Here is a 288,358-nt window from a genome sequence, read left to right on the forward strand (position 1 = left end):
CAATCCTATAGACAATTTGTGGGCAGAACTGAAAAAGTGTTTCTGAGCAAGGAGGTCTATAAACCTGACTCAGTTACACCAGCTCTGTCAGGAGGAATGGGCCAAAATCCACCAACTTATTGTGGGAAGGTTGTGGAAGGCTACCCGAAAGGTTTGACCCAAGTTAAGCAATTTAAAGGCAATGCTACCAAGTACTAATTGAGTGTATGTAAACTTCTGACCCACTGGGAATGTGATAAAAGAAATAAAAGCTGAAATAAATCATTCTCTCTACTATTATTCTGACATTTCACATTCTTAAAATAAAGTGGTGATCCTAACTGACCTAAGACAGGGAATTTTCCCCAGGATTAAATGTCAAGAATTGTGAAAAAATTAGTTTAAATGTATTTGGCTAAGCTGTATGTAAACTTCCGACTTCAACTGTATATCATAACGTGGTTTTAAGTGGCCAGTGAAAGGGCATGCTTTGCTGATGCCACTGAGATGATGCTCATGAATAACATGAGACTCATTATGACAACAAACATTACTGACGCCATTGTGCTTCAAGTCACCAAGGGGACAAGGTCTTATGACACCAGGAACATCTCTCACTCATCCACAGCTCCTGTGCTCTGATAATAGTAATTTACGTTGAGATTCAAACATTCACATGTGGATAACTCTACACATTTATATTCAAATATTCACACAGAGCCCCACATTTTGCTTATGTTGGTATTCAAACATTCACACAGTGATTTAATCCAGTTCTACAAGAGGCCCATGCCCCCATCATGCCGGCCCCACATAAATAAGGGTTGGTGGGCTTTCAAAGTGAGCACACCAACCCACAAAACACGAAATGTGAATCTCTTTTCCTCTCCACTAATTAGGCACTGAAACCAATAGTTTTACTGCAATGTGCTATAAGAAGTGGGTAAAGGCCCTTTGTAGAACAGAATGGAAAAGGAATAAAAACAAGCCAAATGTATTTAAGTGAACTATATTTCATAAATATGAGAAAATAGGCCTAGTTTCTTATTGAAACTCAATAAAGCAAACTTTGAGAAACAGACTGTGCTTTTTTTCAAAACCTTTTTCTTATCCACTAAAGATTGATTACGCAATAAGGAGACCAGATATTGGAAATTATCATTATTGAAACATCAGCCTCAATTTAACTTCTGAGTTGCTTTTGTCTTTCTGAGGGCTAATCAGGGACCTTTCCAGGGACAGCTCTAGCCGGGGACAGGCCACCAAAATCAGGGTCCCCTTATTGTACAACCAAGTTACAATCTGGACCAAAAAAAGAAAAAGAAATAACATATATCCCTGTTTCACTCTATTTGGGGCAATTGAATCCTGTTGAGCTGCATGTCTAGGGGTCACGACTGACTACAGCCACTCCATCTGCTTGGCAGGATAACGAAGTCCAAAGTGGGACAAGGGCTGGTCTTGAGTTTGGAAACAATGTTGTTGTTCTGTGGTCCATGTGTGTGTGTGGGGGGGGGGGGGACACACGTTGAGGGGCATTGGGAGTGCTTCCCCTCCCGAATGCCTGGCCAGTAGACACTCGAAGCCTCAACACAGGACGCCTCTCCAGGGCTCACTTCACGAGGGAGAAAAAAACAGACATTTCTCTGTCTAATGCGGACCGCAGTGCCAGTGCGTCCCGAACGTATTAAACATCAATAAAAAGAGCTGACAAGGGCCAAGCTGTAAAAGTACTCTTGTCCTCAACAACAACCTCTTGCATGGAGAATGCAGCCGCTTAGATTAATATAAACTTGTTTCCCTTTTACAAAACAGGAATCCTTGACAAAGCTGTGGATATTCACACTGGTGAGCTCCAAAAGTATTGGGACAGTGACACGTTTTGTTATTTTTTGGCTCTGTACTCCAGCACTGATACAATAACACTGACTATGAGGTTAAAGTGCAGACTGTCAGCTTTAATTCGAGGGTATTTTCTTCCATATCGGGTGAACCGTTTATAAATTATAGCACTTTTTGTACATAGTCCCCCCATTTTAGGGGACCAAAAGCATTGGGGGGAATTAACTTATATGTGTATTAAAGTAGTCAAAAGTTAAGTATTTGGTCCCATATTCCTAGCACACAATGATAACATCCAGCTTGTGACTTCAAATTTGTTGGATGCATTTGCTGTTTGTTTTGGTTGTGTTTCAGATTATTTTGTGCCCAATAGAATGGTAAATAATGGTAAATTAATGGTAAATAATGTATTGTTTCATTTTGGAGTCACTTTTATTGTAAATAAGAATAGAATATGTTTCTAAACACTTCTACATTAATGCGGATGCTAACATGATTATAGAAAATCCTGAATGAATCATGAATAATGATGAGTGAGAAAGTTAGAGACATAAATATCACAAGCTTGATGTATTTATTGCGTGCAAGGAATATGGCACCAAATACTCAACTTTTGACTACTTTAATACACATAAGTGAATTTGTCCCAATACTTTTGGGGGGACTATGTATAAAAAGGGCTGCAATTTCTAAGCGGTTCAGCCGATATGGATGAAAATACCCTGAAATTAAAGCTGACAGTCTGCACTTTAACCTCATTGTCATTGTATCATTTCAAATCCAAAGTACTGGAGTACAGATCCAAAACAACAACACAATAATTATTCAATGTCCCAATACTTTTGGAGCTCATTGTAGCTGGAGGCTGAAGAAAAGTACTGTTTGAACTTTTCCTAACTCCTGGTTTGAATAGATATGGAGATCAACATAGGTCATTGGTAATATAAAGTATAAATAACATTTGTATAATCCACCCTCTGGACCACCCACTCTAAATTCTTCACCAATCAGAAAAAAGGTAGCTCTAAAGTTCTAGGCCAATGAGGTGTCTGAATGAACAACAAGACAATGATCAGCTTCTCTGAAAGTTGGCTCTGAAAAAGGCAGTTATTTTGGAGTAGTCACAGTGGAAAATCAGGGAGAGTGAATAGTAACAACACAAAGTAGAGAAAACAACACTTCATACATACAGTCAATTCCCCAGTCCCAATAAACCACTACACTGTTAAACTGAAAGCCCTCCTGAGATGAGGGTTTTCCATTAATTACTCACTATTGAAAGGAAATCCTGTACTGATACACTGTTCAGATAGTTTTCAAAACATTGGCTGAGGATAGCCAAAACATGAGATTTGTCAGGTGTGAACTTTGAACTCTCCCGTCAGACAACACGGGAGGTGAGAAGAGACAGGTGCATGGGGCCAGCCAGATCCTCCCTGAATGTGCTCTGTTCACACATACATGTGGACTCACCCCAGACCCAAACACTTCACCCACACACAACCCATACAGGAAACCCCAGCCCGACCTGTGACCCGCAACACATGGTATATGTAGTGGACAGAGTGAGCTAGCGTGTTTAACCAGAAATATGAGCCATTTCCCTGGGCCGGGCTCTCTAATAATTAAACATGGCCACGGCCGTTAAACTCTGAGCAGCCACGTCTGCATTGGACCGCACCTTCTACAGGTCCTTTTATGTGAAAAATGTATTTTAGCTCTGCGTCCTGCTACCAACGTTGAGTTGACCAGAAGATCCCACTAGACTGTGCTTTAACTGCAGCCAGTAGGACATGTTTGTACAATAATACCACTAAATGGTGCATGCAGCGGGAGAGGTCCGATCTGTGCGTCAGTGACACTCCAAAAGACAATATCCTGGTCGAACGCACCGAAGGCCAGTGGCAGAGCTGTTATCGTTTGTTGCTGGTGTCTGCCTCAGTGGTGAGGTTATGGTGTTAAAGCAAACCATTTTCGTATCCCGTTGCCAGAGGGAACCAGCAGGGCTGATTACAGCTGCCAATCAGAATCAAGCCAAAACCGGTTGAGACCCCCACTGTTTATTTGTTTAAAGTTGGGTGTGTGCTGGAGTAGACCCTTGCTCCCTTCGGTCTCAACATAGACTTTGATCTGAAGCCATTCTTGTGATAATTGTGATTTTGCCATTGTAATTGTTTGTTAGATACATTTTAGACTACAAATGCTATGATCGTATGCTATCCATTTGTTTGTCTTTTTGTATGTTCTTTGTATGCCATTTTTTAAAATATTTGAGTTAACCAATGATATTAGGCCATACTTGGCCATGATTACAAACACCTGTGTGTCTCTTGACACTATATAAATGACTCATCTCGCAGTGTTTGATGATACCCTGATGAAGACAGCTTCGCTGTCGAAACGTTGGTTATTACATTTTTGCATCTGAGCTCTTAGAGTGTGCGGCTTTCCTTTATTTTCTTGTGTGCTGGAGTAGAACATCAGAGTGGGGAGGAGAGCACTGGAGGTCCACTGAGGGATAGATGTCTTACAGGATGAAAGTATATCACAGGAACCCAGAAGCAGTGGCATGAGGGTCATATGATCTGAGGTCAAAGGTCAACAGGAAAATCCAACGTCAGTCCCTTGGCATTACATTTTTGTCAATTAGCAGACACTCTTATTGAGAGGGACTTACAGGAGCAATTATGGTTAAGTGCCTTGCTCAAGGGCACAGACACATTTTTCACCTATTTGGCCCAGGGATTTGAACCAGCGACCTTTTGGTTACTGGCCCAACCCTCTTAACTGCTAGGCTACCTGCCGCCCACAGGAGCAATAGCTCCCTGGATCCAGAGGCTTACCACAACCACCACTCCAATGAATGAGCTAAATTGCACTCACCGCAGATGGTAACACCCCTTGCCTTCCCCCCTCACCCTTCCTCCCCTCTCTTAAATCAGATTCACCTGCTGTAAGGTGCTGTAACCCATTTTAGTGCGGCTAGTGTCTCTGTTCAGTGGGAGGGCAGGTTCCTCTCTTAAACCCAAATATTTTTTGTGTGACTGTTCCTGTCCATTAGTGTTTTGTTACTTGTCGTGTTTTATGTTTTTGTGTGGACCCCAGGAAGAATAGCTGCTGCTTTGGCAAGAGCTAATGAGGATCCAAATAAACCAATAATGAACCAATAAACTCTTAATCTCCCTTGAGCCCGCCAGGAAAGTTTTGCTTTAGCTAGACAGGAAGTGAAAGGATAGAACCACACTGCCTGTGTGACGTTCGATCAAAGAGCTGCACCACATTAACCCACTGAACACTGATACAACTCATGGTTAGGGGAGAGAGGGGAGACAGGAGAGTGGGCTGAATAGACACAAAATAATTCAAAGTGCCACACTAACCAGAAAAAGACTGGAGATTGTTGGTGATACATACAGTATAAGGAGATGCCTTTGTGCCTTTGTAAATATATTGAATGACTCGAGCAATGACGCAAAACAGATAAGAGATTGTCAGACTGGCCTTGGGAGTCCATAGAAATGAAAAACTTCTTGCGTGGAGCGCTAGCGTGTGCATGTACACAAAAACAAAGGCACACACACACACACACACACACACACACACACACACACACACACACACACACACACACACACTGTTAAGTCAATATTACTTTGACCTTTGATTGACACTCACAGAGACAATAATAAATATTCCACATGAGTTTGTGTCAATAAACCGTACAGACAAAACACTCCCAAGGCTTATTCAAACACATTTACATTACATTTACATTTAAGTCATTTAGCAGATGCTCTTATCCAGAGCGACTTACAAATTGGTGCATTCACCTTATGATATCCAGTGGAACAACCACTTTACAATAGTGCATCTAAATCTTTTAAGGGGGGGGCTTAGAAGGATTACTTTATCCTATCCTAGGTATTCCTTAAAGAGGTGGGGTTTCAGGTGTCTCCGGAAGGTGGTGATTGACTCCGCTGTCCTGGCGTCGTGAGGGAGCTTGTTCCACCATTGGGGTGCCAGAGCAGCGAACAGTTTTGACTGGGCTGAGCGGGAACTGTGCTTCCTCAGAGGTAGGGAGGCGAGCAGGCCAGAGGTGGATGAACGCAGTGCCCTTGTTTGGGTGTAGGGCCTGATCAGAGCCTGAAGGTACGGAGGTGCCGTTCCCCTCACAGCTCCGTAGGCAAGCACCATGGTCTTGTAGCGGATGCGAGCTTCAACTGGAAGCCAGTGGAGAGAGCGGAGGAGCGGGGTGACGTGAGAGAACTTGGGAAGGTTGAACACCAGACGGGCTGCGGCGTTCTGGATGAGTTGTAGGGGTTTAATGGCACAGGCAGGGAGCCCAGCCAACAGCGAGTTGCAGTAATCCAGACGGGAGATGACAAGTGCCTGGATTAGGACCTGCGCCGCTTCCTGTGTGAGGCAGGGTCGTACTCTGCGAATGTTGTAGAGCATGAACCTACAGGATCGGGTCACCGCCTTGATGTTAGTGGAGAACGACAGGGTGTTGTCCAGGGTCACGCCAAGGTTCTTAGCACTCTGGGAGGAGGACACAAGGGAGTTGTCAACCGTGATGGCGAGATCATGGAACGGGCAGTCCTTCCCCGGGAGGAAGAGCAGCTCCGTCGTACCGAGGTTCAGCTTGAGGTGGTGATCCGTCATCCACACTGATATGTCTGCCAGACATGCAGAGATGCGATTCGCTACCTGGTTATCAGAAGGGGGAAAGGAGAAGATTAATTGTGTGTCGTCTGCATAGCAATGATAGGAGAGACCATGTGAGGATATGACAGAGCCAATTGACTTGATGTATAGCGAGAATAGGAGAGGGCCTAGAACAGAGCCCTGGGAGACAGATTCTCGCCATGCCACCTGGTAGGAGCGACCTGTCAGGTAGGACGCAATCCAAGCGTGGGCCGCGCCGGAGATGCCCAACTCGGAGAGGGTGGAGAGGAGGATCTGATGGTTCACAGTATCAAAGGCAGCAGATAGGTCTAGAAGGATGAGAGCAGAGGAGAGAGAGTTAGCTTTAGCAGTGCGGAGAGCCTCCGTGACACAGAGAAGAGCAGTCTCAGTTGAATGACCAGTCTTGAAACCTGACTGATTTGGATCAAGAAGGTCATTCTGAGAGAGATAGCAGGAGAGCTGGCCAAGGACGGCACGTTCAAGAGCTTTGGAGAGAAAAGAAAGAAGGGATACTGGTCTGTAGTTGTTGACATCGGAGGGATCGAGTGTAGGTTTTTTCAGAAGGGGTGCAACTCTCGCTCTCTTGAAGACAGAAGGAACGTAGCCAGCGGTCAAGGATGAGTTGATGAGCGAGGTGAGGTAAGGGAGAAGGTCTCCGGAAATGGTCTGGAGAAGAGAGGAGGGGATCGGGTCAAACGGGCAGGTTGTTGGGCGGCCGGCCGTCACAAGACGCGAGATTTCATCTGGAGAGAGAGGGGAGAAAGAGGTCAAAGCACAGGGTAGGGCAGTGTGAAAAGGACCAGCGGTGTCGTTTGACTTAGCAAACGAGGATCGGATGTCGTCGACCTTCTTTTCAAAATGGTTGACGAAGTCATCCGCAGAGACGGAGGAGGGGGGAGGGGGAGGAGGATTCAGGAGGGAGGAGAAGGTGTCAAAGAGCTTCCTAGGGTTAGAGGCAGATGCTTGGAATTTAGAGTGGTAGAAAGTGGCTTTAGCAGCAGAGACAGAAGAGGAAAATGTAGAGAGGAGGGAGTGAAAGGATGCCAGGTCCGCAGGGAGGCGAGTTTTCCTCCATTTCCGCTCGGCTGCCCGGAGCCCTGTTCTGTGAGCTCGCAATGAGTCGTCGAGCCACGGAGCAGGAGGGGAGGACCGAGCCGGCCTGGAGGATAGGGGACATAGAGAATCAAAGGATGCAGAAAGGGAGGAGAGGAGGGTTGAGGAGGCAGAATCAGGGGATAGGTTGGAGAAGGTTTGAGTAGAGGGAAGAGATGATAGGATGGAAGAGGAGAGAGTAGCGGGAGAGAGAGAGCGAAGGTTGGGACGGCGCAATACCATCCGAGTAGGGGCAGAGTGAGAAGTGTTGGATGAGAGCGAGAGGGAAAAGGATACAAGGTAGTGGTCGGAGACTTGGAGGGGAGTTGCAATGAGATTAGTGGAAGAACAGCATCTAGTAAAGATGAGGTCAAGCGTATTGCCTGCCTTGTGAGTAGGGGGGGAAGGTGAGAGGGTGAGGTCAAAAGAGGAGAGGAGTGGAAAGAAGGAGGCAGAGAGGAATGAGTCAAAGGTAGACGTGGGGAGGTTAAAGTCACCCAGAACTGTGAGAGGTGAGCCATCCTCAGGAAAGGAACTTATCAAGACATCAAGCTCATTGATGGACTCTCCAAGGGAACCTGGAGGGCGATAAATGATAAGGATGTTAAGCTTGAAAGGGCTGGTAACTGTGACAGCATGGAATTCAAATGAGGAGATAGACAGATGGGTAAGGGGAGAAAGAGAGAATGTCCACTTGGGAGAGATGAGGATTCCAGTGCCACCACCCCGCTGGCCAGATGCTCTCGGGGTATGCGAGAACACGTGGGCAGACGAGGACAGAGCAGTAGGAGTAGCAGTGTTATCTGTGGTAATCCATGTTTCCGTCAGCGCCAAGAAGTCGAGGGACTGGAGGGCAGCATAGGCTGAGATGAACTCTGCCTTGTTGGCCGCAGACCGGCAGTTCCAGAGGCTGCCGGAGACCTGGAACTCCACGTGGGTTGTGCGCTGGGACCACCAGGTTAGAGTGGCAGCGGCCATGCGGTGTGAAGCGTTTGTGTGGCCTGTGCAGAGGGGAGAGAACAGGGATAGACAGACACATAGTTGACAGGCTACAGAAGAGGCTACGCTAATGCAAAGGAGGTTGGAATGACAAGTGGACTACACGTCTCGAATGTTCAGAAAGTTAAGCTTACGTTGCAAAAATCTTATTGACTAAAATGACAAATGATACAGTACTGCTGGCTGGTGAAGTAGGCTAGCTAGCAGTGGCTGCGTTGTTGACTTTGTTTGAACGTGTAGCTGGCTAGGTAACCTCGATAGTTTCAGTACTACACCTTATCATGATACAAAAGCAACTATGTAGCTAGCTAACATAGCACTAATCAAGACGTTCCTTTGTAATGTATTTAGTTTCTACAATGCTGCTCGTCGGTAATAGTTGGCTAGGTTTGGAAAAATGGCGTCGCGGGGGACGAAAATAGCTGGCTAGCTAACCTCGATAATTACTCTTAACTACACAATTATCAAACTATGACAAAGACAACTATGTAGCTAGCTAACTATGACCAAGACAACTATGTAGCTAGCTAACACTGCACTAGTCAAATCGTTCCGTTGTAATGTATTAGTTTGTACAGTGCTGCTAGTCAGTAAAGGTCGGCTAGCTAGCAGTGGGTTTGACGATGACTAGGTGTGTTGACTAAGTCTGGAGTCTGGACAACGGCGTCGCGTCGCGGCTGGCTAGCTAACCTCGATAATTACTCTAAACTACACAATTATCAAACTATGACAAAGACAACTATGTAGCTAGCTAACACTACACTAGTCAAGTCGTTCCGTTGTAATGTAATAGTTTCTACAGTGCTGCTAGTCGGTAAAGGTCGGCTAGCTGACAGTGGTTGACTAATGTCGACTAGAGTCTGAACAACGGCGTCGCGTCGCCGCGGCTGGCTAGCTAACCTCGATAATTACTCTAAACTACACAATTATCTTAGATACAAAGACAGCAAAGACAACTATGTAGCTAGCTAACACTACACTAATCAAGTCGTTCCGTTGTAATGTAATAGTTTCTACAGTGCTGCTAGTCGGTAGAAGTTGGCTAGTTGGCTAGCTAGCAGTGTTGACTAAGTTAGGAGGACGAAAACAGCTGGCTAGCTATCCTCGATAATAGCTAACCTCGATAATTACTCTAAACTACACAATTATCTTTGATACAAAGACGGCTATGTAGCTAGCTAAGAAAAATTGCTCAGATCAAACAAATCAAACCGTTGTAATGTAATGAAATGTAATATTACCTGCGGAGCGAAGCGAAGTGCGACTACTCGCACCAAACCCGGAAGCATCTCAGTCCAGACATTACGCCCACCATGCCAACAAACTTAGCTTCATTCATTACTGCTCTTTTCTAATAAAACAGGGGCTGGCTGCATTTTGACACAGCTACTCAGGGCCATTGTCTGGATGAGCGGGCCTTTTTGAAGGGCTTGAACCACAGAGAACGGAAAGGGTTGTGTTTTGGGCGGACAAAGGCTGTTCTGCACTGCTCCTTTGGGGGAGAAGAATCCATGGAATGGTGATTCTGTCTTTGCATGTGAACAGTCCAAAGTTGGAGCAGACAGCTGCAAATGCGAGGCGTGTGGGATATGAGCCCCTCCGCTGCCAGGCAAACCCCCACGGTGCCCCGCTCTCTCCCTCTCTCTTACAGCTCGGCCAGCATTCCAGCACTTGCTTTTCAACAACGAGGGAGCGAGAGAGAAGAGCACAAACAAATTCAGTACCAAAACAAAAGGGAAACAAAAGCAGCTATGTCCAGCTGAGACCTTGGGGGAATTTTCTCTCTCCAACAAACAGTCCAGCGCTCCAAATGGCTCACAATGGCCAATTAGGCTGAGAGGATTACTCTCTCTGACCACTCTCTCTCTCTCTGCCGTATGGACATCGCTGTCCTCAAGGAACACACTCATGATGTCTGAGAAGAACAACAGAAATTAAGAACACAGAAACAGAATGAGAGAGAGACTATATGCGTTCATAATGAGGACAATGTGTAATATACTGTAGTATCTAACTGTGTGTGACAGCCATGGTTATTTTGTCTTCATTCTTATTCCTATTCATTTTTTCAATTTTTACTTGAAATTCAGTTTAGTTTCAGTTAGTTTTCCGACTTTATTTACTGTTTTTATTCAGTTTTAGTTTGTTAACTACATTTCAGTTTCATTTTTATATTATTTACTTTTAGTGTTAAGGACAGAAAGTAGCATGGGAGGATAGGAGCCATTTATGTGATGTAAGTATACTGAACAAAAATAAAACGCAACATGCAACAATTTCAAAGATTTTACTGAGTTACAGTTCATAGAAGTTTATAGAGTGGCCTTTTATTGTCCCCAGCACAAGATGCACCTGTGTAATGATCATGCTGTTTAATCAGCTTCTTGGTTTGCCACACCTGTCAGGTGGATGGATTATCTTGGGTTTGGCAGATGGAAAGAGAATGCTACCTGCCGAATGCATCATACCAACTGTAAAGTTTGGTAGAGGAGGAATAATGGTGTGGGGCTGTTTTTCATGGATCGAGCTAGGCCCCTTAGTTCCAGTGCAGGAAAATCTTAATGCTACAGCATACAATGACAATCTAGACCATTGTGTGCTTCTAACTTTGTGGCAACAGTTTGGGGAAGGCCCTTTCCTGTTTCAGCATGACAATGCCCCCGTGCGCAAAGCGAGTCCATGCAGAAATGGGCTGTCGAGATTGGTGTGGAAGAACTTGACTGGCCTGCACAGAACCCTGACCTCAACTCCATCGAACACCTTTGGGATGAATTGGAACGCCTCTGCCGAGCCCTAATCGCCCAACATCAATCGCCCAACAGCAAGTCCCCGCAGCTATGTTCCAACATCTAGTGGAAAGCCTTCCCAGAAGAGTGGAGGCTGTTATAGCAGCAAAGAGGGGACCAACTTCATATTAATGCCCATGATTTTGGAATGAGATGTTCAACAAGCAGGTGTCCACATACTTTTGGTCATGTAGTATACTACTTTGTTTCTGGCAGGGATGTTTACCTGTGTCCTAACTGACGCAGGTCCTTGTCCAGACATGTATACTGGAACATTGTGAAAACGCAACACGTCTCTCTAGAGCAGTGAGGGGGGTGGGGGCCACCAAAAGAAATCTGAAATCATCATGAGGGGCCGCAGTGGCTCGCGGGTCTGAGTACCCACATCCATACCTACACTTGCAGTCGGGGGGCCTTTTGTAAAACGTTTTTTTTTTTTGATTTAGAGTTAATTTCCTGCAATTCCTAATTTTTTGCAATGGGTTGGAGAAAAGATTTTGCAGTTGTATCACTAATTTCATGCAATTACTGGACTGGTGCACTTCACAAAGTAGATGGCATCATGAGTCAGGAAAATTATGTGGATATATTGAAGCAACATCTCAAGACATCAGTCAGGAAGTTAAAGCTTGGTCGCAAATGGGTCTTCCAAATGAACAATGACCCCAAGCATACTTCCAAAGTTGTGGCAAAATGGCTTAAGGACAACAAAGTCAAGGTACTGGAGTGGCCATCACAAAGCTTTGACCTCAATCCTATAGAAAATTTGTGGGCAGAACTGAAAAGCGCGTGCGAGCAAGGTGGCCTACAAACCTGACTCAGTTACACCAGCTCTGTCAGGAGGAATGGGCCAAAATTCACCCAAATTATTGTGGGAAGCATGTGGAAGGCTACCTGAAACGTTTGACCCAAGTAAAACAATTAAAAGGCAATGCTACCAAATACTAATTGAGTGTATGTAAACTTCTGACCCACTGGGAATGTGATGAAAGAAATAAAAGTTGAAATAATTAATTCTGACATTTCACATTCTTAAAATAAAGTGGTGATCCTAACTGACCTAAAACAGGGAATTTTTACTAGGATTAAATGTCAGGAATTGTGAAAAACTGAGATTAAATGTATTTGGCAAAGGTGTATGTAAACTTCCGACTTCAACTGTAGTGTCCTGGTAGTATTACATAGTATTTTACATTAAATAGCATTACACAGATGTCTTAAAGAGAGCGAGAGAACAAGATAAGTGAGAGGGATGGAGCCAGATTGAGGTGCCTTCAGAAAGTATTCATACCCTCGACTTATTCCACATTGTGTTAGAGCCTGAATTCAAACTACTTTTTCTCACCCTGCTACACACAATACCCCATAATGACAAAGTGAAAACATGTCTTTAGACATATTTGCAAATTTATTGAAAATGAAATAGACATATTCACACCCGAGTCAATACTTTGTAGAAAAATGTTGGTGGCGAATACAGCGGTGAGTCTTTTTGGGTAAGTATCAGAGCTTTGCACACCTGGATTGTACAATATTTGCCCATTATTATTTGAATATTCTTCAAGCTCTGTCAAGTTGATTCTTGATCATCGCTTGACAGCCATTTTCAAGTCTTGCCATAGATTTTCAAGCCGATTTAAGTAAAAATTGTAACTAGGCCACTCAGGAACATTCAATGTCATCTTGGTAAGCAACTACGGTGTAGATTTGTCCCTGTGTTTGAGGTTATTGTCCTGCTAAAAGGTGAATTTGTCTCCCAGTGTCTGTTGGAAAGCAGACTGAACCAGGTTTTCCTCTAGGTTTTTGCCTGTGCTTATACTGCAGCTGTATTGGGTTTATTTTTATCTGGAAAAACTCCCTCCTCCTTGCCAATGACGAGCATACCCATAACTTGATGCAGCCACCACCATGCTTGAAATATGAAGAGTGGTACTCGGTGATGTGTTGGATTTGCCCCAAACATAACGCTTTTTATTCAGGACAAAAAGTACATCTCTTTGCAATTTTTTGGTAGTATTACTTAAGTGCTTTGTTGCAAACAGGATGCATGTTTTGTAATCTTTGTATTCTATACAGGTTTCCTTCTTTTCACTGTTATTTAGGTTAGTATTGTGGAGTAACTACAATGTTGTTGATCCACCCTCAGTTCTCACATCAGAACCATTCAACTCTTTAACTGTTTTAAAATCACAATTGGCCTCATGGTGAAATCCCTGAGCGGTTTCCTTTCTCTCCGGCAACTGAGTTAGGAAGGACGCTTGTACCTTTGAAGTGAATGGGTGTATTGATACACCACCATCCAAAGCTAAATTAATAACTTCACCATGCTCAAAGGGATGTCTGTTTTTTTTTTTACACATCTACCAATCAGTGCCCTCTTTTGAGAGGCATTGAAAAATCTCCCTGGTCTTTGTGGTCTTTGTGGTTGAATCTGTGCTTGAAATTCACTAGTCGATTGAGGGACCTTACAGATAATTGTATGTGTGGTGTACAGAGATGTTATTCAAAAATCAGGTTAAGCACTATTATTGAACATGTGTCCATGCAAGTTGTGAAGCATATTTTTACTCCCCAACTTATTTAGGCTTGCCATAACAAAGGGGTTGAATACTTATTGACTCAAGACATCATCTTTATTAATTTAAAACAATGTCTACAAGCAAAATTCCACTTTGACATTACGGGGTATTGTGTGTAGATCAGTGACACAAAATATTAATTCAACACATTTTAAATTCAGGCTATAACCGAACAAAATGTGGAAATAGTAAAGGGGTGTAAATACTTTCTGAAGGCACTGTAACTGGATTATATACTGCTCCAAAAAATAAAGGGAACACTTAAACAACACAATGTAACTCCAAGTCAATCACACTTCTGTGAAATCAAACTGTCCACTTAGGAAGCAACACTGATTGACAATACATTTCACATGCTGTTGTGCAAATGGAATAGACAACAGGTGGAAATTATAGGCAATTAGCAAGACACCCCCAATAAAGGAGTGGTTCTGCAGGTGGTAACCACAGACCACTTCTCAGTTCCTATGCTTCCTGGCTGATGTTTTGGTCACTTTTGAATGCTGGCGGTGCTTTCACTCTAGTGGTAGCATGAGACGGAGTCTACAACCCACACAAGTGGCTCAGGTAGTGCAGCTCATCCAGGATGGCACATCAATGGGAGCTGTGGCAAGAAGGTTTGCTGTGTCTGTCAGCATAGTGTCCAGAGCATGGAGGCGCTACCAGGAGACAGGCCAGTACATCAGGAGATGTGGAGGAGGCCGTAGGAGGGCAACAACCCAGCAGCAGGACCACTACCTCCGCCTTTGTGCAAGGAGGAGCAGGAGGAGCACTGCCAGAGCCCTGCAAAATGACCTCCAGCAGGCCACAAATGTGCATGTGTCTGCTCAAACGGTCAGAAACAGACTCCCTAAGGGTGGTATGAGGGCCCAACGTCCACAGGTGGGGGTTGTGCTTACAGCCCAACACCGTGCAGGACGTTTGGCATTTGCCAGAGAACACCAAGATTGGCAAATTCGCCACTGGCGCCCTGTGCTCTTCACAGATGAAAGCAGGTTCACACTGAGCACATGTGACAGACGTGACAGTCTGGAGACGCCGTGGAGAACGTTCTGCTGCCTGTAACATCCTCCAGCATGACCGGTTTGGTGGTGGGTCAGTCATGGTGAGGGGTGTCATTTCTTTGGGGGGCCGCACAGCCCTCAATGTGCTCGCCAGAGGTAGCCTGACTGCCATTAGGTACCGATGTAACCGATGTGAAATGGCTAGCTAGTTAGCGGTGGTGCGCGCTAATAGCGTTTCTATCGGTGACGTCACTCGCTCTGAGACCTGAAGTAGTAGTTCCCCTTGTGCAACAAGGGCCGCGGCTTTTGTGGCGCGATGGGTAACGATGCTTCGTGGGGTGTCAGTTGTTGATGTGTGCAAGGGTCCCTGGTTCGAGCCCGGGTTGGGGCGAAGAGAGGGACGGAACCTACACTGTTACACCGAGATGAGATCGTCAGACCCCTTGTGAGACCATATGCTGGTGCGGTTGGCCCTGGGTTCCTCCTAATGCAAGACAATGCTTGACCTCATGTGGCTGGAGTGTGTCAGCAGTTCCTGCAAGAGGAAGGCATTGATGCTATGGACTGGGCCAACCGTTCCCCAGACCTGAATCCAATTGAGCACATCTGGGACATCATGTCTCGCTCCGTCCACCAATGACACGTTGCACCACAGACTGTCCAGGAGTTGGCGGATGCTTTAGTCCAGGTCTGGGAGGAGATCCCTCAGGAGACCATCCGCCACCTCATCAGGAGCATGCCCAGGCATTGTAGGGAAATCATACAGGCACGTGGAGGCCACACACACTACTGAGCCTCATTTTGACTTGTTTTAAGGACATTACATCAAAGTTGGATCAGCCTGCAGTGTGGTTTTCCACTTTAATTTTGAGTGTGACTCCAAATCCAGACCTCCATGGGTTGATAAATTGGATTTCCATTGATTATTTTGTGTGATTTTGTTGTCAGCACATTCAACTATGTAAAGAAAAAAGTATTTAATAAGATTATTTCATTCATTCAGATCTAGAATGTGTTATTTTAGTGTTCCCTTTATTTTTTTGAGCAGTGTACAATCATTCACACTTCTCTCCTTCCAATTACCATATCCCCTGCTGAAGCCTACAAAAACTCCACCTCTTCACCTACAGAGATGCCCTCAGACCTGCCAGGTCCGCCTACTTCTCCAACATCATCAACAGCTCCAAAAAGAACTAGGACTCTGTTCTCCACTGTTAGCAAACTACTTCCGCTCCCCAACGACACCTTCGCTACTCCCTCCACTGAACTCTGCAACTCATTTCTTCAGTTTTTCCAAGGACAAGATCACCAAAATAAACTCATCACTGACTGATCAATCTTCCTCAGCTGCCCCTCCCCGTCAACCTCCCAACCGTCACCCATGAAAACACAGCTTTCCACATCGATGGGGATGCAGCTTTCCGAATTCACCCCCATTGACTCTCCCTCTATCTCAAAACTACAACCGGTTACCTGGATCCCCCTCCACACGGTTCTCATCAAAGCCTGCCTGCCTGCCTGCTCTCTGTCCATATACAGTGGGGAGAACAAGTATTTGATACACTGCCGATTTTGCAGTTTTTCCTACTTACAATGTGATCATACAATGTGATTTTCTGGATTTTTGTTTTAGATTCCGTCTCTCACAGTTGAAGTGTACCTATGATAAAACGTACATACCTCTACATGCTTTGTAAGTAGGAAAACCTGCAAATTCAGCAGTGTATCAAATACATGTTCTCCCCACTGTATATCACACAGAACATCAACCTCTCCCATGGACCTGTCCCCTCTAACTACAAAACAGCTGCAGTCACCCCTATCTTAAAAATGTGGGGACTGGACACCACCATCCTCAATAACTTTTGCCCCATTTCCAACCTTCCTTGCCAAAAGTCGAACAGTTGCCTCCCAATTACAAACCCACCTGATATGCAACAACCTATTCAAGCCCCTCTAGTCTGGTTTCCACCCCCTCCACAGTACTGAAACTGCACTCCTCAAAGTTGTCGATGACCTCCTTACCTCTGCTGATGCTGGTGCCCTCAGCACCCTGATTCTCCTTGACCGGAGTGCCGCATTTCACACACTGAGCCATCAGATCCTCCTCACCAGGCTTGAAGGTCTGGGTGTTGAGGGCACTGTATTCTCCTGGCCTCAATCGTACCTCATAAACCGGACCCACTACATCTCCCTCAATGGCCACACCTCAGACTCAGCTACAGTTAGACAGGGTGTCCCCCAGGGCTCTTACTATTAATCTACATCGCCACCCTTGGTCAGATCCTCTGTCAGGTAAACCTTTGACTTCCCCTGCTATACCGATGGCACCCAGATCTACTTCAGCACCAAATCACTCCTCAACCCACATTGAATCATGTCTCTCTGCAATAAAAACATGGATGCAACAAAACTTCCTCAAGCAATACGGAATTCCTCATACTGCAGGTACCAAATCCACCCTCACCACTGTCTCTCTGCACGTAACCTTTGCATCATCCTGGACTCCACCTTCTCCTTTGAACTCCACATCATTCTTACACCTTGGGAACATGGCCAACGTCAGGTCTTCCATCTCCTGTCCTGCCACTTAAACCCTCATACATGCATTCATCTCCTCCAGTCTACTGCAACTCACTACTCCCTCCAGTCATCCATGACTTAGTCCATCACCATCTTTCAGTCCCTCTTAAAGCCCCACTTCTTTGACATGGCCGACCCTTCAGCGGCCCCCCCTCCAGAGACACACACTCTCTTCCACACCACACACTCTCACACTACATACACTGATCCATCACGCGCTTTCCCTTCCTTGAGTCCACTCTTCGCTTTGTTTCATGTTTTTGTTTGGTCTGGCGTTTTGTTTTGACTACTGTTTCTTGTTTCAGTTCTACAATTGTAACACGACTTTCAGTCCTGGAAAAGCGCTATACAAGTCCCATGACCTATTATTACTGTGAGCATGGGCAGGAATATGCTGATTCATTAGGCTCCAAACATCACAGTTCTCTCTCAGACATAAAAGCAGACAGACAGGCTTCCAGGGGAGCTTATCAGACAAGAGAGAAAGAAAGCGTTGAACTGATGGAGTGCCTGTCTGTCTTTCGCTCTCTCTCTCCTTCTTGCTGTCTCTCAGAGAAAAGAGAAAGTGTGTACCACAGGAGAAACACAATGGCAGGTAAACTAGGCCCACTCTGCATGGCAATCAGACCGCAATCAACGCAGTCTGAAATTGCACCTGAGATTGGTGTGAAGACCAAGCCTGATAGCTTACTATGCGGCTCGGTTTCTCTGTTCACCAAGCAGGGTCTCTGCTGGTGGCGTTGATGTGGCGGGCCAGTTCATGTCCCCCAATGAAGCCGAGAGCTTTTGACATATCATACAACGATTTGAAGAGAAAAGTGTTTGGAGACGAGAGGCAGATCTGTGAGGCCCTGGCTGTGTGGAGGCATGTGTCTATTCAGTCTGTCTGGCTTGACATCATCAGTCAGGGACCAGCTTATGGGGAAACAAGAGACAGAGCCCAATTGTCTGTAACCCCTCTCCCCTCCTCTCATATATCCTAATCAGCAACACACAGGTGAACCCATGAAAAATGAGTTGCATTTCTCTCATGCCTATATTTCCCTGGAAATATACTGAAATACATAAGTCAGCGTCCTGGAAAAACCTTCCTTGCCGTCAGTTTTTTTGGGAGAACATGACTTTAAATGTATCACGCCTTTCCATGTTCTGTAGATGTTCCATGACTCTGGAACCTATCAAGGTAATGTATTGATAATTTCTAGTCCAAGAAAACCATGAATCCTCCTTTTTTCAGCAACAACCCTCTATGGTAAAGTAGAAAACGAGGGGAAACCCACAGAACTATTTCTATGGGGAAACCCTCTCCATTCTCATCTCTTCTCCCTCACCTTTTAGCTGGTGTCCCTAAATCCCCCCTACCAAGGACCCCAGGCAAACCCACTAATAGGGAAGGCTGTCCCGGCCACGGTGACTGTCCATTCCACTGAACCCTTTGAGTCACATATCCCCAAGTGCTAGTGTGTCATCGTCCATCAGAGAAGAGATGCCACAAAGACACAGTGATACATGTAACATCACCCATTACAATATGGACACTCACAAATAAGCCGATTGTGAATCATCGACAAAGAAATGACGCTTTGAAGTACACAATACTATGCCATAATGACGCACAATATCAACCACATACGCACATCCAGGACATTAGTCCTCTTCACCCTAACTCAAAGTTACTGCAGGAAGTAAAAAGAAAAAAAACATGTTCTGTATCACAATTTCTCCATAGAAAAAAAACTCCCCTAGGCAACAGAAATGTTTGGTCATTTACATAAACATGAATACATATGCATCATTGCAAGTTTGAGCAAACAGAGTCCACCCTGATACAGGGAATAGGGAAAGGGTAAAGTGGAGAGTAGACACGTTTAGGAGGGGGTTGAAAGGGTTCCTACACAGGTGCTTAACTCCCCAATCTCTCCTTTGAGTTATGCTCCCTCAAGGTTGGAACAGGAGAAGCTATTAAGCCTTAATGCTCAAATCCGTTTTGGACTACTGACTGTCCAAAAAGGAAGTTACAAGTGTCCAAATCAGATGTGTGTGTTCAGACAGCAGTCATTTGCTGACATGGCTATGTTAGTTGTCATAGTAATGATGGGTGTGTGCGCAGTGGTGTAGGCTTATTGCTGGTGATCGTGCTTCCTATCACTCAGAAGTTATGTAGCAAGCTAACGTGACAACAATTCCTGCCATGGACGTTTCCCAGTTGCTTTGAATGTTCAAAATCATAGTGTAAGAAGACCTTTAAAGTCTCAAAGGAAAAGATGATACAACTTTCAAAACGAGTCCTTTTTGCCCTCAGCAGTCAACTAGCTAGCTAGGTAGCTGTTTAGCTTTCTAGCACGTTCACTAATGTGTTTGTAAACAATTAACAAGCTAGTTAGCCACGTTCTTGTCAGACCTGTCAACAGAGTAGCTAGCAAGCAACAAGATATGCCGAATAACAGTCTAAAAACCACTTGAAGGCAAATAAATCATATTTAGACAAGTCACATGGCCAGAAATCAGACGTTTGGTGAAGTTTTGTCGCCCGCAAGCAGTCAACCTCTGTGTCTGAGGACCCAATAAAAAAAGCGATGACGGACCCCCCCCCGTCTGACGGACCCGGTGCAGTGCACAAAGTATGTGAGGGCACAAAGTATGTGAGGATGGCTGGGGGGATAGGCCCCCCATCCATAAATTGGATTTCTCATTTTTCAAACACCTGAAAGATTTTTTCTGCATCTAGAGACCTAATCATTATGCTTAATTATATTTTTCGGCATATCTAAGCATAACTATTGAGTTGTCTGTATCCTCCTGACTAGTGGTATGAAATATGCTTCTCTGCTAAAATCTGGGTAAAAGATATTCGGTACAAGCTACTCTAAACTGATTGATAGCCTGAAATGGCTTCTGGGTAGCTAGTTATGAGGTTGGGAGATTGGGAACCTATCTATCTATGTAGGCTAGCTAAAGCCAACTTCATAAAATTGCTGAGTGGCTAGTAGTATTACAGAGAAAAAAACAAATACAAAAAACAGGACAAATCTGAGGGGGCACGTTCCCCTGTGCGCCCTAATGGCATGACACCTCTCTCTTTACACTTACAAATGATCACTGAAAAATTCATCTTCGGCGGCTTTGATAAAATATTATTGATAATTTCACCCTCCCTTGAACCACAGCTGTACTCATATGAGCTAACGAGTCAGTCAGAGCAGAGCAGGGGCCTTGTCACAAAGGTTTAGCAAAAGAAAATACAACTTTTGACGAACATTAAGAGACAACACAATTCAATGCAACCTTGAGGAAATGCCAAATGAAAGCAAGGAACATCAGAGCTGCTTTAAAAAATGTCAAACTTGTTTATTTTGATCTTTGGAGAAAAAAAGGTTAAGTTCTGGAAAGTAAGTTATTGCATTCAAGTGAAAATCAAAACACCCAGTAATCCCTAGCTGTTTGTTGCTACAATGTCTCCATGAAACAAACACACACACACACACACACACACACACACACACACACACACACACACAAATTAGATTAAGTTGACCTAGCATTGAAGGATATCACAGGCATCTCTAACACCCCTGAGGTATCAATCAACAACCCGATCAGTCGAATAATCACATCAAGCTTCGGTTTCCTGCTGGAGTCCACATTCTCTAGGCAGCGTAGGAGGGCTTTGAACCGAATTGAGGGACGTGTCCTGGTCACTAACAAGGCTAGATGCATGATCTCCAAACTCAGGGAACCTTGAGCATGGACACTAACAAAGTGAGCTAATTAAGACCAGAGCAGGGAGTTAGTGAGGAGTTCTGCTCCTTGCCACCTGAGAGGCATAAAGGACAGATACTGTGTCCTGGTGGTCATCGATCTGACTCAGTTACCCTACTACATGGAACAGGTCAATAATACTCTGTCTCTTAGAAACAAACATGCACTTGCACAAGCTTGCATATACACAAGTTCACGCACCCACCCACACACTTGCAAACGCACCTGCCATAGATTACACAGGTAGGATGGGAGTTGATTCATGAATGCATACAGTGCATTCGGAAGGTTTTCAGAACCCTTGACTTTTTCAACATTTTGTTACGTTACAGCCTTATTCTAAAATGAAATAAATAAAAAAAATGTTTTTGGGGGAATTTTTGCAAATGTATAAAAAATAAAAAACGGAAATAACTTATTTAAATAAGCATTCAGACCCTTTGCCATGAGACTCGAAATTCAGCTCAGGTGCATACTGTTTCCATTGACCATCCTTGAAATGTTTCTACAACTTGATAGGAGTCCACCTGTGGTACATTCAATTGATTGGAGATCATTTGGAAGGGCACACCCCTGTCTATATAAAGGTCCCACAGTTGACAGTGCATGTCAGATCAAAAACCAAGCCACGAGGTTGAAGGAATTGTCCGTAGAGCTCAGAGAGAGGATTGTGTTGTGGCACGATCTGGGGAAGGGTACCAAAACATTTCTGTAGCATTGAAGGTCCCCAAGAACACAGTGGCCTCCATCATTCTTAAAGGGAAGAAGTTTGGAAGACTCTTCCTAGAGCTGGCTGCCCGGCCAAACTGAGCAATTTGGGGAGAAGGGCCTTGGTCAGGGAGGTCACTCTTACAGAGCTCCATAGATCCTCTGTGGAGATGGGAGAACCTTTCAGAAGGACAACCACCTCTACAGCACTTTATGGTAGAGTGGACAGACGGAAGCCAATCCTCAGTAAAAAGGCACATGACAGCCCTCTTGGAGTTTGCCAAAAGGCACCTAAAGGACTGAGCATGAGAAACCAGATTCTCTGGTCTGATGAAATGTAACTCTTTGGCCTGAATGCATTTCTATAAAAAACAAATGGAATATTTTACTTACCGTTGCAATAAGAAATATATTTCACACAAAGCTATAGAAAAGAGGTATTAACAGTTGTGATACCACATCTGAGAGAGCATGGTTCGTTACAGCACCGAGGACATTACCACGGGCACATTGACCACAATCATGAGGCTTGGTGTGATGATGAAGACCCTTATGATCCCCACCACATTCTGGTGAACACCACTGACACCCATCTCCAAAAAGACATGGTTGATGAATCTTACAATATCCCCTATCATGTAGCTGTTGGATTTTAGCAGACAAACATTGGGCAATAGCACACTTGATAACCTGGATGAGGATGAGAAAAATAACCACAACTCCCACTATTGGAAGTATCATGCTCACCAAAAAACTTCCCAATGTACCACATGTGGAAGACAACCACATGACTAATATTCCTGATATTTAGCGCCCTCAGTCCTGATCTTTTGGATTAGGTTAGTTATTTCCTCAGAATGATCAGGGACGTAAGTACAGCATTCAGCACCAATAACAGCACTGTTTCCCCTTGTGCGGACAGAAGATAATCAAGTGGCAAACGATTTTGCATCGCCACAGTCCGAACGGCAACCATCTCAGCAGTAATTAACGCAAGACTCTCAACTGTACTATTAGCTAGGATTTCCAAAGAGTTAGCCATATTAATAACTTCCCGTGCTATTTCAGAAATACCATAAGATGGAAAAGCAAACACAAAGAATCTCTCAGTTTCTGTAATCACACGTTTATGACGCTGTGAAAAAGGAGAATTCACAGAATGTCTTACTACATATCCCAAATAACATGACACACAACATTTCACTGGTTAAAAGGAATAGCCCTTCATGGAATACCTGCCCTTGATGTGAATGGTGCATACTTACAAACTCAACAACTACTTTGATCGACTACTGTGGCATAGTGTAGAGAGAGGGCTAGAAACGCATTGATGCCCGAGTGTCCCTCATCCTGCTAATGCATCTCTGTGTTAGAAATGGAAACACTACCCACATCCTATATTAGGAGGAAACTCACAAGGAAAATCATTTCAAACATCTTTCACTTGTCTGCAAGACAATAATATTCAATCATCCTATTATCAAGGTAGTCATTCACCAAGTCCTTTAAAAGTAACCAGCTCTTCCATACTGGTATCAGTCCCACTTAGATAACTATTAGAAGTTACGCTCTGACAGTCTGCCGGTAATGAGGAATTCTTCTTCCGTCCCACTGGTTGCACTTCACAAGTGATCTTGTATCATTTTAGGTACAGTCAAGGATTTTGCTGCAGCCTCAGACGATAGATTCTCATAACCTGTAACGAAGGAAACTAAAAAGCGAAAGTAACATGTCCTGGGTTCAAGAGAAATTGATATTTCACATAGATTTCCCTAAGTAAGCACGTCCTGATTTTCAGGAAACCGTTGGACATTTCCCCTAGATATCCCTAATATGATGACTGCGGTGTACAACAAAGAAGCTTATCAGGTTCTGATCATCGTACTATGCTTCTTCACCCGAGATTGGCCCCCGATTGCTAATCAATCAGTTCTTTATTCTCCAGGCTACGCTTTGTCATCAACATTGACAACCTTGCATTTTCTTTTACTGCTTACCTCGTTATGAGCAAAACTTGGTAAGGACCTTCCCATTTTGGCCCTAATGTGTCTGTCACATATTTTTTCACCATCACCCACTGTCCTGGTACTATGTCATGTCCCCCCTCGGGAGTTATTCCCCATTAGAGAGTTGTATGCAATAGTTAAGTATTGTGTCACTCAAAGTGAACGTCTGCTTTTCTCAAATCTAACGTGCCTGTATTATCACATTATCCATTGTAGTAACTGTAGTAACTGCTCAGTCTACATCACACACACCCTCCACAATGCTTGAACCGTCTGTGTATAAGATAAACTCAGGGTTTTCCAACAAATGACTCTATAAACCCATCAGAGAGCTGATCCAAAACAACTCACAACAGTCGTGTTCAAGTAATGTGGTATCTGTAGGATACATCAGAGTAGCTGGATTCCATGGTGTCTTTTCAACTATACCCATGTCCCATAGGTCTTTACTCACTACTTTAGCAGCATCAATAGCTTCCTTGCTAATGGGATATTGTTTAGTGCAAGTCGGAAGTTTACATACGCTTAGATTGGAGTCATTAAAACTCGTTTTTCAACCACTCCACAAATTTCTTGTTAACAAACTATAGTTTTGGCAAGTTGGTTAGGACACCTACTTTGTGCATAACACAAGTAATTTTTCCAACAATTGGGGTGGCCATCACAAAGCCCTAACCTCAACCTACAGAAAATTTGTGGGCAGAACTGAAAAAGCGTGTGCGAGCAAGGTGGCCCACAAACCTGACTCAGTTACACCAGCTCTGTCAGGGGGAATGGGCCAAAATTCACCCAACTTATTGTGGGAAGCTTGTGGAAGGCTGGCTACCTGAAATGTTTGACCCAAGTTAAACAATTTAAAGGCAATGCTATCAAATACTAATTGAGTGTATGTACACTTCTGACCCACTGGGAATGTGATGAAAGAAATAAAATCTGAAATAAATCATTCTCTCTACTGTTATTCTGACATTTCACATTCTGAAAATAAAGTGGTGATCCGAACTGACCTAAGACGGGGAATTTTTACTAGGATTAAATGTCAGGAATAGTGAAAAACTGAGTTTATGTATTTGGCTAAGATGCATGCGTGCATATATATATATATATATATATATATATATAGGCATCAAGTCGGCCCCTTTTGAGGACTCAAACCTCTTCTAGAGCACATTATCTGTGTATGGCCTGGCTACCCATAAAAACTTATGTTCACCTCAAAAAGCTTGTTGAAGGCTTACATTAACCACATGTGTAAAAATTGCTACTCAACTAGCAACTCACCCCTATGCAACAAGAAGGTTTTCACAAAAACAGAGGCCTCAAACCTTTTAATAGAGTAACAAAGGACTAAACTCTGTAATAAAACAAAGGACTTGAACACTTATACATCACAGATACATATCACTCATTGCATGCACTATTTTAACCTGATTTGGTTCTTTTAAAATGATATTGGTCTAGACTCACCCAGCAATTCTGCCATCAATCAGGGGATTAAGAGTTGACTCCCCAAAGTGGGTTGCGCACAGCCTTCTCTCTTTCCTCTGCATCAACACACAGTTGATATGTTTTTTGTTGTTGTTCAGACCAATTCATCCAGGACACGGCACCAAGTGTTAGCGGTTGATGTTATTTTTCAATAACACAAACTCCAAAGCAAATCAGGGGGAGAAAAATAGGTTTATTTGAGAAGGACAAATCATAGATATTATGCTGGGAGGTAGATGTTCAATCTCCCCTGTCCTCAGCTTTTCTCCACAGAACAAAGTAACAGGATGCCATTTATAACCCCCCACCCTAGCCTGGGGTTGACCAATCATAAGTCAGTGCGGTACAACTGGGCCAATGGCCAAATAACAAGTATCCTGCCCCAGACTCAATGTAGCACACGGAGCTCTGAGTTCAGGACTGACATTCCACAGATTCTAAACAGCTGTTGAACTGAAACCCAACTCCTATTTACATTGACAATTCCCTATTGACCATCAGTACTATATTTAGTTTTGTACTCTCGTCCTCTGCATTGTGTATTTATCTTCAAAATATTCTTGTAACTGTGACAAGTTCTTGAGGCCCATTGTCGTGCCATTCATCCGCCACCATCACCTCATGTTTCAGCCTGGTAATGCACGGCCCCATGTTGCAAGGATCTGTACACAATTCCTGGAAGCTGAAAATGTCCCAGTTCTTCCATGGCCTGCATACTCAGATATGTCACCCATTGAACATGTTTGGGATGCTCTGGATTGTTGTGTACCACAGCATGTTCCAGTTCCCGCCAACTTCGCACAGCCATTGACGAGTGGGACAACATTCCACAGGCCACAATCAACAGCCGCATGAGCTGCATGAGACAAATGGTGGTCGCACCAGATACTGACTGGTTTTCTGATGTACTCCCCTACCTTTTTTTTAAGGTATCTGTGACCAACAGATGCATATCTGTATTCCCAGTCAAGTGAAATCCATAGATTACGGCATCATTTATTTATTTCAATTGACTGATTCCCTTATATGAACTCATATGTAACTCTGTATAATCTTAGAGAAATTGTTGCATGTTGCGTTTATATTTTTGTTTGGTATAGGTGTATGTAATATCCTGCATCACCATACCTACCAGGTGCGCTGAAGCAGTCCCAGCCCCCATTGCAGCAGTTGTACTTTAATGCAGTCAGGTTTTCGCTGCAACCTTCCCCTTTAGTTAATTCCTGCTGGCATCTCCAAAAGCGAGGAGGTGAGGAGCTTTCAGACTCTATAAAATAAACAAATCACCCCCATGTTCCCCCTGCTCCTGACTTATTACTTTTCTGAGCCCTACACACACCCTCCACCACGCCTTTACACACACATGCGCACACACACACAGACAAACACACACACAATGAGGAAATACAATTTAGTGTGCCGGGCACCCATTTGGACCAGAATCGGTGCAGATGTTATGAGGGCTCGTTTGTCTAGATATAAAGGCCTGATTTAATGCATCGCTGGGGCGTCATGGATATTGCAGGGGCCATTGGTGGAGTTCTGAGCAGGAAAGAAGTAATGGTTTATTCTAAAGAGACGTTTACTCCCAACATACGGGATCATCATCACCCAGAGTGCACCTAGTTGCAGGGGCGCCAGTGGTCCCCAGAGGGGGGGCCTCCTGAGACCCATTCACCAGACAGTCACCACCCCATCCCATCCTCACCTGAGCCAAGGGGGCTAATGACAAAATCGCAGTCTCCTAAGACCTTGTTGGCATTTCCATTAATTCCTCCAAAAATCATACAGGCTTGTTTGACGCCATTAGTCCATTACATCTATATGGATTTAGCCTTATGAATTTTCCTCAGGCACACTTCTAGCGAGCCATTATTTCTCAAGAGCTGGGCATAAGTACAAATTCCTACAATATGCAATCAGTCACCGACACAAATAATGTTTAACCTGTCAGACGAGGAAAGGATTGGGGTAATGAAGACAGTAATGGAGGAAGCTAGAAGAGCAAACACTGTGCTTTACTGGCCTGACTCGGCTGCTCCCTGACATCGGGGATTGGCCAGAGTGGGGTCTTAGACAAACTTTAGACGTGGTTGGAGTGCACAAAATAATCACAGCATTGGGAATGAAGCTAGTGGACTCATCGTTCAGAAAAGCATTCTAGAAAAACATCCATTCTATTAGCGCAAAGCATACTTATCTATTTCTCAGAGGTCGGTCCCGGACAATTATCCAGTGAAAGATGTCTAGAGTGCCGCTCCTCTGTATTGCCAAAGCCAGTGCAGCTGTCCATATGGACAGAAAGGAATAATAATCAAATAAAGTCTATTTTCAACACACAGACTTGGCAATGCAAGCTACAGTATTCCCAAGCTCCTGTGTCACGCAGTAAGAGCAAACTACAAGCAGATGCATATAATCAGCACCCAAAATCCTGTTTAGTCAGCTCATACATTCTGTTATAGAGTAATACACCTTTATTTCAGTGATTGATGCAATCATAGGCAGACAACCTGCTATTTTATAACGGCCTTCGATTTCCACTATGAAAAACGTTTGGCGGAGACGTCTAAACTGTTGTAATTAGACCATTGTGCATTAGTCGGTAAGAGTACAGAAAATAGAGTGAAATTAATAATTAGCTGTGCTGAAAAGGCAAATGATCGATAAAAACCTCTCAGTATGTGCCATACGCCACAAAGCACCATTGTACTGGGAATAAAGCAGACCGGCTGCAAAACATTGTTTGCTTCCAGCAGTATTAAACTGCTAAAGCTTTTTGCTAAAGGTCAGCAATATTTCCTCCTCAATTCCAATAATGACGCCGAGGAAAACCAAGGGGACATGCAATTTCAAGGAGTGAGTGAACAAAAGACAGAGTGGATGAATACAGTGTGATTAGTTAGAATGACAGTGGATGAATACAGTGTGATTAGTTAGAATGAAAAGTGTGTATAGTTAGAATGACAGTGGATGAATACAGTGTGATTAGTTAGAATGACAGTGGATGAATACAGTGTGATTAGTTAATGACAGTGGATGAATACAGTGTGTATAGTTAGAATGACAGTGGATGAATACAGTGTGATTAGTTAGAATGACAGTGGATGAATACAGTGTGATTAGTTAGAATGACAGTGGATGAATACAGTGTGTATAGTCAGAATGACAGTGGATGAATACAGTGTGAATAGTTAGAATGAAAAGTGTGTATAGTTAGAATGACAGTGGATGAATACAGTGTGTATAGTCAGAATGACAGTGGGTGAATACAGTGTGATTAGTTAGAATGGCAGTGGATGAATACAGTGTGATTAGTTAGAATGACAGTGGGTGAATACAGTGTGATTAGTTAGAATGACAGTGGATGAATACAGTGTGATTAGTTAGAATGACAGTGGATGAATACAGTGTGATTAGTTAGAATGACAGTGGGTCAATACAGTGTGTATAGTTAGAATGACAGTGGGTGAATACAGTGTGATTAGTTAGAATGAAAAGTGTGTATAGTTAGAATGACAGTGGATGAATACAGTGTGATTAGTTAGAATGACAGTGGGTGAATACAGTGTGTATAGTTAGAATGACAGTGGATGAATACAGTGTGATTAGTTAGAATGAAAAGTGTGTATAGTTAGAATGACAGTGGGTGAATACAGTGTGATTAGTTAGAATGGCAGTGGATGAATACAGTGTGATTAGTTAGAATGACAGTGGATGAATACAGTGTGATTAGTTAGAATGACAGTGGATGAATACAGTGTGTATAGTTAGAATGACAGTGGATGAATACAGTGTGATTAGTTAGAATGACAGTGGGTGAATACAGTGTGTATAGTTAGAATGACAGTGGATGAATACAGTGTGATTAGTTAGAATGACAGTGGGTGAATACAGTGTGTATAGTTAGAATGACAGTGGATGAATACAGTGTGATTAGTTAGAATGACAGTGGGTGAATACAGTGTGTATAGTTAGAATGACAGTGGGTGAATACAGTGTGTATAGTTAGAATGACAGTGGGTGAATACAGTGTGATTAGTTAGAATGAAAAGTGTGTATAGTTAGAATGACAGTGGGTGAATACAGTGTGATTAGTTAGAATGGCAGTGGATGAATACAGTGTGATTAGTTAGAATGACAGTGGATGAATACAGTGTGATTAGTTAGAATGACAGTGGGTGAATACAGTGTGTATAGTTAGAATGACAGTGGATGAATACAGTGTGATTAGTTAGAATGACAGTGGGTGAATACAGTGTGTATAGTTAGAATGACAGTGGATGAATACAGTGTGATTAGTTAGAATGACAGTGGGTGAATACAGTGTGTATAGTTAGAATGACAGTGGATGAATACAGTGTGTATAGTTAGAATGACAGTGGATGAATACAGTGTGATTAGTTAGAATGACAGTGGGTCAATACAGTGTGTATAGTTAGAATGACAGTGGGTGAATACAGTGTGATTAGTTAGAATGACAGTGGGTGAATACAGTGTATATAGTTAGAATGACAGTGGATGAATACAGTGTGATTAGTTAGAATGAAAAGTGTGTATAGTTAGAATGACAGTGGATAAATAGTGTACGTATAGACTGTTGCTGCTGTGTGTGTGTGAGGCTGGGCCAGGGCCTCAGCGGGATGATGACACAGTAGAGCGTGACAGACACGGCTCCCAGCTCTGTCCCCTGCTGGGACACACAGATCTGCTCTGTCATCCCAGGGCTGGCACTATAAACCTGCTCAGTAGCCTGTGTGTGAGAGAGAGAGACGACAGAAAGGAGTGTCCCTGTGCTCTGAACATGAGACTGCTCCCTCATTATTTATGCCCTGGTAACCACTGTGTTCCCGAATAACTGAACAGTACTTCAGCCACCGTCAATCTAACCCGTTCTTCAGCCACCGACAGTCTAACCCGTTCTTCAGCCACCGACAGTCTAACCCGTTCTTCAGCCACCGACAGTCTAACCCGTTCTTCAGCCACCGACAGTCTAACCCGTTCTTCAGCCACCGACAGTCTAACCCGTTCTTCAGCCACCGACAGTCTAACCCGTTCTTCAGCCACCGTCAATCTAACCCGTTCTTCAGTCACCGACAGTCTAACCCGTTCTTCAGCCACCGACAGTCTAACCCGTTCTTCAGCCACCGACAGTCTAACCCGTTCTTCAGCCACCGACAGTCTAACCCGTTCTTCAGCCACCGACAGTCTAACCCGTTCTTCAGCCACCGACAGTCTAACCCGTTCTTCAGCCACCGACAGTCTAACCCGTTCTTCAGCCACCGACAGTCTAACCCGTTCTTCAGCCACCGACAGTCTAACCCGTTCTTCAGCCACCGACAGCCTAACCCGTTCTTCAGCCACCGACAGCCTAACCCGTTCTTCAGCCACCGACAGCCTAACCCGTTCTTCAGCCACCGACAGTCTAACCCGTTCTTCAGCCACCGACAGTCTAACCCGTTCTTCAGCCACCGACAGTCTAACCCGTTCTTCAGCCACCGACAGTCTAACCCGTTCTTCAGCCACCGACAGTCTAACCCGTTCTTCAGCCACCGACAGTCTAACCCGTTCTTCAGCCACCGATAGTCTAACCCGTTCTTCAGCCACCGACAGTCTAACCTGTGGGCTTTAGCTTAAAAAGGTACTAAAGGAAAAGACACACCATACCGAACATCGGCCACGTGCAGTAGTTCACATGCTGGGTGGCGACGAATGTGGCAATTCAACATGTAATCGTCGGGAAATAAAAAGAAAATAACGGCCAATGTTCTGTGGTCAGAGGCGATAAGACGGCTCCCCGCTGGCTCCACTGTTAACCGTTCATCTGCATGGTCTGCTTTGTCCTTAAAGAGGGAGCATATGAGTGTATATTTATTTAATCTATTTATGTTATGGCAGTATATGCTCATTCATGTCTGACCAATAATTCATTATCGAGATGAATTGATTTAAAATGAGTGGGAAGCTGACCCCTGGCCTTTCTGTACCAGCCAACCATGAAGAACACAACACCGTGCTAAATCATCATTCAAACTTTATTGATAGTTTGTGTTAGAAAGCAGACTCACAATCAGCCTTAGAAACACAAATTGAAGACCACACACTGGAACTGAGTGACAACAGAGACTGACAACCAAAGACCCCAGCCTTAAAACTGACCTGGCAAAGTGAGAGAGAAAGAGCGATGAAGAGAAAGAGGAAAACAGAAAGAGATGAAGAGAGAGAAAGTGTGAGAAAGAAAGAAACGTAACAATCCTTCACAGAAGGATATGCTTTAGGCCCTCTGGCAGCTGGGCAATTATGTCGCAAAGATCTCCATCATCACTTTCCAGAAAATTATATATTTTTTTTGAAAGATGCAAGGTACTTCATGAATTATTTCCGCGCTTTGATGCTCTGTTGTCTTTATTCGTGCGAAAAACAGATGTCGGGAACAGAGGTGTCCAAACTTTCTCAGGCTACGTGACCATTGCTGTGATGCTCTCTCTCGACAGGTAGAACAGTCCCATTTAGTTGCTTTAGGAGCTAATCTACATTGCTCTCAGTTGCAGAAAATCCTTTACATCTACTGCCGTTCAAGATACACTGTAGATAAGCTCAACCAATTAAGTATCAAAGTAAAATAAAAAAAAATGAGAGGAAGATAAAAGCTGAAGAGGCAAAAGGCGGTTCTGCGCAAAGACGCTGCCTGCTGATTGGCCGAGGGCCTTTAGCTGGAGGCTGTCGTCATGGAGAGGCAGACGTGGTAAAGCTCCACCCCTTTTCCAACCAGCTGCTAGAAAGCCACGCCTCTTCAGGGAGTGTTGGGCTGGGAGGTCTTCGAGGCAGCCAGCATGGCACGTACTTTGGCCATCAGATCCTGAAAAGAAGGGGGGAGAGGGGGATGAGAGGAGAGATAGAAACAGACACACAAGGAGAGGGAGAGGGAGGGGAAACAGTGAGTGAGAGTGTGCCATATAAAAGACCAATAATGAGGACCAGAGGAAACATCTTGATTAAGAAGCCTACAATACTGATGCACGCAAAATTGTCTACTTTTTCAGAGAGCCTTCCCCCCACCATCACAAAAAACAAATCTTCCTCCCTGCCTCTCCCTGGGGTTATCTTTCAACTGGGACAGCTTAATGTATTCCTGACTATTTATGACAGTGGGCTGTGGGACAGCTTCTCTCCTCCCTGCAACAGAAGCCTTCAGATCCACTCCTTATTAGGTAAGCAGTCCCAATCTGAACACAATCCAACCCGGAGAATACACATCAAATCTTTCAGCGCGAGCCGCTGAACAGGCCACTTGTCATAGAGGCTTCTCCTTGCTCAGGGGTGACGTGGGGCGTGTATTGCCTATCGCAATGTCTCCTCTTCTCCGGCTGTTCTCTCCCTCCTCCCTCTCCTGTGGCTGACTGAGATATTGAGCCACAAAGTCAAATAAAGCCCTGCTCCATATCAGTCGTAAAAAACATGCACACACAGACCCACACACACGGAGGGACACATCAGAGTGAAAGCAGTGGTGGTGGTGGTGGTCTGGGTCATTGAGGGGACTACAACCTGGCCAGCTACTGTTAAAACAGTGGGAAGGAGGTGCAGGACGACCTCAGCAGTTTGAGACAGAGGGACAAACAAAAAGGCGTTATGAATAATGGAGTTAATGTCGGGGGTAAATGATGTGAGAGTGGAGCTTTAGACAGGGCTGGTCCTGAAGCCTCGGGGCTGGTCCTGAAGCCCCGGGGCTGGTCCTGAAGCCCCGGGGCTGGTCCTGAAGCCCCGGGGCTGGTCCTGAAGCCTCGGGGCTGGTCCTGAAGCCTCTACGTGTCTCTCTCTCAGGGACGTCTAGCGCCTGACTCTGCGTACTGATGAGAGAGCTGTGTTTTAGGTATGTGTGAGTGTAAGAGAATGCGGGAAAGTGTCAAAGACATAGACGTACGAGTCAGAGAGAGTCGGAGAGAACGTTTAAAGTGTGTGTAAAAGACAGCAGGAAAGAGGGAGCCTGGCAATGTGGTTGGAAGGGGTACATAGAGTCATCCAGGGTCATGTTTCTGACTCTGAGCACCTTGATCTTTGGCATCAGGAGAAAGAGGAGGGCTAAGCCTGGATCAAGTCTTGCTAAGCCTGGATAATGTCCTACTCTGCCCTATACTACCCTACCCTGGTCCTGGCTAGCCATCAGCTCTTCTGTCAGCGTACTGTAATTAACAGCCCTAACCACACCGCTGACAAGCTGCTGTCACACATGTCACGCGCACGATCACATCAGAATTAACATATGTGTTTTGGGGATGGAGTGATTCGTGAACGCCGACTCACACATGCAAAGTAAACACACAAAGACAAAATACACGCAGGAAAACAGAAGCAGACACACGGTCACCCATGCACACTCCCAGCTGAGCCTGGCACTGAGACAGCCCTTTCAGATGCAGACACGGTCTAAAAGGAGCACAGAGAGACCCTCCTCTGTAGAGGACCATCTCACCAACTGGCACAGTACCCAGAAGGAGAGCTCAGCCTCACACCAACCACCTCTCACCTCCAGCAGCACTGGGAGAATGAATGGGCTCCATGAGCAGAGAGAGAGGATAGAAAGGTTCATCACGAGCCTGGGGATGAGTGAGTGAGAGAGGGCTGGGTGAGAGGAGGCAGAGAGAGGAGGATCCCTCAGGAGTGGCAGTGAAAGCAGACAGAGCTTGCGGGGCAGGCAAGCCCTCGAAGGAGAATGAAAAGAAGAGAAGGAGATGAGGAGAGGCAGAGCACAAGAGCTCATATTACAGTATCAAGGACGAGAGGGGGAAGGACGAGAGGGGGATGAGCGGACAGGCTCCCAGAGCCTTGTGAACGAAAGAGAGAGGAAGGGACGCTGACACTTTAATCAGTGTGAAGTGTAAGGGGAGTGAGTATGGGAGCGGTGAGGGATATTGTATGTGATAGAGGGATCACAGATTGTGTGCCAGGGGTAAAAAGTGTGTGTGTGCGGCAGCGAGAGGTCCATCTGGTCAGTTTGTAATGAGGAACAGCTCCTCTTACATACATCGTGGCCCATGGCCAGACAGCAGAGTGGCTCCGCTCCAAATGCCAGCTCACTCACTGGCAAATGTAGGCTGTTCACAGAGATGGGCTATAGCTGCAGGCAGGACTCCTCTGCCTCCGCTGCAGCCAAAACCCACTCACTCCATTTACACCATCAGAATCCCTCATTCACTACCGTCGGTCCATTTGGAGACGCTCCTACACTGCCACGTGCACCGACAGAATTCTACACATTGACTCCATTCCTGGCTCTAATCTGGTCCTCACTCCATCCAGTTGATCTGATCAAGGTCCACTCTGGAGGTTCCTGATTCAGTGTCCATTCTTCTATGAGTTACTGTGGTGTTTTCTACAGCTGCAGTGGTCTCTATTCTTTGCCAAGGTCACAGTATTGATTTTTACATGTCAAGAGTTGTTATCTATCCTCGGTCCCATGTCCCATTCTCTCTACCGTTCCATTATTTCAATCTCTACAAGTCTGTATGTTAGTCTCTTCTAACTTTGACTGTCTGTCCATCTCTGTCAATACGTTTCTCGACCTCAACCACTGGCTGCCTCCACCAGTCAGTCAGGCCGCCTCCACCAGTCAGTCCGGCCGCCTCCACCAGTCAGTCAGGCCGCCTCCACCAGTCAGTCAGGCCGCCTCCACCAGTCAGTCAGGTCGCCTCCACCAGAGGCCGCCTCCACCAGTCAAGTCAGGCCGCCTCCACCAGTCAGTCAGGCCGCCTCCACCAGAGGCCGCCTCCACCAGTCAGTCAGGCCGCCTCCACCAGTCAGTCAGGCCGCCTCCACCAGTCAGTCAGGCCGCCTCCACCAGTCAGTCAGGCCGCCTCCACCAGAGGCCGCCTCCACCAGTCAGTCAGGCCGCCTCCACCAGTCAGTCAGGCCGCCTCCACCAGTCAGTCAGGCCGCCTCCACCAGTCAAGTCAGGCCGCCTCCACCAGTCAAGTCAGGCCGCCTCCACCAGTCAAGTCAGGCCGCCTCCACCAGTCAAGTCAGGCCGCCTCCACCAGTCAAGTCCGGCCGCCTCCACCAGTCAAGTCCGGCCGCCTCCACCAGTCAAGTCAGGCCGCCTCCACCAGTCAAGTCAGGCCGCCTCCACCAGTCAAGTCAGGCCGCCTCCACCAGTCAAGTCAGGCCGCCTCCACCAGTCAAGTCAGGCCGCCTCCACCAGTCAAGTCAGGCCGCCTCCACCAGTCAAGTCAGGCCGCCTCCACCAGTCAAGTCAGGCCGCCTCCAGCCACCCGTCACACAGCGCATTCAGCCAGCTTCCGTAATGAAGGAAAAACAGAGTTCAGAATTCACCCCAAAATGTTAATTCCAATGAACAAAAGTACATGACATTTGTTGAGTGCATCATCATGAACCAAAGTCATCACGCCGATGGGGCTGGCAGTTCATTAAGTGGCCAGGGACGATGTACGTATGTACAGTATGTCTGAGCACAAAACAGATGTGGGCATTCCAAACAGCAGTGCTGCTACTCTGGTATTTTCATTCAGAGATGGCTGGGTGATGTCAGCTTTACTTTCACTGCATGCCTCAGATCCTCCTCCAGAAAACTTCCTCATACAGAGCAGGCCCAGGGAGAGGTTTCAACCACTCTCTCCCATGCCCTCTTTTTCCTCCATCCTTCCCTAACCCACTCATATCACCTACGCGTCTCTCTCGCTCTCTCTCTCCCCCCCTCCTGGGTGTCCACAATACACAGGCCACTCTGACTCTACGAGGGCTGCGCTCCAGGTAAGGCTCATCTCTCTCTGACTCCCTACGGAGGTGCTCCTCCTGGGCCAACTGGCTGGCTTTATGAGGTGTTGGTGACAGCCTAGAGTCGACCTAGAGGCGTGCTCCGGCATCAGTAGAGAGAGAAGGGCTCCATCTCGATAACTTCCTACTCTGCCCTATACTACCCTACTCTGTCCTGGTCCTGGCTAGCCATCAGCTCTCCTGTCAGCGTACTGTAATGAAGAGCACAAACCCCCCCTGTAAATCACACCGCTGACAAGCTGACATGTCGCTCAGCTCACACATCACCTCAAACACACACACACCACATCACTCTTCTCACACATCACCTCAAACACACACACACACCACTCTTCTCACACACACAACACATCACTCTTCTCACACATCACCTCAAACACACACACACACACACATCACTCTTCTCACACATCACCTCAAACACACCACATCACTCTTCTCACACATCACCTCAAACACACACACACACACACACACCACATCACTCTTCTCATACATCACCTCAAACACACACACACACACACACACACACACACACACACACACACACACACACACACACACACACACACACACACACACACACACACACACACACACACACACACACACACACACACACACACACACACACACACACACACACACACACACCAGAATTAACAGGGGTGTTTTGGGGATGGAGTGATTAGTGACCGCCGACTCACACATGCCAAGGAAAACACACGCAAGCACACACACGGTCCCCAATGCACACTCCTAGCTGAGTAGGCACCGAGTAGAGGCTGAAATTCTTATGACCACTCATGAGTGCTGATTCACACAGGGCATGAACGCAGCATTCCCCTTGGCAGACAGGGCTGGTTCTAATCAGAAGGCTGTGAGATGGTCTCTCTATCTATCAGACCCAGCAGGGCCCTCATGAGTCAGGACTGATGCAGAACAATCAGATGGAGAGAGGACAGGGGCTCGAACCTCTAAAGGGGGTTCTGCTAAGGCATGGCTTTGTGATATGCGCCAAGACAGACATTCGTGCAATTGGAGAACGAATGCTCTCACAGCCTGAAAGTAAGACACCGAATAAACCATAGAGCAAATGTGAGGATTCCATATGGATTGATCTGCGTATTTATTAAGTGTTACAACAGGTGTGAGTTAGTTAAAAGATCCCACCCGAGGAATCAGCGTTTCATCATTAAGTTGAAAGACATGGGCCTGCACACCCCCTGCTGTTATTTAAGCTTTTAAGTGATTTCAAACCTACGCTGATAAAACGCCAATAGATCTCTCTAATGGTCTCCTTTACAGTATGGTTTCCCCCATAGACTACCAATATTAGAGGTCGACCGATTAATCGGAATGGCCGATTTCAAGTTTTCATAACAATCGGTAATCAGTATTTTTGGCCACCGATTTGCACCTTTATTTAACTAGGCAAGTCAGATTAAGAACACATTCTTATTTTCAATGACGGCCTAGGAACGGGGGTTAACTGCCTTGTTCAGGAGGGATTAGGGGGTTCGTTTTTGCAACCTTCTGGTTACTAGTCCAACACTCTAACCACCTGCCTTACATTGCACTCCACGAGGAGCCTGCGTGGCAGGCTGACTACCTGTTACGCGAGGGCAGCAAGAAGCCAAGGTAAGTTGCTAGCTAGCATTAAACTTATCTTATAAAAAAACTATCAATCTTAACATAATCACTAGTTAACTACACATGGTTGATGATATTACTAGTTTATCTAACATGTCCTGCATTGCATATAATCGATGCGGTGCCTGTTAATTTCTCACCTACTTTGACAAACGGGTGATTTAACAAGCGCATTTGCGAAAAAAGCGCTGTCGTTGCACCAATGTACCTAACCATAAACATCAATGCCTTTCTTTAAAATCAATACACAAGTATATATTTTTAAACCTGCATATTTAGTTACTATTGCCTGCTAACATGAAATTGTGTCACTGCTCTTGTGTTCATTGCTTGGCTCGTTGCGAACTAATTTGCCAGAATTTTATGTAATTATGACATACCATTGAAGGTTGTGCAATGTAACAGGAATATTTAGACTTAGGGATGCCACCCGTTAGATAAAATACGTATTTCACTGACAGGAAAAACGTTTTGTTTTCGAGATGATAGTTTCCGGATTCGACCATATTAATGACCTAAGGCTCATATTTCTGTGTGTTTATGATATTATAATTACGTCTATGATTTGATAGAGCAGTCTGACTGAGCGGTGGTAGGCACCAGCAGTCTCGTAAGCATTCATTCAAACAGCCCTTTACTGCGTTTTGCCAGCAGCTTTCGCAATGCATTGCGCTGTTTATGACTTCAAGCCTGTCAACTCCCAAGATTAGGCTGGTGTAACCGATGTGAAATGGCTTGCTAGTTAGCGGGTGCGCGCTAATAGTGTTTCAAACGTCACTCGCTCTGAGACTTGGGAGTGGTTGTTCCCCTTGCTCTGCATGGGTAACGCTGCTTCGAGGGTGGCTGTTGTCGATGTGTTCCTGGTTCGAGCCCAAGTAGGAGTGAGGAGAGGGACGGAAGCTATACTGTTACACTGGCAATACTAAAGTGCCTACATCCAATAGTCAAAGGTATATGAAATACAAATCGTATACAGAGAAATAGTCCTATAATTCCTATTATAACTACAACCTAAAACTTCTTACCTGGGAATATTGAAGACTCATGTTAAAAGGAACCACCAGCTTTCATATGTTCCCATGTTCTGAGCAAGGGACTTAAACGTTAGCTTTCTTACATGGCACATATTGCACTTTTACTTTCTTCTACAACACTTTGTTTTTGCATTATTTAAACCAAATTGAACATGTTTCATTATTTATTTGAGGCTAAATTGATTTTATTAAGTTAAAATAAGTGTTCATTCAGTATTGTTGTAATTGTCATTATTACAAATAAATAAAATCGGCCGATTAATCGGTATCGACCTTTTTGGCCCTCCAATAATCGGTATTGAAAAATCATAATCGGTAAACCTCGAACCAATATAACAAACTCCCTGTTCCTGACTCATCGCCCAGTGGCTGAACAGGAAGTGTGATCCTACCCAGAGACAGAGAGAGGACCCCTCTCTCTCTCCCCAACTCAACAGCCTGCCAGAGGATTGACTAGTGGAAGGGGGGGGATTGCGCAATACGAGCATATGTCAAACTCAGGACTTTTGGGGAAGAGTTGATCCTCTTTTTCGCTCTCGTGGAGTTTAACGCCTCCGTAATGTAAACTAGCTCGCCTTAGCTGTCAGCTGCTGCTGCGGCACAAAGACAGGAGAAAAGTGAGAGCGAGAGAGCCAGAAACACCAGGAAAGGGAGCCAAACACAACAAATAAAAAACGCCCACGTGCACTTCAATGACCACTGAGGAGGGATGCCAAATGTGACCCGAGGGCAGAGATCAGCTGCTCTGAGCCCACAGAGCTGGAGGATGGAAACATGTAATCGCTGCTGGGATCAGCGTATTGAAATCTCTGAGCAGTGCGTTCTGTATAATGCGGCTGCCATGAGGGCTGGGCTGTCCTTGGAAGCACAGCCCCTATACGTGTGTCTCAGTGAACAATGAGCGGATTCTGAACCGCTTGTGCATTGTGGTTTTCCCTTCATGGTCATAATGAATGAGATTATATGGACAGATGGGTCCTCATCCTCGATCAGAGCTCATAGTCTGAAAAACCTAGTGAATATGGGCTCATGTTAACGTACATACAGTGAGAGTGAAGAAGAGGTAGGTATGGGCCCATGTACATACATACAGTGAGAGTGAAGAGGTAGGTATGGGCCCATGTTAACGTACATACAGTGAGAGTGAAGAGGTAGGTATGGGCCCATGTTAACGTACATACAGTGAGAGTGAAGAAGAGGTAGGTATGGGCCCATGTTAACATACATACATACAGTGAGAGTGAAGAGGTAGGTATGGGCCCATGTTAACATACATACATACAGTGAGAGTGAAGAGGTAGGTATGGGCCCATGTTAACGTACATACAGTGAGAGTGAAGAGGTAGGTATGGGCCCATGTTAACGTACATACAGTGAGAGTGAAGAGGTAGGTATGGGCCCATGTTAACGGACATACAGTGAGAGAGTGAGAAGAAGCGGTAGGTACCTGAGTGATTTTGGACTGCATGGAGGAGACGATGGCTGTGGACACTTGTTTCTCTTTCTCCTGCGAGCCGTCCCTGAAAAGAGAGAGAGAAAGATTGGGGCAAAGAGAGGGAGAGAGAGGGGCAAAGAGAGAGGGAGAGAGGGGAAAGGAGAGAAGGAGAGAGAGGGGCAAAGAGAGAGGGAGAGAGAGAAGGTGGGGGAGAGAGAAAGAGAGATGGAGCGAGAAAGAGAAGGTGGGGGAGAGAGAGAGATGGAGAGATGGAGCGAGAAAGAGAAGGTGGGGGAGAGAGAGGGAGCGATGGAGAGAGAAAGAGAAGGTGGGGGAGAGAGAGAGAGACGTAGAGAGAAAGAGAAGGTGGGGGGGAGAGAGATAGGGAGAGATGGAGAGAGAAAGAGAAGGTGGGGGAGAGAGATATGGAGATGGAGAGAGAAAGAGAAGGCGGGGGAGAGAGATATGGAGATGGAGAGAGAAAGAGAAGGCGGGGGAGAGAGCGAGATAGGGAGAGATGGAGAGAGAAAGGGAAGGTGGGGGAGAGAGAGAGGGAGAGATGGAGTGAGAAAGAGAAGGTGGGAGAGAGAGAGAGAGATAGGGAGAGATGGAGAGAGAAAGAGAAGGCGGGGGAGAGAGAGGGGGAGAGAGATGAGAGAGAAAGAAGGTGGGGAGAGACAGAGATAGGGAGAGATGAAGAGAGAAAGAAGGTGGGGAGAGAGAGAGAGGGAGAGAAAGAAAAGGTGGGAGAGAGATAGGGACAGAGGGAGAGAGAAAGAGAAGGTGGGAGGGAGAGAGGGAGAGAGAAAGAGAAGGTGGGGGATAGAGAAAGAGAAGGTGGGGAGAGAGAAAGAGAAGGTGGGGAGAGAGAAAGAGAAGGTGGGGGAGAGAGAGAGGGAGAGATGGAGAGAAGGTGGGGGAGAGATGGATGAAAGAGAGAGGATGTCAATAGGATGTGTATATGAAAGGTCTTTATACAATATTCATGGGGACTGCCTGCTGAGTGCTGTAAAACTGGACACAGTGAGAGAGAGAGAGAGAGAGAGAGACAGAGAGAGAGACAGAGAGACAGAGACAGAGAGAGCGAGAGACCCTTTCAAAGAAACAGAAGTTGCTCATCAAAGTTCCACTCGTCAGAACACACATGACACGAACAGCAGAAAAACGAATAAATAAATCACAAAAGCAGCGGGAGCTCCATGCAACTTCCAATAGAATGACCGTGCAAAAAAATGTGTTTTCCAATATCCTCTCAGAGAACTTTTATTCATAATCATATGAAAATAATTTAGGATACAAAAGATATCTCCCCCCCAATCTGAGCAGACGTGATTCTGTGCTTCCACACATGTCATGTTCCATTCAACAGGTCAGTCATGTTGGCCAAACCAGTCCATCCTTCAGCTTCAGAGGTCAGCTTCAGAACGCTCTGGGTATGTCCCAAATGGCCCCCATTCCCTACATAGTGCACTACTTTACCCTAACATACATCCCAAATGGCCCCCTATTCCCTACTTAGTGCACTACTTTAGACCAGAGCTTTACGGGCCCTGGTCAAAAGAAGTGCAATAAACAGGGAATAGGGTGCCATTTGCGACGCAGTTTATGCAAAGAACACGACTGCAAAACACTTGTGAAAACGAGAGTTTTTTCTTATAGAAATCTGGTTAATCAGCTTTGATAAATCCTATTATTTCTTATTGGACAGTTTGACAGCCTTGTTTGTCTGTAGAAAGTATAATATTTCACAGATTAATTCTCATTCTGGGGTACAGGTGAGTGTGTATGCCATCTGGCAAACTCAAGAGCGCCATTGATTCACAGCATTATATGTTCGGTCAGGTGTTTCATTTGATTCGCCAAAGGAGACAGCTAGTCTTACTGGGTTCCGACATTACAGACAAAAGACTTGACAATGTACATACATTTATAGGTAGCCTACATTAGCATGGTGTGCACTGAATGATATGAATGATCCCTGGTCAGGTGCTACTGTCAAGTAACACATGTTCAACCAAAGCACTTCAGTGTAGCACGCCGTGTCCTTCCTTCCTTCCTTCCTTCCTTCCTTCCTTCCTTCCTTCCTTCCTTCCTTCCTTCCTTCCTTCCTTCCTTCCTTCCTTCCTTCCTTCCTTCCTTCCTTCCTTCCTTCCTTCCTTCCTTCCTTCCTTCCTTCCTTCCTTCCTTCCTAGATGTAATGTATAAACAGCCTGGTGAGGTGGGGTGCTTTACCTGGAGAGGCTGGAAGTGGGGCTGGTGGGAGGGGAGGCGCTGGGGGACTTCTTGGCTCCTCTGGGGTACGAGGATGGGGAACAGGAAGAGCCCTTGGTTGGGAGCTTGCCCTTAGAACTCTTCCTCTTCCTCTTCTCATGAGGGGACCTGGGAGACAGGGAGGGAGGGATGGATAGGGAGATAAAGTGAGTATTGGGACAGTGACAAATGTTTTGGATCTGTAGTTCAGCACTTTGGATTTGTAATGATACAATGACCATGAGGTTAAAGTGCAGACTGTCAGCTTTAATTTGAGGGGATTTTCATCCATATCGGCTGAACCGTTTAGAAATTACAGCACTTCTTGTATAACGACGCGTGAGAAAGTTAGACGCACAAATATCATTACATTACGCACAAATATCAGTATCACTGTCACAATACTTTTGGAGCTCACGGTACATGGTGAAATTGCCCGAACCCTTTCAGGAAGTAATGGATTGAGTGATACAGATAGACAGTGAGTGAGGAGGCCTATAATGCACTCACAGGGCTGCTGTGGCTCAAACTGCTACAGTGAATACAGAAATGCCATTTCCTCACAGCATTGACCCACTGTTTCCATGGTTTCACCGTTACAAGATTTTCCACGGATCCCAGCAGCCCTACCTGGATCTGGAGTGCCTCCTGGGCAGAGCGGGGCTGATGCCAACGCGATAGGCGGCAGTGCCGTAGCGCTCCCTCTCCTCACGTCTCCTCTCGGACGAGTGAGCCCTTCTGTCCCTCCTCCCAGGGGACTTGGAGCGAGACCTGCAGACAGACACAGGGCGTGAGAGATGGATATGAACACAGAGATGGGAGAGAGAGTAAGAGAGAGAAAGAGAGAGTGGTGAGAAGAGGGGACACAGGGAGAAGGAAGGAGAGGGGTGGGAAGAGAGGACACACAGAGAGAGGAAGGACAGAGAGGAAAACTCTAAACAACACAAGGAAATTAAATATGCAGTATATTCCGCAGTGCCTGGGGCAAAACTCTGTCTTTTCTCTAGTGGTGAGCACTGAGGAGAAACTAATAACCAGTGAGGGTGTGAAATACTCAAGCAGAGGGGAAATTGCCAACTTTTTACACTCCTTTAAACCGGCAGCTGGTCTCTGGGGCTGACCTGTCCTCCCACGTCCCATGCTCCCTGGCCACCTCTGTTCACCTCAGCCCTCTGACCACTACTGCTCTGTAGCCACCTCTCAGTTTCATTACCAATCCGAGTACTGTTCACGGGGCTGCTCTTAGCTAACGTAGTGAGATAGAGGACAAAGAGGAAAGAGATGCGAAATAGAGTTATCCACTTATAAAGTAGACTTGAGCACTTTTCACTTCAAAAGTGGTTTAATGTTACCCTCCGTCGCGCCAGCTAAGCTGACTCCTTTTCTTTTTATCCTACAAGTAAGGAGGGGTAGAGCCAGGGTCATTATCTGTGTAGTAAAGGCCACTATGTAAATGTCAGTGACTGCAGAGTGGGTTAACTCACCGGGGTGGCAGTCATTGCCCCAGTCTGGTCAATACTCGCCACATTAGCCCTGATAGATGAACGAGATGTAACCGTGCACAGGCTGTGCCCATCCCTCACACTCCCTCGCTCGCTCTTCACCCCTCTGTCTGTCTGTCCTCCCCGGGCCATAGCTCTATATAATATAGGACAGCCATTACCATGGTGATTCAGCCGTTTCACATCCCACTGCCAAGGGCAATAACGACACCAAATGACTCTCGCAATAATAAGTGACAAAAACTCAATTGAATTTCTCCTGATTTAAAATGTCACCCCCCCCCACCAGCTACAAATGAGTGTTTATTTGAGAACACTAGCGTACGTGCATGTCTGGATACACTCTCACACAGATACACACATTTAATGTACACGCACATTCAATGCACACGCACAAACTGGCCACACGCACACCGATGAAAATTCTAATGGAGCCGTTTAAAAAGTACTTTACCGCTGGGGACACAGTGGACCGTTGGACAAAAGCCAAATTTGCCCAAGGATAAACACAAACAGACAGGTCATATCCTTGGCTATCGGGGGCTGAAGAAGTGACAAAGTGAGCAAAAGGGAAGTTGTCAGAGGAAGGGCGCAATCTGAGGGCAACTGTACATTCCCTGCATCCCCCCCTCATTATCTGTCCTGTATGGACGTTGTTGACCCTTCATGGGTCCACGGGGGGCCTTTAAACTCTGCTGGTAATGATCCCACACTGGCCCCTGGGGCCAAGGGCCCCAATTAAACACCCAGGAGTGGAGCAGGGGTGCAGGGGCTAAGGATGGGGGCATGACAGGCCTGTCAATGACTACAGACAACGTCAGAGGGCTGACCCTGATACTGTGAGACAGGATGCAAATGATGGACAGAGGGAAGGGGATGAGAGACAGAAAAAGACAGAGACGGTGGGAAAGTAGTAACTCTTGAGTTAATGGAGAGCAGCAGTCCTGCTGATGTGTTAACAAGGGGGACCCTCCCCTGACACACACACACACAGAGACAGAGAGACAGAGAGAGAGAGAGCCCATTGGGCTGCTAGAGAATGGTGAGGAGGAGCCGGGACATGAGCAGAGTGAGCTGCCAGTTTAATTCCGTCGTCAGACCCAGACAGATTGAGGCTGCGTCTCAAATGGCACCCTATTCTCTATATAGTGCACTACTTTTGTCCAGCGGCCATAGGGAATAGGGAGCGATTTGGGATGCACTAATACAGACAAGCAGCCAGTCAGCCAGCCACCTGCAGGAAGGCTCCATTACCTCTTTCTCAAGGTTAGTAAGGGAGACCTTTAAAACGCTGGGGATTGAAATGGGGAGTGATTGGCAGGGCTGATGTCTGCACAACCCTCCGAGGTTCCCCTCTGTAGAACCAGATTAGACCTTTCAGATGCTCCTCGTTCTAAAAAATGGCAGTTGTGTCCCAAACGTCACCCTATTCCCTATGTAATGTACCCATAGGGCTCTGGTCAAAAGTAGTGCACTGTGTAGAGAATATGATCGATTTGGGATGCAGTCTGCATCTTCATCAACGCTGTAAAAACAAAGAGTAGGAGCTCAGTGCCTCTTCCAGCCTCCCAACACTAAAACGCTGACTGATTCTGTGACTGCTCATTATCAGGGATCCATTTCACTCTTCCATTCAAATTTCGCCGCAGCCCGGAATTCTTTTTTTTCATTTGACTTGCTCTGCAAAAAAATACAAAAGAAAATGGAGGAAATTTGGCGTGCTTGCCCATTAGAGGATTGCAATCTCTGACACGAGGCTCAGCGGATGCCCCCTTCTCAGTATAAGCCCTTTAATTCACATACTGTAAGTGATTTAAAACCTCAGGCAGAAACGATTAAATCTTAGTGAAATTACATTAATGCTCGTCAGGATGACACCATGAGGCCGGCGTAATTACAGCAACTCCAGCCGCTGATAATGCCAATTGGCCGTGATTTCCAAAAAGAGAGTGAGAGATGAAAAAAATTAAAGATGAAAAACTTGGAGAGCATGTGGAGGCGTCGGGAAACTACAGAGAGATGAAGCCGACAGGTTGCAGTGAAGACGGATGAAACTCTCAGTTTCACAACAAAGTCATCTAGTTGATACTGCCAGCCAGCCAGAAAGCTACTTGCTTCATTAGGCAGTAGGCACCAGCTACTGTAGGATCATAAATAGAGCAGCTTTATCTTTGATGAATTATGTTCAAAAATCTGAGCTTTACGCCATCTTCTATTGCCCAATGTGTAAAGACAACACCTATTCAACCGTAAAGGCCATGGTTGTGATGAGAGAGCCATAGGACCAGGTTGTTGTGTGGAATACGGGTTGGACCACTCACCTAGACCTGCGGACCATTCTGTACGCGCTTGGCAGGGCGTGCTTGGTTTTAGGCCGGGAGCGAGAGCGCGACCTCGACCGTGACCTCTTCTTGCGTTTCTTCTTCTTCTTTTCTCTGTCGCCCTTCTCTCTGTCCCGGTTCTTCTCCGGTCGTCTGGAGGTGGAGGAGGATGAGGAGGAGGGTAGCAGGAGGGTGGAAGAGGAGGAGGGGGGCTCTTTGCTTTTGAAGGCGCTGACATCAGGTGGTCTTTGATCAGCTGGGTACACATGTGCTCTAGAAGCCAGAGGAGGGGGGGCTGAGACAACGGGGACCACTGGGACCTCTGGCAGCTGTGGCTAGGGTAGAGAGAAGGAGAGAGAAAGAGGGATTAGCAAAAGAAAGAAAGGGGCACGTCAATGACAAACATACATCTGCACCTTGGGGCATTTTCTAGTTTAACAGTCCAAGAAAAACCAAACGTATTGATTGATGCAAACCAATCAGAACTCTTCCCTCTGACAGAGGGGGCTGAGGAGAGAGAGAGAGAGAGAGGAGGGAAGGAGAGAGAGAGAGAGAGAGAGAGTGGAAGGTGAGACAGAGAGACAGAGAGAGAGGAGGATTCTCAATTGCCGCCTCCTGTATTTGCGCATCTGCCGATGGATCAATAGGAGCAGCCACAGGCTTAAGGTGATCTGGGAGACATTATCTAAATTCAGCCTGCGTCTCCAATCAATGTTGAGTGTGTATGTGTGTGCGTGTCTGTATGATTTTGTGTTTGCGTGTGAGCGTGTGCACTCGACCGACCCAGGTAAAAGGTTAAGTCATAGTTCTGGGGCCGTGCACTCCTAGCTCTGTCCTTGGGTCACGATAACTGCTCCCCGTGAGCTGGTTCTGGTTCTGGTTCTTCCCTCAGACTTACTCTGTTGTTAATTAAAAGATGCTGGTTACACAACACAATGCAGCCTGATAGCTAGCACCCTGCCCTGCCTGCCTGGCTTACAAAACATAATTGGCCCTTCTCCACTGTCAGCACCAAAGTGCCTCTAATTACTTCAGTATGTGTCTGTCTGGTTAAATTAGGTCTTCTGCCCGCCGCTGGATTCAACATCACAACTGGGCCTCAATCAATCAATGTAGCGTCACACGCCATCAAACCTCCACTTTGCCATCGTGAGGAGAGAGACACTGGGATGGTGTGTGCAATAATGGTGACTTTGGGTATGGAAGTGTTCATATGTGGAACAAGAAAGTGTGTGAGTGTGTGTGTGTTAGAGAGCGAGAGGAAGAAAAAGTGTGTGTGTGTCAGAGTTTGCCGCAGTATCTGCAGAGACTCAGCTCCGGCGACAGTGGGTCAAATGAGCTCTCAGGAGCCTCGACTTAACCAGGCCACAATGTCTTCTCTTAACAGCATATTTATAACCTACCCTGTCCCAATTAACAGTGAAACAGGACTACTTATTTTCCTCTCCTTCCTTCTTCCTTGCTTCCCTCACGTGGAGCGAGCGAGAGAGCCACGTTCCCCCCCCACCTGATCTAGACAGCTCAAGCACACGGCAGGGGTGGAGAGGAGAGAGGCAGAGGAGGAGAAGAGGAGAGAGGCAGAGAAGAGGAGAAGAGGAGAGAGATCTGCGTTATTGGCTTTGATAAAGTTTTCGGGTATCAGTATTTTGCGGTGTGATGAGGTAAGCTGCGGTGGCTCGAGGCAGATAATGAGGAGGATGGCTGGGGGAATATTTCAAGGAGGTTTTGGGTTAAAAATAAAATGTCATTTAGGCAGGCTTATACCCCAGGGCCATGGGGAGAGGAGAGTGTGTAGGCTGACCTCTGTGAAGCACACCTCCACACTGGAGAGACATGTAGTGTATGGGAGAAGGGGACACGGAAAGAGGAGGAAGATGGATAGAATGTGTTTGAGAGTGGGATAGTAGAAGAGAGAGATGGATGGAGAGGAAGAGGAACGCAGTCAATCATGAGCGAGAGGGGGTGTCAGAGGGACAGATATTGAGCAAAACATTTGAACGAGGGCGGACAAGAGAGAGCGAAATGGACAGAGGGCGAATGAGAAGGTCGATGAAAGAGAGAGGATGATGAGAGAGAGAGGAGAGATAGAGAGTGTAGCCAGAATCCACAACTCTCGGTGTGCAAACAAACTGCTCCAGGTCACCTTGCCTGTTGTCATACTGTAATTTGGGCCATGCCAATAACTCTGAAGCACCAAAAACGTTGCCTGCACTTTGCAACACATCCCACCCAGTGACGGCTCAAGCTTTGCCATCCACTCTTAACAGGCTTTAATTAGCTGGCTTTGACAGACTCAATATTTTTACAAGGAAACGGAACTACATCTGAAGATTGTGCTCTGGTCCTATAATCAATCAATCAATAATTCACACTTGTGGCCAACTCTGGGACGGCTTCCGTTACAACAGCAAGAAATCGGCTGAAGCAATAATTAGCTAGACGCTGTGTCTCTCCTGGTGTTTCAGAGTTGTGTGTTTGGAAGCGTCCCTGTGGAATGTGAGAGGAGGATAGTATGGATACACAACTCTATAGACACAAACTGTGACAGCCAGGGAAAACAAGGCAATCAAACCGCCGTCCACACACACACACACACACACACACACAGCGCTGTATCCGATGCTGTAGTAGACAGAGTGAGTTTACAAAGGATGGCCAAAAGAATCAAGGTGACTACAAAACTACAAATAAAGGTATGTTTATAACAGAATGAAAGCATACCCTAACACGCTTCAGCCCAGACTGAACACATAAGAAATGCTCGTTGAAAGTTTCAAAAAATGATAGTTTTGACTTTATTCCAGGTCCTGAGAGAGAGAGAGAGAGAGAGAGAGAGAGAGAGAGAGAGAGAGAGAGAGAGAGAGAGAGAGAGACAGAAAGAGAGACAGAAAGAGAGACAGAAAGAGAGACAGAAAGAGAGACAGAAAGAGAGACAGAAAGAGAGACAGAAAGAGAGAGAGACAGAAAGGGAGAGACACAGGCGTTGTGGGAGCATTTTAAGCCTGAATGGTAGGGGTGTAATGGTACATGTATTCATACCGAACAGTTCGGTAAGGGCACCTCGGTTTGGTCCTCACTGTGAACCCGAATGAATACATAAAAAAAAGATATGTACAAAATGAAAACAGAAGGTCTATAGGCTATGCATACGCTGTGTTGTAGGTCTGTGCCTCTTGACTAAATCTGAGCTGAAAAAACACTTCAGGCTATCCTGTTAAAACTAGAGCCTATGCACACGTTAATAAAAATTCTAATCTTAATTGGCACATTTCAAACTGTCCTTTTGTGAGGCGCAGCCAGGAACTTAGTCCTGTACGATGGCGAGTGGTGGAGTCGATAAACCCGGAGGATTCTCCATCATAGTATACATTTCCAGTTTGGGAACATTTTGGCTTCCCATTAGATTACGATGGAGATGGACAAAGACTTGTGGATAATAGACTATGCAGCTGCCAACACCTCAAATACGTTGGCACATTTACGCTGTCATCACCTCAGTATAACGGAGCAAGACGGAAACGCAAAGAAACAGGTAGGTAGGCTGTTTCTTTTATAGCCACGGATATGCGTCCATTTTCTGTGGTTGAGAATAGGGGTTTTCAGGCAGCACCTTGTGAAAGTGCTCAAGCCATGTAACAAACTTTCCTCTTGCGCCTATTTCAGCAAACAGGTAGTACCTGCACTAAATAAGCAAGCAAAAGCCAAAGTTTTCAATGAATTGGCAAATGCACCCTGTGTTGCGCTTACTTAACAGTGACACCTCAACACATTACCCCGGAGTGGGAGGTGAACGGTGCTAGAAACACGCCCTTTTCATGAGAATCACAAATGCGTATTTGGCACTGAAGGAGGCAGTATATTGGTGCGTTCGTAACCAAGACGGAAGTGGGAATTTACCACATCCGACTGGGAAAAATCAATTTCAACACCTCTCCAAGTGGTAATTATACTGAACAAAAATATAAACGCAAAATGTAAAGTGTTTGTCCCATGGTTCAAGAGCTGAAATAAAAGATCCCAGAAATGTTCCATACGCACAAAAAGCATATTGCGCACAAATTTGTTTACGTCCCTGTTAGTTAACATTTCTCCTTTGCCAAGATAATCCATACAGTTGACAGGTGTGGCATATCAAGAAGTTGATTAAACAGAACAATCATTACATACCTTGTGCTGGGGACAATAAAAGGCCACTCTTAAATGTGCAATTTTACACACAATGCCACTGAAGTCAAAGTTTTGAAGGAGCATGCAATTGGCATGCTGACTGCAGGAATGTCCACCAGAGCTGTTGCCAGATAATTTAATGTTCATTTCTCTACCATACCCCGCTTCCAACGTCGTTTTAGAGAATTTGGCAGTATGTCCAACCAGCCTCACAACCGCAGACCACGTGTAACCACGCCAGCCCAAGACCTCCACATCTGGCTTCGTTACCTGCGGGATCATCTGAGACCAGCCACCCGGACACCTGATGAAACTGTGGGTTTGCACAAATGAAGGATTCATTCAGAAACTGTCAGAAACCATCTCAGGGTAGGTCATATGCATGCTCTCGTCCTCACCAGGGTCTTGACCTGACTGCTGTTTGGCATCGTAACGGACTTCAGTGGGCAAACGCTCACATTTAATGACCAGTGGCATGCTGGAGAAGTGAAGCACGGGGGTGGCAGCATCATGTTGTGGGGGTGCTTTGCTGCAGGAGGGACTGGTGCACTTCACAAAATAGATGGCATCATGAGGCAGGAAAATTATGTGGATATATTGAAGCAAGATCTATAGACATCAGTCAGGGAGTTAAAGCTTGGTCGCAAATGGGTCTTCCAAATGGACAATGACCCCAAGCATACTTCCAAAGTTGTGGCAAAATGGCTTAAGGACAACAAAGTCAAGGTATTGGAGTGGCCATCAGAAAGCTCTGACCTCAATCCCATAGAAAATTTGTGGGCAGAACTGAAAAAGTGTGTGTGAGCAAGGAGGCCTAAAAACCTGACTCAGTTACACCAGCTCTGTCAGGAGGAATGGGCAAAATTCACCCAATTTATTGTGGGAAGCTTGTGGAAGGCTACCTGAAACGTTTGACCCAAGTTCAACAATTTAAAGGCAATGCTACCAAATACTAATAGAACATATGTAAACTTCTGACCCACTGGGAATCTGATGAAAGAAATAAAAGCTGAAATAAATCATTCTGTTTACTATTATTATGACATTTCACATTCTTAAAATAAAGTGGTGATCCTAACTGACCTAAAACAGGGAATTTTTACTAGGATTCAATGTCAGGAATTGTGAAAAACTGAGTTTAAAAGTATTTGGCTAAGATGTACGTAAACGTCCGACTTCAACTGTAGCATGATCCATGACTAGAATACAGTATATACATATTAAGTGAGTGAAACAGTATGTAAACATTAAAGTGACCAATGTGTTCTGAGTGTTCAGGATTTAGGTTAGCTTGTAATGCCTCAGAAAACAAAAACCCTGCTGTTGACCATAGTTTATGGGAATTGGGCACGAGACATCACCCCTGTCTAAGTGAATGTAGCTGAGACAGAGGGCTTGAATCAAGAGAAGAGGCCTGTGATTGTGCAGTGTTTGAGTCTGGTCTGGGGCTGCCAGAGCTGTAATCTGACTAGGAGACGTTAGATCAATTCCTCTCTCTTCTCTCTCAGCACCCCTTCACCACATGGCAAATTGATTGGGGTCTCCAGATGATGAGGGGATTTGCCAGCTCCTTAAAACCTGGCTGCGTTTTTAAACTCGCCCGGTCCATGCATATGGTCAGGTAATAGCCAGCTCTAGCTATCAGAGAGAGAGAGAGAGAGAGAGACCATATGAGAGAGAAAGGGAATGAGTGGATGGACAGAGAGAGAGAGAGACCATATGAGAGAGAAAGGGAATGAGTGGATGGACAGAGAGAGAGAGAGAGAGAGAGAGAGAGAGAGAGAGAGAGAGAGAGAGAGAGACCATATGAGAGAGAAAGGGAATGAGTGGATGGACAGAGAGAGAGAGAGAGAGAGAGAGAGAGAGAGAGAGAGAGAGAGAGAGACCATATGAGAGAGAAAGGGAATGAGTGGATGGACAGAGAGAGAGAGACAGAGAGAGACCACTCCCAACTGGCAGTAGAAAAAAACACACATCTGTAATGTAATCCATGAACTGTAATCTGAGTCAGTCAGTCATGCTACTCCATATGAACAGCAGTGTGATGACTATAGGACTTTATAGTATCTACTGTATGCCAATTAGGATTGCAAAGGGTAGGAAACTTTCTGGCAAATTTCTGGAATTTTGGGGGAAATTTTCCATGGGAAATTAAGCCCTGGAATTTGGGGAATTTTGCTTAAATTCATCAAAAAGTTAGCTTATAACAGTGAACCTTTTTTGAGGGATAACCTTAAGGCAATTCTAGGTTTTGTGGCATATTTTGGTTAAAAATCCCCAGTTCAATGGAATTGCAACAGTGCATTTTTCCATCACATGTACAGCTGATTCTCAAGATCTTGCACACTAATGAGATGCTATTGAGCCCACACTACTACACTGTCTGAGCCAAGGACTACATGCTTTCTGGTTTTGATTACAATACTGGGTGGGGTGAATATATTTTATATGACATACATTATTTTATGTTAACGAGTAAATATACTGCTCAAAAAAATAAAGGGAACACTTAAACAACACATCCTAGATCTGAATAAAAGAAATAATCTTATTAAATACTTTTTTCTTTACATAGTTGAATGCGCTGACAACAAAATCACACAAAAATAATCAATGGAAATCCAATTTATCAACCCATGGAGGTCTGGATTTGGAGTCACACTCAAAATTAAAGTGGAAAACCACACTACAGGCTGATCCAACTTTGATGTAATGTCCTTAAAACAAGTCAAAATGAGGCTCAGTAGTGTGTGTGGCCTCCACGTGCCTGTATGACCTCCCTACAACGCCTGGGCATGCTCCTGATGAGGTGGCGGATGGTCTCCTGAGGGATCTCCTCCCAGACCTGGACTAAAGCATCCGCCAACTCCTGGACAGTCTGTGGTGCAACGTGGCGTTGGTGGTTGGAGCGAGACATGATGTCCCAGATGTGCTCAATTGGATTCAGGTCTGGGGAACGGGCGGGCCAGTCCATAGCATCAATGCCTTCCTCTTGTAGGAACTGCTGACACACTCCAGCCACATGAGGTCTAGCATTGTCTTGCATTAGGAGGAACCCAGGGCCAACCGCACCAGCATATGGTCTCACAAGGGGTCTGAGGATCTCATCTCGGTACCTAATGGCAGTCAGGCTACCTCTGGCGAGCACATGGAGGGCTGTGCGGCCCCCCAAAGAAATGCCACCCCACACCATGACTGACCCACCGCCAAACCGGTCATGCTGGAGGATGTTGCAGGCAGCAGAACGTTCTCCACGGCGTCTCCAGACTCTGTCACGTCTGTCACGTGCTCAGTGTGAACCTGCTTTCATCTGTGAAGAGCACAGGGCGCCAGTGGCGAATTTGCCAATCTTGGTGTTCTCTGGCAAATGCCAAACATCCTGCACGGTGTTGGGCTGTAAGCACAACCCCCACCTGTGGATGTCGGGCCCTCATACCACCTTCATGGAGTCTGTTTCTGACCGTTTGAGCAGACACATGCACATTTGTGGCCTGCTGGAGGTCATTTTGCAGGGCTCTGGCAGTACTCCTCCTGCTCCTCCTTGCACAAAGGCGGAGGTAGCGGTCCTGCTGCTCTGTTGTTGCCCTCCTACGGCCTCCTCCACGTCTCCTGATGTACTGGCCTGTCTCCTGGTAGCGCCTCCATGCTCTGGACACTACGCTGACAGACACAGCAAACCTTCTTGCCACAGCTTGCATTGATGTTCCATCCTGGATGAGCTGCACTACCCGAGCCACTTGTGTGGGTTGTAGACTCCGTCTCATGCTACCACTAGAGTGAAAGCACCGCCAGCATTCAAAAGTGACCAAAACATCAGCCAGGAAGCATAGGAACTGAGAAGTGGTCTGTGGTCCCCACCTGCAGAACCACTCCTTTATTGGGGGTGTCTTGCTAATGCCTATAATTTCCACCTGTTGTCTATTCCATTTGCACAACAGCATGTGAAATTTATTGTCAATCAGTGTTGCTTCCTAAGTAGACAGTTTGATTTCACAGAAGTGTGATTGACTTGGAGTTACATTGTGTTGTTTAAGTGTTCCCTTTATTTTTTTGAGCAGTGTAGTAGCCTATATCAAAGTGTGTTTAAATAATTTCTAACTTGTTAACAATTTCTGGTAGTTAGTTTTTGCTACCATGTGGGTTTTAGCTTGCTTGAGCCTGCTAACTGAGGAGTGTTAATTCACCGGTTTACAAACGTTTAATTTTAAAACATTTATCTTACAAAGGAGTTGTTTAATCTAACTGCTTAACTATTTATCTGTATATTGAATTGTATTTTAGATTTTTTTTTTACAATGTTTTTTCTAATCTTTACATGAAAATGCTACGGGCACTAGCTGATGTGTGGAGACATTTCACTGCAGCTGATGTAGAAGGAAAATCTGTGTACATTTGCAAAAACTGTGCCAAATCATATGTGAAGAATGCAACAAAGATTTTTTTAAATCATCTGGCCAAGTGCCCTCAGCGCTCACAACAAGCAACCTCTGACAAAAGTCCCTCTACTTCTAATCGAGGTGAAAATGTTGAATCAGACACCTTATCGATAGCAACAGGTCATGGTCCTCCTGGAATCAGATGCTTTTTTGACTCAATGGAGGAACGTAGTTAGAGAAATGCTGATGAATGTCTTGCTCGAGATGTGTATGCAACTGGTTCACCTGTGATGCTCACAGGCAATGTATATTGGAAGAGATTTTGAATGTTCTCCGCCCAGCAACCACCCCACCAACCAGACATGATTTATCTACTCATTTGCTGGATGCAGAGTTCAACAGAGTTCAAGTGAAGGTCAAGCAAATCATAGAGAAAGCAGACTGTATTGCAATCATCTCTGATGGGTGGTCGAATGTTCGTGGGCAAGGAATAATTAACTACATCATCTCCACGCCTCAACCAGTATTCTACAAGAGCACAGACACAAGGGACAACAGACACACCGGTCTCTACATTGCAGATGAGCTGAAGGCAGTCATCAATGACCTTGGACCACAGAAGTTATTTGCACTGGTGACAGAAAATGCTGCGAACATGAAGGCTGCTTGGTCTAAAGTGAATGAGTGCTACCCTCACATCACACCCATTAACTTGTGCTGCTCATGCATTGAATCTTCTCCTCAAGGACAACATGACACTGAAAACAATGGATACAGTCTACAAGAGAGCCAAGTAAATGGTTAGGTATGTGAAGGGTCATCAAGTTATAGCAGCAATCTACCTCACCAAGCAAACTGAGAAGAATAAGAGCACCACACTGAAGCTGCCCAGCAACACCCATTGGGGTGGTGTTGTCATCATGTTTGACAGTCTCCTGGAGGGGGAGTCTCTACAAGAAATGCCCATATCACAATCTGCCAATATGGACAGCCCCATCAAGAGGATCCTCCTGGATGATGTACTTTGGGAGAGAGTGGTAAGCAGCCTGAAACTCCTGAAACCTGTAGCAGTAGCCATTGCACTGATTGAGGGAGACAATGCCATCCTGTCTGATGTTCAGACTCTGCTTGCAGATGTTAGAGAAGAAATCCATACTCCACTGCCCACTTCAGTGTTGCTCCAAGCAGAGGAAACTGCAGTTCTGAAATACATCAAAAAGCGTGAAGACTTCTGCCTGAAGCCCATACACGCCACAGTGTGCATTGGACCCCAAGTATGCTGGCAAGAGCATCCTGGCTGGTGCAGAGATCAACAAGGACTATGGTGTCATCACTACCGTGTCTCGCCACCTTGGCCTGGATGACACTACCAAGCAAGGGCTTTGGGATGGAGATGCAATATGGCAGTCATGCCAACATATCTCATCAGCCACCTGGTGGAAGGGATTTTGTGGATCTGACCCTGTTGCCTCCATTATCCTCCAAATCCCACCAACATCAGCCACCTCAGACTGCAACTGGTCCTTGTTTGGGAACACACACACCAAAGCACACAACAAACTGACCAATACAAGGGTTGAAAAATTGGTACCATCTGGGCAAATTTTAGGCTTTTTGAGCCTGACAACGAGCCATCCTCAACAAGGTTGGAAAGTGACAGTGAAGATTAGGCCTCACAGTCTGATGTTCAAGTGGTGGACATTGAGGAGGTCCAGGGAGAAGACATGGAAGCCTGAGATGTATGCTGAAAACATTTTTGGGAGATGCGATGGATCATTGGGGATCATTCAATATTCGATTTATTTTGTGGTTCAGTGAAATCATGCCATGTGAAGAGTCAACTCATTTAATTAATGTTTAATTTGTATCTAAATCGTTTTTTTATTTTATTTCCATTGGAAGAATTTAATCATTTGCAATTATGTCTACTTATGATAAGGTAAAAGGTTTATGTCTGCATAAGATATGGTACAGTGGTTGCTCCACTAAAAGTTTTGCGATTATGCTGCGGTACTTAGAGGTAATTTGTGGTTTAGTATGGTACCCTGTGTCACCAATTCATTGCTCCAGACCAGCGAAAGGGGGAGTTGGAGCACTGATTATGCTTTTGGGTCCTACTGTGGGTCCTACTGTGTCTCTAACTGACAATGAACAGGCTACATAAACCTAAATAGAAACTGATAATTGTGCACGACTTCAGTATTACTTACTAAAACTGTTGTTACACTAAGGTTTTTATTAGTTTATTTTGTTAGGATTATTTTGCTCTTACTGTCGTACTGTTGGCCACTCCCGACCGTTCACCTTGTACAGCGCCTCAGTGGTGCAATGGTCTAAGACACTGCATAGCAGTGTTGCTACAGATGTTGGTTCAATTCCCGGGCCGGCCTCAACTGGGAGACCCGTGAGATGACTCTAGGTTTTTGGTTTCTCTTCGTCTAAAAACAGAAAGAAATAATTCTAAATAACAAACTGGCTTTATTTACAAATTAGTAACAATGTCTCACCCCATGTTCAAGAATGGCCTTTATCTCGCTCATTTTACGTTATTTGAAAACAAAATCTCCAAAATATTGTTATTATTAATTTTGAATTATATAAAAGCCCCTTGGATATTCTCAGATATATTATTAACCCTGTTATTAGCAGGACAATATATAATGGGATTGCCTTGCAGTTTTCCTAAGTTAAGTATTACTATTATTAATATTATTATGTATCACATCCGACCGTGATTGGGAGTCCCATAGGGCGGCGCACAATTGGCCCAGCGTTTCTCTCCCTCTAAAAACAGAAATAAAATGTTTTGGCTTTTACAAATATTATTTTGGCCTTTATTCAGATTACAATCACTCACTTTAATTTTTTTGAAAACAGTCATATAGCAGCACCTACATAAAGCTGAGTGACTCACTCATTCATGGCTTTGGATCAAAATAAATAAGTACCAACATTCTTTCTGTTAGTGTTTAATAAAGAAATGTTTTGGTTATCCTGACCTGGACACCATGTAGAGTATTATAATAGGACTATTAGCAGGACAATATGGGCTATTAGCAGGACAATATACCTTTACCAACACCTCTCTATATTTTGATATTTGTGGATGGGCCTCCCCAGTGGCGCAGCTGTCTAAGTCACCGCATCGCAATTCAAAATGCGTTGCTACACATACCTGTGCCGGCCGCCACCGGGAGACCCATGTGTCAGCTTTTGGTTTTAATTTAGAATCATCCAATCCTCAATATGTAATTATTAGCTGAGAATCACGTCATATTTTTCAATATACTGTAGGCCTACCATAGGCGAAATGAGTCTCAATAGTGTTGAGTAATGTGCTGTTAAATGTGGTGTAGGTCTTATTTATTTAAAGAGCATATTGAAGTTGACACAATAGCCTACAACTATTTTAGCACCGTTTCGCGCTGCTCTGAGACAAGCATGGGGACTGGTCTTGATAAAGCAATGAGATTTTTATTTTGACTGAATCTCTGTTTGGGTATTGGTTAGACAAAAATTATGGTGTAGAAATTAATACTCAGTGTAACCTTAATTGAACTTCTTTGGGGTAGGGGGCAGTATTTTCACGTCCCGATGAAAAGCGTGCCCAGAGTAAACTGCCTGCTACTCAGGCCCAGAAGCTAGGATATGCATATTATTAATAGATTTGGATAGAAAACACTCCGAAGTTTCTAAAACTGTTTGAATGATGTCTGTGAGTATAACAGAACTCATATGGCAGGCAAAAACCTGAGAAAAATCCAACCAGGAAGTGGGAAATCTGAGGCTTGTAGTTTTTCAAGCAATTGCCTATCCAATATACAGTGTCTGTGGAGTCATATTGCACTTCCTAAGGCTTCCACTAGATGTCAACAGTCTTTAGAACATTGTTTCAGGCTTCTACTGTGAATGGGGAGAGAATAAGAGCTGTTTGTATCAGGTGTCTGGCAGTAGGCCATGAGCTCAGTCACGCGTGCTCCCACGCGCAGCAAGTTTTAAAACACTTGTAGCCCGATTAGCAGGACAATAGACTCTTTGTAGCCCAGTTACTGTAGGTGTGAACATCCCCCTACCTGCAATGTATTCGATACTTAAGTACTCTGAAGTGTTACGCAAAACAGCGGTACAGCATTTCATCAACATCTTCATGCTTTCATTAATAAAATTATGATATAAATACTCTCAAAATGCAGATGATTATTTAGTTATGGATCAATAATGAATTACCATGGGAATAAATATGACTGAATTACAGAAATATTGGAACAAAGATGTCTAATGTAGGTAAACAAATAGTTGATTACAGGAAAATACTCTTTCAAACACAAATGGTCACATTGTACAGCGCCATTATGGCTATTAGCAGGTAGCTGGACAATAGACTTGCTAGAAGGAGGCTAGAGGGAGAATTCTATCGTCAAATATATTTCTAAGTTAGGTTCTAAGTATTATTATTATGTACAGCTGAAGTCGGAAGTTTACATACACCTTAGCCAAATACATTCAAACTCAGTTTTTCACAATTCCTGACATTTAATCCTAGTAAAAGTTCCCTGTCTTAGGTCAGTTAGGACCACCACTTTATTTTAAGAATGTTTTAAAACAGAATAAGAGTAGAGAGAATAATAGTTGAGAGAATGATTTATGTCAGCTTTTATTTCTTTCATCACATTACCAGTGGGTCAGAAGTTTACATACACTCAATTAGTATACGGTAGCATTGCCTTTAAATTGTTTAACTTGGGTTAAACGTTTCAGGTAGCCTTCCAGAAGCTTCCCACAATAAGTTGGGTGAATTTTGGCCCATTCCTCCTGACAGAGCTGGTGTAACTGAGTCAGGTTTGTAGGTCTCTTTACTCACACATTCTTTTTAACTTCTGCCCACAAATTGTCTATAGGATTGAGGTCAGGGCTTTATGATGGCCACTCCAATACCTTGACTTTGTTGTCCTTAATCCATTTTGCCACAACTTTGGAAGTGTGCTTGGGGTCATTGTCCATTTGGAAGACCCATTTGCGACTAAGCTTTCACTTCCTGACTGATGTCTTGAGATGTTGCTTCAATATATCCACAGAATTTTCCTGCCTCATGATGCCATCTATTTTGTGAAGTGCACCAGTCCTTCCTGCAGCAAAGCACTCCCACAACATGATGCTGCCACCCCCGTGCTTCACGGTTGGGCTGGTGTTCTTCGGCTTGCAAGCTTCCCCTTTTTTCCTCCAAACATAACGATGGTCATTATGGCCAAACAGTTCTATTTTTGTTTCATCAGACCAGAGGACATTTCTCCAAAAAGTACGATCTTTGTCCCCATGTGCAGTTGCAAACCATTGTCTGGCTTTTTTTAATGGAGGTTTTGGAGCAGTAGCTTCTTCCTTGCTGAGCGGCCTTTCAGGTTATGTCGATATAGGACTCGTTTTACTGTGGATATAGATACTTTGTACCTGTTTCCTCCAGCATCTTCACAAGGTCCTTTGCTGTTGTTCTGGGATTGATTTGCAATTTTTACACCAAAGTACGCTCATCTCTAGGAGACAGAAAGCATCTCCTTCCTAAGCGGTATGACGGCTGTGTGGTCCCATGGTGTTTAAACGTGCGTACTATTGTTTGCACAGATGAACGTGGTACCTTCAGGTGTTTGGAAATTGCTCCCAAGGATGAACCAGACTTGTGGAGGTCTACAATTTTTTTTCTGAGGTCTTCGCTGATTTCTTTTGATTTTCCCATGATGTCAAGCAAAGAGGCACTGAGTTTGAAGGTAGGCCTTGCAATACATCCACAGGTACACCTCCAATTGACTCAAATTATGTCAATTAGCCTATCAGAAGCTTCTAAAGCCATTTCTGGAATTTTCCAAGCTCTTTAAAGGCACAGTCAACTTAGTGTATGTAAACTTCTCACCCACTGGAATTGTGATACAGTGAATTATAAGTGAAATAATCTGTCTGTAAACAATTGTTGGAAAAATGACTTGTGTCATGCACAAAGTAGATGTCATAACCGACTTGCCAAAACTATAGTTTGTTAACAAGAAATGTGTGGAGTGGTTGAAAAACGAGTTTTAATGACTCCAACCTAAGCGTATGTAAACTTCCGACTTCAACTGTATCACATCCGACTGTGATTGGGTGTCCCCCATAGGGCGGCGCACAATTGACCCCACGTTTCTCTCTCTCTAAAAACAGAAATAAATGTTTTGGCCTTTACAAATATTATTTTGGCCTTTATTCAGATTACAGCTTTTTTTTTTGAAAACGAAATAACCGATTAATCGGTCGACCTCTAGTCTCAATCTCACGTCCCCTCCCTCCATACAGGGCTGTCTTAATGGGTTACAGACCTCAAATGGCACAAGCATTGATTCTTTATCTGCTGGAGCAATCACAGAAGCCATAATCAAAATTTAGCTTGAAATCCAATTAGAAAGAGAAACAGGCGGGCTGGTAAGCTTTCACAATTTCCCCTAAAACTTTAATGTGCAATTACGTGTAAGTTATATAGCCAAGCGGGGAAATCATTAACCCTTTAATTTGGGCAAATGAGATCCATTTTGCAGAACAAAGCCACCAGATTGGGTGCTTTTGTCCACCTGACAGGCTCTCTTAAAAAAAGCACCCTTTATCCCTGGAATGCCTGGCAAGTGGGGGACTATGGGCCAGGCCAGGCAAATATTAAAATATCAATATAAAACATCCAATGATCCCCTTCATACCGCTCCACACAGAGCCCGAGTACACACAGATACACACATGCCAACAGAGAGCTGCTGTAGCCAGGAGAGAGAGCGAGAGAAGGCGAGACAGAAGGAAAGAGACAGAAGGAGAGTAAGTGAGCACGTGAGAGGAATAAAGGGTGAGTAGCATAGCGGTGTCTGCGGTTCACCTCTCCACCCTGGTTTTGTCTCTAATCACGTCAATTAGCCCTGCCGGGCTCTGGCTGGCCCTTTAAGAAGCTGAGGTACCTGCTGGAGAGAGACAGGGCTCCCAGGAGAGAAACCCTTCCTTTGAACAGAGCATGTCAGCATAGAGACAAAGAGCCCAATCAATTAGAAAGCTACCCCTCACAGCAGCTCACATCACAGCAGCTCTTGACAGAAGTGACTAGGGCTGCTGGGCAAGGAGGGAGAGAGGCAGAGAGAAAGGGAGAGAGAGGGAGAAAGACGCACGCACACACACACTTACGAACACAGGCAGGTACACATCTGCGTACACACGCTTCTACCGAAACATCGTCACATAAGTAGACACACACAGTATTTACCGTAAGTGTGTGTGTGTGTTCGAATTAGAATGTATCAAACTCAATCAATCAATTACGAGATTAGATTGAAAGGCATCAATATTCATGAACCTGTTGCTTGGAATTGATTCTATAAATAAATCAATACAAGCAAAGGGTAGGAGAGTGGGAGATGTGGCCGTCCGCTGAACGATTTATGACTCAATTCATCAGAGAGCACAGAGAGCACTGTGGCCAGCTGGCTAGGACGCACACGCACACACTCCTTAATTAGACGGAGTACATTCAAGGTGAAAAGTAGGACCAGAAAATATGACTTTGATCAGCACACATGGTCTGTTTGCGAAATCGGAATTCATTTGAGTAAACAGACTGACTAAAAGCCTGATCTGTCACAATTTGGGATTCAAATTGGATAAAATGTAGCCTAAACAAATATACATGTTCAGTAAATACCAGAGCATTTGGGGGAGATGCCCTCTGTGTCGGGCAGCTTCAGCACCAGGACATCTGAGTAAATAGCTAACGAGGCTTGCAAGGTGCCTCCCCCCAGCCTCAAACGCTAATAACACCACAATATGGATGTCTGGGCCCTCCCTCCCTCCCATGGAAAATCATCCCTGTGTGAGAGTACTGTTTTGCCGAGGTCACACTCAGTGTTCTACCAAGAGAACTAATCCCTGTTCAATTTATTCCATTTAGCCCTCTTAAATTCCGGCCTTGAATTTATTTTTAAACTAAATAAAGTGAGCAGAGGCAGGGCTTTTGATTGAAAGCTCCAAACAGTCTCTGATAGCCTCATTTCCTGCGCACTATCGATCCCTCACTTACTTGCAACTTTCCCTCTAATTTTGTTACGCAGAGAAGAAAACAAGAGAGAGAACAAAAAAATAAATAAAACACAGAAAATAGACCTGTGTCATTTCTCTCTTGATTTCTGTTTTTTTTCTCCATCTGCTGCTTCCTGGTTTCTTTCTACACGCTTTCATTCGTGCTCTACTCAATCATAAAATCTAATTCTCACAGCAGAGTACAATAAAACACTCAGATGAAGAGGAGCCCTAAGTGTTCGGTCAGGTGTCTCTGGCTAATGCTGTCCAGGAACTTCTTAGTTTCCTGATTAGAAACTAGGAGTCTTGGACATCTGGATCTGGCGTTTCTCGTTTGGCCGAGGTGCTGGCAGGATGGTAGGCGGACGGGTGGAGAATAGAGGGTTTAGGTACTGGTGTCTAAAGGTATGCTTAAAAAAAAAAGTAATCTGTTCAATCCGTGCTAAACTTGCAGCAGGATCTGGTCTTTAACAGAGTATTACGTTACGGACAGGGACATCCATCCACAGAGGAGGAGGAGGAGAGAAGGGGGGACATAAGCTGGGTTATCTAAGAACAGAGCATGTTCTCTGGGACAGGGGCAGGAGAGACAGTCTGGCATCCCACTTACGCCACTCAACAGGGAGCAGAAGTTGACATGACACATTTTTATTCATTATAAGATTCACTGTAGCTTTGCTAATGTTTTAGGATCACTTGTCTCATTTGACAGATAATCAATAATATACTAGAAAGTCTGAACTTAACTCTGCTTTTAACATATCTTAATATGATGGTAAACTACCATCATGCCAACGGGCTACAGAGCGGAAAGGACGACTTCTTGGAACCAGAGAGATGCTTTGAGTGAACTTCAAAACAGTAAAAAGGATAGATGAGGAATAATAAGTGAAAGACGTGATTGGGTCATTGAAGAGAGTATGGTAAGGAGCACAGAAAGCCCAGTTGGGCACATACACTACATATACAAAAGTATGTGGACACCCCTTCAAAATTAGTGGATTTGGATATTTCAGCCACATAAAATCGAGCACCCAGCCATGCAATCTCCATAGACAAACATTGGCAGTAGAATGGCCTTACTGAAGAGCTCCGTGACTTTCAACTTGGCTCCGTCATAGGATGCAACCTTTAAAACAAGGCAGTTTGTAAAATCTCTGCCCTGCTAGAGCTGCCCTGGTCAACTGTAAGTGCCGTTATTGTGAAGTGGAAACGTCTAGGAGCAACAACGGCTCAGCCGCAAAGTGGTAGCCCACACAAGCTCCCACAACAGGACCGGTGAGTGCTGAAGAGTGTAGCGCATAATAATCGTCTGTCCTCGAGTTCCAAACTGCCCTTGGAAGCAACGTCAGCACAATAACTGTTCGTCGGGAGCTTCATGAAATGGGTTTCCATGTCCGAGCAGCTGCACACAAGCCTAAGATCACCATTCGCAATGCCAAGCGTTGGCTGGAGTGGTGTAAAGCTCGCCGCCATTGGACACTGGACCAGCGGAAACATGTTCTCTGGAGTGATGAATCCTGCATCACTATCTGGTAGTCCAACAGACGAATCTGGGTTTGGCGAATACCAGGAGAACGCTACCTGTTCCAATGCATAGTGCCAACTGTAAAGTTTGGTGGAGGAGGAATTATGGTCTGGGACTGTTTTTCATGGTTCGGGCTAGGCCCCTTAATTCCAGTGAAGGGAAATCTTAACGCTACAGCATACAATGACATTCTAGACGATTCTGTGCTTCCAACTTTGTGACAACAGTTTGGGGAAGGCCCTTTCCTGTTTCAGTCCATACAGAAATGGTTTGTCGAGATCGGTGTGGAAGAACTTGACTGGCCTGCACAGAGCCCTGACCTCAACCCAATCGAACACTTTTGGAATGAATTGAAACACCGACTGCGAGCCAGGCCTAACCGCCTAACATCAGTGCCCGACCTCACTAATGCTCTTGTGACTGAATGGAAGCAAATCCCCACAGCAATGTTCCAACATCTAGTGGAAAGCCTTCCCAGAAGAATGGAGGCTGTTAAAGCAGCAGAGGGGGAACCAAATACAATTTAATGCCCATGGTTTTGGAATGAGATGTGTCCACATACTTTTGGTCATGTAGTGTATATGGGTCAAGGATGAACCAAAGACAGTGGTTCAGTAAAATTATCTTTAAAAACAGATTAAACAGCAGCTCATTGGGGAGAAAGTGCAGCATGAGGCCTCAATGAGCCTAGCTAGCTTCTCTAGGCTACTCCAGTCAAGACGGGCACTGTTATATGGGATTATAAATAACGTGCCTGCTACAAGTTAGCTAGTCTAGGCTATAGCAGAGTTGCCTTAGCGTGTCACTTTTCCTCCGTCTGCTCTCTCCCATCTCATACGTTACAAACTGGCCCATCCGCAGCTGTAGCAAAAGAGCGCCAGTCTCTAAACCCCGCGCAGCAGTGCTCAGGTTAAAACTGTACATTTGGAGGAAAAAAACACATGTATTTAGAATATACAGCTATCAGACAAAAATTAATGATACTATTCGAATAGTGAGATTATTTAAAAACCGCATCCTTACCTCTTCCTCTTCCTAAAAATATGACTCACATGTTTCTCTTTCACCTCCTCTCTTTATTTGTCCTCTATTATTATCCCTGGCAGCCCCTTGCTAAAGCCAGTCAGTATTTCGCTGTGTGCCGATAGTGCTCCTTCTGCCGAGCCCTACCAACAGTTGACTCTCCGTGCTGCGGCTTCATAATGGAACACTAAACCAGCTTCACCGCCACAACACACAACATGCACGAGACACAATACACACTAGCTAAAATACACACATACAGTCGAAGTGGGAAGTTTACATACACTTAGGTTGGAGTCATTAAAACTCGTTTTTCAACCACTCAACAAATTTCTTGTTAACAAACTGTAGTTTTGGCAAAAATTCCAGTGGGTCAGAAGTTTACATACACTAAGTTAACTGTGCCTTTAAACAGCTTGGAAAATTCCAGAAAATTATGTCATAGCTTTAGAAGCTTCTGATAGGCTAATTGACATCATTTGAGTCAATTGGAGGTGTACCTGTGGATGTATTTCAAGGCCTACCTTCAAACGCAGTGCCTCTTTGCTTGACATCGTGGGAAAATCAAAAATCAGCCAAGACCCCAGAAAAAAAATGTGTAGACCTCCACAAGTCTGGTTCATCATTGGGAGCAATTTCCAAACGCCTGAAGGTACCACGTTCATCTGTACAATCAATAGTACGCAAGTATAAACACCATGGGACCACGCAGCCGTCATACCGCTCAGGAAGGAGACGTGTTCTGTCTGCTAGTGATGAACGTACTTTGGTGCGAAAAGTGCAAATCAATCCCAGAACAAAAGACCCTGGGAAGATGCTGGAGGAAACAGGTACAAAAGTATCTATATCCACAGTAAAACGAGTCCTATATCGACATAACCTGAAAGGCCGCTCAGCAAGGAAGAAGCCACTGCTCCAAAACAGCCATAAAAAAGCCAGACTACGGTTTGCAACTGCACATGGGGACAAAGATCGTACTTTTTGGAGAAATGTCCTCTGGTCTGATGAAACAAAAATAAAACAGTTTGGTCATAATGACCATCATTATGTTTGGAGGAAAAAGGGGGAGGCTTGCAAGCCAAAGAACACCATCCCAACCGTGAAGCACGGGGGTGGCAGCATCATGTTGTGGGGGTGCTTTGCTGCAGGAGGGACTGGTGCACTTCACAAAATAGATGGCATCATGAGAAGGAAAATTCTGTGGATATATTGAAGCAAAATCTCAAGACATCAGTCAGGAAGTTAAAGCTAGGTCGTAAATGGGTCTTCCAAATGGACAATGACCCCAAGCATACTTCCAAAGTTGTGGCAAAATGGCTTAAGGACAACAAAGTCAAGGCATTGGAGTGGCCACCCCAAAGCCCTGACCTCAATCCTATAGAAAATTTGTGGGCAGAACTAATAAAGCGTGTGCGAGCAAGGAGGACTACAAACCTGACTCAGTTACACCAGCTCTGTCAGGAGGAATGGGCCAAAATTCACCCAACTTATTGTGGGAAGCTTGTGGAAGGCTACCCAAAACGTTTGACCCAAGTTAAACAATTTAAAAGCAATGCTACCAAATACTAATTGAGTGCATGTAAACTTCTGACCCACTGGGAAAATAAAACATGAAATAAATCACTCTACTATTATTCTGACATTTCACATTCTTAAAATAAAGTGGTGATCCTAACTGACCTAAGAGAGGGAATTTTTACAAGGATTAAATGTCAGGAATTGTGAAAAACAGTTTAAATGTATTTGGCTAAGGTGTATGTAAACTTCCGACTTCAACTCTACATACTTGACTAGACGATAACACAGTTAGCAGCAACCCGTCACAAAGGAGTGACTGGCACTAAGGACATCTCTGTGAAACATCAACGATCACCATTTGTACCACTGGCGAGGAGAAAGTGTTGTTAGTGCCATTAAAGTGTTCTCGAACAGCTACTATAAGAGATGTGGTGTTTCGTCATTCACTGAGCTACTGATGCAAAGTCTATGACGTCGTTACAGCAAAGGAAAACAATACTTGTACTTCTAGTGGAGTCACAGTACAGTAAGCTCAGATCACTTTACCTCACATGGACAAAGCATCCAGCGGTTTCAAGCTATTACAGAGACACCTGATTAAGCTCAACCGCAGTTCAACAAACTCCTGTAGCCTGAACACAACTCATCAATACTACCTAGACCTTCTGTCCTGTCAAGACTGAAGAGGTCCTTCAACACCCCCATCACAGCTGGCCAGAGTGACAGAGAAGACACGGCCATGACAGGACTCCCGGCGCCACCTGGCTGAACAGGTGACTGTTAGCGTCGCCAAGCAAGGATATTTTTATATATATTATATAAAGGGAACCTGAGTTTACAAATAACAAAAAAATATATATATTCATTTTATTTATTTAATTAACTAAGTTATGCAACACCCAATTCCACTGTGTGAATAAAGTAATTACCCCCTTACACTAAATAACTGGTTGTGCCACCTTTAGCTGCAATGACTGCAACCAAATGCTTCCTGTAGTTATTGATCAATCTCTCACATCGCTGTGGAGGAATTTTGGCCCACTCTTCCATGCAGAACTGCTTTAACTTAGCGACATTTGTGGATTTTCAAGCATGAACTACTTGTTTCAAGTCCTGGTTTTCGGCAGGCATAACGGGACTCATCTTGTCCAAAAAGTAGACTCAAGTTTGCGAAAACGTACCTGGAAGCACCTGGATGATCACCAATACTCTTGGAAGAATGTTCTATAGACAGATGAGTCAAAAGTGTAACTTTTTTAACGACATGGGTCCCTTTATGCCTGAAAAGAACCAAACACTGCATTCCAGAGTAAGAACCTTATACCAACGGTCAAGCATGGTGGTGGTAGTGTGATGGTTTGGGGATGCTTTGCTGCCTCAGGACCTAGACGACTTGCCTTAATTGAAAGAACCATGAATTCAGCTCTGTATCAGAGAATTCTACAGGGGAATGTCAGGCCATCTGTCTGTGAGCTGAAGCTGATAAGCCTGGTATGGCAATTGCTCGGCCTCCGACAGCAAGGCACTACAGAGGGTAGTGCTTACGGCCCAGTACATCACTGGGGCCAAGCTTCCTGCCATCCAGGACCTCTATACCAGGCGGTGTCAGAGGAAGACCCTAAAAATTGTCAAAGATTCCAGCCACCCATTCCAGTCATAGACTGTTCTCTCTGCTACTGCACGGCAAGCATTTTTACAAGCGGTACCGGAGCGCCAAGTCTAGGTCCAAAAGGGCTCTTAACAGCTTCTACCCCCAAGCCATAAGACTCCTGAACAGCTAATCAAATGGCTACCCAGACTATTTGCATTGACCCCCCCCCCCCCTTTACACTGCTGCTATTCTCCCTTTAACTCTACCTACATGTACATATTACCTCAATTACCTCTACTAACCTGTGTCCCTGCACATTGACTCTGTAACGGTACCCCCTGTATATAGCCTCGCTACTGTTATTTTACTGCTGCTCTTTAATTATTTGTTATTTTTTACTTAACACTTGTCTTAAAACGGCATTGTTGGTTGGTTAGGGGCTTGTAAGTAAGCATTTCACAGTAAGGTTGTATTCGGCACATGTGACAGTTAAGAATTAATTCGGAAAACGGTAACTCGTTAAATAAACTTTTTCCGTGGTGCCCCAAGATTGCTGATGAGTTAATTATTACATGAGTAATGTAATAGTAATAATTAAACTTAGTTAATCAATTTGATTAAACAATCATCATCACATTAATGTAAGCCAAGACACGACAGGGGTCAATTACTTTTTCCCCACAGTGGCATTTTGTTTATGAAATAAATGTAAAAGTATGTGATTGTTGTGTTATTTGTTCACTCAGGTACCCTTTATCTAATATTAGGTTTTGGTTGAAGATCTGATACCATTCGGTATCAAAAATTGAGAAAATCAGAAAAGGGGCAAATACTTTTTCATGGCACTGTAGCTCTACTGAGGTAGAGTTAACTTCCACTTCTTCACCCTTTTTTGTGAGAATCCTTTGAGCTTCTCAGTCTCGCGGTCACTCTCACTGCAAGATGGACTCACAAACACGCCATGAGTCACTGTAAGCTCACTGTGAACAAAGTGCCCGCAGCGCACAGTGGAGTCTGTCTGAACAGCAAAGGCACATCTCTCCCTCCACACCGTAAACACACACACAGAGATATCTGCAACATAAAACACAGAAAGGGCAAGGGCGAGAAGAGAGGCAAGCGGAGCCCTAAGAATAAGTTGGAAAAACTTGGAAAGTTCAACGCTTTGGCAAAAACACAGGACAAAACAAAAAGTATCTTTAACCTCCCCATTGTACCACTGGAGTTACGACTCACAGATGTGTCAAAGTGTTCAGTCAGGGAGGTGCGCTGGTCACAAAAGTAGTAGCAGGTTAAAATCCCAGCAGGGGATTGGCTGCTTGAGAACACTCCTCCTGAGAAGAGTTTTAAAAGGTACATCTCCACTGTAAAAGCAGCCAGTAAAAGTATACAGGTACACAGGTATGAACACATCCCAGTCTGCATAAATCACATCTTCTCTGCCAGTCAACCCTGATAGGCCGCTTTGATGGGAAAAATAAATTAGGGTTTTATTTGTCGCAGCGGAACAACGACAAGATGCCAACAGCAACGTCGGCTCCCGGTTTTGTTGCTGTGGCAATAAACTTGGAGACAGGCACCATAAATCAGTGGCGGTGAGTCCCTCGGACAAATAGGGGGGTCGTGAGTTGTGGCGGTGGGTCTCTGGGCATCTTTCACTGCTGCCGTTACGGTGGGCCAGGCCGCTCACCTCCAGGTTGGGCCGAGAGGAGGAGAGAGAGAGGACAAACTAAAGATGGAAATAAACATAAGCATTTATTTTATCACTGATATGTTTCATAACACTGGAGCTGCTTTAGACATGGAGAGGAGGGGGGAACCTGGCAGCAATGGAGTGGAATGCCTAAAGGGAGAGCGAGGGATCTAAAGCTAGATTCATATTGAAAATGCAATATAGCTCACGGATGCGGACAGAGCTATCTACTTATGAAAACGAGGGCTCTAAAAGTACATATTTCCCCAAACGCTTGTGTAAATCTATTTTCTTAAGACTGGGAGGAAACCGACAGCCACAGGAGTTCACACAGATGATTGAAAAATAACTGAGAAACTTCTCTTCTGTTAGGTGGGTAAAATAGGCATCTTCCCTCGGAGAAATCATCAATAGAAAGGTCTACCTCCAGGCCTACACGCAGGCGTTCAACGGCTGGGAAAATGACATTAATCCCCCAGATTTCAACCCACTGCCCTTGCTAATACGGACAGAGTGCAGGTATCCACCCGTTGAGACAAGGAGTTGGGTGTGTGATACAAACACTGTGATTGCGACGACTCGTTTACATTTTCCATGTATTTGCCGTTACTCTGTGTACTCACAATCGCGCGCGCACACACACACCCCCCCCCCTTCCCCCTATGGTTCTCACGGACACCGACTGGGTGTAGGAGTTTTCAAACTCTGAGGAACAGCAGGATAAATCTGATAGCCACTCTGCCAGTGTCCATCATTAAAGCCCAGACTGCAGACAAGCAGCAGCAACAGCGGAGTATTCCCAACACAGCACAGGCACTCATCGATCCACAACAACTTACTCAGACGTAGCAGGGCACAAGTCTGGGCTTAATCTCTCAAACTTACCCCAGTGTGTGTCTGTTTTCAGTCTGTGTGAATATATTACTGATGACAGTATCTGTGCATGTTCATTTCCCTGCTTGGTTGCTCCGGACACGATCGATGTGGTGTCTTGGAAAGTGTGTGAGTGACATTACTGTCAGCTGTGTCAATTAGACTCTGCTCCTACCTTAGGTTGATTAAGAGACTCCATTAGGAACAGGACATCTATTCCTGGCTCATCGCAACTGGGATTTTCACTACCACAGTGTGTGCGTGTATGCCTCCATACCTCAGGCATGGCGGTGGTCTTGTCGGGACGTCTGGTCTCAGGCTCTCCAGTAAGGGGGTTACGTAGGGTCTGGAGGAACAGCGCTGCCTTTCTCTTCCTCTCCGCCTGAAGCTGCTTCTCCTTGGACTCCTTTGAGGCCTGGGCCAGCTTCTCCCTGGCGGCTGCAGCCAGACGGTCCTCTAGCTTCTGCTTGGCTAGATGGAGAGGGTCAGAGGTCAGGTACAGCATACAGACAGAATCGTTTCTGCAGCATACAAACAGAATCGTTTCCGCATGGCTACAGGAGGAAGGGAGGGAAGTGAGAGAGATAAAGAGAGAGCAAATGAACACCAGAATTTTTCAGCATGTTTTTACAAAAAGATCCCACCCCCTCTAAACACCCAGTGCGCCCTCGACCTTCTGTCTGAGGACCAACACACAGGCACGACCTAAGAGCACAGCAGGAAAGGGTGGCCACAGCACTCAAGGGAGTGATTGAAAAAGCTTATTCTACTTCCCCCAGCGGACAAGTGGTTTTCACCTTGCTACCACGAAAATACTTCCACCCTGCTACCATACAGAAGGTAAAAGCAAGTATTTCCCTTGACTGTGCCTCAAAACCAAATGTTTACCTTGCCCACCACTCCACTTTGGACAGCTTTTACGAACAGGTCCACCAATCGCCCTCAACCGCAGCCCCAACACCTCACGCAGAAGCAACAGATCAAAGAACACTCTCCCAGACCTGCGGGACCACCCCCCACACATAGATGACCCACGACGAGAGGACCTACATCCAAGACCACAGCACCACCAGCCACATCCACACCCCCACCCCAACCAATAAACATCCCCCAAGTCAACCATGCCCACACCCCATTTAGGCCCCCTCAGATCAGACCTACGCCCCTCCTGCCCACCCCATGCCCCCCCATTCTCGCAAAAAGAGGGCCTCAACATGAAAGTCACACACACGCCCAGGCCGTGAGCAGACAAACAGGCCCAACCCCCACTCTTACACTAGCCCAAGCTAATGGCATGTACCAGATGCTCAGCAAGCTCTGCTCACACTTACTGGTCTGAGGCCAAACCACACGGCTAACAACATTGGACACTTTATGGAACACGAAGCCTTCACTGCCTCATCCTGGAATATCCAAGGCCTGAGGTAATCGGCCTTTGGCCTAAAGAGCTGGAACCTGGACTTCACCAAATAAATAAAAAATACAGACATTGTCATCCTACAAGAAACATGGTATAGAGGAGACGGACCCACTGGTTGCCCTCTAGGTTACAGAGAGCTGGTAGTCCCATCCACCAAACTACCAGGTGAGAAACAGGGAAGGGACATAGGGGGTATGCTAATTTGGTATAAAGCAGACCTAACACACTCTATTAAATTAATCAAAACAGGAACTTTTTACATTAGGCTAGAAATTCAAAAAGGAAATTATCTCAACAGAGAAAAATGTCATCCCGTGTGCTACATTTATCCCCCCACCAGAATCCCCATACATTAATGAAGCTTCTCCATCCTAGAGGGGGAAATCCATAATTTCCAGGCCCAGGGACATGTACTAGTCTGTGGCGACCTAAATGCCAGAACTGGACAAGAACCTGACACCCTCAGCACAGAGGGACAAACACCTACCTGGAGGTGACAGCATTCCCTCCCCCATATGCCCCCCTATGCACAACTACGACAACCAACAAAAACGGGTCACAACTCCTGCAGCTCTGTTGCACACTGGGTATGTACATTGTCAATGGTAGGCCTTGAGGGGACTTCTATGGTAGGTACACTTATAGGTCATCTCTTGGCAGTAGTACTGTGGACTACCTTAACACTGACCTCAACCCAGAGTCTCTCAGAGCGTTCACAGTCAGCCCAATCAGATCACAGAAAAATCACAGTCTACCTAAACAGAGCAATACTCAATCATGAGGCATCAAAGCCAAAGGAACTGAATACTACTAAGAAATGCTATAGATGGAAGGAAAGTATGTGGAAACCTACCAAAAAACAATTAGGCAACAACAAAAACCTAAGAAAGATAGAGAAACTTATCCAAACAGAAACATAGAGACCCAGAAAACTTGAGCCTACGCCTTCAATATGGTGAATCACTAAAACAATATAGAAATACACTATGGAAAAAGAAGGAATAGCACTTCCAAAATCATTTAAGAATGCATAGACTCTAACCACTTCGGGGGAAATTGGAAAACAGTAAAACAACAACACAAATAATTATCTATCCAAAACGGAGATGTATGGGTAAACCACTTCTCCAATCTTTTTGACCCTATAACAAAGAACAAACAGCAAAAACATGATGAAATACAAATCTTAGAATCAACTATTAAAGACTACCAGAACCCACTGGATTCTGTAATTAAATTGAATGAACTACAGGACAAAATACAAACCCTCCAACCCAAAAAGGCCTGTGGTGTTGATGGTATCCTCAGTGAAATTATAAAATATACAGACCACAAATTCCAATTGGCTATACTTAAATTCTTTAACATCATCTGTGGCTCTGGCATCTTCCCCATTATTTGGAACCAAGGACTGATCACCCCAATCCACAAAAGTGGAGACAAATTTGACCCCAATATCTACTGTGGGATATGCGTCAACAGCAACCTTGGGAAAATCCTCTGCCTTATCATTAACAGCAGACTCGTACATTTCCTCAGTGAAAACAATGTTCTGAGCAAATGTCAAATTGTCTTTTTACCAAATTACAGTATGACAGACCACGTATTCACCCTGCACACCCTAATTGACAAACAAAACAAAAGCAAAGTCTACTCATGCTTTGTTAATTTAAAAAATGCTTTTGACTCAATTTGGCATGAGGGTCTGCTATACAAATTTGATATTTTAGCCAAAATATTTGAATCAGTTATAGAACCCATTGCCCTTTATGGTTGTGAGGTCTGGGGTCCGCTCACCAATCAAGATTCACAAAATGGGACAAACACCAAATTGAGACTTTGCATGAAGAATTGTGCAAAAATATACTCTGTGTACAACGCAAAACACCAAACAATGCATGCAGAGCAGAATTAGGCCGATACCCTCTAATTATCAAAATCCCGAAAAGAGCCATTAAATTCTACAACCACCTAAAAGGAAGCGATTCCCAAACATTCCATTACAAAGCCATCACCTACAGAGAGATTAACCTGGTGAAGAGTCCCCTAAGCAAGCAACACAAAAAAACTGAGCAAACTAGAATGCTATTTGGCCCTAAACAGATAGTATACACTTAAGGAAAGCTTTGACTATGTACAGACTCTGTGAGCATAGCCTTGCTATTGAGAAAGCCTGTCTTCTCTTGAGAGCCAGGTCAGCCTATGTGCACACTCCCCACAAAATGAGGTGGAAACTGAGCTGCACTTCCTAACCTTCTGACAAATGTATGACCATATTAGAGACACATAATTCCCTCAGATTACAGATACACAAAGAATTCAAAGAGAGAGAGAAGAGGTCAAAGATGTGTTGAGCGTGAGTGAGTCCCCTCTGTGTCAAGGTGTGAGAGAGAAAAGCTACTGTACTGTGAGGCACAGCTGGGGCTTGGCTGGGGAGGAGATCGGAAAAGAGCAGAGGAGAGAAAGAATACGGGGGAGGAAGAGAAGAGAGCGGGGGAGAGCGAGTGGCAGTGTAGGATCAAATGGAGCAGTGGAGGGCAGACAAGGAAGCAGGCAGAGAGAGGGGTCTAAGACAGTGTTTAAGGTACATTATGTAGACATTAACACTGTATTGAAGATGGGGGGAATAGGAATGTATGGGGTATGACATGGTATGAGTGTATTGAAGCTTATGGCCACATTTCAGCTTACCATTCCCAGACACAACACCTCATAGGTAAAGTTTGTGGATTGGCAATGGTGGAGTGTAGATGTAGTTTGAATTCGAGGTGTTCACGGATCCCCCAGTACCCGAATACCCAAGAGGGTCGGGATCCAGAATTCCAAATAATTTCATGGGTTTGGGTCAGATTTGATATGATAGTCACGGGTATGTGTAATTTTAAATGACTAGTTCGGAAGGACCCATATAGATCTGAATGTGACTGCTGCAGTAGAGCGAGAGAAATTGTATCATTTATGCTGCTGCTCTTTGCTTTTCACCTGGAATAGCGTGTGTAGCTTGTTGTTGTTGACTAGGGTTGCAAAGGGTCTGAAACTTTACGGTAAATTTACGGAATTTTCCATGGGAAGTTAAGCCTGGGAATTTTGCTTAAATTCATAAAAAAAAGTTATCTTATAACAGTGAACCTTTTTTTGTGGGATACACATAAGGCATTTCTAGGTCTTGTGGCATATTTTGGTTAAACTATCCCCAATTCAATGGAATTGCAACCCTCTGCATGAACAGTGCATTCTTCCATCACATGTACAGCTGATTCTCAAGATCTTGCACACTAATGAGATGCTATTGAGCCCACACTACTACACTGTCTGAGCCAAGGACTACATGCTTTCTGGTAAGTTTTGATTACAATACTGGGTGGGGTGAATATATTTTATATGACATACATTCTTTTTTGTTAACGAGTAAATAGTAGCCTTCAACAACGTATGTTTAAATCATTACTAACTTGTTAACAATTTCTGGTAGTTAGTTTTTGCTACATTTACGTCATTTAGCAGACACTCTTATCCAGAGCGACTTATAAATTGGTGCATTCACCTTATGATGCTACCATGTGGGTTTTAGCTTGTTTGAGCCTGCTAACTGAGGAGTGTTAATTCCCCGGTTTACATACGTTTAATTTTAAAACATCTTACAAAGGACTTGTTTCATCTCACTGCTTAACTATTTATCTGTATATGGAATTGTATTTGTTTCTCCTTTTTTTCTAATCTTTACAGGCACTATCTGATGTGTGGAGACATTTCTCTGCAGCTGATGTAGAAGGAAAAGCTGTGTACATTTGCAAATACTGTGCCAAATCATATGTGAAGAATGCAACAAAGATAAAAAATCATCTGGCCAAGTGCATAAAGTTCCCTCAGCGCTCACAACAAGCAACCTCTGACAAAAGTCCCTCTACTTCTATTCGTGGTGAAAATGTTGAATCAGACACCTTATCGATAGCAACAGCTCATGGTCCTCCTGGAATCAGATGCTTTTTTGACTCAATGGAGGAACGTAATCAGAGAAATAATTATCAATGTCTTGCTCGAGATGTGTATGCAACTGGTTCACCTCTGATGCTCACAGGCAATGTGTATTGGAAGAGATTTCTGAATGATTTATCTACTAATTTGCTGGATGCAGAGTTCCACATAGTTCAAGTGAAGGTCAAGCAAATCATATAGAAAGCAGACTACATTGAAATCATCTCTGATGGGAGGTTGAATGTTCGTGGGCAAGGAATAATTAACTACATCATCTCCACGCCTCAACCAGTATTCTACAAGAGCACAGACACAAGGGCCAACAGACACACCGGTCTCTACATTGCAGATGAGCTGAAGGCAGTCATCAATGACCTTGGTTGGACCACAGAAGGTATTTGCACTGGTGACAGACAATGCTGCGAACATGAAGGCTGCCTGGTCTAAAGTGAAGGAGTTTTACCCTCACATCACACCCATTGGCTGTGCTACTCATGCATTGAATTTGCTCCTCAAGGACATCATGGCACTGAAAACAATGGATACACTCTACAAGAGAGCCAAGGAAATGGTAGGTATGTGAAGGGTCATCAAGTTATAGCAGCAATCTACCTGACCAAGCAAAGTGAGAAGAATAAGAGCACCACATTGAAGCTGCCCAGCAACACCTGTTGGGGTGGTGTTGTCATCATGTTTGACAGTCCCTCGGAGGGGAAGGGGTCTCTCCAAGAAATGGCAATATCACAGTCTGCCGATATGGACAGCCCCATCAAGAGGATCCTCCTGGATGATGTACTTTGGGAGAGAGTGGTAAGCAGCCTGAAACTCCTGAAACCTATAGCAGTAGCCATTGCACTGATTGAGGGAGACAATGCCATCCTGTCTGATGTTCAGACTCTGCTTGCAGATGTAAGAGAAGAAATCCATACTCCACTGCCCACTTCAGTGTTGCTCCAAGCAGAGGAAACTGCAGTTCTGAAATACATCAAAAAGCATGAAGACGTCTGCCTGAAGCCCATACATTGGACCCCAAGAATGCTGGCCAGAGCATCCTGTCTGGTGCAGAGATCAACAAGGCCTATGGTGTCATCACTACCGTGTCTTGCCACCTTGGCCTGGATGAGGACAAGGTTCTTGGCAGTCTGGCGAAGTACACTACCAAGCAAGGGCTTTGGGATGGAGATGCAATATGGCAGTCGTGCCAACATATCTCATAAGCCACCTGGTAGAAGGGACTTTGTGGATCTGAGGCTCCTTCCCTGTTGCCTCCATCATCCTCCAAATCCCGCCAACATCAGCTGCCTCAGAGCGCAACTGGTCTTTGTTTTTGAACACACACACCAAAGCACACAAAGGTTGACAAATATAAGGGTTGGAAAAATTGGTGGCCATCCGGGCAAATTTGAGGCATTTTGAGCTAGACAACGAGCCATCCTCAACAAGGTTGGAAAGTGACAGTGAAGATGAGGCCTCAGAGTGTGATGTTCAAGAGGTGGGCATTGAGGAGGTCCAGGGAGAAGACATGGAAGCCTGAGAGGAAGACAGTCTAGAAACTAAAGCTTTGGTTATCATTTTACAGATGTATGTTGAAACCGTTTTTGGGAGATGTGATGGATCATTGGGGATCATTCAATATTCCCTTTCTTTTGTTGTTCAGTGAAATCATCCCATGTGAAGAGTCAACACATTTAATTAAAAGTTCAATTCGTAACTAAATAGTTTTTTATTTCTATTGGAAAGATTTAATAATTTGCAATTATGTCTAATGATAAGGTAAAATGTTTATGTCTTCATATGATATGGTAAATATATCCAATGCAAAAAAACATCTACATTTAAATGGTATTAATATTAATTTGCATATATTTCCATTAATTCCTATATATTCCCGTTAATTCCCACAGAAAGTTTCCACCATTTAATACTACCCAAAATGTGCAACCCTATTGTTGACTACTCATAATTCATCAGTGGCAATAGGCTACAGTCATAGAGCCTCCATGTGGGACAAAAGTTAGGAGATATCTAATCAATGGAAGATGGAATTAAAATGGAATTAAAAGTTTAAGGAGAAGGCTACAACGACCAACAGGTAGGTTGCTACTTTACATTCTGAACAGAGTTGTTGTTTGCAACTGTTTAGGACGAGAAAGTGCAAGCAGCCTCAATTAGCCTAGTTAAGACAGATACTACGTAATCATATTGGATGATAAATGACCTAGTTATGGCAGCTATTAGTCTACTATAGCGTGAGTCGGCTTGGTTGGTTGCAGTCTCTCATCTCTCCCTCTCTCCTCCCTGTTCCTGTGTCACTCGCTCACACTCACAGTAGCCTACACACACAGCACGGCCCCTGCTAGAGCGTCACCTCTCTCTACCTCATCTCCATCGCACTTTATTAGCTTCGGTTAATAAAGTAGCTTAAAAATTTACTTTTCTGCTGCTTCCCTCACTCAGATCAGACCGGGTCTGGATCTGACCAGGTCTATACGGAACGGGTCTAGATGTCCTCGGGTTCCGTTTGGAACGGGTCTCTATATTTAAAAAATGTATTTATGCATATTGGGTCTGGATGGGAAAGCCCCAGGTCCATTTCAGAACGGGTCCCAAAAGGCCTCCAGTGTGAATTCCACTTATACAATGAAATTAGCTAACTGGGTCTCCTGCCATCATCTGCAATTACCGTTATGCCTGCCTACATTCCTCTCCGTAGGCACAGCCCAACGCAACTGTATTAATGAAAGAGAGAACACAAGGATGTGACAAGAGGTCAGAGAAAACGAGAGAATGGGGAAAGACAGGAACAAATCATGGGGGAGAAGAGGACGACAGTGATCACGAGGACTATATTAACGTGGACTCCGGGCATGTAACGTGGACTGTGGCCATTGAACGTGGTGCGGGGATAAATTGCCCAGCCTGAGAATAGAATTGCTCAATTTACTGTGTGTGTGGGCAGCGATAACCATCTGCAATCTTCCCTAGTCTGTTCATCGGAAGCGCACAGGGAGAGCTCAAAAACAAGGCATTATATTACGCAACCATAGGGGTTGAATACATAGTTCTTTCTATACTATAAATAGGCTGGCTACCAAGGCAAATCATATGGGCTTAGTGTGAACACACCAGGGACAGAACAGAACTACCACCCTAAGGTAGACCCACTTCCTTAATGGAGTGAGTGAGGAAAAAATAGATATATAGAGACAGAGTAAGCATGAGAAGAGAGAGAGAGGGAGAAAGAGATATATAGAGACAGAGTAAGCATGAGAAGAGAGAGAGAGGGATAAAGAGATATATAGAGACAGAGTAAGCATGAGAAGAGAGAGAGAGGGAGAAAGAGATATATAGAGACAGAGTAAGCATGACAAGAGAGAGAGAAGGAGAAAGAGATATATAGAGACAGAGTAAGCATGAGGAGAGAGAGGGAGAAAGAGATATATAGAGACAGAGTAAGCATGAGAAGAGAGAGAGGGAGAAAGAGTGACTTAGAAAGAGCAAGTGAAAGGAGTGAGTGAAAGGTGAAGGAGGACAGTGACTTGGAGAATAAATAAAACTAAATAAATGAGGCAGGCAGGCAGGCAGGCCTTGCAGGCCTAAATCTTAATCAAAGTTTATTTGTCACGTGCGCCGAATAGGCGGTGTAGACCTTACAGTGAAATGCTTACTTACACGTTCTAACCAATAGTGCAAAAAAGGTGTTAGGTGAACAATAGGTAAGTAAAGAAATAAAACAACAGTAAAAAGACAGGCTATATACAGTAGTGAGGCTATAAAAGCAGCGAGGCTACATACAGACACCGGTTAGTCAGGCTGATTGAGGTAGTATGTACATATAGATATGGTTAAGGTGACTATGCATATATGATGAACAGAGAGTAGCAGCAGCGTAAAAAGAGGGGTTGTGGGGGGGCACACAATGCAAATAGTCCAGGTAGCCATTTGATTACCTGTTCAGGAGTCTTATGGCTTGGGGGTAAAAACTGTTGAGAAGCCTTTTTGTCCTAGACTTGGCACTCCGGTACCACTTGCCATGCGGTAGTAGAGAGAACAGTCTATGACTGGGGTGGCTGGGGTCTTTGAAAATGTTTAGGGCCTTCCTCTGACACCGCCTGGTGTAGAGGTCCTGGATGGCAGGCAGCTTAGTGATGTACTGGGCCGTACGCACTACCCTCTGTAGTGCCTTGCGGTCAGAGGCCGAGCAATTGCCGTACCAGGCAGTGATGCAACCAGTCAGGATGCTCTCGATGTTGCAGCTGTAGAACCTTTTGAGGATCTCAGGACCCATGCCAAATCTTTAGTTTCCTGAGGGGGAATAGGCTTTGTCGTGTCCTCTTCACGACTGTCTTGGTGTGTTTGGACCATTCTAGTTTGTTGTTGATGTGGACACCAAGGAACTTGAAGCGCTCAACCTGCTCCACTACAGCCCCGTCGATGAGAATGGGGGCGTGCTCGGTCCTTTTCCTGTAGTCCACAATCAGCTCCTTAGTCTTGGTTACGTTGAGGGATAGGTTGTTATTCTGGCACCACCCGGCCATGTCGCTGACCTCCTCCCTATAGGCTGTCTTGTTGTTGTTGGTGATCAGTCCTACCACTGTTGTGCCGTCTGCAAACGTAATGATGGTGTTGGAGTCGTGTCTGGCCACGCAGTCGTGGGTGAACAGGGAGTACAGGAGGGGACTGAGCACGCACCCCTGCGGAGTGTTGAGGATCGGCATGGCAGATATGTTGCTACCTACCCTCACCACCTGGGGGCAGCCCACCAGGAAGTCCAGGATCCAGTTGCAGAGGGAGGTGTTTAGTCCCAGGATCCTTAGCTTAGTGATGAGCTTTGAAGGTACTATGGTGTTGAACGCTGAGCTGTAGTCAATGAATAGCATTCTCACGTAAGTGTTCCCTTTGTCCAGGTGGTTAAAGGCAGTGTGGAGTGCAATAGAGATTGCATCATCTGTGTATCTGTTTGGGCCTGTTCAGACTGTTTGAGAGAGGCCCCCCAATAAGTAGGGTTCTTGGCCACTCAAGTGCTTTAGCAATCAAACCATTTGCGCTGCCTCAAAACTAAGACATTTTGGGCTCGCCATCAGTAAAACAAATCCTGCCATTGTTCTTCTTTACAACAGCACTAAGGGAGGGGGAAGATAGAAGATGACAGAACAAAGTGTGATTTTTTTGTTGTAAATGTATAAGCAGATTGTCACAGCAATCGAAAGTCAAAAGATATTTTAGAGACAAAAGGACTTAAGACAGCACAGGCACGCGCGCACACACTCACACGAACAACCACGTGCGCACACACCCATGCACACAGAGAGACACACACTTTACTAATGAGAGCTGCCACTGGTCTCACTCAGTAACAGCACAGCTATGGGCCTTAAGGCAGTAAAGAACTATTGAAGTGGTCCCTCATTGGTCATGATAGAGAGAGTGCTGACACACACTATGCTTTCCACAAAATGGACCCAGTGGTCTGGAAGATCATACACACTCAAATATAGGGCATGGCAGACAACAGACAAGCATTATTTCACAACAGCATTAAAGCTAGAATCCTTAATTGGTGAAACTACTACGTTCGTTTGGGATAATACAACAAAGAAGTTACAGTAATTACAGCAAACCATTCTATTGATGTATTCTAATTATAATCTCCAAATGGTAGGTACCCTATATCAGTCCACCGAATCCAAGTAGTCTTGTCAGTCCACTCTGGCCTAGGGCATTAATCCAAGATGGCGTAGCAGTCAGACGCCTTTGTCCTGTTGTGTCCCTTGTATATATTTTTTTACATATTTTTCTTCGCATATCTTTTAAAAATATTTTCCTAAAACCTCAACTTCTAAAAACTCTCCTGCAACACGCCTCACCCAATGTGGCGTGGATCTTTTTTCCTTTTTTTCTAAAGTATTTCTATTTACTTCGGATCTGGAATCCCTCAACTGAAGCTAGCCAGCTAACTACCTACGAGCTATCAGTCAGCAAACCATTGCTAGCGGTCATCAGCTAACCTTTAGCTCGGAAAGCTCTCACCAGTTCGAACAACATGACTCAAACCAGAGCATAACGGACCTATTATTATTTTATATATTTTTTTCCCCATATCCCCGGATTCCTACCGCAAACTCTGAACATTTTCATCTGGATCTTCGCAACTAGCTAACCGCAATCCCGTGTGACTACTCCTGGCTAGCGTTTCCATCCCGGAGCAAGCACCAATTAGCCTGAAGCTAGCTCGGTCAGGGCTCCTGTGTTACCACCGAAGCCCACTCCTGGGCTACAATATCCGGACCCCTTCTACTGCCGGTAAGGGGCACGGAACCCCACCGATCCTCTACGACTGGAATACCGACATAATCTGCCCGAGGATTCCAACAGGCCCCTCAGGCGCGACATCCGCTGAAGGCCCATTCTGCTAACCGACCTGCTAGCTATCTAGAGCTACTTGGAACCCTACTAATTCCACGACTGGTCTATCGATGTCACCGCACGAAGAGGCAAAGAGAGACTTACCCTCATTGCGACGTCCCCCAAAAGCTAACTTGCTAGCCCCGGTCTGCTAACTGCTAGCTTGCCTGCCCCGGTCTGCTAACTGCTAGCCCCGGTCTGCCAACTGCTTGCTTGCTAACCCGGTCTGCTAACTGCTAGCTTGCCAGCCCCGGTCTGCTAATTGCTAGCTTGTTTAGCCCCGGCCTACTAACTGTTAGCTTGTTAGCATCGGCCTGCTAACTGTCTGAATCGCCGTGTCCCCAGTCAGCCCAACCAATCACTGGACCCATATGTTCACTTGGCTACGCATGCCTCTCTCTAATATTAATATGCCTCGTCCATTACTGTCCTGGTTAGTGATTACTGTCTTATTTCACTGTAGAGCCTCTAGCCCTGCTCAATATGCCTTAACCAACCATGTTGTTCCACCTCCTACATATGCGATGACATCACCTGGTTTAAACGTCTCTAGAGACTATATCTCTCTCATCATTACTCAATGCCTAGGTTTACCTCCAATGTACTCACATCCTACCTGCAATTATGCTAGCACAGCTGAAAACTGTTGTTCTGATTAACGAAGCAATTAAACTGCCATTCTATAGACTAGTTGAGTATCTGGAGCGTCAGCATTTGTGGGTTCGATTACAGGCTCAAAATGGCCAGAAACAAAGCACTTTCTTCTGAAACTTGTCAGTCTATTCTTGTTCTGAGAAATGAAGGCTATTCCATGTGGGAAATTGCCAAGACACTGAAGATCTCGTACAACGCTGTGTACTTCTCCCTTCACAGAACAGCGCAAACTGGCTCTAACCCGAATAGAAAGAGTGGGAGGCCCCGGTGCACAACTGAGCAAGAGGACAAGTACATTAGAGTGTCTAGTTTGAGAAACAGACGCCTCACAAGTCCTCAATTGGCAGCTTCATTAAATAGTACCCGCAAAAAACCAGTCTCAATGTCAACAGTGAAGAGGTGACTCCGGGATGCTGGCCTTCTAGGCAGAGTTGCAAAGAAAAGCCATATCTCAGACTTGTCAAAAAAATAAAAGATTAAGATTGGCAAAAGAACACAGATACTGGACAAACGAACTTTTCCTAAAAGGCCAGCAGTTTCTTGGCAATGTTTCACATGGAATAGCCTTCATTTCTCAGAACAAGAATAGACTGATGAGTTTCAGAAGAAAGTTCTTTGTTTCTAGCCATTTTGAGCCTGTAATTGAACCCACAAATGCTGATGCTCCAGATACTCAACAAGTCTATAGAAGGCCAGTTTAATTGCGTCTTTAATCAGAACAACAGTTTTCAGCTGTGCTAGCATAATTGCAAAAGGGTTTTCTAATGATCAATTAGCCTTTTAAAATGATAAACTTGGATTAGCTAACACAACGTGCCATTGAACACAGGAGTGATGGTTGCTGATAATGGGCCTCTGTACACCTATGTAGATATTCCATTTTTTTTTTTTTTATCTGCCGTTTCCAGCTACAATAGTAATTTACAACATTAACAATGTCTACACTGTATTTCTGATCAATTTGATGTTATTTTAAAGGACAATTTGTTTTTACATTTCTTTCAAAAACAAGGACATTTCTAAGTGACCAAAAACATTTGAACAGTAGTGTGTGTGTATGCTATGGTGTTATTTGAAATAAAATAGTATTCTAATGTTACCTTAGGCCTTTATAAACACAACCAAATTATTATTTTTGCGATAGCATACATGAAATGTATTAATTACACGGTTCTAATTTTGCTGTCAGAATGACTGCTCATTCGCTTGAAGGGGGGTCCCTCATGGCCCAGCTGTTCTAGTGTTAAGGTTCATTTGGACAGAAAAACAGACTGACAAAGACATGAACACACACACGCGTCTGCTGAATCCCAGCACTGGTAATCAAAGGCAGCCTGTGTGATCCTTTACAGACCATCAATACAGATTAGGTTTCTCTGTCTGTAATCAATACCCCTACGGAGTTAGGCCATTTGAGTGACAGCCTCCTTGCCACACAGCAATTCATTTCACTTGCCAGGCCCGTTCTTTACCCTGAGATAATCACACAGATGTTCCGCTCTCCCTCCGCTGGGGCCGGGTGTGTGTGTGTGCATCGTCAGCCTGAACCAGCCCCTGAAACTAGGCCTAAATATCAGAACATTTGGTGGCTGTGTATGTGTGTGAGACCAGGCTAAACGCACACTAAACATTATGAATGGGTCCCGTGAGTCAGACCTGCCTTTACATTTGCATCAACACACTCCTGAGATTGTGTGCACATACAGTACCAGTCAAAAGTTGACACCTACTCATTCAAGGGTTTTTCTTAATTTTTTCTATATTGTAGGATAATAGCGAAGACATCAAATAACACATATGGAATCATGTAGTAACAAAAAAGTATTTTGTATTTGAGATTCTTCAAAGTAGCCACCCTTTGCCTTGATGACAGCTTTGCACACTCTTAGCATTCTCTCAACCACCTTCATGAGGAATGCTTTTACAACAGTCTTGAAGGAGTTCCCACATATGCTGAGTACTTGTTGGCTGCTTTTCCTTCACTTTGCGGTCCAACTCTTCCCAACCATCTCAATTTGTTTAAGGTCAGATGATTGTGAAGGCCAGGTCATCTGACGCAGCACTCCATGGTCAAATAGCCCCTACACAGCCTGGACGTGTGTTCACACCTCCTCCTCCATGCTTCACGGTGGGAACCACAAATGCAGAGATCATCCGTTCACCTACTCTGCGTCTCACAAAGACACGGCGGTTGGAAACAAAAATCTCAAATTTGAACTCATCAGATCAAAGCACAGATTTCCACTGGTCTAATGTCCATTGCTCGTGTTTATTGGCCCAAGCAAGTCTCTTCTTCTTAATGTTGTCCTTTAGTGGTTTCTTTGCAGCAATTCGAACATGAAGGCCTGATTCACACAGTCTCCTCTGAACAGTTGATGTTGAGATGTGTCTGTTACTTGAACTCTGTGAAGCAGTTATTTGGGCTGCAATTTCTGAGGCTGGTAACTCTAATGAACTTATCCACTGCAGCAGAGGTAACTCTGGGACTTCCTTTCCTGTGGCGGTCCTCATGAGAGACAGTTTCATCATACCACTAGATGGTTTTGTGACTGCACTTGAAGAAACTTTAGAAGTTATTGAAATGTTCTGTATTGACTGACCTAAAGCAATGATGGACTGTTGTTTCTCTTTGCTTATTTGAGCCGTTCTTGCCATAATATGGACTTGGTCTTTTACCAAATAGGGCTATATTCTGTATACCACACCTCCTTTGTCACAACACAACTGATTGGCTCAAACGCATTAAGAATAAAATAAATTCCACAAATTAACTTTTAATAAGGCACGTGTTAATTGAAATGCATTCCAGGTGACTACCTCATGAAGCTGGTTGAGAAAAATGCCAAGAGTGTGCAAAGCTGTCATCAATGCAAAGGGTGGCTACTTTGAAGAATATCAAATATATTTTGATTTGTTTAAAACATTTTTGTTTACTACATGATTCCATGTGTTATTTCATAGTTTTGAAGTCTTCACTATTATTCTACAATGTAGGAAATAGTAAAAATAAAGAAAAACCCTTGAATGAGTAGGTGTGTCGAAACTTTTGACTGGTACTGTATATCTCCATTATGGGGGAGCTAAGAGAGTAATACAACTGTGGTTTACTGCATCCAGTCTCTCCTGACTTCCTTCCTGGAAGCACTCCTTTAAAAAGCCATCCTTTCCTCTCCCTCTCTCCTTCTCACTTTCTACCAGTTTTGTTCAACATATTTACTGCTGTGCCTCCTCTTCCCCATTCCATTCTCCCTCCATTCCGGCTAGTCTGACTTCCCGCAAAGGCGGAGCATGCGTGTGTATTTGATTGAGCGATGTCGTTCCTAGTCTGCCCGCAGCTCTCCCAGCGAGTGACGGCTGTATTAACAGACAGCTAATATAACTTAAGCGAGAGTGAAAGAGAAAGAGACCTGCAACGACAGAAGACACTTAGAGCCGGTGGTGGGTGAGGGTGGTGAGCTAGCAGACCTCCAGTCTGACCTGGACAGGGCCATCTCTATGCCATTTAAGATGCTGTCTGTCAGATGCATGAATAGAGGAGCAAGCTAAAGTGAACAGGAAATTCTGCAACTCTCGGAGGACAGTGAGAGATGATAAAAAATGCTGTAGCCTTGGGGCGGAAATGTGTTGGTTTTAACAAAGAAATAAGCATTTTTAGTAACTTCCACTGTCCTTAAAAAAAGTACTGGATTTCTTTCCTACTGAGAGATAACAATACAGCAGAAAGACTAGTACAGGTCATTCACACTGACTGAGGAGATATTTACCAAGAATTGAAAAGGGCCAATATAAACTCAGCAAAAAAAGAAACGGCCCTTTTTCAGGACCCTGTCTTTCAAAGATAAAAATCGTAAAAATCCAAATAACTTCACAGAGCTTCATTGTAAAGGGTTTAAACTCTGTTTCCCATGCTTGTTCAATGAACCATAAACAATTAATGAACATGTACCTGTGGAACGGTCGTTAAGACACTAACAGCTTACAGACGGTAGGCAATTAAGGTCACATTTAAGAAAACTTAGGACACTAAAGAGGTCTTTCTAAGGACTGAAAAACACCAAAAGAAAGATGCCCAGGGTCCCTGCTCATCTGCGTGAACGTGCCTTAGGCATGCTGCCATGAGGCATGAGGACTGCAGGTGTGGCCAGGGCAAGAAATTGCAATGTCCATACTGTGAGACGCCTAAGACAGCGCTACAGGGAGACAGGACGGACAGCTGATCGTCCTCGCAGTGGCAGACCACGTGTAACAACACCTGCACAGGATTGGTACATCCGAACATCACACCTGCGGGACAGGTACAGGATGGCAACAACAACTGCCCGAGTTACACCAGGAACGCACAATCCCTCCATCAGTGCTCAGACTATCCGCAATAGGCTGAGAGAGACTGGACTGAGGGCTTGTAGGCCTGCTGTAAGGCAGGTCCTCACCAGACATCACCGGCAACAAAGTCGCCTATGGGCACAAACCCACCGTCGCTGGACCAGACAGGACCTGCAAAAAGTGCTTTTCACTGACGAGTCACGGTTTTGTCTCACCAGGGGTGATGGTCGGATTCGCGTTTATCATCGAAGAAATGAGCGTTACACCGAGGCCTGTACTCTGGAGCGGGATCGATTTGGAGGTGGAGGGTCCATCATGGTGTGGGGCAGTGTGTCACAGCATCATTGGACTGAGCTTGTCATTGCAGGCAATCAACACTGTGCATTACAGGGGAAGACATCCTCCTCTCTCATGTGGTACCCTTCCTGTAGGCTCATCTGGACATGACCCTCCAGCATGACAATGCCACCAGCCATACTGCTCGTTCTGTGCGTGATTTCCTGCAAGACAGGAATATCAGTATTCTGCCATGGCCAGCGAAGAGCCCGGATCTCAATCCCATTGAGCACGTCTGGAACCTGTTGGATCGGAGGGTGAGGGCTAGGGCCATTCCCCCCAGAAATGTCTGGGAACTTGCCTTGGTGGAAAAGTGGGGTAACATCTCACAGCAAGAACTGGCAAATCTGGTGCAGTCCATGAGGAGATGCACTGCAGTACTTAATGCAGCTGGTGACCACACCAGATACTGACTGTTACTTTTGATTTTGACCCCCCTTTGTTCAGGGACACATTATTCAATTTCTGTTAGTCACATGTCTGTGGAACTTGTTCAGTTTATGTCTCAGTTGTTGAATCGTGTTATGTTCATACAAATATTTACACATGTTAAGTTTGATGAAAATAAAAGCAGTTGACAGTGACAGGACGTTTCTTTCTTGCTGAGTTTATATCATGGGTGGATCAATTCACTTCAATTCTCCTCTCCAGCGTCCCATCCCGTATGCGGGATCAAAATCCAGGGAAAACTCCTAGCGACATTAGCATAACGAAATTTAATATATATATTTTTTCAAATATAGGACTGTCTCATATCGTTTTATAGATACACCTCTCCTGAATCGACCCACGTCGTCCGATTTCAAAAAGGTTTTACAGGAAAAGCAAATCATTAGATTATGTTAGAGGAGTCCATCGTAAAAGCAGCAACATAGCCATTTTCCGACCAACCACATGCATCACAAATAACCAAAAAACAGCTAAATGCAGCACTAACCTTTTACAAACTTCATCAGATGACACACCTAGGACATCATGTTACACAATGCATGCATTCTTTTGTTCAATAAAGTTCATATTTATATATGAAAACAGCATTTTACATCGGCGTCTGACGTTGACTAACTATTTTCCCGTCAAATTACTATTCGAAAACATTTTAAAAATGTAATATTGTCATTCTAAGATTTATAGATGAATATCTCTTGATATTGATACCTGTCATACCAGATTTAAAAATAACTTTACTGGGTAATCACACTTAGCGATAAAAGGGGATGCGATACTCAGAAAATGAGCTAGTAAACCGAGCTCAGCGCCATCTTGGAACAATCGCATATCACATCTAATCTTGTATAATATTGTCAATAATCGCTTACCTTTAGTTGTCTTCATCAGAAAGCACTTCCAGGAATCCCAGGTCCACAACAGATGTATTTTCGGTCGAAAAAGTCCATCCTTTATGTTCCATTAGCTTGCTGTTGTTAGCGCGTCTGAATGCTGTATCCAAACGCTCTGCCGGTCGCGGGACAGCCGTTTCGAAATAAAACATTTTTTTCCCATTTAGGTTCGTTCAAACATGTCAAACGTTGTATAACATAAATCTTCAGGGCCTGTTTCAACAAGAGAGCCAATAAGATTCGAGGGGGACGATTGCATTGTGTTTCAAAACGTTTCGAAAGGTGGGGGTAGACAGGGCCGCCGGCGTCATAATGGTGATGGCCCTCCCCCTGTGACCAATTTCCAACGCGTCTCATTCACGGAGTTTCGACAGTAGAAGGCTCAAAACACTTTGTAAAGACTGGGGACATCTTGTGGAAGCAATAGGAAGTGCTCAATGAACGATAGCTCACGGTGTGAATAATAGGCAACGACGTGAAGTTGAGTCCACAATTCAGAATTCCACTTCCTGTTTCAATCGGTCTCGGGGTTTTGACTGCCATATGAGTTCTGTTATACTCACAGACACCATTCAAACAGTTTTAGAAACTTTAGGGTGTTTTCTATCCACAGGTATTAATTATATGCATATCCTAGCTTCTGAGTTTGATTAGTAGGCCGTTGAAAATGGGCACAAATTATTTCCAAAATGCGCTGTGGCGCCCCCTATCCTAGGGTAACGTCAAGAGGTTATATAACAATATATGCCATTTAACAGATATTTGTATCCAAAGTGATTTCCAGTAGTGGTTTTATACATTATTTTCTGGTATGGTGGCCCCAGCGGGAATTGAAACCAAGACCCTGACGTTGCAAGTGGCATTGCAATTGAGCCACATGGCCCTTTAGGGGCATTGCAACTGAGCCACATGGCCCTTTAGGGGCATTCCAACTGAGCCACATAGCCCTTTAGGGGCATTCCAACTGAGCCACATGGCCCTTTAGGGGCATTCCAACTGAGCCACATGGCCATTTAGGGGCATTCCAACTGAGCCACATGGCCATTTAGGGGCATTCCAACTGAGCCACATGGCCATTTAGGGGCATTCCAACTGAGCCACATGGCCATTTAGAGGCATTCCAAAAAAGCTTTTAGGTAAAGTAAAATAAGATGTTCTTTAATATATGAAGTGCAGCCAGTGAGAGCAGCAATAGCTAGCTACCTTGTTTAGCCTCCAGCTCCTCCAGGGTGAGAGTGGGTCTCTTCTCCTCGGGGGTCGCAGTGACCGCTCTCACCACCATCTCTGCACCCTCCAGCAGGGCCTCGAGACCCTCCTCGCCAAGCAACTTGTCCGGGTCATCATCTGAGTCGTCGTCCAGCCGTACACGGTTTTTCTCCAGCGGTAGCATGTCGTTCTCTTTGGCCTTGATGGCGAAGCAGATTGGCGCAAAGGGCACTGGGAAGAAAGGTGGAGGTGGGAGAGAGAGAGGAGGGTGTGTTTGGTTAAAGCTTGAGGTCGTTTAAAACGAACAATGTGCCAGTGGCAGTCACTCATTTTACCATAAACCATTAACCTTCCCCAGGCAGGCAGACAGAGAGCGAGAGTATCATTAAGCTGGGGGTTAACCGTCATTACCATGGGCCAAAGACATAAACTTCAGCCACCCCGCTTTTTGAGCAGCCCGCAGCCACCTAATCATTTCGTCCATTTTCTAGCTGACAGTTCTAAAGGAAACCACACATACACACACGCACTCCGCAAACGTACCACCCCAACCACCTCCTCTGTCTACTCATCAACATTCCCACTCACCAAACAAACAAGCAGGAAGAAAAAAACCAACGATCCTCAGACACTTTAATTATCAGTGTGGGCAGGCCGGGCTGTGACGACTGGGACTGTGTCATGGTCAGCCTCTAAATGCTATGGTGTGTGTACAAGTCTTACCTTTAATTGGCTTGCCTTCATTCAGCTGTTTGTCAGAGGGACAGTTACCAACGTCGACACTGTCTGCCTCCCCCTCCGCTGGGCCAAGGCCGTCTGAAGAGCCACGCTACAGAGAGAAGAGAGAGAATACAGTTATTTTAAGAACAAAGTGCTTGGGGTTGTTCTGAGAACGAGAAATTAGAACGCACCAGACACAATAACTAGGCTATTTAAAGCTCATCAATTAGTGAAGTGAAAATGATTTAGAACTTATAAGGGCAGTGCTTTTTTTTTTTTTTTCATAGAAAAGTATTTTGTGCTTATGCTAAGTGATGTCAGCATGCTATTTGCAAAGCTTTGTTTGGGATTGGGTTTAAAAGTTAACAGTCAAAAATAGATGTGAGTGAGGCACAGTGAGGGTTGATTGCAGGCTGAACGGTAACGGAAAGCACATTTCACAGTACAGAGGGCCGACCACTCCTCTGCCTCTCTCCCTCTGTCGTCAAGGCCCTCATTGGAATGCTCTGTTCGCTCTGTGCACCGTTCAGCATAGGACACTGACAGAGAGGTTTAATCATAGCAACATGCAGTGGAGGAGGGACCAGGGGACAGCCACAAGGCCAATTCCGTGTGGAGAGAACACATGCCTCAGGTCTCATTTTCTGAGTGCAGTCCCTGAACATGGACCATACCAGCTCAGTAGGGACATAGGAGGAAAGGGACTAGCCTGAGCACCAGATCAGAGACCATGTTGTATGTTAACAAATAGTCATCACTAGCTTGCTAGTAGGTATATGATAGGAAGAGTCTGGACACCAGGCTAGCCGTTAGAGACATACAAGAAAACAACATGTGGGACGTTTCCTCTCGTTTCTCCCTACATGAGGATGGACTCATAATCCCACTTCATATGTATGCATGACGCCATGATCAAATCAAATGTTATTTGTCACATACACATGGTTAGCAGATGTTAATGCGAGTGTAGCGAAATGCTTGTGCTTCTAGATCTGACAATGCAGTAATATCCAACGAGTAATCTAACCTAACAATTTCACAACAATTACCTTATACACACAAGTGTAAAGGAATGAATAAGAATATATGAATGAGCGATGGTATAGAATGGCATAGGCAAGATGCAGTGGATGGTATAGAGTACAGTATATACATATGAGACAAGTAATGTAGGATATGTAAACATATAAAAGTGGCATTGTTTAAAGTGGCTAGTGATACATTACATCAAGATGGCAAGATGCAGTAGATAGTATAGAGTACAGTATATACATATGAGATGAGTAATGTAGGGTACATTATATGAAGTGGCACTGTTTAAAGTGGCTAGTGATACATTTATTACATATATTTTTCCATTATTAAAGTGGCTGGAGTTGAGTCAGTATGTTGGCAGCAGCCACTCAATGTTAGTGATGGCTGTTAAACAGTCCGATGGCCTTGAGAAATAAGCTTTTTTTCAGTCTCTCGGTCCCTGCTTTGATGCACCTGAACTGACTTCTCCTGTTGGATGATAGCGGGGTGAACAGGCAGTGACTCGGGTGGTTGTTGTCCTTAATGATCTTTTTGGCCTTCCTGTGACATCGGGTGGTGTAGGTGTCCTGGAGGGCAGGTAGTTTGCCCCCGGTGATGCGTTGTGCAGACCTCACTACCCTCTGGAGAGCCTTGCGGTTATGGGCGGAGCAGTTGCCGTACCAGGCAGTGATACAGCCCGACAGGATGCTCTCGATTGTGCATCTGTAAAAGTTTGAGAGTGTTTTTGGTGACAAGCCAAATTTCTTCAGCCTCTTGAGGTTGAAGAGGCGCTTGTGCCTTCTTCACCACGCTGTCTGTGTGGTTGGACCATTTCAGTTTGTCCATGATGTGTACACCGAGGAACTTTCTACCCTCTCCACTACTGCCCCGTCGATGTGGATAGGGGGGTGCTCCCTCTGCTGTTTCCTGAAGTCCACGATCATCTCCTTTGTTTTGTTGACGTTGAGTGTGAGGTTATTTTCCTGACACCACACTCCGAGGGCCCTCACCTCCTCCCTGTAGGGCGTCTCGTCGTTGTTGGTAATCAAGCCTACCACTGTTGTGTCGTCTGCAAACTTGGTGATTGAGTTGGAGGCGTACATGGCCACGCAGTCGTGGATGAACAGGGAGTACAGGAGAGGGCTGAGAACGCACCCTTGTGGGGCCCCAGTGTTGAGGATCAGCGGGGTGGAGATGTTGTTACCTACCCTCACCACCTGGTGGCAGCCCGTCAGGAAGTCCAGGACCCAGTTGCACAGGGCGGGGTCGAGACCCAGGGTCTCGAGCTTGATGACGAGTTTGGAGGGTACTATGGTGTTAAATGCTGAGCCCGTAGTCGATGAACAGCATTCTCACATAGGTATTCCTCTTGATGGGTTAGGGCAGTGTGCAGTGTGATTGTGTCGTCTGTGGACCTATTGGGGCGGTAAGCAAATTGGAGTGGGTCTAGGGTGTCAGGTTGGGTGGAGGTGATATGGTCCTTGACTAGTCTCTCAAAGCACTTCATGATGACGGAAGTGAGTGCAACGGGGCGGTAGTCATTTAGCTCAGTTACCTTAGCTTTCTTGGGAACAGGAACAATGGTGGCCCTCTTGAAGCATGTGGGGACAGCAGACTGGGATAAGGATTGATTGAATATGTCCGTAAACACACCAGCCAGCTGGTCTGCGCATGCTCTGAGGACGCGGCTGGGGATGCCATCTGGGCCTGCAGCCTTGCGAGGGTTGACACGTTTAAATGTTTTGCTCACGTCGGCTGCAGTGAAGGAGAGCCCGCAGGTTTTGGTAGCGGGCCGTGTCAGTGGCGCTGTATTGTCCTCAAAGCGAGCAAAGAAGTTGTTTAGTCTGTCTGGGAGCAAGACATCCTGGTCCGCGACGGGGCTGGTTTTCCTTTTATAGTCCGTGATTTACTGTAGACCCTGCCACATACCTCTCGTGTCTGAGCCGTTGAATTGCGACACTACTTTGTCTCTATACTGACGCTTAGCTTGTTTGATTGCCTTGCGGAGGGAATAGTAACACTGTTTGTATTCAGTCATGTTTCCGGTCACCTTGCCCTGATTAAAAGCAGTGGTTTGCGCTTTCAGTTTTGCGCGAATACTGCCATCAATCCACGGTTTCTGGTTTGGGAATGTTTTAATTGACGCTGTGGGCACAACATCGCCGATGCACTTGCTAATAAACCCGCTAACCGAATCAGCGTATTCATCAATGTTGTTGTTTGCCGCAATGCGGAACATATCCCAGTCCACATGATCGAAGCAATCTTGAAGCGTGGAATCCGATTGGTCGGACCAGTGTTGAACAGACCTGAGCGCGGGAGCTTCCTGTTTTCGTTTCTGTCTATAGGTTGGAAGCAACAAAATGGAGTCATGGTCAGCTTTTCCGAAAGGAGGGCGGGGAGGGCCTTATATGCATCGCAGAAGTTAGAATAACAGTGATCTAGGGTTTCGCCAGCCCTGGTAGCGCAATCGATATGCTGATAGAATTTAGGGAGCCTTGTTTTCAGATTAGCTTTGTTAAACTCCCCAGCTACAATAAATGCAGGATATGTGGTTTCCAGTTTACGTAGAGTCAAATGAAGTTCGTTCAGGGCCATCGATGTGTCTGCTTGGGGGGGGATATATGCGGCTGTGATTATAATCGAAGAGAATTCTCTAGGTAGATAATGCGGTCGGCATTTGATTGTGAGGAATTCTAAGTCAGGTGAACAGAAGGACTTGAGTTCCTGTATGTTGTTATGATCACACCACGTCTCGTTAATCATAAGGCATACACCCCCGCCCTTCTTCTTACCAGAAAGATGCTTGTTTCTGTTGGCGCGATGCGGGAAGAAACCAGCTGGCTGTACCGACTCCGATAGCAACGTTCCAGTCTCTGATGTCTCTCTAGAAGGCTACCCTTGCACGGATTTCGTCTACCTTGTTGTCAAGAGACTGGACATTGGCAAGTAGTATGCTCGGGAGCGGTGCGCGATGTGCCCGTCTACGGAGCCTGACCAGAAGACCGCTCCGTCTGCCCCTTCTACGGCGTCGTTGTTTTGGGTCGCCGGCTGGGATCTGATCCATTGTCCTGGGTGGTGGTCCGAACAGAGGATCCGCTTTGGGAAAGTCGTATTCCTGGTCGTAATGTTGGTGAGTTGACGTTGCTCTTATATCCAATAGTTTGTCCCGACTGTATGTAATAAAACCTAAGATTACCTGGGGCAACAATGTAAGAAATAACATTAAAAAAACAAAAATACTGCATAGTTTCCTAGGAACACGAAACGAGGCGGCCATCTTTGTCGGCACCGGATTGGTGGGCAACAGGTCTGACAAAGCTGCCTTTGCAGCTGACTGTTTAGGCCTCAATTACCTGGGTTTCTCAGGGAGAGAGAGAAAGGCAGACTTATTCTCTATAAGGGAAGAGAGTGATAGAAGTGTGTGTGAGTGAATGAGTGGTGAAGGGAGAGAGAGAGAGAAAGGGGGTGAAGGGAGAGAGAGAAAGAGGGTGGAGGGAGAGAGAGAAATAAGGTAGATGGGTAGTTCTGTGTCGCTAATGGAAGTTTTTCAATATTTTACAGTTCTATAAAGGAAGTGTGGCAGCGAGCTCTTCAGCCGTGGCCCTCTGGAATGAGAGATCAGGGGACCATTAGCCTGGCTAAGGAATCTGCCTCCATGAAGATGAGCCTCTTTGATGGGGGAGAAAGAGGATGAAATGTGGGTCCTGGGCAGAAATAGAAATATAAGCTCCTGAGTGGCGCAGCGGTCTAAGGCACTGCATCGCAGTGCTTGCGGCGTCACTACAGACCTGGGTTCGATCCCAGGATGTGTTGTGACCGGGAGACCCATGAGGCAGTGCACAATTGGCCCAGCGACGTCTGGGTTAGGGGAGGGTTTGACTGGCCGGGATGTCCTTGTCCCATCGCGTTCCAGTGACTCCTTGTGGCGGGCCGGGCGCATGCACACTGACGTCGGTCACAAGTTGTACAGTGTTTCCTCCGACACATCGGTGCGGCTGGCTTCCGGGTTAAGCAAGCAGTGCGGCTTGGCAGGGTCGTGTTTTGGAGGACGCATGGGCCTCGAAATTCGCCTCTCCCGAGACCATACTAGAGTTGCAGCGATCAGACAAGACTAACTACCAATTGGATATCACAAAATACGGGCGAAAAAGAGGTAAAAAGTACAACAAAAAATGTATATATAAGAAATAGAAATAAGATATTCTTATTTCTTACAATAGGGATGTTTAAATCTATGCTCTACTTTTACCAACAGTGTGTGGGTTGAAAGAAACTATGCCCCACTTTCAATCAATATTTTCCATTCTGTGTATGAACCGAAACAGAGATGTTCATACAGTTGAAGTCGGATGTTTACATACACCTTAGCGAAATACATTTAAACTCAGTTTTTCACAATTCCTGACATTTAACTCAGGTAAAAATTCTGTTTTATATCAGTTAGGATATGCACTTTATTTTAAGAATGTGAAATGTCAGAATAATAGTAGAGAGAATTATATAATTCAGCTTTTATTTCATTCATCACATTCCCACTGGGTCAGAAGTTTACATACACAATTACTATTTGGTAGCACTGCCTTTAAAATTGTTTAACTTGGGTCAAACGTTTTGGCTAGCCTTCCACAAGCTTCCCACAATAAATTGGGTGAATTTTGGCCCATTCCTCCTGACAGCGCTGGTGTAACTGAGTCAGTTTTCTAGGCCTCCTTGCTCGCACACACTTTTTCAGTTCTGCCCACACATTTTCTATAGGATTGAGGACTGGGCTTAGTGATGGCCACTCCAATACCTTGACTTTGTTGTCCTAAAGCCATTTTTCCACAACTTTGGAAGTATGCTTGGGGTCATTGTCCATTTGGAAGACCCATTTGCGACCAAGCTTTAACTTCCTGACTGATGTCTTGAGATGTTGCTTCAATATAGCCACATAATTTTCCTGCCTCATGATGCCATCTATTTTGTGAAGTGCACCAGTCCCTCCTGCAGCAAAGCACCGCCACAACACGCTGCCGCCACCCCCGTGCTTCACGGTTGGGTTGGTGTTCTTCGGCGTGCAAGCTTCCCCTTTTTTTCTAAACATAACGATGGTCATTATGGCCAAACAGTTCTATTTTTGTTTCATCAGACCAGAGGACATTTCTCCAAAAAGTACGATCTTTGTCCCCATGTGCAGTTGCAAACCGTAGTCTGGCTTTTTTTATGGCGGTTTTGGAGCAGTGGCTTCTTCCTTGCTGAGCGGCCTTTCAGGTTATGTCGATATAGGACTCCTTTTACTGTGGATATAGATACTTTTGTACGTGTTTCCTCCAGCATCTTCACAAGGTCCTTTGCTGTTGTTCTGGGATTGATTTGCACTTTTTGCACCAAAGTACGTACATCTCCAGGAGACAGAACGCGTCTCCTTACTGAGCGGTATGAAGGCTGTGTGGTCCCATGGTGTTTAAACTTTTAATATTGTTTGTTCAGATGAACGTGGTACCTTCAGGTGTTTGGAAATTGCTCCCAAGGATGAACCAGATTTGTGGAGGTCTACAATTTTTTATCCTGAGCTCTTGGCTGATTTCCCCATGATGACAAGCAAATAAGCACTGAGTTTGAAGGTAGGCCTTGAAATACATCCACAGGTACACTACCAATTGACTCAGATAATGTCAATTAGCCTATCAGAAGCTTCTAAAGCCGTGACATCATTTTCTGGAATTTTCCAAGCTGTTTAAAAGGCACAGTCAACTTAGTGTATGTAAACTTCTGACCCACTGGAATTGTGATACGGTGAATTATAAGTGAAATAATCTGTTTGTAAACAATTGTTGGAAAAATGACTTGTGTCATGCACAAAGTAGATGTCCTAACCGACTTGCCAAAACTATAGTTTGTTAACAAGAAATGTGTGGAGTGGTTGAAAAACAAGTTTTAATGACTCCAACCTAAGTGTATGTAAACTTCCGACTTCAAATGTATTTAATACAGTACAATTCAGTTTCAAGCATCAATAAGTTTCATATCTCATCCGACTGTTGGTACACATATGACCATCATCTCTACATGCATGGATGCAGTCATTTTGAATAAGCCTTCTGCTATATGTTCCTCTGGGGTATGATTTCATACGTTATATATTCTCTCTGTCTGTAGCATCCTGTTCATGATACTGCCCTGGCATCATCGGTTTCCTCTTTATACCGTCTTCTCCGTCTCTCAAATACAGAGCATTCGTAACGTATTCAGACCCATTGATATTTCCACATTTTGTTATGTTACAGAATTATTCTAAAATGTATCATTTTTTTTAATCAATCTACACAACACCCATAATGACAAAGCAAAAAGAGGTTTAGAATTTTTTGCAAATGTATAAAAAAAAAGTGGGAAAAAGAAATATCAAATTTAAATATTCAGTATTTAGACCCTTTACTCAGTACTTTATTGAAGCACCTTTGGCAGCGACTACAGCCTCGAGTCTTCTTGGGTATGACGCTACAAGCTTGGCACACCTGTATTTGGAGAGTTTCTCCCATTCTTCTCTGCAAATTGATAAGGATTTGTTTTGTGTGTGTACTGCACTGGGCGGATGGTTTGTAGGCGAGAAAAGAGATGGACTTGAGTGGTTGCCTTCAGGGGATTGTGAGTATAGCCACAACCGGAAGTGGCTTTTCGTAGCAGGTAAGGAGAGCATTTTAGCTAACCCTAACCTTAACCTAATACTCTTAACCTGCTACAAAGAAGTCACTTCCAGCCATAGCTGTATTCCACCTAGTCAAAACCGCCATCAAGGTTTACTAACACAAGAAAAGAGTTGCATGATAAGTGTCAGTGGTGTTGTATGAGGCGTAACCTCACAAACACATATAGGCCGCAGTGCAAAGAGGCATACAGAGACTGACAGGTCTCCAACACTCACACTAACTCCCAGCCAGACCCCAGGCCCACACAGCCGTCAGAGGGCTAGAGAGCTCTGGGAGACTAACCATGGTATGCAGCCTTTATCTCTTGCAGGCTACTTTATTATATTTCGGTATGTGACGTTACGTTATATCTTTCCCACTGTGCAGACTGCCTTGTCTGCTAGCGAACAGCACAGCCTGCAAAATGTAGCCATTTATCAATTCAAAACTGAAGATCTCCATTGCCCATATGAGTCCATTGCTTAGCAGTGAAAAGCAACCTGTCATGGATAGATAACTGAAAAAATATCTCTAGCAATACAGCTACCGAAAGTGCTCTTTGACCCTCATCCCAATATGTTGCTGATAGAGCAGGATAAAGTAGCGCAGCAAGCCACCGGAGAGGCTGAGAAAAACCTCATTGGAAGCATTTCAGATGGTTTTAGAGGAAATTGTCGATACAGTTAGTTGTAATAGCACAGTGGTTTTAACAAGTGACGCAAAGCACTTTACAACGTTCTGAGTGGAAAGCCACTAAAAACAAGCCGGGAGCAATGGAAGCGACTTTGGAAAGACTCCTTCTAAAAGGCTGCAGAAAGATGTTAGGAGAAGGAGGGAAACTGTTAAGGGAGGGCAACTTCCATACAAATATATCAGCCTAAGGCTGCAGACCATATCTCATACAACAATCTCACCAAAACACCCCAAACACAAGACATCAGGATGAACATTCAAAATGGGGGGGAGAGTTAATTTGTTGTCCCTCCCATGCTCTTAAACTAGTAATGCCAAATGAGCTGCTGCAGGCCACCTGTTACAGTGTGATTATTTACCCTAATCATGTCATCAGAGCTGCTGCTTCATCAGAGGCCCCTAACCCATACACCCCCCTGTTGATGGCCTATGCTTCCTGAGGAAGTAAGTAAGTACAGTCTTAACTTCCCCGTCACAACTAGCTATAGACCAAACACAGGGAAAGCAGTCCATTTCAATAATGGATGTCCTCAATCTCACACCACTTTATAAAGAGGGGTCTGGTGTGAGGAAAAAGAGAGAAAACAATGATTAAAAACAGAGAAACGTCATCACAGTGTCTAAGAGAGGAGGAGCTACTACCTCAACTTAGGAACTGGGACAGTCAACAAAAAAGAGGAAGAGTAGGGAGAATTAACTTAATCACTTGCGTTCAAGGACGCAGAGGTGATCCCCCTCATCTCAGCGCTTCAAAGGCTCTCTCAGGTACCGGGGGAGCGGAGTCACACAGCCACAGGCACAAATCAAGAACAATGGCTTCTGCCAGGTGGCTAACTGAGCTTTTAAGTCAGGCGGGCGGACGGCTTAAGGAAGGTGATGAATCGACTTCCGTCACTCGAGGAGAGAGAGGGGGGTAAGGGGAAGAGTAGGGAGGGAGAGAAGGAGTTGGAATAATTCTTATTGCTGTCGATCATAGCCTTTTCAGTATGAAAGGATGCAGAAGAGGACAGGAGTAGAGTGGAGGAGAGGAAAGAGCAGGATAGAGTCTGGAGGAGGGTAAAGGCAAAGCAGCCTGAACATGCCTTAGAATTTGACAAAACAGTAGTGGGGGAAAATGTTGAATATTGACGAAGTCAGCTATCCGCTGCTGCTGCACCCACCAGTCTGTCAGTGTGGGGCCTTTGATGGAGGCTGGAGCTGCTGGAGGGTTTGGAGGGACAGGCAAGGACAGAGGCAGCCATGCAATGTGGTTGGCCCTCGGGTGAAGGACCACTGCCAGAGACAGAGAGTGGACATCCAAGCAACCCAGAAAGGAGGCATCAAAGTCAGGCCTGCATCCCCAGTAGCTGGTGGAAAGGGGAGGGACTACTACAGCCAAAAGACAAAACTCAGGATTGACACAGTATGAGTAGCCTGAAAAAAGCCCTAAATTGCACACATTGGTGCTGCATCATGAAAGTGTGTGTGTGAAGGAGGGTATGTGTTGCAGTGTGATGTATGGTAGGTGTGTGTGTCCAGAAGCATCATCTCTCTGCCCACCAGAGGTGTATTTTGAAATGCTTTAGGTTAGCCCTAACTTTAAAGTGAAGTTCTCACACACAGAATACATGATCAACTCTCCTACTATCTGCTCATCAATTCAAGAATGATGCACAACCACAAAAAAAAGGTGCAATAAAAGTGACTGAAAGTGTGTTTAAAATGCTCCTATCTAAAATGTGTTTCGTAGTGTAGAACAAGGCTTTGAGGACAAGCTACAATAAGCCACAATAATGTTAATCGTTTTCAGCAGGAACCAGCTGAAGCCCCAGCAGCCAAGCTGTCTCTGGAGAGATACTCAACAGAACCACATCGCTCTCTCTCTGCTCCCACTCTCTCTACAGCCCTGACACATGGAGCCTACTGTTGCTTAGCCTCGCAAGCCACCATCATCTCGTAATCATCCCTGCAGCGAACCATTCATGTAAACTCGCAAGATCAAGGTGGCTCGCAACGCAAACTGTAGCTAGTCCAAAAAAAGCTCCTGCAGCTCCCTTCACCATTTCCTGGTTGCTAAAATTCTAATAGTTCGCCAAATTTCAGTTTGTGACAAAAGAAGAAGTCATTGCGTATTGAATCATTGTACCATATAAACTGTGAAATATATTTTCCAGAATCAAAAACACTGTATATTCAGCTGTTTTAAGTTGGTGTACAAAACCAAAAGTAAAATATGCAAAAACAAAACTTCAGAATAGAAGGCATAAAAATAACACATAGAACAGATCTACCACTTCTTAGACTTGCTTTCAACGGGAATGAAAGATCTATAACTCACATTTCTATGTGAATTTGGTCAGGTGGCCCAAAAAGTTACAATTGCCTCAAAATGCTTAATACAAAACGGATGACACAAACAACTGGAATCGTTACCCCTGTCATGCCCTGCCTCCAGTCCACTTACAGATATCTGAGCAAGAGAGCCTCATTGAAATTGCAACAAGCGGTTTTGTGAATAGTGAATTTAATCAGAAGCCACTGCCAGATTTCTGGATAGCGCTGCGCTCAGAGTTTCTGGCCTTGGCAAATTGCGCTGTTAAGACACCGATGCCCTTTGCAACCATGTACCTATGTGAGAGTGGATTCTCGGCCCTCACTAGGATGAAAACTAAATACAGGTACAGACTGTGTGTGGAAAATGATTTAAGACTGAGATTCTCTCCAATACAGCCCAACATTGCAGAGTTACAGTTGAAGTCAGAAGTTTACATACACTTAGGTTGGAGTCATTAAAACTCGTTTTTCAACCACTCCACAAAATTCTTGTTAACAAACTATAGTTTTGGCAAGTCGGTAGGGACATCTACTTTGTGTATGACACAAGTAATTTTTCAACAATTGTTTACAGACAGATTATTTCACTTATAATTCACTGTATCACAATTCCAGTGGGTCAGAAGTTTACATACACTAAGTTGACTGTGCCTTTAAACAGCTTGGGAAATTCCAGAAAAGGATGTCATGGCTTAAGAAGCTTCTGTTAGGCTAATTGACATAATTTGAGTCAATTGGAGGTGTACCTGTGGATGTATTTCAAGGCCTACCTTCAAACTCAGTGCCTCTTGCTTGACATCATGGGACAATCAAAAGAAATCAGCCAAGACCTCAGAATAAAAATTGTAGACCTCCACAAGTCTGGTTCATCCTTGGGAGCAATTTCCAAACACCTGAAGGTACCACGTTCATCTGTGCAAACAATAGTACGCAAGTATAAACACCATGGGACCACACAGCCGTCATACCACTCAGGAAGGAGACGTGTTCTGTCTCCTGGAGATGAACGTACTTTGGTGTGAAAAGTGCAAATCAATCCCAGAACAACAGCAAAGGACCTTGTGAAGATGCTGGAGGAAACAGGTACAAAAGTAGAACTCCATCCCAACCGTGAAGCACGGGGGTGACGGCAGCATCTTGTGGGGGTGCTTTGCTGCAGGAGGGACTGGTGCACTTCACAAAATAGATGGCATCATGAGAAGGAAAATTACGTGGATATATTGAAGCAACATCTCAAGACATCAGTCAGGAAGTTAAAGCTTGGTCGCAAATGGGTCTTCCAAATGGACAATGACCCCAAGCATACTTCCAAAGTTGTGGCAAAATGGCTTAAGGAAAACAAAGTCAAGGTATTGGAGTGGCCATCACAAAGCTCTGACTTCAATCCCATTTTAAATTTGTGGGCAGAACTGAAAAAGTGGGTGCGAGCAAGGAGGCCTACAAACCTGACTCAGTTACACGAGCTCTATCAGGATGAACGGGGCAAAATTTACCCAACTTTATGTGGGAAGCTTGTGGAAGGCTACCGAAACGTTTGACCCAAGTTAAACAATGTAAAGGCAATGCTACCAAATAGTAATTGAGTGCATGTAAACTTCTGACCCACTGGGAATGTGACGAAATAAATAAAAGATGAAATAAATCATTCTCTCTACTATTATTCTGACATTTCACATTCTTAAAATAAAGTGGTGATCCTAACTGACCTAAGACAGGGAATTTTTACTAGGATTAAATGTCAGGAATTGTGAAAAACTGAGTTTAAATGTATTTGGCTAAGATGTATGTAAACATCCGACTTCAACTGTAGCTAGGTGGGCCAACCACATACAGTATCATAAGATATTATTATTATTTTTTTAATTAGCTATCAGCAAATCAAAAAGTCACGTGCGACTGTTAGTTCAGATGTTTTCGGAAGTTGGGCAGAGACTCTGCTGTCCTAGGTTCCACCATTGGGGTGCCAGGACAGAGAAGAGAGTGGATTGGGCTGAGCGGGAGCTGCCCTCGTGCAAGGGTGAGAGGACCAAGAGACCAGAGGTGGCAGAACGGAATGCTCGGGTTGGGGTGTACGGTTTGAGCATAGCCTGAAAACACATTTTCCACTGCCAAGGAGACTCAAGAATTCTTTGATAAGCACAACACACAGGGGAAGAGCTGATAGATCTAGGCTAACCCCAATTTGACTGGCTCAATATTCAGCTATGCTATACATACACAACCACACAGCCTACCCTATGGCTGTGATGCAGCCTTCAGCGTGAGGGAGGAAGCAGCGGTGAGGCTGCCTCTCAACGTCCCTCCACTCTTACTCCCTGGCTGAGAAAAGGGCACACAGCCTTCCAGCTGACAAAACTCAAGTTGCACTGCCTTATTTCAGACTCATGCACCAATTAATGTTGTTACTCCAATGACCAGAGAAAGTGAAATATTCCTTGATATTTAAAAAAAACATACAAGCCGCTAATAATTACGCAAACTTATCGTGAGTGGAAGTAGGGAGAACGCGTATTTTATGGCTTATAAAAAAGTGTTGAATAAAGTGTTGACAGTGCTGAATAACAAACATGAACATGCTCATAAAAACAGCAGCTTTTTTACTGTATTCGTTTTCTCCCCCAAGTCACGATTTTAAAAGTTTAGAAATCTCACACTATCAACTTTGCTGTGCGTTCAAGGTTACTTTTTTCTATGGCTGGAGGAAACTGTGCAGACACGGTGATCTGAGCTATATTATTGGCCAGCGGTAGGCCCATGACTGCGTGGCCAAGCATGCCTCCAACTCAATCATCAAGTTTGCAGACGACAACAGTAGTAGCCTTGATTACCAACAACGATAAGACAGCCTACAGGGAGGAGGTGAGAGGAAAATAACCTCTCACTCAACGTCAACAAAACACAGCAAAGGGAGCACACCCCTATCCACATTGATGGGACTGCAGTGGAGAAGGTGGAAAGCTTCAAGTTCCTCGACGTACACATCACTGACAAACTGAAATGGTCCACCCACACACACAGTGTGGTGAAGAAAGCACATCAGCGCCTCTTCGACCTCAGGAGGCTTAACACCTAAAGAAATGTGGCTTAACACCTAAAACCCTCACAAACTTTTACAAATGCACAATTGAGAGCATCCTGCCGGGCTCTAGCACCGCCTGGTACGGCAACTGCACCGCCCACAACGCACTCCAGCCGTTGGTGCGGTCTGCCCAATGCATTACCGGGGGGAAACTTCCTGCCCACCTGGACACCTACAGCACCTGATGCCATAGGAAGGCCAAAAAGATCATCAAGGACATCAACCACCCGAGCCAATGCCTGTTCACCCTGCTATCCTCCAGAAGGCGAGGTCAGTACAGGTGCATCAAAGCTGGGACCGAGAGTCTGAAAGACAGCTTCTATCTTTTTTTAATTTGACCTTTATTTAACTAGGCAAGTCAGTTAAGAACAAATTCTTATTTTCAATGACGGCCTAGGAACAGTGGGTTAACTGCCTTGTTCAGGGGCAGAACGACAGATTTGTACCTTATCAGCTCGGGGATTCGAACTTTCAACCTTTCGGTTACTAGTGTGGAGGATAGACGGCCAGTCCCATATGGGCTAAACTGTGTAGGATAGACGGCCAGTCCCATATGGGCTAAACTGATTAGGATAGACGGCCAGTCCCATATGGGCTACCACACAGTCATTTTTTGTCTTCCTGTTGATGGCTGTCTTCCTCTGTTCACGCTGCTGAATTTACCTCCCAGGGAGGAATTGACCTACAGGTCATGATTAATTATAGACTGCATTACTGGCGCAAACCCTCTTTTTTTTTTTTACATAGTAGAAAAGCACATACATGCTTAATAAAAATGTAGGATACCTCTCCAGCATATACTCTTTGATTACAACCTCATTGATGCTTGGTGAGCACATAATCCTAAAGCAAAAGAGTACACTTTCTACTCAAACAGGTATAAATCATTCTAACGAATCGGTTTCAGACTATTATCTACAACTACTTTCTTGAACCAAGAAAATAGAAATTCGACATATGAGCTTGTCTGACCACCAGGCTTAATACTGACAAATTCAAATTTCAGAATCTCCTAAAAGAGCGACAAGATGGCATTTCAACGTTTCATTACTACAAAACCCAACATTTTGTGATCAATTTGAAACTGAACTAAATTCATAATGATCAATAAAAATTCAGTCGAACGGCCCCAGATTCTATGGGATGCCACCGAAGGTTTTGTTAAAAAATAATGCAACTCCATTTGCATCTGGGTTGAATAAATCACAATTAAAGAAGATATCAGAATTGGAAATGTTAACTGTGTTAGAGCATTCTCAACAAACACTCTTTATAGACCAGTTAGATAGTACTCTTTCCAAAGTCAAGACCGAACTTAATTTACTGATAAGACAGAGAGCAGAATCTGCCATCCATTGAGTTAGACTCATTACTTCCATGGTAATCATCCCAGTCGTTTACTGGCCAACAAGCTACGCAGTAATTACCAATTAGCTGATATAGCAACTAGTGAATCTGAAACAGGGGGATTACTATCAGAACCCAAATTAATCAAAGAATCTCCCACTTCTATAAAGAATTGTACACCTCTGACTGTAAATCCACACCAAGCCAGACTAAGTCCTTTCTAAAATAAATAAGAACTCCTCTTCTCTCAATAGAGGAAGTCACCTTGCTGGGAGACCAACACTCTCTCGAACTCAAAAGGGCATTGGATAGCATGAATAAAGGCAAATCACCTGGATGGGATGGTATTACTCCTTAGGTCTATTTAAAATGTTGGGATCAATTAGGTTCACTATTGCTCTAAATGGCACAAATACAGCCAATCACAAAGGTTAATTTGGGAGAGATGTGAACACAGCACTAATTTTACTTTTCTTAACCTGTTGGGGCTAGGGGGCAGTATTTTCACGGCTGGATAAAAAAACGTACCCGATTTAATCTGGTTACTAATCCTACCCAGTAACTAGAATATGCATATACTTATTATATATGGATAGAAAACACCCTAAAGTTTCTAAAACTGTTTGAATGGTGTCTGTGAGTATAACAGAACTCATTTGGCAGGCAAAACCCTGAGACATTTTCTGACAGGAAGTGGATACCTGATGTGTTGAATTACCTTTAAGCCCATTGAAACACACAGGGGTTGATTAATGTTTTGGCACTTCCTATTGCTTCCACTAGATGTCACCAGCCTTTACAAAGTGTTTTGAGTCTTTTACTGTGAGATCTGACCGAACAAGAGCCATGGAACGGTGATGGCCGATTAGACTCTGGCGCGCGAGTTCATGTTGGGTACCCTCGTTCCAATACGTTATAAAAGAGAATGCATTCGTCCACCTTGAATATTATTCATGTTCTGGTTAAAAAGGCCCTAATGATTTATGCTATACAACGTTTGACATGTTTGAACGAACGTAAATATATTTTTTTCCCCTCGTTCATGAAGTGAAGTCCGGCGGGCTTAGATCATGTGCTAACAAGACGGAGATTTTTGGACATAAATGATGAGCTTTTTTGAACAAAACTACATTCGTTATGGACCTGTGATACCTGGAAGTGACATCTGATGAAGAGAATCAAAGGTAATGGATTATTTACATAGTATTTTCGATTTTAGATCTCCCCAACATGGCGGCTAGTCTGTATCGCAACGCGTATTTTTCTGGGCGCAGTGCTCAGATTATTGCAAAGTGTGATTTCCCAGTAAGGTTATTTTTAAATCTGGCAAGTTGATTGCGTTCAAGAGATGTAAATCTATAATTCTTTAAATGACAATATAATATTTTACCAATGTTCTCTAATTTTAATTATTTAATTTGTGGTGCTGACTTGACTAAATGTTATTGGAGGGAAACGATTTCCTCAACATCAATGCCATAGTAAAACGCTGTTTTTGGATATAAATATGAACTTGATAGAACTAAAAATGCATGCATTGTCTAACATAATGTCCTAGGAGTGTCATCTGATGGAGATTGTAAAAGGTTAGTGCATCATTTTAGCTGGTTTTATGGTTTTGGTGACCCTGTCTTTGAATTGACAAAACATTACACACAGCTATTGTCAATGTACTCTCCTAACATAATCTAACTTTATGCTTTCGCCGTAAAACCTTTTTGAAATCGGACAACGTGGTTAGATTAAGGAGATGTTTATCTTTCAAAGGGTGTAAGATAGTTGTATGTTTGAAAAATTTGAATTTTGACATTTATTTGGTTTCAAATTTGCCGCTCTTGAAATGCACCTGCTGTTGATGGAGTGCACCACGGGGGGGACGCTAGCGTCCCACCTAGCCCATAGAGGTTAAAAAAAGGTAAGGATGCCACCCAATGTTCTCACTATTGCCCCGTTTTTTTTTCAGCATAAACCTGCTCTCTTCCACCAGTACAAGGAGATGTTGGAGGGTGAACAAGCAACACTTCAGGTATTTTATCTTTTTACTTTGAGCTTATTGCTTGAACTTGAATGTTATTTCTGATATGCAAGGTTTTAATAATGTCTTGTCTATTTTTATCTGCTTTCCTCCTTTTCAGAGTCAATTGTCTGGAGCCTGATGTTGTTGTGGCCAAGGAGATTGACTCAGATGGAACCAATGTTGACTTCCTTCCTCCCAGAAATGAGAAAGCATCCTCCAGACTGGACAACCTGGCAAACATATATTTTAGAGACGATCAGGACTTTTGCAATGAAAAGGCCATGGACATTTCATGTCCTGCTCCAAAGGGCAGGACAGAAATATGCTCTCAGGCTAGATTCCTTTTTTTTTTATATCATAACATGACCTGAACCAAAGTCACTCAAAGGATCTTACGATCTAGGTCTAGTTAGTGTTCTTATGCGTTTGTGTGACTTATATTTTACATTTTTCTTAATTGTACGCTCCTACACCTTGAGAACTTGAAGTTAAAAGTATTTTAAATGTTGAAATATTCATTTTTTAAGCACTACTTCATTGATTTAGCACATGGTTACAGTCACGTGTTCCAATGAAAATTATTTTAGATGGGTGGGTCTAAGGGTGTGAATGATGCTAAATGGGCATAAACAAAGAGCAGCACTGTAGCTGTTCAATGTGAATATTGTTAATGGTTTGCCTAATGGGGGAACATGGTAAGGTAATGTTCAAAGAATCCATTTTGGCAATTTGGTGAAAGGATTAATGTAGAACATGTGTGAAAATTGCAGCAAAATGTTTGAATGCCCTTTTCACCTAAATGGAATTCTAAGTTTATAAACTTTTAAGGCAGCATTACTTTCCCATGTTTCCTCCAACTACAGCATTTGTCATTTTGAAGCTCTGAGTCTGTACTTTTAGCCAATATAAAGAAACACAATTTCAAATTATGGAACATAAGACCAAAAATAAATGTTCAGTCACAGATATTAAACGTTATTCCAAAGTATTGATGTCCCATCTTGAGACTTACCCAAATTGGTACACACAGACCAAAGCGAATGTTAAAAATCTTTTACCCTCAGATAACGTCTGTCGACTATTACACATCTTAGATGCTTCATCAAATGCAACAGCTCCTCGGCCTGTATCATCTCTCGATGCAGACAAACATTTTGATATAACCATTCTAGTTTATCTCTGGTCTGTCTTGGAACATATGGGAATTGGCACCAATTTCATTAATATGATTAAAATACTATATGCCATTCCCTCAGCCATAGTTATAAAAGGTAATATCTTCTTTGCTCCGTTCAGATTCACTAGAAGTAGCAGACAAGGCGATCCAATCTCGCCTTTGCTATTCTTATTATCCATGGAATCCCTTGCCCAGCCAAATTCGTCAAATCGATGGAAATAACAAACTTCCCTAAAATCTACTGATCACTTCATCTCATTATACACAGACAATATTTTATTTATCCACAACATCTCAATCGCTCCCAAATGCATTGAAGATCATAAACTAAGCTTCATCTCAAGTTATACAATTAATCTAACCAAATCAGCCCTACTGCCTTAAGACCCTGATGGAGGACTCCATCTCTACTTATGGTATCCCAATTGTTTCTCATTTTAAATATTTGAAAGTAGATATACAGTGGATTTAAAAAGTCTACACACCCCTGTTAAAATGCCAGGTTTTTGTGATGTAAAATAATGAGACAAAGATAAATCATGTCAGAACTTTTTCCACCTTTAATGTGACCTATAACGTGAACAATTCAATTGAAAAACAAACAAATCTTTGAGGGGGAAAAATAAAAAAAACTCACAATAACCTGGTTGCATAAGTGTGCACACCCTTAAACTAATACTTTGTTGAAGCACCTTTTGATTTTATTACAGCACTAAGTCTTTTTGGGTAGGAGTCTATTAGCATGGCACATCTTGATGTGGCAATATTTGCCCTCTCTTCTTTGCAAAAGCGCTCCAAATCTGTCAGATTGCGAGGACATCTCCTGTGCACAGCCCTCTTCAGATCACCCCAGAAATGTTCAATTGGATTCAGGTCTGGGCTCTGGCTGGGCCATTCCAAAACGTTAATCTTCTTCTGGTGAAGCCATGCTTTCGTGGATTTGGATGTGTGCTTTGGGTCGTTGTCGTGCTGAAAGGTGAACTTCCTCTTCATCTTCAGCTTTTCTGAAGGTTTTGTGCCAAAATTTCCTGGTATTTGGAACTGTTCATAATTCCCTCCACCCTGACTAAGGCCCCGCTTCCAGCAGAAAAACAGCCCCAAATGCATGATGCTGCCAACAACATGCTTCACTGTGGGTATGGTGTTCTTTGGGTGATGTGCAGTGTTGTTTTTGCGCCAAACATACCTTTTGGAATTATGGCCAAAAAGTTCAACCTTGGTTTCATCAGACCATAACACATTTTCCCACATGCTTTTAGGGGACTTGATGTTTGTTTTTGCAAACTTCAGCCGGGCTTGGATGTTTTTCATTGTAAGAAAAGGCTTCCGTCTTGCCACCCTACCCCATAGCCCATTCATATGAAGAATACAGGAGATTGTTGTCACATGTAGCACACAGCCAGTACTTGCCAGAAATTCCTGCAGTTCCTTTAATGTTGCTGTAGGCCTCTTGGAAGCCTCCCTGACCAGTTTTCTTCTCGTCTTTTCATACATTTTGGAGGGACGTCCAGTTCTTGGTAATGTCTCTGTGGTGCCATATTTTCTCCACTTGATGATGACTGTCTTCACTGTGTTCCATGGTATATGTAATGCTTTGGAAATTATTTTGTACCCTTCTCCTGACTGATATCTTTCAACAATGAGATCCCTCTGATGCTTTGGAAGCTCTCTGCGGACCATGGCTTTTGCTCTGAGATGCAACTAAGAAAATGTCAGGAAAATCTTACTAGAACAGCTGAACTTTATTTGTGATTAATCAGAGTCACTTTAAATGATGGCAGGTGTGTAATGACTTCTATTTAACATGAGTTTGAATGTGATTGGTTAATTCTGAACACAGCCACATCCCCAGTTATAAGAGGGTGTGCACACTTATGCAACCAGGTTATTGTAAGGTTTTTATTTTTCATTTTTCCCCCCTCGAAGATTTCAGTTTGTTTTTCAATTGAATTGTTCACATTATAGGTCACATTAACAGTTTAAAAAGTTCTGACATGATTTATCTTTGTCTCATTATTTTACATCACAAAAACCTGGCATTTTAACAGGGGTGTGTAGACTTTTTATATCCACTGTATTTCTTTCCGTAGATAAAACCATTGCCAGAAGCTTTAACAGAACGCTCAAGTCAATTCAACTTCAGTAAATGGAATAATATCCCAGCTGCTTTAACCAGCAGAATATCTATTGTCAAAAATATTATATTGGAAAGGCTGAATTTCTGTAGTAGAATTTTTCCATGGCTTCCCCTTCTGGCTATGGGATAAAATTCATAGCGCAGTTTCGAAATGTATATGGCAAAGTAAACAATCCCGGATAAAATGAACACATTTACAAAGAGGGAAAGACGTAGAATGACTATCTGTAATTGAACTTTAAATTGTATTTCCATGCTCTAACATTTCACACCATTCTAAATTGGTTAGGACATGACTCTTCTGCCCCCTGGCTGAGTATAGAGAAATATGGTGTCTCCTATTGCCCTGGAAAAAGTGGTCTTCACTGATACATCCTTAAATGTAAACTACGCTTTGGTCCTATTATTGCTCAAACTATTTCTATTGGGCGCAAAATTGATAAAAAAAACAAACAATGTAACTGGGAATCAAAATGGAATGACCATACTTCAATATTTCACAATAATGCCTTGCGATCTAGAGGGTGGACTTTTACATCCCCCCCAATGGCCCAAATTTGGAATCCATACCTCTACCATGGACAGTAATGGTTTTCAGAACATTACAAGATTTGAAAGATACATACACATTACCAGGCAACTCCTTTTTTCTAGATTTACAATTTAGGTCAGCTAAGCTGACCTATGGACAACTACCGAACCAGCCAATGATGGGATTTATAAATAAATTATTTGGGCTCCCGAAAGGACTGAGCTCTACAATATATAAACAACTTTTGGAAAGCTCATATTCTGAGCTATCGATTAAAAAAGCATGGTCCACAGATCTAATTGAATCTGAACAACCCTTAAACTGGAAAAGAATATGAAAAAAATATAACCTTGGCATCCTTGTAATCTGAACCATCAACTTCTGCATTTTAAGTTTGTTCACTCTATTTAACACCAAGGAAACGTTTAACTATTTCGTTGGCTCAAACTCCCAATTGTTCAGTGTCTCCCCTAAATCAGGTAGGCACACTCCTTCATATGATGTGGGAGTGCCCTGCAGTTAAATGCTTCTGGGGCAAAGTGACACAATTAATTTAGAAGTGCATTAATTTAAATAATGCTTTGCATCTATAATGTTATTTAATGATGATAGCCCCTCGAATCTCAAGAAAATTACTACTGGCAGGCAGCATCAGGCTAGGCGAGGTGGGAAGCATGGTTTCAAGGTGAGGAGAGAGGATGCAGGCAGGTGGATAGGGCTGAATGAGAACGTAGCAACCAGACCTAAAGGCAAAGAAAACAAACAGTTCTAAAATGGGAGCTTCCAAGTTCTAAAATGGGAGCTTTCATTGACAAAGTTAGAAGAGCACATTAAAGATTTGCAGTGTGTGCCAAACACTAGGCTGCTCAGACTGCGGTGAAAGGATTGTGTATTCGGCATTCTATTCAGACAAGCTGTAACAGACAACTGCTAGAATGAACATATTCTATATCCATAGTCAGTACTGTGAGGGGAAAAAACTATTTATGCACCTTACAAAGCAGACTAATGTGAAGTGTGTAATTGTGTAGTATCCAGCAGAGGTGTGGACTCAAGTCAGACTCGAATCACAAATATGATGACTTGCAACTCAACTTTGACTTTAACACCAATGACTCGTGACTTGTCAAAAGGCTCAAGTCCAAGTCTCGACCTGACTTGATAACCTCCCCAAGATCAAATATTAAAAATGATGCTATTAAAAAAGTGTGCAGCGCATCAACTCTTCATTTAACGGATTACAGTTTGAATCGGACAGCAGCCAAACAAATTGTGCCAGCCAAGAAAAAGTTGTGTGTGGCAGTGCAGAGGAACGTCGGCGGGTGAATTCAGATGGAGCCCTTGGAAAGATGATACCCAAAATTATTATTTTCGGATATAAAGACGAGACTATATCAACATAAAACGGATTGCAACTTGCAAAACATGCGGGAAGAAAATTACAGACGGAGGCGCAATAATTTCCAACTTTGTTCAACATTTGAAGCTGCACAAAGAACGGTAAGTCGTGGCTAATATAGCCGGCAGCTATATAATTTATAAACTTTACTAGTGTAGCACGTAGGCTAACATAACATTAAATCAATGAGCCTCCACGCAGTCAGTCAGTGCGGGAACGTGATCATTGCACCCAAGATTGAGCTACAACTGGCTAGGCAGTTGGTAGCCTAAATCCTGACTGCTGTTCCTAAAACCATTGACATACGTTAGCCTACTGTAACCACACAGTGTGTGTGTGTGTGCGTGTGTGTGTGTTGGGCGATTGTGTACAAGCCTACGGCGCCCGATTGCGCCCCATAGCCATGCGCGATAGTCGATCACCATTGGGGGGGGGGGTCTTTCTCATGGCTACCCATGTATTTCCATAGAAATATTTACATTTACATCATTTAGCAGACGGTGTTATCCAGAGCGACTTACAAATTGATAAAACGTTTATTTGGAAAGTAATAAATATATACATATTTTTAAAAGCATTCATGATTTGCATAAATGTAATATACTAACTATTACTCTTGTTAAAAATATGAAATGGTATTACATTTGGTGAAGAACACATTATGATTTGTTTAGGACTCGTAACTCAAAGTTTAGGACTTGAGAGTTGATGGTCTTGACTTGAGACTTGACTCGGACTTGCCTGTCTTGACTTGGACTTGACTTCGGACTTAAGTGCTAAGATTTGAGACTTACTTGTGACTTGTAAAACAATGACTTGGTCCCACCTCTGGTATCCAGACACTCAAACGCAGTATAGGGTACTTTTTGAGCATTCTTCTAGTTCCCCTTGCTTTAAATTTACACTATAATAACATTATACTAATTTCATGAGTCACTCAAACCTGGCTCATGTTGTAATACAATTATCTGCCCCTTTTTCCTAAATAATAGAGGTTTGTATTTTTGTGGCACATCCTTCTGTGTATAAGGAACCTTTTGAATACTCCTGACTCTCTTCAAGAGGTCTGGATGCCCAGAGACACTTTCCACTATAAACTCCAGTGAAAATACCATAATTTCTTATAAAACACTGAGATAGCCGCCAAACTTCTGCTGGGCTGAAGCAGCAGCTATCTTTGGGACTCCAGAGTGGCACAGTGGTCGAAGGCACGGTAGCTCAGTGCAAGAGGTGTCACTACTGACACCCTGGTTCGAATTCAGGCTCTATCTCAACCGGCCGTTATTGGGAGTCCCATAGGGCGGCGCACAATTGGCCCAGCATTGTCCGGGTTTGGCCGGTGTAGGCCATCATTGTAAATAAGAATTTGTTCTTAAAACCTGTTTGGGATAGGGGGCAGTATTTTCACGGCCGGATAAAAAACGTACCCGATTTAATCTGGTTATTACTCCTGCCCAGAAACTAGAATATGCATATAATTAGTAGATTTTGATAGAAAACACCCTAGAGTTTCTAAAACTGTTCGAATGGTGTCTGTGAGTATAACAGAACTCATATGGCAGGCCAAAACCTGAGAAGATTCTATATGGGAAGTGCCCTGTCGGACCATTTCTTGGCCTTCTGTAGCCTCTTTATCAAAAATACAGGATCTCTGCTGTAACGTGACATTTTCTAAGGCTTTAATTGGCTCTCAGAAGGCGCCAGAACGTGGAATGATAATTCTGCAGTCTCTGGGCGAAAAACATTAGGGGTTTTGGAGAGTGGTACTTCTGAGAACAATGACACTGGCGCGTGTGCATGTGACGACTCCATTTTTCTTCTTTCAGTGTTTGAACGGATACAACGTCTCTCGGTTGGAATATTATCGCTATTTTACGAGAAAAATCGCATAAAATTGATTTTAAACAGCGTTTGACATGCTTCGAAGTACGGTAATGGAATATTTTGAATTTTTTTGTCACGAAACGCGCCGGCGCGTCACCCTTCGGATAGTGATTTGAACGCACGAACAAAACGGAGCTATTTGGATATAACTATCGATTATTTCGAACCAAAACAACATTGGGTGTTGAAGTAGAAGTCCTGGGAGTGCATTCTGACGAAGAACAGCAAAGGTAATCCAATTTTTCTTATAGTAAATCTGAGTTTGGCGAGTGCCAAACTTGGTGGGTGTCAAAATAGCTAGCCATGATGGCCGGGCTATCTACTCAGAATATTGCAAAATGTGCTTTCACCGAAAAGCTAATTTAAAATCGGACACCGCGATTGCATAAAGGAGTTCTGTATCTATAATTCTTAAAATAATTATGTTTTTTGTCAACGTTTATCGTGAGTAATTTAGTAAATTCACCGGAAGTTTTCGGTGGGTATGCTAGTTCTGAACAAAACATCCTAATATAAAAAGCTGTTTTTTGATATAAATATGAACTTGATTGAACAAAACATGCATGTATTGTATAACATAATGTCCTAGGAGTGTCATCTGATGAAGATCATCAAAGGTTAGTGCTGCATTTAGCTGTGGTTTTGGTTTTTGTGACATTATATGCTAGCTTGAAAAATGGGTGTGTGATTATTTCTGGCTGGGTACTCTCCTGACAATCTAATGTTTTGCTTTCGTTGTAGCCTTTTTGAAATCGGACGATGTGGTTAGATAAAGGACAGTCTTGTCTTTAAAATGGTGTAAAATAGTCATATGTTTGAAAAATTGAAGTTTTTGCATTTTTGAGGTATTTGTAATTCACGCCACTCTATACCATTGGATATTGGTGAGGCGTTCCGCTAGCGGCACGTCTGTCCCTAACAGGTTAACCGACTTGCCTAGTTAAAAAAGGTAAAATACACTGCTCAAAAAAAATAAAGGGAACACTAAAATAACACATCCTAGATCTGAATGAATTAAATAATCTTAAATACTTTTTTCTTTACACGGTTGAATGTGCTGACTTCAAAATCACAAAAATAATCAATGGAAATCCAATTTATCAACACATGGAGGTCTGGATTTGGAGTCACACTCAAAATTAAAGTGGAAAACCACACTACAGGCTGATCCAACTTTGATGTAATGTCCTTAAAACAAGTCAAAATGAGGCTCAGTAGTGTGTGTGGCCTCCACGTGCCTGAATGACCTCCCTACAACGCCTGGGCATGCTCCTGATGAGGTGGCGGATGGTCTCCTGAGGGATCTCCTCTCAGACCTGGACTAAAGCATCCGCCAACTCCTGGAAGTCTGTGGTGCAACGTGGCGTTGGTGGATGGAGCGAGACATGATGTCCCAGATGTGCTGAATTGGATTCAGGTCTGGGGAACGGGCGGGCCAGTCCATAGCATCAATGCCTTCCTCTTGCAGGAACTGCTGACACACTGCAGCCACATGAGGTCTAGCATTGTCTTGCATTAGGAGGAACCCAGGGCCAACCGCACCAGCATATGGTCTCACAAGGGGTCTGAGGATCTCATCTTGGTACCTAATGGCAATCAGGCTACCTCTGGCGAGCACATGGAGGGCTGTGCGGCCCCCCAAAGAAATGCCACCCCACACCATGACTGACCCACCGCCAAACCGGTCATGCTGGAGGATGTTGCAGGCAGCAGAACGTTCTCCACGGCGTCTCCAGACTCTGTCACGTCTGTCACATGTGCTCAGTGTGAACCTGCTTTCATCTGTGAAGAGCACAGGGCGCCAGTGGCGAATTTGCCAATCTTGGTGTTCTCTGGCAAATGCCAAACATCCTGCACGGTGTTGGGCTGTAAGCACAACCCCCACCTGTGGATGTCGGGCCCTCATACCACCCTCATGGAGTCTGTTTCTGACCGTTTGAGCAGACACATGCACATTTGTGGCCTGCTGGAGGTCATTTTGCAGGGCTCTGGCAGTGCTCCTCCTGCTCCTCCTTGCACAAAGGCGGAGGTAGCGGTCCTGCTGCTGGGTTGTTGCCCTCCTACGGCCTCCTCCACGTCTCCTGATGTACTGGCCTGTCTCCTGGTAGCGCCTCCATGCTCTGGACACTACGCTGACAGACACAGCAAACCTTCTTGCCACAGCTCGCATTGATGTGCCATTCTGGATGAGCTGCACTACCTGAGCCACTTGTGTGGGTTGTAGACTCCGTCTCATGCTACCACTAGAGTGAAAGCACCGCAAGCATTCAAAAGTGACCAAAACATCAGCCAGGAAGCATAGGAACTGAGAAGTGGTCTGTGGTCACCACCTGCTGAACCACTCCTTTATTGGGGGTGTCTTGCTAATTGCCTATAATTTCCACCTGTTGTCTATTCCATTTGCACAACAGCATGTGAAATGTATTGTCAATCAGTGTTGCTTCCTAAGTGGACAGTTTGATTTCACAGAAGTGTGATTGACTTGGAGTTACATTGTGTTGTTTAAGTGTTCCCTTTATTTTTTTGAGCAGTGTATATATTTTTGAATAATAAATCTTCACCATCAGCACAAGCCAAAGGTAGTTATTTCCTACCCAGAAAGCTGGAGAGCGGCGCGGACACACAGAAAAACAATATTGATTATTAATAGCAAAGGGCCGACGTGGAGGGAAGGAGCGAGGATCAACAACGAGAAGAAACAACCATGAATTGATTGGCGAAACCCCTTGACAAAACCAAGGCCAGGCTACAGACACAATCATCATGATCATCCAAGCTAATCCAAATGCATTTCTAAGTGAGGTCACAAAACAAAAACAGCCAACGTTTCATCCACCATGGCCCTGTTCCCTGATGATCTGTTTATTCATATAGTAGCGGTGGCTGGCTCTTACAAAACCAATCTACGAAATCACACAGGCAGGGCCACAACAGGCCCAAGTTCTGGCTGGTGTCCCATCCTTTGAATGATTTTTACAGATTGTTATCTGGCTTTTTTACAATAACTATAAAAGCCAGAAACATAATAAAAATGAATTAGACTATATGTATTCCATATAGCTGTTCCCCAAATCACAAGCAGACCTCAGAATTGATAAGTAAGCAAGGTGGTCGGTTGCTTGGCTTCCCTGTGGGTGCAGCCTGCTTTGCGACCGAGTACAGACTCCATACTCTAGATTTCTCGCTGCAGTGAAACAAGTTAATGGATTTTATTTGGCAGATGACAGATTGCTCCCCAAAGTGAGTGGAAAACAAAATAGGGCGAGTTTGATCTCCACTGCTGGCCTGACCGGGTGAGGCCTTCTGATACACAGCAGACTCTGGTAACATCAAATATGTTGAGGTTCTATGGCCTGTTAAAACCAGGTCACACTAATTACTTGACCTCAAAATGACCTTTTACTTTTATCAAACCTAAAGGACTCACGACGAAATGCAACAAAATCACAGCAGCCTCTACAACTCCCAAACCAGTGCATGTGAAATGGCGCCTCATACGTAATTTTTGTTTACCCTTTGACACACACGGGTGTGATGATTCTACAGTGGTCCCTGCAGGGTACGTTCAAACCAGTGTGATTAGACACTTTAGAACGTCCAGTTACAATTGGGGTAACAGTCAGCGTTTGAGAAGGACACTGTTTTTTACAGAAACATTTTGCACAAACAGTCTTTACAACATTATGTTCTCAATGTGAGCTCTTTATTTTTGAATGCAATGTTCAGACATTCACAGAAGTAGCGACAGCATAACACAATTCTCATCCAAACCGGAAAATGTAGGCTACATTAGTCGTAGCAGTAACTGAGGAAAGAGTGACCTAACACAAGCAGTCATATTGAGCTAACTCTTGGCTAACAGAAACCAAAATATGAATAAGCTAATAGCAATTACTATTTACAATTCATCACGTCACGGGTGAGCTCACCAGTGATCAAAATAATTTAGTAAAACACTTTCTAAAAATAGAAAGTATTCCGACGATGGGTAGCTTGTGCGCACCACGTTTTTTCGTTTTTGAGTCAACCAAAGACAAAACACTACAAGATGCATGTTGAAGGGGGTGTGCCGTCTACGGTCATTCACTTCCGGAAGTTTACTCGAAAGACGAGTGAACCATCCATTCAACTCGTTTTGTTATAACATCTTTGGTCTGACAGACATTTACGTGACAACCAGAATGCATTGTATGACGTCAACAAACATGGCGCCCCACATAGCTGGCAACTAGCTTAGCATTACCTCATCATAATCAGTACAACCTTCAAAAAAGTATTATAATGTGTCCATTACAATCTACGCAAGAATCAGAATGCATGTCGTCACCAGTACTTGAACATACGTGAATAAAACAGTAAATACATTATGCTCCATACATACGGTGTGCTACAGTAGAAACGACAACAAGATATACAGAAACTATAATGATAACGTAATAAGGCACTTTGATAGAAACGCACACATGTCCAAAGTTATCATTAGCAAGGAAAACAGCAACCTAGGCAATGTGGGCGAAGCCATAAAATGTGCAGGGCGGGAAAGTTAGCGCAAGTTCTGTGCTGACTGGAGATGCTCAAATGTCTGAATACTTCATCTGGGGAAACACTAGGGAAGTACTTGGGCTGTCGTCGAAGAGAGAAGTTTGTCTAGCTCAGTAACCCCTCAAACGTAAATTGTCGTCAACAGTGAAATGGACAACTTCTATGAATTAATGAGGAGGCGGAACACATCTCAATTCAAACTGTTGTTAGAAAACAAAACGTGTTAGAAAAGAATTAGAAATTGACAAGTTAAAAGTTGAAGTCTATAGATAATTAGCAGGCATTGTGCCTTGGTTTGAGGGCAACATGGGTTAATTGTCCTGTTACCTAACAATCACAATGAGTGCATTCTGACACTGGGGCGACATACTGGGGCGACCGTTATAGATATTTTGAACTCATGCTTGTAAAGGTAAAAGGCATTAAGGACAATGTGGTTAATGCAGCAAACCTTCGTGCACATAATGATTCTGATGGTAGCACTGCCGAGACCCGGTGAGGAAAACAAACCTAAGAAGTCATAATGCTCAGTGAACTGGCAACCATGGTGGATAACATGTTTAAAACATGAGAGAGAGAGGGGGGCATTCAACTGAGCAAATTAGTTCTCTGTGCACAACTGTGGATAAGGCACATGGCTAATACAGAATCGCTAGCCTACTAAAGCTGCATTATCAACACAATGAGAACATTGATCCACATTTCAGATTAATTTCACACTCAGGGACAGCAGAGTGCAGTTGAGTGCTAACAGACAAATGGGACACCAACTCCCTGAGTGTGAATATGCTGCCATGTTGCCCTAAGAGATGTGATGACTGAGTTACTTAGTCATTGACAGTGAATGAGAATAGATTTGTTTCCTCTCCATCTATCCACTCTCTGAACTCACACCGTCTTTCTGACATCCGGCTCAAAGAGACAAGACATTAGAAGCCTGGGGTGATTCACATTACATGCTTAGTATCAGAAAGATCTCTCATAATGGAGCGGGGGTTGGTTGCAAATACAAAAATCTGACTCAGAACGAGAGGAGCACATAGGCGCTTTAATTCCGTGTGGCATATAACACCCATTACAAAGTGGTTACATATAAACTGTCTGCTTTGGAATGATATAGGGTTCATGTCTCATATCATGATACACAGTCTAATTCCAGTGATTAGATGCGAGGGTGTTTCCACCATGAACATAGAGATGACTAACGTTGTAAGGATGGGGGGAAACAATTATAATTGATAGTTAAATATCAGTATATTATTTTTAGAGCCCGACCGATATGGGATTTTCACTGCACAGCCTCTCGCCCCAAGCATTGCCTCAGTGAAAGGTCCCTTGGGAGTCCCTACCCCCATTCAAATTTACATTTAAATGGTTATGGTAAGGCTTCGGGTTAGGTAAGGGTTATGGTTAAGGGTTAGCGTACTCTCACACAGCTAGTTAGCTGGCTAGATGAGGGTGGCGAAACGTGAATTTGGACCAACCCATATATCAACACGTAGCTACCCTTCGCAAAGAGCAAATACCACACCAGATTTCACTAAAGGGCTGTAATGTTAACGTTACCAGACAGTTGAATGTTCTTAGCATGGAACTTGATTTACATTTGGGCATAGCATCCATTGTTTGTCACAACACCAAACGCCCTACTATGACACTTCACGTAACAGTATATGGCCAGTGCACATTTTTGGCACGTTGATGAGCTGGCGAACTTCTATCTACTCAACACTGACCGTAGAAGCAGTAACAGTTAGTTCACTCTTCTCTACGACTGGTGTAGTTGTGTTGGGTGATAGTGTCCAATCTTGCTGTAGAGCGCCAAGGCAAGATAGGCTTATTAGCCATGTGAACGGCGATACAAATACATCCGAAAAAAGGGAAATATCGTCCGATAATATCGGTCAATCGATAAATCGGTCGGGCTCTAATTATTTTGAACGATATACAATGCCTTCAGAAAGTTATCACACCAAGACTTTTCCCCACATTTTGTTGTGTTACAAAGGGTGGATTCGATTTGATTTTTTTTGGTCTACGATCTACACAAAAATACTCTAATGTCAAAGTGGAAGAAACATTTTTAACAAATGTTTGAATTTATGAAAAATAAAACACTAATATATCTTGATTAGATAAATATCCAACCCACTGAGTCAATACATGTTAGAAACACCTTTCGCAGTGATTACAGCTGTGAGTCTTTCTGGGTTAGTCTAACGATTTTGCACACATGGATTGTACAATATTTGCACATTATTATTTAAAAATTCAAGCTGTCAAGTTGATGGTTGATCATTGCTTGACAGCCATTTTCAAGTCTTGCCATAGATTTTCAAGCCGATTTAAGTAAAAAAAAGAAATGTACTAGGCCACTCAGGAACATTCAATGTCGTCTTGGTAAGCAGTGTAGATTTGGCATTCTGTTTTAGGTTATTGTCCTGCTGAATTTCTCTCCCAGTGTATGATGGAAAGCAGACTGCATGTGTGCCAGCGTGAGTGGGCTGTTGCCAGAGTAGATTGAGAATTTAGCAGTACGTCCAACCGGCCTCACAACCGCAGACCACATGTTACCGCGCCAGCCCAGGACCTTCACATCCGGCTTCTTCACCTGTGAGATTGTCTGAGACCAGACAACCAGACAGCTGATGAAACTGTGGGTTTGCACAACCGAAGAAATTCTTTACAAACTGTCAGAAACTGTCTCAGGGAAGCTCTGCAGTCAGGGTCTTGACCTGACTGCAGTTCAGCGTCGTAACCTTCGATTGCCACTGGCACGCTAAAGAAAGTTTGATCTTCATGGATGAATCCCAGTTTCAACTGTACCAAGCAAATGGCAGACATGGCGCTGTGTGGGCGAGCGATTTGCTGATGTCAACGTTGTGAACAGAGTGCCCGATGGTGGTGGTGGAGTTATGGTATGACCAGGCATAAGCTACCTACAACAAACACAATTGAATTTTATCGATGGCAATTTGAATGCACAGAGATTCTGAGGCCCATTGTTGTGCAATTCATCCGCCGCCATCGCCTCATGTTTCAGCATGATAATGCACGGCCCCATGTCGCAAGGAGGATCTGTAGACAATTCCTGGAAGCTGAACATTTCCCAGTTCTTCCATGGCCTGCATTCTCAGATGCACAGATGCTCTGGATCAACATGTACGACAGCGTTCCAGTTTCTGCAAATATTCAGCAACTTTGCACAGCCATTGAAAAGGAGTGGGACAACATTCCACAGGTCACAATCAATAGCCTGATCAACTCTATGCAAAGGAGATGTGTCGCGCTGCATGGGGAAAATGGTGGTGACTACTTTTTAATAATAAAAAAAAAATGTATCTGTGACAAACAGATTCATATCTGTATTCCCAGTCATGTGAAATCAATAGATTAGGGCCTAATGAATTGATTTAAATTAACAAAGTTTCTTATATGAAGAGTAACTCAGTAAAATCTTTGAAATTGTTGCATATTGCGTTTATATTTTTGTTCAGTGTAGATAGCCAATTCAAACATATTGTGTAGTTAGGCTGGTTATCTCGCTAGTTAACTATTTAGCATGTATTAATGTCATTGTCATGTCCGATGTCCTAAATTTACTTTCCACCGACACTCACGCAGTTGATACGAGCTTGCAATTGACGAAACCAATGACGCATACTCCTGTTGAAAAACCATCTATCAAGCGCTCAAAATTGGTTGTTGACAAATAATTCTGACACCATTGGAAAGCTAGTATTCGCCTCTACTCAATACTGGCTACATAATTCTGACAAAGTAAAACAAAATATCTTAGAATAGCTTAAGGGATGGATCAAAATCTACAGAATGGTTACCTGGAGGAAAATTGCCTTTTCAATTTCAGTCAAGAGGACAGTTTAGTATTTTAAAATAGTCATGTCATTGATTATATTTCTATAATTCTTAGTGTTTCAGAATTACAGTCAGGTCCATAAATATTTGGACATTGACCAAGTTAATAATAATAATAATAATATCATCATCATCATCATCACAGCATATTGAAGTTGAAATTAAATAACGAATGTTAATGAGGGTATTTTCATCCAAATCGGGTGAACGGTGTAGGAATTACAGCACGTTTCATATGTTGTCGTCCCCTTTTTAAGGGACCAAAAGTAGTTGGACAATTGGTTGCTCAGCTATTCCATGGCCAGGTGTGTGTTATTCCTTTATTAGTTAATTTACAAGTAAGCAGATAAAAGGTCTAGAGTTGATTTCAAGTGTGGCATTTGCATTTGGAATCAGTTGCTGTTATCCCTCAATATGAAATCCAACGAGCTGTCACTGCCAGTTTAAGCAAGCCATCATTAGGGGCAAAATCAACTATTTGGTACAGTCTTAAAAAGAAAGTACTGGTGAGCTGAGGAACACCAAAAGGCCCGGAAGACCACGGAAAACAACTGTGGTGGATGATAGAATAATTCTTTCCCTGGGTAAGAAAAATCCCTTCAAAACAGTTGGCCAGATCAAGAAAACCCTCCAGGAGGTAGGCGTATCTGCGTCAAAGTCAACAATCAAGAGAAGACTTCACCAGAGTAAATACAGAGGGTTTACCACAAAATGTAAACCATTGGTAAGCCTCAAAAACAGGAAGACCAGATTAGAGTTTGCCAAAAAAACATTTAAAAAGCCTTTACAGTTCTGGAACAACATCCTATGGACAGATGAGAAAGATCAACTTGTACCAGAATGATGGGAAGAGAAGACTATGGAGAAGGGATGTGAAGCATGGTGGAGGTAGTGTTATGGCGTGGGCATGTAAGGCTGCCAATGGAACTGGTTCCCTTGTATTTATTGATGATGTGACTGCTGACAAAAGCAGCAGGATGAATTCTAAAGGGTTTAGTGCTATATTATCTGCTCAGATTCAGCCAAATGCTTCAAAACTCATTGGACGGTTCACATTGCAGATGGACAATGACCTGAAACATACTGCGAAAGCAACCCAATACTTTAAGGCAAAGAAGTGGAATGTTCTGCAATGGCCAAGTCAATCACCTAACCTGAATCCAATTAAGCATGCATTTCACTTGCTGAAGGCAAAACTGAAGGCAAAACGGCCTAAGAACAAGCAGGAACTGAAGACAGCTGCAGTAAAGGCCTGGCAGAGCATCACCAGGGAAAACATCCAGATGCTGGTGATGTCTATGGATTCCAGACTTCAGGTAGTCATTGACTGCAAAGGATTTGAAACCAAAGTATTAAAACTCACAATTTAATTTATGATTATGTTAGTTTTTCTAATTACTTTTCAGCCCATAAAATTGGTTGTAATTCCTACACGGTTCATACAATCACTTTGACAAAACCCTTACATTTAATATGAAAGTCTACACTTAAAGCACATCTTGATTGTTTCCTTTCAAATCCATTGTGGTGGCGTACAGAGCCAAAATTATGCAAATTGTGTCACTGTCCAAATACTTATGGACCTGATATATATAGATATATATACTTTGATATTGCTTGCCCAGCGGAGAATGAGGGGTGGCATTTGGCACACATCGTGTGTGTGTGTGTATATATATATATACGATGTGTGCCAAATGCCATCCCTCATTCTCCGCTGGGCAAGCAATATCAAAGTGTGCCTATAGGCTATTTAGGGTCTCAATCAAACGATCCATAGCCTATAAGCTACGAAGTGCATTACATTACACACTGCAATGGATATTCCAACCCTGAGCCTTGGCCTGCTCTGCTTTTGATAATCAACAACTTTTGTGTGCTAACTAACCAATGGCTGTGCTGTGTAGTACTACCGTGGCAGTTCAGGAGGAGAGTCAAAGGCTTTGTCCAAAATAATTGTGGATTAGGCATAGTCCAAAAAACGCATCTTGTGCGCGGACCAGCCTATGCTCTGTTCAGTTTGAGAAGGAGATTGCGAAGATGAGGAGGACCGGATGTCAACTTTGATAGCTTGCTACTACTATAATTGATTAAAAACAATGTTTCTTGCCCGTGATGTATTTATCGGAGTTATGGACCTCACAATAAGACAGATTCGAGTAACTTATTAATGCTGAAGCATGAAGCAGCAGCCGCGGCACAATCCGTCGGAAATGGAAACCTCATGGTCCTGAAAGTAGGCAAATTCGAGTGGGCATAATTCCTTTAAAATGTCTTCATTTTCATAAGACTTCGCTAACAACAAGAGGGCTTTGTGTTGGAGCTTATTACTTCCTATTTAAGAAATAAGAGGTAGGCCTACCTGTTTAACATAGGAAATGAGGCTATAGGCTGCTATATCCATATATTTGTGGGTCAATTCCTCCACCCTCCACGCACTCTTTAAAAAGCCAACCTCCGTGTCAGTGAAGGGTGGTTAAGTTAAAACCAGGACTCGAATTGAGGGGGTATGCCATAGGCCTACATTTTATTAAAGAAAATGCAAAAATCACTGATTTTGAAGAAAGTAAAACGGATCCGATTATATAAAGTTATCTATAACAGCACTTTGGTTCATGATGCTTTACGCTAGAAACAAACTGTAAAATACCCGGGAAAGACATGGCACACATATGGGGATATAATCGTTTCTTTTCTTTGACATTCAGTGGCTGAGCTACAACCTTCTATAGGCAAGGAGACAAAAAATAGACATTGCTTGGGAAGTAATCTAATTCTGTCACTATCAATTGATGAAGCGATTCACTTTCTGTACAATAGAAGAGGGGTGGCAGGTAGACTAGTGGTTAGAGCATTGGGCCAGTAACCGAAAGGTTGCTAGATCGAATCCCAGAGCTGACAAGGTAAAAATCTGTCGTTCTGCCCCTGAACAAGGCAGCCAAGACAGTCATTGCAAATAAGAATTTGTTCTTAACTGACTTGCCTAGTTATATAAAGGTTCAATAAAAAAAAGAAGTTTAAATCCAGACAGATATTAGGGAAACACTTGTGACCTTCTCTAGTTGTGTTAAGCCACAGGATAAGAGTAGGCAGCAGTTAACGCTTCAATTTTTAATCGTCGGGGTGGAAAGGTAGGCCCAACTTCTGAAAGTACCATGCTCAGATTCCTAATGTCGTCTCAGATTTAATATTTGCAAACAGGGACAGTTGTTCCAAACAAGACACACATTTGGCATTAGAGAAATGGGATATGGAACACATAGGATTATCCCTCCGTCCATTCTTTGCTTGTAATTTCATTATCTTGGGTGGTATTAAAAAAGATTCTGCTAATATGTAAAATGACGTAGAATTACATGAAATGTTTATAAAATGCTATTTTTTTTCAGACCTGCAAATATGATGAGTCATGCAATGCTTTTACTATAAAGGAGATCTTTAAACCCCTACTTTTGTTCACAGACCACCGTGGACACGCAACCTTCTGACCCGCAGTCCTGTGCTCTATCAAAATTTCTGTGTTGTCGTGTAATGCTTACAGGACGAAGAACCATTTCTAAAACCGCATATCTAAGGCACTGGTCTGTCCAAGAAGTGAATGTACTCTGCTATCAACTTGGTTTTAATTGTTATTTTGGGTATAGGGGAGGGTCAATTCTTTTTCCCCCCAAGCATTCAGCGAGGGTTTAGGTAAAATATATTTTGCTGAAGGGAGGGCCATTCATTTCAGAGATTTACGATTTTCTCCATGTAATCCTTATTATGAAAAACGTTCACTCCCTAATTGACAAGTAACTCCTATGCTGTCATGATCTCCCCTGAACACTGAATATTTTTGTCTTACAAATAGATAACCATGTCTTAGTTAGTTACCTCACCCACCTTAGCCATTTGATCCCTGGTTCATTGAATGAGATAATTACTTTATAGAGCTATAAAAAGTATTTGGTTGTAATTTTAAAATGTTGCAGGGTGGCCAACCACGCTCCAGGAGTCCATGGGAGCTACTGGTTGTGCAGGCTTTTGCTCCAGCCTTGCTCGAACACACCACATTGTAAAAAAAAGAAAAAAATTCAGCTGCTTGAGAGGGTCTTGATAAGCTGACTCTGGTGGATTTGAGCAGGGTTGGAGTAAAAGCAGTAAAATTAGATTTAAAAAACAGATTAAAAAAAAACACCTTATGGAACAGCGGGGACTGTGAAGCAACACAAACATAGGCACAGACACATGCGCACACACACACACACACACACAAAATACAGCATGGATTTAGTACTGTAGATATTTGGTAGTGGTGGAGTTGGGGCCTGAGGGCACACTGTGTGTTGTGAAATCTGTGAATGTATTGTAATGTTTTTAAAATTGTATAAACTGTAAACAGACAGTGCTGGAAGAGTAGCTAATGGAGATCCATAATAAATACACATACAAAAATCTACACACCCAGTAACTCTCTAGATGGATGTTTGATGGACCACATGTTTTATACAGTAGCTTATCAGTGCAGTATTTTACCTTGTGAGGGGTTACGTGCCTGCAAAAGACCACAACGGTAGAATATACAATACATGGTTCCTTGGATCATACAACATGAGCTTTCAGAGAAGTAACAAAATATTATCTGTCCGACAAGTGGCTAAAGTGTGAATATCTGGAGGTACATTCCTAGCTCTGAAACATCAGACAGTTCAAGTGCACTGCAGTGTTTAAAGTGGTAGAATAAGCAGACATGGTACATAACCGGGCCACCGTGGCCAGGCATATAAAGAGAGGCAGCAGGCCTTACCAAGCAACCAGGCCAGCCACATCTAGACTGACTAATTTCATTGCCATTGACACGGCTCCTAATTGAGCTGGATGCCTAATTAAGGAAAGTAGACACTGGATGAATTAAACAAACCATCCAGATTGGGCTGCAGAGAGCCAGGGACAGGACGTGTGTGTGTGTGTGTGTGTGTGTGTGTGTGTGTGTGTGTGTGTGTGTGTGTGTGTGTGTGTGTGTGGGGGGGCAGAGAGCAGAGCCCCGCTCCCCTGAAAGACAAATAAAAAGAGACACTGCTGATAAAGCCAGGATTACTCTATGGGAGCTCACACGGCATTTCTCCCAATTTCACTTTGTAACAGTCCTGCCATATCTTTTCTCATCGTTCCCCTCTCTATCCTATACGCTGTTGTTCTTTAAATTCCCACACAATATTTGTCCCATATCAGCAGAACAGCGGGTACAGAGATGATAATTAGGGGTTAGAGAGATCACAAAGTCTCCGACCCTGTGATTATATTTTTCCCATGTCTGAACTTTGGCTTCAGTACGATTGTACGTAACAGTACCTGAGGGTTGTGTAGGGAGCTGTGATAGGGAAGGGAGGAGAGAGAAGAGACGCTGGTGCAAAGTCAGCCGCCTGTCTGACATGGTGCTGATAAGGAAATGGTGTTTTCCCCGGGAGGAGGAGGGATTCCCGCAAGCAGAAGCATTCGGAATGCCGCCAGCTTTAAGCAGAGCGCAGGGAGTGGTTTGGGGGTTAGAAATTCGATTACTGCCAACACTGGAAGAGGGTTTCAATTTCAAATTATCTCCCCATCCGGTCCTCATCACCTCTGAGATGGAAGGCAGCTCAGCTCAGCTCACCTCACCCAGCCCAACCTCCAGTCCATATCATCAGACTCATACCAGAGTACACAGAGAACCAAGGAGAAAAAACCTTTAACATCCTTGTTAAAGACTAAGGCCGGGACTTAATCTGACAGATTACCGATTTGCTCAGTGACACATTTAAAAGGCAATATGCTCTACGTTCACGTCGGCTGTAAACAGCTCAGATGTCGTCTGAAGCAGAAATCCCATTTTAAAGGCAATTACAGTCTATAGGTTGTGGATCTCTGTTTGTTTGAATCTCAGCCTTAGTGAGATTTAGTCAAAGCACACACACACATATCCACCCGCATAGTCTACACTCCCAGTCCAAACATGCTCTAGTAATTAACATCCAATCAAGCACAGTATTAGTTTTGTTTCCGATCCAGGCATTATTATTGTATTCATTGTGATCAGGGTTTCCCCATTAACTAGCCTATTTCAAAGGTAAATCAATCCTGGCTGGCAAACTGGCCGGGATCAGTAAATTAATTTAACCAGGTGGCCAACACAAAATCTTTTCAAAAGCATGGGTGCTTTAAAATAAAAGTTCAAAAAGGGCACAAAGTCAGATCAGATTTTTTATAATAATTTGCCTGCCTTTCAAGTTTGTTCATTTGTTTCATGCAATTTTGGCCAGCAAATGGATTTCTAAATTGCCTGTTACAGCTCACCCTTGTTTTAGAATATCTTTACAAAGTACTTACGTCTCCCTCCCACCTGAGCCTGTTAAAGAGATTTTTCTGTATTTTTGTATACTTTTTAGCCAGTAGTTCTGAAAGTAGCTCTCATGACTCAAAAGTGGTAAAATATTGATCACTATGTATAGCTTTATAATAGAGGTCGACTGATTAATCGGAATGGTCGATTAATTAGGGCCGATTTCAAGTTTTCATAACAATCGGAAATCGGTATTTTTGGATGCCGATTTGGCCGATTTATTTAAACTTTATTTAACTAGGCAAGTCAGTTAAGAACACATTCTTATTTTCAATGACGGCCTAGGAACGGTGGGTTAACTGCCTTGTTCAGGGGCAGAACGACAGATTTTTACCTTGTCAGCTCGGGGATTCAATCTTGCAACCTTACGGTTAACTAGTCCAACGCTCTAACCACCTGCTTTACATTGCACTCCACGAGGAGCCTGCCTGTTACGCGAATGCAGTAAGAAGCCAAGGTAAGTTGCTAGCCAGCATTAACCTGTTGGGGCTAGGGGGCAGTATTTTCACGGCTGGATAAAAAAACGTACCCGATTTAATCTGGTTACTAATCCTACCCAGTAACTAGAATATGCATATACTTATTATATATGGATAGAAAACACCCTAAAGTTTCTAAAACTGTTTGAATGGTGTCTGTGAGTATAACAGAATTCATTTGGCAGGCAAAACCCTGAGACAGATTCTGACAGGAAGTGGATATCTGATGTGTTGTATTACCTTTAAACCTATGCCATTGAAAAACACAGGGGCTGAGGAATATTTTGGCACTTCCTATTGCTTCCACTAGATGTCACCAGCCTTTACAAAGTGTTTTGAGTCTTTTACTGTGAGATCTGACCGAACAAGAGCCATGGAACGGTGATGGCCGATTAGACTCTGGCGCGCTCGTTCATGTTGGGTACCCTCGTTCCAATACGTTATAAAAGAGAATGCATTCGTCCACCTTGAATATTATTCATGTTCTGGTTAAAAAGGCCCTAATGATTTATGCTATACAACGTTTGACATGTTTGAACGAACGTAAATATATTTTTTCCCCTCGTTCATGAAGTGAAGTCCGGCGGGCTTAGATCATGTGCTAACAAGACGGAGATTTTTGGACATAAATGATGAGCTTTTTTGAACAAAACTACATTCGTTATGGACCTGTGATACCTGGAAGTGACATCTGATGAAGAGAATCAAAGGTAATGGATTATTTACATAGTATTTTCGATTTTAGATCTCCCCAACATGGCGGCTAGTCTGTATCCCAACGCGTATTTTTCTGGGCGCAGTGCTCAGATTATTGCAAAGTGTGATTTCCCAGTAAGGTTATTTTTAAATCTGGCAAGTTGATTGCGTTCAAGAGATGTAAATCTATAATTCTTTAAATGACAATATAATATTTTACCAATGTTTTCTAATTTTAATTATTTAATTTGTGGTGCTGACTTGACTAAATGTTATTGGAGGGAAACGATTTCCTCAACATCAATGCCATAGTAAAACGCTGTTTTTGGATATAAATATGAACTTGATAGAACTAAAAATGCATGCATTGTCTAACATAATGTCCTAGGAGTGTCATCTGATGGAGATTGTAAAAGGTTAGTGCATCAATTTAGCTGGTTTTATGGTTTTGGTGACCCTGTCTTTGAATTGACAAAACATTACACACAGCTATTGTCAATGTACTCTCCTAACATAATCTAACTTTATGCTTTCGCCGTAAAACCTTTTTGAAATCGGACAACGTGGTTAGATTAAGGAGATGTTTATCTTTCAAAGGGTGTAAGATAGTTGTATGTTTGAAAAATTTGAATTTTGACATTTATTTGGTTTCAAATTTGCCGCTCTTGAAATGCACCTGCTGTTGATGGAGTGCACCACGGGGGGGACGCTAGCGTCCCACCTAGCCCATAGAGGTTAAACTTATCTTATAAAAAAACAATCAATCAATCATAATCACTAGTTAACTACACATGGTTGATGATATTACTAGTTTATCTAGCTTGTCCTGCGTTGCATATAATCGCTTAGGTACACCTTGCTCCAACCATAAACATCAATGCCTTTCTTAAAATCAATACACAAGTATATATTTTTAAACCTGCATATTTAGTTAATATTGCCTGCTAACGTGAATTTCTTTTAACTAAGGAAAATGTGTCACTTCTCTTGCAAACATAGTCAGGGTATATGCAGCAGTTTGGGCCGCCTGGCTCATTGCGAACTGTGAAGACTATTTCTTCCTAACAAAGACAGCCGACTTCGCCAAACGGGGGATGATTTATTAACAAAAGCGCATTTGCGAAAAAAGCACAATCGTTGCACGACTGTACCTAACCATAAAACATCAATGCCTTTCTTAAAATCAATACACAGAAGTATATATTTTTAAACCTGCATATTTAGCTAAAAGAAATCCAGGTTAGCAGGCAATATTAACCAGGTGAAATTGTGTCATTTTGCGTTCATTGCACGCAGAGTCAGGGTATATGCAACAGTTTGGGCCGCCTGGCTCGTTGCGAACTAATTTGCCAGAATTTTACGTAATTATGACATAACATTGCAATGCAACAGGAATATTTAGACTTAGGGATGCCACCCATTAGATAAAATACGGAACGGTTCCGTATTTCACTGACAGGAAAAACGTTTTGTTTTCGAGATGATAGTTTCCGAATTCGATCAAATTAATGACCGAAGGCTCGTATTTCTGTGTGTTATGATGTTATAATTAAGTCAATGATTTGATAGAGCAGTCTGACTGAGCGATGGTAGGCACCAGCAGGCTTGTAAGCACTGATTGAAACAGCACTTTCGTGCGTTTGCCAGCAGCCCTTCGCAATGCACTGCGCTGTTTATGACTTCAAGCCTGTCAACTCCCAAGATTAGGCTGGTGTAACCGATGTAAAATGGCTAGCTAGGTAGCCGGGTGCGCGCTAATAGCGTTTCAAACGTCACTCGCTCTGAGACTTGGAGTAGTTGTTTCCCTTGCTCTACATGGGTAACGCTGCTTCGAGGGTGGCTGTTGTCGATGTGTTCCTAGTTCGAGCCCAGGTAGGAGCGAGGAGAGGGACGGAAGCTATACTGTTACACTGGCAGTACTAAAGTGCCTATAAGAACATCCAATAGTCAAAGGTATATGAAATACAAATCATATAGAGAGAAATAGTCCTATAATTCCTATAATAACTACAACCTAACCTTCTTACCTGGGAATATTGAAGACTCATGTTAAAAGGAACCACCAGCTTTCATATGTTCCCATGTTCTGAGCAAGGCACTTAAACGTTATCTTTCTTACATGGCACATATTGCACTTTTACTTTCTTCTCCAACACTTTGCTTTTGCATTATTTAAACCAAATTGAACATGTTTCATTATTTATTTGAGGCTAAATTGATTTTATTGATGTATTATATTAAGTTAAAATAAGTGTTCATTTAGTATTGTTGTAATTGTCATTATTACAAATAAATAAATAAAATCGGCCGATTAATCGGCATCGGCTTTTTTGGTCCTCCAATAATCGGTATCGGCATTGAAAAATCATAAAAATCGGCCGACCTCTACTTTATAATACTATAAATGACCAACCACCCAGCTTTGGAGTACGTAAGTCTATTTCCCTGCTTTTGAGAGTAGCTGGCTACTGTACTCGGAGCGCTAAGCGCTAAGCTAACTTAAATGATCTTCAAACAACAAACAAACAATTGCGCTAAGCTAACTTAAATGATCTTCAAACTACACACAGAGACATAAAAATGGTATCCATAAGTTCATGACTATGGGCAAGTAGAAAAAATACCCAAATCCCAAAATGTATCAGTATCCCTTAAATAATGGATTTCAAATGTCACGTAAGCGACTAAATGTCCACCGAGAGAAACGCCATGTAAAATGTCAACAGTTTCAAGCTGCTTTTAACACTTTATACACATATCGCTGCCCTGTTAATGTGTTGGGTTGTGACTAGGCAGTTAGATTTGTGAACACTAAGGACCAGTGATAGTAGGGTCCCAGGAGAAGGTGAAAAAAAAACAACATGAAAATAACTTTATCTTTGATGAATAATGGAGAAGTATCTGACATTCATCCATTGTGTGATAGGTGTGTTAAAACCAGGGGCTCGATCAGGAAAACGAAACACGGCTACATGGCTAAATGCTTTGCTTGGCCCTGGGTTATTCACAGGCTTAGGTTTGTTATACTTAAAAAACTAGGTCCTCTCATTAAAATCAGATAGCAAGTGAGAGAGACAGAGAGAGAGCGCTTCAGCCCGACGCATTTGAGTGACAGCTAGCAAGAGGCCTGCCCAGCATTATCCAATGAGGTTACAGAGCGGGTGGGCACAGCAGAGAGAGAGAGAGCAATGCAATATTCGGGAGTCGTGAGTGCTACTTTCAGAACTACTGGCTAAAAAGTATACAAAAGTACCGGAGAATCTCTTTAAGGAGAATCAGCTTGGTTTATGATAAGCTGACTGCTAAAACCGCCACCTCCTCCCCCAGTAACCCCGGAGCGTAGACACGAGTCAAGGGCAGGCAGGCATTTGATATCTGGACAGCATGAAAGGCCCTATACACAAAAACTGACTGATCCCTGATCTCAAGCGTGAAAGCCTGAGAGCCACGCCATCTAATGCCTCAGAGCATTTTAAAAAGCAACCTGGAGAGCACGCTGCTGAATGAAAGGCAATATTGACTAAAGAACCAGAGGGTATATCATCCTTTCAAACAAAATGGTATCAAAAAACAGACACTGTGCTCAAGGAGAGGAAAAAAAGAATGACACACACACCTCTGGCAGACTGATTCCCTCTTTCTGCATGAAGTAATTCTTCTTGAACTCATAATAGGTGTTGTACTGGTTCCAGGACTGCAAGAAGTCAAACCTGTGTTGGAAACAGTCACACATACACAAGATATACAGCCACGTAAGATGAAAAGCCACTAGATTGAACAGAAACTTGAGCCGTTTTCTTTTATTCAGCACAGAAAAGAGCAGGAATAGCCTTTTCTCTAGCTGCTTACCGCGGGTCATTCTTGGCACGGACGCTGGTCTCAAACTTGACACCGTTCCTGGCCACATACTCAGCCAGCTTGTCAATAACAGGTTGGATGTCAGGGGCCGGGGGGATGATGGCTGGCGCTGCCACGGCAACTGGGGCCGCCACGGCAACGGGAGCCTGGGGCCGCGAACTGATAGATGAGGGAAAGATGAGTGGAGACGAAATAAAAGATATTTAGCAATGCATCACATTATGTGGGGGAACTAGGTAGTATGAGGAGTGATAAAATATCTCCACTTCTGTCCAATAAGTGTCCACATACCTGGTCTCCGGTATGACAGCAGCAGGAATAACAGGAGCAGGAGGAGAAGGGGTTGAGAGGCAGACTGGGACCTGGCTGGGAACTGGAGTTGGTGGTGGGATGATGGGAAATGTAGTCGGAGGTGCTGTGTAGATGATCCGTGTAGATGGCTCAGGAGGTGCAGGGGGCGTAGTCCCTGGAGGAGGCGGGGTTCCAGAGTAAGAGGGTGGAGCCAACATTCTGCCAGAGGGCAGGGAGCTGTAGTAGCCGTTGGCATCGATCCCAGGGGGAGGTGGGGCCAGGCAGTAGGTCCCATCAGGAAGCATGCAGTACCCATAGTACATCGCTGCCACGTTAGCTATAAGGTCAGAGAGAGAGAGGAAACTATCAAAATACATGTCAAAATAGGAAATCATGCGAATACTTCAATTGCATGTGGTTTTGCATGACTTCCCTGTCGATGAGAAAAAGTGTAAGTCAGCATTGGATGAGATACGTCTGCTCACTGAGTGTTAGTGTGTGTGGGCTGTGGTGCCGAGCGGACTAACGTATACACTTATGTCTGGCCTCATCGCTAATAGGATCTTAGCCTCACAGAGGAGGCAGAGAGAATAAAGCAAACTCCACGCTGATACAAATGAAACATTTTAATAATCTATGTCTGGATCACTGTCTACTTAATTAAAATGTACTTTGTCAGCAGAAAACGGAGGAAAAAGGGGAACAAAAAGGAGAATGGCCCAACAAGAATAATTAGGATCAGCTTGTTGGAAATCGTAATGTGTTTAAAAGCGGATATCAAAAACAATATGCAACCGTTCATTTCCAAAGCCTCTCATTACAATCACACTACCCATTTCGGACTCAATCAAGTGCATCAACAGGTCAGGGAAAGTCATTTACAGCAGGAATAAGAAAAGAATACTGGCACAACGACCGGGGTTAACACACTCATGTTATGAATAAAACAACTGACAGATTCACTCAGTGTTCAAAGGGGAAGAAAGAAACAGGCAAGAAGGCTACATAAAGGTGTGTTATGTCACTGTACAGTGGTGCAAGTCAGAGTTCCTGGCTCATACCGTTACTGTGGATGGGAAATTGGGAAATGCAAATTCTGTGTGAGTGTCAAACTGACTTTGTTTGCAATGACAATTTGACATTTTTAAGTATAATAATTGATTCCTGTGAGGTGCTACACAGATTCGCTGACAACTCTGAGCTGGCAAATTTGCACTCACATCAGCTACCGTTACCAGACTGCATAAACAGATTCTGACAGCTCACTGCCAAAAGCAGCAGGAGGGGGGAGATGGGAGGGCAGGTGTTTGTCATAATTTGTGGGTGTGGTGGGGGGGGTCAGTCTGAGGTCGCTCAAAATGTCACCTCCATCTTAAATTGTCCGCTCATTGAGACGTATTCCATGGCAGCTCAGACTCAAAGCCATCACGAGATCGACTGTAATTGTATTAAGTTGAGTTTTCACATTCCATTTGACACGGTTAGCCATCACATCAATAACCACTTAAGAGTAGGATTGGGAGTGGGAGGATGAGGGCGTTCAGTTCAGCATGTAGCTGTGTGTCTCTGTGCATTATTAACTCTCCAAGGTCTTTTACTGTGGCAGTGGTTTCCATCCCTGATGGAGTGTACAGAACGGAGAAAGATAGAGAAAGGGAAGGAGAACGATAGAGAAAGGGGGAATAAGAGGCTTATCTTGTCAAACCGGAAACTGGATGATATTAACTCGTTAGTCACCGCACTGGTCGACTGTTACGAAGACCCATCCAAAATGCACAAGGCTGGAAACCTGTAGGAGAGCCATCATTCACATGCTGCATATGTATTTGTTCTATCTAATTAAAAATGAAAGGCTGAAATGTCTTCAGTCAATAAGTATTCAACCCCTTTGTTATGGCAAGCATAAATAAGTTCAGGAGTAAAAATGTGCTTAACAAGTCAAATAAGTTGCATGGACTGTGTGCAATAATGGTGTTAAAACCTCTTCAGCATCTCATCCCGTCAGCGGGATCAAAATCCAGCGAAAAATCATATCGCCAATTAGCATAACAAAATGTAAAAATATGAAAAAAAAGAATTAATATTTTGTTTTTTTGTTTTATAGATACACCTCTCCTGAATCGACCGACGTCATCCGATTTCAAAAAGGTTTTACAGGAAAAGCAAATCATTAGATTATGTTAGATGAGTCCATCGTAAAAAGCAGCAACATAGCCATTTTCCGACCAACCACTTGCATCACAAATAACCAAAAAACAGCTAAATGCAGCACTAACCTTTTACAAACTTCATCAGATGACACACCTAGGACATCATGTTACACAATGCATGCATTCTTTTGTTCAATAAAGGTCATATTTATATATAAAAACAGCATTTTACATCGGCGTCTGACGTTGACTAACTATTTTCCCCTCAAATGCGTCCCGGGAAACAGTGCTACAATTCCCTAAATTACTATTCGAAAACAAATTTTTAAATTTATATTGTCAATCTAACATTTATAGATGAATATCTTTTGAGAACACCTGTCATACCAGATTTTAAATTAACTTTACTGGGTAATCACACTGCGATAAAAGGAGATGCGATACTCAGAAAATGAGCTAATAAACCGAGCTCGGCGCCATCTTGGAACAATCGCATGTCACATCTCATCTTGTATAATATTGTCAATAATCGCCTACCTTTAGTTGTCTTCATCAGAAAGCACTTCCAGGAATCCCAGGTCCACAACAGATGTATTTTCGGTCGAAAAAGTCCATCCTTCATGTTCCATTAGCCTGCTGTTGGTAGCGCGTCCTAGGGCTGTCTCCAAATGCTCCGACGTGCGCAGGGCTGCAGTTTCGGAAAAATGAGATTTTCCCTCCTTTAGGTTCGTTCAAACATGTCAAACGTTGTAAAACATTAATCTTCAGGGCCTGTAACACCAAGAGAGCCAATAAGATTCGACGGGGACGGTTGCAGCGTGTTTTAAAACGTTTCCAAAGGTGGGGGTAGACAGGGCCGCCGGCGTCATAATGGTGATCGCCCATCCCCTGTGACCAATTTCCAATGCGTCTCATTCACTGAGTTTCGACTGTATAAGGCTCAAACCACTGTGAAAAGACTGGCGACATCTAGTGGAAGCAATAGGAAGTGCTCAATGAACCATTGTTAACGGTGTGATTAATAGGGAAAGATGAGAAGTCGAGTCCACAATTCAGAATTCCACTTCCTGTTTCAATCGGTCTCGGGGTTTTGACTGCCATATGAGTTCTGTTATACTCACAGACACCATTCAAACAGTTTTAGAAACTTTAGGGTGTTTTCTATCCATATATAATAAGTATATGCATGTCCTAGCTTCTGAGTTTGATTAGTAGGCCGTTGAAAATGGGAACGAATTATTTTCAAAATGCGCTGTGGCGCCCTCTATCCTAGGGTATCCTCAAGAGGTTTTAAACATAATATTTTAATTACTACCTCATCTCCGTACTCCACACATACAGATAATTGTAAGGTCCCGCCATCGAGCAGTGAATTTCAAACACAAAGACCAGGGAGGTTTTCAAATGCCTCTCAAAGAAGGATTTCTATTTGTAGATGGGTAAGAGCATGGTGAAGTTATTAATTACACTTTGGATGGTGTATCAATACACCCAGTCACCACAAAGATAAAGGCATCCTTCCTAACTCAGGTGTCGGAGAGGAAGGAAACTGCCTCAGGGATTTCACCACGAGGCCAATGGTGACTTTAAAACCGTTAGGGAGTTTAATGGCTGTGATAGGAGAAAACTGAGGATGGATCAACGTTGTTACTCCAAAATACTGACCTAAATGACAGAGTGAAAAGAAGGAAGCCTGTACAGAATACAAATATTCCTAAACATGCATCCTGTTTGCAACAAGGCACTAAAGTAATACTGCAAAAACTTTGGCAAAGCAATTCACTTTTTGTCCTGAATACAAAGTGTTATGTTTTGTATTAGATTTTCCCTAAACATTACTTAGTACCACTCTCCATATTTTCAAGCATAGTGGTTGCTGCATCATGGTATGGGTATGCTTGTAATTGTTAAGGACTGGGGAGTTGTTCCAGGATAAAAAAAAATAAACAGAATGGAGCTAAGCACAAGCTAAATCCTAGAGGTAAACCTGGTTCAGTCTGCTTTCCACCAATCACAGGAAGATGAATTAACTTTTCATCAGGACAATAATCCTAAAACACAAGCCCAAATCTACACTGGAGTTGCTTACCAAGAAGACAGTGAATGTTCCAGTTTTGACTTAAATCTACCGTAAATTCCGGACTATAAGCCGCAACTTTTTCCCCACGCTTTGAACCCCGCAGCTTAAACAATGGCGCGGCTAATATATGGATTTTTCCCGCTTTCAATTTTTTTTCTTCCAAAAAAACATTCTGTGACGTGCTCAGTTTTTTGGCGGCATGAAGCTTTCATTAGACCAATGAAATTGCCGAACGGGTTAAGGTCAAACAACTTTTTTGTTTACTGTTTAGATTAAATCGAGCGCTCTCAAACTTCCCATCATTCTGATTACGGTAGTCATTTTGTCACCCTCATCATGGCAAAGACACGGAGAAATGCATATGATGCAGCTTTCAAGTTGAAGGCGATTGATCTGGCTGTTGGAAAAGGAAATAGAGCTGCTGCACGGGAGCTTGGTCTTAATGAGTCGATGATAAGATGTTGGAAACAGCAGCGTGCGGAATTGACTCAGTGCAAAAAGACAACTAAAGCTTACTGCTAATTTTTTATTTTTTGTTACAAGCCGTGTTTCGTTAAAGCCTATTTATTTTTGTTACAAGCCGTGTTTCGTTAAAGCATATTTATTTTTGTTACAAGCCGTGTTTCGTTAAAGCCTGTGTAAAGTTCATTTGTTTCAATGTACCGGTAGGCACCTGCGGCTTATAGACATGTGCGGCTTATTTATGTTCAAAATAATATATATTTTTTAATTCAGTGGGTGCGGCTTATATTCAGGTGCGCTTAATAGTCCGGAAATTACGGTAATTGAAAATATATGGCAAGACCTGAAAATGGTTGTCTAGCAATGATCAACAATCAATTTGACAGAGCTTGAAGAATTTGGAAAATAATAAATGGGAAAATGTTGCACAATCCAGCTGTGGAAATCTCTTAGAGACTTACCCAGTGTCATCTGACAAAATATTGACTCAGGGGTATGAACAGTTATGTAAATTAGATATTTCTGTATTTAATTTTCAATAAATTTGCAAACATTTCTAAAAACATGTTTCCTCTTTGTCATTCTGGGGTATTGTGTGTAGATGGAGAACATTGATTTTACACATTTTGAATTCAGGCTGTAACAACAAAATCTGGAATAAGTTGAAATGTATGAATACTTTCCGAAGGCACTGTCGATATGTATAAGGATAAGGTGACTAGGCATCAGGATATATGATTAATAGAGTAGCAGCAGCATAAATTATGATTGTAAGTGTGTATGTGTCCATGTATAGAGTCGGTATACATGTGTGTGCATGTTGTGTGTGTGTGTTGGAGTGTCAGTGTGCATGAGTGTCTAGAGTCCTGTGAGTGTGCATAGAGACAGTGCAAAAATACAAATAAACACAAGAGTCTACTTAGATAGTCCGTGTAGCCATTCTGTTAGAAATTTAGTAGTCTTATGGCTTGGGGATAGAAGCTGTTCAGGAGCCCGTTGTTTTCAGACTTGATGCACAGGTACCACTTGCCGTGCATAAGCAGAGAGTACAGTCTATGGCTTGAGTGCCTGGACTTTAAAGATTTTCCGGACCTTCCTTTCACACCGCCTGATATAGATGTCCTGTATTGCACGGAGCTCGGCCCCAGTGATATATTGGGCTGTCCGCACCATCTGTAGCACCATGCAATTGAGGGTGGTGCCGTTGCCATGCCAAGCAGTGACGCAGCCAGTCAAGATGCTTTCAATAAAGCAGCTGTAGAACGTTTTCAACTTCCTGAGAGAGAAGAGGCACTGCCACGCCTTCTTCATGACTGTGTAATTGTGAGTGGACCATTTGAAGTCCTTAGTGATTTGGACACCGATGAACTTGAAGCTCTTGACCTGCTCCACTGCTTCCTGTAGTTCACGAACAGCTCCTTGGTCTTACGGATGTTGAGGGAGAGGTTGTTGTCCCGACATCACACTGACAGGTCACTGACCTCCTACCTGTAGGCGGACTCATCGTCACCAGTGATCAGGCTACAGCTTTCGTGTCGTCAGCAAACTTGACGGTGTTGGAGTTGTGTGTGGCCATGCAGTCGTGGGTGAACAGGGAGTACAGGAGGGGACTAAGCACACACCCCTGTGTATTTCTGGGTTTCTGTACAGCACTTTGAGATATCAGCTGATGTAAGAAGGGCTATATAAATACATTTGATTTGATTTGTAGCTCCTGCCACATGTGACGGGCGCCGAAGCCTGTGTAGTACGATTCCACTTTATTCCTAGATTGTCCTTTTGCTCGTTTGATGACTCTGTGGAGGTCGTAGCGGGACTTGTTGTACTTGTTCCTGTCATGGGGGGTCTTGTCTGAAAGCCATGTTTCAGAATAGCAGAGAATATTGCAGTTACGAGAGTCCCGTTTGTAGCAAATCCACGATCGGAGGTCATCCATCTTATTATCAAGTGAATGGAGGGAAGAGGTGGCCAGTTTTACCTTGGCCTTAATCTCGCCAGGACTCCCACTCGCCGCACTCTAACGCCTCCTGCAGACCCCGAGAATTGGATCAGAATTAGAGAAAGAGCCCAGGGCAGATGAGTCAAAGTTGAAGCCGGAATTGGGGTAAGTAACTGCCGACCTGATTTCCAAATGTTCTTATCAGTTATAAGAAATGATAGCGGATGAATTTTGTGAAAATAAAGTAAAAGATAAACGGCAAAAGAATCACAAAATAGCAAAGTTGGGTCGGAGTTCGCATAACAGCGGCCATCCAGTACAGCGCCATCTTATTAGCAAAGACAGAGAGAAACACACACCAGGGATTCCGTTATGAAAATGAGGCACCGGAAATTTGACCGGCAGCATTTAAATTTACTGGAACCATATGAATTGGGTGCGTAACCTGATTAGGGTGTACATCCACGGTGCTCAGAACGACAAAACACAAAATCACATTTAGATGATGGTAAATCATCTTTACAGAACATGCAAGTTGAGGATGCAATGATGTGTATCCTTACCGCGCACTTTGAAGATGTTAGAATAACTGTCCATATTTACTTTCTCAGCCAACAAGATGAGTACGAAACAGCAAAATCAAGAGCCTATGCATAGGCAGAGCATGAGTTTCACGTTTGGGAAAGCACATTTTCACCATAAAATTGCACCTTTACAATAAATCATGAAGATGCATCATCACACGCTTCCTTGCATTTGCAGACTTATGTAAGAGAGCCTACTATTCGTAATGTGATGAGTATTTGTAATTATTATGGATCCCCATTAGCTGCTGCCTCTTCCTGGGGTCCAGTAAAATTAAAGGCAATCACAGTGCATTAGAAAAGTATTCAGACCGCTTTACTTTTTCCATATTTTGTTACACTACAGCCTTGTTCTAAAAGGGATGAAATTGTATGGGTATGACTAAACGTTGGCACACCGGTATTTTTGGGAGTTTATCCCATTCTTCTCTGCATATCCTCTCAACTCTGTCAGGGTGGATGGGGAGCATCGCTGCACAGCTATTTTCATGTCTCTCCAGAGATGTTCGATCGGGTTCAAGCTCTGGCTAGGCCACTCAAGGACATTAAGACATGTCCCGAAGTCACTCATGCGTTGTCTTGGCTGTGTACTTAGGGTCATTGTCCTGTTGAGGTCCCAGGCTGAGGTCCTGAGCGCTCTGGAGCAGATTTTCATCAAGGATCTCTGTACTTTGCTCCATTCATCTTTTCTTGGGTCCTGACTATTCTCTCAGTCCCTGCCGCTGAAAAACAACCCCACAGCCTGATGCTGCCACCACTATGCTTCTTCGTTGAGATGGTGCCAGGTTTCCTCCAGACGTGACGCTTGTCATTCAGGCCAAAGAGTTCAATCTTGGTTTCATCAGACCAAAGAATCTTGTTTCTCATGGTCTGAGTCCTTCAGGTGCTTTTTGGAAAACCCTAAGTGGGCTATCATTTGCCTTTTACTGAGGAGTGGCTTCCGTCTTGCCACACTACCAAAAAGGCCTGATTGATGGAGTGCTGCAGAGATGGTTGTCCTTCTGGAAGGTTCTCCCATCTCCACAGAGGAACTCTGGAGCTCTGTCAAGAGTGACCATCAGGTTATTGATCACCTCCCTGACCAAGGCCCTTCTCCCCCGATTGCTCAGTTATGCCAGGCGGACAGCTCTAGGAAGAGGCTTGCTGTTTCCAAACTTCTTCCTTTTCATTATGATGGACCTTCAATGCTGCAGAAGTTTTTTGGTACCTTTCCCCAAATCTGTGCCTCGACACAATCCTATCTCAGAGCTCTACAGACAATTCCTTCGACCTCATGGCTTGATTTTTGCTCTGACATGCACTGTCAACTGTGTGACCTTACATAGACAGGTGTGTGCCTTTCCAAATCATGTCCAATCAATTGAATTTAACACAGGTGTACTCCAATGAAGTTGTAGAAACATCTCATGGATGATCAATGGAAACAGGATGCACTGGAGGTCAATTTCGAGTCTCATAGCAAAGGGTCTGAATACTTATGTAAATAAGGTATTTCTGTTTTGTATTTATTTATTTTGTCAAATATTTTGTATTTTACCCCCTTTTTCCTCCTGAATTTTGATCTTGTCTCATTGCTGCAACTCCCCAACAGGCTCTGGAGGAGAAGGTCGATTCATGGGTCCACCGAAACATGAACTGCCAAACCGCACTTAACACCAGCCCGCTTAACCTGGAAGCCAGCCACAACAATGTGTCGGAGGAAACACCATTGAACTGACGACTGAGGACAGCCTGCAGGCACCTGGCACGCCACAAGGAATCGCTAGAGCGCGATGAGCCAAGTAAAGCCCTCCCAGCCAAACCCTACCCTAATCCAGATGATGCTTGGCCAATTGTGGGCCGTCCTATGGGACTCCTTATCACGATCCCGGGTGTGATATAGCCTGGGATCGAACCCGGGTCTGTAGTGATGTAGTGCCTTAGACCGCTGCGCCACTCGGGAGGTCCCGCTGTTTTTTATTTTTAATAATTTGCTAACATTTCTAAAAAACTGTTTTCGCTTTGTCATTATGGGGTATTGTGTGTAGATTGATGAGGAAAATGTTTTACTTAATAGATTTTAGAATAAGGCTGTAACGTAACAAAATGTGGAAAAACGGAAGGGGTCTGAATACTTTCCGAATGCACGGTATAATTAAAAACGATTACATTACACAACACATTAGCTGTGTGCCACTACCCTACATCACAAAATCCATGTGTGCGTGTGTGTGTATAGCGCGTATGCTATCATGTGTGTGTGTGCCTGCGTGTCTCTTTCACACTGTTCCATAAGGTGTATCTTTAAATTATTTTATTTTATTTTTTTTTAACTGATTTTACTGCTTGCATGAGTTACTTGATGTGGAATAGAGTTCCATGTAGTCATGGCTTTATGTAGTATTGTGCGCCTCCCATTGTCTGTTCTGGACTTGGGGACTGTCAAAGACCTCTTTATGACATGTCTTGGGGGTATGCATGGGTGTCTGAACTGTGTGCTATTAGTTTAAAAAGACAGCTCAGTGCATTCAATAAGTCAATAATTCTCACAATTACAAGTAGTACTGAAGTCAATATCTCTTCTACTTTGAGCCAGGAGAGATTGACATGCATACAGTAGAAGTCAAAAGTTTGGACACACCTACTCATTCAAGGGTTTTTCTTTATTTGTACTATTTTCTACATTGTAGAATAATAGTGAAGACATCAAAACTATGAAATAACACATATGGAATCATGTAGTAAGCAAGCAAAAAAGTGTTCAAGATTTTTCAACCACCCTTTGCCTTGATGACAGCTTTGCACACTCTTGGCATTCTCTCAACCAGCTTCATGAGGTAGTCACATGGAATGCATTTCAATTAACAGGTGTGCCTAGTTAAAAGTTAAATTGTGGAATTTCTTTCCTTCTTAATGCATTTGAACCAATCAGTTGTGTTGTGACAAGGTAGGGGTGGTATACAGAAGATAGTCCTATTCAGTAAAAGACCAAGTCCATATTATGGCATGAACAGCTCAAATAAGCAAAGATAAACGACAGCCCATTATTTTAAGACATTAAGGTCAATCAATGCGGAACATTTCAAGAACTTAAAGTTTCTTCAAGTGCAGTTACAAAAACCATGAAGCGCTATGATGAAACAGGCTCTCATGAGAAACGCAACAGGAAAGGAAGACCCAGAGGACAAATTCATTAGAGTTACCAGCCTCAGAAATTGCAGCCCAAATAAATGTTTGAGTTCAAGTAACAGACATCTCAACATCAAATGTTCAGAGGAGACTGCATGAATCAGGCCTTCATGGTCCAATTGCTAAAAGGAAACCACTACTAAAAGGACAATAAGAAGAAGTGGCTTGCTTGGGTCAAGAAACACAAGCAATGGACATTAGACTGGTGGAAATCTGTCCTTTGGTCTGATTACACCAAATTTGAGATTTTTGTTTCCAATCGCCGTGTCTTTGTGAAACGTGTAGTAGGTGAACGGATCACCTCCGCATGTGTAGTTCCCACCATGAAGCATGGAGGTGGTGGTGTGATGGTGCTTTGCTGATGACACTCTCTGGGATTTATTTATAATGTAAGGCACACTTAACCAGCATGGCTACCACAGCATTTGGTTTGCGTTTTGTGGGACGATCATTTGTTTTTCAACAGGACAATGACCCAACACACCTCCAGGCTGTGTAAGGGCTATTTGACTAAGAAAGATAGTGATGGAGTGCTGCATCAGACCTGGCCTCACCAATCACCTGGCCTCAACCCAATTGAGATGATTTGGGATGAGTTGGACCGCAGAGTGAAGGAAAAGCAGGCATCAAGTGCTCAGCATATGTGGGAACTCCTTCAAGACTATTGGGAAAGCATTCCAGTTGAAGCTGGTTGAGAGAATGCCAAGAGTGTGCAAAGCTGTCAAGGCAAAGGGTGGCTACTTTGAAGAATCTAAAATATATTCTGATTTCTTTAACACTTTTGTTTAACATGATTCCACGTGTGTTATTTCATAGTTTTGATGTCTTCACTATTATTCTACAATATAGAAATTTGTAAAAAATAAAATAAAAACCCTTGAATGAGTAGCAGTGTCCAAACTTTTGACTGGTACTGTATTATTAATGTTAGCTCTCCGTGTACATTTAAGGGCCAGTGGGAAGCCGTGCTTCCCTGTTCTGGCCAAATTGTAATTTTCCTAAGTCAATCATTGTGGCACCTGACCACACAACTAGACAGTAGTCCAGGTGCGACAGAACTAGGGCCTGTAGGACATGCTTTGTTGACAGCGATGTTAAGAAAGCAGAGCAACGCTTTATTATGGACAGACCTCTCCCTATTTTAGCTCCCTATCATTATGTTTTGACCACGACAGTTAACAATCCAGTGTTACTCAAAAAAGTTTAGTCTTCTCAACTTGCTCAATTTCTATACTATTCATTGCAGTATTTAGTTTTAGGGTTTAGTGAATGATTTGTCCCAAACACAATGCTTTTCGTTTTTGAAATATTTAGGACTAACTTATTTCTTGCCACCCATTATGAAAGTGACTGCAGCTCTTTGTTAAGTGTTGCAGTGATTTTACTTGCGGTGGTAGCTGACATGTATAGTGTTGAGTCATCCGCATACATAGACGCACAGGCTTTACTCAGAGCAAGTGGCAGGTCATTAGTAAAGATTGAAAAAAGTAAGGGGCCTAGACAGCTACCCTGAATGCCTGACTGCCTGGATTGTGTTGGAGAGGCTCCCATTAAAGAACACCCTCTGTTAGACAGTTGGCTCTCGATGCATAGCAGGGGATATAAAGTCATAACACACATGTTTTTTCCAGCAGCAGATTATGATTGATAATGTCAAAAGATGCACTGAAGTCTAACAAAACAGCTCCCACAATATTTGTATTATACATTTCTCTCAGCCAGTCAGTCATTTGCGTAAGTGCCGTACATGTTAAATGCCCATCCCTATAAGCGTGCTGAAAATAAGTTGTTCGTTTGTGAAATGGCATTGTATCTGGTCAAACACCATTTTTCCCAAAAGTTTACTAAGGGTTGGTAACAGGTTGGCTGTTTGAGCCAGTAAATTGTGTTTTTCTATTCTTGTGTAGCGAAATGACTTTTGCTTCCCTCTAGGCCTGAGGGCGCACACTTTCCTGCTGGTTTAGATTGAAGAGACGGCAAATAGGAGTGGCAATTTCGTCCGCTACCATCCTCAGTAATTTTCCATCCAAGTTGTCAGACCCAGGTGGCTTGTCATTATTGATAGACAACAATATATATTACTTTTTTTTACCGCTTCCACACTCACTTTACAGAATAAAAAATGACAATGCTTGGATTTCATAATTTGGTCAGTTATGCACGGATGTGTAGGTTCAGAAATTGTTGTTGGCATGTTATGCCTAAATGTGCTAATCTTGCCAGTGAAAAAAATCATTAGTGTAGTTGCCAATATCGGTGGGTTCTGTGATGAATGAGCCATCTGACTCAATGAATGATGGAGCGGAGTTCGCCTTTTTGTCCAACATTTCATTGAAGGTTTTACTATGATTCTTTATGCAATTTGACTTGGTTTCATAATACAGTGTCTTCTTTTTGTTCAGTTTAGTCACATGATTTCTCAATTTCCAGTATGTTTGACAATCGGCTGTGCAGCCAGACTTTTTTGCCATCCCTTTTGCCTCATCCTTAATGGGTGCATGCTTATTAGTAACTGGAAAAAACAATTTCATAAATGTGTCAAGTGCAGCATCTGGTTGCTCCTCATTACACACCACACACCAGCAAATATTCTTTACATCTTCAACATAGGAATCACTCCAAAACGTATTGTATACACTATATTAGGCCCAGCCTTTGGAACTTTGGTTTTCCTAGATTTGGCCACTCTATTATGATCACTACATCTGATGGATTTGGATTTTTCTTTAGAGAAGATTTCAGCAGCATTAGTAACGATTTGATCAATACATGGTAGGTTGACTCATAACCTGCACCAGGTTGCAAGCACTGTTTACAGTTTAAAGGTTTTTCTTGAGTGGCCAGCTTGATGAAAGCCAGTCAATATTTAGGTCACCCAGAATATATACACCTCTGTTGACATCACACATACATTGTGAAGCATTTCACACATATTATCCACATACTGACTGTTAGCACTAGGTGGTCTATAGCAACTTCCCACCAGAATGGGCTTTAGGTGAGGCAGGTGAACCTGTAGCCATATTACTTCAACAGCATTTGACATGACATCCTCGCTAACCTTTACAGAAATATGACTGAACATCAACTGCATTCCTGTCTCTTCTGAAGATGTTGAAACCATGTCTTGCTACCACTGTATAATTAAAGGTATTATCTAAGTGAGTTTCAGAGACAGCCAGTATATTAATGTTCTGTTACTAGCAAGTTATCGATTTCATGAACCTTGTTTCTTAGGCAACATGGTAATGTGGACATTTCTTTTAGCCCTTTTCTGAGATTCTTGATTGTTTTTATTGCTTTACAGGGAGGCATATCAAAAAGGTAGACATGACAGTGATCTTTATGTTTGTGCTGATAGTGCAGGGTGAGCTGCACAAAGTGGACTTCCTACTAGGGCAAACCGACTCAGTAAAACTCATGTTCATAGGTGCATGATTACTGCATATGATAGCTCTAGGATTGACAGAGGCATTCAGGGGACTTAGAGGGACAAAAATGTGATTACTTACATTTTGACTGCCAACACTTCTGTGACAACGTACATCTGCAGAAGCACTACGACACCTAAGCGACATAATGGTAGGGGTTATCTGAGCATGGCTCGGGTCACTGATAAGTCATTGTCTCAAGGTAGCCTTGAAATGCACGGACAAGGTCCAGGAGCCAAGATGATTTGGATGGACTCCATCATTCCTGTAGAGCATCTTCTGTTTCCAAAAGGTGTCAAAGTGATCTATAAAAGTTACGCCAAGAGAGATAGAGTAGTCTTTTAGCCAGGTGTAATGCCAGTAGCCTGATAAATCTTTCACAGCCGCGGGCCAGCGATGGTACCGGGCCTGAAATAATTACCCGCTTTTTTTGAATCTTTCAGAGCTAGAATCAGTTCTTTAAAAATCAATTATTTTCAGCAGTTCCGAGATAGCCCTCCTAATGTCGTTTGACTCCACATGGACTATGACAGTGTCAGCGCTCGGCAGCTGTCGTGGAACGGTAGGATGCAGCCTTGTAATGTCCTGTACTCGTGCTCCGGGATAGTAGATTGGATAGCCATCATTTAGGCTAATAATATAACTCAATCCCTGTTCACAAAAAAAAACTAAAATGTTCAATGCATGGCTGAGGGCGTATAACGTAGAGGCCTGGGCTATAGGCTACATCAGAAACCCTTTCTTTGCACGGGAAAACCACATTTCATGCAATTCTACTACACTTCATATGATTGGAGACATTAGCATAATCTTTTAAAATAAGACAAATTACTGGGTAGCCTACTCTGCTGACAGAGACAAAAGATCAATAAAAACAATGTTGCCCATATATTAGGCCTCTAGGAAGGGGAGACACATCGAATAAGACGTCCATCTAAACTGTGGGAGGAAATGGTCCAAAAACAAAACTTAAGTGGCACTGACCAAACAATGATAAGTAAAAGACAGATTCAAGTCTTTTCATTGTCTTCTCTTTAAACTAATTGTTATTTGCTTTCCAAACCATGTTTCCCGTAATATAATTTTTAAATATTGCGATATGCCTGGCTGGGCCCCTCTACTTTTCACTGACAATCGCAACTCAACAATCATCTATTTGGCATTTGCCGTGTGCACTGCCTTTCCTTCCGACAGTAGGTGATGCGATTTAAAACAATGCACAATTATTATTTTTAAGGCTAGAGGATGCTAATGATCCTCTGTGGACAAATCATGCTTTAGTAGCTTATTTTGAAGGATTTTATTTCTGTATAGACAGGAGTAGGCTAATTAGGCTATATAATGTTGGCATTTTAATTACATTTACTTAGGGAAAGCTTCCCCTAGCCTTATGGACACGCCACCTACGAGCCAATGTCAATCTACTATCTCCCATAGTAGAAAAGTTGACCTATTCTATTGGTTGACCTATTCTACAGATCAGAACATTCACCTTAACATTTTGACAAACTATTACTTCTTAACATTATTAGCACAGCAACGCTCACAATGCAGTAGTCTACGCACAAATGAACATTTGGCTACCGGGCAATGAAAGAACGCTGAAAACCAATAAAAAAACAAGAGAAATAGGCTACTGGCTTCATTGGCATATGGAAGTCTTTATAAAATAATTGCCGCCAAGGATAGTCGGATTTTGCCTAGACAGCTTTGAAGCAAGGTAAAACTTGCCTCATAACATGTAGTAAAACATTCAGGTTTCAAACAATTAAGTAGCTATATGTTTTCAAAATGCATACTGCCTCCAGCTCATTGCAAAGTGGTGTGTGACGTGCTGATGAAGCCTACCTTCTGTTGCCTATGCATTTAAATGGCGAATGGGAAGGGCGCTTCAATTACCAGCTGAGAAATAAAAATAGTAGCTCTTTTAATCATGGCCAAAAAACTATTTTTAACACACGATTGCATTTAGAATTGTTGTGCAATGATTGAAAGCGCTGTCTGACAGATTTTCAGCTCAAAGGCTCTGTATCTGTATGCGCGTGATAAATAAGGTACATAACGAATATACACACGGGCCAATTTAACTACACTAAATTATGCAAATTGACCCATAGACCGATAAGGATGACTGGTCAAAACGTATTTCCATCCATGAATAGGTTAAAAAGCATTATTTTGCAAGGGTTTTTTTTCTGCTCCTGGACAATTGGCCAGTGCCAATTAGATATACAATTATTTTTTTTACGACCAAAAGCCGTCTATTACCGGCTAACAGAAACCCTGACACACACACACGAGACAGAGAGTCAACGACAGGGGAGGAGGACTGAAGAGGGCCATGTCTGTGCTGCTCTGTTTTAAGTGCTGTAGGATTTGACTGGTGTGGTGTTTGAGAGCAGGATTAAGCAAGGGGAGCTGCTGCTCTGAAAGCAGTTACAGCACATCCATCCTCGTCCACTGGTCTTTCTTTAACCACTTACCTCAACACCACAGAGCCAAGACAGTACCTCTGCCTCTCGCCACCTCAACCTTACAGCATTCTATCAAGCCTTGTGTTTCTGACTCAGTCAGTTAAAAATATCAGTTATTTATTTATTTTTTGCGAAGGAACTTTAGCAGACATTAAAGTTCTGCTCCTTCTCCAGCCACTCCAAAAGGTAATACTTTTCATAGGGAGCATCTTGAGCACAGCCCCATGAGCACAAACACCTCTCCTCCAGATAGCTGGGGTTCAAGAAGCCAGTCTTCAATCAATACCCATCAGACGAGCTAAGTGTCTGGGGAGGTGCTTACAACACTGAACCTGGGATTGCAATCCAAACACGGGGTGATAGAATAGAATAACTTTAACTCCGTCCCTGTGCTATATGCTGGTCTCTAGGGCAAAACTAAAGGTCGGCCAGAGAACAACGGAGGGCTTCTGCTGGCTAATAAAACAGCCCACTTTATGAATGCATAACGATCCATGGCCAGAAGGGTTGCTCAGCAGGAAAAACATTCATTGGTAGCAGCCAGCTTCCCTGTGCTACACAAGCACAGTTCAAAGATCCCCCTCCATAACTGTCTATAGGATAAATAAATTGCATTAATGAATTTGTAAGTGTCACACACACGGATCGGTAGTGGCCAATGAGCACAGGCGAGGTGGGTGAAAGGGATAAGTGGACGTACTGCTTTGCGGAGGAGTGTTGGGGAGTCATTGTGGACGGATGTACAGTGCAGTGTATTGTGAGATGCTTGTCTGTGGACTGTTAAACTAACAGGGTGTAACAGTAGGCTGCATTGCCTCACCTGGGCCTCTGAGGTCAAGAGAGAATGGGATGTATATCACCCAACAGGACAGAAAGAATAGCCCAGTCTCAAGATAGAAAAGCCCAGTCCCCTAGTGCAGTCTTGACAGCTCCTCTACATTTCTAGGAAGAGTTGTCTTCAGTGATGACGCAAATGATCTAATATGCTCCACGTTCACTGCATTAGAATGTAGAATGTGCTTGTATTACAACAGAGAATCCATAGACCAGTAGAATAGAAGGGAATAAGTGGTCGTTTGACGTCAGATGACACTACAAAACATCCGGCCCAAAAGCAACTTGGCCCAATTGTCCCGTTGAACAGCTAGCAAAGTTATGACGAATTAAAGGAGCTGCAATGCTGCACGCTTCTAAACCCCTCTTCCCTAATTCTCATTCAATACGCTAGTCATTGGCAGAAACTGGGGGATATTCCTCTGGTGCCTTTGATCCTCTCCAGTCTGTTTACAGGGATTCTCTCAGAGAACCAGCGCCATAGACAGAAATATAAGTTGGATCTACGGGAGAAAAACCTCTCCAAAATGATCATCTTGTCGCCGTAAGCCAGCGTATTAAAAATCCATGTCTGTGCTGCTGTACGGTGCTGTGGCAGCGGTGGTGTCGATGTCTCTTTTTCTCTCTCCTACCATAGCAAACCAGTGGAGCTCTTCCAGTCCAGCTAATTAAGACAAATCTGCTCACTCAGCTTGAGCCGTCTCTCCCAAGCACCAGACAGAGGGAAGACAGGGTTGACCCTGGGAAATAAGAGGAGTCAAATTGCGAGGAACATCTCCCAAGGACGTTTAGAGTTAGCCTGGCACTCCATATCACGCCCAGCACCTTCACCATCCATCACCTACAACTAATGCAGACAGTAGAGAGAAAATTGCTAAGGTTTAAAGAAGACAAGAATTTAGATGGAGATTCTGTAGCCTTGGATGCCTCGAGAAGTATGTGAATGGCCCCGAGAGACTAGTGATTCTGTGACGTTGCAATTTCTGCACTAGATTTGCTGGAGGAACAGTACTGTCATGCAGTGAGTTAAAGTTAGAGTGTTCTTGTGCGTGTTCCTTAGGATAAACTGTGCATGAGCTGAATAACAGTGGACGTCTTCAAGTGTTTGGGTCAAGCGAGAGAGAGCTGGTCGTTTTATGCAGCTGCTCTTTCCTAGGCTGGCAGAGTGTGGTGTGTGTCAGCCAGAAGAGAACAGAAAAGCAAGTGGAAATGATGTCTGCCTTTAGAGGAAGCAAACATCTGTGGAGCTGCCATAAAAGCAACTTTGGATTCTATCCACCCGCGTTCAGGGCAAAACAAACAGCAACACTGCCGTCAATGAAGAGCAAGGAAAACACAGTTTGTCAGCGCGTCCAAACCAACAGCTCAATACAGATCCGAAAATGAACTAGGCACAAATTCAAGGACAAGAAACGTGTAAAAAAATACCTTCTTGGAAGCTTTGAAAGCTGTTAAGAACCTTTAAGTACTCACAATCCCTGAGGGTCAAGTGGTGTAAATCGCTCCTGGATTCAGTCTGTGCTGAACAGTCCTCAAAGGCTGTGAAGGTGAAGGGCGGTAGGTAGCCTAGCGGTGGTTCGAATCCCTGAGTCAACAAGGTGAAAAATCTGTCGATGTGCCCTTGAGAAAAGCACTTAATCCCAATTGCTCCTGTAAATCGCTCTGGATAAGACTGTCTGCTAAATGCCGTAAATGTAAATGCTTTCTGGAATTGACCTCCTGGAAGAGGTAGTTTCAGCAGTGTCACGGGCCTACAGGAGACCATGTTAATAAGCTTTTCCATTATGAGCTGCAAGGTCACCTCCATGACTACAGTTGGAACATGTGCCCGTGTCCGACATATATGTTTATCGCTAGGCTAATTCAATGTACCTTTCCTCCTAGAGACTCTAATCTGATATTAACGCCAACGTTTGTTAAACATTGAGAATTCTAACAAGTGGACTGTTCTTTTTGCCTCCAAGAGTTCAGTGCTCAATACTAAACAATTTAGTGCCACTCTGCCTGTCTGAGAGACTGAGCTTGCATTGAGAGGGAAATAAAAAAAATGGGGAGAGAAATGAAGTGGACCAGGACTAAATTGAAATGAAGAGGCTCCCTCGGCGCTAATATGAATGCTCGTCGGATATTGGATTTCACAGTTTCCCAGTTCAACTCTCAGAAATGAGAAACTGTACTCACGGTCAGCGATGTACTCTGCGGGTGTGGCGGGTACAGCTGGCTCTGCGGGTACTTCCTCTGGCTTGGTTGCCATGATGGCGGCTGCAGCAGCAGCGGCTCCGTTACGTTCCTGCTGGGTTTTCCGGATCAGCGCTGCCAGTGGATGGTCTGGGTCCATGACTTGGAGGGGCTACAACACAAATAGATTTGGTTAAAAGGTTTAGAACTACTTGTCAGCATAACCCCCAACAATTACATTTGAGTCATTTAGCAGACGCTCTTATCCAAAGCGACTTACAGGAGCAATTAGGGTTAAGTGCCTTGCTCAAGGGCACATACAGATTTATCACTTACTCGGCTCGGGGAGCTGAACCATTGACCTTCCAGTTACTGGCCCAACGCTCTGAACCACTAGGTAACCGGCCCCAACAACAGGAAGCTATAGCGGTGAAACTGAGACATCTCTGGCTGATGGAGAGGACAACAACGCAAGACAGAGTAATGGTTCCAACTAGCTGATACATTTCTGTGTCGCGTTATTACAACTCATTTAGCATGAAGTTTGGACTAATATACTAATTGAATAATATATAAACATGTACACTGATGATTTATACAGGTGTTTCTAGCCTTGTGGGTGCAATAAGAGTTGACATACAATTTAAGAGTCTTTTATCTCTTCATTTACTTAGCGCAATTCACTCGGAATTACAACAAGTGACAGTGATTAAACATACAGAATATTAAATCAAGAGATGAGGAGAAAAAGACTTGATGGTAGCTCATCCTCAACCACAAAAATCTAAGCACTTTGAAGTGAGACACACTTTGAAATCAGGCCCAATTATGCTGTTGAATATAACAACTTAACAGTAATGTGTGATTAATTCAAAAGTCTATGGGCTTTTGAACATTAAAAACCTAACCATGGGTGTAATTAGCAAATGGTCAAACCCTATAAACATTTTTTTTTTTAAATACAGTATAAGCTGTTAGACAAATTGTGGGTTGGCTTGAATGGGCAAAGCCCGTATGGATGGGAGATAATTGCTCTAGAAAGGCCCTGAGATGAACTAATTCCATAGTTTTATTGTTTCTTTATTCCATTCAAAGCCAAGATAACTATGTCTAAATAAGACAGACCAAAGCAATATGGTGGAGACTTAAGAGTGCTTTTCACAATAATGCTTTCTCATATCCAATTATCTCAGGTAGGGTTGGGGGATGTCAACCTCTGTCCTATCGCAGGCCTGGGCAATTATTTTCCATGGAGGGCCATATTAGAATATATTTTTGCCATCGCAGGCTAGAATAATATTACAGGATTATACATCATGTGTATGACTGTGTTGACAGATATATCTACTGTAAATCACATCCAGATATGCTACTTATTTTACATGCACAGAAATAAACCACATCCATGTTCTCCTTTTGGTCGGTATTTTCATTACTCAACATGCAATGAACTACACGGAGGGAAAAGTACACTGTGCATTCAGCACCACGGACAGAACTCTTGTCAACAAAAACACATGAAAGAGAGAGTGCTCAGCATTAGATTTAAACTACTCAATCAGTGTGAGGAGTGGCGCCTCTGATGGGCATTGACTAGAGCAGTGTAGTCAGGTATAGTTTCTGACGTCGCAATGCGCAGATTTGCTGAGAGGTGAGAGTCAGTAAGAGATGATCTGTGCCTTGACTTGCTATATTTCATCACTGAAAATGTCTGTTCACATACATACGTTGACCTAAACAGTACAAACATCTTCTGAGCATGACTCCTAATCTTTGGAAAGTTTTGTTCATCGAGAGATGCATAGAACCTTGTCAGTGACATTGTTTTGAAGAGTTCTCCAATCACTGCATCAGACTGGAATTTAGTTCATTCATGATGTCCACGGTGAAGGCAAAATCAGTCAACAATTCTTTCTCTTGCAGTTGAGGGAAATACACATATTTTCTTTTCATTTGCAAAAACTCAGCAATCTCCGACTTCAGGTCCCACACCCTTTTAAGCACCTTCCCCAAACTCAGCCATCTCACGTTTGTGTGGTAGGGGAGATCTGCATGACCCGACTCTGTCTCTTCCAACAGTGAGACAAACTGCCTGTTGTTTAAAGATTTTTCTCTTATGAAGTTTACCACTTTAGTGTCTGTATCCACAACATGAATCATTTTCAGAACACAATTACAGAGCACCTCCTGATGAATAATGCAATGCAGGAAAATAATTTTCTGATCTGGGTTCAGCTCAGCTACTTGATCTTGTATCCTTTTCAAAAGGCCAACATTTTTTCCTGTCAAGTTTGGGCACCCATCAGTGGTCACACCGGATAACTTTTCAAACCTCAGTCCCAGCTTTGCCACACACTTATTAAACTCCTCCAATAAATCTTTCCCTGTGGTTGTGCTCTTCATTGACTGCACTGAAGCAAGCTCCTCTGTCATTTCAAAGTCTGGGGTTCATGAGGTTCTGGGGTTATGCCTCGTAAGAATATCAACAACTGCCCCGAGACACGTGCATCACTGCTCTCATCCAGGGTCAAGGAGAAATAGGTGAAACCCTTTACCTCGTCTTTCAACTGTTGTTCCATATTCTCTACGATGGCCTCAACACGCCATGTCACTGTTCGTCTTGACAGGGAAACATGCAGAGTCAATTAAACTGGGATGGCAGGTAGCCTAGTGGTTAGAGCGTTGGACTAGAAACCGAAAGGTTGCAAGATCGAATCCCCGAGCTGACAAGGTAAAAATCTGTCGTTCTGCCCGACTATAAGGCAGTTAACCCACTGTTCTTAGGCCGTCATTGAAAATAAGAATTTGTTCGTAACTGACTTGCCTAGTAAAATGAAGATATAAAAAACATTATTTAATGAATTCACCCTCAGTGAATGGCTTGCTATGTTTAGCAATTTTGAGGGACAGTACATAGCTAGCTCTCGTAATTCCGTCGTTTGCTGAATGCAGTTTTGTGTAAAGTCCTTGCTGCTTTTGCAACTGAGAAAGCAACTCTTTCGATGCATTTGCCCTTAGCTCAGAATACATTCCTATATTTCTCTGCATGCTTCGTCTGGAAGTGTCAAGACAAGTTGTAGTCTTTCAAGACAGCGATGCCCTCTTTGCACACTAAGCTTTCCCTGATAGCTCAATGAATATTTCGATGTCCACTCTTGCTCGAACACCCTACATTCATGGTCTACTTTCCTTTTCTTTGAAAAACACATTTTTGCTATCGCAAATTCTTTATGTAATCTGAGCATGATTCCGCCGACCATATTGAATCAGGTCCCGAGCCGCATACGGTCCCTGGGCCGGCCTTTGCCCAGGCCTGTCCTACCGTGATTATTTACTCAGAAAACGTGATACACATTTTTGTATTATTTTTTAAACCACCGTTTTCAGAAATAACTAATAATTGCTTTACTTGCCTCATTGTCCTCTCTTAATATTGTTTGTTCAATCGCTCATAAGGCTGTGATTGAGAAAAGCCTATGCTTATAAACTCACGACTTTCATTCTTGTTCTTTTTGAAAGCAGCAACTTTAGGACAACATCTTCTTAGGCTATTGGAATATTTTGGAAATCGGCTACGGTTCATAGCTTTAACTTGGACATTTGGTTTTCAGTATCGCATGGAGGGATCATTTCTTTCTAAATAAGCTTAAACTTGTCATTCGATTTTTGTAGCAGCTATTGCCATTTTTTCATCTATCATTATTAGTCCCCTGGCTACCATACGTTTTAAGGTTATTCAAACTACTTTTTGAGATGGAACTCGTTAGATTCATTAATTGTTTGATCAGGAGAAAGCCATGCATGCCTAAAATGATGAAAGCCTAGCCCAAAGTCATATTCTTAACCTATTAAAAAGAGAGAGAGGGGAATTTGGCGTACGTTTTTATTTGTTATAGTTAGACAAGATAGTTAAGGAGTGTCCAATATACAGTGCATTTGTAAAATATTCAGATTCCTTGACTATTTCCACATTTTGTTACGTTAGTCTAAAATGGATTAAATACATTTTCTCTTCAATCTACACACAATACCCCATACTGACAAAGCAAAAACAGTTTTTAAAATTTTTGCTAATTTATATATACCCCCCGGTAAATATCACATTTACATAAGTATTCAGACCCTTTACTCAGTACTTTGTTGAAGCACCTTTGGCAGTGATTACAGCCTTGAGTCTTCTTGGGTATGACGCTACAAGCTTGGCACACCTGTATTGGGTAGTTTCTCCCATTATTCTCTGCAGATTATCTCAAACTCCATCAGATTGAAAATAGCTGTGCAGCGACGCTCCCCATCCAAAGTCTCTCCAGAAATGTTTGATCAGGTTCATGTCCAGCCTCTGGCTGGGCCACTCAAGGACATTCAGAGATTTGTCCCGAAGCCACTCCTGCGTTGTCTTGGCTGTGTGTTTAGTGTCATTGACCTGTTGGAAGGTGAACCTTCGCCCCAGTCTGAGGACCAAGATTGAACTCTGATTTTTTTACACCTTTTTCTCCCCAATTTAGTGGTATCTAATTAGAAGTTAGTCTTGTCCCATCACTGCAACTACCTACGGACTTGGGAGAGGCGAAGTGCGTCCTCCGAAACACAACCCGCACTGCTTCTTGACACAACGCCCGCTTGACCCGGAAGCCAGCCGCACCAATGTATCAGAGGAAACACTGCACACCTGGCGACCGTGTCAGCGTACATTGCGCCCGGGCCGCCACAGGAGTCGCTAGCGTGCGATGGGACAAGAACATCCCTGCCAGCCAAACCCTCCCCTAACCCGGACAACGCTGGGCCAATTGTGCGCCGCCCCATGGGTGTCCCGGTCGCAAGGATCGCAAGTGGCACATCTAGCACTGCGATGCAGTGACTTAGACCACCGCGCCACTTGGGAGGCCCATTTCTTTTTTTTTTGCTTTGTCATTATGGTGTATTGTGTGTAGATTGACGAGGGGGAAAAACTATTTCATCCATTCTAGAATAAGGCTGTAACGTAACAAAATGTGGAAAAAGTAAAGGGTCTGAATACTTCCCGAATGCACTGTACGTGTTCGTAAGTGTCTCACCTTTCCATAGTGTGGTCATATTAGCTACAGATGTTTTCGTGAGAAGACTGATTTTTGGGATGTCTCATGGTCTGACAAACACCCCTTTAGCTCGGCCACCTTCCACCGCATAAGCAAAAGGACGCCATTGGCGGATTGAGACGCAACCCATGCAACAACAAAAAAAAGCTCTCTCTAGCTTAAACCGAAGGATTTTGACGGGGATTTTTGTATTATGCTAATTTGATTTTCGTGGTGGAGCGGACATCGACTCTAGGGGGGTTTAACTAAAATGGCTCATTCAATGGAATGTATTTTTTGTAATGTCAGTTGAGTTGAATGAACAAATAACAGCGCATATTGACAGTTACACTTCCTGCTTTTCCTTCCTGCTTTGCTCTTAAGGGAACACTCACAATGGGTGCCAGTCCACCCATTATGCCATCATTGACTTGAATGAGGAACCCGTTCTATTCATTCTATTTCTATGGCAGCACATGCAGTCAGGAGCGGAGGAGGAGATTAAATGTTTGTCTTAAAAATATAATTTTTATTTATTTTTGCTATTCGAATGGTTATTATTACATTGACCGCAGTCATTTGGCTGACCAATAACCGTGATCCAAAATTCCATGACAGTCACAAATCTGGTCCTTACCTTCATCAGCTCCTCAAGGCGAGAACTCTTCTTAGGAGCAAACAGGCTGGGGTGGAGGTAGTTCCCGTCCCCATCATCGTCAGAATCATCAGAGTCTATAGAAAGACATTGAAGTATGAATAAAGAACATGGTTAATGTCTCAAGTACTTGCATTCTGAATTCGGTTCATGTATTGTGTTGTTAACATGCATTCTGTGCCCCTGTTCTCAAAGATTTCACATGCATTATAGTATAAAACTATGTATCCCATACATTATTTACAACACGTTCTATATGAACTCTTTTTGTTAACCTCTTTGACCCCTGTGACTTACCCTGTGAGTCCTGCTTGTCGGAGGCAGGGGTGTAGCGGCCCTCCTTCATGGCCTTCAGGATGTGTTTGTAGTAGGGGTTCAGGTAGTGTTCGAAGTTCAGGAAGTCAAATTGGGAGTTGCCAGACTGTTTGGCTTTCAAAACAATCTCAAACTGGGCCCCCTGCTGGCACACAAAGTTGGCGGTCCTCTCAATGATGGCATGGGTTTTGGTGGTCGCTGGCTGGAGAGGAGAACGGAAGAGCACACGCACTAAGTCAGCAGACAGGAAAGTTATCAATGAGACAGGGCAAAAGAAGTGTGGGGTTAAGGATAGGTGACAACCTGGGGCCGTATGTATCAAGCATCTCAGAGTAGGAGTGCTGATCTAGGATCAGATCCCCCCTGTCCATTTAATATTATTCATTGCCATCTAATAAGCAAAGGTGAACCTAAATCAGCACTCCTACTCTGAGACCCTTCATACATACTTAACTGTATTTTATAACTGAGGCACAAGAGAAGGAGAAATCACTTCAGAAGCAAAGAAGAAAAAGTTAATACTTTACAACAAGACATGAAACTGCATTTTGATTGTCTGAGTGTTCTTGGTCAAATCAAGTCAAATGTTATTTGTCACATGCGCCGAATACAACCGGTGTAGACCTTACAGTGAAATGCTTACTTATGAGCCCCTAACCAACAATGCAGCAAAAATAAATACCACAAAAAAATAAAAGTTACAAATAATTAAAGAGCAGCAGTAAAATAACAATAGCGAGACTATATACAGGGGGTACCGGTACAGAGTCAATGTGCGGGGGCACTGGTTAGTCGAGGTAATATGTACATGTAGGTAGAGTTATTAAAGTAACTATGCATAGATAATAACAGAGAGTAGCAGCAGCGTAAAATAGGGGGGGGGGCTCTGGGTAGCCAGTTGATTAGATGTTCAGGAGTCTTATGGCTTGGGGGTAGAAGCTGTTTAGAAGCCTCTTGTACTTGGCACTCTGGTACTGCTTGCCGTGCGGTAGCAGAGAGAACAGTCTATGACTAGGGTGGCTGGAGTCTGACAATTTTTAGGTGGGGCCAAATCAAAGTTTGCCAAATTCTATTTCCTAAATTGTATCTGAGGTTTAAAAGTTCTTAGGGATCGGCGTCCCGTCAACGGGACAGTTGTAAATAATGCAGCGCTTTATGTCAAGATCGCAGATTTTAGAGAAACAACAAATGTCGGTACATAAGTGTCTTATATCGGCTGAAAGCTTAAATTCTTGTTAATATAACTGCACTGTCCAATTTGCAGTATCTATTACTGCAAAAAAATGCCATGCTATTGTTTCAGGAGAGCTCCTAACAACAATACACTTTTTCACTGCGATAGGTATGATAAATTCACCTCTGAAGGTGAAATGTGTACTTAAATTCTGAAATCTTGTTCTGATTTATCATCCAAAAGGGTCCCAGAGATAACATGGTGTCGTTTTGTTAGATAAAATCCTTTTTCATATCCTAAAAAGGTCCATATAGCATGCATGATCAATTTTGTATTTCCACTTGTTCAATTTGCAAAGAAAGGAATGTGAAAATCTCACCCTAAACTTTGTTTCAACAAGTCAAATCACGTTCGTATGCATTCCTGAGATCCTAGAAGGTAACAACACTTCACTATATCATTAGGGGTGTAGTATATCCTATAGGACACCATATTTGGTCAGAGAGCGACGCCTTTATGGCACGCCGATGACGCGGGCCGTCTTCACTTGAACGACTGTATCTTTGTCAAATAAGCACCAATCGGGGTCAAACAAAGCTCGCTAGATAGCCAATGAGCTGGGCTTTACGGGAGTATCCGGAAATCCTGTGTCTGTCGCAAAATGAAGGTGCTAACATTTTGCGACAGCATGCCTTTTCCTTTTGGACAAAAATTATAAGAATATTCAGCATTATGAAGTTATGAAAACTGGTTGTTTTGCAAATGTTGAATTTATAATATAGCTACTAATACTGGAAACGCTAAATCAAAGTCCAAGTATACAGATTTGACGATATTCTTGCAGAAAAATGTAATATGAATGCAACTGTCTCCTTCACGATTTGCCCAAATGGTTCTGGGTGACTTCACACGAAATGTCATGGAGAACACTCATACTTCAAGTTATCCATCTGAAACGTTGCACATACACTGCTGCCATCTTGTGGACACCATCAGAATTACAACCAGAGTGATGACAAGAACTGGGACCTTTCGATTGCATTTCAAAGATGGTTGCAGAAAAAAAACGTTTTTTTTTTTTCTTTGTATTTTCTTCTACCAGATTTATTGTGTTATATTCTCCTACATTCAATTCACATTTCCACAAACTTCAAAGTGTGTCCTTTCAAATGGTACCAAAAACAAGCATATCCTTGCTTCAGGGCCTGAGCTACAGGCAGTTAGATTTGGTATGTCATTGTTGGAGAAAATTGAGAAGGAAAAAAAAGGGGGCTATCCCATGGCTTCTTGACTTTAACATACATTTACAAAATAGATACAAAATTGATATCATTTGGATTTGATGTGATACATTATTAAATATCACTGAGGCTGTGTACTTTCAATGAATCATTTTTGTTAGGTACCCTCAGAGTACCAAAAAACAGAGCGACAAATCGTGAAAATAAAATTTCTCATTAAATCTAAAATAATGAATAATAAATGAAGACCTTTGGAGAGGAGACGCTTAGGCCTGCACTCTGTAGTAGCGTCCCTCTACACATACACTCCTAATGCATTCAGAGCCTCCGAGCGCTTGCGAGAGTAGAAAGCTCCGTAGCGGCAAATAACCTTGCAATTATGAAGATAAATGAGGAACAAGGAACTTCTTATGGAGTCATGATACACAGAGAGGCAGAGCAGAGCGAGAGCTGATTCCTTCTCCCCAGCCCCCAGGATGTCAGACCGTCTGCTCGTGCTGCCTGAGCACTCAGACTTGTGATAATGTGGGGGAAATACAGCCACATCCCCAGATTAATAATTCAGATCAGATATTTTGAGAATGGTGCCGGCTTTGACTAATTGACCGTTTCGAGGCAGAGCAATTGGAAGGGCTTTGCTGGGTCCCCAATCGAAATCTCATTACAAGGACACGTGGAAAGAAATCAGCAGGTAAGGATTCTGAGGCGTGGGTGGGCCCATTGTCTCAGTGTGTGTCTACTCTGGACATCACAGAAGACGCTTTGACAGCCAGAGCGAGGGAGAACTATCTGTCACATGCATTTTATTGAATCACTTCGTGTGTGTGTGTGTTTGCGTCAGTCTGACATTGGGTAGGGTGTGTGTGAGAGAGAATCGAGGCCATGCTGAGATGAAAGCCTCCCCGTCTACAATAAGAAGAAGCCTGCAGATGAAAGGCGAGCGGCAGTCAATGGGGGAAGCAGCAGCAGAAGAGTGGACAGTCTGTCCTAGTGAACTGAGATGGAGAGAGTCAGTCAGGATGCAGGCCCCCTGATACTGGCTGATGCAAACCAAGGCAGCACAGACTCCTCTTCTCAGTCTCCTCCCAGGCTGCAGGATGTGAGTGATGACCTCAATAATCTCCTCCAGATCAGACACCTTATCGTTCGCCTAGTCTCTGGCCTCACCACCTGCCTATCGGCAGTCTGACAGGCCTCACAACATCAATACTACCACACACACAGCCCTCACCAGCTAGGACTTTGTTCTGCTGGCATCTCTGCTCTGTTCCCTTCCTATTCTCTCTCTGTGGCTCCATAACAGGGATTGTTATAGAAAAGGAACCATTGACCCCCTGACCCACCATTTTCAAATGTAGTTATGACTCTGATCTGCCCAAAACCCATTCTGCACCCCTGTGGTCCGTCCTGTAGATTTAAGCATGAAGCAGTGGGACATTGTCTAGGGCACTCACCAGCTCCACATCGGGGGGGATCGCCAGGCCCGGGGGTGCCACGTAGGGTTCTTCGCTCTCCTGCGGCTCTGCTTCTTCTGATGGGGAACAACCCATAAGGTCAGAGAGAGAAGAAGAGAAGAAAATAGATTAGAATTCACCCTACAGTCACTGTGAAACACAGCAACTCAACGTTTCCTCCTCTCCTTCCTCTACCCACTCTCATCCGGCCACATTGCCCGAGGCACTCAAAGTTTCAGCTTTACTTAATCTTAACTTTCTGAGAGGCTGCGGTCCCTGTCACAATTATTTACAACATCCAACCCCATCCCCCCCAGTGTGAAATAATAGGCAGACAAGTCAGCTGGAAATTAGATTACAATTTTATGCTTTGGTTCACCGTGGGGAGGCTGCAGATGGATGTAGGGGTAAGCACATTTAATGCCAAAAATGGCTGCCAAGGAGCACATCCTAGACTACTCTTGCACCTTTTTACGGTTAATGGACGCCACTGTTTGTGCAGATTTAATCAAGCGCTCCGCCAGTCGCCCGAGGTGTGCCCCGACGCCGGCACCACAACAGAGCAAAATGATTGGTTCATGCTGAGAACTCCATCCCTGACAAATCGACCCACCCCCCCCACCACACACACACACGCGAGGGGGTTTATACTGCTGAGTAATCCCAGGCAGCGCTGGGCCAGGTTACATGGTACTGATGACAGCACTCAGACACACAGCAATAGTACTGTACCATTTGCTGAGGAAGGGGCACCTGGGTGTTGGGGGGGGGCTGCTTTCCCTATATCTATTATTTAAGGATATAGGTACATGATTCATTTCCGCGTTGACAATGTGTGGGCTAGCATGGTTGGGCTGTCAGGGACATTAGGTCTTGATAGTAGCAGTGGCCTGGCTGATAAATAGGCCTGGTATTTAGGCTTTTGTCAACAGAATTCAAGCTGCAGAACAGTTTGCTGTTAACTGTGTTATGAACGACTGTCTAATCAGAGGAGAGAGCCAGGCCCGGCGTGGAGCAGAGTGTCCTGACAGACACTCTTATCACTAACACTCACCATTAACACTCCCTCCCCAGTGTTAGGCTGCCAGTCAAGATGTTGGACTGACTGTCAAGTCCAAAGCAAAGATACTTTAGCGCCAATGAGATAACAGACTCTCTAGCTAAGTGCCTCAGGCTTTGAGACAATGTCCACATTTTGGAATTGGTTTACCCTCAATGTGTGTGGATACTTGGACTGGCTAGTGCAGGCTGTCTCTGGGAAACCAAACAGGATCCAGGCCTTAATATTCATGTGGTTAGAGTGGGCCAAAACAGGGCCTAGTAGAGGGGCTGGAGCCCAGTACTGGACCTCACAGGTGATTAACAGTCAGTACAGTTGCAAGCCAGTAAGACTATTTCGCATTCAGAGCTGAATCTTGAAAAGCTTTCTTTTTTTATAGCTCCAGGGCTTCAAATAGTGGTTTGCGTCTCAGGGGAGCCTGCCATGATAAAAAATGTATCATAGGGTTTTCATTGAAGCTAATGTGCGAGCCTCTCCACCAGCGGATTCATTTGTCATGTGTGTGTGTGTGTGTGTGTGTAAAAGTTCAGATGCTTTCTCTCCTTCTCCTCTCTCATCCTCTAAGGGCAGGTCAGAGGAGAAATGTTCAGTGGTTGAAAGTGGTGAGGAACTGTGAATATGTATGCGTGAAATGTTTAAATCCCTTTGGACTGTAATGTGATTTGGGATTAAATAAATCATTGTGTGTGTGTGTGTTCACCAGTCTCCCTGTTGGCCTCCTCTTCCTCAGTGGGTTGAGAAGGGTCGTAGTAGTCTGCGCTGTAGCGGAAGCCCACTGAGTTATAGGTGCCTTCATCTGCCAGAGCTTCACTCAGACGCTTGTATTCTTCCTCTGTGTGGGACAAAACATACATATTAAAAGAGTCATGAGAATGGTACGGTACATTTATTGGAAAGCACAGTCATAGAAGGCTACTGTAAGGATTGCCTCTAGCATGAGACAAAAGCAGTGGATTGACTCGAAATTATCATTCCATCCATCCTAGCTAGTTTCAAGGATGTGAACAGTGTCGTGAGCTGACATAACAGAAACTAAATCGGATGGAATTTTGTCTCACCTTACAACACCCCACTTTTATATTGCAATTCATCTCATAGTAAAGGACGGTGAGGAATGAAAGACAAAATCACATCTAACATGATCAATATTTTTTGTGTGTCTTGTGTTCCCACAATGGACAGATGGATAATTGCTAAAGCCCCACTACCCAAGGGCAAACAGCATGAGGGGATGAAAGTAACACAAATTACATGATGACTCATACAATCCTGTCAGTTTGGGAATTAAACACCATATTTCCCTTAAACAGTCACTTATGTAAGATTTAATGTATCTAATCGTCAGTGCTATTTCATTATAAGTGACAAACTCCTTGTTATAAAGTTTGCAGCATTGCTAAAATAACCTTAGGCTAGTCTGTGTTTGTAGCCTTAACACTTGACCTGCTAAAGCAGCCATTTTGACTGCTCATGATTTATATATTTTTATTACTCTGCCATTTTTTTACTCTCGCCCCATCCATCCTTATCGATGCCCAGTGGTTGTAGTGTTAGAATGTGTTTAAACTGATGGGCATTTACCACTCAATGCAATAAAAAATATCCATCTTTGGGCAGGAGAGGTACTTTTGCATGACAACGACACAAAGGGTGGTTAAAAGTTAATGAAAAAAGTTCAACATGAGGGCATGTTTATAACAAGGCAGTACAACTGATGCTGATTAGCATCGAAAATTACAAATTAAACAGTAAACATAGTCAGTCTCAACAATAGTCTATAATCAGTCATTCAACCAGACAGTGAATGCCTGAGACCCTAGCCCTACTCCATTTGCTCCATGGACTGGCTCTACCGTATTTTATGATAAACCGGTATTGATGCAGGGACCGGTTTGGGTTTTTACTCTACAGTCGTGGCCAAAAGTTGAGAGAATGGCACAAATATTAATTTTCAAATTCTGCTGCCTCAGTTTGTATGATGGCAATTTGCATATACTCCAAAATGTTATGAAGAGTGATCAGATGAATTGCAAAGTCCCTCTTTGCCATGCAAATGAACTAAATCACAAAAAATAACATTTCAACTGCATTTCAGCCCTGCCACAAAAGGACCAGCTGACATGTCAGTGATTCTCTCGTTAACACAGGTGTGAGTGTTGACGAGGACAAGGCTGGATATCGCTGTCATCCTGATTGAGTTCGAATAACAGACTGGAAGCTTCAAAAGTAGGGTGGTGCTTGGAATCATTGTTCTTCCTCTGTCAATCATGGTTACCTGCAAGGAAACACGTGCCGTCATCATTGCTTTGCACAAAAAGGGCTTCACAGTCAAGGATATTGCTGCCAGTAAGATTGCACCTAAATCAACCATTTATCGGATCATCAAGAAATTCAAGGAGAGCGGTTCAATTGTTGCGAAGAAGGCTTCAGGGCGCCCAAGAAAGTCCAGCAAGCGCCAGGACCATCTCCTCAAGTTGATTCAGCTGCAGGATCGGGGCACCACCAGCACAGAGCTTGCTCAGGAATGGCAGCAGGCAGGTGTGAGTGCATCTGCACGCACAGTGAGGCGAAGACTTTTGGAGGATGGCCTGGTGTCAAGAAGGGCAGCAAAGAAGCCACTTCTCTCCAGGAAAAACATCAGGGACAGACTGATATTCTGCAAAAGGTACAGGGATTGGACTGCTGAGGACTGGGGAAAAGTCATTTTCTCTGACGAATCTCCTTTCCGATTGTTTGGGGCATCCGGAAAAAAGCTTGTCCGGAGAAGACAAGGTGAGTGCTACCATCAGTCCTGTGTCATGCCAACAGTAAAGCATCCTGAGACCATTCATGTGTGGGGTTGCTTCTCAGCCAAGGGAGTGGGCTCACTCACAACACAGCCGTGAATAAAGAATGGTACCAACACATCCTCCGAGAGCAACTTCTCCCAACCATCCAGGAACAGTTTGGTGACGAACAATACCTTTTCCAGCATGATGGAGCACCTTGCCATAAGGCAAAAGTGATAACTAAGTGGCTCGGGGAACAAAACATCGATATTTTGGGTCCATGGCCAGGAAACTCCCCAGACCTTAATCCCATTGAGAACTTGTGGTTAATCCTAAAGAGGAGGGTGGACAAACAAAACCCCACAAATTCTGACAAACTCCAAGCATTGATTATGCAAGAATGGGCTGCCATCAGTCAGGATGTGGCCCAGAAGTTAATTGACAACATGCCAGGGCGGATTGCAGAGGTCTTGAAAAAGAAGGGTCAACACTGCAAATATTGACTCTTTGCATCAACTTCATGTAATTGTCAATAAAAGCCTTTGACATTTATGAAATGCTTGTAATTATACTTCAGTGTTCCATAGTAACATCTGACAAACAATATCTAGACACTGAGGCAGCAGACGTTGTGAAAATTCATATTTGTGTCATTCTCAAAACCTTTGGCCACGACTGTACCTTCTATAATGGTATTTGAATGTTTGGTTTGTTAAATGTGAATCGGCGTGTGTAACGTCCATTTTCATAGTTTACTCCGCTACTTGAGACATCCCTCTCTGCTCTCCACATAGACCCAGTCCCACCCCGTCACTCAAGGAGCGCATTTGCTGTTGCTTGACCACAAGACATGGTCAATGGAGCACATTTTTTTATTTACCCTTCACTTAATTTGGCAAGTCAGTTAATAACAAATTGTTAACTGCCTTGTTCAGGGGCAGAACGACAGACTTTTACCTTTACCTTTCAGTTACTGGACCAACGCTGTAACCACTAGGCTACCTGCCGCCCCTACACATGCAACAATGTTGATGACAACAATGTTGTTTCCAATTTGATATTAATATAAATCCACAAGCGTTCTATAATTACAATATTAGTTTGTGTTTCTTGCATCTGCAAACAGCTAGTTTGTATTTTCTTAGCAAGTTAAGATAAATCGTGTTAGCCACTAATGCTAATAGCTAGTTAACTGGCTAGCTAACTAGCAAATAAAAGTACTGAGTCAGAGCAAATGTAGCTAGCTAATACATCCTGATACCAGTACTGGTGGAGGCTTAAATCAGCATGTTGTTTGTGCAACAGTGTCTTCTAAACCAAAGAGGAATAGGCAAAGCATGAATATGTTGGCTATATGAATAAAGATGAAATGTAGCCAAAGATTATAGGGTCCCCTAGGAAACACGGAACATGATTTTGGTTCCTACACTGTCACAATAACTCGTCCATGGCATTTTCATTCGTTGTCATGTCAAACAACACTGTATTCAAAGTGCCTACTATTATTTATATTCTAACTATAGAATTATAATAAATATTCTATTTCCATGATTGCAAAAGTTCACCCAAGTGTTTTGATCTAAATCGCAATTGCAAGACTTGGTTAAAAATAAGGCCTGGTATTTTGCCCATATTGTGGCAGTGTGGAAATTATCTCAAATGAGTGCAGGAAAAGCAGAAATTTATGAATATGCAGGAAATTATTTTAGGTTGAAGTTGAATTGAACAGTATAAAACAATACGAATGGATAAAGACCCATTGAAATAATTTAGAATATATGTTTCCACCCCAGGGTCACGCACTACTCAAAGCAAATGTAGAACTTTTATTAATCAAAAACATAAAATACCATAAAAAATTAGAAAAATACAATATGATATTTTGGCCATATCGCCCAGCCATATCATGGACCTTGCAAACCTACTTACTAGAGGGTCTGCATACACTGAAATGACCCCTGTACTTTAGGCTACTTAGAATCTACCCTCTCAAACTCTCTCACCATCTTTGACATAGCTTTACTACCATACTTTTCTTTCCCATCCAAATAGGAATCAGATCAGAATGTGGAAATTGAACCGAGGTTATTACCTAGGATAACATGGCCTTTCTGTTGCCAGTACAGAGAGAAGGGCACATTAGCATACTGTAATCAAAACAACCTTCCAGTGCCTGAAAACATTCTGTTGATGGAGGTGTTGCAGAATACATCACTGAAACTACAGCCTTTTGAAAGCTCATTCTGCCCGGTGAACATAAGGGGATTCATTCCATTATTCACTTTGGCACCTTATGTAGAACCTAATTGTTGCATAGTGTTTTTGTTTTCCTTTCAGTTAGAACTTCCAGTCATCTGAAACAGATGGCAAATGCAGAGGCTGAATGTCCCCACAAATGTGCGATTGAAACGTATGATCACTTCGTGAAATAATGAACTCACCACTGTCTTCCACAGCTTATCCAGATGAGCCGAGGCATTGCACAGCAGTTCAGACACCATAGAGTATGATGCCCCCAGCTGTGAATCTGATAGGCCTACCTTGTCTGGCTTCTTCCTCCAGCAGGTCTGTGTGCATGGCCAGGTACCGCTCCTCATCACACAGAGCCTCGATCCTGGCCTCTTCCTCGGACAGCTGGTAGTCTCTGTTCCACGAGCCCGCGTCGTACTCCGAGAGGTCATGTAAGTGACCACGCCCATCATACCTGTAGGGTGAAGAGAGGGGTTAGAGACATGGAGCAAGCCAATTGAGAGAAAAGACAACACATGGACCTACTTACCAACACAGGTAGGACCCTAAAACAAAGAGTTTTTAACAAAACGTACTACCTCAGTCACAAGTCTTTCATGAGGGAGTGTATGGTACTGGAACCGAGCAATCTCGTCACAATACAGACACAATAACCTGAACAACTCCCAACATAGGCTCTCTAGTGCAGTTTTCTGGTAAACTTACTCAGTGAATCTCATTCCTCTCTCAACAAATTGCTACGGAGCAACAGCCCTGCATGAACACAGAAAGAAACCAAAAGAAAACAACTCGCCTCTTACCTTACAAGGTTCAAGTTTCCCCCCTATAACACTCACCACTCCTCCTATATCTGTAAAAAAGGTACATCCACACAAACCCGAGCACATAAATACCTATCCGTAAGAACCCAAACGGACGATATTTTCCTGCGTTCGCTCCCCTCTTCCACCTCTCCAGAGTTCCTTCGTCGAAAGAGAGAAGTGGGCACTGGGGTTGGCATTGGGGGGTCAAGCAGGACCCCTTAGCCTTAGGCTACTAGCTGGGGAAATAAGGGCTGGTTATGTGATAGAGAGATACACACATACATTGGAAACAAGAGACAGGCCCAAGAAGATTAAGGTGGCTCAACAAGACCATGAAGGGTCAACATAATGTCCCCCCCTTCATGGTTCAAGTGGGTTTATTTCCAAATAAACAACTACTTTTACAGGTCATCATTGCCAACATGCTCTACAGCCTGCAAGAAAATGTTATTAGAAATGAACAACTGAAAGCAAAAGGGAAACAACTGAGCTGGGATACTTGGCAGGCATTAGTCAACAGTATAAGAGCCTACATTTTGACATAAATTACTGTGAACCACCTTAATTCACATATTTGACATACAGTAGTAGTTTGGGTTGAATTTGCCGTGGTATTATCAACAAATTCGATTTCTTGGTGACTTGTTGGTAAGGTTTGAAGTTCTCATTTGAATTCAGTTTAGTGAAAGGCATTTAGAGATCTTAGGTTGTTTACATCCAAATTGTGTTGGAAGAAACTGAAATGAATACAATACTTAACTGAACATTCTCATGTTGAAGCTACCAGAGCAAATACAAATACACCAAGACGCATAAGCCTCCCTTAAAAAGGGCCATGGGCAGTTAAGTAATACAAAGTTGAATACAATATAACTTGTAGACGATCTATAGTCCAAAGCCCTGTAAACAAGTACATTGATGTATCCGTAAATAAGAGGCAATTTTATAAGGGGCAATTTTAGACAACTTTCAGTCTCATGTAGAGCTTGTTCACTGTTGAAATATGACCCAAATAGTGGAGGAAGCCTCTGCTACCTTTTGTTAATAGCTAATGTATCTTCGGTTTCATGAGGCCAAAACTGACATTTTTAAGGAAGCTAGATAAAATGATTCGCACACACTTGTACTTTCATGTGACAGTTATATTTGGAAAACTACGCCTTCAGCAAAACAATAATCCGATCGGTCCCTTCGAAAGACAGATCTGATTAGGAAAGTTGGTTAGGATAACAATTCCGTCTAGGTTTGTTCAACCGACCTATCAATCAGGATGTTCTTGTCCCCCATCCATGGTATGAGCTGTTTGCCCTGCTCGTGGAAGTGAGCCCTCTCGTCGTCCCGGAACAGCTTGCAGGCATAGCCGAACACCAAAAGCTCGGCATATTTTTTGCTGTCGCTCTCATTCTTCTTCACCGTCTTGTTGTTGTGGTCCCTCTTGCCCCCGCCGCGCCGATACATTCCAAATTAGCACGTGAAAACACGTACAAGAAAGCTAGTGCGCTAACTAACGTTAGGTTATATCACTATCGTTTAATTATTGTCGTACTACAAAGTCTTTCTTTCTTGTTTAAAAAAAGAGGTGCGAAATGCCACAATAAACATACTCACAAAAAACATATCTGACATGTGCAGCCATGTTGGAAAAGTTAGTAAATATGATTTATGGTTCACATCTGCAGATTCGTCAATTCAACTTCAAGATGGAAAACACCACACGTAAATTAAACCTTTCATTCCCCAATATTGTGATGTGAAAAAAAATGAATTAATTATTTATTCACGTTGATAATAAATAACACATAATCTGTCATTTTATTAGCTACTACGCTCTCTTTTTGTATGTTGAATGCGCTACCATGTGATTGTGAAATAACTTTCGACAGAGACATGTATACTTCATAACCCCTCTTGTCCAGCCTCAGTTTTCTCTGTTAATCTTGTGAAGTTATTTTAGAGCCAGCAGCTAAGTAATTACATGTTTTATTGAATTGATAAGGCCAAAATATTTACAGTGAAAGATGTAATATGTTATTTTTCGAATGAAAACATAGCTACTGAGTTAATTGTTTGCTCTTGATACTATCTGGTAAATTATTCTTACACAAACACAAATAGCCTATCTGTGCCTAAAATGCAATATTTATTAAAATATCTAGAATAGGTCAATGACAAGATGAACAATATATTCTTACAACATTATACCAATTTTAAACAAATGTAACCCCTTGTCCTTTTACATTTTTATCAAAAGGAATGTAAAATGTTTCTGACATCTTCAAGTACTCATGTGTAGGATTCTTATTTATTTTTTTAGTTTTATTTTATTTATTTAATGTTTACATATTGAAAAATATTTTTGTATTGATATTCTCTGTTTTTGTATTGTCAATTACATTTACATATATATATATTTTGTATTATTATTATTCAAATGTAATTATATACACTACCGGTCAAAAGTTTTAGAACGCCTACTCATTCAAGGGTTTTTCATTATTTTTACTATTTTAAACATTGTAGAATAATTGTGAAGACTTCAAAATTATGAAATAACACATATGTAATCATGTAGAAACCAAAAAAGTGTTAAACAAATGAAAATATATTTTATATTTGAAATTGTTCAAATAGCCACCCTTTGTAAATAGCCCATCCAACTACCTCATCCCCATATTGTTCTTTTTTTTTTTTTTTTCTCCTTTCCACCCCAGTATCACTACTTGCACATTCATCTTCTGCACATCTATCACTCTAGTGTTTAATTGCTAAATTGTATTTACTTCGCCACTACGGCCTATTTATTGCCTTAACTCCCTAATCTTACCTCATTTGCACACACTGTATATAGATTGTATTTCTATTGTGTTATTGACTGTGCGTTTGTTTATTCCATGTGTAACTCTGTGCTGTTGTTTGTGTCACACTGCTTTGCTTTAACTTGGCCAGGTCGCAGTTGTAAATGAGAACTTGTTCTCAACTGGCTTACTTGTTAAATAAAGGTGAAATAAAAAACTAAATGTTTTAAAAATTGCCTCGATGACAGCTTTACACACTCTTGGTCGTGTCGCTGCAGAATGCTGTGGTAGAAATGCTGGTTAAGTGTGCCTTGAATTCTACATATATCACAGACAGTGTCACCACCAAAGTACCCCCACACCATAACACCTCGTCCTCCATGCTTCATGGTGGGAACCACACATGCAAAGATCTTCTATTCACCTACTCTGTGTCTCACAAAGACAAGGCAGTTGGAACCAAAAATCTCAAATTTGGACTCATCAGACCAAAGGACAGATTTACACCAGTCTAATATGCATTGCTTGTGTTTCTTGGCCCAAGCAAGTCTCTTCTTCTTATTGGTGTACTTCAGTAGTGGTTTCTTTGCAGCAATTCGACCGTGAAGGCCTGATGCACGCAGTCTACTCTGAACAGTTGATGTTGAGATGTGTCTGTTACTCGAACTCTGTGCAGCATTTATTTGGGCTGAAATTTCTGAGGATGGTAACTCTAATGAACGTATCCTTTGCAGCAGAGGTAACTTTGTGTCTGCCTTTTCTGTGGCAGTATTCATGAGAGCCAGTTTCATCACATTTTCATCCGGTCCCTGACTGAGTCTGTAATACCAACATGTTTCAAGCAGACCACCATAGTCCCTGTGCCCAAGAACCCTAAGGTAATCTGCCTAAATGACTACTGACCCACAGCACTCTCGTCTGTAGCCATGGAGTGCTTTGAAAGGCTGGTCATGGCTCACATCAACACCATTATCCCATAAACCCTAGACCCACTCCAATTTGCATACTGCCCCAACAGATCCACAGATGATGCAATCTCTATTGCACTCCACACTGCCCTTTCACACCTGGACAAAAGGAACACCTACATGAGAATGCTATTCATTGACTACAGCTCAGCATTCAACACCATAGTGACCTCAAAGCTCATCACTAAATTAAGGACCCTGGGACTAACACCTCCCTCTGCAACTGGATCCTGGACTTCCTGACGGGCCACCACCAGGTGGTAAGGGTAGGTAACAACACATCAGCCACAATGATCCTCAACAAGGGGGCCCTTCAGGGGTGCATGCTCAGTCCCCTCGTGTACTACCTGTGCATCCATGACTGCATGGCCAGGCAAGACTCCAACACCATCATTATGTTTGCCCGACAACGCAACAGTGGTAGGCCTGATCACCGACAACGATGAGGCAGCCTATCGGGAGGAGGTCAGAGACCTGGCAGTGTGGTGGCAGGATAATAACCTCTCCCTCAACGTGATCAAGACAAAGGATATGATTGTAGACTACAGGAAAAGGAGGACTGAGCACTCCCCCATTTTCATCTACGGGGCTGCATTGGAGCAGGTTGAGATCTTCAAGTTCCTTGGTGTCCACTTCACCAACAAACTATCATGGTCCAAACACACCAAGACAGTAGTGAAGAGGGCATGACAAAGCCTATTCCCCCTCAGGAGACGGAAATAATTTGGCATGGGTCCTCAGATCCTCAAAAAGTTCTACAGATGCACCATCGAGAGCATCCTGACTGGTTGCATCATTTCCTGGTATGGAAACTGCTCGGCCTCTGACCGCAAAGCACTAAAGAGGCTAGTGTGTACGGCCCAGTACATCACTGGGTCCAAGCTTCCTGCCATCCAGGACCTCTAAACCTCTATACCCCCCCCCCACACACACACACACACACACACACTCTGTTACACTGCTGCTACTCTCTGTTTATTTTCTATGCATAGTCGCATTAACTCTGCTGTTATTTTACTGCTGCTCTTTAATTTGTTATTTTTAACTTATCTATTTTTTACTTAACACTTATTTTACTTAAAACTGAATTCATTGTTGGTTAAGGGCTTGTAGGTACAGTCAGGGAAAAAAGTATTTGAAAAGTATTTGATCCCCTGCTGATTCTGTACGTTTGCCCACTGACAAAGAAATTATCAGTATATAATTTTAATGGTAGGTTTATTTATTTTTATTTGAACAGTGAGAGACAGAATAACAACAACAAAAAAATCCAGAAAATCGCATACATTGATTTGCATTTAAATGAGGGAAATAAGTATTTGACCCCCTCTCAATCAGAAAGATTTCTGGCTCCCAGGTGTCTTTTATACAGGTATCGAGCTGAGATTAGGAGCACACTCTTAAAGGGAGTACTCCTAATCTCAGCTTGTTAACTGTATAAAAGACACCTGTCCACAGAAGCAATCATTCAATCAGATTCCAATCTCTCCACCATGGCCAAGACCAAAGAGCTCTCCAAGGATGTCAGGGACAAGATTGTAGACCTACACAAGGCTGGAATGGGCTACAAGACCATCGCCAAGAAACTTGGTGAGAAGGTGACAACAGTTGGTGCGATTATTCGCAAATGGAAGAAACACAAAATAACTGTCAATCTCCCTCGGCCTGGGGTTCCATGCAAGATCTCACCTCGTGGAGTTCCAATGATCATGAGAACGGTGAGGAATCAGCCCAGAACTATACGGGAGGATCTTGTCAATGATCTCAAGGCAGCTGGGACCATAGTCACCAAGAAAACAATTGGTAACACACTACGCCGTGAAGGACTGAAATCCTGCAGTGCCTGCAAGGTCCTCCTGCTCAAGAAAGAACATATACATGCCCGTCTGAAGTTTGCCAAAGAACATCTGAATGATTCAGAGGACAACTGGGTGAAAGTGTTGTGGTCAGATGAGACCAAAATGGGGCTCTTTGGCATCACCTCAACTCGCCGTGTTTGGAGGAGGAGGAATGCTGCCTATGACCCCAAGAACACTGTCCCCACCATCAAACATGGAGGTGGAAACATTATGCTTTGGGGGTGTTTTTCTGCTAAGGGGACAGGACAACTTCACTGCATCAAAGGGACGATGGACGGGGCCACGTACAGTCAAATCTTGGGTGAGAACCTCCTTCCCTCAGCCAGGGCATTGAAAATGTGTCGTGGATGGGTATTCCAGCATGACAATGACCCAAAACACACGGCCAAGGCAACAAAGGAGTGGCTCAAGAAGAAGCACCTTAAGGACCTGGAGTGGCCTAGCCAGTCTCCAGACCTTAATCCCATAGAAAATCTGTGGATGGGAGCTGAAGGTTCGAGTTGCCAAACTTCAGCCTCGAAACCTTAATGACTTGGAGAAGATCTGCAAAGAGGAGTGGGACAAAATCCCTCCTGAGATGTGTGCAAACCTGGTGGCCAACTACAAGAAACATCTGACCTCTGTGATTGCCAACAAGGGTTTTGCCACCAAGTACTAAGTAATGTTTTGCAGAGGGGTCAAATACTAATTTCCCTCATTAAAATGCAAATCAATTTATAACATTTTTGACATGCGTTTTTCTGGATTTTTTTGTTGTTATTCTGTCTCTCACTGTTCAAATAAACCTACCATTAAAATGATAGACTAATCATTTCTTTGTCAGTGGGCAAACGTACAAAATCAGCAGGGGATCAAATACTTTTTTCCCTAACTATAAGTATTTCACTGTAAATCAAATTATATTTTATTGATCACATACACATGGTTAGCAGATGTTATTGCGAGTGTAGCGAAATGCTTGTGCTTCTAGTTCTGACAGTGCAGCAATATCTAACAAGCAATGTAACAATTCTACAACAACCTAATACACACAAATCTAAGTAAAGGAATAAAATAAGAATATATACAGTTGATGTCAGGAGGATAAATACACCTTAGCCAAATACATTTAAACCCAGTTTTTCACAATTCCTGACATTTAATCCTAGTAAAAATTCCCTGTCTTAGGTCAGTTAGGATCACCACGTTATTTTAAGAATGTGAAATGTCAGAATAATAGTAGAGAGAATGATTTATTTCAGCTTTTATTTCTTTCATCACATTCCCAGTGGGTCAGAAGTTTACATACACTCAATTAGTATTTGGTAGCATTGCCTTTAAATTGTTTAACTTGGGTCAAACGTTTCGGGTAGCCTTCCACAAGCTTCCCACAATAAGTTGGGTGAATTTTGGCCCATTCCTCCTGACAGAGCTGGTGTAACTGAGTCAGGTTTGTAGGCCTCCTTGCTCGCACACGATTTTTCAGTTCTGCCCACAAATCTTCGATAGGATTGAAGTCAGGGCTTTGTGATGGCCACTCCAATACCTTGACTTTGTTGTCCTTAAGCCATTTTGCCACAACTTTGGAAGTATGCTTGGGGTCATCGTCCATTTGGAAGACCCATTTACGACCAAGCTTTAACTTCCTAACTGATGTCTTGAGATGTTGCTTACATTTTTTACATTTTACATTTTAGTCATTTAGCAGACGCTCTTATCCAGAGCGACTTACAAATTGGTGCATTCACCTATAATATCCAGTGGAACAACCACTTTACAATAGTGCATCTAAATCTTTTAAGGGGGGGGTTAGAAGGATTACTTTATCCTATCCCAGGTATTCCTTGAAGAGGTGGGGTTTCAGGTGTCTCCGGAAGGTGGTGATTGACTCCGCTGTCCTGGCGTCGTGAGGGAGCTTGTTCCACCATTGGGGTGCCAGAGCAGCGAACAGTTTTGACTGGGCTGAGCGGGAACTGTGCTTCCTCAGAGGTAGGGAGGCGAGCAGGCCAGATGTGGATGAACGGAGTGCCCTTGTTTGGGTGTAGGGCCTGATCAGAGCCTGAAGGTATGGAGGTGCCGTTCCCCTCACAGCTCCGTAGGCAAGCACCATGGTCTTGTAGCGGATGCGAGCTTCGACTGGAAGCCAGTGGAGAGAGCGGAGGAGCGGGGTGACATGAGAGAACTTGGGAAGGTTGAACACCAGACGGGCTGCGGCGTTCTGGATGAGTTGTAGGGGTTTAATGGCACAGGCAGGGAGCCCAGCCAACAGCGAGTTGCAATAATCCAGACGGGAGATGACAAGTGCCTGGATTAGGACCTGCGCCGCTTCCTGTGTGAGGCAGGGTCGTACTCTGCGAATGTTGTAGAGCATGAACCTACAGGATCGGGTCACCGCCTTGATGTTGGTGGAGAACGACAGGGTGTTGTCCAGGGTCACGCCAAGGCTCTTAGCACTCTGGGAGGAGGACACAAGGGAGTTGTCAACCGTGATGGCGAGATCATGGAACGGGCAGTCCTTCCCCGGGAGGAAGAGCAGCTCGGTCTTGCCGAGGTTCAGCTTGAGGTGGTGATCCGTCATCCACACTGATATGTCTGCCAGACATGCAGAGATGCGATTCGCCACCTGGTTGTCAGAAGGGGGAAAGGAGAAGATTAATTGTGTGTCATCTGCATAGCAATGATATGAGAGACCATGTGAGGATATGACAGAGCCAAGTGACTTGGTGTATAGCGAGAATAGGAGTGGGACAAGAACAGAGCCCTGGGGGACACCAGTGGTGAGAGCACGTGGTGCGGAGACAGATTCTCGCCACGCCACCTGGTAGGAGCGACCTGTCAGGTAGGACGCAATCCAAGCGTGCGCGGTGCCGGAGATGCCCAGCTCGGAGGGTGGAGAGGAGGATCTGATGGTTCACGGTATCAAAGGCAGCAGATAGGTCTAGAAGGATGAGAGCAGAGGAGAGAGAGTTAGCTTTAGCAGTGCGGAGAGCCTCCGTGACACAGAAGAGCAGTCTCAGTTGAATGCCCAGTCTTGAAACCTGACTGATTAGGATCAAGAAGGTCATTCTGAGAGAGATAGCAAGAGAGCTGGCCAAGGACGGCGCGTTCAAGAGTTTTGGAGAGAAAGGAAAGAAGGGATACTGGTCTGTAGTTGTTGACATCGGAGGGATCGAGTGTAGGTTTTTTCAGAAGGGGTGCAACTCTCGCTCTCTTGAAGACGGAAGGGACGTAGCCAGCGGTCAAGGATGCGTTGATGAGCGAGGTGAGGTAGGGGAGAAGGTCTCCGGAAATGGTCTGGAGAAGAGAGGAGGGGATAGGGTCAAGTGGGCAGGTTGTTGGGCGGCCGGCCGTCACAAGACGCGAGATTTCATCTGGAGAGAGAGGGGAGAAAGAGGTCAAAGCACAGGGTAGGGCAGTGTGAGCAGGACCAGCAGTGTCGTTTGACTTAGCAAACGAGGATCGGATGTCGTCAACCTTCTTTTCAAAATGGTTGACGAAGTCATCCGCAGAGAGGGAGGAGGGGGGGAGGGGGAGGAGGATTCAGGAGGGAGGAGAAGGTAGCAAAGAGCTTCCTAGGGTTAGAGGCAGATGCTTGGAGTTTAGAGTGGTAGAAAGTGGCTTTAGCAGCAGAGACAGAAGAGGAAAATGTAGAGAGGAGGGAGTGAAAGGATGCCAGGTCCGCAGGGAGGCGAGTTTTCCTCCATTTCCGCTCGGCTGCCCGGAGCCCTGTTCTGTGAGCTCGCAGTGAGTCATCGAGCCACGGAGCAGGAGGGGAGGACCGAGCCGGCCTGGAGGATAGGGGACAGAGGAAGTCAAAGGATGCAGAGAGGGAGGAGAGGAGGGTTGAGGAGGCAGAATCAGGAGATAGGTTGGAGAAGGTTTGAGCAGAGGGAAGAGATGATAGGATGGAAGAGGAGAGAGTAGCGGGAGAGAGAGAGCGAAGGTTGGGACGGCGCAATACCATCCGAGTAGGGGGAGAGTGAGAAGTGTTGGATGAGAGCGAGAGGGAAAAGGATACAAGGTAGTGGTCGGAGACTTGGAGGGGAGTTGCAATGAGATTAGTGGAAGAACAGCATCTAGTAAAGATGAGGTCAAGCGTATTGCCTGCCTTGTGAGTAGGGGGGGAAGGTGAGAGGGTGAGGTCGAAAGAGGAGAGGAGTGGAAAGAAGGAGGCAGAGAGGAATGAGTCGAAGGTAGACGTGGGGAGGTTAAAGTCACCCAGAACTGTGAGAGGTGAGCCATCCTCAGGAAAGGAACTTATCAAGGCATCAAGCTCATTGATGAACTCTCCAAGGGAACCTGGAGGGCGATAAATGATAAGGATGTTAAGCTTGAAAGGGCTGGTAACTGTGACAGCATGGAATTCAAATGAGGAGATAGACAGATGGGTCAGGGGAGAAAGAGAGAATGTCCACTTGGGAGAGATGAGGATTCCAGTGCCACCACCCCGCTGGCTCGATGCTCTAGGGGTATGCGAGAACACGTAGTCAGACGAGGAGAGAGCAGTAGGAGTAGCAGTGTTATCTGTGGTGATCCATGTTTCCGTCAGCGCCAGGAAGTCTAGGGACTGGAGGGTAGCATAGGCTGAGATGAACTCAGCCTTGTTGGCCGCAGACCGGCAGTTCCAGAGGCTGCCGGAGACCTGGAACTCCACGTGGGTCGTGCGCTGGGACCAGCAGGTTAGAGTGGCAGCGGCCACGCGGTGTGGAGCGTTTGTATGGCCTGTGCAGAGGAGAGAGAACAGGGATAGGCAGACACATAGTAGACAAGCTACAGAAGAGGCTACGCTAATGCAAATGAGATTGGAGTGACAAGTGGACTACACGTCTCGAATGTTCAGGAAGTTAAGCTTACGTTGCAAAAATGTTATTGACTAAAATGATACAGTACTGCTGGCTGGTGGAGTAGGCTAGCTAGCAGTGGCTGCGTTGTTGACTTTGAACGTGTAGCTGGCTAGGTAACCTCGGTAGTTTCAGTACTACACCTTGTCATGATACAAAGCAACTTTGTAGCTAGCTAGCTAACATAACACTAATCAAGACGTTCCTTGTAGTGTATTTAGTTTCAACAATGCTGCTCGTCGGTAATAGTTGGCTAGTTGGCTAGGTTAGGAAAAATGGCGTCGCGGGGGACGGAAATAGCTGGCTAGCTAACCTCGATGGCTGGCTAACTAACAATTATCAATTAACAATTATCAAGCTATGACAAAGACAACTAGGTAGCTAGCTAGGTAACACTGCACTAGTCAAATCGTTCCGTTGTAAAGTATTAGTAACTACAGCGCTGCTAGTCGGTAACGGTTGGCTAGCTGGCAGTGGGTTAATGATGACTAGGTGTGTTGAGTAAGTCTGGCGCCGCGTCGCGGCTGGCTAGCACACCTCGATAATACTCAAACTCAAACTACACAATTATCTTAGATACAGAGACAGCAAAGACAACTATGTAGCTGGCTAACTAACACTAACGCCACACTAATCAAGTCGTTGCATTGTAATGTAATAGTTTCTGCGGTGCTGCTAGTCGGTAGAAGTTGGCTAGCTAACAGTGATGACTAGCTAGCTAGCAGCTAGCAGTGTTGACTACGTTAGGAGGACGAAGATAGCTAGCCTCGATAATTACTCAGTTACTCTAAACTACACAATTATCTTTGATACAAAGACGGCTATGTAGCTAGCTAAGAAGAATTGCTCAGATCAAACAAATCAAGCCGTTGTAATGTAGCGAAGTGTAATATTACCTGTGGAGCGAAGCGTGGTGCGACTGCTTTTATAGTGGGTTGAGGTTCAATATATCCACATCATTTTCCTGCCTCATGATGCCATCTATTTTGTGAAGTGCACCAGTCCCTCCTGCAGCAAAGCACCCGCACAACATGATGCTACCACCCCCGTGCTTCACGGTTGGGATGGTGTTCTTCAGCTTGCAAGCTTCCCCCTTTTTCCTCTGAACATAATAATGGTCATTATGGCCAAACAGTTCTATTTTTGTTTCATCAGACCAGAGGACATTTCTCCAAAAAGTACGATCTTTGTCCCCATGTGCAAACCATATTTTGGCTTTTTTTATGGTGGTTTTGGAGCAGTGGCTTCTTCCCTGCTGAGCGGCCTTTCAGGTTTTGTCAATATAGGACTCGTTTTACTGTGGATATAGATACTTTTGTACCTGTTTCCTCCAGCATCTTCACAAGGTCCTTTGCTGTTGTTCTGGGATTGATTTTCACTTTTCGCACCAAAGTATGTTCATCTCTAGGAGACAGAACGTGTCGCCTTCCTGAGCGGTATATGTGCATGGTCCCATGGTGTTTGTACTTGCGTACTATTGTTTGTGCAGATGAACGTGGTACCTTCAGGTGTTTGGAAATTGCTCCCAAGGATGAACCAGACTTGGGGAGGTCTACAATTCTTTTTCTGAAGTCTTGGCTGATTTTCCCATGATGTCAAGCAAAGAGGCACTGAGTTTGAAGGTAGGCCTTGAAATACATCCACAGGTACACCTCCAATTGACTCAAATGATGTCAATTAGCCTATCAGAAGCTTCTAAAGCCATGACATAATTTTCTGGAATTTTCCAAGCTGTTTAAAGGCACAGTCAACTTAGTGTATGTAAACTTCTGACCCACTGGAATTGTGATACAGTGACTTATAAGTGAAATAATCTGTCTGTAAACAATTGTTGGAAAAATTACTTGTGTCATGCACAAAGTAGATGTCCTAACCGACTTGCCAAAACTATAGTTTGTTAACAAGAAACTTGTGGAATGGTTGAAAAACGAGTTTTAATGACTCCAACCTAAGTGTACGAAACTTCCGACTTCAACTGTGCATATAAATATATGGATTAGCAATGACCAAGCGGCATAGGCAAGATGCAATAGATGGTATAAAATACAGTATATACATATGAGATGAGTAATACAAGATATGCAAACATTATTAAAGTGACATCATTACAGTGACATAAGAAACTAGCTCCCTGGTATACAGAAAATACCAGAGCTCTGAAGCAAGCTTCCAGAAAATTAGAACGGAAATGGCGCTACAATAAACTGGAAGTCATCCGACTAGCTGGTAAAGACAGTACTGTGCAGTATCAAAGAGCCCTCACTGCTGCTCGATCATCCTATTTTTCCAACTTGAGGAAAGTAAGAATAGTCCAACCTGCCATGCTCTACTCTCCGGCTACCTGGATAAGGCACTAAATAAACTTCAGCTGGTGCTAAATACGGCTGCTCGAATCTTGACTACAACCCCAAAATGTTATAATTTTACTTCAGTTCTACCCACTACACCAACTTCCTGTTAAGGCAAGGGCTGATTTCAAGGTTTTACTCCTAACCTACAAAGCATTACATGGGCGTGCTCCTACCTATCTTTCCGATTTGGTCCTGCCATACATACCTACACGTACGCTACGGTCACAAGATGCAGGCCTCCTTATTGTCCCTAGAATTTCTAGAGTCAGGGCTTTCTCCTATAGAGCTCAATTTTTATGAAATGGTCTGCCTATCCATGTGAGAGAAGTAGACTCGGTCTCGACCTTTAAGTCTTTATTGAAGACTCATCTCTTCTGTAGGTCCTATGATTAAGTGTGGTCTGGCCCAGGAGTGTGAAGGCAAACGGAAAGGCAGTGGCGCAACGAACCGCCCTTGCTGTCTCTGCCTGGCCGGTTCCCCTCTCTCCACTGGGATTCTCTGCCGCAAACCTTATTACAGGGGCTGAGTCACTGGCTTACTGGTGCTCTTCCATGCCGTCCCTAGGAGGGGTGCGTCACTTAACTTTTAAAGGTATGAAAAGCGTGCCCAGAGTAACCTGCCTAATACTCGGGCCCAGAGTCAAGTATTTGCATATTATTAGTCGATTTAGATAGAAAATATTCTGAAGTTTCTAAAACTGTTTGAATGATGTCTGTGACTATAACAGAACTCATATGGCAGGCAAAAACCTGAGAAAAATCCAACCAGGAAGTGGGAAATCTGATGCTTGTAGTCTTTTCAAGTCATTGCCTATCTAACACACAGTGACTTAGGGTTCATTTTGCACTTCCTAATGCTTCCACTACATGTCAACAGTCTTTAGAACCTTGTTTCAGGCTTTTGCAGTGAACAGAGTGCAAACAAGAGGGCCGGGAAGTTGGTGACTCAGAAAATGACATGAGTTCATTGGCACGCGTTCACGTGATGAGGTAGCTGTGTTCCATAACATTTTTTCAACCGGAATCGTCCGGTTGGAATATTCTTGAAGTTTTATGTTAAAAGGGCCCTAAAGATTGATGCTATACAAAGTTTGACATGTTTCTACGAACGTAAATATAACTTTTTTTTACTTTCGTCGTGACATTTTCGGTGCGCTTCCTACATTTGGAGTAGCTTACAGCGCAAACAGCAACGAGGTATTTGGACATAAATTATGGACTTTATCGAACAAGACAACATTTATTGTGTACCTGGGATTCCTGGAAGTGCCTTCTGATGAAGATCATCAAAGGTAAGTGAATATTTATAATGCTATTTATGATTTTAGATGACTCCAAAATGGCGGGTATCTCTATTGTCTGATGTATTTTTCTGAGTGCCGTACTCAGATTATTGCAAAGTGTGCTTTCCCCGTGAAGCTTTTTTGAAATCTGTCACAGCGGTTGCATTAACCTGTTGGGGCTAGGGGGCAGTATTTTCACGCCGGATAAAAAACGTACCCGATTTAAACTGGTTACTACTCTTACCCAGAAACGAGAATATGCATATAATTAGTAGATTTGGATAGAAAACACTCTAACGTTTCTTAAACTGTTTGAATGGTGTCTGTGAGTATAACAGAACTCATATGGCAGGCCAAAACCTGAGAAGATTCCATGCAGGAAGTGCCCTGTCTGACAATTTGTTGTCCTTCTAGGGCATCTCTATAAAAAATACAGCATCTCTGCTGTAACGTGACATTTTCTAAGGCTTCCATTGGCTCTAAGAAGGCGCCAGAAAGTGGAATGAGAGCTCTGCAGTCTCTGGGCGAAAAACAGCAGGAGTGTTTGTGAGTGGTCAGGCAGGGAACACTGACACTGGAGCGCGCGTGCACGAGATGACACATTTTTTTTCTTTCTCTCTTTGAACGAATACAACGTCGCCCGGTTGGAATATTATCGCTATTTTACGAGAAAAATCGCATAAAAATTGATTTTAAACAGCGTTTGACATGCTTCGAAGTACGGTAATGGAATATTTTGAAATTTTTTGTCACGAAATGCGCCCACGCGTCACCCTTCGGATACTGACCTCAACGCACGAACAAAACGGAGCTATTTCAATATAACTATGGATTATTTTGAACCAAAACAACATTTGTTGTTGAAGTAGAAGTCCTGGGAGTGCATTCTGACGAAGAACAGCAAAGGTAATCCAATTTTTTCTAATAGTAAATCTGAGTTTGGTGCGGGGCAAACTTGGTGGGTGTCAAATTAGCTTGCCGTGATGGCCGGGCTATGTACTCAGAATATTGCAAAATGTGCTTTCGCCGAAAAGCTATTTTAAAATCGGACACCGCGATTGCATAAAGGAGTTCTGTATCTATAATTCTTAAAATAATTGTTATGTATTTTGTGAACGTTAATCGTGAGTAATTAAGTAAATTCACCGGAAGTTTGCGGTGGGTATGCTAGTTCTGAACATCACATGCTAATGTAAAAAGCTGGTTTTTGATATAAATATGAACTTGATTGAACAAAACATGCATGTATTGTATAACATAATGTCCTAGGAGTGTCATCTGATGAAGATCATCAAAGGTTAGTGCTGCATTTAGCTGTGTGTTTTGGTTTCTGTGACATATGTGCATGCTTTTGAAAATGGCTGTGTGATTATTTTTGGCAGGGTACTCTCCTGACATAATCTAATGTTTTGATTTCGCTGTAAAGCCTTTTTGAAATCGGACAGTGTGGTTAGATTAACGAGAGTCTTGTCTTTAAAATGGTGTAAAAATAGTCATATGTTTGAGAAATTGAAGTTATAGCATTTATGAGGTATTTGTATTTCGTGCCACACGATTCCACTGGCTGTTGACGCAAACGTCCCACCTTGCCCAGGGAGGTTAAGGAGATGTTTATCTATAATTCTTTGAATAACAGTTTAATATTTTATCAACTTTTATGATGAGTATTTTTGTAAATTGTTGTGCTGATTCACCGGCAGTTTTGGAGGCAAAATATTTTCTGAACATCACGCGCCAATGTAAAATGGGGTTTTTGGATATAAATATGAACTTTATTGAACAAAACATACATATATTGTGTAACATTGAGTCCTAGGAGTGTCATCTGATGAAAATCGTCAAAGGTTAGTGCTTCATTTTAGCTGTATTTCTGGTTTTTGTGACCCCTCTCCTGCTTGGAAAATGGCTGTGTGGTTTTTCTTGTGTTGGCACTGTCCTAACATAATCTAACTTTATGCTTTCGCTGTAAAGCCTTTTTGAAATTGGACAATGTGGTTGGATTAAGGAGAGGTGTATCTTTAAAATGGTGTAAAATAGTGGTATGTTTGAGAAATTTGAATTATGACATTTAGTTTTTTTTTATTTGCCGCCCTGATATTTCACTGGCTGTGTCCCTCACGTAGCCCATAGAAGTTAAGTGGGTTGAGTCACTAACGTGATCTTCCTGTCCGTGTTGGCGCCCCCCCTTGTGTTTGTGCCATGGGGGAGATCTTTGTGGGCTATACTCGGCCTTGTCTCAGGATGGTAAATTGGTGGTTGAAGATATCCCTCTACAGGTGTGGGAGCTGTGCTTTGGAAAAGTGGATGGGGTTATATCCTGCCTGTTTGGCCCTGTCCGGGGGTATCGTTGGACTGGGCCACAGTGTCTCCCGACCCTCCTGTCTCAGCCTCCATTATTTATTCTGCAATAGTTTATGTGTCGGGGGGCTCGGGTCAGTCTGTTACATCTGGAGTATTTTTCCTGTCTTATCCCGTGTCCTGTGTGAATTTAAGTATGCTTTCTCTAATTCTCTCTCCCTTTCTCTTTCTTTCTTTCTTTCTTTCTTTCTTTCTTTCTCTCGGAGGACCTGAGCCCTAAGACCATGCCTCAGGACTACCTGTTTCCTGAAGTCCACAATCCTTTGTTTTGTTGACGTTGAGGTTGTTTTCCTGACACCACCTCCTCCCTATAGGCTGTCTCGTCATTCTTGGTAATCAAGCCTACTACTGTTGTGTCGTCTGCAAACTTGATGATTGAGTTAGAGGCGTGCATGGCCACGCAGTCATGGGCGAACAGGGAGTACAGGAGGGGGCTGAGCACGCACCCTTGTGGGGCCCCAGTGTTGCGGATTAGCTAAGTGGAGATGTTGTTTCCTACCTTCACCACCTGGGGGCCCGTCAGGAAGTCCAGGTCCCAATTGCACAGGGTGGGGTTGAGACCCAGGGCCTCAAGCTTAATGATGAGCTTGGAGGGTACTATGGTGTTGAATGCTGAGCTGTAGTCAATGAACAGAATTCTTACATACGTATTCCTCTTGTCCAGATGGGATAGGACAGTGTGCAGTGTGATGGCGATTGCATCGTCTGTGGACCTATTGGGGCTGTACGCAAATTTCAGTGGGTCTAGGGTGACAGGTAAGGTGGAGGTGATATGATCCTTGACTAGTCTGCCAAAGCACTTCATGATTACAGAAGTGAGTGCTACGGGGCGATAGACCTTATGTAAGACCAGACCTATGAAAGTTGCCCAGTATACCCTTAATCTTGTAATAAATTAAATCTAATGATACACAACTTGTCACTGTGGGAGGATAACTAACCTTCATTTCAGTAAATAAAATGTGAATGATTTCAGGAAGGGATGTGCATTATGCATAGGCTATATCAGTGGAGGCTGCTGATGTAGCCTATGCATAATGCACGTATTTGATGTTGTTGATACCTTTCCACCGATTCCCCTCCAGTCATTACCACGTGCCTGTCCGCCCCAAATAATGTGCCAACAACCTCCTGTGGGCTACATCCATTTTAGGACAGTCAGTTTGAGATGTTCTCCCATGAAACTGTTGGTATTCTGTCCACGCGTAGCTTGGTTCATCTATAGAACATTTTCATTGGAATCTGCCAGCATGTAAAATTATTAATACAACTGGAAAAAAGGTACAACCAAATGCACTTCAGCCCAGCTTAAAAAAAATACATCTGCTTGGCATTTCTGACATAGTTATATTGCTGTCTTCCCACTTCGACGGATTAGAATCATGCGTGACAATCGGACAGAAAGGTCAAAATGACAGACTGCTGAGGTTGCCATAGGAAATGTCAAGTGAAATTTAGTTTCTTGCTTAGAAAGGAAATTAAATCTCCTTGCCCCAGCATTGGGCAAATTGATTTCATTACGCAAGCTCATCATTTTGTCGTACAGTATGTGTTAGACTTAATGTAATTTTTCTCCCCATCACTCTGCAACCTGCTGTAGGTCTGGTCATTCTAAAACAGAGGTACACAAGATATTGTTATCAAGGGAGAGCAATCTCACATGAAGTCGCCACCAAGCATGAACGCACACACACGCACGCACGAACGCACACACGCTCTCACACACATACACAAACACAAACACAAACACAAACTGCACCTCTAAGGGGACATGGAAAACTGTCTCACTTGCAAAAGTGTAGATCCACTTCCCTCTGTATATTGTAAATACTATCACCATGACTTATAACATAGCAGCAAAAACACCCGGTGCACATTACAGTAAGAAAGACTGAGTAAAGGACCCCAATTGGCCTCTTTAGTGTCACAATGTAAGTCTGAGATAATGTGCCTAAGTATGCAATCGTGTGTTGTCTTTGTGACCACTATAGTGTTTCATCAGCGATCATTTTTATTTGCGTGATTTTGAGTTGGTGTCACGCTCTGACCTAGAGAGCTGTCTAGTTAGGTCAGGGTGTGGTAGAGGGCGGGCATTCTATGTTTGTATTTCTATGTTTTGGCCGGGTATGGTTTCCAATCGGAGGCAGCTGTCTATCGTTGTCTCTGATTGGAAGCCATACTTAGGCAGCCATTTTTCCTTTAGTTTTCGTGGGTAGTTGCTTTCTGTTTAGTTTGTAAACCTGACGGAACTGTTGGCTGTCATTTTGTTATTTTGTCTAGTGTTCGTTTCCATTAAAGTATATATCGATGAGCACTCTACACGCTGCGCCTTGGTCTCCTCTATACGACGTGTGTGACAGTTGGGTTATTTATAATCCCAAATATACCTGTTATTGAGTTCAAGGCTAAATCATTTTCCTCTTGAGGTTCAGTTAATTCATGTTTGTAAATTTTCAGTACCAGTCAAAAGATTGGACAGGGTTTTTTTCTTTATTTTTTCTATTTTCTACATTGTAGAATTATAGTGAAGACATTAAAACTATGAAATAACACATATGGAATCATGTAGTAACCAAAAAAGTGCTAAACAAATCCAAATATATTTTATATTCTTCAAAGTAGTCACCCTTTGCCTTGATGACGGCTTTGCGCACTCTTGGCAACCAGCTTCACCTGGAATGCTTTTCCAACAGTCTTGAAGGAGTTCCCACATATGCTGAGCACCTGTTGGCTGCTTTTCCTTCACTCTGCGGTCCAACTCATCCCAAACCATCTCAATTGGGTTGAGGTCAGATGATTGTGGAGGCCAGGACATCTGATGCAGCACTCCATCACTCTCCTTCTTCGTCAAATAGCCCTTACACAGCCTGGAGGTGTGTTGAGTCATTGTCCTGTTGAAAAACAATGATAGTCCAACTAAGCGCAAACCAGATGGGGTGGTGTATCGCTGCAGAATGCTGTGGTAGCCATGCTGGTTAAGTGTGCATTGAATTCTAAATAAATCACTGACTGTGTCACCAGCAAAGCACCCCGACACCATCACACCTCCTCCTCCATGCTTCACGGTGGGAACCACACATGCAGAGATCATCCATTCACTTACTCTGCGTCTCACAAAGATACGACGGTTGGAATCCAAAATCATGCCTCAGCAGGCCCATCAGGCTCCCACATCTCAGCCAACGGGATCGTCAGGCTTTCACGCCTCAGCTGGATCGTCAGGCTCCCAAACCTCAGCCGGCTCGCCAGGCTCCCACGCCTCACCGGGCTTCTATGCCCCAACCTGCTTTTCCAGCGCCCATGCCTTGACTGACCCATCAGGCTCACCCCGGGGGGGGGTACTGTCATGTCTGCTCCCGCTCTCCCTCTCTGGTGCTTGAGGGTGCTAGGCTGCCTTTCATTACACACACCTGTCACCATTATGCGCAGCTACGCAATATTGGACTCTCCTAGACTCCATTCATTTGTTGATTATTCCCTCTATATCTGTCAGCTCCTCAGTTTGTTCCCCGTGTCAGCATTGATGTCGATATTTTTCCCCTGTCCAGATGCTGTTCCTGTTCTGTTTCATGTCCGTTCTTCATTAAATGTTCGCCCTGTACCTGCTTCTCGTCTCCAGCGTCAATCCTCACACAAATGCATTAAGAAGGTAAGAAATTCCACAAATGAACTTTTAACATGGCACACCTGTTAACCTGTTATGGCTAGGGGGCAGTATTTTCACGGCTGGATAAAAAACGTACCCGATTTAATCTGGTTACTACTCCTGTCCAGTAACTAGAATATGCATATAATTATTGGCTTTGGATAGAAAACACCCTAAAGTTTCTAAAACTGTTTGAATGGTGTCTGTGAGTATAACAGAACTCATATGGCAGGCAAAAACCTGAGAAGATTTCATGCAGGAAGTGGCCTGTCTGACAAGGTGTTGTTGTTCTTGCTTCTGTTTGTTGAAGAGTCAGGATCTTAGCTGTAACGTGACATTTCCTACGGCTCCAATAGGCTCTCAGAGCCCAGGAAAAACCTGAACGATGACGAGGCAGCCTCAGGCTGAAACACATAATCGCCTTTGCCAAGTGGCCCATCAGAGGACAATGGAATTAGGCGCGTGCCCGATTCGACCCAGTGATATATTTTCCTTCGGCTGTTTATCTAATTGCAGATTCCCGGTCGGAATATTATCGCTATTTTACTTGAAAAATGGCATAAAAATTGATTTTAAACAGCGGTTGACATGCTTCGAAGTACGGTAATGAAATATTTAGAAATCTTTTGTCACGAAATGCGCCGTTCGCACGACCGTTATATACCATTGGGATAGTGTCTAGAACGCACGAACAAAACGTCGCTGTTGGAACATAACTATGGATTATTTTGGACCAAACCTACATTTGTTATTGAAGTAGAAGTCCTGGGAGTGCATTCTGACGAAGAACAGGAAAGGTAAGACCATTTTTCTTATAGTAAATCTGATTTTGGTGAAGGCTAAACTTGCCGGGTGTCTAAATAGCTAGCCCGTGATGCCTGGGCTATGTACTTAGAATATTGCAAAATGTGCTTTCACCAAAAAGCTATTTTAAAATCGGACATATCGAGTGCATAGAGGAGTAATGTATCTATAATTCTTAAAATAATTGTTATGCTTTTTGTGAACGTTTATCGTGAGTAATTTAGTAAATTGTTAGTAAATTCGCCGGAAGTTTGCGGGGGGTATGCTAGTTCTGAACGTCACATGCTAATGTAAAAAGCTGGTTTTTGATATAAATATGAACTTGATTGAACAAAACATGCATGTATTGTATAACATAATGTCCTAGGTGTGTCATCTGATGAAGATCATCAAAGGTTAGTGCTGCATTTAGCTGTCTTCTGGGTTTTTGTGACATTATATGCTAGCTTGAAAAATGGGTGTCTGATTATTTCTGGCTTGGTACTCTGCTGACATAATCTAATGTTTTTCTTTCATTGTAAAGCCTTTTTGAAATCGGACAGTGTGGTTAGATTAACGAGAGTCTTGTCTTTAAATAGCTGTAAAATAGTCATATGTTTGAGAAATTGAAGTAATAGGATTTTTAAGGTATTTGAAAATCGCGCCACAGGATTCAACTGGCTGTTACGTAGGTGGGACGAATTCGTCCCGCCTGCCCTAGAGAGGTTAATTGAAATGCATTCCAGGTGACTACCTCATAAAGCTGGTTGAGAGAAATGCCAAGAGTGTGCAAAGCTGTCGTCAAGGCAAAGGGTGGCTACTTTGAAGAATCTCAAATATAAAATATATTTTGATTCGTTTAACACTTTTTTGGTTACTACATGATTCCATATGTGTTATTTAATATTTACAATCTTTACAATATATACAATGTAGAACACAATAAGAATAAATAAAAACCCTTTAATGTGTGTCCAAACTTTTGACTTGAACTGTACATGTCCTACTGTTAGAAGGAAGTGTATATATAATAATGATTACAGCATGTTCTGCAAACTAACTCAACATTGCCAACTCCTTAAATGGAAGGAGGCTCAATTTGAAGTTTAGAACAAAGTATTCAACAGTCGGGAGAGAGAGAGTGGACCACTGGAATCGCTCTTTCTCTCCGGCAGGCCAATTTACCTTATGGTGTTTATCAAAGAAAACACAATGATCCCCTTGAGGGAACAGAGAGAGTGGGGCAGATGATAAACCTCACCCGACAAAAGCCAATGAAACATTACTACCTTGCAGGGCTTGATCTCCCCCGATTTACAACAGTGGTGTCAGCTGGGCAGAAATACAGTAAATGCTAATCTGTCAGAGGTTAGTTATGGAAGCTAACATCACAATGGCTAGGCTGTAGCATTCGGCTGCTGAAATGGTGTAAGATCACATTGAGCCTACAAGCAGCCCTCAGGGGCCTGTCTGATCCAGCTTCATATCCAGGTACACTTTCCTTTTCTCATTCAGCTCATTATTTTCAACCCCTACTTTCACCCCCCGACTGTTTGTCTTGTTGATATTCCCCTATTCTATCTCTATTGATCTCTGTCCAATCATGTCTTCATCTTCATCATTCCCCCTTTCTTATTAGTCTCTCTAATTGTCTCCATCGTCTCTCTCTCTTTCTCTTTCTCTTTCTCGCTCACGCACGCACACGCACTCGCACATGCACTCGCACCCGCACACGCACTCACACTCACACACACACACACACATGGTTATGCATGCATACAAGCACACACACATACACATACAAGCACACCCACGTGTAAGCAATGCATACAGTACAAGCACACACACAGGTTTATGCATGCATACAAGCACACACACACAGGTTTATGTATGCATGCAAACACACACACAATGCCAACTTATTGCATCGTCATTCTCACAATTCACTTTCTTCCTCCTTCTCTTTCACCTTCTCCCGCACACTTCCAATCTATCAATCTTATCTCTCTCTTTACCTTCCTCTCACACACACACACCCTTACCACACGCACACACACTCCTTTCTATATAGTGCGGTGCCAGGATAATAACCTCCCCCTCAACATGATTAAGACAGAGGGGAATATCGTGGACTACAGGAAAAGGAGGGCCGAGCACGCCCCCATTCTCATAGACAGGGCTGTAGTGGAGCAGGTTAAGAGCTTCAAGTTCCTTGGTGTCCACATCACCAACTAACTATTATGGTCCAAACACACCAAGATAGTCGTGAAGAGGACACGACAACGCCTATTCCCCCTCAGGAGGCTGAAAAGATTTGGCATGGGTCCTCAGATCCTCAAAAGGTTTTACAGCTGCACCATTGAGAGCATCCTGACTGGTTGCATCATTACCTAGTATGGCAACAGCTCGGCCTCCAACTGCAAGGCACTACAGAGGGTAGTGCGCACAGGCCAGTACTTCACTGAGGCCAAGCTTCCTGCCAACCAGGACCTCTATACCAGGTGGTGTCAGAGGAAGGCCCTAAAAATTGCCAAAGACTCCAGCCACCCTAGTCATAGGCTGTTCTCTCTGCTAATGTACGGCAAATGGTACCGGAGCGCCTACCAAGTCTAGGTCCAAAAGGCTTGTTAACAGCTTCTACCCCCAAGCCATAAGATTCCCGAACAGCTAATCAAATGGCTACCCGTACTATTTGCAATGACCCCCCACACCCATGTTTATGCTGCTGCTACTCTCTGTTTATTATCTATGCATAGTCACTTTACCTACATGTACATATTACCTTAATTACCTCGACTAACCTGTGCCCCCCGCATCTGTATATAGCCTCACTACTGTTATTTTATTGTTGCTCTTTAATTATTTATTTTCCTATTTTATTATTTTGATTTTGGTTGTTGCCAGGGCCCCTCCTACCCTCACTCCTCTGCACCTCTGTGAGTCTGGCTTCTCTTCCTCTTGGTTGCTGGAACAATGATTCCTGACAGGTGACACGCTCTCACCTCCCAAGGGCGTTAAACACTGTGACTGGAAACCAGATTAAGCCGTCCAAGATAGCATCTCATTTCGAGAGACGAACGATAAGGCCTGGGTGCTGGAATGATAAATAACCGCTCACTTCAGCCGTTCTCTGGAACCACTCGCTGAAACCCATGCCTGGGGTGTTCTAGAAGCAGGCAGGTCTTACTGTCCCTCGGGTAAAACATATAAATACGCAAAGACATACTTGCACACATACTCTACACATCCTTGCTAACTTACACGCACACAGCAACACACACCCATCTTCTATTTCTTTCTTTCTTTCTTTCTTTCTTTCTTTCTTTCTTTCTTTCTTTCTTTCTTTCTTTCTTTCTTTCTTTCTTTCTTTCTTTCTTTCTTTCTTTCTTTCTTTCTTTCTTTCTCTCTCCCTCTCTCTCTCTCTCTCTCTCTCTCTCTCTCGCCTTTCCCTGTCGCTGCACAGTGAAACTGATTATGCCACCATGCCTGCTACTCCCATCACTGCTCAGAATTCGGGCATTACAGTTTTTTACAATTGCTAGGACCCATTTCTCAATACTTAGGTCACTTTTTCAAAACTCTTCACACAGTGAGCACAACAGCAGTCTATGTGGGCTAAACCGTGGATCATTTTTCATTGCTTTGGCACAAAATGCATTCAATGACTACATCTTTTAAATTTCATGAATTATTTTCTCAATCAGACACAACCACCACCAAAACTCTATGTACCTACAGGCCAATTTGCACATGTTTACATACTCTTTTCAAAACTGTTAAACTTAAGTTCAAAACCTAACATAACACACAATTGAATAAGACAGCAATTTGCTACATTTCTACAGTAATACCGTATTGAAATATATTCCAAATCTAAAAAATGAAATACTGTCAAAACAATTAGACCAACCAGACCTGATTCCCACTGTAGCTGAACACCTACCCAGGTGTTACAGTTTTTTACAATTGCTAACACACTAAAACGGCCTTCCCTGTGGCTCAGTTGGTAGAGCATGGTGTGTGCAACGCCAGGGTTGTGGGTTCGATTCCCACGGGGTGCCAGTACAAAAAAAAAAAAATGTATGAAATGTATGCATTCACTACTGTAAGTCGCTCTGGATAAGAGTGTCTGCTAAATGACTTAAATGTAAATGTAAAATGACATGCACAGCACAATTATTTAAACTGACACACAGAGAGCAGTCTCCAAAAGTCTAAACACATTTTCTGCTTTACACACATTTTGCAATTCAAAATGGCACTTTTTAAATGCACAGCACACGGTTCTCTGCATAAGACACAACAATCTGACATAAAGTCACATGTTTGCCATTTCAAAACACTGCCATTCAAAATGACACTACATGAGCTAATTGGCCAATACATGTGCCACCTGGCCAAACACCTCAATGATTAATTGTTACCACTTCAATCAGGAAGTAAGCACTATGAAAAGACCACAGGTGAGCACCTTTTGTTTTACAACAACAATGGAAGCCGTTGCAGAGAGAGGAAGAGGTTGGGTGAGAAGGAGAGGGGGAGGAAGAGTGAGAGGTAGGGGTAGAGCTGGTAGAGGTGTTCATGGCCAAAGAAGACAACAACTTTCAAATGAAATCAGAGCAACCTTAGTTGATCATGTCATCAACCATGGGCTGACAATGCGAGAGGCTGGACAGAGAGTGCAGCCCAACTTGAGCGGTTTTACTGTCGCCTGTGTCATCCGGACATTTAGACTGGAGTACAGTTATGTAACCAAAATTAATTTTACACTATGTAGTACACCCCATGTCATGGTGTATCAGTTGGGTAACACCTGTTTACTTCATGAATAGCTGATATCATACACTAACTGCACAAATTTCCTGTAGAATTTACTCTACTGTGGGGGAAATATCTTTAGGCTGCATTGTCCAAGCCCTATATTTTGTTTTTTTTGTTTTTCTAAAGGACTGAGAGACGCAACCATGGTGGAGGAATGGGCCAAATGTTCACCGGGGTACAGAAAGCTGCCATTGTAAACTTGGTTTTGGAAAATAATGAAATCAGATTACGAGAAATTCAAAGCCACATCATCCAAGACAACACCGTATTCAACAACATTCAACGAGCCAGTCTGTCCACATTGGCTCGCATTCTCAAACGAAACCAAATCAGAATGAAACAACTTCATAGGGTGCCGTTTGAGAGAAACTCTCAAAGAAACAAAGAGGTCAGACGAGCATATGTGGATTTAAGTACAATATTGACTGCAGTACAATACACGCAACATTGTTTCCCAGTGTACTGGATAACACCATATTGACTGCTTTTGTTCTTTGTTTTCAGGGAGTACTGGAAATGGATGCTCATGCAATCCCACATGAGTTCATCTTTATAGATGAGGCTGGGTTCAACCTAGCAAAGACCAGAAGAAGGGGGAGAAACGTCATTGGCCACAGAGCCATTATAGATGTTCCTGGCCAACGTGGTGGGAACATCACAATGTGCGCTGCCATCTCCAATACGCATGGTGTCCTCCACCGTCATGCCAACCTTGGACCATACAACACAGCCCATATTCTCACATTTCTGGACAGACTCCACAACATTCTCATACCACCAGAGCGTATGAATGATGCAGACCATCAAGAACCCAGCACGTTGTAGTATGGGACAACGTGAGCTTTCATCGTGCAGCCCCAGTCCAAAACTGGTTTGCTGACCACCCACCATTTCTCGTGCAATACCTCCCACCGTACTCACCATTTCTGAACCCCATAGAAGAGTTATTTTCGGCATGGCGGTGGAAGGTATACGACCGGCAGCCCTTTGTGCGTATGCCTCTTGTGCATGCTATGGAAGAGGCATGTGATGAGATTGATGTGGGTGCGATTCAGGGATGGATAAGGCACTCAAGGTGCTTCTTCCCTCGATGTCTGGCAAGGGAAGATATTGCCTGTGATGTGGACGAGGCGTTGTGGCCAGACCCAGCTGTGCGGCAAGATGCTGCCTAATTATTTTTCTTGCCTCTTTTTTTTCTATATATTTTTTCTGCACATTTTTTCTGCAATTTTCTTTTTCAGTTTACTGTTTTTTGTGAGCATATGTCACGTCCTGACCAGTAAAAGGGGTTGTTTGTTATTGTAGTTTGGTCAGGGCGTGGCAGGGGGTGTTTGTTTAGTGTGTTTCGGGGTTGTTTGGGCAATGTTCCATGTATAGTCAGAGCACCTTACAGGACTGTTTTTCGTCGTTGTTTTGTTTCAGTGTTTTTGTATCCTCTTAATAAATAAGAAGATGAGTATACACATTCCCGCTGCGTTTTGGTCCACTCACTACGACGAACGTTACAGAACTACCCACCAAAAAAGGACCAAGCAGCGGAGGAAGGAGCAACAGGAGAGATATCTTGAATCCTGGACATGGGAGGAGATACTAGCTGGAGAAGGACCATGGAGGAAGACTGGAGAGGACCGGGAACGCTATGCGGGAACACAGCTGGCAAGGAAGCCTGAGAGGCAGCCCCAATACATTTTTTTTGGGGGGGCACACTGGAAGATTGGCTAGGTCAGGCAGTAGACCTGAGCCAACTTACCGTGCTTATTATGGGGAGCGTTTGGAGGTGAGCTCGCTAGTCTATGCGGAAGTGTGCACGATCTCGCCCATGCGCACTCATAGCCCGGTGCGCTACATCCCAGCCCCTCGCAAGTGCCATGCTAGAGTGGGCATCCAGCCAGGTAGGAGTATGCCTGAGCAGCATATCTGGCCACCAGTGCGTCTCCTAGGCCCAGGCTACCCTGCGCCTGCTCTACGCAGTTTTCCTGGGAGCCATCAGTTTTCTGCACAGCCCAGTTTGCCCTGTGCCAGCACTCTGCCCGTGCAGGGCTACTGTTACAACCCAGCCAGGATGGGTTGTGCAGGCTGTGCACTCCAGACCTCCAGTGCTTGTTCATGGCCCGGTGTATCCAGTTCCTGCTCCTCGCACTAGCCTTGAGGTGCGTGTCACCAGTCTGGTACATCCAGTACCAGCACCACGCACCAGACCTCCAGTGCGTCAGCCCAGTCCAGTACGTCCTGCTCCTGCTCCTCACACTAGCCCTCTGGCGCCTCCAAAGCCAGCCCCACGCATCAGGCCTTCAGTGCGCAGTCCCCTTCCAGAGCTTCCGACGACAGTTCCCCGTCTAGAGCTTCCGGCAACAGTTCCCCGTCCAGAGCTTCTGGTGACAGTTTCCCGTCCAGAGCTTCCGGTGACAGTTCCCCGTCCAGAGCTTCTGGCGACAGTGCCCCGTCTAGAGCTTCCGGCGACAGTTCCCTGTCCAGTGCTTCCGGCGATGTCCTACAGTCCAGAGCCTGCAGAGACGGCCCACAGTCCGGAGCCTGCAGAGATGGCCCATAGTCCGGAGCCTGCAGAGACGGCCCACAGTCCGGAGCCTGCACAGCCAGAGTCACCCCACAGTCTGGAGCCTGCAGAGATGGCACACAGTCCGGAGCCTGCAGAGATGGCCCACAGCCCGGAACCGTCAGAGGCGCCCTACAGTCCGAAACCGGCGCAGCCAGAGTTGCCCTACAGTCCGGAACCGGCGCAGCCAGAGTCGACCTCCAGTCCGGAACCGGCACAGCCAGAGTCACCCTACAGTCCAGAACTGGCGCAGCCAGAGTCGCCCTCCAGTCCGGCGCAGCCAGAGTCGCCCTCCAGTCCGGCACAGCCAGAGTCGCCCTCCAGTCCAGAACCGGCGCAGCCAGAGTCGCCCACCAGTCCGGAACCGGCGCAGCCAGAGTCGCCCTCCAGTCCGGCGCAGCCAGAGTCGCCCTCCAGTCCGGCGCAGCCAGAGTCGCCCTCCAGTCCGGCGCAGCCAGAGACGCGCTTCAGTCCGAGGTCTCCAGAGACGCACATCAGCCCGAGGTCTCCTGAGACGCGCATCAGCCCGAGGTCTCCAGCGACACGCATCAGCCCGAGGTCTCAGCCCGAGGTCTCCAGCGACACGCATCAGCCCGAGGTCTTGCCTACGGAGCTGTGAGGGGAACGGCACCTCCGTACCTTCAGGCTCTGATCAGGCCCTACACCCAAACAAGGGCACTCCGTTCATCCACCTCTGGCCTGCTCGCCTCCCTACCTCTGAGGAAGCACAGTTCCCGCTCAGCCCAGTCAAAACTGTTCGCTGCTCTGGCACCCCTATGGTGGAACAAGCTCCCTCACGACGCCAGGACAGCGGAGTCAATCACCACCTTCCGGAGACACCTGAAACCCCACCTCTTCAAGGAATACCTGGGATAGGATAAAGTAATCCTTCTAACCCCCCCCTTAAAAGATTTAGATGCACTATTGTAAAGTGGTTGTTCCACTGGATATTATAGGTGAATGCACCAATTTGTAAGTCGCTCTGGATAAGAGCGTCTGCTAAATGACTAAAATGTAAAAATGTAAATGTATGTCTCCAGCGACGCGCATCAGCCCGAGGTCTCCAGCGACGCGCATCAGCCCGAGGTCTCCAGCGAGGCGCCTCAGCCCGAGGTCTCCAGCGACGCGCCTTAGCCCTGAGCCTTCAGCGGGGGTGGACAGGTTAGGTTGGGGACTAAGGCCGGAGCCTGAGCCACCTCCATAGTCGGAGGATTGGGGGGGGGTGTAGCACGGGAGCCGTCGGTGATGGTAGCCACCCTCCCTTCCCTCCCTTTAGTTTGGGATTATTTTAGTTTTGGGGTTTATTTTTGTGTTTTTTGTTTGAGGTGCATCCGGGGTCTGCACCTTTAGGGGGGGGGGTACTGTCACGTCCTGACCAGTAAAAGGGGTTGTTTGTTATTGTAGTTTGGTCAGGGCGTGACAGGGGGAGTTTGTTTAGTGTGTTTCGGGGTTGTTTGGGCAATGTTCCATGTATAGTCAGAGCACCTTACAGGACTGTTTTTCGTCGTTGTTTTGTTTCAGTGTTTTTGTATCCTCTTAATAAATAAGAAGATGACTATACACATTCCCGCTGCGTTTTGGTCCACTCACTACGACGAATGTTACAGCATATTTTAGTTCAGTCCAATGTAAATATATCTGCTGTGCATATGTTGCACTGACTTGTTTGGTGAAAAATAAAATGTTTCAACAGCATGTGTGTGTATCTGCAAATATTTCTGTGCATCTGAAGAATTTTCTACAATTTGAACTATTTTAGTATTATGGCAAAGCATACTAAAGATGAGAGTGCTTTTCATTATGCCCAACAGTGTGTAGTTGGTTAGACAAAAATCTGATAATATGAATGAAGTGTGTGCCATTTCGTGCAAACGTTTGATTTTCATAATACTATATGTAGTTTTGTGTTCATTGCTTCATTTTGCAGGATACATGAGGTATTTTGCAGTTTGGGTGTGTGGTTTTGTGTTAAGTATTTTGATAAAACCAGCCTAGTTTGCAAAATTGTGTTTTAGCAATTGGGAAAAACTGTAATCTTTCAATTTCATTACCATCTATACAAAAGGGGACATCTTAGGAATAATGCTGTAATGTAAACATGGACCCAGCCAGAGATAGAGAAGTGGCTGACAGAGTAAGAAGAGTGGCTGGGAGAGGGAGAGGAGTACATATGTGTGGTGGAAGAAGACTGAGAGGAAGATCAAGAGCTGTAGTCTCAGATGAAATTAGGGCTACTATAATTGATCATGTAATAAATCATGGTCTATCAATGAGAGAGGCTGGTCTGAGAGTGCAACCAAATCCGCAACACTCAACAGTGGCATCTATTGTAAGAAATTTCCGGCAAAACAACAGGTAAGATGTGCATTCCGCAAGGGCATCTGACTGAACTGCACATTACAGAAGTAAATTGAGCAAAGCCTCCAAACCCACTTCTGTAATTGTTTTTGTATTTCTGCTTAGAACCCAACGGTTACCTCCCACAGGCAGGAGAGGTAGGACTTTCACTGCTGTGCAGGAAAATGCAATTGTTGATATGGCCATCAGAAACAATGGCATAAAACTCACAGAGATTCGGGACAGAGTGTTGGCAGACAACATTACATTTGGAAATATTCACAATGTAAGCATAACTATTTCTAGAGTCCTGAAACAACATCAAGTCAGGATGAAGCCGTTTTACACTGTCCCCTTTGAGAGGAACTCTGAACGAGTCAAGCAACTCAGGAACCAATATGTCAGGTAAGATGACTATAAAATACACAACTGGTTTTGAACAAAACCAAACAGGGCAGAGGCACAGAATGGCCTGTTTTTAGTTATAACATAAACTCTTGTAATAGCCTAACTCTTATGTTGCCTTGTGGATTTATTTTAGAGAGTCATGGAGATTGAAGCCAGGCAAACACCCCACATATTCATCTTTATGGATGAGGCTGGTTTCAACTTGGCCAAAACACGGCGGTGAGGAAGGAATGTGATTGGGAAAAGAGCCACAGTGGATGTCCTGGGCCAGAGGGGTGCCAACATCACAATGTGTGCAGCAATATCCTCTGATGGATTGCTGTTACACAAACTGCTAATTGGGCCATACAACACCAACCGTCTCATTTCATTCCTGGATGAGCTCTATGGAAGGGTTGTGCCAGGTGAGGAAAGGGTTGCAGTGAGGCGAAATCGGCCAACGTTTGTAATTGTATGGGACAATGTGGCATTTCATCACTCCCGTGCAGTCACAGAGTGGTTTGCAGCCCATCCCAAGATGGTGTCACTTTTCCTCCCACCTTACTCTCCATTCCTCAACCCAATAGAGGAATTATTTTCCTCATGGAGGTGGAGGGTTTATGATCAAATGTCCCTCCTGGACGCAATGAATGCTGGATGCCTGGACATATCTTCAGAAGATTGCCAGGCATGGACCAGGCATGCCAAAAGACTCTTTCCTAGGTGTATTGCCCAAGATGACTTAAGATGTGATGTAGATGAGAACCTGTGGCCAAATGCAGAAGACACGGTTGACTAGCATTGCTACTGTATCTGTATCGGTAGATGGTGTATAAACAAATTCTTGTATTTTGGAATTACTCAATGCCAAAAAATGACAGAAAACATATTGAAGCATATTGCATCATGTCTGATTCATTCCTGATTCATTCCTGTAACATACTGCAGTGAATTCTAAACAGTAGAGAGGTGTCATTGTTATTTTGTAAAGACATTTTACAAAAGAAAACATTGTGTAACGCTACCTGTTAATGTTTTTTAGGTCATTGTTTTAGTAGTGTGTGACAAAGTGACAAAGTGTGCTTGTTGGGTGACAACCTTTGCTACTGTTATGGAAGAATGAGTTGATTTGAGACATGTATGAAGTGTTTTGGTAGTTTTATTGCATTTTGGATGTGAAATTAACTGCTGTGCCAAGCTGAAAGTTGGTTAGGAGAACTGTGTGAACAGTTTTGAAAAAGTGACCTAAGTATTGAGAAATGGGTCCTAGCAATTGTAAAAAGACTGTAATTTACATTTTTGTTGTAAATTCGCCAAATAATACAATGTCCCCCTGTGGCTCAGTTGGTAGAGCATGGTGTTTGCAATGCCAGGGTTGTGGGTTTGTTTCCCACGGGGGGCCAGTACAGAGAAAAAAAAAAAAAATGTATGAAATGTATGCATTCAATACTGTAAGTCGCTCTGGATAAGAGTGTCTGCTAAATGACTAAAATGTAAAAAAATGTAAAAAATTTTTCTGTTATTATTAAGATGTTTTTTTGTCTGAACAGCTCATAAAATACCGTTATGGCATAAATACACAGATGCCGGAAACTAACTCCCCCTCTCCCCACACAAGTAGACACAAACTCAATCACCCCCTCGTTCTCTTTAGAAATCAGTGTTCCATATGTGTGACTCAGCCTTTCTCTTCCATCATAGAGTTCAAAGGTGAAGAACCCAGAATGCAGGCTCCACCATAGAGATATGATTATTTTAATGCAAGACAGGATAATGCCACAGACAGACAGTGCCATGGTGGTGCATCTTGAATCCATGCACCACCATGGCACTGTCTGTCTGTGGCATTATCCTGTCCATGGTGGTGCATGGATTCAAGATGCACCACAATGATGCACCACCTTCAAGTGCCGCCTTCTGATTCTCACATGGAAACAGATAGCCTTGGATACTCCTCTTCTCATCCACTTCTTCAAGTACTCACTTCTGGACTATGTCTCTCCTCTTTTTCCTCCCAGTCCCTTCAAAAATCCCTCACTCCACACTTATTCATCCCTTCCACTGGCTCATTCGATTTTCTTTCTTTTCAAGTGTTTATTAAAGGAGTGCTTGAAGCGTAAGGCCTTGATCAGGGAAAAAAACACGGTCCATGATCAAGTCAGAAGTGAAACTAAACTGTGTAGCCTTTCAACCTTTCAAAGCTCAGAAGTGTCATTGTTGAATTACATAAAATAAAGTAGAGAGGCTTTTGCCAGACACCAAAAAAGGAAAAGAAACTGTGAAAGAAAAACCGAAGACGAGAAAGGAGCAGGGTTCCCAGTTGGCGTAAACTAGGTTTCATGAGAGGCTCTTTCTAAACCCTGTTCCAAAGGCTCAGTCAGAGTGGTAAGCAACAATCAGAGAGCTGGGGGGGAAAAATCATACAGACTCTGAAATTGCGCTTTACTTTCATTTGGCAGTCTTGCCAGGTAAACTTTTCTAATAGTCGTTTGAAATGTTACCTGCAAGTCAAAACGGTGCCGTGGAATAGGAAATAAATAAAATAGGTCAAAGCACTTTTATACAATGTGATGATGATGATGATGGACTCTGATCCCACCGTGGCAGCCGGCTGGATGAGCGGCTGTACAATGTGTTCTCTGCTGTGCGCCTGTAATCCTTTGACGTCATGTTCCCAGGGGAAGGCAGGTAGAGGATGCTCTCGTCTTAAAGCTACAATCCTTAATTGAAACAATAACAAAGCGGTCACCTGCCACAGTTTGAGTAAAAAGCTGAGCGATGGGCCTAGTGAAATGTAACTACTCTCAAATTTATAGACAGAGCTATGGATGAAAGGACTGACCATCCATGATATGAAAATGATTGTGTTTTGAGGCTCTACAGTGTGTTAACTTTGACATTGTTTACTAATATGTTGTGTGCCGATGGGGTAGAACAGCTAACCTAACCTCAAGAGGCATTCATACGTTATATTAGTCAAGAATCAATGGGTATATATCACGAATCATTAAAAGTAAAAAAAAAATGATGTAGCAACCAAGGATTATATCTTTAATGTCATTGCTCAATGTTTACCCAGATCCAGTAGTGAGCGTCAGATGAATCATGGCCGTGGAGGCGCTGGACTGACGCAACAGGTTAGTCTCAGCTACCATATGAGTTACAGTTAATTACCCCCCCAGCACTTCTTCTCTATGATGTTACTTAATATCACAGACAGACAGACAGAACCAGCAAGCGAGATAAAAGCTGAAAAATGTAATAAGGCCAAACAGTTAATCTCTCCTCCAAAACTCACTCAAACCACCAAAACACTTCAAACATGTCTCAAAATAAGCTTGTTCGACCATAACACTGGCACCAATTCTCACTCAGAAAGCATACATTGTCACTCATAACACACTGAACTAAAACACACTAACAACAGGGAGCATTACCTAAATTATGAACATCTCTTTGAAGTTTGAATAATTTTTCACATAAATCAGTATTTCATTATAGAAATACACCTACTCACTTTGACTGTACTAAAGTATATGTAACAAGAATGAATCAGAAACGCAGCAATTTGATTCAATAAAAAAAAAGTTGAAACAAAAAACACATTCCTGAAATTCCAGGGCTGCAATAATAATTACAGCAAAACATCATCAACATGTATAGTATAATCACTCATACTATACAGTACTGTGAGGGTTGTAGTTCTCATCAACATGTATAGTATAATCACTCATACTGTACAGTACTGTGAGGGTTGTAGTTCTCATCAACATGTATAGTATAATCACTCATACTGTACAGTACTGTGAGGGTTCTAGTTCTCATCAACATGTATAGTATAATCACTCCTACTGTACAGTACTGTGAGGGTTCTAGTTCTCATCAACATGTATAGTATAATCACTCATACTATACAGTACTGTGAGGGTTGTAGTTCTCATCAACATGTATAGTATAATCACTCATACTGTACAGTACTGTGAGGGTTGTAGTTCTCATCAACATGTATAGTATAATCACTCATACTGTACAGTACTGTGAGGGTTCTAGTTCTCATCAACATGTATAGTATAATCACTCATACTATACAGTACTGTGAGGGTTGTAGTTCTCATCAACATGTATAGTATAATCACTCATACTGTACAGTACTGTGAGGGTTGTAGTTCTCATCAACATGTATAGTATAATCACTCATACTGTACAGTACTGTGAGGGTTGTAGTTCTCATCAACATGTATAGTATAATCACTCATACTATACAGTACTGTGAGGGTTGTAGTTCTCATCAACATGTATAGTATAATCACTCATACTGTACAGTACTGTGAGGGTTGTAGTTCTCATCAACATGTATAGTATAATCACTCATACTGTACAGTACTGTGAGGGTTGTAGTTCTCATCAACATGTATAGTATAATCACTCATACTGTACAGTACTGTGAGGGTTCTAGTTCTCATCAACATGTATAGTATAATCACTCATACTGTACAGTACTGTGAGGGTTGTAGTTCTCATCAACATGTATAGTATAATCACTCATACTATACAGTACTGTGAGGGTTCTAGTTCTCATCAACATGTATAGTATAATCACTCATACTGTACAGTACTGTGAGGGTTGTAGTTCTCATCAACATGTATAGTATAACACTCATACTGTACAGTACTGTGAGGGTTCTAGTTCTCAACAACATGTGTAGTATAATCACTCATACTGTACAGTACTGTGAGGGTTGTAGTTCTCATCAACATGTGTAGTATAATCACTCATACTATACAGTACTGTGAGGGTTGTAGTTCTCATCAACATGTATAGTATAATCACTCATACTGTACAGTACTGTGAGGGTTCTAGTTCTCATCAACATGCATAGTATAATCACTCATACTGTACAGTACTGTGAGGGTTCTAGTTCTCATCAACATGCGTAGTATAATCACTCATACTGTACAGTACTGTGAGGGTTCTAGTTCTCATCATCATGTATAGTATAATCACTCATACTATACAGTACTGTGAGGGTTCTAGTTCTCATCAACATGTATAGTATAATCACTCATACTGTACAGTACTGTGAGGGTTGTAGTTCTCATCAACATGTATAGTATAACACTCATACTGTACAGTACTGTGAGGGTTCTAGTTCTCAACAACATGTGTAGTATAATCACTCATACTGTACAGTACTGTGAGGGTTGTAGTTCTCATCAACATGTGTAGTATAATCACTCATACTATACAGTACTGTGAGGGTTGTAGTTCTCATCAACATGTATAGTATAATCACTCATACTGTACAGTACTGTGAGGGTTCTAGTTCTCATCAACATGCATAGTATAATCACTCATACTGTACAGTACTGTGAGGGTTCTAGTTCTCATCAATATGTATAGTATAATCACTCATACTGTACAGTACTGTGAGGGTTGTAGTTCTCATCATCATGTATAGTATAATCACTCATACTGTACAGTACTGTGAGGGTTCTAGTTCTCATCAACATGTATAGTATTATCACTCATTTTGTACAGTACTGTGAGGGTTCTAGTTCTCATCAACATGTATAGTATAATCACTCATACTGTACAGTACTGTGAGGGTTGTAGTTCTCATCAACATGTGTAGTATAATCACTCATACTGTACAGTACTGTGAGGGTTGTAGTTCTCATCAACATGCGTAGTATAATCACTCATACTGTACAGTACTGTGAGGGTTCTAGTTCTCATCAACATGCGTAGTATAATCACTCATACTGTACAGTACTGTGAGGGTTCTAGTTCTCATCATCATGTATAGTATAATCACTCATACTATACAGTACTGTGAGGGTTCTAGTTCTCATCAACATGTATAGTATAATCACTCATACTGTACAGTACTGTGAGGGTTCTAGTTCTCATCAACATGTATAGTATAATCACTCATACTGTACAGTACTGTGAGGGTTCTAGTTCTCATCAACATGTATAGTATAATCACTCATACTATACAGTACTGTGAGGGTTCTAGTTCTCATCAACATGTGTAGTATAATCACTCATACTGTACAGTACTGTGAGGGTTGTAGTTCTCATCAACATGTATAGTATAATCACTCCTACTGTACAGTACTGTGAGGGTTCTAGTTCTCATCAACATGTATAGTATAATCACTCATACTGTACAGTACTGTGAGGGTTCTAGTTCTCATCAACATGTGTAGTATAATCACTCATACTGTACAGTACTGTGAGGGTTCTAGTTCTCATCATCATGTATAGTATAATCACTCATACTATACAGTACTGTGAGGGTTCTAGTTCTCATCAACATGTATAGTATAATCACTCATACTATACAGTACTGTGAGGGTTCTAGTTCTCATCAACATGTATAGTATAATCACTCATACTGTACAGTACTGTGAGGGTTGTAGTTCTCATCAACATGTGTAGTATAATCACTCATACTGTACAGTACTGTGAGGGGTCTAGTTCTCAACAAGATGTATAGTATAATCATTCATACTGTACAGTACTGTGAGGGTTGTAGTTCTTATCAACATGTATAGTATAATCACTCATACTGTACAGTACTGTGAGGGTTGTAGTTCTCATCAACATGTATAGTACAATCACTCATACAATACAGTACTGTGAGGGTTCTAGTTCTCATCAACATGTATAGTATAATCACTCATTTTGTACAGTACTGTGAGGGGTCTAGTTCTCAACAAGATGTATAGTATAATCATTCATACTGTACAGTACTGTGAGGGTTGTAGTTCTCAACAAGATGTATAGTATAATCATTCATACTGTACAGTACTGTGAGGGTTGTAGTTCTCATCAACATGTATAGTACAATCACTCATACAATACAGTACTGTGAGGGTTCTAGTTCTCCCTCTCTCCTGCATTTGGCCACAAGTTCTCATCAACATCACATCTTATGTCTTCTCTGGCGATGCATCTTGGAAAGTATCTTGTGGAATGTCTAATCCAACGCTGGCAGTCTTCAGGAGAAGTGTCTCCACACCCCGCATTCATGGCATCCAGTAAGGACATCTGGTCATGTGGATGGTGGTCATAAACCTTCCACCTCCACGCAGAGAAAAACTCCTCTATGGGGTTTAGGAAGGGGGAGTATGGAGGCAGGAATAGTACTGACATCCTGGGATGAGCAGCAAAGGGGCCAATGAGTGGTTTGTGTAACAGTAAACCATCATTGGACAGTGCTGCACACATTGTGATGTTAGTTCCTCTCTGGCCTGGGACATCCACGGTTGCTCTCTGTCCAATCACATTTCTTCCCCTGCGGCGTGTTTTTGCCAGGTTGAATTCAGCTTCATCCACAAAGATGTGCAGTTTGCCTGGCTTCCATCTCCATTACTCTCTAAAATACAGTAAATCCACTGTTTTACAGTACTTTACATTATGCATATCTGTGTATGTACACTGTTTGGTTATTGAACAGACATTTTACCTGGACATATTGATGCTGGAGTTCTTTCACACGTTCACCATTTCTCTCAAAGGGTACAGTGTACAACTGCTTCATCCTTATTTTATGTTTCTCTAGGACTCTGGCAATTGTCGTTGTGCTGACCGTATTCACATTCCCAACAGTGACATTGTCTGCCAGCACTCTGTCCTGAATTTCCTGCAGTTTTATTGCATGGTTACCAATTACCATGTCAAGAATGGCAATTTCCTGCACATCTGATAATATTCTGCCTCTCCCTCCTGTGGGAGGCAACCTTTGGATCCTACTGAAAAACACAAAACAATCAATATATTTCAAAATGTCAGTACATGTAAGAATGTGAACATACTCTATTGTACTGTAATATGAAGTTAAATTATCATTGAAGGATACACATCTCACCTGTTGTTTTGCCGGAAAATTCATACTATTGATGCAACTGTTAAACGCTGCAGATTTGGTTGCACCCTTAAACCGGCCTCTCTCAAAGAGAGACCATGGTTTACAACATGGTCAATAATTGTGGCCCTTATCTCATCAGAGACCACCGCTCTTGGTCTTCCTCTAGTTTGTCCTCCACGCATTCTCCCTCTCCCTGCCAGTCTTCTTTCCCCACCAACCTGCCTTCCTTGATCCATGTTTCCAAACTAAACCATCCCGAAGCCATCCTCTTTTGTCTAATTGGTAACGAGGCTAAAAACAGGACACTTGGGTAGACTTTCAGCTGAAATTGCAATCAGTTGTGTTTGGAATGACAAAATATTCTGCTGAGATTTTCTATATGTTTCTGTTTTGAATGTGTTTTTAAAAGTTTTGGAAACAGTGTGTTAGCATTTGAAAACATGTGCTGCAAATATATAGTTTTGCAGGTGATGGAGTATGAATGAGAAAAGAGTTCATGGATTTCGGAGAATGTGGTCATTGAACGCATTTTGTGTGAAAGCAATGAAAATGATTCACAGTTTGGTCCACATACACTTCTGTTTTGCTGACTGTGTGAAGAGATTTGATGAAACTTCAATTTTGACCAATGCATGTTAGCAATTGAAAAAAACTGTAATCATGTAACGATTAACTAATTTGGATCTGGGGCACCACAAGAGCAGTTCTTTAAAGATTTACAATCTCCCAAATTAAACTCTAAAGGTCTTTACCTATCACATATATAAACAGTGAACTTATTAATCATAACCTCGTATCATATCATCATTCTGAACAGTTGTAACCTCCTGTAGCTGCAAAAACCAGAGCCTTACTTATGATTCAGTACTACACAAATTGGTTTAATTATTCATTTACTAGCCAATTAAATGGTAACACAGGATAAACATACACAATACGTTAAAAACAGGTCCCTAGTGGACTGACAACAATATTGCTGCTTGTTACAAAATACATTAAAAAAAAATTGTAATTGAACCTTTATTTAACTAGGCAAGTCAGTTAGAACAAATTATTATTTACAATGACAACCTACCCCAGCCAAACCCAAATGACACTGGACCAATTGTGCACTGCCCTACATGACACCCCAACATGGCCAAATGTGATGCAGCCTGGATTTGAACCAGGGTCTGCAGCGATATTTCTTACACTGAGATGCAGTGCCTTAGACCGCTGTGCCACTCTGGAGCCCTAAATGGAGAGGGCAAGAGAAAGAGGGACAGAGACACTTAACGTTGGTACATTTAGAAACTATTCTCACTGTAAGGACCGGCGTGGGAGACGAGAAGCAAGTACAGGGAGTGAACATTTAATGGACAAAACTGTCCAACAAAACTGAGGAACAAACCGATATAGAGGGGGCAATCAACAACGTGAAGGAGTCCAGGTGAGTCCAATGAGCGCTGATGCGCGTACAGTGCCTTGTGAATGTATTCACCCCCTTGGCATTTTTCCTATTTTGTTTTCTTACAACCTGGAATTGAAATAGATTTTTGGGGGTTTGTATCATTTGATTTACACAACATGCCTACCACTTTGAAGATGTAAAATATTTTTTATTGTGAAACAAACACTTCATATTTCACAAGCACTTCATATCTGCTGGTTCAGTTTTTAATAATGGTGGCGCCCAGGCCTTTAATGTAAGCTCTGTTACAGTCAACTATGATATAGCTCCTCATGTGAACCATTTAAACTTTGAGCCTGTTTCTTATACTGATGTCTATAAACACTAAACAGACAGACAGACACTAAAGGCAATAGACACTAAAAAGTCTGCAGGTCCAGACAACCTGGACCCCTACCTCTTAATTATAGCAGCTGGTATTATTACTGAACCTGTGGCTCACATTTTCAACTTGAGTCTCTTGACCAATTCCATACCCAGCATTTGGAAATCAGCTTATGTCCTCCCACTGCTAAAGGTTGGATATCCCTCAGATGCTAATAACTATCGTTCTATCTCCAAACTCTCTATTCTGGCCAAAGTCTATGAATCCCTAGTGAACTCACAGTTAAAAAATGTCTTAATTGAAAAGAACATACTGAGCGGGGTTCAGTCTGGCTTTAGATTGGGGCACAGCAGCACAACTGCAGCTATGGCAGTGGCAAATGACATCATTAATGCACTTGATAAAAAGCAACATTGTGCTGCTCTGTTAATATAGGTGTGCCCCAGGGTTCCATTTTAGCTCCAGTGTTGTTCTCAATTTGTATTAATGATTTGGGAAATGGAATGCAACCAGCAAAATTACATCTATATGCAGATGATACAGTCATATATTCATGTGCTCCTTCTCTGGTTCCGGCTGTTGAAGAGCTACAGACTGCTTTTCAGACACTGCAGGCCTCCCTTTATGGTCTCAAACTGGTCTTGAATGTACAAAAAACTAAATTCAACAACTTTACCAGAGCTAGAACTCTCCCAGGGAAGGTTAGCACTGTCACATCTGGTGGCTTATCCATTGAAAAAGTGTCATCCTACAAATAGCTAGGTATTTGGTTGGATGACAAGTTGTCCTTTAAAGCTCATGTGGATAATCTTCTGACAAAAATAACATTGAAATTGGGTTTTTATTTTCATAAAAAGGCTTGCTTCCCGCTTATGGCTAGAAAGAAGCTTGTTCAGGCCACTTTTCTCTCTGTAATTGATTATGCATGCAGCCTCCTCTGTCTTACAGAGACTGGAGTCTGTTTCTCATGCATCCTTGCGCTTTATTACAAATTCCAAGTCACTCACCCACCATTGCACCTTGTACCAAATGGTAGATTGGACCTCACTTTATATGCGCAGAAAGATACATTTGTATGTGTTCATCTACAAAGCCCTTTTGGGTAATCTCCCTCTTTATCTCTGTAGTCTGGTCTCCTTCACCACCAGCAGTTAACATACCTGGTCTGCTAGATGGTTGCTACTTAATAAAGTCCCCAGGACATTCACAGTATTAGGCAAGACTGCCTTCTCTTCTTGTGCACCAGAGGCATGGAATAGTCTACAATCCATGCTTCATCTAGATATGTTACTGTCACTGAATAAATTTAAAATATTGATGGGAGACTCTGTTAAGGAGTGTAAATGCTTTTTTTTAGGGTGGATCATGTTGTGTTGTATTGTTGTATGTTTTAATATGTAATGTTTTTATTGTTGCTGCATTCTTGGCCAGGTCTCTGTTGAAAAAGAGATTCTGGGTCTCAATGGGCTTTTCCTGATTAAATAAAGGTTAAATGGAAGAAAAATAAAAACATGAAATAAGACCAAAAAAACATATCTATCCACCCCCCAAAGTCAATACTTTGTAGAGTCACCTTTTGCAGCAATTACAGCTTGCTGTCTCTTGGGGTATGTCTCTATAAGCTTGGCACACCTAGCCACTGGGATTTTTTCCCATTCTTCAAGGCAAAGGTGCTCCAGCTCCTTCAAGTTGGATGAGTTCCGCTGGTGTACAGCAATCTTTAAGTCATACCACAGATTCTCAATTGGATTGAGGTCTGGGCTTTGACTAGGCCATTCCAAGACATTTAAATGTTTTCCCTTAAACCACTCAAGTGTTGCTTTAGCAGTATGCTTAGGGTCATTGTCCTGCTGGAAGGTGAACCTCCCTCCCAGTCTCAAATCTCTGGAGGACTGAAACAGGTTTCCCTCAAGAATTTCCCTGTATTAAATCCATCATTCCTTCAATTCTGACCAGTTTCCCAGTCCCTGCCAATGAAAAACATCCCCACAGCATGATGCTGCCACCATCATGCTTCACTGTGGTGATGGTGTTCTCAGGGTGATGAAAGGTGTTGGGTTTGCGACAGACATACAGTGGGGGAAAAAAGTATTTGATCCCCTGCTGATTTTGTACGTTTGCCCACTTACAAAGAAATTATCAGTCTATAATTTTAATAGTAGGTTCATTTGAACAGTGAGAGACAGAATAACAACAAAAAAATCCAGAAAAACGCATGTCAAAAATGTAATAAAATGATTTGCATTTTAATGAGGAAAATAAGTATTTGACCCCTCTGCAAAACATGACTAGTACTTGGTGGCAAAGCCCTTTGGCAATCACAGAGGTCAGACGTTTCTTGTAGTTGGCCACCTGGTTTGCACACATCTCAGGAGGGATTTTGTCTCACTCCTCTTTGCAGATCTTCTCCAAGTCATTAAGGTTTCAAGGCTGATGTTTGGCAACTCGAACCTTCAGCTCCCTCCACAGATTTTCTATGGGATTAACCTCTTGGGGCTAGGTGGGACGCTAGCGTGCCACCCGTGGTGCACTCCATCAACAGCAGGTGCATTTCAAGAGCGGCAAATTTGAATCCAAATAAATGTCAAAATTCAAATTTTTCAAAAATACAACTATGTTACACCATTTGAAAGATAAACATCTCCTTAATCTAACCACGTTTTACGATTTCAAAAAGGTTTTACGGCGAAAGCATAAATTTAGAGTATGTTAGGACAGTACATTTACAAGAGTTGTGTGTAATGTTTTGTCAAGTCAAAGACAGGGTCACCAAAACCATAAAACCAGCTAAAATGATGCACTAACCTTTTACAATCTCCATCAGATGACACTCCTAGGACATTATGTTAGACAATGCATGCATTTTTAGTTCTATCAAGTTCATATTTATATACAAAAACAGCGTTTTACTATGGCATTGATGTTGAGGAAATCGTTTCCCTCCAATAACCGGCAGTCAAGTCAGCGTCAGAAATTAAATAATTAAAATTAGAAAACATTGGTAAAATATTATATTGTCATTTAAAGAATTATAGATTTACATCTCTTGAACGCAATCAACTTGCCAGATTTAAAAATAACCTTACTGGGAAATCACACTTTGCAATAATCTGAGCACTGCGCCCAGAAAAATACGCGTTGCGATACAGACTAGACGTCATGTTGGGGAGATCTAAAATCGAAAATACTATGTAAATAATCCATTACCTTTGATTCTCTTCATCAGATGTCACTTCCAGGTATCACAGGTCCATAACGAATGTAGTTTTGTTCAAAAAAGCTCATCATTTATGTCCAAAAATCTCCGTCTCGTTAGCACATGATGTAAGCCAGCCGGACTTCTCGTCATGAACGAGGGGAAAAAATATATTTCCGTTCGTTCAAACATGTCAAACGTTGTATAGCATAAATCATTAGGGCCTTTTTAACCAGAACATGAATAATATTCAAGGTGGACGAATGCATACTCTTTTATAACGTATTGGAACGAGGGTACCCAACATGAACTAGCGCGCCAGGTGTCTAATGGGACATCACCGTTCCATGGCTCTTGTTCGGTCAGATCTCCCTCCAGAAGACTCAAAACACTTTGTAAAGGCTGGTGACATCTAGTGGAAGCAATAGGAAGTGCCAAAATATTCCTAAACCCCTGTGTTTTTCAATGGGATAGGTTTAAAGTCAATACAACACATCAGGTATCCACTTCCTGTCAGAAAATGTCTCAGGGTTTTGCCTGCCAAATGAGTTCTGTTATACTCACAGACACCATTCAAACAGTTTTGGAAACTTTAGAGTGTTTTCTATCCATATATAATAAGTATATGCATATTCTAGTTACTGGGTAGGATTAGTAACCAGATTAAATCGGGTACATTTTTTTTATCCAGACGTGCAAATGCTGCCCCCTAGACCCAACAGGTTAAGGTCTGGAGACTGGCTAGGCCACTCCAGGACCTTAATGTGCTTCTTCTTGAGCCACTCCTTTGTTGCCTTGGCTGTGTGTTTTGGATCATTGTCATGCTGGAATACCCATCCACGACCCATTTTCAATGCCCTGGCTGAGGGAAGGAGGTTCTCACCCAAGATTTGACAGTACATGGCCCCGTCAAATGATGCGGTGAAGTTGTCCTGTCCCCTTAGCAGAAAAAAATCCCCAAAGCATAATGTTTCCACCTCCATGTTTGACGGTGGAGATGGTGTTCTTGGGGTCATAGACAGCTTTCCCCCTCCTCCAAACACGGCGAGTTGAGTTGATGTCAAAGAGCTCCATTTAAGAGTGTGCTCCTAATCTCAGCTCGTTACCTGTATAAAAGACACCTGGGAGCCAGAAATCTTTCTGATTGAGAGGGGGTCAAATACTTATTTCCCTCATTAAAATGCAAATCAATTCATAACATTTTTGACATGCGTTTTTCTGCATTTTTTTGTTCTTATTCTGTCTCTCACTGTTCTAATAAACCTACCATTAAAATTATAGACTGATCCTTTCTTTGTAGGTGGGCAAACATACAAAATCAGCAGGGGATCAAATACTTTTTTCCCCCACTGTAGCATTTCCCATGAATACCAAAAAGCTCAATTTTAGTCTCATTTGACCAGAGTACCTTCTTCCATGTGTTTGGGGAGTCTCCCACACACCTTTTAGGGAACACCAAATGTGTATGCAAATTTTTTTGTTAAGCAATGGCTTTTTTCTGGCCACTCTTCCGTAAAGCCCAGCTCTGTGGAGTGTACGGATTAAAGTGGTCCTATGGACAGATACTCCAATCTCCGCTGTGGAGCTTTGCAGCTCCTTCAGGGTCAAATTTGGTCTCTTTGTTGCCTCTCTGATTAATGCCCTCCTTGCCTGGTCCGTGAGTTTTGGTGGGAGGCCCTTTCTTGTCAGGTTTGTTGTGGTACCATATTCTTTCAATTTTTTTAATAATGGTTTTAATGGTGTTCAGTGGGGTCTTCAAAGTTTCTTTTTTTATAACCCAACCCTGATCTGTACTTCTCCACAACTTTGTCCCTGACCTGTTTGGAGAGCTCCTTGGTCTTCATGGTGCCGCTTGCTTGGTGGTGCCCCTTGCTTAATGGTGTTACCGACTCTGAGGCCTTTCAGAACAGGTGTATATATACTGAGATCATGTGACACTTAGATTGCACACAGGTGGACTTTATTTAACTAATTATGTGACTTCTGAAGGTAATTGGTTCCACCAGATCTTATTTAGGGGCTTCATAGCAAAGGGGGTGAATACATATGCACGCACCACTTTTCCGTATTTTTTTTGTAACATTTTTTTAAACAAGTAATTTTTTAAATTTCACTTCACCAATTTGGACTAATTTATGTAAGTCCATTACATGAAATCCAAATAAAAATCTATTTAAATTACAGGTTGTAATAGGAAAAATGCCAAGGGGGATGAATACTTTTGCAAGGCACTGTAAGGATGGTGACAGGTGTGCGTAATGAAGGGCAGCCTGTCGCCCTCGAGCGCCAAAGAGGGGAAGTGGGAGCAGGTGTGACAGTACCCCCACACTTTAGGCCACCACAAGGTCTCCCATCTGGGCAAGCCTGATGGGCTGTCCAAGGCATGGGCGCCGGATTGGCCGGCTGAGGTGTAGAAGCCCGACGAGCCGGCTGAGGCGTAGGAGCCTGATGAACCTGCTGAGGCGTGAAAGCCTGATGATCCCGCTGAGGCGTGGGAGCCAAATGGGCCGGCTGAGGGATGACGTGGGATGGGAGCCCGATGAACTGGCTGAAGCGTAGGAGCATGACTACGTATTACGTTCTCCCCTCGGGTGTAGCTCGTCTGAGGAGGAGACGTAACTGCCTGGGCCTAAACACACCAGGTAATACAGATGAAAAGGGAAGAAATGTGGGGTGCAATGAGCGATAAATAAATCAGACCACAACCAGAACTCAATTTTAACCCTCAGGGGATGTTTAGTGAATTAGTTAAATAAACAATATAACACACCCATAAATAATTAATAAGAAACAAAAACAACCACAACAAGGGAAGGTAAGAGAAGGGAAATGTTTGGGTTCGGGGTCCAAGTAATGAAAATAAACAAAAGGTCCCTCCTCTTCTACACACCTAATCCTTCCTAACACATTCTAAACCCTAACCCACTGTCCTACCTGGTTCCAAGAAAAATACAAGGGTGACACCCGCCCGGCTAACCTAGTGTATAAAACAATGGGTTATCTACGTGAGAATGTACACCCATGGGCAGATCTACCTTTTCCCTTCTCCAGGACCTAGGTAGGGTGGAGCGCCTCAGGAGGACAGGCTGAAACACAAGGAAATTAACACAAATAATCAAACAAAAAACAAGTGTCCTCTCTCTCTCCCCCTCCTCTCTTCTCTTCTCACACGGCAAACAGATATCCTCTCTGTAATCAGCTACAGCCACGCCCACCATCGTTAGCCGCAACTCGGTACACCTGTAATGCCCAAGACAAACACACTAGCAGGGGAAAAATGGGGAACAAGAAAAACGTAACACGTAACACGCCCCCCCCAAAAAGAGTAAACCCCTGGGTTTATGATAAAACCCTTACATACATATATATATTTTTTTACAACAGCGAAGTTATCAATGCCTGGTGCTATTAGTATTTTTTTTTTTACTAGGCACGGGACAAAGCATCCGCAACGATGTTTTCCGAACCCTTTATGTGCTGAATTTGTAAATTATAACCCTGTATAACCAACGCCCAACGCATAAGACGTTGGTTGTGGTTATACATGCGGCTCAAGAAAGTTAAAGGGTTGTGGTCTGTGTATATCACAACAGGCAACACACTGGAGCCAACATAAACTTCAAAAAATTGTAGGGCAAATAACAGCGCCAGGGTCTCCTGTTCGATAGTGGAATACCTTGACTGACAGCTGTTGAATTTTCGAGAGAAGTAGCAAACTGGGTGATCTAGACCATCGTGTTCCTGTAATAGTACAGCACCTGCACCCACTGAACTGGCATCCACCTCCAACTTAAATGGTTTCTCGAAATCAGGGGCAGAAAGAACAGGAGAAGTACACAATAGTGCTTTTACAGAGTCAAAAGCAGATTGACACTCAGCGGTCCACTCAAAGGATACTGAAGGACTGAGTAACCTAGTCAGTGGGGCTACAACTGTTGAGAAATTCCTACAAAATGTACGATAATAACCCGTCATGCCTAAAAATCTGCGTAATTCTCGGCGAGTGGCAGGGGCAGGAAACCGGGTGATAGCATCCACCTTAGCTGCTACGGTACGCACCTGACCCCGACCTACCTCTTTACCCAAATATGTAACAGTTGCCTTTCCAAACTCACATTTGGCTAAGTTAAGGGTCAAAGAAGCGTTGGCCAAGCGTGCAAACACAGCCCTCAATGTGCTCAGGTGATCAAGCCAGGTAGTCGAATGAACAACCAGGTCATCCAGATATGCAGTACAATCAGGAACATCAGCCAACACAATATTTACCAAACGTTGAAACGTGGCTGGAGCATTCCTCATTCCAAAAGCCATCACTGTGTACTGACAGAAACTGTCAGGAGTTACAAAAGCAGACACCTCAGAGGCACGAAGTGTTAAAGGCACCTGCCAATAACCTTTTAACAAGTCAAGCTTAGTAACATACGCAGCCGATCCAATGGTGTCTATACAGTCATCCATGCGAGGTAAAGGGAATGAGTCAGGTATAGTAACATTATTCACTTTCCTGTAGTCAGTGCAAAATCTTTGAGTCCCGTCAGGCTTTGGAATCAGCAGACAGGGGGAACTCCAAGGACTGCCACTGGGGATTGCCATCTCATTTTCCAGTAAATAAGTTACCTCTTTCTTCATCACTCCTCTCTTGATTGAATTCACACGATAAGGGTGCTGTTTGATTGGAGCAGCATCACCTACATTTATATCATGTTTCAACACATTGGTACGACTGGGAACATCCTGAAAGAGACTTGGAAAATCAGTGATTAGTAACTCAATATCAGATCTCTGCTGATCATTCAAATGCAACAAATGGGTTGGGAGAGACGCCACCATCTCAGAATTACACAAACGAGCACACTGCTCAGGAGTATTCCGCATCACCAAACCGTCCTCATCATTTAGGCTGACTCCTGGGTGAGTAACCAGGCTCACAGAAGCAACAGAGGATACAACAGGTTTTTCACTGGTAATGGGAGACTCGATACCACCTCTAACAAGATAGGCTTTAATCATGTTAATGTGACATACCCTAAATGGTCGTCTACGGTCTGGCGTTTTGATAACATAATCAGTATCACTGAGTTTTCGGTCCACTACATATGGGCCAGAGAAACTGGAAGAGAGACACGAGCCAGGTACCGGCAACAACACCAAGACTTGGTCACCTGGTTGAAAAGAACGAAACACAGATTTAACATCAAAATGACGTTTCATTTTCTTTTGTGTGGAAGACAGATTTTCTCTGGCTACAGCACAGGCGTCATGCAACCGCTCCCGGACTTGACTAACATAGTCTAGTACATTAGTAGAGGACCCAACTGAATCATCAGCCATAAGTTGTTCTTTCAGTACCTTGAGAGGCCCTCTCATGGTATGACCAAAGATTAGCTCAGCTGGGCTAAACCCAAGAGACTCCTGTACGGTCTCCCGAATAGCAAACAGCAAGTAGGGCACCCCCTCATCCCAATCTTTTCCTGTGTCCATACAGTATTTACGCAACATAGCTTTTAGCGTCTGATGCCAACGTTCCAGCGCGCCCTGACTCTCCGGGTGATAAGCGCTAGACATCTGATGGGACACTGACAAGGACTTCAACACACTTCCAAACAATTTTGATGTAAAATTTGTGCCTTGATCCGTCTGTACAATTTTTGGAAATCCAAAGGTAGAGAAATACTTAATCAGCGCCTTCACAATTGCCTTACTTGTGATTTTACGCATAGGAATCGCCTCTGGGTACCTTGCAGCCGTGCACATTATTGTTAACAAGAATTGATTACCCGACTTAGTCCTGGGTAAGGGACCAACACAATCAATGATTACCTTCTCAAACGGCTCTCCCATGACCGGAATAGGGCAGAGAGGAGCCGGGGAAATTACCTGGTTAGGCTTCCCCACCACCTGGCAAGTACTACATGTACGGCAATAGCGAGCCACATCCCGTTTCATTCCCGGCCAGAAGAAATGACGGAGGAGTCGGTCGTAGGTTTTAGTCACCCCTAGATGACCAGACCAGGGAATATCATGAGCTAGGGACAACACCTTTGTCTGAAACGGGGCAGGAACTACAATCTGGCTAACGGAACTCCAATCATTTTCTAGGTCAGCACGGGGAGTCCATTTTCTCATCAGAAGCCCCTTTTCAAAGAAATACGTCACACCTTTCCTGTTTTTGTCACTCAAAGGTAACATGGAGGAAAAACATTTTGCCAAGCCCACATCCTCTATCTGGGCAGCTATTAGCTCCTCCCGAGTAACTGGCAACCTTAAACAGTCCACCGAGGAAGCCATTGTCTTGTCTTTATTTCCATCATCATGATCAGAACTCACTGGGAACACAGGAGTAGAACACTGAATATCTTCCCCATTCAACATAGGTGCAAGCACAGAGTCAGCTAAGTCTACCATGGTACCTAAGCGACGTGACTGCGCCCGCGTAATGGCACACGCTGGAAATGCGTCGGGAAACGTAGTTCCCAAAACATCAGCACTTAACTGAGCATCAGGCTTGTCTAGTACTTCTAACACAGGCACAACTTTGCCTCCTGCTAGATCGTTACCCATGATTAGGTCAACCCCATGTACGGGAAGCTCGGACTGTACACCGATTCTGAAATATCCACTTACTAAATCAGAAGTCAAATGGACAGTATGTAACGGAACAGGCACACAACCCATTTCGATCCCCCTCAATAATACACTAGAGCCACAATAAGACTCTTCTGACCAAGGCAGAACACTCGAGAGAATTACAGACTGAGCCGCACCAGTATCTCTCAATATCAAAACTGGCTTTTGGTCTCCAGAATCACCTGTCAGGGAAACAAAGCCTTTAAATATGAACGGGTCGTATGATTGATCAGGACGACTTAGTACAACTTCAGGACTCTCCTTTACAGAGCTCTTATTGGTTACTTTAATCAAACCCACACTTTTATGGAGTTTAGGGTTTGAGCTGGTGACTTGTGTTTTAGAGACATACATTCTGAAATTACGTGTCCTACTTTATGACAGTAAAAACATGCGCGTTCCTCCTTTTGATTCAGCCGTGTACTTCCTGAGTAACGGGGTGAATAGTAGACAGAAGAGGATACAACCGGTCTAGTCTCACTACAGTGTGTGGGAAACACCGTTTTATGTGTTAACACAAATTCATCTGCAAGCACCGCGGCGTCAGATAACTTTAACACTTTCTGTTCATTAATGTATACAACCAACCGCTCTGGGAGGCTGTTTTTAAATTCTTCCAATAACATTAATTCACGAAGACCTTCAAAGTCATTGATTTTACTCGCTGAGCACCATTTGTCAAAGAGAGACTCCTTCTCTCTAGCGAATTCAACAAAAGTTTTTATAGAGGATTTGGAGTGCTTTCTAAACTTTTGTCTATAAGCCTCTGGCACAAGCTCATACCCACGGAGCACAGTAGCCTTAACTATGTCGTAATTAAGACTATCAGCGAGAGAAAGAGTACCCAATACCTCCTGCGCTTTACCGGACAATTTACATTGGAGTAAAAGCGGCCACACGTCCCTAGGCCAATTCAAAGCCACTGCTATGCGTTCGAATGCACAAAAGTAAGAGTCAACCTCAGACTCACGGAATTGTGGAACTAAAGCAATATGCCGGCTAATGTCAAAGGTAGAGGCAGATCCTGGGGTGGAAAACACACTATTGGAAATGGCAGGGACAGCGGCCAGCCTCGCCATCTCCGCCTCTAATTCCAATTTGCGCATTTCGAAGTGCATCTGCCTTATCTTAAGGTCCTTTTCTGCTTCCAACTCCAGTCGGCGCATCTCCAACTTGAGATGTAGCTCATCCTTTCGGATTTGTGCTCGCTCTTCTGCCTCCATCTGCAAATGTATAGCCGTAGGCACAGGAGAAAGAGGGTCAAATCGAGGCAAGCTGTCCAGGGCCTTATACTCGACCTCATCGTCGGGCCTAGACGGGGTACCCAGAGCATCCACCACCTCTCCAACCGTAGGCCGAGGCAAAACCAACACCTGCTTTTCCATCAGTGCCGCTAATACCAATGCCTTTACCTCCGCCTTAACAAAACCACCAAGGCACGGAGATATCGAAATGGTCTGCCAAAGTCTCTAAATCCACTCTCCTACAATTCTCAAAACCCTCCCACGTTGGGTTATCCAGAAAAAACTTCAGGTTAAAGTTGGCCATATTCTAAATCCACCACCTAACTACTACACAGCACTAAACACTACACCAAACACAACAACCACCCAATCCACCTTTACTACCCTAGTGTGCAGGCACAAGCTGGATCAAAAATATCCCGGATGAGCCCCCATATTACGTTCTCCCCTCGGGTGTAGCTCGTCTGAGGACGAGCTACACCCGAGGTACACTAATTCACTAAACATCCCCTGAGGGTTAAAATTGAGTTCTGGTTGTGGTCTGATTTATTTATCGCTCATTGCACCCCACATTTCTTCCCTTTTCATCTGTATTACCTGGTGTGTTTAGGCCCAGGCATATTACGTTCTCCCCTCGGGTGTAGCTCGTCTGAGGAGGAGACGTAACTGCCTGGGCCTAAACACACCAGGTAATACAGATGAAAAGGGAAGAAATGTGGGGTGCAATGAGCGATAAATAAATCAGACCACAACCAGAACTCAATTTTAACCCTCAGGGGATGTTTAGTGAATTAGTTAAATAAACAATATAACACACCCATAAATAATTAATAAGAAACAAAACAACCACAACAAGGGAAGGTAAGAGAAGGGAAATGTTTGGGTTCGGGGTCCAAGTAATGAAAATAAACAAAAGGTCCCTCCTCTTCTACACACCTAATCCTTCCTAACACATTCTAAACCCTAACCCACTGTCCTACCTGGTTCCAAGAAAAATACAAGGGTGACACCCGCCCGGCTAACCTAGTGTATAAAACAATGGGTTATCTACGTGAGAATGTACACCCATGGGCAGATCTACCTTTTCCCTTCTCCAGGACCTAGGTAGGGTGGAGCGCCTCAGGAGGACAGGCTGAAACACAAGGAAATTAACACAAATAATCAAACAAAAAACAAGTGTCCTCTCTCTCTCCCCTCCTCTCTTCTCTTCTCACACGGCAAACAGATATCCTCTCTGTAATCAGCTACAGCCACGCCCACCATCGTTAGCCGCAACTCGGTACACCTGTAATGCCCAAGACAAACACACTAGCAGGGGAAAAATGGGGAACAAGAAAAACGTAACACGTAACATTACGGCTGAGGCATGACGTGGGATAGGAGCCTGCCGAGCCAACCGAGGCAAGGAAACCTCTCAAGCCAGCTGAGGCATGGAAGCCCGACAAGCCAGCTGAGGCACCCTTGGTTCCATCGGCTGCGGCACCCGGACCTGACGTCACCACCAAAAAAATAAATAACTCCCTGATGTTTCAAAATATTGGTGTTAGCATTATGTAAGGACCGACGCTTTAGACAAAAAACAAGTACAGGGAGTGAACATTTAATGGTAAATGGACATCAAATAAAACAAGAACAGCGTCTGGACGGGGGGAACAAAATGACACGACGGTAATAATGCTGACACGGGGAACAAAACTGAGGAACAAACAGATATAGAGGGGGCAATCAACAACGTGAAGGAGTCCAGGTGAGTCCAATGAGCGCTGATGCCCATAATGATGGTGATGGTGTGCATAATGAAGGGCAGCCTGGTGCTCTCAAGCGCCAGAGAGGGGACGCGGGAGCAGGCGTGACACTCACTTATAGAACTCCATTACTTTGTGCACACGAACTGCTGCCCGCTTGGAGTAAGAATTCTGACTGTATTGACTGTATTTACGTGAAATGCCTTGGTTTGTCGTGTATCTCTCTCGGGAACCGGGCCACCTTGGAAAGGGGGTTGGCCCTTTTCACAGCGCGCTTGTAAGGCTCTGATTATTCAAAAATGGTTCCAACAAGTCTTCTACTGTTGTGTTCTTCTCTGTAGTTATCCGGTGACTTCTCGTGTAGTCCTGCACAGAACTACAGAGTTGAACTTCCTTCCATTCGCTCCTGAAACTGCCTCTTTGAAGATACTTTACTTAAGACAGCTAATCAGCCATACCAGTGATTGTCCGGGAGGTGAGTTTATCGTCTCTACCTCGTGCTGAGATTCAGAGTTCAAACCACTTTAAACTGGTCTGACATGTTCATTCTTAACCCATCATTTTATACAGTTTGTTCAAAAGGGCGATTCCGTCAGGTTTACACACTTTGTCACTGTGCAAAGTTTATGTAAAACAATTAGCTCTTATGGCTCCTAAAATCATGTCCCTCTCTTAACAAAAACACTTTCATAATTTTTCATATTTCATGCACAATGCATAGGATGGACACTTCACACATGTAGTGGGTATACTTTCCAAGTTACAGTATTTATTTTATAGCATTTTTGATGACATCACAAAATATCAAACAAAATGACATTAGTGTCTATAGATCGCCTCTGACCATTCCCTACGTTCTATGTTAGAAATATTGTTCCAGTATTCAATTTAGAACGTGTTAGAGTTTCGGCGGGAAACATCTTTTGAAACAAAAGACATTCCTCTGGTAAACATTGGAGAGGGAGAGCTTAATGTTCTGTCCTTGATTTACAACAGGACATCAGTTGTTAACGCCCACCAGTCCCCCCCCCCCTCTGTGGGTGAGAGGGGGTCTGGTTGAAGTTATTCATTGCAAACCTGATCTAATCTATTTGGATCCTCACAGGACAGTCATGAAAGTTGTATTGCATAACACGTAGGCATGCTATTGACCATGTTTGAAGGACTCCTTTGATCTAGTTTCCATAATAGGTTGTACATAAATATTTTATTCCTATACTCTCCAGGTTATAAAAAAATACATAAAGTATAGCACAGATAAGGACATACTGTAGGTAGGTCTGATAGGAAAATGCCTGCTGATTATTGTGGCCATGTGTTGTTTTTTCTGCTGCTGGTGTTGTGCTGTTGATGGCATTCCAAGAGTCTATCCTGGAAACAAAGGTCTGTCTGTCTGACCATATAAGGACAGCTACAATATCAGGGGAGAATGAGGAAGCAGTGGAGCAGTAGAGAGGAAAATGAACATCCACTATCAGACAAGTCTGCGCCAGACCAAAACTTCCCCAATTAATTCTACAAGAATATGACCAAAGGAAGGGAATTAGTTTTTTTAGTTACTCCCTACTAGGTGTTAGTTACTCTCAACTTTCCACAGGAATCATTTGAGAGTTGAATGAGTTCAAGCATTAAGATTCACAGCAACGATTTAAGCCAAATACCTGCCATGTATTTTTGATGAAGTTGATATTTTTTCAACTAAAAGTTGAACTTCTTTGAACTTCTTCTAAAATAACTATTGACTTCCATGCCTTGCAGAGTGGTCCGCAATGCTTTGGAGAAGAGTCTTCTTTTAAATAGTCCACAAAGAGCAGTTAGACAGGGTTTGAATGCTGATACAGTCGCCGTTTTCATCCTAAGGCACTTACACCCCCACTGGGAGAGAGAGAGTAGATCAATAGTCTGGATCAAACACACAAACAACTCACTGACCACTGACAGATGGCAATGAGAGTTATTTTTTTCTGTGAGGAAATCATAGCTACACATCCTATATTCCAACAAGACCAACACTACATTGTACATCACAATGTGAGGTATGCTTTAAAACTGTCTCTAAATGATATCTATGCACGTAACTTTTATAAACCGTATCGATTTAGCAGTGCAATAAAATATGAACGTAGGACAAAGCATCCCTCTGGCCGGTGCATGATTACATATTGACCAGTGCCGTCAAAACGTTTCTGCTTTCAAAACCCTCATGTCCCCTATCGCCTATAATACCTACATGTAATGTATTGAGTCTATACAACTCCTAGTGCACAGCTTCTTCCAGTTCCTCTGTACACTAGGGAGTCACAGCTTGTGCCAATCACCTGTTTGATGGCCCTCCTCCAGACGTCATCGTGGCCATCTCCTCGCTGTCGCCTGGCAGCTGTGACAGCCGGGAGGAAGATGTGTCGATGTCGTTGTGAGCGTCGTCATACCGTGGGAGTTCAGAGGCCCTGAGATGCACCTCTCTGACTGACAGCAGGTGGACCGGGGGCGTAGTAGGCGTACACTCAGTAATTGTGCAATTTAGGAGAGTTTTATGAAATGAGAACAATGGCCACTGTTATACATTGTTATAGCTTTGAAGGAGGTGTTGTTTATTTGTGTTGGAGAAAACTCTGAAAGTAAACGTTGCAGCGACCTGCTTGTCTTCTCTAGGTGAGACGTTTCTGAGTTGGCTGTTTGTTGAGAATTTTGGAGGACCTACAAGCGAGGGTATTACTCATTTCGTAAGGTTATTATATTTGTCAGCGCCTGAATCTCTATGTGGATGAGGATGAATGTCTAACGTGACAATTAAAAACTATTCTTCGCCCTGAGAATAATGCAATGGCTGGTTTGTTTGAGCCTTGAGACTTCACGGATATGCATATTCATGAATCTTTTTAAGGGTTGTTTACAAGAACATCTGTAAACGACTCTAGCTGAGATTGAGTGAATTCTGATGGGGGTTCACATTGAACTGAATAATGCCCTTTTCAGTTATTATTATATAGTACACTTCACATCAACATAAAAAGACACTTGGAGACTTGGCATACTTTAATGACATCTCAGTCCATTGTTTGTCCTTCATCTCTCAAGTTTAATGGAATTGATGACAACTCTCTTGGAATAATGCATTGTTTATCCAGTAAAATTATGTTGCAACAAATGATGCACAGTTCCTACATAAAGTGCCATTTGCGGCCCTGTACATATGTGCTCTAACTCTAATTACTCTACACTGATGTGGGCTTATGGCTCACAAAGCTTTCTCACTGGGGTCTGTTGCTCACCATGCTTGACTCAGTGGAGACTTTGTCCCAATATCATTTCATATTAAATTGATGTTTCATTTGTTTTCAGAGCTTTCTGGGATGTCGAACATTTCAGGTCCAGTGCCCTAGCTGTGTCTCTCACCCCGTTCTCTAGATCCCCCTTGCCTTGTCTGTGTAAGGTGCCGATTTCACTTGAAACAAATCTGCCTGGTGTAAATTGGCAGGGGGTGAGGGGGTTGGAGGGGATGGGAGTGCTGGTAGAATCTTGATGCCGGAGATTTTCATATTTTATCGGCATGTTTGTGAGCACCTGGTTGGAGAGGTATCGGTGGGTGGAGCTGCGCCCTGATCTGCAGGGATTTTTCATCCAAGACCTAACAAGTCAGAGGTTCTTAGAAATTCTGTTTAAATTAAGGAGGGAAGAAGTTGGCTCACCTATAATGTAAGAAGGAGCTATATATCTCTGAAGACTTTGCTTGTATGGAATGAATGGTAACTTTTTGACAGACTTCTTTTCTTTTCACTCTTTGAATCCATGTACTGCGGGCCTAGCTTTCATTTCTTTCCTAATGAAAGCTGAATCCCCTGTATCATGTGTCATCACATTAAGTTCCATTTTCTATCACTCTTTTCATTGGTGCCAGGCTTTTAGTGTTTATTCCAAATTTGAGCACTAGACCTGTGCTCTTAAATTAGACTCAACAGTAACAGGGCTACTCAAGCCCCTGAACTAACCATTAAACCATGCATGTCTTACCTCCAAACTGCATTACACACAATATTTTATTCTAGTACCCCCCCAGTAAATAGATCTTTAACCACTTGCTATCTGATCACACATTAAAGCAAGTGAAAACCAGGTCTTGTTTGAGACCTGAAGTCGTGTGATTTGTCCCAGAGGAAGCACCTTGGCATTAGCTCAGCAGGGAAACATGGTCTGGCTAACACCTCAGGTTCAATAACTAGTTGGTTACAACACTTTTCTGTGCAAAAATGGACAATTGCTATGCACACAAGGTGTTGTATAGAACATCAAACCCTCTGACCATTCGAAGTCATGGCCTTATTATACTTATTAGCGGTCATTAGCATGCTTTGACAATCCTGTACAAGTTAAAGCAATAGATGTTCCCTCTGTCAAGGCAAGGAAAGGGTGGGCTGATTTTCTCCTGCTGTAGGTATAAGGAGCATTAGGAAACACAGTGATGGATCCTACATGGAGAGGAAGATAAAGGGATTCAGGAAAACCTGTTTTCCCAGAACAGCCCCAGAAATAATAGAAACAGGGTAGATTTCACATTGGAGTCTGGCCTGGTAAATGCAGAATTAAAATGTTGTCCAGTGGGTACAGATAAAACATTTAAGTCTTTGGGGAAAGTTGCTGTCAAGAGCCCACCGCTATGGAATCTCTTCATTGTGTTTTTTTGTGGCATGTGTGTGTGTGTGTGTGTGTGTGTGTTTGCTTTAGCCCGTGTTTGATTGTGACTTACCCTCCTCTGGGACCTCTAGAATGGGGTCCCTAGTCTGTTTGACAGTTGTGGTTGTGTGGGGGCCAACACAGGAAAGATCCAGCAGTGCTAATTAGCTCACAGGGCTCTCAGACAGCTCTGAGATCACACATAGAGGAGATCGGAGGGACTTGGTACTTTTCACCAGCAGCTGCCATAACACTGAGGCATCTGCTCATGCTGGCTCCCTGTGTTTTTGTGCTCCCTGGTAAAGAGGGAGCGTGGAGAGATTGAAGGAGCTGCAGAGGAGTAGGGCTGAGATCTCGTTTGGTACCTGGGATGCAGGATTAGTCTGGGACCAGCTCAGTCCCATAGAGAATCACATCACATCAGGGGTTCAGGGTGGCGCGTACAGAGACTCACAAACACGCCTGTGATCACTTTCGTTTTTCACAGCTGAAAAAGGTTGATAAACAGCTTTATTATCATCCATGGTGTAATGACACATTGCTGAAGTGCATCTTTGCTACGATCACACAGTCTGGCAATATGAGCTTAATCTTTGCAGGGAAAGATGTGTTTCTGCAAGCTAATCAGAATTGGCTGTATTAGGCAGTGGAATGTCAGTGAATGTCAATGTGAATATTGGTGTTACATAAATAAAGCCAAGTCCAAGTAACTACAACATAGAGAGTGGCAGTACTGAAATGTCATAAACTTTGCCAGCTCTGTTACTATGGAAACAGATTCACAATACCATTCAACACACACACACGCACACACACACACACACACACACACACACACACACACACACACACACACACACACACACACACACACACACACACACACACACACACACACACAGCAGTGGAACCAGTGGAAACATAATTCAGGGTTAGGTCACTCAAACTCTGACACATCTCTAGCCTACAGTGTACAGTGCCTTATTCTAAAATTGATTAAATCATTTTTTCCCCTCATCAATCTACACAATACCCCATAATGAGAAAGCAAATATATATATATATATATATATATTATTTTTATTTCTATGAAATATTACATTTACATAAATATTCAGACCCTTTCCACAGTACTTTGTTGAAGTAGCTTTGTCAGCAATTACAGCCTTGAGTCTTCTTGGGTATGATGCTACAAGCTTTGCACACCTGTATTTAGGGAGTTTCTCCCATTCTTCTCTGCAGATCCTCTCAAGCTCTGTCAGGTTGGATGGGGAGCATTGCTGCACAGCTATTTTCAGGTCTCTCCAGCGATGTTTGATCAGATTTTAGTCCGGGCTCTGGCTGGGCCACTAAAGGACATTCAGAGACTTGTCCCGAAGCCACTCCTGCGTTGTCTTGGCAGTGTGCTCAGGGTTGTTCTCTTGTTGGAAGAAGAACTTTCGCCCCAGTCTGCGGTCCTGAGAGCTCTGGAGCAGGTTTTTATCAAGGAACTCTGTACTTTGCCCCATTCGTCTTTGCCTCGATCCTGACTAATCTCCCAGTCCCTGCCGCTGAAAAACATCCCCACAGCCTGATGCTGCCACCACCATGCTTCACCGTAGGGATGGTGCCAGGTTTCCTTCAGACGGGACGCTTGGCATTCAGGCCAAACAGTTCAATCTTGGTTTCATCAGACAAGTGAATCTTGTTTCTCATGGTCTGAGAGTCTTTAAGTGCCTTCTGGCAAATTCCAAGTGGGCTGTCATGTGCCTTTTACTGAGGAGTGGCTTCCATCTGGCCATTCTACATTAAGGCCTGATTGGTGGAGTGCAGCAGAGATGGTTGTCCTTCTGGAAGGTTCTCCCATCTCCACAGAGGAACTCCAGAGCTCTGTTAGAGAGACCATCGGGTTCTTGGTCACCTCCCTGACCAAGGTTCTTCTCCCCGATTGCTCAGTTTGGCCAGGCGGCCAGCTCTAGGAATAGTCTTGGTGGTTCCAAACTTCTTCCATTTAAGAAAGATAGAGGCCACAGTGTTCTTGGCAACCTTCAATACTGCAGAAATGTTTCGGTACTCTTTCCCAGATCTGTGCCTCCACACAATCCTGTCTCGGAGCTCTACGGACAATTCCTCCGACCTCATGGCTTGGTTTTTGCTCTGACATGCACTGTCAACTGTGGGACATTATATAGACAGGTGTGTGCCTTTCCAAATCATGTCCAATCAATTGAATTTATCACAGGTGGAAAAATCTCATGGATGATCAATGGAAACAGGGTGCACTGGAGGTCAATTTCGAGTCTCATAGCAAAGGGTCTGAATACTTTAACGTTTTTATACATTTAAAAAATATCTAAAAACCTGTTTTCGATTTGTCATTATGGGGTATTGTGTGTAGATTGCTGAGGATTGTTATTTATTTAATCACTTTCAGAATAAGGTACTGTAACAAAATGTGGAAGAAGTCAAGGGGTCTGAACACTTTCCTAAGGCACTGTATGTATAATTAGAGATGGATCACATTCACCACAGCCTTGCTCAGTATTGCCAGACATGTTCTCCATGCAGATGGAGTGTGCCATGCCTGGGGAGAGCAACCCTATGGTTATGTATAACCATTTCCTCTGAAAGGCTTTCCCATAGAAGACCATCCTCCATCCAAGAAGTGCCCTAATCCTCTCTGTAGTGTTTGAGAGATAAGCAGCATGGTATTATGCACATATGGTTAAAATGGTATACACTTGCTCAGTGTGTGATATTGTAAATATACAGTACCAGTCAAAAGGTTTGGATACACATACTCATTCAAGGGTTTTTCTTCATTTTTACTATTTTCTACATTGTAGAATAATAGTGAAGATATCAGAACTATGAAATAAAACATATGGAATCATGTAGTAACCAAAATAGTGTCAAACAAATCCAAAGATATTCCATATTTGAGAATCTTCAAAGTAGCCACCCTTTGTCTTGATGACAGCAGGGCACACTCTTGGCATTCTCTCAACCAGCTTCACCTGGAATGCTTTTCCACAGTCTTAAAGGAGTTCCAACATATGCTGAGCACTTGTTGGTTGCTTTTCCTTCACTCTACGGTCCAACTCATCCCAAACCATCTCAATTGGGTTGAGGTCGGGTGGTTGTGGAGGCCAGGTCATCTGATGCAGCACTCCATCACTGTCATTATTGGTCAAATAGCCCTAACACAGGCTAATGACAGTCCCACAGATTATATTCCCAGTAAGCGCAAATCAGATGGGATGGTGTATCGCTGCAGAATGCTGTGGTAGCCATGCTGGTTAAGTGTACCTTGAATTCGAAATAAATCACCGACAGTGTCACCAGCAAAGCACCCACACACCATCACATCTCCTCCTCCATGCTTCATGCTGGGAACTACACATGCGGAGATCAAATCAAATCTATTTATATAGCCCTTCTTACATCAGCTGATATCTCAAAGTGCTGTACAGAAACCCAGCCTAAAACCCCAAACAGCAAGCAATGCAGGTGTAGAAGCACGCTGGCTAGGAAAAACTCCCTAGAAAGGCCAAAACCTAGGAAGAAACCTAGAGAGGAACCAGGCTATGAGGGGTGGCCAGTCCTCTTCTGGCTGTGCCGGGTGGAGATTATAACAGCACATGGCCAAGATGTTCAAATGTTCATAAATGACCAGCATGGTCAAATAATAATAATCATAGTAGTTGTCGAGGGTGCAACAAGTCAGTAACACAAGAATAAGTGTCAGTTGGCTTTTTCGTAGCCGATCTTTGAGAGTATCTCTACCGCTCCTGCTGTCTCTAGAGCGTTGAAAACAGCAGGTCTGGGACAGGTAACACGTCCGGTGAACAGGTCAGGGTTCCAGCAGGTCTGGGACAGCAGGTCTGGGACAGGTAGCACATCCGGTGAACAGGTCAGGGTTCCATAGCCGCAGGCAGAACAGTTGGAACTGGAGCAGCAGCACGGCCAGGTGAACTGGGGACAGCAAGGAGTCATCAAGCCAGGTAGTCCTGAGGCATGGTCCTAGGGCTCAGGTCCTCCGAGAGAGAGAAAGAAAGAAAGAGAGAAAGAGAGAATTAGAGAGAGCATATTTAAATTCACACAGGACACCGGAAAAGACAAGAGAAATACTCCAGATGTGACAGACTGATCCTAGCCCCCTGACACATAAACTACTGCAGCATAAATACTGAAGGCTGAGACAGGAGGGGTCAGGAGACACTGTGGCCCCATCCGATGAAACCCCTGGACAGGGCCAAACAGGTAGGATATAACCCCACCCACTTTGCCAAAGCACAGCCCCCACACCAGAGATCATCTGTTCCTACTCTGCGTCTCACAAAGACATGGCGGTTGAAACCAAAAATCTCAAATATGGACTCATCAGACCAATGGACAGATTTCCACTGGTCTAATGTCCATTGCTCGTGTTTCTTGGCCCAAGAAAGTCTCTTCTTCTTATTGGTGTCCTTTAGTAGTGGTTTATTGGCAGCAATTTGACCATGAAGGTCTGATTCACACAGTCTCCTCTGAACAGTTGATGTTGAGATGTGTCTGTTACTTGAACTCTGTGAAGCATTTATTTGGGCTGCAATTTCTAAAACTAGCTTAAATAAGCAAAGACAAACGACAGACCATCATTACTTTACGCTACTGTTCAAAAGTTTGGGGTCACTTAGAAATGTCCTTGTTTTTGAAAGAAAAGTAAATTTTTTGTTCATTAAAATAACATCAAATTGATTAGAAATACATTGTAGACGTTGTTAATGTTGTAAATGACTATTGTAGCTGGAAACGGCAGATTTTTTATGGAATATCTACATAGGAATGCAGAGGCCCATTATCAGCAACCTTCACTCCTGTGTTCCAATGGCACGCTGTGTTAGCTAATCCAAGTTTATCACTTTAAAAGGCTAATTGATCATTAGAAAACCCTTTTGCAATTATGCTAGCACTGCTGAAAACTGTTGTTCTGATTAAAGAAGCAATAAAACTGGCCTTTAGACTAGTTGAGCATCTGGAGCATCAGCATTTGTGGGTTTGATTACAGGCTCAAAATGGCCAGAAACAAAGCACTTTCTTCTGAAAGAGTATATTCTTGTTCTGAGAAATGAAGGCTATTCCATGCGAGAAATTGCCAAGAAACTGAAGATCTGGTACAAAGCTGTGTACTAGTCCCTTCACAGAACAGCGCAAACTGTCTCTAATCAGAATAGAAAGAGGAGTGGGAGGCCCCGGTGCCCAACTGAGCAAGAGGACAAGTACATTAGAGTGTCTAGTTTGAGAAACAGACGCCTCACAAGTCCTCAACTGGAAGCTTCATTAAATAGTACCCGCAAAACACCAGTCTCAACGTCAATAGTGAAGAGGCGACTCCAGGATGCTGGCCTTCTAGGCAGAGTTCCTCTGTCCAGTCTGTGTTCTTTCGCCCATCTTAATCTTTTATTTTTATTGGTCAGTCTGAGATATGGCTTTTTCTTTGCAACTCTGCCTAGAAGGCCAGCATCCCGGAGTCGCCTCTTCACTGTTGACGTTGAGACTGGTGTTTCTTGCTACAATAGTCATTTACAATGTCTACACCGTATTTCTGATCAATTTTATGTTATTTTAATGGACAAAAAAATGTGCTTTTCTTTAAAAACCAAGGACATTTCTACGTGACCCCAAACTTTTGAACGATAGTGTATATCTGTTGGTTTTATATTGTTTTTGTAAGCAGTTCATTTGTATGTGGGACCAATACATTGGATAGGCCTAGGCTAAACATTCAGGCACTTTGGAGAGGTTGAAAAAACACTTGGATATCCCCTGTATGACCCCCGACACCACCACAATGTTTGAGAGAGGTTGGTTTTGTAGAAATTTCGTTTTTGTATTGAAAAATTACTTTTAGGCACATCCAGTGTGCAAAATCAGTGCAATTACCACATTCGGACACTTTGTAGAGGTTGAAATGACTCTTGAATGTACCCTGGATACCCCATAACACCGCCACAATGTTTGAGTGAGGTTGATATGGTAGAAATTGTGTTTTTGTACTGCACACATAGCATTTAGTGATAGCAAATATGTAATAGCACTGGAATTATCTAATTTACAGACATATGCCACTTTGGAGAGGTTTAGGGACACTTGGAATTGTCACGTGACCACACCTGACACCACTTACTAAAACATCAGCCCATTTCTAGTTGTTCTGTCTATCGATCCCATTTTTTTCTGATATTGTTCACCTGTTGTGGAAGCCATCTGATGTGTTTCCAGCTCTGGTCATCAATAATTCACTTATAGCTTGTTAATGAAAGATAACTTACGAAACAAAAAACAAAAAAAACTGTTATTTTGTGTGTGCTTGATCTTTTGTATTCCGAACTATGTAACTCCTATCTATCTTCTGATAATTTCCTCACCACAATCTCCCAGATGTCTTCTTTCTAAAAATACCATGTTTTTGCATGTCAGAATCATGTAATTACACATGATTAGCAGTTACTTTTGGGTATGTCTATTAAGGCGGAAATATACATTTTGCCATGACATTTTAAGAGGTTAACCGGGGATGCAACACTCTCCCTCAGCATGCTAACCCTGAAGAAAGAAGAGCTGGTTCTTCTTGCAGACAACTATGCCTTAAGCATGATGTTGTTTTCTTTTCCTCCACACACTCACACACTCACACACCTGTCTAACCTCAACAGTGAGCCTGAAATAAACCACCACAGTAGCGGCATTTTACACTCACAGGTCAAGAAACAGACACATTCAGATTGGGATTTCAAAGTCAAAGAATTGTGAATTGTTTCTAATACCCACGAGCACTGTAAACAATGCTTTTTTTTCACTCATGACTAAATAGGCTGGGCATGGGAGAGAAAGCACACGATAATGAGGATAAGATTGAGAATGTTCGACTTATGTGTTGTTGTGTTGTCTGAAGCATGCTTATTGGGCAGAAAGATTTTTTAAGCCTCTCTTATCTCTCCCACATGCGTGTGGAATGGACATTTCACATCTCAACATAACACCCTCTGGAGGGTGGATCTAGTGAGATAGGGCGGCCATCTTCCTGCCAGCAGGGAGAGAGGAGGATGGCCAATCTGAAAGAGGTTTCAAGCAGCAGCAGCCTGCTCACGACTCGTCACGCCACAGGAGCAGTGGGGATCTGTCATCCCTTGAGCACTTTGGTTTGTGTTGCCTTTTTCTGGATTGGATTTGGGATATGTGTGTCTGTGGCAGGACTGTGTTTGTAGAGCTAAGGGCCAGAGGTGGTGTATGTATGGGCTAGGCTGGTGATTGTAACTGTGTGTATGTTTGTGTGTGTGTGTCATGCCGTGCAGTGCCATGCTCTGTGTGCGTATGTGTGTGTGAGCCTTCGGACTGGTTGTGTGGAAGGATGCATACACTCTTAGTTAATGTGACCAGACTTCTATCATAGTGAGAACCCAGCTTGAGAGAAACTTAAGCAGCAGTATGGTTTTGGGACAAACATGTCTATGTGGATCCAACCCTCAAATACTTATGTTCAACAACACACCACCACAGATGATACCAAGGTACATAGCCTATTGCACAGAAAGGTGCAGGACAATTTCAGTGCAGTTCATTTTTAATCATATAAAAGTCTGATTCAAACAAACAACAATATCATGTTTTATAGATTCATTTGTTATTCAGGTGTCGCTGGTTTGATCTCGCTGGTTTGATTGCTTTCATTTTACACTGGCGACTCTTTCTCACCCTTGCTGGTACCATTTGTGTTTTTCCCCGTTACTGTATCCTACTATGGAAATGTTTGTAATGACCTGTCAAATAAACACTCTGGTAAAGGCTGATATGGGCTCAATGATATACATTGGCTTTCCGTTGCATCAATAGGAACGCTAACGCTTGGTCTGTGATTTAACACACGGTCTCAACTAGTGATGGGAAGTTTGGATCTTTTTACTGACTGATCTCTTTAAATCATTCTGTCAAAATAACAAATATTTCGACTAATTTCATTCATTTGATTCAGTGGTGCCCAGAGCAGGCTGGGACCCCCTACCGCCGGACGATGACATAAAACCTGTAAAGAATCCTGAGTCTACAACCATCTCGTTCATCATAGGGGGCTTACAGACTTCTAAAAGTGTCCTTCAAACTATGTACATTTGTGATTGCTAGGCATACAAATAAGATTATTTATTGATACCTTTGAAACGAGGTCTAGTTGCGGCAGCAACCGGACTAGATTGTGAACGGCTCATGGCGGAAAGCAATTGCTTGACTGCCTGTGAGGGATAAGCACAATATGGCTCGCGACCTGCACCAGTGTTGCCAACTCCTCAGTAAGGAAAGTAGCTATTGGCTGTCCTAAAAGTTGCTAGAAGTCACTAAATGATGTCATCAATAATTTGCATAATTGGCCATGTGCATGTAATTGTGATGGACACTGTAGTAGAGAAGAATAACGTCGTGGGAGAGACAAAAAGTGAGTAAAAAAACACCCTAAATATGTTTAGAACTACAAATGAACTTTCTTCTGTCAATTCTTGTTTTTTTTTATGTCACAATTCCAACCCTCCTCCTTTATCCGGGTTTGGGACCGGCAAAGTGACCCAAAAGAGACACTCTGACTGAGTTACTTATTTTTTAGTTTTTTTTTTAATAAAAAAAAAAAAAAATTTTGTTTTTCGTTTATTTTTCTTAATTTGGTTTGGTTTTTAACCTTATGATCCACTTAGGAGCCTACAACAACAACAGTAAAACATGAACATTTTTAACCATAACATTTAAAAAAAATAATTGTATACAATCTACATTCGCAATCAAGATGGACCAAAAAGAGACAATAGAAAAAACTGTTAATGGCAATGTGAGATAATGGTGGTAACTAGTCTGGCCCTAATTCAAGTTAATTTTTTTTTTTTAATGTAAGCAGTACCCACATCAGCCAGCGGCGGCTTCCCGCATGCACAATTCATTTGCAGTCTGGACGCGGAGGGGTGAACATCTCCTGCTCTGACTGCAGCTGGGAGGGACTACTGCGAGAGGACTGGGCTGCCTGTGAGTGCTTTTGTCACGCCTGTCAAAAGGAGAGGACCAAGGCGCAGCATGTGTGTAGTTCCACATTTTATTTACTCTGTGAAACTATGCAATACATCAAATAACTGAATAGACAAAACAACAAACCGTGATGCAGAGGAGAAACAAACACTACTAAAAAATAATCACCCACAAAACCCAGGAAGAAAAACCCCTACTTAAGTATGATCTCCAATTAGAGACAACGAGGACCAGCTGCCTCTAATTGGAGATCATCCCAAACAAACCAACATAGAAATTCAAAAACTAGAAACTAAGAACATAGAAATAGAACACATAGAATAAACCCCTCTGTCACACCCTGACCTAGTCTACCATAGAAAATAACAGCTTACCATGGTCAGGACCGGACAGTACCCCCCCCAAAGGTGCAGACTCCGAATGCAACTAAAAAAACACAATAACAAAAAAACAAAAGGGAGGGTAGGGAGGGTAACCAGTGTCTATGGCGGCTCTGGTGCAGTACCCAGAACCTCATCATCCAGTGCATCCTCCAGTAGAGGAGGCGGCTCTGGTTCGGGGCGTAACCCCCGCTCCGCCCGCTGATCCCTCTGCTTCTGTGCCACCGGACCGTAGATCATCGCCGGAGGTTCCGGGCTGCAGGTCGCCGCCGGAGGTTCCGGGCTGCAGGCCGCCGCCAGCTGCAGGCCGACTCAGGAGGCTCCGGACTACAGGCCATCTCAGGAGGCTCCGGACTGCAGGCCGTCTCAGGAGGTTCCGGACTGCAGGCCGTCTCAGGAGGTTCCGGACTGCAGGCCGTCTCAGGAGGTTCCGGACTGTAGAACATTGCCGGAAGCTCTGGACTGGGAACTGTCGCCGGAAGCTCTGGACTGGGAGCTGTCGCCGGAAGCTCTGGACTGGGAATGCGCATTGGAGGCCTGATGCGTGGGGCTGGCACAGGTGACGCCAGACTAGTAACACGCACCTCAGGGCGAGTGCAGGGAGCAGGAACATGACATACCAGGCTGGATAGACTTACTGGAGGCCGGGTACGTGGGGCAGGCACAGGATATACTGGGCCGTGGAGGCGCACCGGAGGTCTCGAGCGTATAGCTGGCACAACCCGTCCTGGCTGGATGCTTACTTTCGCCCGGCAAACGCGGGGAGCTGGCACAGGACGAACTGGGCTGTGAACACACAGTGGCGACACAGTGCGCAGTGGCGACACAGTGCGCAGCGCCGGCGCAGGATATTCTGGACCGAGAAGGCGAACTGGAGACCAGGAGCGCTGAGCTGGCACCACCCTTCCTGGCTGAATGCTCAACCTAGCACAGTGAATGCGGGGCACGGGCACAGATCGCACCGGGCTGTGAATGCGCACTGGCGACACAGTGTGCATCACCCCATAACACGGTGCTTGCTTCTTCACTCGCTCCCCCTGGTAAGCACGGGGAGTTGGCTCAGGTCTCCACCCTGACTCTGCCAAACTCCCCGTGTGCCCCCCCCCTCTCTGTTACAACAGAGATGCTGTAATTTCGATAGAGATGCAACCGAAGGACAACAAATTGTCAGACAGGGCACTTCCTGTATGGAATCTTCTCAGGTTTTGGCCTGCCATATGAGTTCTGTTATACTCACAGACACCATTCAAACAGTTTTAGAAACTTTAGCGTGTTTTCTATCCACATCTACTAATTATATGCATATTCTCGTTTCTGGGCAAGAGTAGTAACCAGTTTAAATCGGGTACGTTTTTTATCCGGCCGTGCAAATACTGCCCCCTAGCCCCAACAGGTCAAAACAACAATGACGAAAAAACAGTCCTGTGAGACATACAGCTACACATGGAACAACTACCCACAAAAACCCATGAAAAAACACCCCTACTAAATAGGACCTTCAATTAGAGGCAACGAGAAACAGCTGCCTCCAATTGAAGGTCAAACCAATAAACTAAGCATAGAAATAGATAAACTAGACACAGACATAGAAATAGACTAACATAGAACATTGGCCAACAAATCCCGAAACACATTAAACAAACACCCCCTGCCACGTTCTGACCAAACTACAATAACAAATAACCTCTTTACTGGTCAGGACGTGACAAGAATAAACCCCTCTGTCACGCCCTGACCTACTCTACCATAGAAAATAACAGGTTACCATGGTCAGGATGTGACAGCTTTGGGACAGGGGTGGGGCCCACGGCAGCACCCGCTGCTCATTGAGAAGAGTAAGAACAATACATGCTTTCACGGCAGTCTACAAAAGTCTCCAATAACACCAGAAAAAGTCGCTAGATTTGTCGCTAGTCGCTTTTTTGAAAATGTGTTGCTAGAGGGGTCTGAATACTAGCTAAATATAGCGACAAAGTCGCTAAGTTGGCAACACTGCCTGCAGCAGACCCCCAAACGTTTCGTTCTCGAGTTTGAGCTTGTTGAGCAGAGGCAGTCTGTATGTTTTGTTTCTACAAAGCTGTGTCCATTGATCATTCAATAATAATTTGTATTAATCAATTGCAGCCTGTTCCATCCCTTTATATACATTTATTAAAATATGCAAGTACACCCAGTGTATAGACTGAGTATACAATACATTAAGAACACCTGCTCTTTCCATGACAGACTGACCAGGTTAATCCAGGTGAAAGCTATGATCCCTTGTTGATTACACTTGTTAAATCCACTTCAATCTGTGTAGATGAAGGGGAGGAGACAGGTTAAAGAAGGATTTTTAAGCCTTGAGACAATTGAGACATGGATTCTGTATGTGTGTCATTGAGAAGGTGAATGGGCAAGATAAAAGTTTTAAGTGCCTTTGAACAGGTTATGGTAGTAGGTGCCAGGAGTTGGGCTGTGGCGTTCATGAAATTTCGTCAGTAGGTGAATGTCAGTGGTAACTGACGATAATTAACTTAAACACATTTAGTATCTCCTGGCTTCCACACATCTACATTTGGAAAAAGTCTAATAAATCCATGTAATATAGCCTACACCATCACAATAAATCCATTATTTATTTTAGGCAGGTCTAAAGAAACATGATATGAAGAAAATGTAGTCTATTTCAGAAGAACAGAATAGTATACTCTGAGTTGTCCATCTGTTATGTCCTGATCTGGCTATGCCAAATGGCAAATATTTTATAGTACGAAGAATACAATTGAACAAAGCTGAATAAAACAGAAAGCATTTTTTCTCCAAACGATTTGAGGGAGTGCACACATGCGGCTATTCTATATTGAGCGGTTAACAAAGAAACAGGTACTCCAACATGCTTATTTAGAGTTATTAATGTAACTTTAGTTGTTCTACAAACATTAGGCTATATGTTTTGATTTTGAATACATTGTAAGGCTGCATGATGTGACTCTAATGATGATTTGAAAAAATAACTTGAAAGGCATGAGCTCTGCTTAGTTTTTTGCGCAGGCTGTACACTATCAGCCTCTCATTCACTTGATAATGCCTAGAATTTCTCCACGTCATCCCCTTTGAGTGGCTGTAATGCACCCTAAAAAACGCCATGCCTTTTGCAGCCAGTTGAACCAGAATGCTACTGTTGTGCCCTACTCCTTGAGTGCTGCACCGTCTGAAGCACCTCTCACTCACATGGCTCTCCATCACGTGATCGGGTCTTTCGGGTCTTTCACAAGCTTAGACACATCCGGGACGCAACTGTGCGCGTCCTTATCCAATTCCGAGGTGCATATTGACGATTTTGGAAGAACTGTCAACATTTAGTTTTTGTCGGCCACATAGATGAGTAGGCCTAACGAACAGCAAAAGCACTAGCCTATGTCAATCTACCATCCTCCACAGTCCAGAAGTTGACCTATTCTATTCTGTGCGAGAAATACATTTTCCAAACATAGTCTGGGACAGTTGTGGGATGCGATGGATCCCAAATTAATACAACCACTATCATCCCAAAAACTTTGTTATGCAATGTGGCTGACGCAACAGATCAGAACATTTCGCTGTAAATGTTGAGAAACTATTAGGCTATTTATTCACATTATAAGCGCAGCAATGCGCACATGGCAGTAGGCTATAAGCGTGAATGTTCCATTAGCGGGAAAACACCATTATCAAAAGTGACTGCAAATGCAATTATGCATGTAATGCTTTTATTATAAAAGTGCATTTTTATGGTGAAAATGATCTTCCCCAAACTTGAAACTCACACGCTGCTTATGTATGCCAGTTAGGCTCTACACCCCTTGTAAAGCGGATTAATGTGCTTAATATTGAGAAGTTATTTGTCCACTGTTGCATATCATTATTTTTTAAGCCTTTTAATAAATTCGATCACTGTTGCTATATTGAGCACTGTGACATGAACCTTAAGAGATAAATAAAGAAGAAAGTGGGTGTCAGATTACGTCTTGAATGCTCTGTTTCATGTCTCGGTCTCAAGCGATTTGTTGCCCTAAACTTCCTATACCTCAGCTCAAATGTAATTTAAGTAGAGGGTTTGTGTGTGTGTGTGTGTGTGTGGGTGCGAGAGAGAGCGAGAGAGCGCGAGAGAGAGAGTGTGTGTTCTATAATAAAAGTTAGAAAATAATGCTCCATGGCCTGGAGAAAGACAGAGCTAGCTATACAGCGATGGACACTAATTGGTCAGAGTGCGGCTTCATATCACATTCCTTCGTGAATATTAACATTTTGCAATTTGCAAACCAATCAGTGACTTAATTACACCATCCACCATCAAATGTAATTAAAATTCAGTCTCCCATTCCCACATAATGAGAGGTGAACTTTTGAAGAATGTGTCAGTGATAGGGGCTGAATGAAGTCATAAATCAAGGCCCGACTGGGCAGCTATATCTACTGAGAGGCCAGATAATAAGTTACATCTGTGCACAGCAGAATTGAGACAATAGCAGAGACAACACAGACAAGTACAAGCAGCCGAAAAAAAAGCTTTGTTTGCACATCTTTTGTGAACTGTGAAAGAGACAAGCCTCATACAGCCATGCTATCCTTTCTCCTGCTTCCTGTGATCAACGAGAGGGCTCATTGGGTTGGACTGCGCCAGCAGGAAACGGTTATTAAAGGAACTGAAAATATGGCACAAAGTAGTTTCTCTCTGTGACCAGTCTGCCCTCTCGCCATGCCATCGATCCCACAGACTTACTAAGTGTCAAATCAAGTGTGCTTTATCATCCGAGTCAGGCTGTTTTCCTGGACGTCATCTTGAGCAATGAAGGCAGAAATGCAGCCTCTAGTTTACTCCAGGTGATTTATTCAGCCGCTGCTATTTATTTGTGTTCTGGACATGGTGACTGATTGACTCATTGTGGGTGGAAGTAATCTGAAGTATTTCTGATTTTCTCTTTGTTCACTCTATCATGCGACGCATACCATATCAATCCAGTTCATCGTGGTGGCTAGGAATGGAATGGAATGGAAGTGCACACGGCCAGGTTTTACACAGACTGAAAGAAGATGTATGTTGTAGGTAGAAAGTCAGATGGGTGTTTAAATTACAAAAAATGTAGATGGGTGTGCATGGAATTCTCTTTGTCTATATACTTTAGATCTGTTACAGACATTTATAGGGTCCAGGGATTTAAAATCACTTATTGGGACAGGATACAGGACCTTCTCTTTCCCCTTCTCTCACACACTTCCTCTCTATCACTCTTATCTCTCTCTCTTTCTCTCACACAGAACCATACCCCCCCACACACACACTATTTTCTTTCTATCTATCGATCTATCTACACTACATGACCAAAGTATGTGGACACCTGCTTGTCGAACATCTCATTCCAAAATCATGTGCATTAATATGGAGTTGGTCCCCCCTCCACTCCTCTGGGAAGGCTTTCCACTAGATGGAAAGGCATGATTTTATTGGGACAGGATACAGGACCATATCAATCCAATTTTATTGGAACATTGCTGCGGGGACTTGCTTCAATTCAGCAACAAGAGCATTGGTGAGGTCGGGCACTGATGTTGGGTGATTAGGCCTGGCTTGCAGTCGGCGTTGCAATTCATCCCAAAGGTGTTCAATGGGCTTGAGGTCAGGGCTCTGCTCAGGCCAGTCAAGATCTTCCACAATGATCTCAAAAAAGTTTTTCTGTATGGACCTCGCTTTGCGCGCAGGGGCATTGTCATGCTGAAACAGGAAAGGGCCTTTTCCAAACTGTTGCCACAAAGTTGTAAGCACAGAATCATTTAGAATGTCATTGTATGCTGTAGCATTGCTACATGTCCCAGACCTGCTGTTTTCAACTCTCTAGAGACAGCAGGAGCCAACTGACATTTACTCCTGAGGTGTTGACCTGTTGCACCCTCGACAACCACTGCGATTATTATTATTTGACCCTGCTGGTCATCTATGAACATTTGAACATCTTGGCCATGTTCTGTTATAATCTCCACCCGGCACAGCCAGAGGAGGACTGGCCACCCCTCATAGCCTGGTTCCTCTCTCGGTTTCTTCCTAGGTTCTGACCTTTCCAGGGAGTTTTTCCTTCCCACCGTGCCTCTACACCCGCATTGCTTGCTGTTTGGGGTTTTAGGCTGGGTTTCTGTACAGCACTTAGTGACATCAGCTGATGTAAGAAGGGCTTTATAAATACATTTGATTGATTGATTGATAGCATTAAGATTTATCTTCACTGGAACTAAGCGGCCCGAACCATGGAAAACAGCCCCAGACTGCTCGGCCATGGAAACACTTTTCATGAAGCTCCCGACGAACTATACTGAACAAAAATATAAATGCAACATGTAAAGTGTTGGTCCCATGTTTCATGAGCTGAAATAAAAGATACCAGACATGTTCCATATGCACAAAAAGCACATTTTTCTCAAATGTTGTGCGCTTCAGGGACCACTGTAGAATGATCAAACCTGTGTGTTCGCTTGTGTCGAAGGGCAAATAATGTTTACATACGGTTTTACCCACTGTATATGTATATACTGTGTTCTTGTCATGGCACATCCTATATAACGACTGCTATACATAACTTTTCTATTGACATACTGTCCATACAAACCATTCACATGTACTACCGTTCAAAAGTTTGGGGTCACTTAGAAATGTCCTCATTTTTGAAAGAAAAGCACATTTTTTGTCCAGTAAAATAATTGGCATGCTGACTGCAGGAATGTCCACCAGAGCTGTTGCCACAGAATGTAATGTTCATTTCTCTACCATAAGCTGATTCCAACGTCATTTTCGAGAATTTGGCATCACATCCAACCGGCCTCACAACCGCAGACCACGTGTTACCACGCCAGCCCAGAACCTCCACATTAGGCTTCGTCACCTGCATGATTGTCTGAGGGGGAAGCTGAGGAGTATTTCTGTCTAATAAAGGCCTCATTCTGATTAACTGGCCTGGCTCTCAAGTAGGTGGGCCTATGCCCTCCCAGGCCCACCCATGGCTGCACCCCTGCCCAGTCATGTGAAATCCATAGATTAAGGCCTAATTCATTTATTTCAATTGACTGATTTCCTTATAGGAACTGTAACTCAGTAAAATCTTTGAAATTGTTGCATGTTGCAGTTATATCTATCTCCCGTTTTCCCTTTCACCTATTCTCCACTCACTCACTCACTCACTCACTCACTCACTCACTCACTCACTCACTCACTCACTCACTCACTCACTCACTCACTCACTCACTCACTCACTCACTCACTCACTCACTCACTCAGGGCAGATGCTCCACCTTCTGCCTGTGGATCCAGACAGGCCCTTGGGAGGCTGGGAGAGTGGAGCTCCACACAATCCGCTCCATCATCTCCTGCTCTCCTTTCTGTGGCCCTGCGGCCCACATCATATGCTCTTTATTGGCTTGTGGACACAGCCAAGCTGCTGCTCCCTCCATACGCCACAACAATTCACACAAGTCATCATTCTTACCAACCGTGTAAGCAGAAAGGAGGGGGGGTTAAAACAAAACCCTTGCATATATTTCACATTTGTCCTCATCAGCAGTAGGAGACGAGGGGGAGTTCATGTGCATAACGCATTCTGAAAAACTGGAAGAGAAGCAAACAAATTACAGGAAGCAGTTGGTGACATTATTTTGTATGACAATGTGTGTTTGCTAAACAGATTGGGTAACTCAATGCAACGTGGAAAGAAGCTTCTGTCAAATAACAAATTATCCAGAGAGGCCAGGTTACAATCTGCTTAGCAGAAGGAGAACAGAGAGAAGAGATACCAGTGGGAGGAAAATCTTCTCGCTTAACTTTATGGGGACCAAGACAATTTCACAACTTTTTTCCTTACACTACCGCAATTTTCTCCCTCTGTTTATACTCAAGTGTTATCTGCCCTAAGGACAGGAGTTGGGTGTCCGCTTACCATTGTTGCCAGAGATCTATTGGAAGTCTCTGACTCGTTGACATGTCAATCCATCTTAACAGCAACAGTGGCTGAATGCTCACATTTCAAACCAGAATAATTGCATGTCTATCGATACGTTCTCATTTCAACTCATATGCAATCAGTAGTGGTGCGTGGGGAAAATCACTGGGGAAGCCAAACCAGGGGAAAAAGCCATATTACAACCTAGTATGTGTTGTGATAATTGTGTTTGCTCTGTAACCTGTTAGTTCATATGCCTAGCCACTGTGCTATATAGGCCTAAGGCTAAGACAATAAGAAGACAGTGGCAGAATAAATTCATCCACATCTTTGTCTCATCACAAAACCGGAGAGCGACATCTATCCAGTGAAGTCCACAAAGCATATTGCATGAAACAAACAGTTACATGACCTACAGCACGGTCAAGCAAGTTCATGTTTCCGACATTTTTGTACTACTGAACAACTATTGATTAAGAACCACGGAGAGTTACCGCAAGTCCAAAAGAAAATAGGAGCTGCCTCCATTTTTCCAGTGTCACGCCCTGACCTGAGAGAGACGGTTTATTTCTCTATGTTTTAGGTCAGGGTGTGCGGTGGGCATTTTATGGTTTATTTTCTATGTTTTGGCCAGGTATGGTTTCCAATCAGAGGCAGCTGCCTATCGTTGTCTATGATTGGGAACCATACTTAGGCAGCCCTTTTCCCTCCTTGAGTTGTGGGATCTTATTTTTGTACTGCTCGTTATAGCCTGCAAGACGTGACGGTCGTTTGTCATTTGTTTATTATTTTGTTTAAGTGTTCTGATTTAAAATAAATGTAAAGATGAACACTCACCACGCTGCACCTTGGTCTACTCCTTTGGACGACCGTTACAGAAGATCCCACCACCAAAGGACCAAGCAGCGTGCCCAGGAAGAGCAGGGATCCTGGGCTAGGGAGAAGAGAGAGTGGAGGACGTCCTGGACCTGGCAGGAGGTAATGGCAGGGGACAAGACCCTGCTATGAAAGCAGGTGGAGACGGCGCAAGTGGAACGTCGATGCTATGAGGAGCTAGCCCAACAACGGAAGCCCGAGAGGCAGCGGGCAAAATGTTTTTGGCGGGGGGCACACGGGGAGATTGGCGAGGTCGGGGTTGAGACCTGAGCCAACTCCCCGTGCTTACCGTGGGGAGCGAGTGACCGAGCAAGCACCGTGTTATGCAGTGACGCGCACTGTGTCGCCAGTGTGCCGGCTCAGCGTTCCTGGTCTCCAGTGCGTCTCTTCGGCCCAGGTTATCCTGCGCCAGCTCTACGCACGGTACCCCCTGTTCACCAGCACAAACCAGTTCGTCCTGTGCCAGCGCTCCAACATTGCTGGGCTAAAATAACCATCCAGCCAGGACGGGGTGTGCCAGCCCTAAGCTCCAGACCTCCAGTGCGCCTCCACGGCCCAGTATACCCTGTGCCTGCTCTGCGCACCCAGTCTCCTGTGTGTCTCCCCAGTCCAGTGAGACTGGTTCCAGCTCCACGTAGGAAGCCTCCAGTGATGATCTGTGGTCCGAAGCCTCCAGGGATGATCCATGGCATGAAGCCTCCAGTGATGATCCATGGCCCGGAGCCTGTAGTGATAATCCATGGCACGAAGCCTCCAGTGATGATCCAGGGCCCGGAGCCTGTAGGGATGATCCATGGCACGAAGCCTCCAGTGATGATCCATGGCCCGGAGCCTGTAGGGATGATCCATGACACGAAGCCTCCAGTGATAATCCATGGCCCGGAGCCTGTAGTGATAATCCATGGCACGAAGCCTCCAGTGATGATCCAGGGCCCGGAGCCTGTAGGGATGATCCATGGCACGAAGCCTCCAGTGATGATCCATGGCCCAGAGCCTGTAGGGATGATCCATGGCACGAAGCCTCCAGTGATAATCCATGGCCTGGAGCCTGTAGGGATAATCCATGGCCTGGAGCCTGTAGGGATGATCCATGGCCCGGAGCCTGTAGGGATAATCCATGGCAAAAAGCCTGTAGGGATGATCCATGGCCCGGAGCCTGTAGAGATGATCCATAGCACGAAGCCTCCAGTGATAATCCATGACACAAAGCCTCCAGTGATGATCCATGGCACGGAACCTGTAGTGATGATCCATGGCACGGAGCCTGCAGCGACGGTCCCCAGTCCGGAGCCTCCAGCGACGGTCCCCAGTCCGGAGCCTCCAGCGACGGTCCCCAGTCCGGAGCCTCCTGAGACGGCCTGCAGCCGAGAGTCTTCAGCGACGGTCTGCAGCCCCGAGTCTTCAGCGACGGTCTGCAGCCCCGAGTCTTCAGCGACGGTCTGCAACCCCGAGTCTTCAGCGGCGGTCTGCAACCCCGAGTCTTCAGCGGCGGTCTGCAGCCCCGAGTCTTCAGCGGCGGTCTGCAACCCCGAGTCTTCAGCGGCGGTCTGCAACCCCGAGTCTTCAGCGGCGGTCTGCAGCCCCGAGTCTTCAGCGCGGTGTGCAGCCCAGAGTCTTCAGCGGCGGTCTGCAGCCCCGAGTCTGCAGCGGCGGCCTGCAGCCCAGAGTCTTCAGCGGCGGTCGGCAGTTCAGAGCCTCCGGCGATGATCCACAGTCTGGTTCCTCCGGCAACACAGAAGCGGGGGATCAGCGGGCGGTGTGGGGGCTACGCCCCGAACCAGAGCCGCCGCCAAGTATAGATGCCCACCCGGACCCTCCCCTATAGGTTCAGGTTTGCGGCACCTTTGGGGGGGGTACTGTCACGCCCTGACCTGAGAGAGACGGTTTATTTCTCTATGTTGTTAGGTCAGGGTGTGGGGTGGGCATTCTATGGTTTATTTTAAATGTTTTGGCCAGGTATGGTTTCCAATCAGAGGCAGCTGCCTATCGTTGTCTCTGATTGGGAACCATACTTAGGCAGCCCTTTCCCTCCTTGAGTTGTGGGATCTTATTTTTGTACTGCTCGTTATAGCCTGCAAGACGTGACGGTCGTCTGTCATTTGTTTATTATTTTGTGTGTTCTGATTTAAAATAAAGATGAACACTCACCACGCTGCACCTTGGTCTACTCCTTTGGATGACCGTTACATCCAGCACCATTTCAACATCAACATTTCAAAATCAGCAAATGACCTATGCTTAGTCTAATATAGTGACAAACTATTTAGTTCAATCAATATAAGCTAAATATGATGTGGCTATCCGTGGTACTTATTTCTGTTTGTGCTTGTGTGTGTGCGTACGTGCTTGCAATTACAAAAACATGTTAACATTAGCCTTTTACATCTAGATACATATATATATATATATATATTGAACTTCCATCCTCTCAAGCCAGGGTTACAATGTATGAATTTATGGTTGGATTGGAATTGCTGTTATAATCATTGACCAGTACAGAGAATTAAGTAAAACCACAAGTCCCAATCCCTATCTCTATCCATGGCTAATTTAGAAAAGGGCACATTTTTGCTATCTAGCTAGCCACCAGAGGACAACGACACAACGTGACGCAGCAATGACATTTTTTTTCTGTCAATGACATTTGGCTTTTGATATGATGTGATTGGTGTTAAGCCAAATCCAATCTGGCTTCCTTTGACCCTTTTTTTTGGTGTTTGGTGAGCCAGGACCATTCACAGTTGAGCTCACTCAGTTTAGCTCAATGCTAATTGGTTATTATTTTTTTATTATTATCAAGGGAGGCAAAATTCTCGCTGGCTTCCCTTGCAACAAAGTCATACTCTTTTTGACCAGATAGCATCCGATAGATGGGCTACACATACAGAGACAAGGTGCTGTTTCGTTCGCTTGGATGCTTTCCCCGGTGAGAACATTCAGCCTCTTGAGAATTTAAGGGAAATTATGAAACACAGAGACGAAAGATGCATTATTTATTTATATTTTTATGTTTTTCTTGTAATTTTTGGGGGGAAGCCTGGCATCCATGTATACATGGCACTGTATGCAATTATTCTTATAAGGTATAGCATTTTTTTTTCATATAAAGTCGGGTGGGAAACAAGTGTTTATGCCTGTCAGATGAAGCCAAAGGGAAGCAGATAAACGAATTCTGATGCTAAATATCCCTTTCAGCTGCAGCAGATGTTTGAGTCCCCTTGTACTGCACCAACTGCTTCGTATAAACGATCCAAGCCACACCAATAGTGTGAAAATGGCTCAGAGATAAATCATTTTCCATGAGGTTGATGAGTTAGTTAAGAAATTAAGAATTCAAATAGGCTTCTTCTCTTGGAACAGATCCTGTCTTTCATTAAAGAGCAGAAAATAAATAATTCACTCAACATACATTTTGGTTATTGACTATAGCAATATCGTCTATATGAATGTAGCTGCCACTGTATTGAAGCCATTGGACGCAGTATATCATAGCGCAATCATTGCATGCAGAATATCATAGCGCAATCATTGCATGTTGTATCAGAAAGTAAGCTGACCCTCCATAAAGTCCCATAGATTGATGCATTGCACTATTTTTGCCTATAAAGCCCTCTTGCATTAACTTCCGCCATACCGTACCTTATTGTTGGCAGACTCGACAGCCTTGGTTTCTCAAATGATTGCCTCGCCTGGTTTACCAACTACTTCTCTGATAGAGTTCAGTGTGTCAAATCGGAGGGCCTGTTGTCCGGACCTCTGGCAGTCTCTATGGGTGTGCCACAGGGTTCAATTCTCGGGCCGACTCTCTGATGTTGCTCTTGCTGCTGGTGATTCTCTGATCCACCTCTACGCAGACGACACCATTCTGTATACTTCTGGCCCCTCTTTGGACACTGTTAACTAACCTCCAGATGAGCTTCAATGCCATACAACTCTCCTTCCGTGGCCTCCAACTGCTCTTAAACGCAGTTAAAACTAAATGCATGCTATTCAATCGATCACTGCCCGCACCTGCTCGCCCGTCTCGCATCACTACTCTGGACGGCTCTGACTTAGAATATGTGGACAACTACAAATACCTGGGTGTCTGTCTGGTTAGACTGTAAACTCTCCTTCCAGACTCACATTAAGCATCTCCAATCCAAAATTAAATCTAGAATCGGCTTCCTATATCGCAACAAAGCATCCTTCACTCATGCTGCCAAACACACCCTCGTAAAACTGACCATCCTACCGATCCTCGACTTCGGTGATGTCATCTATAAAATAGCCTCCAACACTCTACTCAACAAACTGGATGCAGTCTATCACAGTGCCATCCGTTTTGTCACCAAAGCCCCATACACTGCCCACCATTGCGACCTGTATGCTCTCATTGGTTGGCCCTCGCTTCATACCCGTCGCCAAATCTCTGGTAGGTAAAGCCCCGCCTTATCTCAGCTCACTGGTCACCATAGCAGCACCCACTCGTAGCATGCGCTCCAGCAGGTATATCTCACTGGTCACCCCCAAAGCCAATTCCTCCTTTGGCCGCCTTTCCTTCCAGTTCTCTGCTGCCAATGACTGGAACGAATTGCAAAAATCTCTGAAGCTGGAGACTCATATCTCCCTCACTAGCTTTAAGCACCAGCTGTCAGAGCAGCTCACAGATCACTGCACCTGTACATAGCCCATCTGTAAACAGCCCATCTATCTACCTTCCTCATCCCCATACTGTATTTATTTATTTATCTTGCTCCTTTGCACCCCAGTATCCCTACTTGCACATTCATCTTCTGCACATCTACCATTCCAGTGTTGAATTCCTATATTGTAATTACTTCGCCACCATGGCCTATTTATTGCCTTAACTTACCTCATTTGCACTCACTGTATATAGACTTTGTGTTTTCTTTTGTTCTACTGTTCTACTGACTTGTGTTTTTTGTTGTTGTTTTTTTTCATGTGTAACTCTGTGTTGTTGTATGTGTCGAATTGCTACGCTTTATCTTGGCCAGGTCGCAGTTGCAAATGAGAACTTGTTCTCAACTAGCCTACCTGGTTAAATAAAGGTTAAATAAAGGGCAATGCTTTTCAACATTTTTAAATACTTGAAAGTACTACATAAGTAGTTTCTTGGGGTATCACTACTTTACTATTTATATTTTTGACAACTTTTACTTCACTACATTCCTAAAGAAAATACTGTACTTTTTACTAAATACATTTTCCTGGACAAGCAAAAGTACTCGTTACGTTTTGAATTCTTAGTAGGACAGGAGAATGGTCAAATTCATGCACTTATCAAGAGAACACGTGGTCATCCCTACTGCCTCTGGTGGACTCACTAAACACAAATGCATCTTTTGTAAATAATGTCGAGTGTTGGAGTGTGCCCCTGGCATTCCATACATTTTAAAAACAAAGCTGTTTGCTTTTGCCCTTCCTACATGTACATATTACCTCAATTACCTAACCTGTACCCCAGCACATTGACTCAGTACCCGTACCTCCTGTATATACTGTAGACTCGTTATTATTTATTTTTTTACTTTAGTTTATTTAGTAAATATTTTCATAACTACATTTTTCTTATTTAACAGTAAGCATTTCACGGTAAGGTCTGCACCTGTGTTATTTGGCGAATGTGACAAATACATTATGATTTCAAATCAAATCAAGATTTATTTGTCACATGCGCCGAATACAAGTGCAGACCTTACCGTGAAATGCTTACTTACAAGCCCTTAACCAACAGCGCAGTTGAAGAAGAGTTAAGAAAATATTTACCAAATAAACTAAAGTAAAAAAGAATAGCAGCGAATAGCAGCAGTGTACAAAACAAATGGAGGGGACAAAGGGGGGGGGGGCAATGTAAATAGTCCGGTGGCCATTTGATTAATTGTTCAGCAGTCTTATGGCTTGGGGGTCCATGAAACTCTAGACCCACTCCACTAAAGCCCTGTTGATGTTAATGGGGGCCTGTTCGGCCCGCCTTTTCCTGTAGTCCATGATCAGCTCCTTTGTCTTGCTCACATTAAGGGAGAGGTTGTTCTCTGCCAGTTCTCTGACCACCTCCCTATAGGTTATCTCATCGTTGCAGGTGATCAGGCCTACCACTGTTGTGTCGTTAGCAAACTTAATGATGGTGTTGGAGTCGTGTTTGGCCATGCAGTCCTGGGTTAACAGGGAGTACAGGAGGGGACTAAGTACAGACCCCTGAGGGGCCCCAGTGTTGAGGATCAGAGTGGCAGACGAGTTGTTGCCTACCCTTACCACCAGGGAGCGGCCCGTCAGGAAGTCGAGGATCCAGTTGCCAAGGGGAGTGTTTAGTCCCAGGGTCATTATCTTGATGATGAGCTACGTGGGCACTATGGTGTTGAACACTGAGCTGTAGTCAATGAACAGCATTCTCACACAGGTGTTCCTTTTGTCCAGGTGGGAAAGGGCAGTGTGGAGTGCGATTGAGATTGCGTAATCTGTGGATCTGTTGGGGCACTATGCGAATTGGAGTGGGTCTAGTGTATCCGGGAGGATGATGTTGATGTGAGCCATGACCAGCCTTTCAAAGCACTTCATGGCTACCGACGTGAGTGCTATGGGGCAGTAATCATTTAGGCGGGTTACCTTCGCTTCCTTGGGCACAGGGACTATGGTGGTCTGCTTGAAACATGTAGGTATTACAGACTCGGTCAGGGAGTGGTTGAAAATATCAGTGAAGATACTTGCCAGTTGGTCCGCGCATGCTTTGAGTACACATCCTGGTAATCCGTCTGGCCCCGCGGCTTTGTGAATGTTGACCTGTTTAAAGGTCTTGCTCACATCGGCTACCAAGAGCATTATCACACAGTCATCCAGAACAGCTGTTATTCTCGTGCATGCTTCAGTGTTGCTTGCCTCGAAGTGAGCATAAAAGGTATTTAGCTCGACTGGTAGGCTCGCGTCACTGGGCAGCTCGCGTCTGGGTTTCCTTTTGTAGTCTGTAATAGTTTTCAAGCCCTGCCACATCCAATGAGCGTCAGAGCAGGTGTAGTAGGATTCAATCTTAATCCTGTAATAGCGCTTTGCTTGTTTGATGGTTTGTCTGAGGGCATTTCTTGTAAGCGTCTGGATTACTGTCCCTCTCCTTGAAAGCGTCAGCTCTAGCCTTTAGCTCGATGTGGATGTTGCCTGTAATCCATGGCTTCTGTTGGGATATGTACGTATGGTCACTGTGGGGATAACATCGTCGATGCACTTATTGATGAAGCCGATGACTGAGGTGGTATACTCCTCAATGCCATTGGATAAATCCCGGAACATATTCCAGTCTGTGCTGATTTGATTCAATTGGATTAATATAAGGAATTTTAAATGATTTATACTTTTACTTTTCATTTTGATACTTAAGTATATTTTAGCAATTACATTTACTTTTAATACTTACAACTTATTTGGGATAGGGGACAGTAATTTCACGGCCGGATAAAAAACATACCCGATTTAATCTGGTTACTACTCCTGCCCAGAAACTAGAATATGCATATAATTAGTAGATTTGGATAGAAAACACTCTAAAGTTTCTAAAACTGTTTGAATGGTGTCTGTGAGTATAACAGAACTCATATGGCAGGCCAAAACCTGAGAAGATTCCATACAGGAAGTGCCCTGTCTGACAATTTGTTGTCCTTCTGTTGCATCTCTATCGACATTACAGCATCTGTGTTGTAACATGACACTTTCTAAGGCTTCCATTGGCTCTCTAAAGCCACCAGAAAGTGGAATGGGGTGTCTGCTGTCTCTGGGCAAAGTACAGCAGCAGAGTTTGTAAGTGGTCAGCCTGGGGACAGTGAGACTGGAGATGCGCGGTCACGAGAACTCGCCATGTTTTTCTTTCAGTCTTTGAATGAATACAACGTTGCCCAGTTGGAATATTATCGCTATTTTATGAGAAAAATAGCATAAAAATTGATTTTAAACAGCGTTTGACATGCTCTAAGTACGGTAATGGAATATTTAGAATTCTTTTGTCACGAAATGCGCTCGCGCGTCACCCTTCGGATAGTGACCTGAACGCACGAACAAAACGGAGGTATTTGGATATAACTATGGATTATTTGGAACCAAAACAACATTTGTTGTTGAAGTAGAAGTCCTGGGAGTGCATTCTGACGAAAAACAGCAAAGGTAATCCAATTTTTCTAATAGTAATTCTGAGTTTAGGTGACCCCGAAGTTGGCGGATGTCAAAATAGCTAGCCGTGATGGCCGAGCTATGTACTGAGAATATTGCAAAATGTGCTTTCGCCGAAAAGCTATTTTAAAATCGGACATAGCGATTGCATAAAGGAGTTCTGTATCTATAATTCTTAAAATAATTGTTATGTATTTTGTCAACGTTTATCATGAGTAATTTAGTAAATTCGCCGGAAGTTTTCGGTGGGTATGCTAGTTCTGAACATCCCATGCTAATGTAAAAAGCTGTTTTTTGATATAAATATAACTTGATTGAACAAAACATGCATGTATTGTATAACATAATGTCCTAGGAGTGTCATCTGATGAAGATCATCAAAGGTTAGTGCTGCATTTAGCTGTGGTTTTGGTTTATGTGACATATATGCTTGCTTGGAAAATGGCTGTGTGATTATTTGGGTCTATGTACTCTCCTAACATAATGTAATGTTTTCCTTTCGCTGTAAAGCCTTTTTGAAATCGGACAATGTGGTTAGATTAACGAGAGCCTTATCTTTAAAATGGTGTAAAATAGTTGAATTTTGAATTGTGGTATTTTAGTTGGTTTTGTATTTCGCGCCGTGCGATGCCATTGGCTGTTGGCTAGGGGTTCCGCAGGCAGAACGGGGTTCCGCTAGTGGAACGTCTGTCCTCAACAGGTTTTAAGTATGTTTAAAACCAACTTTTACTCAAGTAGTATTTTACTGGCTGACTCACTTTTACTTGAGTAACTTCTTTTACGCTGCTGCTACTCTCTGTTTATCATCTATGCATAGTCACTTTAACTATACATTCATGTACATATTACCTCAATTAGCCCGACTAACCGGTGTCCCTGCACATTGACTCTGTACCGGTACCACCTGTATATAGCCTCGCTACTGTTATTTTCACTGTCATTTAACTTTTTTATTTTTATTTCTTTACTCATCTGTTGTTTACCTAATACCTATTTTGTTACTAAAAAATTGCACTGTTGGTTAGGGCTTGTAAGTAAGCATTTCACTGTAAAGTCTACACCTGTTGTATTCGGCGCACGTGACAAATACACTTTGATTTGATTTGAACGTTCTATTCAGGTATCTATACTTTTACTCAAGTATGACAATTGGGTACTTTTTCCACCACTGGTAATTTGTGTGATCTCAGGAACCCCTTTCTGTAAGCTTTTGTTTGCAGAGGTAAGGCACACTAAGTGTTCATACCGTAACGAATCCAAAACCTGTCAGGTGCAATTATTCTAGCTGTACAAGTGCAGACCTCCCCACTAGACACTGATACAGACAAAACCCTATTACTGTGACACTCCATTATGCATAGAGCATTAGAAACACATGTTAGAGCTGTAGAGCTGTAGAGAACGAGAGAGAGAGAGATTTTTTGACATCATTACAGCAAAAACTATATGTAAGATAGTGGAAAGGATCATTTGGGCAAGATAAGACAACATGCAGCATGAGGAATGTGTGAGTGCATGTGTGTGTACATTTGGGTGTGAATAAGTGCATGTGTGTGTACATTTAGGTGTGAATAAGTGCATGTGTGTGTACATTTAGGTGTGAATAAGTGCATGTGTGTGTACATTTAGGTGTGAATAAGTGCATGTGCCAGTAATACCACTTTCAGTAATGATCCTCATCTTTGTAAAATGTCATTAGATTAATTCCAAATGATTTGTATTTAACAGTAAGCATATGCCACGTTCATCCCCTTAGGGGTACAAGTCTCATGCATGGGTTGCTGTATGATTGGAAATCTCTCACCTCTGCCGCATGCTTTTGTTCTAGTGATATATAATAAGTACACACTTTGATGGAAACACATGTGAGGGCCGGCTGTAGTGAGAATAATGTCATTCTCTGTTGGGGGGGCTGAGCACTGGAGTGGGGAGGAGTGGTGTTGATGTCAAGTATTGACAGATGTGTTTGCACTTATAGCTGTTAAACCTTCCTGGCACATTACATATCAATCTCCTTCGCTGGGTTAGATATTACACGAGGCGATTACACAAATAAAAGGCCACTTAATCATTGTTTTAATGTCTGTGTGATGTATCTTTTAGATCCACTAATCCACTGGTCTCCACAGGTGAAGGCCCTGTCCTGCAGCTTCTAATCCTGTCCTCCACTTTACACAGGGCTCCTCTCAGTGGCCTCAGGCTTTCTTTCTGTCAACGAGCTTTAGGCCAGCTTTCCATCAACATTCTGGGTCAGCCGCATAAAGAATGTGCCCTTAGCTGCACACTAACTGCGGTCCAGCCACCGGCACCAAATTGCCCCATCTATCATCTGCACATGGAACAGCAATCATTGCCTTTCCCCTGAAAAAGCCAGTAGCCGGAGAGTGCCCCATGACGTTTCCTCTTCTTCTTCTTCTTCTTCTTTTGATCTCTCTCTCAATAACTGGAATTTTTGGATGGGCATTTTTCATGGAATTTCCCATCGAATCCTAGGTATTTTAACCCTCTCCTAAATGAGGCTCCACCTCGTTAAGTCAAGAAAGGCTTTCTACCCTGAACAAAAATATAAACGCAACATGCAACAATTTCAACGATTTTACTGAGTTACAGTTCATATAAGGAAATCAGTCAATTGAAATTAATCCATTAGGGCCTAATCTATGGATTTCACATACAGATATGCATCTGTCAGTCACAGATACCTTAAAAAAAGTAGGGGCGTGGATCAGAAAACCTGTCACTATCTGGTGTGACCACCATTTTGTCTCTTGCAGCGCGACATATCTCCTTCATATAGAGTTGATCAGGCTATGGTCTGTGGAATGTTGTCCCACTCCTCTTCAACGAGCCAAGTTGGGGGCGGCAGGGTTGCCTAGTGGTTAGAGCTTTGGGCTAGTAACCAAAAGGTTGCAAGTTCAAATCCCCGAGCTGATAAGGTACAAATCTGTCATTTTGCCCCTGAACAAGGCAGTTAACCCACTGTTCCTAGGCCGTCATTGAAAATAAGAATTTGTTCTTAACTGACTTGCCTAGTTAAATAAAGGTAAAATAATTGTAAAAATTAAAGTTGCTGGATATTGGTGGGAACTGGAACATGCTGTTGTACACGTCGACCCATAGCATCCCAAACATGCTCAATGGGTAACATGTCTGGTGAGTATGCAGCACATGGAAAAACTGGGACATTTTTAGCTTCCAGGAATTGTGTACAGATACTTGTGACATGGGGCCATGCATTAACATGCTGAAACAGGCAGATGAACTGCACGACAATGGGCCTCAGGATCTCGTCACGGTATCTCTGTGCATTCAAATTGCCATTGATAAAATGTAATTGTGTTTGTTGTCTGTAGCTTATGCCTGCCCATACCATAACCCCACCACCACCACCATGACGCACTCTGTTCACAACGTTGACATCAGCAAACCACTCGCCCACACAATGCCATACACACTGTCTACCATCTGCCCATTGCAGTTGAAACCGGGATTCATCCGTGAAAAGCACACTTCTCCAGAAGGTGAGCATTTGCCCACTGAAGTCAGTTATGACGTCGAACTGCAGTCAGATCAAGACCCTTGCAAGGACGATGAGCACGGAGATGAGCTTCTCTGAGACGGTCTCTGACAGTGTGTGTAGCTGTCTGGGTGGCTGGTCTCAGACGATCCCACAGGTGAAGAAGCCAAATGTGGAAGACCTGGACTGGCGTGTTTTCACGTGGTCTGCGGTTGTGAGGCCGGTTGAACGTACTGCCAGATTCTCTTAAACAACATTGGAGGCAGCTTATGTTACAGAAATTAACATTACCATGCTAATTGTATGCTCCCTCAAAACATGAGACATCTGTGGCTTTGTGTTGTGTGACAAAACTCCACATTTTAGTGGCCTTTTATTGTCCCCAGCACAAGGTGCACCTGTGTAATGATCATGCAGTTTAATCAGCTTCTTGATATGCTAAACCTGTCAGGTGGATGGATTATCTTAGCAAAGGAGAAATGCTCACTAACAAGGATGTAAACACACATTTGTGGAGAAATAAGCTTTTTGTGTTAATGGAACATTTCTGGGATCTTTTATTTTAGCTCATGAAACATGGAACCAAAACTTTACATATTGCGCTTATTTTTTTGTTCAGTACATAAGAGTCATGTTTTATTTAGAAAGTCTGAAATATATACTGGTGCTGTAGCTTCTTCTCCATCTGTGATGTGTATCAGCTGCAGGCGCCCAGGTCGGTTCCCCCACATCCCTCTGATGTGGCCACAGATCTCATGTATATTGGAGTCGCGACTCAGAGAGTGAAATGTCATGTCTGGGCTCCATGGCAAGGCCAGCATACTGAGAGGAGGCGGTCCGGATGAGACAGGGTTTACTCTGCAGTAATTTAATCCTGCTAAGAGCTGGGCGTCTCACAATGCTGCATCCTTCCTGGAAAAGGCCACAGGGAAAGGTCAATTTACTTGTATTGATTATTAAAATTGTCACCTTTAGATTGGTGTGAAAGCCGTGCCAAAATGAAAGAAGTTCGAGTACATTTTCCTGAAACTGTTTGCTTGTATCATTTACCTTCAGCCAATCTACTTGGCTATGGCTTCTCTATAATATGAAATTATTATATATCAAATTTGTTCTGAATAATTAGCCATTGATAAGGCTCTGACTTTTAAGTTTGATAGGTGCCAGACTCACACGTTGTTGTCACATGCTGGGCCCTGAAACCCATTCTACACACATTATTTGGGATATCGAGTTTTTAGCAAGGCCCCAATAGGGAGGTAGTTTCCTCACAGTTCATTCATTTGTTAGAAATGTATTTTCTCCCAGAGATAACTCTTGGTCAGGCTATAATGGCACTAACTGCTTTACAAAGAGATGCTGAGAGCTTGATGGTAGTGATAAGAGCAAAAGTGAAAAGGGCAGATCAGTATAAGGTACAAATTAATCACTCTATCGATCGCTGATGTCCAGTTCAAACCCTGACAAACAGCCCACGGGACGTGCTGCAAACTTTCTCCCAAAATCAATGTTATGAATTGAAACGGTCACTTCAAGCCTAAGATGATTAGCAGTACTGTGCCTTCAGAAAATGTTCAAACCCATAGACTTTTCCCACATTTTGTTACATTACAGCAGTATTCTAAAATGCATTAAATAAATAAAAAATCCTCATCAATCTACACACAATACCCGATAATGACAAAGCGACAACAGGTTAGAATTTTTTTTAGCAAATGTATAATTTTTTTTATACAGAAATACCTTATTTACATAAGTATTCAGACCCTTTGCTATGAGACTCAAAATTGAGCTCAGGTGCATCCTGTTTCCATTGACCATCCTTGAGATGTTTCCACAACTTGACAACACAACTTGACTGAGTGCACCTGTGGTAAATTAAATTGATTGGACATGATTTGGAAAGGCACACACCTGTCTATATAAGGTCACACATTTGACAGTGAATGTCAGAGCAAAAACCAAGCCACGAGGTTGAAGGAATTGTCCGTAGAGCTCTGAAACAGGATTGTGTCGAGGCATTCTGTCATTCTTAAATGGAAGAAGTTTGGAACCACCAAGACTCTTCCAAGAGCTGGCCGCCCGGCCAAACTGAGCAATCGGGGGAGAAGGTCCTTGGTCAGGGAGGTGACCAAGAACCCGATGGTCACTCTGACAGAGTTCTAGTTCCTCTGTGGAGATAGGAGAACCTTCCAGAAGGACAACCATCTCTGCAGCACTCCATCAATCAGGCCTTTATGGTAGAGTGGCCAGACGGAGTAAAAGGCATATGACAGCCCACTTGGAGTTTGCCAAAAGGCAACTAAACACTCTCAGACCATGAGAAACAAGATTCTCTGGTCTGATGAAACCAAGATTGAACTCTTTGGCTTGAATTCCAAGCATCACGTCTGGAGGAAACCTGGCACCATCCCTACAGTGAAGCATGTTGGTGGCAGCATCATGCTGTGGGGATGTTTTTCAGCGGCAGCAACTGGGAGACTAGTCAGGATCGAGGAAAAGATGAATGGAGCAAAGTACAGAGAGATCCTTAATGAAAACCTACTCCAGAGCTCTCAGGACCTCAGACTGGGGCGAAGGTTCACCTTCAACAGGACAACAACCCTAAGCACACAGCCAAGACAACACTGAAGTGGCTTCAGGACAAGTCTCTGAATACCCTTGAGTGGTCCAGCCAGAGCCCGGACTTGAACCCGATCTAACATCTCTGGAGAGACATGAGAATAGTTGTGCAGCAACACTCCCCATCCAACCTGACAGAGCTTGAGAGGATCTGCAGAGAAGAATGGGAGACATTTCCCAAATACAAGTGTGCCAAGCTTGTTGTGTCATACCCAAGAAGACTTGAGGTTGTAATCGCTGCCAAAGGTGCTTAAACACAGTACTGAGTAAAGGGTCTGAATACTTATGTAAATTACATTTCAGTTTTTAATTTGTAATAAATAAGCAAATATTTTCTAAAAACTGTTATGCTTTGTCATTATGGGGTATCGTGTATAGATAATGAAGGGAGCTGCATAATTTTGGGATTTTATTAGGATCCCTAACACAGCATCGCCTCTTCCTGGGGTCCACACAAAAATACGACGTAGTACAAAAACGACAATAGACATTAACAACTCAAGTACATAACTACATAAATGTAAAATAAGAAAATACACTTAGGCTACTGTATATCACTATAGACAACAACACATAGCTTTTGCAACTCAGCGCTGCTCTTACCCAAACGACTTAAGATGCACTCAATCAATCATACGTCAACATTTAGGCTGGCACATACATACGTACACTTTAACTCAGGGGTTGGAACCTAAATTATTTTCCAATTGTTTCATTCTGAACAGAACCATAATTTTTGTTGGTTTCGTTCCACTGTTCTGACCAGCAAAATCAAGTTCTGAACCGGTTCGAACCAAAAGAGTATCAGTTTATATTGTTCCTTTCTCTTCCTTTTTAAACCTCTGAAATCAAATCTTTTTACAATTAGCTCGGCATAGCTAGCTAAAAAGCTTGTGTGTGCAGAGCAGCACTAGAATTAAAAACACGTCTTACCTTTTTGTATTTAATAAATCCAATGTGAAACCTGATAACTATAGTATCAGTAACTAGTATTGAAAAAGTTAGGGAGTGAACGTTATTTATAATAAGGACTACATGGAGAAAATTGGACCTCTGGAATGAAAATAGATGGCCTTCCCTTCAGCAAAATGTATTTGATCTGAACCCTTGCTGAACGCTTGAAAAAAAAAGACCCTCCCTTATACCCAAAATAACAATGAAAATATAAAATGGATAGGAGAGAACTTACTGTTTACCATCATTTCTTGGACAGACCAGAGCCGTACATATGGCATTTTAGAAATTGTTCTTCATCCTGTAAGCATTACACGATAATGCAGGAATTTTGATAGTGCACAGGGCTGCGGGCCAGAAGGTTGTGGGTTCACAGACCAGGGTGAATGCATGAATCTATCATCTTATTTTTAGGTGCGAGAAAAAATTCCCATTTATAAAAATGTCATGCAATTCTACATCATTTTATATATTAGCGGAGTCTTTTTTTAATACCACACAAATTAGCAAAATTACAGGCTAAGAAGGGACAGAGAGATAGGCCTATGTGTTCTACTTCGGGTTGCAAAGGGTCGGAAACTTTCCGCAATTTTCCCAGTCATTTTCCATGGGAAGTTAAACCCGGGGATTTGGGGAATTTTGCTTAAATTCATCAAAAAAGTTATCTTATAACAGTGAACCTTTTTTGTGGGATACACATAAGGCAATTCTAGGTCTTGTGGCATATTTTGGTTAAACTATGCCCAATTCAATGGAATTGCAACCCTCTGTATTCAAAGTGCATTCTTCTATCACATGTGCAGTGCACTCTTCCATCACATGGACAGCTGATTCTCAAGATCTTGCACACTAAGGAGATGCTATTGAGACCACACTACTACACTGTCTGAGCTAAGGACTACATGCTTTCTGGTACAATAGTAAATAGTAGCCTACATCAAAGTGTGTTTAAATAATTTCTAACTTGTTAACAATTTCTGGTAGTTAGTTTTTGCTACCATGTGGATTTTAGCTTGCTTGAGCCTGCTAACTGAGGAGTGTTAATTCACTTGTTTCCAACAACAGCTCATGGTCCTCCTGGAATCAGAAGTTGTTTTTGACTCAATAGAGGAATGTAGTTAGAGAAATACTGATGAATGTCTTGCTTGAGCTGTGTATGCAACTGGTTCACCTCTGATGCTCACAGGCAATGTGTATTGGAAGAGATTTCTGAATGTTCTTCACCCAGCATACACCCCTCCAACCAGACATGGTTTATCTACTAATTTGCTAGATGCAGAGTTCAACAGAGTTCAAAGGTCAAGCAAATCATAGAGAAAGCAGACTGCATTGCAATCATCTCTAATGGGTGGTCGAATGTTTGTGGGAAAGGAATAATTAACTACATCATCTCCACGCCTCAACCAGTATTCTACAAGAGCGCAGATACAAGGGACAACAGACACACCGGTCTCTACATTGCAGATGAGCTGAAGGAAGTCATCAATGACCTTGGACCACAGAAGGTATTTGCACTGGTGACAGACAATGCTGCGAACATGAAGGCTGCTTGGTATAAAGTGGAGGAGTTCTACCCTCACATCACACCCATTGGCTGTGCTGTTCATGCATTGAATGCATCTGCCCATTAAGAGGATCCTCCTGGATGATGTATTTTGTGAGAAAGGGGTAAGCAGCCTGAAACGCCTGAAACCTATAGCAGTAGCCATTGCATGGATTGAGGGAGACAATGACATCCTGTCTGAAGTTCAGACTTTGCTTGCAGATGTAAGAGAAGAAATCCGTACTGCCCTGCCTACTTCACTGTTGCTCAAAGCAGAGGAAACTGCAGTTCTGAAATATACTGCTCAAAAAATATAGGGAACACTAAAATAACACATCCTAGATCTGAATGAATGAAATAATCTTATTAAATACTTTTTTCTTTACATAGTTGAATGTGCTGACAACAAAATCACACAAAAGTAATCAATGGAAATCCAATTTATCAACCCATGGAGGTCTGGATTTGGAGTCACACTCAAAATTAAAGTGGAAAACCACACTACAGGCTGATCCAACTTTGATGTAATGTCCTTAAAACAAGTCAAAATGAGGCTCAGTAGTGTGTGTGGCCTCCACGTGCCTGTATGGCCTCCCTACAACGCCTGGGCATGCTCCTAATGAGGTGGCGGATGGTCTCCTGAGGGATCTCCTCCCAGACCTGGACTAAAGCATCCGCCAACTCCTGGACAGTCTGTGGTGCAACGTGGCGTTGGTGGATGGAGTGAGACATGATGTCCCAGATGTGCTCAATTGGATTCAGGTCTGGGGAAGTCCATAGCATCAATGCCTTCCTCTTGCAGGAACTGCTGACACACTCCAGCCACATGAGGTCTAGCATTGTCTTGCATTAGGAGGAACCCAGGGCCAACCGTACCAGCATATGGTCTCACAAGGGGTCTAAGGATCTCATCTCGGTACCTAATGGCAGTCAGGCTACCTCTGGCGAGCACATGGAGGGCTGTGCGGCCCCCCAAAGAAATGCCACCCCACACCATGACTGACCCACCGCCAAACCGGTCATGCTGGAGGATGTTGCAGGCAGCAGAAGGTTCTCCACGGCCTCTCCAGACTCTGTCACGTCTGTCACGTGTTCAGTGTGAACCTACTTTCATCTGTGAAGAGCACAGGGCGCCAGTGGCGAATTTGCCAATCTTGGTGTTCTCTGGCAAATGCCAAACGTCCTGCACGGTGTTGGGCTGTAAGCACAACCCCCACCTGTGGACGTCGGGCCCTCATACCACCCTGATGGAGTCTGTTTCTGACCGTTTGAGCAGACACATGCACATTTGTGGCCTGCTGGAGGTCATTTTGCAGGGCTCTGGCAGTGCTCCTCCTGCTCCTCCTTGCACAAAGGCGGGGGTAGCGGTCCTGCTGCTGGGTTGTTGCCCTCCTACGGCCTCCTCCACGTCTCCTGATGTACTGGCCTGTCTCCTGGTAGCGCCTCCATGCTCTGGACACTACGCTGACAGACACAGCAAACCTTCTTGCCACAGCTCCCATTGATGTGCCATCCTGGATGAGCTGCACTACCTGAGCCACTTGTGTGGGTTGTAGACTCCGTCTCATGCTACCACTAGAGTGAAAGCACTGCCAGCATTCAAATGTGACCAAAACATCAGCCAGTAAGCATAGGAACTGAGAAGTGGTCTGTGGTCCCCACCTGCAGAACCACTCCTTTATTGGGGGTGTCTTGCTAATTGCCTATAATTTCCACCTGTTGTCTATTCCATTTGCACAACAGCATGTGAAATTTATTGTCAATCAGTGTTGCTTCCTAAGTGGACAGTTTGATTTCACAGAAGTGTGATTGACTTGGAGTTACATTGTGTTGTTTAAGTGTTCCCTTTATTGTTTTGAGCAGTGTACATCAAAAACCATGATGCCTTTTGCATGAAGCCCATACACGCCGCAGCGTACATGTTGGACCCCAAGTATGCTGGCAAGAGCATCTTACCTGGTGCAGAGATCAACAAGGCCTATGCTGTCATCACACAGTGTCTCGCCACCTTGGCCTGAATAAGGGCAAGGTTCTTGGCAGTCTGGCGAAGTACACTTCCAAGCAAGGGCTTTGGGATGGAGATGCAAAGTGGCAGTTGTGCCAACATATCTTATAAGCCACTTAGTGGAAGGGACTTTGTGGATCTGAGGCTCTTTCCCCTGTTGCCTCCATCATCCTCCAAATCCCACCAACATGAGCCGCTTCAGTGCTCAACTGGTCCTTGTTTGGGAACACACACACCAAAGCACGCAACAGGTTGACCAATACAAGGGTTGAAAAATTGTTGGTCATCCGGGCAAATTTGAGGCTTTTTGAGCCTGACAACGAGCCATCCTCAACAGGGTTGGAAAGTGACAGTGAAGATGAGGCCTCAGAGTCTGATGTTCAAGAGGTGGACATTGAGGAGGTCCAGGGAAAAGACATGGAAGCCTGAGAGGAAGACAACGAAAGCTTTAGTTTCTACAACCAAAGCTTTAGACTATCATTTCACAGATGTATGTTGAAAACATTTTTGGGAGATGCGATGGATCATTGGGGTTCATTCAATATTCTCTTTCTTTTGTTGTTCAGTGAAATCATCCCATGTGAAGAGTCAACTCATTTAATTAAAGTTCAGTTCATAACTAAATCGTTTTTAAAAAATTATATTGGAATGATTTAATTATTTGCAATTATGTCTACTTATGATAAGATAAAAGGTTTATGCTTCTGTCTCCATATGATATGGTAAATATATCCAACGCAAAAAACATCTACATTTAAATGCTATTAATATTAATTTGCATATATTTCTGTTAATTTCCATATATTCCCATTAATTCTCATTTATTCCTATTAATTCCCAAAATATTCCCCAAAATGTGCAACCCTAGTTCTACTTATCATATTTCTCCAATGCCAAAGGTGTCTTGTTTGCATGAAACTGTCGCTAATTGCAAATAATTAAATCTGAGACGTCATTAGGAATCTGAACATGGTACTTTCAAAGGTTACGGCCTACCTTTCCACCCCAGACAGTAGTCCTACTGACGCAGAAAAATGTAAGCTTTAACTGTAATCTTTTTCCGTGGTTTAACCCAACAAGAGAAGGTCACAAGTCTTTCCCTAAAAGCTGTCTAGCTTTGAACATGTTCTATTGTAATGGAAGTGGAGATCTTAATCAATTGATAGCGACAGAATTAGATTACTTCCGAAGCAAAGTACATTTTTGTGTCATTGGCTATAGAAGGCTGTAGCTCAACTTTTGACTGGTACTGTATATCGGAGTCACGTCTTTCCCGGTTATTTTACAGGTTGTTTCTAGCTTAAAGCATCGTGGACCAAACAAACTTGATATAATCAGATCTGTTTTATTTTCATCAAAACAAAGGGAAGACCTGTGCTTTTTTACATTTTCTTTAATAATACCCTCTCATTTGTATACCATACCCTGTCATGGGTAATAGCCCTTCACTAACACTGAGGTAGGCTATTTAAAGAGTGCATGGTGGGTGGAGGAATTGGGTGACAAATCTATGTACAGTTGAAGTCAGAAGTTTACATACACCTTAGCCAAGTACATTTAAAGTTACGTGAGTTAGGATCACCACTTTATTTTAAGAATGTGAAATGTCAGAATAATAGTAGAGAGAATTATTTATTTCAGCTTTTATTTCTTTCATCACATTCCCAGTGGGCCAGAAGTTTACATACACTCAATTAGTATTTGGTAGCATTGCCATTCAATTCTTTAACTTGGGTCAAACGTTTCGGGTAGCCTACCACAAGCTTCGCACAATAAGTTGGGTGAATTTTGGCCCATTCCTCCTGACAGAGCTGGTGTAACTGAGTCAGGTTTGTATGCCTCCTTGCTCGCACACGCTTTTTCAGTTCTGCCCACAAATCTTCGATAGGATTGAAGTCAGGGCTTTGTGATGGCCACTCCAATACCTTGACTTTGTTGTCCTTAAGCCATTTTGCCACAACTTTGGAAGTATGCTTGGGGTCATTGTCCATTTGGAAGACCCATTTGCGACCAAGCTTTAACTTCCTGACTGATGTCTTGAGATGTTGCTTCAATATATCCACATAATTTTCCTGCCTCATGATGCCATCTATTTTGTGAAGTGCACCAGTCCCTCCTGCTGCAAAGCACCCCCACAACATGATGCTGCCACTCCCGTGCTTCACGGTTGGGATGGTGTCTTCGGCTTGCAAACCTCCCGCTTTTTCCTCCAAACATAATGATGGTCATTATGGCCAAACAGTTCTTTTTTTGTTTCATCAGACCAGAAGACATTACTCCAAAAAGTATGATCTTTGTCCCCATGTGCAGTTGCAAACCATAGTTTTGGAGCAGTGGCTTCTTCCATGCTGAGCGGCCTTTCAGGTTGTGTCAATATAGGACTCGTTTTACTGTGGATATAGATACTTTTGTACCTGCTTCCTCCAGCATCTTCACATGGTACTTTGCTGTTGTTCTGGGATTGATTTGCACTTTTTGCACCAAAGTACGTTCATCCCTAGGAGACAGAACACATCTCCTTCCTGAGCGGTATGACGGCTTTGGGGTTCCATGGTGTCTATACTTGCGTACTTGTCACGGTTGTCGTAGGGTAAAGTAGACCAAGACGCAGCGGGGAAATGTGCACTCATATTCTTTTTATTTAAACGGACAAGAAGGTGAACCAAAACAAACACGTACACAACAAAACACAACGACTAATAACAGGCTGGTAAGGCAACAAAGCTATACCAAGCAAATCTCCCACAAAACACTAAAACAAACACATACCTATATATAGGACCCTCAATCAGAGGCAAGTAGAAAACACCTGCCTCCAATTGAGAGTCCAATCCCCAATAAACTAAACAAAGAAATACAAAGAACTAGACTAAACATAGAAATACATAAACATAGACCAGTGCCCAAAATCCGGAATAATAAATCAAACACACCACTAAACACACAACCACACCGAACCACATAAAACAAATACCCTCTGCCACGTCCTGACCAAACTACAATAACAAAATAACCCCTATTACTGGTCAGGACGTGACATTACCCCCCCAAAGGTGCAGACCCTGTATGCACCTCAACAAAAAAATAAAAAATAAATAAACCCCTAACTAAAGGGAGGGAAGGGTGCTACACCACCCCTCCCAAACCCACCTATACTGGGTGGCTCAGGCTCAGGTCTACTTCCCCCACCCAACCTGTCCACCCCTGCATAATGCTCAGGGCTGTAGAGCGTCTCTGGGAGCTCCGGACTGTAAGCCGACTTTGGAAGCTCCAGACTGCAGGCAGACTCACTCGGTTCCGGACTGCAGGCCGACTCACTCGGTTCCGGACTGCATGCCGACTCACTCGGTTCCGGACTGCAGGCCGACTCACTCGGTTCCGGACTGCAGGCCGACTCACTCGGTGCCGGACTGCAGGCCGACTCACTCGGTGCCGGACTGCAGGCCGACTCACTCGGTGCCGGACTGCAGGCCGACTCACTCGGTGCCGGACTGCAGGCCGACTCACTCGGTGCCGGACTGCAGGTACGACTCACTCGGTGCCGGACTGCAGGTACGACTCACTCGGTGCCGGACTGCAGGTCGACTCACTCGGTGCCGGACTGCAGGCCGACTCACTCGGTGCCGGACTGCAGGTACGACTCACTCGGTGCCGGACTGCAGGTACGACTCACTCGGTGCCGGACTGTAGGCAGACTCATTCGCTCCCTCGGCTCGTCCCGGTGCGGACTGTAGGCCGACTCACTCGGTGCCGTGTAGGCCGACTCACTCGGTGCCGGACTGTAGGCCGACTCACTCGGTGCCGGACTGTAGGCCGACTCACTCGGTGCCGGACTGTAGGCCGACTCACTCGGTGCCGGACTGTAGGCCGACTCACTCGGTGCCGGACTGTAGGCAGACTCACTCGGTACCGGACATTAGGCAGACTCACTCGGTTCAGGACAGTAGGCCGTCTCACTCGGTTCCGGACTGCAGGCAGACTCACTCGGCTCCGGACTGCAGGCAGACTCACTCGGTTCCGGACTGCAGGCAGACTCACTCGGTTCCGGACTGCAGGCAGACTCACTCGGTTCCGGACTGCAGGCAGACTCACTCGATTCCGGACTGCAGGCAGACTCACTCGGCGCCGGACTGCAGGCAGACTCACTCGGCGCCGGACTGTAGGCCGACTCACTCGGCGCCGGACTGTAGGCCGACTCACTCGGCGCCGGACTGTAGGCCGACTCACTCGGTTCCGGACAGTAGACGAGGTACTGTTGCCGGACGCTCTGGACGAGGTACTGTTGCCGGACGCTCTGGACGAGGTACTGTTGCCGGACGCTCTGGACGAGGTACTGTTGCCGGACGCTCTGGACGAGGTACTGTTGCCGGACGCTCTGGACGAGGTCCTGTTGCCGGACACTTGGGACTGGGCTGACGCACTGGAAGCCTGATGCATGGTGCTGGTACTGGATGTGCCAGTTTGGGGACATGCACCTCAGGGCTAGTGCGGGGAGCAGTAACCGGCCGAGTTGGACTGGGCTGACGCACTGGAAGCCTAGTGCGTGGGGCTGCTACTGGAGGTATCAGACTGGAGGCACGTACTTCAAGGCTAGTGCGAGGAGCGGGGACAGGCTGAATAGGACTGGGCTGACGCACTGGAGGCCTGGTGCTGGTACTGGATATACCGGGCCGTGGAGACGCACTGGCGGTCTTGATCGCACCTCCTGCACAACCCGTCATGGCTGGATGGAACTAGTAGCCCTGCACAAGCGAAGTGCTGGCACAGGGCGAACTGGGCTGTGCAGGGGCCTGATGGTTGCCGTGCATAGAGCGGGCGTAGGGTAGCCTGGACCTAGGAGGCACACCGGTGACCAGCTGCACTGCGCCGGCATCCTCCTTCCAGCCTGGATGCCCACTCTAGCACGGCACTTGCGAGGGGCTATGATCACTCGCACCGGACTGTGCGTGCGTATGGGCGAGATCGTGCGCACTTCCGCATACTCCGGCGCTCTCTTCTCCACCTGTTCCCCATAAAAGGCACGGGGAGCTGGCTTAGGTCCACTGCCTGGCCTAGCCAACCTACCCGTGTGCCCCCCAAAAAATATTATTGGGGCTGCCTCTCCGGCTTCCTAGCCAGCCGTGTTCCCCGGTAGCGTTCCCGGTCCTCACCAGACTTCCTCCATGGGTCCTCTCTGGCCAAAATCTCCTCCCACGTCTCCCGATAGTCCATATAATTATCCCATTGCTCCTTACCCCGCTGCTTGGTCCTTGGTTGGTGGGAGATTCTGTCACGGTTGTCGTAGGGTAAAGTGGACCAAGACGCAGCGGGGAAATGTGCACTCATCTTCTTTTTATTTAAACGGACAAGAAGGTGAACCAAAACAAACACGTACACAACAAAACACAACGACTAATAACAGGCCGGTAAGGCAACAAAGCTATACCAAGCACAATCTCCCACAAAACACTAAAACAAACACATACCTTTATATAGGACCCTCAATCAGAGGCAACTAGAAAACACCTGCCTCCAATTGAGAGTCCAATCCCAATAAACTAAACAAAGAAATACAAAGAACTAGACTAAACATAGAAATACATAAACATAGACCAGTGCCCAAAACCCGGAATAATAAATCAAACACACCACTAAACACACAACCACCCCGAACCACATAAAACAAATACCCTCTACCACGTCCTGACCAAACTACAATAACAAAATAACCCCTATTACTGGTCAGGACGTGACAGTACTATTGTTTGTACAGATGAACGTGGTACCTTCAGGCGCTTGGAAATTGCTCCCAAGGATGAACCAGACTTGTGGAGGTCTACCATTTCTTTCTGAGGTCTTGATTTCTTTGGATTTTCCCATGATGTCAAGCAAAGAGGCACTGAGTTTGAAGGTAGGCCTTGAAATACATCCACAGGTACACCTCCAATTGATTCAAATGATGTCAATTAGCCAATCAGAAGCTTCTAAAGCCATGACATAATTTTCTGGAATTTCCCAAGCTGTTTCAAGGCACAGTCAACTTAGTGTATGTAAACTTCTGACCCACTGGAAATGTGATACAGTGAATTATAAGTGAAATAATCTGTCTGTAAACAATTGTTGGAAAATGACTTGTGTCATGCTAAAAGTAGATGTCCTAACCGACTTCCCAAAACTATAGTTTGTTAACAAGAAATTTCTGGAGTGGTTGAAAAACGAGTTTTAATGACTCCAACCTAAGTGTATGTAAACTTCCGGCTTCAACTGTATATAGCAGCCTATAGCCTAACTTCGTCTTTCAAACAGGTAGGTCTAGCTCTTACTTCTTAAATAGGAAGAAATAGGCTCCAACACAAAGCCCTGTTGTTGTTAATAAAGTCTAATTCAAATGAAGACGGTTGAAATGAATTATGTCTACTGGAATTTGCTACTTTCAGCACCATAAGCTATCCATTTCCCATTGATTGTGCCACTAATGTTGCTTCAAGTTTCAGCACCACAATGTAAATTACTAGAATCTGGCTTATTGTGAGGTCATGAACTCTGAAAATACATTATAGGCAAGAAACGTATTGTTTTTATTAAAATCAATAATAGTAGTAAGTAGCTAATAAAGTTAACCTCCGGTCCTCCTTCTCATCTTCACACTTTCCTTCTGAAACTGAACAGAACATAGGCTATAGGCTAGTCCGCACGCAAGATATTGCATTTTTTGGACTAGGCCTAATCAAAAAAGATTTGCGGAAGAATCCGTTGACTCTCCTCCTGAACTGCCACTGCAGGCCTACACAGCACAGATATTGGATAGGCAGCACAAAAGTTTTGATCAACAAGAGCAGAGCAGGCCGGGGCTCAGGGTTGGAATATCCACTGCAGTGTCTAATGCAGCCTAGTGTTATTTACACCATCCCATCCCAGCATCCCATATAACCGCATTTCGCATAATGACAGTAGCCAATAGCCTATAGCAGGGGTATTCAAATCTTACCCTACGAGGTCCGGAGCCTGCTGGTTTTCTGTTCTACTTGATGATTAATTTCACCCACCTGATGTCGCAGGTCTAAATCAGTCCCTGATTAGAGGGGGACAATGAACAAAAAGAAGTGGAACTGGCTTCGAGGTCCAGAGTTGAGTTTGAGCGATTATAGGCTATGGATCATTTGATTGAGACCACACTAAATAGCCTATAGGTGCACTTGATATCGTGAGCTTAGCAGAGAATTAAAGATAAAGTGCACACATCAATATATACCCTAATAAGCAACTAATTCAAACACTCAATTACAAATTAAATGACCCTCCCCTGGAAAAAAATCGTAAACCCTCCCTTTGACTGAAATTGAAAAAGCATGACCCTCCCCCATTTTCCTCCAGGTACCCATTCTGTACATTTCTATCTATTCCTTTATTCGTTCTTTTAAACATCTCTCCCTAATTTCTGAATCATGCTTGTAACATCATCAGTAGACTACAGTAACCTATGCTTCAGAGGGGAGGAGCAGGTAGCCTACACATACATGCACTCCCACTGACTGTCACGTCTGCTCCCACTCTCCCCACCTGGCGCTTGAGGGCGCCAGGCTGCCCTGCATCACTCACTCCTATCATCTATTACGCACACCTGCCTTCTCTCGTCACGCGCATCATTGATATTGGACTCAACTGGACTCATTCATCACCTGTTTATTTCCTCCCCTATATTTGCCAGTTCCCTTGCTCTGTTCAACGATTGATTTTTGTCTTTGTTTTCTTATATGCTGATGCTGTTCCTGTCTCGTTCCATGTCCATTATTTATTAAATTTTTACTCCCCATACCTGCTTCATCTCTCCATCGTCATTCCATGTGACAGAATGCAGCAGCCAACATACGAAGCACTTGGGAGTACTGGCGTTCCGGTTGGTATGGTGGCATCGGCTCTGGGTCGCCACCAATGGAACCGGGGTTGCCTAGGCCAGCTCGTCGGGCTTCCACGCCCTAGCTGGCCTAGGGTGTACCTTGCCCCGGTTGGCTCGGACGGCGCCCAGCCGACATTGGGCCTCAGTCGGATCATCAGGTCTTGTTCGCCCAGCCGGTCCAGGAGTTTATTTTTTATTTTTGTTGGTGACGTCGGGGTGGATTACGCCGCCAATGGAACCGGGGGTGCCTAAGCCAGCCTGTCGGGCTTCCACACCCTGGCTGGCTCAAGAGGTTTCCTTGCCTCGGTTGGCTCGGCGGCTTCCCATCCCATGTCACTCTCCACCGGATCATCAGGCTCCCTCTCTGCAGCGGGATCGTCAGGCGTCTTGCCTCAACCGGATCGTCAGGCTCCCATGCCTCAGCTGGCTCGCCAGGCTCTCACGCTCCTGCCGGTTCGTCAGGCTTCCACGCCCCAACCGACTTGCCCAGCGCCCATGTCTCGGACGGTTCGCCCAGGTGGGACACCGGGTGGCACCCCAAGAGGGCGGGGTGGGGGGGGTACTGTCATGTCTGCTCCCGCTCTCCCCCCCGGCGCTTGAGGGCGCCAGGCTGCCCTGCATCACTCACTCCTATCATCTATTACGCACACCTGCCTACCCTCGTCCTGTACATCAGCGATATTGGACTCAACTGGACTCATTCATCACTTGTTTATTTCCTCCACTATATTTGTCAGTTCCCTTGCTCTGTTCCCCGCTGCTGCATTGATTGTTTTTTGTCTTTGGTTTCTTGTATGCTGACGCTGTTCCTGTCTCGTTCCATGTCCGTTATTTATTAACTGTTTTACTCCCCGTACCTGCTTTGTCTCTCCAGTGCCATTCCATGTGACTGGCAAAGATTTCCAGCTGGCAGGCAGCCGCTGGAATTATTTTCTGAATGACAAAGTGAAGGCTTTGCATAGGCGCTTTGTTACGATTTTTGTGGGACTGGAAAAACAATGCCCGGAACGTAAAATAAAGTTATTAACCTGTTCCCATGCATTTAAAAATAACAGTTCTGTTCCAGAACAGTATAGATCACTTTTGTTTCAGGTTCTGCTCCTCAAATCATTTCGATGTTTTCTGTTCTGTTCCCTGAACCGGTTTCAACCATTGCTTTTACTTTCCTGCTTATATGAAATAAACAAAAGTGCATCAGACTCAGTTTTACCAAGATTCTTCGCTCCCGTTCAGTTCATAAATGATTAGAACAATCATTCAGATGTGGCTTAACCAAATCCTTCATCACCAGCTCATATAGAATTATCCAAAACTTTCCCTATCCTGCTTTAAGGTCTTTTGCTCCCGTTCAGTTCATAAATGTGACCGACCGGCTCGATTCGGTCTTATGTAGCAACATTTGAAATTGTATTTTTTTTTACATTGGATTAAAGCAGGGACACAGAGCTATAAATAGTATATCATACACTGCATTTGAGGATAAATGGGAAAGTAATTCTGCTTTGGAAGTTGATAAACTTGTAACCCAACTTTTGGGAAAATGGACCTTGAATGTTTTGAAGAGCTCTTCTTTGTCTACACAACCATTCAGCATCGTTCACACCCTCTTAAGACTTAGCCCCACCCATCTCTTTAAGGATAGCGTGAGTACGGTAGTGTACTAAACAACCAAAGATTTCAAGACTAAATGCTGGTTTATACTGTCTATCGACATGTCTGTAGACAGTTGCGCAGTGACATCATGAACATTCTATTGTCGTTTGACATCAAACTTGTCGCTATGAAAAGGCTGCATGACATCAGCAGCCTGGTGGTCAAAAATAGTATATCTGATGTATTTTAACACCAATAAACCCATCTGTCTGAAAGTTAATTGTAACGGCTGTCTTCATAAATGGACCAAGGCGCAGCAGGTATGTGAATACTCATATTTAATTACAAATAAGGAGTAAAGCATCCACTTAACAATACAATAAAGGTGACAACAGCTACAGTTCTGCAGGCTAGAAACGCAGTGCAAAAACAATTCCCCCCACAACCCCAAAGAAAAACACACATACCTATATAGGACTTCCAATCAAAGGCAACTCAACACACCTGCCTTCAATTGGAAGTCCCAATCAACAATACAAACATTCCCCATACACAAAACTGCCACGTCCTGACCCCAAAACTAAAACAATAGCTCCATCTGCTGGTCAGGACGTGACAGTACCCCCCTCAAGGTGCAGACCCCGGAATGCACCTACCAACAGAAAACACCAACAAAAAACCCATAAACAATAACCCCTAAACAATAAGGGAGGGAAGGGAGGGTGGCTGCCGTCACCGACGGCACTGTGCTACACCCTCCCTCCCCAACCCACCTATCCTGGAGGTGGCTCAGGTGCAGGACGTGGACCTCGCTCCACCTTCGGCGTCGCCCACTTTGGTGGCACCGCTAGCTGCGCCGGGCAGACGGGCCACTCGGGCTGACCCTGGCAGACGGACCACTCGGGCTGGGTCGGAAGGCATGAGGGCCACTCGGGCTGGGCCGGAGGGCAGGAGGGCCACTCGGGCTGGGCCGGAGGGCAGGAGGGCCACTCGGGCTGGGCAGGAGGGCAGGAGGGCCACTCGGGCTGGGCCGGAGGGCAGGAGGGCCACTCGGGCTGGGCCGGAGGGCAGGAGGGCCACTCGGGCTGGGCCGGAGGGCAGGAGGGCCACTCGGGCTGGGCCGGAGGGCAGGAGGGCCACTCGGGCTGGGCCGGAGGGCAGGAGGGCCACTCGGGCTGGGCCGGAGGGCAGGAGGGCCACTCGGGCTGGACCGGAGGACAGGAGGGCCACTCGGGCTGGACAGGAGGGCCACTCGGGCTGGACCGGAGAACAGGAGGGCCACTCTGGCAGATCCTGACAGGCAGGGCACCCTGGCAGATCCGGGCAGTCTGGCCACTCTGGCAGAACTGGGCAGTCTGGCCACCCTGGCAGAACCGGGCAGTCTGGCCACCCTGGCAGAACCGGGCAGTCTGGCCACCCTGGCAGAACCGGGCAGTCTGGCCACCCTGGCAGAACCGGGCAGTCTGGCCACCCTGGCAGAACCGGGCAGTCTGGCCACCCTGGCAGAACCGGGCAGTCTGGCCACTCTGGCAGAACCGGGCAGTCTGGCCACTCTGGCAGAACCGGGCAGTCTGGCCACTCTGGCAGAACCGGGCAGTCTGGCCACTCTGGCAGAACCGGGCAGTCTGGCCACTCTGGCAGAACCGGGCAGTCTGGCCACTCTGGCAGAACCGGGCAGTCTGGCCACTCTGGCAGCTTCTGGCAGAACCGGGCAGTCTGGCCACTCTGGCAGCTTCTGACTAGCGGGCAGCTATGGTGACTGTTGACTGGCGGGCAGCTCTGGGGACTTTTGACTGGCGGGCAGCTCTGGTGACTGTTGACTGGCGGGCAGCTCTGGTGACTGTTGACTGGCGGGCAGCTCTGGTGACTGTTGACTGGCGAGGCTGGGCTGACACACTAGACTCATAATGCGTGGGGCTGGTATTGGACGTGCCAGCTTGGAGACACGCACCTCCATGCTAGTGCGTCTAGCGGGAAACACCGGACCGAAAGGGCACACTGGCGGTCTTGAGTGCAAGGTTGGCATCACCCCTTCCGGCTCGATGCTCACCTTGCCCTGGCACCTGCGGGGCGCTGGTACTGGGCGAACTGGGCTGTGCGTCCGTATAGGCGAGATGGTGCGTACCTCAGCGTAACATGGCGCCCTCCACCTCATACGCACCTCCCTGTAGTCACGGGTAGCTGGCTTACGGCTCTTCCCTGGCCTGGCCAAGCTACCCGTGTGCCCCCCCAAAAAAATGTCTTGGGGGTGCCTCTCAGGTTTCCTACCCAACCGTGTTCCAGCATAACATTCCCGTTGGTTCCTCTGTCCAGCTGCCTCCACTCTCCTGAGTGCCTCCACCTGTTCCCATGGGAGGCGATCCCTTCCGGCCAAGATCTCTTCCCAGGTGTAGGCTCCCTTGCCGTCCAGGACGTCCTCCCATGTCCATTCCTACCTTTTCTTCTCCTGTGGCTTCCTCCTCTTCTGCTACTTGGTCCTGGTTTTGGTGGGTGGTTCTGTAACGGCTGTCTTCATAAATGGACCAAGGCGCAGCAGGTATGTGAATACTCATGTTTAATTACAAATAAGGAGTAAAGCATCCACTTAACAATACAATAAAGGTTACAACAGCTACAGTTCTGCAGGCTAGAAACGCAGTGCAAAAACAATTCCCCCCACAACCCCAAAGAAAAACACACACACCTATATAGGACTTCCAATCAAAGGCAACTCAACACACCTGCCTTCAATTGGAAGTCCCAATCAACAATACAAACATTCCCCATACACAAAACTGCCACGTCCTGACCCCAAAACTAAAACAATAGCTCCATCTGCTGGTCAGGACGTGACATTAATTTAGTAGCTATATGTCAATCTAGCAAACCAGGCAACTAAAGCAACTTTCTAAACAATGTTCTGGTTCATTTCTAGCTTATTAGTTGGCTGATGTTAAGTTAGATGGCTAGCCAGTTCAAATAACGACCATATCATATCATTTGTATTCATTATTACAGGAAAATTGTGTTTTAGGTATTTTTGTTTAGACTAGCTAGCTAAACAATGAACCATAATCCCAACTCATAATGTTACTACCCTGCATTGAATCTGCAGGTAGCTAATGCTAAAAAACTTGGTTCAATGTTAGCTAGCTAGTTAAAAGTATGCTATAACTAATGCAAATGGCTCTGAGATACAAATAATATTACTACACAGATAATACACGTAATGTTAGCTAGTGAGCCAGCCAGCTAACGTTAGCTAGCTAGCTAATAGTACGCTTTAACTTTAACTTTAACTTAATATCCGAAAATGTAGCTAGCTAGACTCTCTTACCCATATACATGGATGAACGCTTCTTCCTCGCTGTCATGAATGCCATGGTTACCCTTAGTTTGAATATATAAACCGGAGACAGATGTTTTATACAACAGTGTGTTCTCTTTTCGACTCCCTCCTCATATTTGTAATCAAACACCAGAATTTTCTCCATCTCCTTAGCTATCATATTCTGCTTCCACCGGACATTCTTCTGATATAAAACTAGGTCATCCAGAAAGTGGAGAGCATTAGCAACATTTTTGCAGTTATTCGTGATATCTTTCAAAAAAGCTGCTTTAGAAAGGATTACCTACACATACTGAGCAGCTCATGTTACAGACAGAAGCGTGCTACATGGCAGACCAATCTGAACTCATCTCTCAGCATGTCCAGCCCATTCATTATCTCAGCCAATCATGGCCAGCGAGAAGTTTCCTGTCTTTTTCCGTGCCTATCCCAACTCATAATTAAATTGTTTTATTCATATTTACAGATTGCATACAAGTTTGTTATTAAGGCATATGAAAGTTCACATATTCCAGAAGGCATTTCAGCCAAAAAACACATTTTGATAAAAAAATAAATGTTTACGTTCAAATGCCTCTCCTGTGAGGTAGTGATACGCGACATACACCTAGTTTCCTGAAACGCATCACAAATGAACAGAACAATTCATCGGATGGGGCTCCACCAAAGTCCTTCACCACCAGCTCAAATAGAATGAGCCAAAATATTTAGTTCTATGTTACAGTCACCTCTACTGTGGGTTCTCTTTAAGGTGAAGTGTAACTTGGTGAAGCAGTTCATAAAAATTAACAGAGTCACACTGGGGTGGAGGCATTTATAAAATGAACAGGGGCCATACATCAGAGTTTCCTCCAGCTAAAGCTTCAACTATAGTTTTCACCTCAGTAATCTTGAATCTCTTGAACCATCAGCATATGTACCGGGGTTGCCTAGTAAGGACCAAAGACCTTACTCTACTGAGGCTTTGCTTACAATTGCTTTCTCTACGCAGGCCCTGATATCCTAATTGCCAGGGCACATCTTATCTATAATCCAAACACCAGATGTGCCCAGGAAGCCCATTGTGCCAATGAATCATTTGGGTAAATCCACTCGCTTCACCGGCACATTCAAATCGACACGTCTCATCTTCAAACATCGATGACAGCCGGAGCTCTAGAGCATTTGTCCTTTTTCCCCCTCCTATCCTACCCAAGCTGCCACTTATTCAAGATAATCTGATGTGTGGACAAGGCTCCTGTGACTGGGAGTGGATGGACCATGTCTGTTTTTTTCTCAGGCTTAGAAAAGGAGGAGCCCGCCTCACTTGTGTGTGCAATGGTGCAGGTTGGGTAGCAGGACTTGTGGTAAATATTCAGATATTTCTGACAGCCAGATAGATAGACTTGAGTCAAGCTGTCTAGGTGCATGAATATAGATGTGGTACATAAGTAAAATATTCGAAGGACAAATACACCCATCTTACGTATCCGTCTAAAGGCAAATGTATTTTTCATTTTTTTATTAAGGCACTGTAACAAAGCCACTGCTGGCAATCAATCTCCCCTGTTATAAGAAATGGAATCTAGCATGTTGTCCCATCCATGACAAGCCTAAACAAACAGGATAAATGGGAGAGATTTGCATTTTCACTCAAGTTGCAGTATAGAAGTCAAATCAGCAGGATACAAATAAAGGTTAAAGATAGCACCTCTAGGACTCCTAGGATTTATATAATTCCCTCTGGAGGCAAATCTATCTAAAAGACAGTCTAATCCTCTCAGAAAACTATTCACTATGAGGGGAAAAAGAAGACAGTGCATTTACAGTTCAGTTCCCTCATGTACCCTCAACGATCTAGCAATTTAATTTTAAACAGGAAATGCACATAATAGATCATGCCACTAGCTGATTAGAGAGACACTATTCTTATTTACTGTAGTAAATGTAACTAAATGGGCAGTAGTAACAGCTGTTTAGATATCTATGTACGATTTTATGGTTAACACATTTTTGAGGAGGCAGCCCATCAATAAAATGTACCTAACATGACTATATGAATGGTAAGAATTCCCATGAGCCACATGGGGGTGGACCTAATTGACCCGTTGCATAAATGTATCTCTGGCTTACAATCTCCACAGTGAACACTGAAAACATTTTCTCTTCATAACGGCGAGAGAGGGGGTGATGCACAGCTCTAGGCTCCAGTCAGAGGATTTTGGGCCCACAAAGACATGTCATGTATTCCTTTAAAAGGCCTTTGATTCCTGCCTCACCATGGAGTCAAAGCAAAGGCTGTAAAAGAGGCTCCAGAGGCTGACTGTGGAGCAGTGCGAGTCCTCCCATAGTTGTGAGGGCCATTTGAACTTTAACATGGGCTAAGAGAGGGGACATGGGAAGAGGCTGTGAAGGTGACTGACTCACACTGAGACCAAACACCCGGAAATGCTCTGTCTCTCTCACATCACCCCAGTACTGTGGTTTGATAAATAGCATTTATGGTTGGAGTTGATTGGTGACTTTTATCGTAAATACAGAAGTTTGTCTACCATAAGAATACACTACAGCTCAAACTCTGGTAAGTGGGCTTCATTGACACTGAGTGATTATGGGATGCTATGGGGATTGACGTGCATTCAGAAAGCACTGCAGTGTTCTGCTGGATGATACTGTGTGTGTGAATCTATCAAGGTTGTTAACCCACCTTTTCCTTCACACCAACAACCACTGATCCACTGGAGGATTTCAGACATATTTAAAGATTTTACATGTACCCGTATACCTGAGTCGTTTCATTTTTGTAACTTGCCTTGATAAGCATTGTAAGGGACAGTTCGCTATTTACTAGTGTCGGGGGTTGAAAACAGGGGAGGGTTGTGTAACTTTTTTGGCTTGGGGAGGGTTGTGTGATTTTTTTATTGGGCAGAGGGGAGGGTATTGCATTTTTTTTGGTGTTTTACATTTCCCATTTTGCAGGTTTTACAATATAATTTCTTCCATATAGCCATAGGCTTTTCTGCAGATTTCTATACAGCAGGATTTCCCAAACTCGGTCCCGGGGAGCACATGGGGTGCACGTTTTGGTTTTTGCCATAGCACTACACAGCTTATTCAAATAATCAACTAATCATCAAGCTTTGAAAATTTGAATCAGCAGTTAGGGTTAAAAAAAACTTGAGGCCTCGAGTACTAAGTTTGGGAAACGCTGCTATAGAGTCAACTCTATCCTGCCCTCTATCCATAGTGACAATAGTGGAAGGTGGATTGTTTGTCCAGATCTGCAATAGGTTAGCTAGCAATCATACCACACATAAAATCCATCCATATCGACAAGGCTGTAGTGGAGCAGGCCGAGTGCTTCAAGTTCCTCGATGTCCACATCACTAATGAATTATCATGGCCCACACACACCAACACAGTCATGAAGAGGGCACGGCAATGCCTCTTCCCCCTCAGGAGGCTGAAAAGATTTGGCACAGGCCTGTCATGCCAAATGGTGTTCCCTGGCCAAATAGTGTCCCCCTCTACGTCACAATGGGATTTGATGAGTTCAAGCTGTTGCTCGGGCTTTTGCTAGAACTTGCAAAATTCTGACCGGATTACATAATGAACCAAAGCTTCCGTTGCTATGCTGGTTGCTTGGCTCTATTTTACCTCGTAGCGGTCTCAAAGAAAGGAGGACGCTGACATTTCTAGTTCTATTTCACCTCAGAAGCGCTTGCTCAGTTCGCGCAAAATTATTTTTGCAATCATTTATAGATGCAATAATTTAATAACCTAATAACCAACGTTTCAATGGACAAGCTGTCTTCATCAGGGTATTATTATTACCTCAGAATTGCTCTCCAAGGATGGTGTTTTTGACGGTGACAACCTGCTGACTACCTGCTGCTTCAGAGGACCGAAAAGACTGGAAAGAGAACACCATATATTAGTTTTTTTGTATGAAAATATTGTTAAATAGGAATTAATAATTTAAGCTGTTTTTAGATTGATTTTACATTGACTTTGCTAGCTACTTATTTACCTCAGCCAAACCGTTTTATTTAGCTAACGTTATCTAGCTAGCTAACTGTTATTGTAGCTGCTTTCTGTTTGTATGTAGCTTGCACTTTAATGGCATCCCTCGAGGAGATTTTCTTTTATCTTTCCAACCAGGCGAAGTACTATGAAGGCACCACTGATCTCGACAAGATGCACAACATTGGTAGGGGGAAGAGAAATTCACAATTCAGGGTAAGGATAATAAGCAGTTCATTTCTATTTCTAATTTCTAGCTAACGTTAGTTGGTCGTCTACATGTCGCTAGTTATACATTTAGTTATATGTCTGTCACATTGAGGTATCTATTTATAAGTTAACCCTGATCAATCAAATGGATAGGTGTAAGCAATTATGGTAACTCCAACTGCCCTTAACTAGGTGTTGTCATGACTGTCCTATGAGGATCAGAATGGGTCAGATCAGACTCTCTCTCTCCCACAGAGGGGAGAGGAGGAGTTGCTGGATGGTCGACCGTTCACACCCTGTTCAAAATTACAAGAGAAGGAAAATTTCTCTCTTAACCCTCCAGTATTGGCTAAAGGAATGTGCTTAGTCTTCAGAGACTTTTGCCTGCCCTAAACTCTGAAGTCCAAAAAGTGGATAATGGAACAATAATTCTAACATAAATAATGTGGGGAATGGTCAGTGGGGAGATGTAGAAAACTAATATAATATTGTTTTTCATTTTGTGATGTCATTAAAAACTGTATGGACAAAATACTGTAACTTGGAAAGGATACCACCTTTATCTGTCAAGTTCCTGTCCAATATGTTGTGCATATGATTAAAAAATTAACATATTTTTGTTCAGATATGAATGTGATTTTAGGAGTCATAAGAGATAACTTCTAATCATATCCTCTGCACATTAACTTTTTAAGGTATAGGGGGCAGTATTTTCATTTTCGGATGAAAAGCGTGCCCAGAATAAACTGCCTAATACTCGGGCTCAGAGTCAAATATTTGCATATTATTAGTAGATTTGGATGGAAAACACTCTGACGTTTCTAAAACTGTTTGAATGATGTCTGTGAGTATAACAGAACTTGGGGGAATAGCTTGCTTTGATGGCGAGCTATGTACTCAGAATATTGAAAAATGTGCTTTCTCCGTAAAGCTATTTTAAAATCTGACACAGCGGTTGCATTAAGGAGAAGTGTATCTATAATTCTTTCAATAACTGTTGTAAACTTTATCAACGTTTATGATGAGTATTTTTGTAAATTGATGTGCACAATCACCGGAGTGTTTTGGTGGGAATACATTTTCTGAACATCACGTGCCAATGTAAAATGGGGTTTTTGGAAATAAATATGAACTTTATCGAGCAAAACATACATGTATTGTGTAACATGAAGTCCTACCAGTGTCATCTGATGAAGATCATCAAAGGTTAGTGAATATTTTAGCTGCATGTCCTTGCTTGGAAAATGGCTGTGTGGTTTTTCTTGTGAAGTTTATGTCCTAACATAATCTAATTTTATGCTTTCGCCGTAAAGCCTTTCTGAAATCGGACAATGTGGTTAGATTAACGAGAAGTTTATCTTTAAAATGGTGTAAAATAGTTGATTGTTTGAGAAAATGAAATTATGAGATTTTTGATGTTTTGTATTTTGCGCCATGCTCTTTCACTGGCTGTTGATTAGTATGTCGGGCAGGTGGGACGGTAGCATTCCACGTAGCCCTGAGAAGTTAAGTAGCCACACCCCGAGTGAGGTCAGAAGAGTGTATCAGTGTGATGGAACTGTCCTTTTCAACCAGAGTGCTTAAACAACTTCTTGGTGACAGGGGGCAGTATTCGGAAATTCAGATGAATAATGTTCCCAAATTAAACTGCCTGCTACTCGGGCCCAGAAGGTAGGATATATATATTATTAGTAGATTTGGATAGAAAACACTATGACATTTCTAAAACTGTTTGAAAGATGTCTGTGAGTATAACAGAACTCATATGGCAGGAAAAACCTGAGAAATAATCCAACCAGGAAGTGGGTTGTAGTTTTTCAAGTGATTGCCTATCCAAACTACAGTGTCTGTGGGGTCATTTTGCACTTCTTAAGGCTTCCACTAGATGTCAACAGTCTTTAGAACCTTGTTTCATGCTTCTACTGTTACTGGGGAGAGAATAAGAGCTGACTCAACAAGTGGACTGCCTGAGGCAAATGAGTTGTTTACTGCGCGGTCACGCAGGCGCGCCCACGCAGGCGCACCATTCCTTCTTTTTCCTCTGTAATGAATACGCTATTGTCCGGTTGGAATATTATAGAATATTTTTGATAAAAAGACCCTAAGGATTGATTGTAAACATCGTTTGACATGTTTCTACGAACCGTAATGGAACTTTTTGACTTGTCGTCTCGGGTTTTGCACTCGCGCATTATGCCTTTGGAATAGGGATCTGAACGCGTGAACAAAACAGAGGTATTTGGACATAAATATGGAGTTTATATAACAAAACTAACATTTCTTGTGGAAGTGGGACTCCTGAGAGTGCATTCCGACGAAGATCAGCAAAGGTAAGTGAAGATTTAGAATACTATTTCTGAGTTTTGTTGACTCCAGAACTTGGTGGATAACTGTATAGCTTGCTTTGATGTCTGAGCGCTGTACTCAGATTATTGCAAAGTTTGCTTTCGCCGTAAAGCTTTTTTGAAATCTGACACAGCGGTTGCATTAAGGAGAAGTTTATCTATAATTCTGTGCATAACGCTTGTATCTTTTATCAAAGTTTATGATGAGTATTTCTGTAAATTGATGTGCTCATTCACCGGTAGTTTTGGAGGCAAAACATTTCTGAACATTACACGCCAATGTAAAATGAGGTTTTTGGATTTAAATATGAACTTTATTGAGCAAAACATACATGTATTGTGTAACATGAAGTCCTATGAGTGCCATCTGATGAAGATCATCAAAGGTTAGTGATTAATTTGAGCTGTTTTTCTGGTTTTGTGACGTCTCTCCTTGCTTGGAAAATGGCTGTGTGGTTTTTCTTGTCTAGGTGCTGTCCTAACATAATCTAATGCTATGCTTTCGCCGTAAAGCCTTTTTGAAATCGGACACTGTGGTTGGATTAACAAGAAGATTATCTTTAAAATGGTGTATAATTTGCATTATGATATTTTTGTTGTTTTGAATTTGGCGCTCTGCTATTTCACTGGCTGTTGGCGGGGTGGGATGCTAGCGTCCCACATGTCCTAGAGAGGTTTAAATCAGATATCGAGAAAAGCAAATCTAAGTGAGACTATCCTACTACGCTCATCACCAATGGGAACCGTTGACATGGCTGGCTATCTTCCAGAGCCGTGGTTCTCAAACTTTTTATAGTCCCGTACCCCTTCAAACATTCAACTTCCACTGCGTACCCCCTCTAGCACTAGGGTCTGCGCACTCTCAAATGTTGTTTATGCCACCATTGTAAGCCTGCCACACACACACTATACATTTATTAAACATAAGAATGAGTGTGGGTTTTTGTCACAACCCGGCTCGTGGAAAGTGACAAAGATCTCTTATAGGACCAGGGCACAAATAATAATATAATAATAATCAATAATTTTGCTCTTTATTTAACCATCTTACATATAAACCTTATTTGTTCACCGAAAATTGTGAATAACTCACCACAGGTTAATAGGGATAGCCCCTTTTTTTTCAATTGTCGCCTAAATGACATACCTGCCTGTAGCTCAGGCCCTGAAGCAAGGATAGGCATATTCTTGGTACCATTTGAAAGGAAACACTTTGAAGTTTGTGGAAATGTGAATTGAATGTAGGAGAATATAACACAATAGATCTGGTAGAAGAAAATACATAAGAAATAACCAACCAGTGTTTTTTTACCACCATCTTCGAAATGCAAGAGAAAGGTCACTGTTACAGCCATCACTCTGGTTGTAATTCCGATAGTGTCCACAAGATGGCAGCAGTGTATGTGCAAAGTTACAGATGGATAACTTGGTGTAAGACTGATCCTCAAGACTTTTAGTGTGAAGTCCCCAGGTACATTTGGGCAAATCGTGAAGAAGGCGTTCACATTCATATTCCATTTTTCTGCAAGAATATCGTCAAATCTGTATACTTGGACTTTAATTTAGCTTTCCAAGTATTGGTAGCCATATTTTAAGTTCAACATTTGCAAAACAACCAGTTTTCATAACTTCATAACTCTGAATATCCTTATAATTTTTGTCAAAAATGAAAAGGCATGCTGTCGTACAAGGTTTAAAGCTACATTTCACCACATATACATGGTTTTCGGATACTCCCACAAAG

At 43.7% G+C, this 288,358-nt stretch overlaps 1 protein-coding gene across 2 annotated transcripts; it reads right to left on the reverse strand.

The window, feature by feature from the left end:
- Positions 1–31,528: 31,528 nt before the first annotated feature.
- Positions 31,529–173,793, reverse strand: LOC106563159 (splicing factor, suppressor of white-apricot homolog). Of its 2 annotated transcripts, none has more exons than XM_014128427.2 (18): positions 173,408–173,793; positions 171,637–171,800; positions 167,029–167,160; positions 165,269–165,342; positions 161,382–161,601; positions 161,067–161,161; positions 155,379–155,547; positions 136,076–136,412; positions 135,776–135,943; positions 135,543–135,636; positions 91,719–91,824; positions 90,993–91,226; positions 71,614–71,807; positions 46,498–46,832; positions 43,305–43,445; positions 42,657–42,803; positions 40,437–40,509; positions 31,529–32,370 (listed from the first exon to the last, which is right to left on the reverse strand). In XM_014128427.2, the coding sequence occupies exons 1-18, from the start codon at positions 173,605–173,607 to the stop codon at positions 32,305–32,307; spliced, it is 2,949 nt and encodes a 982-aa protein (XP_013983902.2). In that variant the 5' UTR covers positions 173,608–173,793; the 3' UTR covers positions 31,529–32,304. The 2 variants fall into 2 exon arrangements, with proteins under 2 accessions (XP_013983902.2, XP_013983901.2); XM_014128426.2 differs by having other exon boundaries at positions 165,269–165,345.
- Between the last annotated feature and the right edge of the window lie 114,565 nt (positions 173,794–288,358).

This window comes from Salmo salar, chromosome ssa11 (assembly GCF_905237065.1).
Source record: "Salmo salar chromosome ssa11, Ssal_v3.1, whole genome shotgun sequence".
Classification (NCBI taxonomy): Eukaryota; Metazoa; Chordata; class Actinopteri; order Salmoniformes; family Salmonidae; genus Salmo; species Salmo salar.

What these genes read in the sequence shown, in the direction of transcription:
- LOC106563159 (XM_014128426.2), bottom strand. Translation starts at nt 173,607, where the DNA reads ATGTATCGGCGCGGCGGGGGCAAGAGGGACCACAACAACAAGACGGTG. An exon ending in GGAGCTGGAGGCTAAACAAG is followed by an intron (nt 71,808 to 90,992) that starts GTAGCTAGCTAT and finishes CTCTCCATCTAG; the next exon opens with CCAAGCAGAAGCTAGAGGAC. An exon ending in AGACCACCGCCATGCCTGAG is followed by an intron (nt 46,833 to 71,613) that starts GTATGGAGGCAT and finishes TCTCTACCCTAG; the next exon opens with CCACAGCTGCCAGAGGTCCC.